At 44.2% G+C, this 281,384-nt stretch overlaps 3 protein-coding genes and 3 long non-coding RNA genes across 16 annotated transcripts; 4 read left to right on the top strand and 2 right to left on the bottom strand.

Moving 5' to 3' along the window:
- Nucleotides 1-54,240: 54,240 nt before the first annotated feature.
- Nucleotides 54,241-56,276, top strand: LOC140632993 (uncharacterized). Its single transcript, XR_012030625.1, has 3 exons — nucleotides 54,241-54,521; nucleotides 54,607-54,852; nucleotides 56,080-56,276. It is a non-coding gene; the product is annotated as an uncharacterized lncRNA (long non-coding RNA).
- Nucleotides 56,277-70,336: 14,060 nt separating this feature from the next.
- On the bottom strand, nucleotides 70,337-101,367 carry PTCD2 (pentatricopeptide repeat domain 2). 4 transcript variants are annotated; one of them, XM_072826759.1, is made up of 10 exons: nucleotides 101,230-101,367; nucleotides 100,066-100,158; nucleotides 95,851-95,980; nucleotides 91,661-91,778; nucleotides 88,735-88,813; nucleotides 88,212-88,303; nucleotides 85,645-85,758; nucleotides 82,403-82,477; nucleotides 75,202-75,315; nucleotides 70,337-71,298 (listed from the first exon to the last, which is right to left on the bottom strand). In XM_072826759.1, exons 1-10 carry the CDS (start codon nucleotides 101,339-101,341, stop codon nucleotides 71,074-71,076), a joined length of 1,152 nt encoding a protein of 383 aa, XP_072682860.1. In that variant the 5' UTR covers nucleotides 101,342-101,367; the 3' UTR covers nucleotides 70,337-71,073. The 4 variants fall into 4 exon arrangements, with proteins under 4 accessions (XP_072682860.1, XP_072682861.1, XP_072682862.1 ...); XM_072826760.1 differs by lacking the exon at nucleotides 101,230-101,367 and adding an exon at nucleotides 100,968-100,996; XM_072826761.1 differs by lacking the exon at nucleotides 95,851-95,980 and having other exon boundaries at nucleotides 101,230-101,341.
- Nucleotides 101,368-101,395: 28 nt separating this feature from the next.
- Nucleotides 101,396-189,111, top strand: MRPS27 (mitochondrial ribosomal protein S27). Of its 6 annotated transcripts, XM_072826755.1 has the most exons (12): nucleotides 101,437-101,529; nucleotides 103,322-103,457; nucleotides 108,160-108,237; nucleotides 118,748-118,818; nucleotides 120,839-120,897; nucleotides 171,552-171,666; nucleotides 174,688-174,766; nucleotides 177,542-177,657; nucleotides 180,541-180,643; nucleotides 182,787-182,929; nucleotides 184,928-185,098; nucleotides 187,664-189,111. In XM_072826755.1, the coding sequence occupies exons 4-12, from the start codon at nucleotides 118,765-118,767 to the stop codon at nucleotides 188,012-188,014; spliced, it is 1,191 nt and encodes a 396-aa protein (XP_072682856.1). In that variant the 5' UTR covers nucleotides 101,437-101,529; nucleotides 103,322-103,457; nucleotides 108,160-108,237; nucleotides 118,748-118,764; the 3' UTR covers nucleotides 188,015-189,111. The 6 variants fall into 6 exon arrangements, with proteins under 6 accessions (XP_072682854.1, XP_072682857.1, XP_072682855.1 ...); XM_072826753.1 differs by lacking the exon at nucleotides 103,322-103,457 and having other exon boundaries at nucleotides 101,396-101,529; XM_072826754.1 differs by lacking the exon at nucleotides 118,748-118,818 and having other exon boundaries at nucleotides 101,426-101,529.
- A 5,494-nt stretch (nucleotides 189,112-194,605) lies between these two features.
- On the bottom strand, nucleotides 194,606-277,605 carry MAP1B (microtubule associated protein 1B). 2 transcript variants are annotated; one of them, XM_072826750.1, is made up of 7 exons: nucleotides 277,366-277,605; nucleotides 269,430-269,531; nucleotides 218,151-218,233; nucleotides 216,006-216,146; nucleotides 203,522-210,029; nucleotides 200,362-200,600; nucleotides 194,606-199,155 (listed from the first exon to the last, which is right to left on the bottom strand). In XM_072826750.1, exons 1-7 carry the CDS (start codon nucleotides 277,547-277,549, stop codon nucleotides 199,000-199,002), a joined length of 7,413 nt encoding a protein of 2,470 aa, XP_072682851.1. In that variant the 5' UTR covers nucleotides 277,550-277,605; the 3' UTR covers nucleotides 194,606-198,999. The 2 variants fall into 2 exon arrangements, with proteins under 2 accessions (XP_072682851.1, XP_072682852.1); XM_072826751.1 differs by lacking the exons at nucleotides 269,430-269,531; nucleotides 277,366-277,605 and adding an exon at nucleotides 219,816-219,981.
- LOC140633761 (uncharacterized) lies at nucleotides 199,144-202,548 on the top strand. The gene is made up of 2 exons (XR_012031357.1): nucleotides 199,144-199,468; nucleotides 201,682-202,548. It is a non-coding gene; the product is annotated as an uncharacterized lncRNA (long non-coding RNA).
- LOC140633760 (uncharacterized) lies at nucleotides 220,191-237,979 on the top strand. Of its 2 annotated transcripts, XR_012031356.1 has the most exons (7): nucleotides 220,191-222,258; nucleotides 223,434-223,574; nucleotides 228,971-229,951; nucleotides 230,137-230,321; nucleotides 230,778-230,853; nucleotides 237,105-237,370; nucleotides 237,791-237,979. It is a non-coding gene; the product is annotated as an uncharacterized lncRNA (long non-coding RNA). The 2 variants fall into 2 exon arrangements; XR_012031355.1 differs by lacking the exons at nucleotides 237,105-237,370; nucleotides 237,791-237,979 and adding an exon at nucleotides 232,326-235,834.
- Nucleotides 277,606-281,384: the final 3,779 nt, after the last annotated feature.

The following is a 281,384-nucleotide window of genomic DNA, read 5'->3' as shown; positions in this document are numbered from 1 at the left end:
CCTTTTCCCTCCTGATGACTGAGTGGATTCCCTCTGCCAAAATGGTGACCCCATCCCTTGTGCTGGTCCCTGGAGACAAGGAACAAAAGATGCCCAGATGGCAGCTGTAGCTTATGATTCAGTGGTACCCTTGCGATATCCCCAGGTGAAAGCGTATCCCTTTGTGAGGAGGAAAATTTCTAACCCTGCAGAACTCAGAGTTACAGGAGTGAGCAGTGTGCTACTGAACGGTGTGTTACTGTGGGTGTTGACAAGTGGGGCCACTCCGGTCTCTATCCTGGCAAATGTGGGTCTGTTCCTATGAAAAACAAACAAACAAACAAAAAAAAAACAAAAAAACAAAAAAACAAAAACCACTGGCTCTTCAAGATGAAAAAGATTCAACATGGTCAACTTCTCGCCAAGTGAATGATCTTCCTGAGCAACTGTGCCATTTTGGAAGCTCAGCATCAGCCTTGGCTGCTGGCGTGTTGGATATTCGGCAGTGACAGGAGTTAGATCGGCCTTGGTAGATGTACGTTATGCTGTTGGGCACATGTGTAGCCTCCATATGTATCACTATGGCTACTTCATTCATATGGTTTTGTTTTTTGTCTTAGCACCAGGGTGGCTATTGGTAAAGGACTGAAGTCAACTGGCAAGGTCATTGCCTGATTTTTTAACGACTCTCCATGGTGCCTGCTACGTGGTGGATGTTGACATGTGATACAAAGATTTTCCATGCTTGTGTTCACTCTCATATGTCCTTCCACCCTAAGCAGAGAATGATAGTGAATTAGCGTGGTCAGGAATTGTCTCTCTGAAAAAGTGACATTTAATTTGAGAACTTAAAGATCTAAGGAGCCATCCATGAAGAAAACCAGGGGAAGAGCATGCCAGACAGAGCAGAAAGTATATGCCAAAGGCTGTGGGAGAGGGAACGTGGCCCAGGAGCGGGGACGGTGTGGCAGCACTCAGCGGGAGCAGGAGAGTGATGTACGGTGAAGCTGATACGGGAAACCACTGAGCAAGGTTTGGTGGGTGGTGGTGAAAGATGAGTTTTACGTATTCTAATGCTTCTTCTGGCTATCGTGTGGAGGACAGGTTGGAAGGAAGCCAGGATGGTATTAGGAGGCCATTAAAAAGCAGTTTTAATAGTCTATGAATGGGACAGCCCCGGTGGCGCAGCAGTTTAGCGCCGCCTGCAGCCCAGGGCATGATCCTGGAGACCCTGGATCGAGTCCCCCGTTGGGCTCTCTGCATGGAGCCTGCTTCTCCCTCTGCCTGTGTCTCTGCCTCTCTCTCTCTGCATCTCTATGAATGGATAAATAAAATCTTTAAAAATAAATATTTAAAAATAAAAAAAATAGTTTGTGAATGATGACATTGGCCTTGATTAAGGAGGTAGCAAGGAAGGGTTAGAAGCGGGTGGTTCAAAATCTGTTTTGGGGTCCAGTTGATTTGTTCTGCTGGGTGCTAATTGTCACAATAACAAAAGTATATTTTTCTAAGTACAAAACAAAATGCTGCTTAATACAAAGGCCATTCCCTGGGATCCCTGGGTGGCGCAGCGGTTTGGCGCCTGCCTTTGGCCCAGGGCGCGATCCTGGAGACCTGGGATCGAGTCCCACATCGGGTTCCCAGTGCATGGAGCCTGCTTCTCCCTCTGCCTGTGTCTCTGCCTCTCTTTCTCTCTCTGTGACTATCATAAATAAATAAATTAAAAAAAAACAAAAACAAAGGCCATTCCCTCACATAATGACAGAAGGGATGAATTAGAATCTCAGAGCTATCATAAAACCCATGCTCCTTACTCAGTTGGCAAAAGAGTATGTTTACCAGGTAACGTATGTAGAATTAAGCCCATCCAGTTTCTCTCAGTTTTGTTCTGAGTTACAGTTGCTGATGAAGTAAATAGTCAGGACCAGAGAAGAAAATGAAGCTTCTCAGACACAGATCAAGGGAAAGAACAGCAGAAGTAAGGACAACCGAGTACACAGTCAGGAAGCAGAAAACCGAGGAAAGATGCTAGAAGTCCGACACCACAAAGGAGGCTCTGCAAAGAGTCCCTTTGGTCTCTGTAGGCCCTACATCTCTCTCTTTTTTTTTTTTAAAGGTAATTTTTTAAATTTATATTCAATTTTCCAACATACAGCATAACACCCAGGGCTCATCCCATCACGTGCCCTCCTCAGGGCCCGTCACCCAGTTAGGCCCTACATCTCTGATGCAGCCAGTAAAATAGCACACATTGGCAATAATGAACCTGCCTGTTTATTAGCCAGATGCACTCCAAATCCATTTTCATTTTAAGCTTCCAAGGGTGACAGTACAGTTACTTGGAAATTCTTGTCCGGTGCACGCCTTGTTTTATAACAATGCAGAATAAATGAGATGTTGTCACATTTTATGTCCCGAATTGAATTGGCCTGTGGCACCGGACAGTGCCTTATGGAGAAATAAGAAAACCAAAAACGTGTGGAAGGAATTTGCTCCTGTCCTTGAGGAACGTGCAGTTCCTCGCAAGGCCTGTGAGGCTGGCAGGATCGCGGCTAATGGTTTTTCAAATCTCCAAAGCCTTAAAACCAAAAACTGTCTTCCCTGTGAAAACCCAGGTGTGAACACAGCCTGAGTCCCTATAGCACTGTGGCATTTCATATCTTTGCACAGCAGAGCAGAGCCAAAAGGAACTTCCAGTCCCCTTACAAACTTGCTGTGCGGGTGGAGGAAGACATGCTCATTTGATAGCTGGGGAGTGACCCTTGTAGGGTCCCTGGGGACCCAGTATCAGTGGCGCTCACGGCTTCCTCTTCCCTGGATGCAACAATATATTAAGAGAGAAAAAAAAAAAAAGAGGAGGCTGGTTCTTTTCATGATTTTCCTTTTTAATTTTTGTTGAAAATGGAACTGTGTTCTCTTGATCCTTCAAACAAATGGAGGGGAAGTGGAAGCCCCAAAGTTTCTCTTAGGCTCCCCAGAGAGGGTGGCTATGTTTGTAGTGTGATGTGGGAAAAGTCCTTGGGTATCTGCTGCATTGTCACGTCGTACCAGAGTGATTTGCAGTAGGAAGTGTGGGATGAATACAATTTTTATGTAAGAGAAAGTGATGGGGTCACCGTCTTTGAATCCAAGGATCTCAGTTTGCCCTTCCTCCCTAAGACGTGCTGCTCCTGACCACAGCACACACACACACCCATCTTTATTAGATGATGAAAGAAACACAAGAACACTCTCTGAACTGGACCCAAGCATTGTCCAGCCAGAAATCTTTGTTATTCAGAAGGCACTTGGGCGACAGGAGGGAGCTTGGAAGGACATGCCGGGGAACACAGAAGTGCTGCGAAGGGCGCTCTTGAAGTCTCTGGCATCACACCTGAAGAATCATTTTAAACTGATGTTTGAAATATGCATTGGGAGCCTTCGCTGGGAAGATCCTAATAAACAAATGGCCTTTGGAAGGAAAATGAAGAGATACATTAAGAGGCATCTACAAGGATCGTAAAGATACTTCTCTTCGTTTTTAGCAATTCATCATTTCAAGCATCCTGGCAAATAATTTTGTTTGTTCTTCCAGAAAGTAGTAATAATGAAACTGTTCTCCGACTTGAGTCAGAGAAGGGGACAGATGAGGTGAAGTCTATTAATCATTCTGGACTTGCAGAGATAATGGCTGTGTCATTCGCCATCGTTGAAGGACGGCTTCCCTTCCAACCGGTAGCCAGTCTAGCGAAGAAGACAGCTCCGCTTAGAGTGGCACGTGATCCAAATCGGTCTAATATTTAAAATCCTCAGCCGTGGTTTTGCGAAGACTGTGTGCGCAGAGCATGGAGTCAACTGCCTCTTCTCCTTAAAAACCAGCCAAACATAAAAGAGTCGTGAAATCTCTAGCAACGGCCAAGTCTTTAAAGAAAGAAAAAGACAAAAATCAAAGCAAGGTTATGCAGAGACTTCGGAAGAGATAATGACGATGGCAGCCTCTCGGGGGACACTCGGTAAACATCACTGCGAATAATGATGCATCTTAGGAAGTAGCACCACCGGCAGGGTCTAATCCCCTCAGAAGTCACTCTAAGCCCCTATCTGAGCCACAGATGATTTTGCGGATTTCAAAGGGCTTGTCCTTCCAAAAGCTCTGCAGGCCTCCAGGCTGCTAATCCCCTTACCTTCCTGTGGGGACGCTTTACTTTTGATCTCAGGTTTATCTAATCAAATCCTTTGACTTATTCAGACTGTTAACTCTGAGTAGAGGGCTTGCCCATCATAATGTCACCTCCAAGTTTTGCTACAGACCTGAGATTGATGTGACCACGATCTCCGCTTCTCCTTGGGATACTGCAAGAGCGGTGTAGGGTTGATGCATGGGTTGACAAGGCACATCCTGCAGAGGGACATGCACAAGGTGCTGCTGTCCAGGAACGTGCATCTTCCCGTTATGGTCGGTAATACTCTACGGAGAAGGAGGAGCTTCCAGGATGGTCAAGTGAGGATCCCAGTGAAACGTCAACCCCAGGGAGACATCTATCAAACTATGGAAAGCTCGCAAAGACAATCAAACAAAATCTCTGGAGGTTGACCGAACCTTTTCGGTCAACAATTTAAGAAATATTTATCCAACAAAACCTACAGAAAGTCGGTAGGAGAAGTGAAAGGCGCGGCTGCACCCAGCCCACCCACCCAGATCCGCGTCATGCAAGGCGTGCAAGGCTAGCTCAGTGAGCTCCAGGGCCAAATGGCAAGTCCCGTTTCCCCAGCTCCGTGCAGGCCTCCGGGTGGGTGGCCAGGCAGGGGTGCCACCCCCTTTCCCTACCTCCGTGTCGGGGATTTGGAAGCGAAGCGGCAGCTCCCATGTCCTCCAGCCATTCAAGGCCAGCAGAGCGCCTCCCGTGTCCCCTGCCTCTGGGCTCTGGGGGAGGCGGTAGCGGCTGGGGTGATGTTTGTCCAACACAGGGAACGTAATTAATGTATTCACACGTTGTACGGTGTATTCTTGTTGATTGTGATAAAATATACGTAACATAAAGATGACCATTTTAACCATTTTGAGGTGTGCAATGCAGTGGCATTAAGTACATTTATACCGTCCTAGAACTATCACCACTGCGCATTTCCAGAACTGTTTCATCACCCCAGACCCTCTGTACCCACTAAGCACTAACGCCCCATCTCCTCCCACCCCCGTAACCCCTGGTAACCTGTATTTCACTTTCTGGCCCTGTGAATGGGACTACTCTTGAGACCTTCATCCGTTCAGCTGTTAGCACTGAGATCCGCCTTTAGGTTTATCAGCTCCTCGTGTTTTTCTCACGAATGTAAACAACAAATAAAGGATGAACCGCAGCTCTTTCCTTGTAAATAACAAGTGGTGTAAGTGGAATTACACGGTTTCCCCTTGTGCCTGGCTTAGTTACCAGCGATAACCTTCTCGAGGTCCAGCCGTGTTGAGTGTAGCAGGCATCGAAACTTCCTTCCTTTCTGAGACTGAATAATATTCCATTGAATGTACAGACCACACTTCCATTTATCCACTCTCTTGTCTTATGGTGAACAGTTGTGTTGTGTCTGCCTTTTGGCTGCTGTGAACAATGCTGCCGGGAACGTGAGTGTAGGAAGGTCTCTGAGTCCTGACTTTTAATACTTTGGGGTATGTGCCTAAAACTGGAATTGCTGGGTCCTATGGTAACTCTGTGTCTAAGTTTTTGAGGGACCACCAGGCTGCTTTCCACAGGAGCTGCGCCATTTCACATTCCCACCGGCAAGGCACGAAGGTTCCAATTTCTCCACATCCTCTCCAACCCTTGCAATCTTCCATCTTTTGGGTAACAGCCATTCTAATGGGTATGAAGTGGTATCTCATTGTGATCGTAATTTTTAGATCAACACATTTAAATCCCTTCATCTGTTTGGCTGTTAATGCTGAGATCCATATTTAGTTTTATAAGCTCCTTGTGTTTTGCTCATGAATATAAACAGAAAATAAAGGATGAACTGGAGCTTCTTCCTTGTAAAGAGAAACTGAATAGCCCAGTGATTATGTGGCTTTTATCCCTGTTGTCTTGCCATTGTTTTGTACTTTCTGTTCTTCGAAGGGCAAGGATTCTGCTTGGATTTTGAAAAGAAGTCTTTATTCCAGTTGTTTTATCTCTAACCAGTCTGTTTTATTTTTGGGGCCTCCGACCCTATTTTCCCTTGACCCTGAATTGTTGAGCGACCTAACTGCTAGAGCAAGCTGGCTGTACCCTTGGGTTGCCCTTATAAAACCCGTTCCAAAAAAAAAGATCGAGGGCAGTCTTTCCTGGGACGTGTCTGTAAACAGCAGGGAGAGATGCATCTTCTGTTTGGGGTGGGGGTGGGGGTGACAGTGGGAGGGTAGACACACACCTGCACGTGGCACCAGTAGTACAACTCACCTTCAGTCACAATGCAAGCCGCCGGGAACTGTCTCCCTCTCTGAGGTCGCAGATTTTAAAACTGTACAAGCTCCCCCACCACCACCAAAAAAACAAACCCCTCAAAACAAAAAACCTCTATGAGACATTTGTTTGCATGGAGAGAAAGAACCAACGTGGCTAATTTTGTACTAAGATGAATTGTTTCATGATGAAAACCTCCACTTAGCCCCTAAAACTATGGAACAGAATTCATTCACCAAAACCTTGGCACTTACTTTTTTTTTTTTTTTAAGATTTTATTTATTTATCCATGAGAAACCCAGAGAGAGAGGCAGAGACACAGGCAGAGGGAGAAGCAGGCTCCATGCAGGGAGCCCGATACAGGACTCGATCCCAGGACCCCGGGGATCACGCTCTGAGCCAAAGGCAGACGCTCAACCGCTGAGCACCCCCAGGGATCCCGACACTTTTTAAGTTAAAGATATGCCTGCAGGACTTGCCCATTATTTTCCCATTGGTGCTGCAAGCAGGGGTGTCTACCAACAACTCTGCTCACGGAGGGAGAATGTATCGGGCGCCTGCTGTGTGACAGGCGCCGTGCTGGGAGGCTCTGCGGACGCCAGAGTGGGCGTTGCAGACACAGTCACTCTTCTAGGTAAGCTCGTGAGGCCGTTGTAAGTAGAGGCCCTCGGTGTGAGCTCCTTAGTGACAACAATACATCACCTCTACAGAGAATGTGCAAGTTCTTTTTTTTTTTTTAAAGATTTTATTTATTTATTCATGATAGTCACGCAGAGAGAGAGAGAGAGGGGGGCAGAGGGAGAAGCAGGCTCCATGCACCGGGAGCCCGACGTGGGATTCGATCCTGGGTCTCCAGGATCGTGCCCCGGGCCAAAGGCAGGCACTAAACCGCTGCGCCACCCAGGGATCCCAAATGTCCAAGTTCTAAGCAGAATAATTACTCCCTGGTTGAGATCATGATTCCCGGGGTCTACTTCTGTCGTGAACCAGGACCCTGACCTCTAACAGGCACTGCTTACCTGCCGTCAGTGGTGTTGGTAGGGGCTGCCGCCTCCCCGCTCCCCAAGTTTTCAATATTTTCCCTGGCACTAGAAATTTCTTTTCTGGGGCTTTAGAGGGTAACAGTGGAGAAAGACTTGACTGCTAAGTAGTCTGAGTCCCACGCAACACGGTTCCTGCCCCCCCGGAATTTGTTTCTGTTTGAGCAGCGAAGTGCCGGACCTTCCTCTTGGCCGCCATAGGACGCACGGTGTAGGAAGGGATTTGAAGAGTCGAGTCTTCCTACTGAGCTACAACGTTCTCGAAGCCCTCCCACTGTTAGGTCTGATCCTCCACAACTGCGCAATGTCCGCAAGCTTGCGCCGTTGCTGAAGATTCAGGCTGATCTCCCGGAGACATGCATCCTCTGGCCCTCGGCTCCTGGCAGGCTTGCGGGGAGTCACACTGGGGCACGTGTTCCTCGGGGCGGCCCTGGGCTTGTCTTGCTGCCCCCCCCCCCATTCAGGCTTGTATTCCTGGGAGAACCACATTCCCCCCCAAAGTATTCCAGGGCGCCGTGGGCTTGTGACACAGCCCCGCGGGGTGGTTCCGGCGCAGACTCCGTGGGAATCCCAGCCCTGCGGCCTGCTAGCTGCGTGACCTTGGGCATGACCCTTCTAAGCCGGTGTCTTGCCTGCCAGAGAGATGCTGCGGGTGGTGGAGACGAGCGCGAGCTCCGGGCTCAGGCAATCGGGGCTCCCATCCCGGCTCCCCCTTTCACTGGCAACGTAACCTGGAGAAATCTATCCTCCCTCCCTAAGCTTCGGTTTTCTCATCTGCAAAACTGACAATCACATAGCATCTGCCTCAGAGAATTGTGAGATTTAAACGGGATAATGCAAATAAATGCCTGCAATAAAATAGGTCCTCAACCCGTGTTACGTCCTCACTACAGTGACCATGTGGAAATGTGCCTGGACAAGGGCCTGACACAGAGGCCCCTTCCAGACCCTGTCAGCTTCTGTCCCCCATCCTCCTGGACGGACGTGAACACAGTGTGGGATCGTTGGTAGCCTGTCGGCTCTGATGGCCTAAGGTCAGGGCGATGTCCCCCACACCTGTCCTCCTTCCCCTGCCTGGGCCTCGCACGCCAATCCCCTGGCTTCCCCGAAAACACCTCCCTCTTCCCAGTGACAGACACACACGCCTCTGCCGAGTAATCCAGTCGGCTACAGGGAGATGGATTCTTGGCCGGAGCTCACCAGCATTTGCATTCTCTCCGTGTGGCCGCATCAGAGGGCGTCTGAAGGGAAAGTACCTCCCCAACTGTGACAGACAATCAAGCAGAATGACGGAGCCAGGTGCACTCACTGATACTCCCAGCGCTGGCACCAAATTACAGCACATTAATGCCAACTTCTGAGAAAGTCTCAGATTTATGTTGCTTCCAGTACATTTAGTGAGGATGACTTTTAACTTTTAAAGGAAGAACAATTTAGCTAGCAGACAGCACTGGCTTTTAAGGTTTTTATTACACGGAGCAAAGGACACCTAAAATTTACCCCAGGCCTGTGGTGTGTGGCATAGACAGCAGTGTTTTTCAAACTATAGGTTGCGACCCATTAATGGTTCATGAAGTCAATTGGGTTAAGACCAGCATTTCTACAAAAAGGACTAGACTACAGTAGAAAATATCTATTCTAGGGCAGCCCAGGTGGCTCAGGAGTTTAGCGCTGCCTTCAGCCCAGGGTGTGATCCTGGGGACCCGGGATCGAGTCCCACGTCGGGCTCCCTGCATGGAGCCTGCTTCTCCCTCTGCCTGTGTCTCTGCCTCTCTCTCTCTCTATGTCTATCATAAATAAATAAAAATAAATCTTTAAAAAAATGTGTTGGGGGAAGGGGAGAGGAAGAAAAGGACAGAAGGAGGAAGGGCAGTAGTGGGAGAGAGGGAAAGCCTACTGAAGAATGTCTTCCCATCTTCGGTGACCTCAGGGCAGTTCCTCCCTCTGGTAACTGGAGCTCTATCAGTGAGGAAGAAAAACTAGCTGATTGGATTCAGCTCCTCTGGGTTTCAGCTAATGGGGTAGACTCGATTTTCAGTTCCTGAGAGTAACGAGCACGTCTTTAACTTCTTTTGACTTTCTTACAGTGTCCTATCACAACAGAGGGTTGAGAACATTGGTTTAACCTAAAAAGTCTGTGCCAGGCACGGTGGCGGACTTGTTGAGACAGTTCTCTGCTCATGTCTTGATAGAACTCACCCGTAATGTTTCCAGGAATTTTCTCTAAGTTCACATAACGTGCCCTTTATGTGATGAGGGCAGTGGGATCTCCAGGCGGTTTCCAGCACTTAGGTGGGAACAAGGGAGGTAGACGACACATGTAGGGCCAGGCGGCTCCTGGGGATCGGTGCTGTACAGTGAGTGAGAAGCCTGAGGACCCCCAATTCCAACTCCAGGGGTGAGTTCTGTGCTTCCACTTGTGCATGTCCACAGAGATGTGTACACGTGTACCTTCCAGCAGGCTGTGAAATACCAACACTAGCTGAATGTCCAGCAAGAGGAGATTGTCTCAGTAAGACCGGACCCCTACGTCCACATCGTAGGGTACCACGTAGCTGTGGAAACCTTGAAGGAAGCTATGTATGATCTCCAATGGGCAGAAAGAATAAGAACCCTCTAGTTTAAGAAAAGAATACATGTGACTGTAAAGGGCCATACGAGCTTTGGAAACCTCTCTTAGGGTCAGCGGAGGCCATCACAGCTCAGCTGTTCCCTCTGTCCCAACCTGGCTGTGTCCCTTCCATTCCACAAGTGATTACGTTGGTTGTTTACTGTAATGAATTAGCCCCCAGAGCTTGGCGGCTTAAAACAACAACAAACAGGGCCGGACGCCTGGGTGGCTCAGCGGTGGAGCATCTGCCTTTGGCCCAGGGCGTGATCCCACCAGTCTGGGGATCGAGTCCCGTGTTGGGCTCCCTGCATGGAGACTGCTTCTCCCTCTGCCTGGGTCTCTGCCTCTCTCTGTGTCTCTCATGAATAAATAAATAAAAAGGCTTAAAACAACAAACATTATTATCCTTTAGGTCAAGGAGCAGCTGATTGGGGTCGTCTGGCTGATGGTCCTTGATGAGTTTGGTCCAGATGTCAGCTGCGGTCAACATGCCAGGCAGAGTCTGGTGCAGGGTGTGTCCAGTTGAGAAGCCCGGCTGTGCCTACCATGTGTGAGGCAGGGAGAAGAGTGTAAGGGCGAGGGGCTGTCGCTAAGCCCTATCAGAACAAGCGCCTCTCTTCTCCCAGAGACCTCCTGGAAATTCTATTGCCCAGATCAATGCCCTATTTGTATGGATGAAAATGGGAATATAGCCTGGAAATCTGAACTGTATTCCACTGCAACATTATAAGTCAAATTATTGGAGTCAGGCAGTACCTTTGTGTGTCCTGCACTCACCACCATCGCAGCCTCCTACAAACATCTTTCCTCAGTTCTCTGCATCTTTCACAATAGTCACCAGTGGAGTAAACTAATTTAATTGTGAAAGGAAGTAATGCCAAGAAGTGGTTTGAAGACTCTGGCCTTTGTGTGGCCATCAGCCCCCATCTCCATTAACCTTAGTGCTACCCCAAAATAGACGCACAATCTGACTGAATCTAGCTTCACGTAAAGCCTCGTAGCCCCTTCTACTAACATTGTCTTCATTCCTAAGACCATCCTACAAAGACATGCAGGAGTGGCTGCTGGGTTTGGTACATTGTAAGACAAACTATTCCTTTGACTTTTCATCTTCTACTCACTGAGAGGAACATTCTAGAAGGGAGTCTCTAGATGTTTACTTGGCTGTTAGTTTAAAAGAATAAAGGATGTTTCTTTAAAACCAGTGGCTCTTATTCAGTGTGTTCAGTGCCTTCAACCGAGGCTGCCCTACCCACATCTTAGAGACTCAGTCGATGTTCCAGTCTCCCAGCCCTACTCAGGGCAAAATGGTCTTTCCTTCTTCCCGCCTTTTCTCCTCTTCTGTTGTTCTTGAATCCTTGGACCATGACCTTGGCTTCCCGTTTTTGACACTTATCATTCTCTTAGAACAGGTGTTATTTTGCCCTCAGCTTCCCTCACGTGTAAGTACCGCAGAAAACTACTTTGCTTATTAGTAAGCGCCAGAGCCGGGGCGCTATCCGTGGCTGCTTGCTTGGCCACTGTCAGATCTCATAAATTCATTAAAGACAGTTGAAAGGAAAGGAAACTGAATCATAGGCAAGTTTCAAATTTCCAGATTACTATGTCTCAGAAATTAAAAGGGCATCCCAATGACAGGTTCCAATGTAAAGTTCTCTCTCTCTCTCTCTTTTTTTTTTTTTTTAGAGAGAGAGAGAGACAGAGAGAGAGAAAGAGTGTGCACACAAGTGAGGGGGACTGAAGGGCAGGGAGAGAGAGAATCTTAAGCAGGCCTCACACTCAGCAAGGAGCCCAACATGGGGCACAATCTCAAGACCCTGAGATCATGACCTGAGCCGGATGCTTAATTGACTGAGCCACCCGGGGGCCCCCCAGTGTAAACTTCTAATGGGGCTCAATTCCTTGAGGCAGCTGTGCTTTCTCAAGAGTCACCAGCTTCTCTGATAAAGTTCAAGCCTTTTTGGGATTGATGACACCTGTGTATGGCTTTTAGGACTATTTGTGTGCTCAGCTTCAATTTCAAATACAGTCCCTGGAAGCCAGAAGTTTAAAAAAGAAAAAAAAATCTCCCAGTTCCACTGTCTTTCTGATTTGTTGAGCAGTGGAGACCTCCAGGATAATACGAGAAAACTCATTCACAGAAAAACATCAGGAATTTTTTTTGAAGATCTTATTTATTTATTCATGAGAGACACAGAGAGAGAGGCAGAGACCCAGGCAGAGGGAGAAGCAAGCTCCACGCAGGGATCTCCAGGATCACGCCCTAGGCCAAAGGCCTCACTAAACCGCTGAGCCACCGGGGCTGCCCTCTTCTTTTCTATTTACCGTTTCCCCTTTGGTCTCATCTTTCCAACCACTGTCACCACCTCCTAAGACTTTGTCTTTTAATCAGTGATTCTATGAATTGCTCTTACTTCTCCAACATCTATATGCCTAATAGTTTTCTAGGCGGAAGATGTGCTTTGTAGAATTTATCTATGGTGAGGAATAAGGAGATGACTATAACTAACCTGTCCTGGTCACTTTAGAATTGGGTTGTCTGTTTGGAGGATGTTTGACAAGGAAAGCTTCCCTACAATCAACTACCACAGGGGAGCAAATGGTAAAATTGGAAGAAACATTCATATCTCTGACTCTAGATAGGAAATTAAAGAACTAGTCATCACAATAATTTTTTTATCCCTTCTTGCAAGATTCTATCTTTAAGGGAATATGGTCATGAGAAATGGTCAGCTAGCTACCTGGCTGGCATAAGTTCCTGGCAAAAGTTAAGGACCATTTATGGAGGCTTGAAGGAACACATTTAATGGGAGAGCAATAAATGACATTCCTGAAATGATGAAAAAGGAGAAAAAGTCCAAGAAAGACCATAATATCAAAGATTACAAATGATACTAGGTATGGATAAGAAAGATGGAATGGAGTATCAGGTAGTCCAGAGTCAGCACTCTCATGGGGGTGGTTATTAATGTTACTGAGGGCATGGCTCGTAATTTTGGGGAAGAAATAATGGGAAAGATTCAGGAGCAATATTTATGATTTCCAATGTCTGGTAAGCCCAAAACATGATTGTTAAAGTAATAAAATATTTTAATATAAGATAATTGCAGATAATAAAGATAAATATTTAATATAAGATAAATGCACGTGTTTGTGGATACTCCTTTCTAAAAGATTTGAGATCACAAGGTAAATAGAACCTCAGAGGTATTGTTAAAATTGGCACAGAGATGACTGGTATTCCTGGGACCTCCACTGTTCAGATAACCGTGGGAAGTCTCCTGCTAGTAAAAGCAGAGCATCTCATAAATTCCTAATACCCCTTGCTAACAACCTTTTTTCAGAAGCAGATAGATCAATAAAGCCAATACTGACCAATGCTTAATTCCAAAAGAAAAGGTTGAACTTCTTGGTAAAATAAAAGTGAGGTCAACCTTGGTAGACAGTAGCAAGTGGACATTTGTTGTTCTTCAGAGTCCTGTTCATCCCACTACAGGTGACTGCACCCCAGTTCCCTGTGGAGTGATTATATCCTCACGATGAGGACAGTCTTACTGGGCATGTTAAGCAGGGTCCCCAGCCTGCCCCTAGCCAAGGCACAGGTGTCAGACATAGCTACGTCAGATGTCTGTCCTAGAACTTTAGATCTTAAGTAGCTGACACAAAGGGAGAATAATTCCTGCTGAGTGAACCCTCCGAGCTGCCTTGGTTCTGTTTCACAGCCTGGTTCCAAAGCTGCTCATCGGTCTTGAGCTTCATCTCTTCCAACAAATTCCATTTTTGTATAACTTAGCCATAGTCTGTTTCTATTGATACTAACCTAATAACCATGCTGAATATGACATCCATATTCTCCTTATTGAATATGACACTCCATATCATCTTTGTGATAACTCAAAGTAAGAGAGAGGGAATAAAGAGATATGTATCTGATATTTCAAAAACTCAAAAAAGAGCTAGATATGTTGATACAGCTCAGAGCCTATCAAGGGGTAAGTGGCTTAAGACTCTACAAGACAATAAATCTGAAAATATGATTTTAAAAAATGATCTTTGTGTAAAAGAAAAGAGAAAGGAATGTAAGGAAGCAAATGAGCACATAATGGGCCACTTCAATGAAATCAGATTATGAAAGATCACAGGCACACAGGGTCAGAGAACATACATTACTAGGGAAAAAGAAAGGTTGGTATAAAAGAGTTAAAATTATAGCTGGAAGGCTTGAGCCAAGAAAAAAAAAATAAATCAAAGCACATGGAAAAAAATCAAGAGGCATCAAAATGGTCTTTTGTTGGCAATGACCTGAGCAAAGTGGCCAGAACAATGTACTGAATCTGATGTTCTAAGGGTAACAGATGACGGTGGGGTGAGGTGGGGGGTGCAGGAGAACTTCCTCACAACTCTTGCTTCCATCTTCTCCATGAAAGTGAAAGATCTTCAAAGCTGAAAGTGTGGAACAAACACGGTTAAAAGGTAATTGAATTCCAAGATAGGAGCCGAGATGGTAAGGGAAGAAGAAGCCTCTGTTAAAGACCTCGTTCTTCAGACCTGGATGAATTCGATCCTGAGGTGCCCGAGAGAACCAACCAAAGAAATTATAGAATCGCTGCTAGTAGTTTCTGGAAAATCAAAAAGAAGGGAAAAGTTGCCTGAAAATTGGAAATGGACAAATGACTGTATTTCTGAAAGGAGGTAGAGTAGTACAATTTGGGTTTGGGAAATGACAGAGTCAGCCTATTGTGAACGAAGCCTGGTTGCAGGAATTACAAGATTTAGGTCACATCTGCAGGCGGAATAGCAGTCATCACAACGTACACAGGTGGAGCCTCTCATGCAGCCTCTCGGAATAAGATGGAAAATGGGACTCGGGTCCTGACATGTGGATTTCTACCTGGTTGAAAGCTGCTACCCAATGAACGTTGAATGATGAGCCAGTAGCCTTTTGGAGGGCAAGATCTTGGGCTGTGCTGCAGGATCCCATTCCTGCCCATCCTCTATGATATTTTATCAAACAAACTTTGTTGGCTGGCAGAGCTAGAAGGAATACAAAATATATGGGATTTATAATAAGCCTAAAAATAATCTCTATGGGGGATCCCTGGGTGGCTCAGTGGTTTGGTGACTGCCTTTGGCCAAGGGCGCGATCCTGGAGACCCGGGATCGAGTCCCATGTCGGGCTCCCTACATGGAGCCTGCTTCTCCCTCTGCCTGTGTCTCTGCCTCTCTCTCTCTATCATGAATAAATAAATAAAAATCTTAAAAAAAAATAACCTCTATGGATCATTTACGTACAGAAACATGTGGAGGGATGTTTTGGAACATTTTGGAAGGATGTTTATCAAGGCTGTAGAAAGATGCGCCAAGGTATTCATAACGATTAACTTTGGGTGGCATAGTTTTTAATGTTCTTCTTCTTGTTTATCTATATTTTATGACTTTGTTGGTAATGAAGAAGTGTTCCCTTCATAATGAGAAAAAATAACTAAGAGACTTATTTCAGAAAGAAAAGAAAAATCCATTGGCTGGAACAAAACAAAAACACACCAGATGAAAGTTAACATGAGTGACTGTAAAGTCTTCTGCCAGCGTGAAAACGATTTTACAGAAGCATAAAATGGAGGAAAGATGGGTGTGGGGATGGTTTATTTGAAAAATATTTGGAAGTCTTGGGTCGAAATTCAATATGTGCCAAGAGGGTAAGCTGATGCAATCATGGGAAGTGTTCACAGGATATAAGAGTCTGGAAGAAAGAAGCGATGGTTGCAGTGAACTGTGGTCAGAGCCCATATGATGCACTGCGTGTAGTTCTGAGCAGACACACGCTAAATGAGTACAGGCTGCCTCGAGAGCGGTCGGAAGAGGCTCAGCTGGACAGCGATAGGTTGGAAGACATGCTACCTGTGAACATGTAAACTCCATGAATTGTTTTAGGTCAGACAAGCCCCCTCCCCCATGATTTTATTTATTTATTTGAGAGAGAGCGAGAGTGAGAGAACGAGCAGGGCAGCAGGTGACAAAGGGAAGAGGGGAAGCAGACTCCCCACCAAGCAGAGAGCCCCATGTGGGACTCGATGTCAGGACCCCGGGATCATGGCCTGAGCTGACTGAGCCCCCCAGGTGCCCGGTCAGAGAAGGTGTAAGGGATGAAAGCTCTCATAGCCACAGCTCAGTCAGGAATCAGGACAGAGCAGAATCAACGGACAAGATGAACCCCACACAGAGTGGCTGTGATTGGGGCGATTTCTAGCATCTGGAAGTGCAGGGAGGAAGGCAGAGAACAGGAAACTGTGCAGATGACAATAGGCAGAGATTCAAGAAAGCAAGTAGTGCCCGGGTTATCTCAGAGCAGAGCGTAGAGCCTAGTCCTCCTCGGGAACGTAGGGCGAGCTGTCCAGGGGGCGGGCAGGCAACCCAAGAGAGGACTCAAAAATGCAGACCTAGAGGATTTAATTAGCACCAGCTAGTGGCTCTGAGGCTCCCAGCACCAACACAATCCAGGGACCAGTCGGAAATGCACATTCTGGGCAATCTGGCTGGAACGGACCCTCTGCGGTCCTGCTGTGCGCTCAGGCCTGCGACGCACTAGCTAGCGAGGACGCACGAGCACCGGAGCCAGAATGTGGCCCTGAGGCCCAGCTCTGCCAGCAGCAGCTTTGGGAGCTCAGCTTCCTCATCCGTAAAATGGGGATAAAACGAGTACCTGCCTCACAGGGCAGTTCCCAGTATTAAATGGGACACACACTCGTGTGTCTGTGTGTGTATCACCCTGACCGACCTGCAGGGAGGGGCAGGTAGTATCGGCCGTGGACATGGGGGAACTCAGAGAAGCAGATGGGAGAGTGGGATAACGGCTTAAAGTGCTTGAATGCTGTGCTGACCTATTCCGTATTACTCCTAAAAAGCAAAACTACGGCGGAAGGACAAAACATAGGATGTTTTTGATTTAAGATAAAGAAGAACTTAAAAGCTGCTGGAACTGTCCAAGGATGGAACGAGCCATCTCCAAAAGAAGCAGGCTCCTTCCTGCCGTGCCTACATAGTCTGAGACGAGGTCATTATCTGCAAGAGATATCCTGAACTAGATTTATTTTTTAAAAGTATTTTATTTATTTATTCATGAGAGACACAGACATAGGCAGGGGGAGAAGCAGGCTCCCCATGGGGAGCCCGATATGGGACTCGAGCCCAGGACCCCGGGATCACGGCCTGGGCCGAAGACAGATGCTCAACCGCTGAGCCACCCAGCCGTCCCCTGAAATAGATTTCTTAATTGGAAGGAAAATTAGAGTCTCAATGACTCCTTCCACTCTTTAGAATCTGTAGGCTCCTGGACTTAGTCTTTAGACGCCTCGATTCTAGATTCTCCTCCCCTTATGAATGCAGTTGCTATTAGCATACATGCTCCCACCTCCCACCACCCCACTATTTTCTTTCGGCTTGTATTTATTTTAGCTTTGGAATCCAGATGTGACCTGATTTTGAATCTGGAATGAATCAATACATAACAAGAGGAGTTACTGTTATAGTAATTACTGCCTTTTTGTTTGTTTTTCCCTCCTTGCTCTAGACATTTGGAAAGAAAGAAAAGGGGATTTTATCCCCCTCTCCCCACAAATGAAGGCTAGGCAGTTAGGCCTTTATTCTTACTTTCAAGGAGTTAACGTTGGTTTTATTTGCCTCAAGTGATGCTGCAGAGAGAGAGAGAGAGAGAGAGAAGAGAAGGAAATATTCAGATACTAGGAAGACAGCCCCAAGAGGCCTACTGTCAAAGGCCTGGGGAATCACCCTGCATGGAGAAAGCCTTTTGTGTTGCCAAGATAAAAGAGGAGAGTATTTTTATTGGGTTCCTTGGTTTCCAGAATACTAGGAGAGAAGTAGGGCTGGTGGGTGATCACAGGACACAGTCTGACCTGCAGGACCCGTGTGATGCCTGCAGGGGCCAGAGGCCAAATGACCCTGCTGGCCTCAGGGCAGAGCTGGGACCTCGAATCCAGGCCTCGAGTGAAGGCACAGATTTGCTGACACCTATTGAAAGGGGTCTGGCCAGCACCCGGGGGGCCAGCATACAACCAGAGGGGGACCAGCACACGGGGGGGCCAATGTGACCCAGAAGGGGACCAGCACACGGGGGCCAGCACAACACAGAGGAGGGCCAGCACACGGGGAGCCAGCATGCAACCAGAGGAGCGTCAGCACATGGGGGACCAATGCGACCCAGAGGGGCACCAGCACCCGGGGGCCACCGGGACCCAGAAGGGGGCCAGCACACAGGGGCCAGTGGGACCCAGAGGGGGGCCAGCACACAGGGGGCTAGTATGACCCAGAGGGGGGCCAGCACATGGGGGGCTAGCAGGACCCAGAGCGGGCCAGCACACAGGGGGCTAGTATGACCCAGAGGGGGGCCAGCACATGGGGGGCCACCGGGACCCAGAGGGGGGCCAGCACAGGGGGGGCAGTGGGACCCAGAGGGGGACCAGCACCCGGGGGGCCAGTGCAACACAGAGGGGGGCCAGCACCTGGGGGCCATAGGTACCCAGAGGGGGGCCAGCACGCAGGGGCCAGCGGGACCCAGAGAGGGGGGAACATACGGGGGGCCAGTGGGACCCGGAGCAGTGTGCAGGAAGATAGCCAGTGGGAACCAATAACCAGAGGATTTCCAGGTCCCCCCCTCCCCGCACACACACTTGGAGGCACATCCCTAGGGAGCCCCGGTCACCTCCATGGGTCACCTCTGCGTTGCCCTGTCCTCCGCCCCTCTCCTCAGCTTGGACAGAGCCCCGAGGAGCCGCTTTCTTCTAGCACTTTCTCGCCCTGTCGCCGTCATCCCCTCAGGGACAGTGCCTCCTCCCTGTGCCCCGAGGCCTCCGCGCCTCTCCACCCGCAGACCCCACGTAGATGGCCCTGGGGTCGCGGACCTGGCGGCCGGCTGCTCTGTGCATCGGGAACACCCGGGACAACCGCCTGACACCCGCGACAACACCCCGACATCCGGAACAACACCCTGTCACCCGGGACAACTGCCTGACACCTGGGACAACCAACCGCCTGACACCCGGGACAACACCTTGACATCCGGGACAACACCCTGTCACTCAGGACAACACCCTGACACCTGGGACAACTGTCTGACACCCGGGACAACTCCGTGACTTGCATCCGGCTGTGAGCCACCCCCCCGTCCCGCATCTGTTAGCACAGCTGGAAAGCTCCGCCTTGGGAACCGCTGGACCCCGGCCTCTGGTTCCTGCCCCCTGCCCCCCTCCCCGCCCCGCCTGGGGCCCAAGCTCTGCAGGAGCCTCCGGTGCTCTGCACGTCCAGGCCCGGGCCACCCGCCTGCCCCTCTTGGACAAGCCCTCACACCCTGGACTCCTGCCCATCGCGTTTGCTGTTTCCTCTGTCTAGAATGTTCTTCCCTGTTGACCCCATGGCTGCTTCTCCTGCTTTGCTTTGGGTTTTGCTGCAACGCCCTTTCCCAGAGAGGCCCTGATGGGCGCCCCCTCCAACTGCCCAGCTCCCGCACCCTGCCTCACCCTGCACCTGCCCCCGCACCTGCCTCACCCTGCACCTGCCCCTGCACCCGCCTCACCCTGCACCTGCCCCCGCACCCTGGCTCACCCTGCACCTGCCCCCACACCTCGTGTCCCACGGCGCCCTGCCTCCCACTGCACCGCGTCGGGCGCTTCGGGAAAACAAGTGGAAACCACGCCAAGCGCCCAGCAAAGCTGCCAAAGGCCTCTGGGCCCTTCCGGTGCCCACAGGGCCTCCTGCCGTCACCCTGCTGTGGGGACGGGAGCTCAGAGGCGGCCACGGGGCCTACGGTGGGCTCCGAGCCTGCGAGGGCTGGGGTCAGGGACACCTGCACCCTGGCTCGGTCGTCTGTGGACGCGCGTGGACACACGGCTTCGTCTCCTCTGCAGCCCTGAGGCTCCCACATCCGTGGGGCAGCGTGTCCATTGCTCCGAGTCCTGGGCGTGTGCGCGTGTTGCCTCATGCGAAACTCCATTCAGCCCCGACCCGGGGCAGGAGCTGCCCAGGACTAGCGCCGCCAGCGCCTGCGGCCTGCCCGGAGCCTGACGTGAGGCTCCCCCACTGCGGAGGGCCCTGCAGTGACTTTATTATGCAATTCAGCATGAAAAGTGTTCCCTCTCTACCTTCTGAGTTCATATGATGCTGATGGGTGCTGGTGTGGCTGATTTTAAAGAGCACCCACTCTGTTATCAGTGGACACACACACACACACACACACACACACACACACACTTATAAACGGAACACCTACTGCAAGACTCAGTCCGGGCTGGATCTGGGGATCCAGAGCTGGAGAAGAAAAGGCCTCGTGGATGTTGGCCATCCAGAGAGATGAGCTACGAGACGAGGGGATCAGAAGGCCGAGCCGAAAAAAAAAAAAAAAAGAAGGCCGAGCCGGTGGGATTTCTGGCTGGATTTTTTAGTTGCGTGGTGCTGAGATGCAAATTCAAGAATCGAGGAGAGCAAGTGTTCAGAGAAATGTTTAGAAAACGGACAGTCTTGTGAACAGGGACTCCCACTGTGCAGGTAATAGGGTAATGGGTACATTATCCCATGGAGTTTCTGGACCTGTTACTGAGCACTTGCTGATGTGTATGACGCACTGTTAACAGGGATTGTCACTTAGGGGCAAAGGCAGAGAGGATTTAAAATTTTTCTGTTTGCTTCTCTAATTTCCAAATTTCTCACAATGAATATACGTTGCCTTCGAGGTAAGAGGAAAATGTTGTTTATTAAATTTAAATTCTCAGTAGAAGCAAAAGCGTTATGAGACCAGCCCTCACTTATTATTACGAGAGTACACACTGATCGACACTTCCTGGAAAGCATCGAGCAATCTAGCAGACCCTTAATGCCACACACCTCGGTCAGCCTCTGTCCATTTGCCCTCAGCTCACCTCCGCCTTTGCATGATCTACTCTGAATTGCAGAGAGCTAACCTCTGGGGGTCATGTGTTGGGCTCCCTGGTCCCTTGGCTGAGGGACATACTAGTGGGAAGCTGTGAGGGTAGGGGTGAAAGGATTGCAAAAGGCAGTTCCCCTCCCTCTTTCTAACTTAGAAAATCCATTGCTAGGGATCCACCTCCTGCCCAACAGGCCTACTCATTCTCGGTGGTTCTAGATTCCATCAGGTGCTCACAGGGATAATAGTGGCTTCAGCCTTAAACTGTGAGTTACCTTACTTGTCCTGAGTGCCTTCACAGCTATTTCTAGAACCCATGTGAACATTTTTTAAAAATTCTATTTATTTCATGAGAGAGAGAGAGAGAGAGAGAGGCAGAGACACAGGCAGAGGGAGAAGCAGGCTCCATGCAGGGAGCCCAACGTGGGACTCGATCCCAGGACCCCGGGGTCACGCCCTAGGCCAAAAGCAGGCACCAAGTCACTGAGCCACCTGGACATCGTGACATCGAAGATTTGTATAAAAGAATGTCTACTGTACCATTATCATGTGGAAAACATTAGAAATGACACAAATGTCCAACAGGAAGTGCGGTGGGTTGGATTGTGCTCCCGAAGAAGATATGTTCAAGTCCCAATCCCTAGTACCTATGAATGTGACCATGTTTGGAAATAGGGTTTTTGCAGATATAATTAAGATTAGCCAAACTCAGTTAAAAGGGAAATAGAGAACAGAGGAGAGATGGCCACATGGTGATGGAGGTGGGGACTAGAGGGACACAGCTGCAAGCCCAGGAACTCCAAGGATTGCTGGCCTCCAAGAGGCAAGGTAGGATTCTTCCCTAGAGGCTTCAGTGGGAGCATGCACCTGCCAACACCTGGATTTTTGGACTCCTAGACTTCAGAACAGTTGGAGAGCACATTTCTGTCATTTTAAGCTACCTAGTTTGTGGTGATTTGTTTAGTAGTCTGAGAATAAATGTTTTAGAAGAAATAAGTATCCAAGATATGTATGTGTATATATATGTGTATATATATATATATACACACACATATATATGTATATATATACCAGATATATATATATTTAGATTTATATATATATCTAAATATATATTTATATTTAGAAGAACTAAGTACCTGAGATATGTGTGTGTCTGTATATATATATACCAGATATATATATAAATATATATATAAAATATTCAAAAAATAACATATATATAAAATATTCAAAAATAACAAAACTTGATGGAGAACTTATTTAAAATGCATGTTCCTGGGCCCTAGATATTCTGATGCAACAAGTCCGGCTTGTCAGCCAGTAACATGTTCTCAGAACGTTAGCCATCATCAGGTGGCAGACTGCTCAGCTACCCCCGGCTGCAGTCAATCACAGTCGGTCCTTAATCTCATTCCCTGAGATATAATTGAAATTATTTGTGAGAGACAGAGGCTACTTTTCTTGGTTTCCACTCTTAAGTAGTCTCAAACTTCAATGGATCCTTAATTTCTGGCTAATTAAGCTGTCAATCTTACTTAGGAGAAGTTAGTTTCAATCAGAACTGGGAAGATGGCATTGAAGCTTGAAGAGGTGTTTGCCAGCTTTCTGAAAGTCTTCGATTAGATGCTTCTGATCCCAAATTATGGAGATCAAACCTACCTAACCTAAACAAAGGTAGGTAAGTAACAAGTGAATAAGGAAATCTCAGGAAGGGCTAAACAACCAGCCTGAAGGAGGGCTGGACCCAAGGTGGATCCAGACAGTTCCAGAACACTGCCCTCGCTCAACACCGTGAACTCCTGATAGCCATACTTCTCAGTTCAAACTTCCAGATCCTCCAGAGAGAAATCTTCTTGGCTCCACTTAGCACAGAGGTCCCCTGAACCAGTCAACCACGCCTAACAACAGGTCATGTAATTCAGACCCAGGAGTTAGGAGCCCAACCACATGTAGGGGACAGTTCCCTGAGCAGGGAGGTAAGAGAGTGAAAACTGCCCCAGGAAGCTGCTACCCTCCTTACTCTCATTCCCAGCTCCTACTCAGTTCCTCTGTGAGAACAGACCTTACGCCTGTCCTAGGATAGACCATTTCTGCCTTACTTGCCTAGTTACACTCCATTCCCAAACAACCCGTTCCTGAAATGTCTCTTGAGTCTTCTTTTTCGCAGTTCTCTCTCGTTCATGTCAAATTTGGATTCTTGTTCATCTTGCACACTTAGGCACTTCTGAGAAATCCCCTCTCTGGAGGGGATTCCTATAGGATCAATGAGATGATGCTGCTCTTTAGATAAATGACACTAAGAAATCAGAGCCAGTAAGTCTTGGTTTGGGATATTTTTTCTAGTGGCAGTGATGGGTCATGTTGAGTCATCTCTACTAGTTTCCCTTGTGACCACTATCACACACTGGAGAGCAAACTGGCTGATTGAAGATATATAGCCTTTGACTAGCTGTAAAACAGGGCTTTTCCCAAAGGACAGGCTGGGTGGCCAGGGCAGGGAGTGTAAAGTTAATCCAAGCACAACAGCCCCTAAATGCAATTAGCTATCTGTTTTGAAAATGACATGTCTATACCAAGTTAACTCTCTTCTCCCCAGTATTGCTCTCAAGGATGAGCCACCCACACTATAAAAAAATGAAAACCAGGATGCCCGGGTGGCTCAGTAGTTTAGTGCCTGCCTTCAGCCCAGGGCGTGATCCTGGAGTCCCGGGATCGAGTCCCACATCGGGCTCCCTGCGTGGAGCCTGCTTCTCCCTCTGCCTGTGTCTCTGCCTCTCTCTCTGTGTCTCTCATGAATAAATAAATAAAATATTTAAAAATAAATCAAAACCGCCTCCTTGGCTACTTCATATTTTATTCTTTTTCCACAGACAATACCCTAGCTACCACATATTGAAACATTAGCTATAACAAAACAGTCTTGTGAAGTTGGGGTGCCAGGGTGGCTCAGTCGGTAAAGCGTCTAACTCTTGATTTTGCCTTGGGTCATGATATTAGGGTCATGATCTCAGGGACTTGAGATCAAGCCCTGCTTGGTCTCTGTGCTCAGTGGGGAGTCTGCTTGGGATTCTCTTTCCCTCTCTCTCCACCCCTCCTCCTGTTCATGTTCTCTCTCTCTAAAGTAAGTAACATTTTCAAAAAAGAGTCATATCAAGGTGCCACAAAATTCAGATATGTTGTCCTCCGAATTGAATTTTTACAAAAAAAAAATAATGGAAATGCTTAGTTTACACTAACAGTGTGCCTTTGAGACCAGTTATATAACCTCTCTGTGACTGTTATCTCATCAGTGAGATGGTATAATAATAGTACCTCCCTCAGGGGATTGTTGAGATGATTAAATAAGTATAAAAAATTAGAGCAGTTCCTGGCATGTGGTAAGTGCGCAATAAATGTTGGCCATCATAACCGTTTCCCGACACCCTCAGGTAATGTTTGATATGCCTAGCCTCTCTGAAAGCATCCTGCACTGTAAATATTAGTTTATGTCTTTTTTCATCCATAGATGAAGGTGTCAGGTGAGAGCCCCTTCATACTTGCACGTCCAGCAGCCGTAGAGCCAATGACGGTGGATACATGTGTGATGGTTGCTGGAAAAGTGCATCATCAGGAATGGGATTGCAACAAAAAGGACTGTGACCCCAAGGTTCTTTAGAGTGAATATGTTCATTGAACACTTTGTCCAAAAGTCATAAAGGGAGAGTAGAGAGGAACTAGTTGGAGTCTTGTGCGACTTCAGGCAAGCTGTGGGTGGAACTATATCTAGCCTCAGTTTCTGATCCAGAGGTCTGGAGTGGGGTCCACGCCACATTTCTAACAAGTTCCCAGGATGATGCTAAAGATATTGTTCTGGAAAGCCCACTTTGAGAACTTTTTACTTGTATTTTTCCTCTTCCAAAAGTCTGATCTTCACTTACGGTCATTTAGAAAAGGACCCACATTGGGCAGCCTGGGTGGCTCAGCAGTTTAGTGCCTGCCTTTGGCCCAGGGCATGATCCTGGAGTCCCGGGATCGAGTACTGCGTCGGGTTCCCTGCATGGAGCCTGCTTCTCCCTCTGCCTGGGTCTCTGCCTCTCTCTGTGTCTCTCATGAATAAATAAATAAAAATCTTAAAAAGAAAGAAAGAAAGAAAGAAAGAAAAGGACCCATATCTGTCAGTGATTTAATTTTGCTATAGTGGGAAGAGCCTGGACTTTGGAAGCAGGATCACAGACCCTGCCCTTTGAGGCTGAAGCAGAATGTTCACTTCTCTCAGACTCCACTCCTCATCTGTAAAATGGGAATAATAATCCCTACCTCATATACTTAAATAATGTGGGCAATAGGCCTAGATCATGTTAGCTATTCAAGGAATATGAATTTCTTTAATTCCAGTCCCTTTCCTGATATGTAATAGGCTGATGAACATTCAAAATGTTAACCCTTCCAGGAATGCCCAGGATAATGAGAGCAATTACTTATATTTATATGTAATGTCCTTACATTTATAAAACAAGTTAATAAATAATTATCTTCTGAACAAAGCCTAAAATCTACACTTTTAACCAACACCCGAGATGATTTTCATATGCACCAAGATTTGAGAACAGCTAATATCTCATTTAATCCTCAGAGCCTAAAAGAAAGCATTATTAATCCACTCATATAGATGAGAAATGGGCTCAAAGAGGTTAAGTGACTTGCAACAATAACCCAATGACCCAATCCCACGCCTCTGGCTTATAAACCCAGTTCTTTAATACAAAGATAAAAATCTTCACTGCTGGTATTTTAGACATCAGGGACTGGAAAGTGCGGCAGATGTTTTTGCCTAGAGAAAGTATTCTTGGCATCATCTAATATGCCTGATGTGTGATTTGCAGGGAGATTTGGGAGGCTGATTGGTCAGCTCACATTTGATACTGTCCAAGCATATGGCAACTGTACCCTTAAGATAAGGAAGGAAGCACCTGATCCAGGTGCTTGGTGGCCTTTCAACTCTGAATGGCTGACCAAGTGCCAGTTGGCTTTCTGGAATGAAATATTTAGTGACCTTGCTGACAGACAAGCTTCCTCCTTTTCCATTCCTCCTTCAGTTGCTCAAGTCTTAATAAGGGAAGGATGCAGTTGCTTCTAAATGTGGAAAAATCTTAAAAATCTGGAAAAATCTTAACCTAGGAAAGAACAAATCTTGGCTTGGAGCTTCATGAGTGGGTATGGCCATCAGCCAACACACAACCAGTCGGGTTATTTATACAGCAAAAGGAAATTGTTTTCTTATAAGCTACCTCCTTTCAGCTTCTCCTGATCCAAAATGTCCCAGAAACCAAAAGCTGGAGTTGAAACAAATAAATCAAAATATTTCGTAGGCATCTACATGGCTTCATAAAAGCAAAATTCCTTGTGCTTACCCCTATTAGAGTCTTGCGGCTTAAGTAGCTATTTTTAATCAAGACTGACCTGCTTCTCTCTCTGACCTTCCCATCCCAGAACATCACTTGCTTCTTGGAAACTCCTCTTATGCTCATGTGTAAGGAATACCCCTCAGGCTACTATGGAGATTTTTTGGGTACTTATTTATTTTGAGTAAAGGATGCTTGAGAGTGAAACATGACTATGGACAAGGGCACCAAAACTAGCCATGAGAGAAATTAATACTCAAGTTGGTACAGAGTAGACTTAAGGACATTCTGACCTCCGTGGTTGTGGCAGCAAAATCAAGTAAGCCAAGAATTTCCCCCATGAGCTTTGGGAGGGAAATCCCACTTTCTCATTTTAAAAAAAAATGCAATGTATTTGTTTTTGCTTCAAATTAGAAACAGGACATGATTTTTCTTATTGTTGAGATCCCAAGAATTCACAATAAGCCCCACTGGGACTATGACACCTGTAACTCAGCAGTGAAATTTGCTGCTTATGGAAAAGAGCTTGAATAGTGTTACCTATACTAGATGGTGAAATACTTTAGGGTTCAAATCAACTTTATACCCTCCTTGTACAGGTGAGTATAAGCCTAGATTATCATGGGCAGTAATGACTCCTCGAGGAACCAGTAACTGTAAAACAGACTAATTTTGCATTATAGATAAGGCTAATATGTGGTGTTCGCAGACTACAGTGAAGTCAAATCGGAAACATTAAAACCAATTTCTGCAGTTTAGGTAAAGAACCCAAACAAGAGTTTTATAAGCCTGGTGAGACAAATGAACACAAAGGCACCTCCCGGGAATATTCCTAAAATCACAAAAATATAAATTACAAACCATTATTTTCTTTACAACACTTTCTCTGGTTGGGAATGGAAGTTTTCAAGAGGAGCACCAACCAGCTCAGTCATTTGAGATCCAAAGCAAACCTTGTATCCTGGATGTAGACAAAGCCACTCATCTGGGGCCATCTCCCGGCAGGTGTGCTATTCCTTTGCCAGCTGGAATTCTCAGTCAGGGATTCCAAGAAGTGAGTCAGTGTCCTTCTCTGTTGGTTTCAGTGCAGTATTGCGTAGCTAGACCTGTCCTGATTTGCACTATAAAATTACCAGGCTTGAACTCCAAACACAAGTGAATTTGATACACGCCAAGATAAGGAAAACAACAATGGGAAGACTAGGTGCAGGGACAGTACAAGCAATTGATGTGTAATCCTGAAGTGGAGGCACCAAATTCATTTATCCATTCATTCATCCATTCAAGGAGTGTTTATTGAGCTTCTGGTCCGAGGGGCACTGTATGACTCCAGGGCATGCCACTCACAGATGTTTCCATGCTCTGTGTAAAGCTCGAGGGGGACAAGGGACAGTCCCTGCCTTCAAGGAGCTCCCAGTGCAGTGGAAGTAAGGCACAGTGGTCAGGGAAGCCCAATACATGGAAAATCATAAGACAAAATAGTTAGCACGGGTGAACCTAGAAGGCGGGCATTTGCTCAGCCTCGGGGGATCTAGGGCAGCTGCTTGAAGAAGGCTTCGCCTGAGGAAACTCTGAAGAAGCAGACAGGATCCAACCAAGCTAGAAAGAGAAGGGAGGCTCTTCCAGGGTGAAGATGCAGCACATGCAAAGATAAAGGGATGAGGGAGAGAAGGCGGGCTACCCAGGAGAAGTCATTTTGGGTACACTGAGTAGATAGAGGCAAGAAGGAAGTGGCCAAGAGAAGAGGAGAGGAGGGAAAGGGAAAGAAGGACCAGAAGATGGAGGGAAACGATGGGGAGAGAACAGAGCCAGTGTCCAAGCCCACTTGGTTCTTACCCTTCCCATAGCCTGGTGATCAGATTCCCTGGATCTCAGCATGTGGGTCTTTTTTTTTTTTTTTTTTTTTTTTTGCATTAGCATGTGACCACACTGTGCCTTATAATCACAGGAATTCTAACCATATCAGAGTCTCTTGATATTCAACAGACTTCAATGCAAGTAGACTTTTCTTTCTTTCTTTTTTAAAGCGTGTGACTAATAAGCATGTGCGATTTGCAAAGAGTAGTTCAGTGAAATTGCCAGTTTGGTACCCTGGGTTTAGACAGCTCCTCTGGACTAGAGGTAGAAACAGCTAGTTTTGCTCCTTTATTTACTGTCACTTTCTATTAAACACTCACTTGCCAGACGAGCAGGCTTGGGTCTGCCCGCCTGAAGAAATGCCTGCTCTAAAGTCTTCCCTTCTGGTCTTGAGGTTCAACAGTTAGGCATCCATTTACTCCGTAATTAGGGGAAATAGGGTTGCCGACTTTTCAAAGCCAGATGTCAACCTAATGATCAACATATTCTAGTGGGAAAAGTGCTACAAAGGAGGTTTTTGTTTTGTTTTGTTTTGTTTTTGTTTTTGTTTTTGTTTGCTACAAAAGAGGTTTAAAAAAAAAAGTAATGAAACAAGCCTTATGTCTTCCTGGACAACAACTTTCTTACCTTCGTCACTCCTATACTTAAAACAAAACAAACAAACAAAAAAACCCTAGCTCAATGAATAATAAGTACTTAATAACAATAACAAAAATAGTTCAATCCTACTTTGGAGAATTCATTCTTTTCTCTCTACTTTTCAACTTCCTATTCAATCATCGTCTATTAATTTTTTTTCATACCACACTCAGAAACCGATAACACAAAGCTACCAAGCATAAACATCTCTAGCCTACCTCTTTCTTGCAGTTTTGTTCCTCATTTTTCTTCCCACTTCCCCTTAAGGAGGATTTTTCTCTCTTTCCTAAATGGGGCTCAAGCCCATAATTAGTCCTCTGAAAGCTTGTGCGGGATCTTATTTTCAAACTTTTCTCACGCAAAATGCCTTTAGGGCTCTATCTCAGCACAATGATCTCCAAAAGTGAGGTGGCTATTCTGGGGAGGAAAAAAGGAAAGTCTAAGAAGTCCGGTTACAAATCAATAGTAGTAGGCTCTGCAAACAGTCCCAGCCATAAACAAAAAACAGAAAGATTTTCACGTGTGCCCTCCTTGGTATACATCACTCTTTATCTTCTTAGTCATACTTCCTAATTACAAATCTCCTTCTGTTAAAAAAACACCAGTGTACCGTTGAGGTCATTAATGTCAGGATCTCTGGTGTCTGCTTAAATATTGTCTTATAACCAGCCGTTTGTTTTGTCTTTGTTTTTGTTTGTCCATCCCATCATCCCTTTGCCTCTGTGCTGCATGGGTTGTGCGCAAGGACTTAAAACTGAGCATCTAGCAATCGGATGTCACCTCCTGTGCTCTTCATTTCACGGACGGCCCAGGGGGACCCTGTCACGCTTCTGCCCCAGCCCTCCACATTCCCTTGAGTGAGCCGTTTCCCATGCTGTGTGAACCGCACTCTATCTCTACTTCTCCCTGGAAGTTTCAATTCTTAAAACTTGGTAAAACTGAATCTCTTCTTCATTTCCCTCCAGCAAACTGAATTCCTCTCCAGAGGTACACTTTTCTCTCAAGACGTTTTTTAAACCTTGTTTCTTATTCTCTTTGCTTCCCCCTTTTGTAGGCTTCGTTCTCACCTTGAATCTATTTCGTGTCACTGTCACCCTTTCTTCCAGTCTCAAATGGGCAAGATACGGGCTAGTTCTCTTTCTCCTATTTTTTTTCTTCGTATCTTAAAAACGTCTTAAGAAAATGTGTTCTACTTATTCATGTATTTTCAAAATATGTTTAGCAATAGTTATCCCTGAGTATGGAACTGAGGCGGTTTGGGGGTAAGGATTGGGAGGGGAACAGAGCACCTTTATTTTACTTGTTTTTGCTTAAAGTATTCATAATGGGGAATCCCTGGGTGGCTCAGCAGTTTAGCGCCTGCCTTTGGCCCAGGGCGTGATCCTGGAGACCCAAGATCGAGTCCCACGTCGGGCTCCTGGCATGGAGCCTGCTTCTCCCTCTGCCTGTGTCTCTGCCTCTCTCTCTCTCTGTGTCTTTCATGAATAAATAAATAAATAAAATCTTTAAAAAACATAAATATTCATAATGAAGTACTTTTTAAAAAGATTTTATTAATTTATTTGATACAGAGAGAGAGAGAGAGCCAGAGAGTGCACAAGCAGGGGGAATGGCAGAGGGAGACGCAGAAGCAGGCTTCCCACTGAGCAGGGAGCCTAATGTAGGACTCGATCCCAGGACCCTGAGATCATGACTTGAGCCAAAGACAGATCCTTAACCCACTGAGCCACCCAGGCACCTCAGTGATGTATTATATTTGAAATTTTAAAATATTTCTTCTACTCAAAAATACCTTTACGTTGTCCCGAAGGAAAAGACTCCCCTAAGGTTATAGTTATCAGGGTTTTCATAACAAAATGGTTATTCATTAGAGAGAAGAGAACTGAGATAGTGAGAGACCATGTATCTCAGGGAGAGTATTGTTCAAAGTCAGCATTCCCTGGGCGCTTGGATGGCTCAGTCTGTTTGGCCCAGGTCATGACCCCAGGGTCCTGGGATCGAGCCTTGTGTCGGGTTCCCTGCTCAGCGGAGAGCCTGCTTCTCCCTCTGCCTCTCACCGTGCTCATGCTTTCTCGATCTGTCTCTCTCCCTCTCAAATAAATAAAATCTTTAAAAAAAGAGTCTGCATTCCCTTCACTTGTGTTTTAGCTGTGAGTATACAACCAAGTTCTGTGAGTACCACAGTATAAAGGCAGTGTGTAGAGACAGTGCTGATAATTATGAAATAAAATGACTTAGGTTATTTGTATGAAACTTTAGGAACTTCTGTTTCAAAAGGAAAAGATGCCTCTTAATTTTTCCTCTACATGGTTTGATATACTCAGAAATTTTTCAAAATCAGCATATGTTGCTATTATAGTTAAACACATACACGCACACACAGACACGTATACACGCACGCATGCACACTCACTCACTCACCCAGACAAAACTCCCATTCTCCCGAGGCTGACAAATTTAATCCGATTTCTTTCCTAACACCTAGCACTGAGATGTGGTACTTGCCAGGGTCTCACAGGGACCTAGTGGGGGAAGAGCCCTGTGCTACAGTCCAAATGGGGCCACCTCCCAGGGCACAGAGCAGAGGAGGGAAGGATGAAGAGAAGACATGGAGGGGAGAATGAGAAATATTCAGCACAGGTGCAAGGACTAGGTTATTTTAGTAGTTATATTTTTATAGAACATCATATTTAAGTATTGAAGCGTATATTTTAAAACTTTGTCACAGCCATTATATACGCCACAAATAAATCTGCCTGGTAGGTGTAAGCGGCTGGGTGATGGCAACCAGATTTGCAGACCTAAAGAATTAGGGGCAAATTGCCAGTTTCTGGAAATACTCTTTTGAATGATGATCTATTTAATTGTGACATATGTGGGCCGCAGTATTCCCTCAAGCCCAGGTGTAGGTCTAGGCCCTTTAAATGATCTGTCTCTCAATTGTCTTCCTGATTCACATAACCCATTTGCAAATCTCCAGGCCTTTCCAAATTTAATTACTATGTCTAACGTTGCAATCTGAAAGTTAGCCAACCCCAGAGTCACATTCCAAAATATCAACGTTTCCTGAATTCTTATGCAAAAAAAAAAAAAAAAAGATTCTACCTATAGCATTAAATTTGTCCTCAGTGTTTTCTATATGGTAATTTTTCAATACTGGCATGTGCCTTACAGTAGGAATTCTTTATTTCTGCTTTCTTATTTAACTCAGAATTCATCTCCTCTATAGGGAATTTTTTGGGCAACTCTATCTTATCAACCACCTAAAAATCTCTCTGGAAACTCTCCTTCTGGTAAGTGCAGTCTTGCTTCTATGAAAAGCTTTTCCTCACGGTAGAATCATAAACAAGAAATGGTCTCAGAGGTTAGCTATGCCAACCCCTTCATTTGACTGATGAGAAACATTCTTCCTGCTTTTTTTCTTTTTCAATGACAGTGCTTAGATTTCAACTAATCTCTTCCTCTCCCGTTTATTCTCCAGTATCATTTATCTTTCGGTTGGAGTCTAAGATCTGCTGTACCTCTAATAACTTGAGATAAAAAATAACAACAAAAACTATGGAGTTTCTTTCTCCCAGAGAGCCTGGCCTATATTCCACTTCTTAAATCAGATCACTGAAGACACCGGGATTCTTATTCTTGGGGTCTGGGTAGGTTTACAGTAGGAGTGTAGAATTTTGCTGTGAATGGTTGTTTTGATGTCGGGCCTTCTGAGACCTAATGCCAGCACACTTTCCACACCTCAGCACTTCTCTGGGTCCTTGTAGTTGAGTCTACTGAGGTCCTACTGTGCGGCGGGCACATTGACGAGCATCCCCCCATACCCAACACACACCCCTGACCCTCACAAGCCCCTGTGAAGTGGAATTATTATTCCCATTTTAAAGTGGAAAGAAACTAACACTCTGAGATCAAGCGTCTGGCCTGAGGAGACTTAGCTAGCTGAGGAAAGAGCCCGGATATGAGCCTGGAGTCAGCCTTTCTGACTCCAAGTTTCCTACATTGTTACTTTCTGTGTATGTCACCGGCTGAGTCCTCTGTTCTCCCTCCTGTCTTTGACACTCTACTAACTCACTCAATCTACATCACCAGAAAGGAGATAAGAGGATGGGGGAGGGAAGATATCACCTGCCCCTCCCATGGCCCACCTCGAGTCAAGTTCCCCCCAGAGGCCTCTGCTTTTTTTTTTTTTTTTTAATAATTGCCAGAAAGAATCAATAGTGTTGTTAGCCACTTCTCTCCTGCTTTCCATCCTCTTGTGAACACTAATTTAATGTAAGGTTTCCTGAACCATTTGTTTCATCGTAACTTCCATGCTGTGTTGTTGGTTTTGTTCCCACTCCTTATCATGCAGGCTCATTTTTCTCCATTCTTGATACAGTCTTTTAGCGATTGTGCCAATCTGAAAATCCTTCCCTATCACTGTTTTCCTTCAGTAGAATACTTCTGTGCAAATTTAGGAATATAGCAAAGGGGACAGAGGAGAATGTATGTTCCCATGAATCAGTTTATAGTAGAACCAAAAAAGAAAAGAAAAAGCCAGTCAACCAAAAGATGATCCGTAAAATAAAAATATTAATACATTGGACTTCATCATAATTAAAAACTTCTGTTCTTCAAAAGATGCCACTAAGAAAACAAAAAACAAGTCACAGACTGTGAGAAAATAATTGCAAATCACATATCTAACCAAAGACTTGTATCCAAAATATATAAAGAATTCTCACAACTCAATAATAAGACAAATAATCCAATAAAAAATAAGCAAAAGATTTAAATGGATATTTCACCGAAGAAGATATAGCAATATTCAATAAGCATATGAAAGGTGTTCATGTCATCACTCATCAGAGAAATGCAAATTAAAACAACAATGATTTACCTTTTCATACTCACCAGAGTGGCTAAAATCAATATACAGGCAATAACAAGTGTTGGAGGGGACATGGAGAAATAGAAACCTTCATACATTGCTGATGGGCATGTAAAATGGAAAAGCCCCTTTGGAAAATAGTTTGGTAGGTAGTTTCTTAAAAAGTTAAATGTAACTTTACCATATAATTTAGCAAGCTTACTCTGAAGTATCTATCTAAAAGAAGTAAAAATCAAACATCTACAGAGACTTGTACAAAATGTTCATCACAGTGTTATTCAAAATAGCCAAACATTATGCCAACTGAAGGAAGCCAAATGTACAAAAGAGTACATATTGTATTCCATTTATAAGAAATCTATAAAGACAGAAATTAGATTAGTGTCTGAGCCTGAGGCTAGAGTGGAAATATACTGCAAATGGGCATGAGATAACTTTCTGGGGCAAAAGGAAAGTTCTAAAAATGGCTGCACAACTGCCAATTGGTTAAAAATAACTGAACACTCACGATGGGTAAATTTTATGGTATGTAAGTTAGAGAATTGTCCTTTATTTCAATTTTGCTAAGTTTTTATCTTTAGCTTTATTGACTTTTAAACCCATAAATCCACCTGACTTTCCTGTGCATTTATTCATTCCTGGTTAAATTCTAGAATTTACTAGAATTACTTACTACTTAGGAGAGGGGGTCCAAGCACATTGTGTTGTCCCTTGCTTGGCAACTGAGCAATCTAAACTACAGTTAGACTTCAAAGAATGTGTTGATTTCCTTCAGGGGGTATACCAATTTCGAAAATGTAGTCAAACATCTTCAAAATCTAACACTAAACAAGCAGACATATTTGAAATGCTGATTTGTAAGCCTGAAAGAATGGTTTCATTTTGTTCAGTCACTTAAAAGATTTAGAGACAAGTGGTGAAAAGAGGACACATATTTTGCTTTTATCAGGGTCAACTTTTCTCATCGAAATCTGGATCCTCTGTTACCCACCAGATTAGGTTTCTTCCTGCAAAGAGGGCATTAACCTACTCTGGTTTCATGTTGGTAGAAGGTCAGGAATGTTTGCCACAGGTCCTCACTCCATCTAAACATCATGTGGCCTGCCTGCTTTAATGCTGTGCTATTTTAGTAATGAGAATTATCCTGCTTGGGAAAAGGGCCAAAGTGGCTGAAGAAACCAGACAAGAGGCGGCTAATAGGTACACTCTCCCTGATTTGGCTCTCAGTACCTGGAAAGAAAGTACATTTCCTTGTCAGACTTTTTACACAATTGCTGTTTCCACGTTGATTATAAATGGTCTCTGTGCTGAACACCTGAGGCAGTTTACCTATCATGGGCCAAATGCTTTTTAATACGTTAAAGTAAGAAGCTGTAAGATTCTTTGCTTGGCAAACATTTTCAGCAACAACAAAACAGCCATGAATAATAGAAAAAATTAGGTTGTGATTCACTGAACAACTCCAACTTAAACGCCATGATCTGCATGGATTCTTGGAGGGCTCACAAGCTAGATTCTTCCTCTGTTTATATAGGCCTTTGGTACATTTGAAAAGGGAGATGCATTTGATAATGCATGTCGCTAGCTGCCAAGAGACTCACAATAAAGTATTTACCTTGATAATTTACTAATACATAGAAATTTTATCAACCTAGTACTTGACTGATTGATTGATATTTGGCAGACACTGAGGATTGACTCCTCCTGTAGGGCCAGACTCACATTAACCAAGTTCACCGGGACTGATATACACAAACCAGAATGACAATCCATGAATTTTCCATGAATTGTCACATCATCCAGAAGACTCAAAAACGTGTGTTAGCAGATTGGTACATCCTCCTCTCATCCCCAGCCATGGGAAGCCCAAGTATAATCAGAAGTACAGTGTGTCCAGTGTGTTCATTTTCAATGAGAAATACGACTGTGAGGCTGAAATAATCTTAGGTTTCCCCTAAGATTATTATTATTCCCACACCATCTTGTTCCCCCCTCCCCCAACTCTCCCCCCAACCCCTCTCATCCTCTCTCTCTCTCTCTCTCTCATTACATGGTGAGCCAGTTTATCCAAAGGTGATGATGGAACACAACAATGGTAAGTAATCAACCCTAAGGAGCATCTCTCTACTTGGAAAGACAGATGCCCTCTCACCCACCAGAGGGACAGTTTGCTATGGAAATGGAAATATTTCAGGCTATGGAGCCAAGTGCTGACACCCATCCAAGTCCCCTGTGCTGGACTTGGATGGGTGTCAACAACCTCACCCTGCTCTCCCTCTCGCTTTGTCTTTGTTTCCATGGTGAGCCGATCCAGTTCTGACTGGTGCACTCAGCCAGGTACAGTCGTTTCTACATGGCCTATGGTCGTTCCATCTCCTTAAGGATATGTGGGTTATCTTGACTAAGAAACATGATGTACTGGTTTCTGAGGCTAATTTGTAATCAATATGTTGAACAAGAACAATTCTTAGGATGTACTCATTAAATGACTTTCTCTCTTGTCCCCACTGTCTCTTTTTAAATTCACTCTTCAGGCTAGTTCCTCTCTAGTCCCTGGGGAAAAAAAAATTCTGGAACAATCCCATGATGTTTCTGTCCACTCTCTGGGAATATGTAACATGTTCTCAGTTCAGTAAGCAAAATACCTAGTTTTATATAATCATGGAAACTCCAAACTCATTTTAAAGTTGAGAACCTGCCCTTCCCCTAACACCCAAGTTAACAATCAGACAGAGAAAGGGGCTTCTTTCTGTGTTCATTTGTCCCACAACAAAGTACTTCGGACTGGGTAGTGTCGACAACAGAAATCTATTTCTCACAGTTCTGGAGGCTGCAAATCTGAGATGGAAGTGCTGGCCAGGTCAGCTCCTTGTGAGGACCGTCTTCCTGGCTCGCAGACAATTGCCTTCTCTCTGTTCCTAACGAGGTGCACAGAGACCTCCCTGGTGTCTCTTCTTATAAGGGCACTAATCCTGCTAGATCAGGGCTCTACCCTTATGACTTCATTTAACCATAATTAATTCCTTAAAGGCCCTGTCTTAAAATCGGCTACCCTGGGGCTTGGGGCTTCAATATATAAATTGAGGGTGGGGACACAATTGAGTCCATGACACTCACTTTCACCATCTCGCGACTCCTACTTCTTCCCTTCTGGTCCCTAGTTTCTGACCCATGAATCTGGGGAGAGAGGAGATATAAGGACACGGGACCATTTGGTACTTGTCTGAAACTGACCGGAGCCTTTAGCGCACTCGCCAGGCCCTGATTCTTTCTCTTAGGCGCAAGGTCTGTCAATTTTTGAAAGTCCTTCTAAATATGGTTGTTACAGTCTCTTCCTGCTTTATGCTTATGGCTCTTTGCTTAAACCCTAAGAATTCAGAGCTGACCTCCACCCTCTTCCTGCTGCAGCCCCCCCTCCACTACAGACAACTCACTTGCACACACGGGTGTCATTCCACACCAGCTGTCTCTTGATTGGGGGCCATTATGTCCATTGGAAACTTCATGCTTCCTCTTACTTTCTTCCTTGTGAATCCCCAACTCTGAGAGAACAGGCCTGAATGCATGATGCAGCACCCAAACTACCTTGGCTCCCACAGTCAGAGCACCTCTCATTCTTATGTTCCCCAGGCAGGGGTCAGAACGGAACCCCCCTCCCCCCCGCTCCCCTCTCCAAAACTGCAAACTGCAGAGGACACATTTCTAACTCTCTGACTAGTATCCCTGAGGCTCCTCTCCCTGGACGTGAAGGAAATGGGAATCATGCCCCTGATACCACTCACTCCCAGCCCCGTCCTCCCTGCTGGAGCAGATATGGTGAATGGGTCCTCAATTCCAATTTCTTTTCTTGTGTGCTTCCCTATACTGCAAACTTGAAAATAATCCTTTTCAGATTCTCCTGCAGTTAGGTTCTGGATATGAATCAGGTTCTGCCAATTGATGGCACTTGAATAAGATTTAGAAGGTGGAATGGAGCAGGGAGGTGGGGCAAGGGACCCTCTCCCTGCAAACAAGGCCATAGAGATACAGATACTACTTTTTGGCTTCCATGATCCGGTGTCCACTCATTAGCTTCACAGCCACTAAGGAGCAGGTGCATCAGTCCACAGTAGAGGTTTCCTTCTCTCGGGATCACAGCTCCAATGGTATGAGCTTGACAGCGTGGTTCTAAGTTCTAGCATTAGCTTCCTGACTCCTCATCTCTAGGCAGTGGCCAGAGTAGCAGCTCCCCTGGAGGTCCATTCAGTGTCTGTCCCAAAAGTTATTTCTGGAGGCCTCACCTAAAGTCTATTCCTCCAGCCCTCCTACAACTTTTTAACCACCAAATTCCCTGAAATAATCCTCATTTTGATTAAAATATCTAGAGTAGTCTCTGTTTCCTGCACACAGTCTCTGACTAATCCACTTGCGCCCCTTAGGAAAGGCAGTAGAGAATGAAACTCGCGGAACATCAACAACGAGGCTGAAACTTCCATCTTAACATCCCCTTATAAACTCCAGGAGTGCAATGCCTATTTTCAGTCCTTGCAGGGACCTTCCCCCCAGCTCCTATGTCCTTATCATGCTTGATCCTATGAAAAGGGCCCTGTGTATTTAAAAGAGCATATTCTACTCACAATGAAGATATCTTTGTTTAGATATCTTAACATTTTCAAGAATCTATCCAATATTTTATTTATTTGACCAATGATAGTGTAATTTCTCCCCAACCTAAATTCATCGACTAAGGGACACCTGAGTGGCTCAGTGGTTGAGCGTCTGCCTTTGGCTCAGGGCGTGATCCCAGATTCCTGGGTTTGAGTCCCTCACTGGGCTCCCCGCAGGGAGCCTGCTTCTCCATCTGCCTGTGTCTCTGCCTCTGTGTGTGTGTGTGTGTGTGTCTCTCACGAATAAATGAATAAGATCTTTAAAAAAAATAAAAATAAAAAATAAAATCATCGACTAAATCCCTGGACTCTCATTTAGCCTGGCCTCGGGAGCAGGTGGAGAGGCAGACAAATATCTGGGGCCTGTGAAGACCAACTTCTCTTTCAGAATACTCACTCCACCAACTAACGCTGCACTCCAAATGGGTGGATTCTTTGGGTTAGGGTTCGTTCCACGACTCATGTGTGTAGCCCAGTCACTGCAGCAGCTGAGCCTATGATCCAGAAGTGCCTTACCCCAGCTCATCCTCACCAGTCCTCAGAACAAGTTTTGAGAAGGAAGTAGTGAGAATATGAGGACCATGGCTAGCAGTACAAATAATTAAGTGTGTGGCTTAGGCAGGATTTCACTTTTTCCAATCCTCCAAAACAACTCATATAAAGTAAGAGAAATAGGGGTGTATCTGCCTTCGATTCAGGTTATGACCCGGGGTCCTAGGACCAAACCCTGTGTCGGGCTCTGCTCCACCAGGAGCCTGCTTCTCTCTCTCCCTCTCCTGCTCCCCCTGCTTGTGCTCTCTCTCTTTCTCTTTCTCTCTCTCTCTCAAATACATATATAAAATCTTTTAAAAAAAAACATAAGGCAAAAAAAATCATAAGGCAAATATTGTTGGAAGTGACTAACTTTCTCTTAATATTATGTAGAATGTGAATCACAACATCTTTTGGAAACTGCTTGTCTGTCTGGCTTTATACCGTTCTCAAATGTCATATAGAAATTGGGGAGTCCCCAATACCCCCACTATAGAAATTGGGGAGCTACCACTGTGACTCAGGGCATTAGAAGGTGGAGGTGCCATCCAAGGTGGGAGAAGGCTGAGGATGAGGAAGGGGGGCCCAGACAGGGTTAGTACCTCTACTGCAATTTTGTCCAGAGGCAACACACATCGTTTTTACAGCCTTCATCATTGCTGGGCACAGGCCCCAAAATAACTATGTGAAAATCATTCCCTTCCTCAGGCTCGCATCATGCTTCTTTATTCCAATCTGAGTCATGGCGATGTTCTTTGAGTCATCTGCCAGGACTCAATCAAAGTTTCACAATGTCCTTCCTACGTGCATGCTTTCTGATTCTCCCTCAAATTTTATTTTGGCAACAGAATATCCTTTGAAAAACACGGCTCTGAGGATCTTCACACAGTTCCTTAGTCCCTCCTGCAGTCTCCCTCTTGTCTTCGAGGGCCCCCGGCCAGGTCACTGACTCCCTTTGTCCTTCCCTCTTCCCTTGCCCGTTGTGTCACTTTCCTGCCTCCTTTCCTTGTATTATTTTCTCCCCTGGAAGCGTCTTCCCCCTCTCAGTGCCCTTTCAGTCCCCAGGGGATGGTGGCTTTGCTGGCGCTAGAGGAAAGGCCCGGGACTGAGAAGCAGGCGGAAGGCTCAGCCCTCTCCAACCTTGGAGTCTCAGAACCTTGTCTTCCGTAAGCTCAAATGGCTCTCAGTTCATTACCCATACTTGGTTTAAAAGCATTTAGAAGAAAACCGTATGACAGCGCGGGTACAGTCTACCCTCACGTGGAAAGAATCCCACCACTACCTAGAAAATTACCTGAAAATAACTTCCTAGCTGTTTACCAATCGGATGCTAGCAAAATAACGATGCATTCATTAAAAAGCATGAGGTGGCTCTCTAAGTGCAGGGTCTAGAGAGTAAAAAAGCACTTTACAGAATAATATGTGTAGTAGGATCCCTACTCTAAAAACAACAACAACAAAAAATCTATGCTGTATGCTATGTGTTAGTACTATGTTACCTATTCCACATGAATTTGTGTGAGCATAGAAATAATCTGAAAGGATATGGACCACAGGTAACAGCGGTTGCTTTGAGAGGAGGAGGGGCCATAGGGAGGGAGAAAGGGAATTCTGATTTTTCTTCCTATGCTTCTGAAGTTGTTTGAAATTTTTACCAGCATTTCCTCAACAATTAACACTCGTTTTGAATAATTTGGTGGTGGTGGTGGTGGGGTATCTTCTATATCCTGGATTAGAGCTTTATTGATATGTTTAAAATCTTGTGGAATAAATTACCTTATAGTTTATTTATTTATGTATGAGTATGTATAAACGATGGTTTATATATCACTTATTAATCTTATCATTTTCCTTTCATTCCCCACTCACAAAATGTCATTTGTGACTAAGTAAACAAACAGACAATTGACTGCTTTGCCCTGTGGAAAAATGAGAGCCAAGCTGACTCCAGATTTTTGTTCTGGCCTCAAGGGCTGTCCCTCTTCGTCCCACTTCCAACATCTCAATCACCCAAGCAAGCCTCCCAGGATAAGCTGATACATCTTTGATAATGGAGCCCTCTGCACCCAATGCCCCCAAAAGGAAATTAGTAAGAACAACTTGGGAATATGATTTCCACCTTTTCCCTTCCTTCTACCGTCCAGCCTATTTTAAGACAACTGTATATAAACAGGCCTGTTGCCTGCATGACTCAGCCTCTGCTAATCACAGAGAACAGGAGTTTGCTTGGCAGAAGAATCAGTCACTACTTCTAAGCTCCTATGGTTAAGGCTAGTGTAGGTGTTCTCTTCTGCCCGGGCATGAGAATCCAGTAAATATTACATAAAAATTACGTGCCAATTCTATGCACTTAATGGAAATTGGGCGTTTATTTTTTCCATAATGTTAATGCATTCCTTGGGGGAAACATTAACAATAAAATACTTGATTCTCCGGGCACCTGGGTGGCTCAGTTGATTAAGCGTCTGCCTTCAGCTCAGGTCATGATCCTGGGGCCTCGGGATCGACCCCAATCGAGCCTCACAACGGGCTCTCTGCTCAGTGGGGAGTCTGCCCCTCAACCCACTTATGCTCTCTCTCTCTAATAAATAAATAAAATCTTAAAAAAATAAAATACTCAATTGATATTATTTTTTAAAAAGCATGTATTTACTATCAGATACTTGCTTGTAGAAATAGTTGCTTGTGTATTTTTAGGGCCCCACTGCCATCAGCCTCACAGAAGCCCGGTCATCTCTCACTCACTGCTGCAATGCCTCCTAACTGGTCTCATTGCTTTTGTTCTGGTCCCACTACAACTGGTTCTCTTCACAGAAGGCACTTCAAAATGCAATGAAATAAGTCAGTCAGAGAAAGGCAAATACCATTTGATTTCGCTCATAGGTGGAATTTAAGAAACAAAACAAATAAGCAAAGGGGAAAGTAAATGAGAGAGAGAGGCAAACCAAGAAACAGACTTTTAACTATAGAGAATAAACTACTGGTTACCAGAGGGGAGGTGGGCAGGGAGCATGAGGGAAATAGGGGATGGAGATTAAGGAGGGCACTTGTCATGACGAGCACTGGGTGATGGACGGAAGTGTTGAATCGCTATATTGTGCACCTGACACTAATATTACATTGCAGTGAACTAATTGAAATTTGAATAAAAACTGTAAAAACAATTTAAAAATAAAAAACAAGAATTAAAAAAAAAAGAATAACAGAATTTGCCTCTGGTGCTTTTACCTGTGATGGACATGTATCTTATAACATCTATTTATATGGGAAAATAAATAAATAAGTAAATAAAATGCAAATCAGATCCAATCTCAGCCTGGTTCACAAACCCTTCACTGGTTCACCACTATATATCAAAGAAAGCGTGTTCTGGGCCTGGCTCGCTCTCCATCTTAGCTTTCGGCATTGTCCCTCATGCACTCCAGCCCTGCTTCAGAAACTAAACCAGGCTCATCCTGTCTCAGTGCCAAAGCAATGCCACCACTGTTCTCCTAGGCTTGGGGGCCCACCCCCTGGCTTCTTCTCTTGACCAGCACCTTCTCTTTCTTCTACCCAAAGCCTCCTCAAAATGCCTCCCCTAATGGGTTTACCAAAGTGGCCCCTCCTTATTTTCCTTTACAGCTTTCTATTTGTGCCCTTTTAATACTTATCATACTCTATAATTACTTGCTTATTGTCTCCCTCCCCAGGTGACTGAAAACTCCACATAGGAATGGTCTACTAGAACTTGCATTGTGAATGCTTTGACCCACCAGAGGCCCTAGCGGCTGGGGAACTGATGAAATTTCTTGTCTTGATCAAACTTGGGTCAGGTTGCTTACCCTTATTCTAGGCCCCTCTGTGCACTTCCTTGCAAAATCCAGTCTTAACAAGAACCCTGCCAAATCAGTTTAATCAGAACCTGCCACTGTCAATGGCTGATCATCCTCAGCCATTCCCCAGGTGGTGTCCCATCTCCCTGGTCTATCTTCAGTAAGAATGCTGTTAGGTTGGTTTAGCCAAACACCCCTGATCCCTGATGTTTCCTCTAAGTAATCTTCCACGCACTGACTCCCACCCTATTCCTTAGCTATAAATTCCCACTTGCCCATGTTGCTTTCAAAGTTGAATCCAATCTCTCTCCATCACCTCAAAATTCTATCAAAGTGGTCCCTACATCTATCATGATGGTCCTAAATAAAGTCAGCCTTACCATCTTTAACAAATGCCATTGCATTATTTTTTCATGAAAGTTCAGGTAATGAATTCCTACTATATCATCAGTTGAGTTAGCAAAAACTGCGTTAACATTCTTGTTAAGGCTGTCAACTTTATTCCATTGGACAATTAATTTGTCAATAGTAGTCTAAATCTATTAACTCTTTTCCTGTTGAAATCTGTAAGTAAAGATTTTAGGTCAACATCAAGGAGGTAGGATATAGAGAATGGCCAGCTTTGAGACAGAGGTGTTCCTTAGGTTCACTTGCCCTCAGTTTGAGGGGTGCAATCTATCAATTTTTCTAATGAGATTAAAGACTAGGGAGCAGTCTGATAGGACAGGATACAGAAGTATGACTCAGCTCTCCCAAACCAAATCTTTTCATAATGACCTCACTTTATCTGAAACAATGGGAATTCCAGGATTATTGGCACATCTGTACTCAAAAATAATAAGGAAAGTATTTTAACCTTCTCTTAAAAGTTTACGTATCAATGTCTCCTTCCACTCATGTTTATAATCAGTGTGATTTTTGTGTGTGTGTTCACACAAATAGAAGTATTAAAACAATCAGAGTTTAAATTTCTTTAGTTTTCAACAATAAATTATTTGTATATTTGTAAAGATTTAGTCAAAGTCACACAGAGGAATCATTATTTTATGAGAACCTACATTCAAAATATGGAAAATTAAGCATAAAGCTATTGCAAGATACACTTTATATTAGCTACATAATTCCATATTTTTGAAAAAAATTATTGTTTGTCCAAGCGACAATCCAGGGACTTGGGTTTCTTTCATGGAATGGCCCCACCATCTTGGAATCTTTTATTTTCAGGCATGCAGATAAGAAGGAAAGAGGCATGGAAGTTTGTGGAAACTATGATGGGGCCTCATTACCACCCAAACTCCATTTTAACCAACTACAAAAGAAACTGGGAAACCCAATCTTCCTGTGAACCCATTAGGGTAGACAATCATACTGGTTTGCCTGAGATGGTCCCAGTTTTAGCATCTGAAGGTCCATATCCCAGAGCAACTAGAGTTGATCACTCTAGTGCTGCAAGAAGTGGAAGTGGCTTTGGTAAACATCTAACAGCCACAGGATGTTTGATAGGGCCTCATAAATAGCATTATTTATTACCTGCTCAACTTCTGAAACAATTGAGATATAAAATAAGAAAGATAGATGGAGGTCAAAATAGTCACCTTTTCCCTGAGAAACCTAGATCAGGGAATAAGGCTTTTATCTATGTGAGAATCTCCCTAATTCTGAACCCCAGAATGAAGTAGACTTTTCCACCTTGAGTAGTGCTGGGCCTCTTATGTGGGAAGCATGAATGGTGGAGCACAGAAATCCCATTCTCTGTGAGCAGGTCTACTGACAAAAAGAAAATGTATACTCATTTTCCCCCAAAATTTACCAAGAAGAGAAGCCATTCCATCTTCCTGAGGGATGAGGAGGGGGAGGGTGTGAGTGAAGGGGGAATGAAAGAAAGTCCAGGCCATTATAATAAAGGATCTTCTCTCAGAAAGAAGGAAACATCAGCCAGAGGAAGAAGCATTCCCATGTAGTGAGGAATAAGCCACAAAATCTAATTGTATGATTTGAGAGCTGAGGGCACCAAGGATTTCGGTCCAGGAGAACTCAAGAACTGGAATGTTACTGTACTTTGGAGAAATATGCATGAACCAAGCAGCATAAAACATAGAAAATGGAATCTAAAACATGAAAAACTGGATATGGCAACCCTAGCATGCTCTAGTTGTAAGAGATGGAGGGAGGAAGCTTTTAGTGTCCCCTAAAAATTGACCTTGTAGAGCCAACATCTCTTGTTTTGTGCTCCTAATCAATTGTCCCTCCTCCTCCTCCTCCTCTTCCTCCTCCACCATCACCACCACCACACCACCATCACTGGTATATTTTTCACTGAAAGTTAAAGAAGCAGCATTCTGGTTAGCATGTTTTAATCTCTGTGACTTCAGTTAACACAGAGTCCCAGAGAAGGAGACCCTCCCTTAGTATAGGACAAACCAGGTTCTGTGTCTGGAAGGCTGAAGATGAGGCCTTCAGCCCCCCTGAGTTCCCATGGGATAAATGTCACTTTGAAAGCCCCCTTGAGGTGCCTGGTGGCTCAGTCACTTAAGTGTCTAACTCGATTTTGGCTTAGGTCATGATCTTAGGGTCATGAGATTGAGCCCTATGTCACGCTCCACCTGAGTATGGAGCCTACTTAAGTTTCCCTCTTTCCCTCTCACTCTCCCCCTCTCCCCCTCACAGACCTGCTCTCACATTCTCTCTCTCGCTTTCTAAGAAAAGGAAAAAAAAGAAAAGAAAAGGAAAGGAAAGGAAAAAGAAAAGAAAAAAGAAAAGAAAACGAAAAGAACAAAAAAAGAGAAAAAAGCCCCTTGACAACCAACCAGCACTCTCTCAGAGGCTACCTCCGTGGACCACACAGGGACCAAACGTTTCCTTTGAACTGACATTATTACAGAGTGCATAATTGTAAGAAAATGACTTCCAGTTCTAGACCAAAAGGAGATTATCAACTGTACAAATACCATCTGGAGGTAATGAAAGCCATAGTGGATGACGGGGGCAGGGAAAGTGAGGGGAACAATCACTGGGCACCTGACTTGTTTTGCCCAGTCTCACATACTTATTTTAAATAAAAAGGTTAACCAGAGAACAGATGGGGGGAGGTTAAGTAAATTGACCAGAATCATATAACTAGTAGCTCTGAAAGATAGTATGTGACCCCAGACCCATCTGATTTGAAGAGTAATGATAACAACAAAAGGAGATAGATACTCAGTATAAATACAGCTGCAAAGTGCCCTTGTAACAAGACTGAGAAATAAGAATGCATAGTTACCTAGGAGAGATCCTCTCTTCAAGTTCTTTTGAAAACATTTAGGAGATACATGCTGTTTGGAATCATTTTTCAGTCCTGCATGAAGGCAAAGAGATAACGAGCTCAATGAGAAATCTGAGTTAAAGGGAGTCTATGGAGCCCTGGTCCTGTCCTGAACAAGTGCTGAGACAAGTGATAGAGACTCAGGATCTGCATGACTTGGTCTTGCCTTTGCTTGTTCTTAGATTTTTTTTTTTTAGATTTTATTTATTTATTCATGAGAAACACAGAGAGGAGAGAGAGAGAGAGAGAGGCAGAGAACCAGGCAGAGGGAGAAGCAGGCTCCATGCAGAAAGCCTGATGTGGGACTCGATCCCGGGTCTCCAGGATCAGGCCCTGGACTGAAGGCGGCGCTAAACTGCTGAGCCACCTGGGCTGCCCTGCTTGCTCTTAGATTTTGAACACAGATTAAATTCCAAATTAAAATGGCAACACTGCTGCTTATTAAATATTCACTTTTTATAAACTTAGAGTCAGTATTTGCATTGCTTTTAAAAAGAGCCCCTCGCTGAAGCACGTGAACCAGAACCTTCCTCCTGGACTGGAGGATGAGATGAAATGAGTCTTTTTCTGGTGCAGATCCTGAGAACATTGGCTTACCTGGGCGAGGAAGCCATCTGTGGTCAATGCCAAATCCCAGGTTGCACCCACACTTGGACCTCTGACTTGCCTTTTCCCTTATCTCTCACCAGTGTTCCTCTCAGTATAGGTATCTGGTCAAGCAGCATAGAATCTCTTGGGGTGAGTCTTCAAAATGCATCAGCATTTACATTTTTTTTGTGTGTGTGTGTGAACCTTAGGGGTTGAGAATCACTATTTTAACCAAGGCGATCCTACTAGAAAAGCCGCCTCAAGCCTCACCTTGACTCAGTTTGTGAGCACTGGGGAAAGGGATTAAATCCCCTGGCAGAGAAAACGCCAGGTCACGTCTTGCATGGTAGAAGATTAGTTCAGCTGTAGTGTGGGGCAGAGACTGCCTGGACTCAGAAGGTCAGACACAAGGCCGAGGTCCAGGCGAGGAGCGTGCTGACCGGAGGTGGAGCGGGGGCCGTGTGTGAATTTGCCAGGCATCTGGGGACAAGAATCAACAGCGCCTGGACACTCGCAGGGGGAGGCTGGGGGTCAACATGTGCTGCAGAGAGAGAGATTCAGGATGAACTGCCTGTGCTTGGAGTGGGACGACGCACTAGCAGGAGCACCACATAGCACCGTACGAGTCAGATTATACCCCAGATGCTCCAATACTTCGGGTTTTTCAAATACACTATACTTTTCCCATCTGTACGAGGCCGGTTAAGAGATGGAGCTTTGTTTCTTTTCTTTTACAATTAATGAAGGGGGATTCTTCAAAAAAAAAAAAACTTTTTGGCTTGGGGGCCTTGACGATATAAACTAAATTGCAACGATGCATTGAGGGTCCTTCTGAAGGTATTTCTCTGTTTAGTTTCTCTGAGAGGTTTAACAGTGAACCGAAGCGCCAGCTTTCACGCCATAGGACTGAAAATACTCCAGTCTCCTAACTTGAAATTTCGAGGTAAGCGTCATCTTTTTAAATCATTGGCGAATTGTCTCTCCCTTTGCCTCTCTTGTCTCACTCCCTCTAGCCTAGGTTCTCTTGGGAGCTGTATTTGGGGATCTTCAGTCCACAGGTAGGTGACACCTGACTGCACCTGGAAGAATTTACAGGGGACATGAGGAAGATCTGATCACTTCATTGTTCAGTTTTATTCTTTGTATTTCAGCGGCTTCCTCTTCGCTACAAAATAATAAAAAAAAATATTGTCATTACTAGAAATTCAAATGGGACCAAGAAGTATGGCACAGAAAGGGAAAGATACCCTGTCATCTCAGCCTCAGAGATAACCATGCTAAGACCTTGGTGTCAGCTCCTCCAGATTCCTGCCCTAACATGGGATTAAGATTAGGAATGAGCCAGACATCGAGCGGGGGACTAGGGCTGAGCGAGCACACAATCCTAAGAGGACGCTGGACACACTGGAGATGTTGGAGACTCCGTACGTTCCAGAAGAAGGCTTGTGAGGTGAACATGGCAAGTGGTGAGGGGGGAAGCAGGCAGGGAACTAGGAGAGCCCTGTGTGCACGTGCACATGCCCACGGACAGCGGACGCACTTGTGCACCTTTTAAGGCAATTGGGTCGTATGGATTCTCTTCCAAAACTTGGCTTTTTTCACATAGGAATCTTCCCACATCCGTACATTTAGAAATAGTTCATCGCTTTCTAAAAAAAGCTACATACATAATAACTCTATTATTTGAATGAACAAAGTTTGTTGAACCAATCCACTATGGATATGAGTAGTTTCCAGTTTTTGCTGTTAAGAGCAAACAGACATTATTGAGTCGATACTCGTAGAAGAATTTCTGATGGCTTAATTTCTAGGACTGATATTGCTAGGTCAATGGCTATGCATATTTAAAATTTTGCATTACTTTCTTGTACAAGATTGACTTATTTCCTTACACCCTCATGGTTGCTGTCAATCTGATTTTTTTAAAAATCTCATTTAAAATATTTATTTTAATTATTATTGGGATTGCACACATTTTCGTATCTCTCTTGCCTGTAGGTATTTATTCCATGAGTTATCAGTTCACACCTTTTGTAACCAAATGCTTTAGGTCAACTGCATCTCCAGGCCAATAAAAATGTTACTGTAGAGTTTGTGCTGTCATTTAAGTAGCACATCTGCTGTGTTGGTGAGACAATAAAAGTCAGTGACCTTCAGTATCTTGGAGTCATTGGGGCCTTTCGGGTTTTATTAAAATTGCAGGGCTTTTAATTTCTTTTATAACTAGCTGTATTTGTTCCTGACCTTTTTCTTTTGACCTGTAAGTACTTCCTTGATCTGTGGACCCCAAAATTCTCAATTATTCTACCAATTTAATCTTTTAAAGAAGAAATTTTAAAAGGCCTTGTGGAATGCTTTGGGCTCTACACTTTCATCTTCTATTTATGGATTTATGATTTTCTGGGAAGGAGACACATCTTTCCTTTTGAATATGGTCTGTCTTCCTATTTAGACTTCACAGTTCTTCATCAGCAACCAGGAGCATTTGTGCCACCAGAAATCCAAATTAGTTCTCATGTCTGTTCCAACTAGCTTTTGACTGAAAAACACCAGATTTCCAACCCCCAACATTCTTTATACTTAGTCTGTAGCTGGACAAACTGAAATAGTAAGTGTTCCTAAGAATTGTGCCCCAGACTGCTATCTGGATCATCAGGGATAAGAAAGAAAAACAAGGTAAGGAATTTTAAATACAAATATAAGGAGTCACTGGAGTCATAAGATTTGAGATCTTAGAATCATGGAATTTGGGGTGAAAATGCTCTTTTGGTAATGCACAAACCAGCTCCCTTGTCTTGTGGGCAAGACCCAGAGGGGTCACGGCTCCTGAGCTTGCCCAGCTAGGGCGGAGCAGAGCTGACTGCAGGTTTCCTGACTCCCCATCCAGACGCTTTCTTTTTCTCCTAGGCTGTCTCTTTTCCTTGTCTAACTGGAGGAAGAATTTTACTTAAAAGATTCATATATTATTAATTCCAGAAGTCATGTTAGTGATCATATGCCACAAGGGAAGAAACAGAGACTCAGGGAGATGAAGTGACTCGCTCAGGGTCACCGATGGCTCTCTCTTCCAGGTTACCCCGGCATCCCCCACCAGGGTCAGTCCCCATCCTCAGAGCGGGTGCAACATTTTTCAAAGTGTCAGACTGTGGTGGTTCCCCCCAGAAGTGAAGGGATAAGAGACTCACAGCTGCGAGTGCTCTGACAAAAAAGCTGTTCTCTGTCCCTTCAGGTTGCCTAGCCTTCCACCTTGACCTAATGAAAAGTAGTAACCCTCACTGGTCCTATTGGTCCTATTCCCTTATGGAATAGTGTGCACATGCAGAGCAGGTGTATATATTTTCTTCAGGTAGTAAAATAGTTCACTGCTTCCCTCTGTGTAAGCCAGGTTCTTTTGTTTATAGGGAAAACTGAAGCAAGTGAGCTTGAGACGGGTTTGTTGGAGGCCCTGAGACAACTCCAGAGACCGAGATCGCCTGTGGCGCTGGTCCATTGCAGGGATCCCCTGCTCTCTCCATCCTTTTCTTATGGCTTCTTGTTTCTGCTTGAGCTTAAGCTCCGTTCTCCTCTCTCTATTAAACTGGCTGGTTCTACTTACCAGATATTTCTGAACTTTCTTAATTCTGGCTTGCTCATGGTTTTTGCTCACCATGTCCCTGACTCTCCCTCAGGGCATCCCCACCATTTCTCCTCTTGATAGAGGCTCATCCCTTCTGTATTTCCTAATTCCAGTTCTGGAAAGATAGGGAATCTGATGGGCTTAGCTCATCTTGTTGCATGAGAGCATAAGTCACAGTTACCCTGCAGATGATGGGATTGGCTGCCCCTTGGTAGGTGCCCATCCCAGGGCCAAGGGGATGTATACAAAGAAGCGTTCCATCACACGACATTGCCTGCCAGCTTTAGGGTCTGTTAGTGGGTCAATTTCTCTCAGAGGGGCTGAGGAATCATAAACACATCTAATGTCCTCTGCTTTTTTTTTCTTTTAATTAAGATTCAAGTATCACGGGAGTCAATTTGTTAACTGGCATCTTTTGTCACTTTGGGGAGAATTATAGAAATGTGTTATTCAGGAATTCTTTCAACTAACAGTTAGTTCTGTCATTATTATAATTCCCCAACTATGGACTGGTTGGGTCTTTTCCAAGTACTTGTATTGGGTCCACTTCCTTATAACTGAAATATCAATGTGTCTTTGCCAGAAAATGAACCCATGCGCCTTGGCCTCTAACCTTTGTCCTGAGAGTGTCCTGTGATTTTTATATTCCTGGCCTGGCCCTTTCCTTGATGATAACTTTACTGCACCCAAATCTTATTCTCATATGTAAAGCATATTTTTATGGCCCATCTGATAGGAATTAGGACCTTGGGAGGGTGCCTGAAGTAGGGCAGATATGCAGAAAAAAGGAGTTAGTCTTTACTGAGCATTGACTCTGAGCCCAGTGTGAGCATTGTCACTTCGTAGTTGAGGAAGCAGAGGTTCAGAGAAGATAGGACACTTGCCCAATGACACACAGCAAGCCGGTGGTAGGGCTGGAATTTAACCCAGATCTACCTAATTCCAAATCTGACTCTTTGTATCAGACTTTGAAGTTGGGTGTTTAGAAAGGGGTTAGGGAGAGGAGGCTATTCCAGGTGAAGAGAACAGAGACCATCACAGGTAAAGGTAGAGAGGCAGGCAAATAGGAAGCGATGAAGACTCTTGACAGGAGTGCCAGATTCCTGCAGGAGGGAAAGGGAGATTAAATGTCAGAGGCAGCCCAGTTCTTGCACAGGATAAAGACCAGCTTACGGTGTAACTGACATTTTTGTAGGCCTTGGGGAGTCACTAACGGCAAAGCATGACGTGACCAAGGCAGCTGTTTAGATTAGAAGGATTAGTCTGGAGACAGGTGTCAGGAGGCTCAGAATAGGAAAAGACTCGAGGTGATTTAGGCACGCAGACCTATAGAGGGCCCCTGTAATCTCAGGCCATGGCTCACAGTTGGCCTCCTTGTCTCAAGAAGGGACCCCTTCCAAGTCCTCGTCTTCTCTGTGGCAATCACAGCTTGCAACCTTCAGTCCTCTGGGAACTGAGTCCCCTCTAAAGCATCACCTTTGATGGAAAGAAATGCTGTTCATCTCTCATCATGGATCCAATCTGAAGCTCCCAAGTGTTGCATTTTTTTAAATTATTATTTTTAAAAACAGAACTACTCCAAAGGGTAGTGAGCACTGGGAAGCTGAGGCTGTGGTCTAAATTTCCCCTGAAAGTCTTAACCACTGGTGAGATTTTGTATATGTATCAATCATACTATTTCCATCCTTGTTCTCTGTTCCTGTCACTCCAAGTGTGAGAAGAGATGGACGATTGAGATAAAGGAGAAGTTCCTAGGACTTTACCTTCTATTTCTCCTTTTTCTTTTCTATAGTAAAATTACTATGACATGACTTACAAGAAGTTGCAGACAATCTGGCTAAGTTACTCGTCGATTTGTCTTGGGAAGAGTGAAAATTGGTAAATTGTCTTTTCTTCTCTGCATGTTGCAGCTATTGAGGCTATTTATAAAATTTGGGCATGCCAACAACATAATGTTGGCACTGAAGCAAGTCTTTCTGTCACTGGAGATTAAGTATTAAGTTAGGAGGTGAGTTAGTGAGTCAGTTTTATTGCTGAGAAGACTGAAGATGAGGGAGTTTAACCCCTAGACCCTGAGGGGTCCTGTAATAATATAGGTGGAAACTCCAGGGATAAAAATGGTGACAGGTTGACCTGCCTTTTCCTTTTGCCCCAGGCTAAACTTGGCACCTCTCTTCCTTATAAGGGCTCGAGTCATAAAACAAATTACAACCTTCACAAAACAAAGGAAGAAGTGCTCTGTGCAAAAGTTAAGCTGGTGATTTCTCCTACTCAGTGAAATATTCATGAAACCAAATAAAAAACCCTAATTGGCCACCCTCAAATATGTAACGCACTATGCTAGGAGCCAACACTGAGGACTTTCTCCTTAAGTTTAGGGGCAGAGAATGTTTGTCCTGTCATAGTAAGAGTCAGTATTAAAGCCGAGGTGAGTTGTTAAAATTTTAAATTCTATTTAACAACTCCAAGGACACATTCTTCAACCAGTGGTTTCTCTGCCGAGTGCTGAGGTCAACTCATGCATTTTCTGGTGCTTAAAGCATAGGCCATTCAACGTTTCAGACAATACAAGATCTGCGGATTCCTAAAAAAAGCTGCATTTTCAGGGGACTCTATAGATATGAAAGTAGGTGCTGGCCATCAAGTCATGGGGCTTTACTGTCCGCCATGGAAGAAAGCCAGATGCTGGGCAATCCTTAAACCAACTTCTTATGGTGGTCTGGAGGTTAGGATCACCATATTCTCCTCTTGATCCCATCACAGATAGAGTAGGTGGATATAAGGGTTAAAACAGTTTTAGGTAGGAATTATGAAAAATAGGATCTATCAACATAATGGAGTTGGTCCAGACAAGCTTTGTGCACAGTTCTGTTGGTATATAGTTCCAGTCCAAGGGAGTTGTGAAGGTAATATGTATGACTTGCCTCTCTAGGAATTCCAGAATCCACGACAAACTGGCCACAGTAGATCTATTGAATGATAGGTGTTTAAGCTCCCTGGAAAACAGTGGGAATTTTGGGATTCTTGAACAAAGAGAGGAGGCTGTGTCTGTGCCAGACTCTTGACAGGAAGAGCGACTCCCAGTAGGCAAAGAACTCTCTGCAGTGAAGGAAAGCCATAGCTCATATTCCCCATCTTGAGACATTCATTTTTTATGGTCGAGGAATGCTTTTGAGTACAATAGACAGCCATGTCTTCCTGCCCAGGGACCTAGTAAATTCCTATACAGAGGCTGCCTCAAGGAGCCCTCAAAGTCTATGGTCACTGAAGGGTCAGACAATTCAAAGTTACCTGGAAAAGTTTGGTTTTTTTGTTTGTTTGTTTGGGGAGAAACTGAGTAGAGCAGGGCCTATAGGAGAATTGGGGATGGAAGTAAAGAATTAAAGCATTTACTGAGAAATTGAACACTGGCAAATCCTCGAGGAAGATACTAGGGATCACTGGGGCAGTTTAGAGTTACAGTAACTCAACCATGTGAAAGCTGTTAGCCAAATATCTTTGTGCCCATCATTCATGCTTTAAATATCGCCAAGGCCTGTGTATCCTGAAAAAAACAAGGGTTTCTCAATATTCAGAGGAATGTTGGCTCTTTAAAGTCGTCGCCATTTTCATCAAAGTTTTTGGTATAAAGGCTTGGAAAGATGAACACAAGTAAGGAGCTGGTCTGAGTGGTATGCAGGGTGGAGTGGGGAGACAAAGCAGAGTCCAAGACTAGCTCTTGGGGTCAGAATTGTCCCACTATTAGGAGAAATGACCTATACGCATGACCCGATTAAATAACATTAGAATATCTGATTCAGTGTCCAGTGTTATTCTCCAAATGTCTAACGTTGCAAATAGCACCAAGAGGACCTTCTCACTTCCCTCAGGTCAGTTGCTGAGAATGTCCATTTTAGTTACCTCTTCAGTCTGGGGGAAGGACAAATCCTAATTTGGTTAAAACCAACCTTCAATAAGCTCTTGTGAACTGAAGCCAGTCAAGAACCAGGACTGACCATATGGTACATATCTCTTTATTGATGCTCATACAACCATTTACAATGATAGTAAATTGCTTACTTATTGGTCTGTAACAGATTACCCCAAAGCTTATCAGCTTAAGACATGAGCATTTATTTCACACAATTTCTGTAGGTCAGGAATCCAGGAGCTGCTTACTCGGGGGGTTCTGACTCAAGGTCTCTCTTGAGATTGCAGTCAAGGTGTTGGCCAGGGCTACATCATCTGCAGGCTTGACTGGGGCTGGAGGATCAGTGCAAGATGGCATGCTCATATGGATGGTGACTTGATGCTGGCTCTTGGTAAGAAGCCTAGTTCTTCATCACATGGACTTCTCAATTGGGCTACTTTAAGTGTCTTCATGATACAGTGTCTTGTTCCCCTCAGGGCAGGTGATCCAAGAGAGAACACAGTGGAAGCCTCAGTAATTTTTATGATCTAGTCTCATAAGCCACACTCTGTCAGTCCTCTGCTCACACAGTCAGCCCTATTCAGTGTGAGAAGGAACTAGGATACTAGGACACGGTGGATATCAGGAGGTGAAAATCGCTAGCGGCCATCTGGAGACTGGCTACCACAAAGAGCTATGATCCACGGAGAGCTGGCTGTGAATTCCACGGATTCCTACAGAGGGTAACCATCTTTAACTCCTAGTTTCTGGTCTGTGTTTGGTGAAGCTGCATGATGCTTTACAATATGGTCTACCAAATGGAGCCCTGGGGTCTAGAATCAGGAGACAGGATTTACACCTTATTTTTCCACTAACCCCCTATGTTATCTCTGAGAAATTCTTAATGGACATATGCCTTGGTTCTAGTTTCTGTTAAATGGGCATAAAGTAATCTTTCCTTACATCATGGAGGAGGGAGAGCAGTGGGGATGATCAAGTAAGTTAAAAGATATAAAAAGAGTTCAAAGCTCTGCTTTCAAGAAGACTGAAGTCATGAGCCAGTTCTTCTGCAATGAGTTTCTGACCTCGGCCACCTTGTCCTATCCCCACCCTACAGACATTTTAACTTCATTTTTGCAGTTTATATTTAGCCAAGAGGAAAAAGAATCAACAGCTCCTGAGGATGTTTGGTGTACCAGGCTACCCCTGAAACAACTTAGAGACACTGCAACTGTCCATCTGAAGGGTTGCTGAAAATGCATGATGGTGGACAAAGAGAAAGAAGTTCAATACTGGTGATTGAGATATCACTTGTGCTTTGTGTAGCTTTCAGGATGAATATCAAGCAGATGACACTTTCTGATTCTCAGTGTCGCCATGCGTTTTATTCTCTGAGAAGTCAATTGCATTCATCTCTGATGTGATGATCTTGTGGTTTACTATTATAATTACATAAGTGCATGAGCAATTTTTTCTTGTGAACAGTCCTTTCACATGTAAACCACAGCTTGCCGTCCCCCTGAGAGGGAGGAATGCTGAATATTGTTACCCTGAACTGGATGCTCATGGGGAAGGATTCTAGATAAGGGTCACCACTACCTTCCTATATATACACTGGGCCCCATCATCATTACAGATAGACAGACTAGATATTTCAAGTGAGTACAAAATTTCTCAGAAAATGATGATTATTTCATATACACAAGAATTTGATGACACTATTCATATGAATAATAGAACAGGATATTGATCTCTTTTAGAATCAAGTCACTTTCATTTCATTAGACCCTCTGTTCCTTCTCTCGCCTAGAGCCTTGGAAAGCTAGCCCCACACTCTTTTTAGGCTCTTTTATCACCACAATAGTGTCATATTAACACAATGTTATGACTGTGTATACACCTTAAAGGATGTTGGTAAGCCTGCTCCAATATACATCACTTTCTGAAATATTTTCTCTCTTCTGCCCAAGGAGGCTCAAGCAATTCTATGGTGAAATTTAGCAAGCTTGGATTGGGAAGTGAAGATCACCTTATTCTATGGAAAGTGAAAGAGGAATTGAAGCAAGGAAGCTAACGCTCTTCATTTGGTTCCAGAACATCTACTTGCCCCTCTCCCCAGGAATGCTCCAATTACTGGTGGTCAAGGCCTTGTTGATTGGCACATTTTTTTTTAAAAAAACATAACTTTAAATGCTTCATTGTGATTAGAAGAACACATGTATTAAGTATTAAAATCCCATCATATTCTTCAGCAACTACTCTTTCATTTTTGTTCATTATCATAGAGTAAAAAAACCTCTCAAGTTGTCCCTTTGTGGTAACATACTCTGTCTGCTCTAACCCTTTATAACCACTAATCTGTTCTCACTATAGTTTTGTCTTTTCCAGAAAATCATATAAATGAAATCAAACAGTATGTAATCTTTTGGGACTGTCTTCTTTCTCTCAGCATCATGCCTTTGGGGCTCAATCATGTTGCTGCATTTATCAATTGCTTATTCTCTTTTATTGCTTGGTAAGGTTCTATTGTCCTCCATCCAAATACTAAGCACGCCCGACCCTACTTAGCTTCCAAGATCAGATGAGACCATGTGTGTTCAGAGTGGCATGGCTGTAGGTGGTTTCTATCGTCCTGGCGCATATTTAACCTAGCATGTTTCAGCATAGCACAAACCCCATGAATCCAGAGAAGAAATGGCACTTGGGCAACCAAGTGAAGAAGAAACTAATGTTTATTTTTCTAATTCTGTAGTTACTTGTCATAACCATGTTGGATCATCATCTGGAGACAAAAAGGAATGGGCAGTTTTTATTACAGAGGCCCGAGCACCCTGGGCTTTCAAAATCCCCCTAACGTCCAGCATTTGTAGGTTATTAATACATTCCATCTTCAGGTTGCCCAGTGTGTGTTACTGGCACCATCTAATGCAGTGGTTATGGAGGGTGCTATTGCCCCCCAGGGGACAGTTGGTGATACCTGGAGATGATTTTGATTGTCACACTGTGGGAGTGGTACTGGCATCTAGTGTGTAGGGGCCAGGGATGGCATTAAACATCCTACAATGCACAGGACACCTCCACAACAACAAAAAATTATTGGTCCAAATGTCAATGGTGCCAAGATTGAAAAATCTTTATATAATGTATCTGAGACATCTCTTCAGGAAACACATTTAATAAGTGTTTTGGGTTGGGCCAAAAACATCAGCAGGAAAATGGTAGGCTTTTTGAAGAGAGTCATTATTTTCTTACATATTTTAAATGACAACCAAGGGAGTAAGAATCAGAAAGACGAAGAGAGTGATTATTCAAACCCATAAAGAAACTGTTCAAGTCCCTTTCAAACAACTCTCATACATCACACAAACTATTGTTCCCTGAGACAATTGTAGTTGATTCTCTCTGGACCGGTACATTTCTACCCTCTGCCTGCAGTGCCCTTCACACTTCTCTTAGCTTGGAGAACTCATTGTTAGATTTGGATGCCTTGGTCAGGCATCTTTCTTTATGGATCCCCTAACAACTGTCACGAAGAACATGACATTCCTCACAGCACCATAATTTACTGGTCTCTCATCATTGTGGTATCCTCTGCACAGAGTCCAATGCCTGGCACACAAGGTGGTGCTCAATAATTGCTGAATTAAGAAAATCATTTTCTAGATACATTTGGACATGCCTTTCATCCATATGCTCAATCATTTAATAAAATTAATCAAGTACCTACCAAGTGCCAGGCAATGAGTGTTAGAGATACAGGAGCAAGCAAAAGATATAAATCCCTTGTCCTCATAGGGTTTACTTTCTAGAGTGAGAGTTGGCAAGCTTTTTCTGTAAAGGGCCAGATAATAAATATTTTTGGCTTTGCGGACTATGTAGTCTCTATTGCAACTACTCAACTCTACAGTTGTGTGACAACAAAGACAATATGCAAATGAATGAGAGTAGCTGTATACCAATAAAACTTTATTTATTAAAATAGGTAGCAAGTGTGATTTGGCCCTCAGACTAGTTTTTCAACCTCTGTTTTAGAGAGGAGTCAAATAATAAATAAACATAAAAATTCAAATAGTAAGCACTTGAAAAAAGAAAAAACAAGCAGGATAGGGAGTAGAGAGGAAAGAGGATGGAATTTAAAGTAGTTGGTCAGGGAAGGCCTCTCTGAGGAGACGACATCTGACAGACATCTAAATGAAGTGAGGGAGCAAGCCAGAGGAACAGCCAGTGCAAAGGTGGGGATATGCTGAAGCATATATGCTGAATATGCTGGGGATCTTCTGAAGCACGAATATGCTGGGGATCTTCTGGGCCAGTAAGAAGGCCTGTGTGGCAGGAAAGATGAAAGCAAGGGAAGTAAGAGAGTTGAGGTTGCAGAGGTCAGAGGGAGCAGACTATGTTACCACGTTGGCCTGGAGCTGAATCTGTCTAATTAGAGGCCTGCGGGGGTTTTGAGAAAGGGGTCAAAGTGACTTTTGACACCACCCCAGCACACACACACTCTTGTCCACATGGTGGATTTGGGTGAATCAGGAAAAGGTGCTTCCTATAGAAGGAAGCAGCCCTTGGACACTAGTCTCCACTTGGCCCCTCTGCCAGGCATCCTGGGTTGGGATACAGTTCAGGTATCACAGTCCCTGGTCCTAAGTCCTCATGAAGTCACCTAGAACTAATTATTGCCATTAAGGCAGTGGTTTCTGGGACTCAGTGTTTTGGGGCACACGGGAGGGTGCTGAATCATAGGGGTACCCCTTCCTTTTCCCCAGGAGTCACAGCCAATTCCTCAGACCTTTCACTCCTCGGACAAGCACTTCATTTTCTTCATTTTGAGGTAAAGCAGAAGAGTACAGATGAAGAAAACAGGGCAGACAGGGAGTAGCAAGGTGCTTCTTCTCTAAGTTATAGAAACTTGTATGAAAGAAACCTTGTGATAATGATGGTTTCACTTCCTGTTCCTTGTTGAACTCCAGGTTGCCAGGAAGCCCTGGCACATATTTGCATGCAGGTTAAATTTCTCAAAATCTGAGCAACAACAGCCTAGTAAATGGGTGGGGGGTTGCAGATAGGATACAAATGCTGCTGTGCTATTGTCATTGTCAGTGGGTAAGTTTCTTTAGCAACTTGATGTGGTTGGTTCTGTTGGATCTGATTGGAACAAACCCAGTCACGGGCTCACTATTCATTCGTTGGTCTTCCTATTTACTTACCGTTTTGGACAGGGAGTCTGATAGACAAGATGAAGAAATGAAATGCTTTTTCATTATCATCATTAAATACCGCAAGGCCTTCCAAAATAACCCTAAACAGACTCATCATGGGACAGCATCTTTTACTTTTCTATGTCCTTTTACCAGGGATGAAAATGTGCTTTCCAAACCATGTGGACTTTACCTAAAAGTGCTGTCAAGTGACTCATAATGAGCATCGTGGTTCATTCTTTTCCCATTGTTGCCTTCAGTCAGTGTACAATTTTCCCAAGTCCCACATGCATACAATCTTTGACTTTTTAGGCACAGGTCTGATTGAGCAACTTCTATTCATTATCCCTTTCTAAGAATGAGCAAATGGGATCAACTCAAAAATTAATATTCCTCTCCTAGATGCCATGGACGGAGGCAATTTGGGTACCTCGGCTTAAAACAACGAAGATGAAAGTGATTGAATATTATTATTAATGTTTTGCCAATAAGCATCTTCTAAGATATAACAGAGGATGGGAGATTAGTCTCAGAGTTGGACTTTGAACTTGGATCTGGATTTCAGGGTTGAGAGTAGGTATCTGAATATTAGGTCTGGACATGTTGACCTGGCACACACATTGTGTTATTTCTAACCTGTCCTCTCTGTTTTCTAGGCAAAATGGACACTTGCTAAATATTCTCTGTTGAACAAACTGGGAAAGTTGAAATGTACTTTGGGTTGCAGGTGAAGACAGTTTTAGCTGGCTAATCTTGTCCATGCCCTACTTTGAAGGACTAACTCACGTTGAAGGCTGCATAAGACTCTGGGCAGGGGAGTTATATTTTGGGAGCCAAATGGGCAGCTCCAAATGGTTTTGTTACCTTTCTACAGTATATTACCCAGGAGTAGTTGGTGAGGAACATACATTTTTTTGGCTTGTTGCTTACTTTTCCCAATCTGGCCTATTCAAACTTCTCCCTTGAAATTAGAGCTTTATGCTAGGGAGAAAACAGGACTGAAAACAAACCTGAGGTTTCTCCTAAGTTCCAGTAAAGCAACCTCCACTCTGAGTCAGTGAGTGAAAGAGTGAGGACACAGGAAGCTAGACTCCGTCACCAAAGAACCCAAAAAAAGGGATCTAAAATATTTTTTTTTCAAAGGAGAAGCATTAATAAAATGATGGGGAAGACACAAAATAGAAGAACAGAGAAAGAAGAAAGGGGAAGTAGAATTCAGGAGGAAAAAAAATATATAATTAGTCCATAGAAATGTGAGAAGGAAAAAAAAAAGTCACACTGAACCTACTACAGCCCAGTTTACCTGCCAAAACTCTAACTCAGAGACAAGGGGACTCTTATTACCTATTCATCTCAGAATCTTCAAAATGGAGGCAGGAGATTTGCTAAAGTAGCAATGGTGTGCTGGTTATCTTTGTTTCCCCCATCTTTCCAGATGTCTTACACCAGAAAGCATGTCAACAGAGTGAAATAATAGCTTAGAAGCCATGTCTACAAATGCAAAGTGAAATGTCGAATCGGGATGGTTTGGAGGAGAAAATGATCTTAAGAACAAAACAGGGATCCCTGGGTGGCGCAGCGGTTTGGCGCCTGCCTTTGGCCCAGGGCACGATCCTGGAGACCTGGGATCGAATCCCACATCAGGCTCCCGGTGCATGGAGCCTGCTTCTCCCTCTGCCTATGTCTCTGCCCCTCTCTCTCTCTCTCTCTCTCTCTCTGTGACTATCATAAATAAATACAAAATTAAAAAAAAAAGAATAAAAGAAAAACAAAACAAAATCCCACATGATCCACATGAATAAAAGATGTATACTTTTGGTTTGGACCCATGGTCCACTGAGCTTCGGATTTTGACTCCAAGGGCATAACAAAAGTTGTGGAAGATAGGGGAATCCAGGGCTGCCATTCCTACCAGTTGGTTCAGCGGCCAACTGCTTAGCTCTCAACCTTGTCAAACAGATCCTGCCTGAGTGAGCTTCATACTACTGATCCTTCACTGGCAATGGAGGCATTATATTGGTGAGATCGCCCCACCCTGTGCAGTGTAGTGGGACACTACCTTCACGCAGCCTTCCCTCGACCTCCAGTATCTAACGGGATAAACACCTGCTAACACGGCGGTGTAAAGAGAGACTTCGTTCTGGCCACTTCCACTCCAGACTCCTAGAGGAGTTTGACCAAACGTCCATCAACCAGGTGCTTTAGGAGTTTTTTATCTTATAAGTGAGAAAAATCAAAGAGAATGTGTGTGGAACAGCATGTACTATAGGATTTTCCCCCAGGCCTTTTTCTCAGTACCTATATCCCCGCACTCTTATGCCCAGGCCATATCAACTCAGTGGGCCACATTTAGAATAAGTAAATTTCTTTCTTTTATTCCCATCATTTGTTATAGGTTGTGCAGTGGCACAGAATCTCCCAAGAGTTATCTATGCTCAAGAGCAAGTCATCTTGAGCAAGACTATGCTACTCTCCTCTTCCCGGGCTCGGGTGTCGCCACAGACATCTTTCACCAGAATTCTCAATCCCATGGTAACAATCAGGACTCTGAAATCTCGATGTACATTAAAGGTCTGTGATGATGAAAAATTGGTCTTTGACTGATTTCTAGAAATAGGCAGTGATAAGTACACTAAGATACTAAAATCTCCCTGACTTTAAAGGAGAAAACTCTGAGAATTAGTAGCTCCTTGATGACGGCTGGAAGAGATAGGTTGCTGTTATTTCATGGATTTGAGTAGGGCAGAAAGACAGAACAAATAATTAAGAGCCTAATTCCTTTCCGTTTCTCTCCCACACCAATATGATTTTAGTTAACAGCAAACAATTCATTCTGGGTTTTTTCTTCTTAATTAAGGAGGGAACTTTCCCAAGTGAGACAAAGGCTCATTCTTTTTCTTTTATAAGGAGCTGAGGCTATTTTCTTCAAGCAACATCTAGTGTTCCCCACCCCTCCCCACGCCCCCACCCCTGGCATCAGAACACTATCTACAGAGGGTCATCCTGTTTCCTCTTATTTTTTTTTAAAAAAGTATTTTGTTTATTTATTTGAGAGAGTGAGAGAGATTGCAGAGGGAGAAGCAGACTTCTGCTGAGCAGAGCCTGATGTGAGGCTTGATCCCAGGGACCCCGAGATCATGACCCGAGCCAAAAGCAGATGCTTAACTGACGGAGCAACCCAGGCATCCCATTTTCTCTCTTCTAAAAACATCCTTTCAGGGGCAGCCCCGGGTGGCTCAGTGGTTTAGCGCCTCCTTCAGTCCAGGGCGTGATCCTAGAGACCTGGCTCGAGTCCCACATCGGGAATCCATCCCTACATGGAGCCTGCTTCTCCCTCTGCCTGGGTCTCTGCCTCTCCATCTCTGTGTGTGTGTGTGTGTGTGTGTGTGTGTGTGTGTATCTCATGAATAAATAAAATCTTAAAAAAAAATTTTTTAAATCCTTTCAACATGATAATTCTCCATCTGAGTGAGGGTAACACTCTACATCCTCTCTGAAGTCTATCTACAGTTACTTTTCGCATCTAGACTGCAGTGTGGACCTCGGCTCCCTCTGAATTCCAGAAATGGAAGATGCTTTAGGGAACTAACACCTTTTAAAAACAGTGACTCTGGGCGCCCTCTGCTGTCCACCTAAGTTCTTGGGCCGTACACCAGTGATCAGGGCGAAGCATGAAGGTGGGGAGGGATTACTGAAAAAACCCAAACATACACCACACACAACCATCAAGTATGTCTGTGCGTCTATGTGTGTGCACATACAATAAATATGTATGTACATATGTATGCACATATGCATATATATGTATGTATGAGCGTATGCATATATATTTTAACCTTTTTTTTTGTTTGTTTATTCAGTGGCCCCCTGTAAAGTTCTGCTGCATCAACAGTATTACACCATCTTTCCTGAAAAGTGCACATATGAGCATATGCGGGGCGTACACACACACACACACACACACACACAGAGCCACCACTGGGGCACACAATACGGAGAGAGTTAAAAACATGTGCTTTGGCATCAGACCACCTGTGCTTGCCCACTTCCTGATATTATATCTGTGGCCAAGAACTTAACCTCTTTGAGCTTGTTTCCCTCATCTGTGAAATGGGCTTTTCCTGAAGGTTAAATGAGATACTGTGTACAAAGTGCTTTGTATAGAGCCTGACAATGGTTAAATCTTATTACGTGTTAGTAGGTTTATTATTATTATTTTATAAACCCTACCTTACAAAGCCCTGTTGTTAAATTTCTTGTTACTTCGGCATAGTAAGTCGAAGAAAGGGCTGTGCTAATCTAAATTGGAAATGACGTTTCCTCTGCTCTTCATAGTTTTATACAGGAATATACACCCAATGGCCCAAAAGCCTCATGTGGAGTTGCTTGATCTCTCCTGGCTTCTTAGCAAGCAGCATTCATGTTGAATTATCTTTGGACGTACATGTGGCCATCCCGCCACTAGTGACAATCAGAACATACTCTTTATACATATATTAGTTCAGTGACTTCCAGCCATGAAAGTGAAGTCCTCCTTAGTCCTCTTGAACCTAATGGCTACATAACACGTCCCCCTAGAGTGCAGTGGGATAGACCAGGAGTTGCCAGGTCTGTGACTTGGGTTCGTGGACTCAGAATCAAATCGAGTTGTAGTGCCTTCTTTTGTGATGTCACTTGTAATTTGTGAGATGCTGCTGCTGCCTGGGAATGAGGAAGATCTGGGCAATTAAGTGACATGGTGATGCTGGGCTCTTCTGGGTGAGGAGCTTGGCCTGAGTTGGGGCAGGGAAAAGGAAATCAGGAAAATTGAGGGATCACTAACCAGGCACTGCATTTCCCAGGCAGGCCAGGACATGACAGACCATGAGTCCTTGATGACTTCCAGGTGGGCTCAGGGGTTCCTGATGCCCTTTCTTCTCAGCCTCGTAAAATGAGGCCTTTGCTTGATGGGATGAGCAGTGGGTGTTACACTGTATGTTGGCAAATTGAATTTAAATAATAATTAATTAAAATGAAAAAATAAATAAAATGAGGCCCTCTTCTCCTATCCCAAGCACCTAGCTCTGGGGTATTTCAGCTGCAGGGCAGTGATTACCAGCCAAATGTGGGTTCTTCCCCTTGGACCTTCTTTCCCAGACTTCACGTTTAGTCACTGATAAAGTTGCCCCTGAGGCTCTTGGAAGCCACAGTCCTCAGAAGGAGATGAGCTCAATAAGGCAGGCAGGTGGGTGGGGTGCGCGGTTCTGCAGCGCACCCATTCTGATTCTGTTCCATTAGCAGCTGGAAGCTTCACACAAAACCCTTGTATCCTCCTCCTGTTCCACCTTTTCCCCGAATCACTTCTGTCTCAGATTAGCTGAGTGTCTGCAAATACTGGGGCGGAAACCCCAGGGAGACAAACGAAATAGAGGGCTCTGGCCCATGTGTGGATGCAGTGGTCACCTACGCCCCCTTCTCTGCCATCCCACGCCTTTGGGTCTTGGCTCCATCTCGTCTCATGTACAACTGAGGTAGAAAGAGCAACCGGCTTATGAGAAAGTTGTTAAGTACAGGAAGCACAGCACGGCAGGTGACACATAGGAACTAAAACCTGCCATTAATTCAGTCACTCTTTCAAAAAATATTAAGGCCACATTACAGTATCGTACTATAGTAATATGCTACCTAGGAACTTCGGGGTCATATAAGACAGACGTAGGATAGTTTGTCCTTCAGGAAACACTAGACATACTTGGAAAACGTTCTGTAACAACACAAGGCAAGGTACTGTGTCAAAATAAATGGCAGTTGGTGCTACAAAAGACCAGAAAAGGTCCTCGTGTGTGTGTGTGCACATGTGCGTAGACATGTGCCACTTACTCTATGCCATGGGGTGAGGTACCGCTTATCCCAATCATTAACAACGTGGTCATTGTGCAGTTGCTCATTTAATGTCTGTTCCTCTTGCAGAATGCAAGATCATGATAACAGAGGACATTTTTAATCCCGTTTCACTCCACGTTAACAAAAATATTTCAATCAGAATTACACCAACATCAATTTTTGCCTAAGATATTTTTGAGGTAACGCCATTTAAGCCAGCCTAACTCCTTGATTCATTTTTTTATGCAGTCTAAACCACAACCTTCTAAAAAACAATTTTTACTTTTCTGAAATATTTCCATTGGGGGATTAATTCATAATGATTTGGCTCACACTTTTTTTTTTAATGCACAATGCATGTCAAATATGGAGACAGAATCATTATTAAGTAAATTTGAATCTTGATTTATTTTTGTCCAGCCCTTTGCTATCCTACCGTTGTTGCCTTAGTTTATGGGTATGTATGCACATGTGTACATATGTATATATTTGTGTGTATGTATATAATTTGAAAACACTAAAGAGATATATTTTTCACTGATCTTAAATCATAATTACCTGGGACTCCTGATTCCCTGATTCCAGTGGACTGAGGTGGATCAACATTAGAGAGAGGGGCCTCAGGAGTAAGGGCAAAAGGCAGACATACACCTCATCAGGTACTTGCCCTGGAGTCCAGGGACAAGGCCATACTCACCTGCTCTTCCCTCTTAGTCACAGCAGAGACCAGAAGATCCAGAGATCGTATCTGAAGCCAAGTCTCCCACGCACACATAAAAAAAATATATATATATAAGCTTCCTCATAAAATATGGCTTAAACAGCAGTCCTCAGACTAGCAAAAGCAGCATCTAAAAATTTATTAGAAATTCACATTCTTAGACCCTGTTCCAGATCTGTGGAATCAGACACTCTGGAGATGGGGCCCAGCATTCTGGGTTTGAACAAGTTCTCCAGATGACTCTGATGCTTGCTGAAGTTTGAGAACCAGTGCCTTATACTCAGCTGTCATCTTGGCTATAAGAAGGGGTAAAAGGAACATACTCAGAGAGACTAAAGATTTGCCTAAAGAAAAAAAAATCAAAGCTTAAAATATCCTTTAAGCAAGATCAAGTAGCCCATGAACTCCTCTCTGAGATTTGCAGGACTAGAGAGAGTATATGAGAAATTTTTGTTTGCTTGCAAAGAACTAGAGAAAGGTATAATTTTGCCTACCGGAATTGTAGCAGATAAATCCTTACCTTCCCATTATAATTTATCAGTCATAATCATTAAGAATTAATTCAATTTTTTTATTAATTCCTTGGATCACTGTCAACAAAACTATCAACCAAAATTGCCCAGGATTGGCCTGTATCACTATTAAGTCTATTCTTCAGGAGGATTTTCGCCACACCTTAAGGAGTACTATCAATAGAAGCAAAGAGCAAGTGACTGGGCCAAAAGATCCTTAAGTTTAACATGGCAGGCTAAAAATGTTCTGCTTTGGGAAAGGGATGTCTTCTCCCCGTGGCCTCTTGAGAGCCTTTCATCGTACCCTGTCCTCTGTAGCTGCTCAATACTGATTTGGTGAATGAGTAGAGAATCCGGAAGGGTTCCACAACAAGAATGCCTAACGGAAGAGGTGACACAGGAGTTGGATCTTGAAACGTGGGCAGGATAGGATGGATTAAGAGGGAGGGCATTTTAGATGCGAGGAGAAAAGGACACGTAACAGGCAGAGCAAAAGCTTGAGGTCAGGTCTAAATGTTTGGGACTGAGTGGAAGGCATTGGAGAGAAAAAAGCTGTTCTCAGGGGGATATAATGACAACCAACATTATGACATAAATCAATTAGTGAGTTACATGAGTACTCATTATGATATGGCTCCTACTGTGCTAGGTACTGGGCCAACAGTGCAGAACAAGATAGACATGGCACCTAAATCTAGCAAAGAACAGAGAACGGGGGTAGGAGTAAATGTGTTGGTAAGTATAGACGCACGCAGGCAACTCATCTGACCTGAACTTAAGAAGTAGGTGGGTCAAGAAAGCCTTTCCAGATGGCAAGATATCTAAGTGATGGCCTGGAAGAGAGGAGGAGGGAAGGAGTGTGGAATAGCAAGGGATGGGGTTGGCTGGGCAAACCTGGGCCGGATTATGAAGGACCTCCTACATGTTAGAGAGACAGCGCTTTATCCAGAGGGACATGAAGAGCCCTCAGGAGTTTTTAAACAGAAGAGGATAAATTTGTTTTGGCACCTCAGCGGCTGCAGCGAAGACAGGTGACAGGCGACTGATGATGGTGGCTTTAGTAAGAGAAGCAGCAACGGGAAAGAAGTTCAAAGAGCTTACTGGAAAAAAAGTCTCTGATCGTGTAAAACATGTCAATATTTCCTTGACACTTCCACCAATGGAAGCTGGAATGAACACTCCCTCCCTCTGAATCTGCGTGGGCCCGTGGTTTAGTGGAAGTGCTCCACGGGACTTCTGAAACCATGGGACTTCTGGCACCAGGTCATAAAAGGTGACAACAGCTTCCGCCTGGCCTCCCGGTACTCGGTCACCACGCGGTCAGGGAGCTCCACGTAGATGTGCCGGCCCCTGTCTCAGCTGAGGTCCCAGCAGCGACTGCCATAAATATTAAGGGAGGAAGCCTCGGAGGTGACTCTCATCCCAGCCACCCAGTGACTAATAACCACCAGAGACACTGAGTAAGAACTGCTTGGTGAGCCAGTCAATTCTAATGATAATGAGAAAGTGACTGCTGTTGTTTTAAGCCACCAAGTTCTGGCATGTTTCTGACACAGCAAGGGATGACCAGAACACCCTCCTGAGAGCACCTAATTAAGGGGGTATCTTTTCGTCTCCTCCTCATGCTATGCTGTACTCACCATGGCGACTTTTGGACTCTGAACCAAGGACATTTACGATACAAGAAACAATCTACAAAGGAACACAACAAGGTTAGGGAATAAGATGTTCTGTCCAAATATTCTCATTAACAGAGTAAGTACGTGCGTTAGGCAAATTATTGATTGCAAAAAAAACCCCACCATTTTTCAAAGAAATTATATCTTTTTTTTTAAAGATTTTATTTATTTATTCATGAAAGACACAGAGAGAGAGGCAGAGACACAGGCAGAGGGAGAAGCAGGCTCCATGCAGGGAGCCTGATGTGGGACTTGATCCCAGGACCCTGGGATCACGCCCTAAGCCGAAGGTTCAACCGCTGAGTCACCCAACCGCCCCAGAAATTGTGAAATCTTAAAGAATTAAATGCTATGTACTAAGCAAGCTTTTTCTTTGGTGGTGTTTTAGCCTTCAGAATCACCTATTATTTTGGGGTAAGCAGTAGGCCCATGAGTTTCCTCTCTACTCTTGCCCTTCAGCATAACTTCTGGGAATAGGTCAAAGAGGTCAGTTTTTACAGGCAGCAGAGCCACAACAGCCGCCAGCTGTTCGGAGCAGCAGGGCTTGGAGAGGTCATGGCTGCTATTTTTTGCTCACAATTTTTTTTGCTAATGAATGGTTGTTAGCTAACAACCAGGGCCATAGTCACACAGGCCGTAATACCATTCGAGTGCTCTTTGTGAACGTCAGAGAAGATAAAAGATAAGTTGGGGGACAGGAAGCATGCCCTATTATTTCCTAAGACTTTGAAGGTAGAGAAATACAAATGTCTTTTTCTGCAAACACCGGACACAGAAAAATACAATTAAGATTCTGTAAAGGCACCAAATTTGGGACGCCCGGGTGGTTCAGTGGTTGAGCATCTGCCTTCAGCTCAGGGCGTCATCTTGGGGTCCTGGGATCGAGTTCCACATCGGGCTCCCCACAGGGGCCTGCTTCTCCCTCTGCCTGCATCTCTGTGTCTCTCATGAATAAGTAAATAAAATCTTAAAATTTTTTTTCAAATTTCTCAAATTTTCCTTGAGAGGCTAAGCCTTCACAGAGTGTAAGAAGGAAGAACGTTTTTGTTATATAATTCTTCAACCAGGCACCCACACTCTGAGAGCTATTGACAGTATTAATAACGGCTAAGGGCAGCCCTGGTGGCGCAGTGGTTTAGCACCGCCTGCAGCCCGGGGTGTGGTCCTGGAGACCCGGGATCGAGTCGAACATCAGGCTTGTTGCATGGAGCCTGCTTCTCCCTCTGCCTGTGTCTCTGCATCTCTCTCTCTCTCTGTGCTTCTATGAATAAATAAATAAAATCTTTAAAAAAAAAAAAAAAAGGCTAAGATTTACGTAGCGCTTACTCTGTGCCAGCCACTGTTTGCTTGCTTTACATTTGTCTCGTTCCGTTCTCGCAGCAGGCCTATGAGGTGGGTGTAATTACTCCAGGTGACAAATGAGGAAAGTAAAGTGAGCCCGTGGCCACACTAAGTCGTGGGAGCCCTTACCCAGTATCCTGTCTCTGGAGGGACATACTGTGCTCTAAGTGGGAAGGGTACTGGGCTAGGGAATCTGGATTCTCACCTCGGCTCCACCTTCAGCTAGTTACACCAATTTGGACCAGTCATTTCCTTCACCTGAAATACGATGACGTCGATCAGGAGATGCAGAAGTTTCCTCCTACTCTAAAATTGCGGATGCTATGAATTATTGACTCCGAAAAACAATCAAGTTAAAAGCAGACCTTAGTTTTTGAAACGGTGCTTAAGAGAGAGTGTACAGAACTCTAGGAAGAAGCTGGGGGGTCTGAACACCATGTGGGACTGTAGAAACAGAAGGCACAACTCGCCAGTGATGGGTTTCAAACTATCACATGACAGATCAGGATGGGGAAGTTTTATTTTTTTAAATAAATTTATTTTTTATTGGTGTTCAATTTGCCAACATATAGAATAACACCCAGTGCTCATCCCGTCAAGTGCCCACCTCAGTGCCCATCACCCAGTCACCCCCACCCACCTCCCCTTCCACCACCCCTAGTTTGTTTCCCAGAGTTAGGAGTCTCTCGTGTTCTGTCTCCCTTTCTGATATTTCCCACTCATTTTTTCTCCTTTCCCCTTTATTCCCTTTCACTATTTTTTATATTCAGGATGGGGAAGTTTTAACCTGCGGTCATGACACGTTTCTTTTTACAAAACAAAGCATCTCAAGAGAAAAAAGATCATTAATCCAAGGAACTGTAGAACCAAATATTTGTGATCCACATAGAGAACAAAGCAAAATAGAGAGCATGATGTGGTTTTTATTGGCATTTATTTTGAAAAGTACATGGCCTGCCCATGACCACAGCGGTGACCATTAAAATTTCAGTTTACTTATCAGTTCTGAGAGCTATATTCTGGGGTTGGTTTGTGCTGACGAGAGAACAAAACAGGACCTCAAGATATTTCCTCAGGAACCTTTTATTTCTCTCATTTCTGAGAAAATTAGACCCTACTGAACTTTAAATGACAATTTCAAGTCAGGATGCAGGGTCACAAGCATCTTATTTAGGGTCACAGATAAACGATGACAGAAGCAGTGAGAAGATCCTGGGCTACCGCCCAGTGTGGCATGATAGGTTTTAGATCTCCTGAATTCTGCAAGTGATTACTCCCCCTGAAAATTCTGGAGTTGACCACGTAGGGTGAATTCCTTCCCACGGGTGCTTATTGGGTTCTACTCTGGCACCAGGAGCTGGACTGGAGACCACAGCCATGTTCCTTCACAGATCTTCAGAAGCGGACACAGGGAAAAGAGTCCTTCCTGAGGGAGCGGAGCTCTCTGTGTGATTGTATTTAGATCTTCACAGCGGTACACCATTGATTTCTCCAGTCAGCATGCTGGTTCTCAATGAACTCCGAAATTTAAGGAGACCAAGTGTCTGTTAGTACACCATCCACTGGAGGACAATGCCTGATTTCTGAGGAAGCTATCAACTCACTAGAAGCAGGCCTATTCCAGCTCAGACCCGTGAGTGGGCTGAACCTAGGGTTACTCAGCCCACAGGGACTGGTTGAGTGGCTGGCAGGTCCGATGGCTGACTGTCCTCTTGTTTAACAGTATCATGTGGGATTTCCTGTCCCCCGGGGTGTGGCACAGCAGGGTATCCAAAGTGTAAGTGGTGATCTGGCCACTTATCTGCAGTTTCTCATAGATCTCATCAAATCTGGCTAGAAGGGCAGGCACATCCTTCACTTTTTCCCTCGCTTTGGCCAGCTGGGAAAAAGAAGAGCAGATCATTATATCTCTGCAAGTTCTCATCTTCCAAGAAGTAGATACACAAATGCATAGAAATGTATAGTGTATACCTAGAATGGTGCAAACCAGGGTGCTGGGGCACACGGAAGTATGAACAGATTCCACAAGGTATACCCAAGATTCAGAATTAGTACTTGAAAAACATTCCTAGTATCTCATAAAAAGGGTCTTTAAGTGGTACATAATATACAATGAAACACATCAGGAAAAAAAGTCAAATAGCAACGGAAATAAGTTTGCCCAATTTAACAAGGAGAGCAGTAAGGGAGGGCCAAATTATGTAGAGGTTTGTAGCATATGGAAAGTTTTCTGGAACTCATTCTAGAAGCCATCAAACGGTCCAAATTAGGACATGATCTGACTTAGGTTTAAATGGCTTGTGTATAGAAATGGAGGGTGGAGACTACTCTGGAGGCCAATATCATAATCCCTATGAGAGAGGCTGACAGTCTAGACTGGAAAATGTATACACAAGATAGAGAAATAGATGTAGAACAAGTATATTTGGGATGTTCAACTGAAAGGATTTATTGTTGAAGAGGTCAAGGAAAGAGAAGAATCAAAGACATCTTCCCAATTTGGGCTTCAGCAACGTGGTGATGGGTGAGATCATTAAGGGAGATGGGGGAAGATAGGAGGAGCAGATCTGAAGGGGGAACAAATCAAGAGTTCTGTCTGGGGTATCGCTGAGATGCCTGTGAAAGGTCGTTGCTGGATATACACCAATGTGAGACACTGAGGAGAGATCTAGACCAAAGGTATAAACATCGGTCACAAGTCTAGGAATGTTGTTTACAAAAAGAGTGAGCTCTAAATTACAATGTAGAGCTACTTTTTGAACAAAATCAACATTTTACTTAGTTCAATCCTTATTAATGATCGCCACCCTGTGCCACGTGGGTGGCTCATTCGGTTAAGCGTTTGACTCTTGATTTTGGCCGATTATGATCTCAGGGTGGTGAGACTGAGCCCTGCATCAGGCTCCCTGCTCAGTGGGGAGTCTTGCTCTCTCTCTCTCTCTCTCTCTCTCTCTCTCTCTCCTCTCCCCCTTCCTTTGCTCCTCCCCACACTTGTGCCCTCTCTCTAAAATAAATCAATCTGGGCAGCCCCGGTGGCGCAGCGGTTTAGCGCCGCCTGCGGCCCAAGGTGTGATCCTGGAGACCCGGGATCAAGTCCCATGTCAGGCTTCCTGTGTGGAGCCTGCTTCTCCCTCTGCTTGTGCCTCTGCATCTCTCTCTCTCTCTCTCTCTCTCTCTCTCTCTGTGTCTCTCATGAACAAATAAATAAAATCTTAAAAAAAAAAAGGCTAAATTCCAAAAAAAAAAAAAGAAAAAGAAAAAAAAGAAAAAAAAAAGAAACCAAAGGGAAAAAGAATGATACAACCTAAAATTTCTTGATGAAATTTACTTATATTTAAGGTCCCTAAGAAATCCTCTGGTCATTTTCTAAATATATCATAACGCTATTTGTTGCTGGCATACCTTCCCTTCAAAGAAGAGCTCTCCTCACTGAACTTTCAGGTAAGAAGTTTTAGCACTTTACGTTCTTAAAAAGAATAGCTTCTTTAGTCTCAGCCTCACTTGAAGGTGAAACGACTTAATGTGAAACCCATGGTTTCCAAAAGCAGCCAAGCAAATATACCAGGCTGGAGAGAACTTGGCTCTAAATTCATATACATCAATTCTCTCCTCTAACTACACAAAGATCCAATGGTGTCAGGAGAACCATTCTACAGTTTAAGCAGAAAAGATATTTTGCTCTATTGTTAGTTTAGTTTCGAAAAAGAAATCAATGAAGCAACAGCTAATGTTTGGAGTGGCTTTAGTCACAGTAATTAGGAAAATCAACAATTCTTTTCCAAATTCCTCTGGTGGTGTAACAGCGCCTTACCTCCACACGAGACCTCGTTAATAACTGTTGATACCAACACTGCACAGAGCATTTGTAAGATGCAAGCTTTACAGTGGAAGTCTCCACATGCAGCCTCACAAGCATATTTAGAGCTGGCGCAAAGGCTACCGGAGTCAGAGGACTCATTTATTTCTCAACAGCAGCTCCCTGCACAGCTTCACAAGAGCCAGAAAATACATGCAACTAGAGGGGGAGCTCTTTAAGCAAATCAGTCTTACAGACTCTGGGGGCAGGGGTCAGATAGAAAACTATTTTTCAGTGTGGAGTTTGGATGCTTTAGTCATATAATCGGGACAACATATTGATGAACCTGATCTAGGTAGAGTGATTAATATCAGTGCTATGGAGAAAACCAAAGTTGTGTCAATAATGGATGCAAATGCACACAACGGTGCATTTTAAAACCCGTTTACATCTCCAGTTCCCCTACTTTTGCAAACATACTCCCAAAGGGTTTGGGTGGATCACAATCTGCACAAAGCTAAGAATTTGAATAGAAAGAAGCTTTAAATTCATCATATCCCATTAGTTTCCTGACAAGCTCCCTTTGCTAGCAGGAAGAAGCCTCTGGGTGGAATTGTGAAAATGGGATACAGCTGGGAGTGGAACAGTGTGGTGGTGGGGGGTCGGGGCGGGGGGTGGGGAAGGGCCAGGCTGCACGCTGCCGCCAACCGTGCCATCTCGGATGCCAGCAGGGATCAGTACTATCAAAATGCAAGGGTGGGAGGGAGAACCAGTCAACAGGCCCCTTCTTAGTCAAAATGACAATACCACAGATATCATTATTACAAACCGATCACTGTCAGTAATTTATGATTTCCTTACAGTGTTCTTCCCTTTAGCTATAGATGTATATATTATTAAATTTCAAATGACTTAAAATGACTGCTCTTTGTGTGCTTAATCCAGCAGTGTGAGACATGGGTTCATTTACTTCACTTTGCTTTCAATGTTTGGAAACTGCTTATCATTTTTATGTAACTTTGTTTTATACTTTTGCAAAAACATTTATATAGTTACATTAGCTGGTCTACACAGAACCTAAAACCACAGTTCTAATTATAGAAGTAAAGCTTCTATATCTGCCAGGTCTAGTACCTTCTCCTTTCTTCTTTCACAGGGTTCCCTCTTCTTTCACAGGTTCTTGCTACTTTGTTTTTTTCTAGTAAACCCTAACTAGTAAAAAAACAAACCCTAATGGCACTTTTATTAGGAGGTTACATTATCACAATCACTTGGGAAGAACTGACTTTACTGAGTTGAGTCTTCCTAGCCCAACACACAGTATAGCATGTCTTTTCATTTAAGTAGGGGAGATTATTTTTTTTTTATTTTTAAAATTTTTTTAAGATGAGTGCTACTGAAGCAGCTGTTTGCTGATGGGAACGATCCACAGGGAAGGGGATGTTAATGATGCTCAAAAGTGGGTAAGACATCTTCTGAACTGATGCCTTGCCGTGGGCCAGAGGATGGGCTCCAGGTCTCAACAGGGGAGCCTGCTCTGGCGAGGTGTGTATGGTGGCCATGGCTTTGGCAGGGAAGCTGAGTACACAGTGACAGGAGGAGGTTCTCCGTATGGCAGCAGTTCTCTCGATTGCTTCTATTTCCTCCACGAAACTGGCAGCAGGGGTGGGGGAGTGGGGAGAAGGCACTGGAGGCTTGAGAAAGGAAAAGGGGAGCTGGGATCCAGGAAAATAGTGTTTGTGTGTGGGGTGGTGGTGAGATTAATGTGAGAGGACAAAATCTTCCTAGAATTTCAGAGGCTATTTTCTGTTGTAAGAAAGAGATCTTTGCACCCAAACCTAGAAGTCTTATAAAAGGAAGAAGAGAGGGGATGCCATATTTGACACTCTTTAAGGGGGCACACTGGAGACTGAAGACAGTAGGACACATCTTAATGAGTGCCCTTTCACTTTTAAATGATTTATGCAGCAATCACATACTACTTACCACTTCTTCTGAGAACTCTGGTCTTTTCACAAATTTTGATAAATTTCCTTCTGTAGCATCCTTTAGTATCTGTATCAGGGCTTTCAACATATTTGCCTTGATATGAATCAAAATCTGAATACAAAGAAGAAACAAGCAAAAACAAGACTGAGCTGGTGCTCAACAATGAGATATGTACCCTGCACAAGCCCACATTTATAGGCATCTACCTGCTTCATGCTATTTCCTAATTCATTCTCTTGCACAAGTTCAAAAATGCTTCAAATATATGTCTATCAGCCCAAACTTGTTTTCCAATAGCTAATCAAACACATCAACTTCAAAACCTACTTAAAGATACAAATGCAGAAAACTTTGGAGTCTGGCATGTTTGGGCTGGAATCCTGGCATGGGCAATTACCAGCTACAGGATGCTGGCCATCTATTTCATCTCTTTCAACTTCAGTATTTGTAAAATGAGGGAAATAGGTTTACATCTCATAGTTGAGTTACTGTGAACATTGAATAAAATGCCAGCATACAGCAGGTACTCAAACATTACTATCAGTTTCTTCCTATTTCTTCTAGATTCAGAGAAGACAATCACAAATCTTGTAAGATGGACTCTGGGACAAAAGATACCTTTAGTAACTTATTTAAGTTAGGAAATTGTAGGCAAATCAGCTGCTTCAGGTATGAAGTGGAAGCTGGTTCAAGTCCTAATGAGGTACTCCTATTTACACCGGAGCCATTAAGGAACTGGGTACAGTACTTGGCTTTTAAAATGGTACCAATAACTACCTTCTATCAGACAGACAAAATTGACACAACAGAAAAAAAATACATCTCCCCCTATCATTACCAATGTTCACTAGTATAATTTGAAAAATACAGAAAAGGTTAAAGAAAGTAAGAATAACTCAGAATTCCCCTACTGTTATCCACTCTTTAATATATTTGGAGGGTAATACATGAAATCATATTTTTCCTCCAGATCTGATTCTTTCTTGTCAATTATGTAACGAATATTTTCTCATTAAATGATAGAATATCTCATTTTTAATGACGAATGCATAGCAATCCATCATAAACATACAATAACTCATTAATTTAAGCAATACTACTCCAATATATTGATAAATGTGCATATATTAAAAAAACTTGTTAATTCCTAAGACTAGATTCTCAAAAGTGAAATTACAAAGTCAAAGGATGTCAACATTTTAAAGGCTCTTGATCCTTTGGAAAAGCAGTTTTTCTGGAAGAGGTATTCTTTTTTTTTTTTTTTTTAATAAATAGCAAGCCAGCTAAGTTCTTTCTATAGTCCATTTTATGACAATTTAAGTTTGTTGAGCAGTTGATCGGGATGAGTTGTTATATTTCGTCCCAGAAAACAGAATGAAATGATTCCAAGTAGATGAAATCCAAAGAAGGTGATGTAAGTTCCATGTTCAGCAGTGCTCAGCAAAGGCACAATCAGCACACCTTTCATTGGGAGCCAATCCTCCACAGGTTTTCTCACATTCAAACAGAAGCGCTGACTGCCTGTATTCCAGACTCTCTTTTCAAACAGCTGTATAACCAAAAGCCTGGAAAGACATACATAGTGCCACACCCAGAGAAAAGGACAGGCATGCTTACTGCCCATTTGAGAGGCTGGAGTTCTCCAAATTCAAGATTCCTCTCTTAAAGTATAACCTCCTATATGTATAAGAGGTATATAAACCTCCTGTCACCCTGTGGGAACTGGGTTCAAGAAACGGATGCAAATTGCTAATGTTATGACTACTACTATTGCTCTAATTGATAAATGCCCCTTCACCTCTCTGCGTGTGAACTCTACTAGTCTCCATAAAACTATGGAAGATTAACTTGTTAGCTTAAAAGTGGGATAAAATCTCTCTCAACAATAATTCTGACTCTTGTTAATAAAAACCAACTGATGGGGTTGGCAGCTGTCCTACTGAGGGTAAGGAGAAGTTGACCTTGTTACATGTTATGTCTCTAGTGCCTGGCACCTAGTAGACCCTCGACAATAATGACTGCGAAGGAGAGCTGAGGTGCCCCAGCAATTCACAGAGATAAACCTCCCAGAGCTCCATGCTAGAAACTATTGGTGATGTGCTCCTGGAAGATTTGAACATCTCTTCCTAAGTTTTCCCAATTTCTCTTCCTGCCTCCAGCAACTATCTCTGATTCAGAAGGGATTTCAAGAGTAAAGTTCAGTATCTTGAAATACACTGAAAAGGGCAATACAGATGAGGCAGTCACTGATAAAAAGCAAAGAAAAAAGGTAAAGCTAGCAGAGCTGGTCCCAAGCCGCAACCTCAGGGTATGGCTAAGGAAAACTAGATCAAGGTACACACAGCACACTGCTTTAATCTTACAGATTTCAAACAAAAGGCTAGGAAAATTAGCAAGGAATAGGGGGAATTTAGGTAGGAACAACTACTCAAACAACTACAGAAGGACAGTTCCTGCCCTTCTGATTCTCTGAAACCTCAAGAAATGTTCACAAATCATTGGATGCCTTTGACCATAAAAAGGAACAGAGGCCCTGAACATGCAGTAATTTGTATCTCATCTTTTTCTTTTCAAGTCGGCTACACTTGAAGGAGAGTATCATAGTGCAATAGAGACTGCTGGGTTTCTAAATAATATCTTCCCCTCCTTTTTTTGATTAATAGAACTCCCTAACTTTAAATGACGCTGTCCTGGACAGAAATCAGAGACTGTATTTCTCAGGTTTCTTTACTACTAGGTATGGTCACAGAATTATGTTCTGGCCAATAACATGTAAGTACAAGTGGCTAAGTGAGACATTTGGGAAAGGACCCACAAAGGGACCCAATTTCTTTGTCCTTCATTCTTCCTACTTTTTGAAAAAGATTTTATTTATTTATTCATTCATGAGAGACACAGAGAGAAGCACAGTCTCCATGCGGAACTCGATCCCAGGACACAGGGATCATGCCCTGAGCCAAAGGCAGATGTTCAACGGCTGCGCCACCCAGTCATCTCCATTCTTCCTATTTCTTGCTGGAAAAGATAATGGATGGAAAACATATGCTCAGGATGGTGGTGTGAAAATACAGAAAGAGGCTGGGTCCTTAATGTCACATCAGACCCAAAATGATCATCTTTGGTTTTCTACATGGAAGAAAAACAAAGCTTCTCATTTGTATAGATTCTTGTTTTTCTCAGGTCTACATTGTTCTTGATCAAAGTGTAACTCTTAACTTCTACATTCAGGCAAGATGCTACCACAAAGAGATTTATGAGAAACGAACCCTGTCTCCTGTCTACCCCATGCAGCCTAGGAGACTTCCTAGCATGGGTTCTAACTTTAGGTGACCTTAGGGACTGGAGAAAAGAGCATTAAAACATTTATCTGTATTAACAAATAATGATAAAATCAGCAAAACTAACCAACTGCCAATTCCCCTGCAAAGTAATTCAATTCCAAAATGGGTGTCCATTTGGAGACATGCCTTATTTCTAGAGACATGATTAGAATTCAAATAGCAACAGTGGAAAGCTACCCTATGTTGGTCCTGGCTATTTTCAAACATATTTAGAAGTGGAAATTAATCCTTTGATATTGATCAACATTGCTAAAGAATTCTTTTGAGATTGATGGGTTTAAATCCAGACAGTGGAGCCAACATGCATGTGCCTCAATGAGATCATCTGCTAATCAATTCAGTATGTAGCAAGTATTAGCTGGGAAAATGGAAAATCAGGCCCTCTGGGTCATATTGGCAGCAGGAGCAATTTTGACAAAAAGAAAATTAAGTTGAGGGGGGGAAATTAGGTGAGTTCAAATTCCAACTGGCAGCAGGAAAAAATTTTAGTATAAGACATTAATTTTTAAAGTAGATCAGAAAAAAAAAAAACTTCATTTATTTCTGCTACTACTGACTGAACAGACTTTCTACTCAGCCTATTTGTCAGGGTTCCATTTTCTTAATAATTAACAAACAGCCCTTAAGGATTCCAAGTAGATGACTCAGCCTCAGGAAAGCTAGGGCCCATTAAATCAGTTTTTAAAAACCTGCTCTAATAACAGATCTGCATCTGAAAGATTAAACCTGAGAATGGCAACTGTCTCTTTTTCAATATTCCTAAGGAAGCCAAAACAGGTTTACATTGAAATATGACAAACTTAGATTGGACATTTGGAAGAAGTTCCTAAGTGAGCATTTTTAAACCATAAAATGGTCTTTAAGTTTCTGAACAACATATTCTCCCGTGACCCAATCCATGGAGGGGATGACTCATATACAAGATCCGTTCAAGGTTCCTTACACAGTGTTTGCCTAAAACATGCACATTCCACCATGTTTAATCAGCTGCCTTTCCTTTCTAGCTCTCAGAGAAAGAGCTACTCCTGCTGCTCTAGCTCATGAGTGCACTTCCCACCATGCTCTGGACCTTTCCTCCACCAATGAACAGATAGCTTCACTCAGCAGCCTATGCTTCATTTCCATCAAAGCACTTTCTCATTTGAAAAAAAAAATACTACTAGAATTTTGTAACAACTGTGATAGCCAAGGATTGCAAGAGATGAAGCACCTAAACTCAAGGACATGGAGTACATGCACTACAGCAACTTGGCTCTCTGACATCTAATCCCATGTGCTTTCCATCATTCAGGAGGAGCAGCTAATCCCAATCCTGGATTTAAAAAAAAAAAAAAGGCAAAACCCTATCTCTGTAGGTCTCGAGTGGTGTGGAAACCCTTGGCTTTGTAGTTAAACATACTTGTTTGTGTTAAACTCTGACTCTGCTACATAAGTAGCTTTGAGAACTTGGGGGATTTATTTATCCTTTGAATCTCCATTTTCCACACACGTATAATATGGCGAAATATTGTTCCTACAGTGCTGTACAAAATGAACCAATGAGTATTAACTACCTAGCCTGGTACCTCAGCTAAATTAAAATAAAACTCTGTTGATCTGTAGCTCTTCAATTTCTTACCACTAATCCTTATTGATTCCCTCAGCTCACTTCTAGGAAAAGTTGCCAATGATCCATATAACACTCCTCTCACCACATTCTCCTGTACCTCTCTCCTCCGTGATGCTATGAACCACCTGCAATGCCAGCAATTCTACTTCTGTCCCAATCACAAAATGAGTTCATCTGCAGGCCACTCTCTCAGAAGCGATGATAGACTTGGATACTCAGAGCTGTCCAAATCCAGTAGGAAGCAGAAAAGAAGGTACAATACATATGGTACCTGCTGGAAGACCAAGTTCCCTAATGTGTTTGGCTTACTGATATTGTTGGCTCCAACGACTTGAACTTCTGGACTCTGGACCTTTGCCACCTTGACCTCCTCGATTTGCTTACCCAAGTGAACTTTTCAGGCTGACCCATCTGCTCTGACCTGCAGTTTCTGCATGGGCACCCAGTCTAGAGATAGGGGCTGTCTGTAGCAGGCTCTAGTACGTAGGGCTAATAGCCCTCTTAGATTTCTATAAACTGCTGCTATTTCTTCCCTGTCTTTTTCTGATGACTCCTCTCCTCACCCCGATGTCTTATTAAACTCAATTCTTATTAAACCTCTAATTCTTTTTTTTGTGGCATTTGTCAGTTCCTATCTGATCCACTGCTGGTTCTATACAGATGAGCTCTTAACTGACAGCTCTGGCATTCATCACCCCTTTAGGCTCATGCCCTTTAAAACCTGCAAGATCTCTTTCTGGATACTTTTCTAGTAGTTAGTCTCTTCCCTTCTGAAACCACCCTTTTTCCAAGTTCTCTATTATTATTGTGCTCATTTTTCTGGTTCCCTAGGCTCATCTTTCCCTCACATGAAAGGCCTTTGAAAAGTCAATATGAGGTCAAATATAAGATAATCTTATCTCAGACATCTTGGCAAACTTATTTTCCAAAGTTAACCATAAAGGCTCATTTAGTCCTCCTCTTGAAAGTCATGTGTGCACTGGTCTGGGGGTGACTTTTGAGGATAATCACTACGGAAGTAGTGGAAATCATGGAACCTTGAAGTTATTCCCAATTCTTATTCACTAGGTCCCAGGATTTGTTACATATAAATATTCCTCTTTATGTAGTACACTTCATTTTAAACAAATACAAGTGGTATTAGGAAGCATTCGCTGAACACTGATTACATGCCAGGTATTGTGTTAACTGCTTTACATGCATTATTCTTTGAATTTTCATAACGAAAGGACAGTAATATATTATTTCTCTTTTACATAAAAGGAAAATAGGGACCATAGAGGTTAAGTTGCCTAAGAACTCAAGGCTAGTAAGAAGTGGTTACAATGAAAAGGTTCTATTCTTTTAAACAGAACCTTCAGCAAAACTAATCTCCCAAAAAGAATGCCCTTTCCCTCTCATCCCTCCAATCGCATGGCCCATCCTCCTTCAGACACTACTCAGTAATTCTCCCCGCCCTGAGATAGGCCGTTTGTTCCCGCTGGCCAGCCCTTCACTCACCATGCTACAACAATACACTGGCTGTGAGCCCTTCTCCTAGTTCATACCATACTGCTGGTTAACACATTTCTGTTCTTTTGACAATGTTTTCCTCATCTTGACCCTTTGATGTTTTAGAACACTAAGTTCTTGAAAGTTAGCTTTCTTTTCAACACCCCATAACACAAGTGTACCCAGCAAAGCAAGGCCTCAGTAGGGGCTGGCTGAGTGGGGTACATGATGTCTCTAATGACCAGAGTCTCCTGTCTTTTTCATTGCTCCAGGAAGGCATGGATCTCACTGCTTACTGGGGCAGATGGGCCACGGCAGGCTGGCAACACAGAATGAAAATAGCTAACATTACTGAGTGCTTACCACATCAAGCACTATTTTGTGTAGCATAGGTATACTAACTCCCCATGTTAGGTATCAGGAGTTGGATGCAATTAGCATGAAGATTTTTCTCAAGTCTGAGTCAAGAGAAAATAGAGTCCATCTCCTTCCTATCTACAGCCGTCTAGACATAGTCATATGTTACACTTGCAGCATTTAGCTACATCTTCAATCTGAGCATATCTCATTTTCCACCTATTTCTAAGTGCTGGTACTGACTTCTGTTACAGGGCCTATTCTGTAACTCAGAGCTCAATAAATCACTGAAGTGAACGAATCAAGATCTTAAGAGATCAAAATTCATCATACACAGTTAAAAAAATCTAGACATCATTTTACCACCTTTCAAGCCTTAAACAATAGAGAAGTCACTTACCTTTAAATTAGCACAAAGTACACTTTCTGGCTTCATGATTTGAGAAAAAATGGACGTAGCTTTTGCCACTTGGTTCTAGAAAAAAGAAAAGTAAGTTATATTCCAAATCACATGAACATTTCTCTGCTATCCTAAAGACTTGTTTAAAGATAGTAGGATATTCCTGTTCATGGTGTGCCAGGGGTTTTAAAGTCTACAAAGAAAAAGGTTTTTTTGGTAATCAAAAAAGAACTTTCTATAAAATATTTCCTACAGTTGCATATTACTGAATTTTAAAAATAGCTTCCAAAACATTTTATTTTTATTGAAGTAGAGCTGACACACAATGTTACATTAGTTTCAGGCATACAGCACAGTGATTCAACAACTCTATACATTATGCCGTGCTCACAAGTGTAGCTGCCATCTGTCACCATACAATGCTATTACAATGCCATCAACTGTATTTCCCAATGCTGTGCCTTTCATCCTGCGACCTATGCATTCCAAACTGGAAGATTACTGAATGCTTTAATGACATGCCTGAGTTCCAGTTTTTAAGGTGGAGGCACAAAGTTGGCATTTCTCCTTACCCCACTGGAAGACTTTAAAAGAAAGAAAAAAGAAAACAAGACTGAGAAGCAGAAATGCAAACTCCATCTCTTGACAGTATTGGAAGAGAGCAGGAAGTTCAAACCACAGAAGAGATGCAAGCACTGCCAACAACATGGGAGATGGGCCATGGGGGTAAGGTCTGCACAAAGCAGTGTGCTAAAAACATTGCTGCTGATCTCAGCAAGAGCCTACCTACCAAGTAGTTCTCAAAGGCGAGGGGTACACCCTGAAGTACAAAATCTGAATTCCTGTTTTATAGTGATGGTAGTGGAATTCAGGACTAGTAATGAGAAGTCCTTTGGATCCTTCTTGTGGCAAAGGTGAGGCTAACCAAGAATTTAAACAGATAAGCTGTATCTGTAGGAAACAGTCCATCGCTACAGTAGTGGCAGAGAATAAGGTTTTTCATTGAAAACTACCACTGTCCTATTCCGTTAGCCACGGAGAAAGAAAGCCTATCTTATTTTATAGACAAAATGCATACATAAAAAAGTTCCTACTAGTCTACAGCATGACAACGTGGTTCTGGTCTCTGACATGAATCTCTTGCAAGCAGCTGGTCTAAGAAACTTGTTTTCAATGACCAGTATTTAAAAATGCACCAGCACACATCTATAAAAAGATACTAGAAGGAAAAAAAAAAAGTGAGAAAAGGGATATAAAAATCAGAAAAAAAACAAGATCAGAAAATAACTGGCAGTTGAAGAAATCTCAATAGAGAAATGTCCATAGATACAGAGGACAGTAATGAGAAAAACAAACAAGATCAAGTAACTCAGAAGTATGAAAAAAAATAATTAGGCAGGCCTCAGATTTCTCCACAGCGATACTCTACACTAGAAGACAGAAGAGCAATGGATAAAGAAACCCCAAGAAAAACTATATTATCTCAAAATTTTATGTCTGGTCAAAATGTAGTTCAAGCCAAAAAAAAAAAAAAAAAAAAAACAGACAAATAATTTTAAATACCAAGAACTTGGGGAATGCTCTTCCTCTGAAGAAGGAAGACACTTTACCAGAAAACACATTTCAATCAACCAAGAGATGACTGGAAAACCAATAGCAAATGAATATCTTTAAATATTTGAATATATTTAAATACATGTAAGAATATATATTTAAATATATATATGACTAAAACGAATGCAGGGAATATGGTTACAGAATAAAGCACATGTGTTGTATTCTCAGATAATGAAGACAAGGGGAGAATATAAGAGAAAGTATGCCTAATGCCTTGTCTTCATTATACAGGGTCAGAAAAATAGCATTTAAAGCTGACAAATCAAGCATACTTAAGAGAAAAATGAATACCATGAGAGGTAATGTATCAACCAGAATTGGGTGGTGGAGAAGAAGGAAAACGAGAAAAAAGAAAATATACTAATTTCAGCATTACTAAGAATAAATACTGTGAAAATGACAATGCTATCCAGGGCAATTTACATGTTCAGTGCAATCCCTATCAAAATACCATGAGCTTTCTTCACAGAGTTAGAACAAATCATCTTTAAGATTTGTGTGGAATCAGAAAAGACCCCGAATAGCCAGGGGAATGTTGAAAAAGAAAACCAGAGCTGGAAGCATCACAATGCCAGATTTCAAGTTGTGCTACAAAGCTGTGATCATCAAGACAGTGTGGTACTGGCTCAAAAAATGGAACAGAATAGAGAACCCAGAAATGGGACCTCAACTCTATGGTCAACTGATATTCGACAAAGCAGGAAATACTATCCACTGGAAAAAGGACAGTCTCTTCAATAAATAGTGCTGGGGAAACTGGACAACCACATGCAGAAGAATGAAACTAGACCATTCTCTTATACCAGATACAAAGATAAACTCAAAATGGATGAAAGATCTAAATGTGAGAGAATAGATCACCCTGATATTTTCATTTCTAATTCAAGAAAAACAAGATTCTCCAGCCATACTTTACCAGCTGGATAAATAAACTGGTTATTTCTGCTGCCCTAAAATCTCCTCTTACCACATATGAAGCGTTTAACGTATTTCACATTTTCCTAAGCCTTCAAACGGGACTCTCTTGGGAAGGGCTCTTCAAAGGGGGCATTCCAGGGTTCCAGCTCCAACTGTCCTTTACTGCTTGTGACAGCAGGCAGGTCCTCTCTTCTCTCTGACCCCCAGCTGCCTTCATTTATTTTAAGAGATCACTGAAACCTCTTCCAAGTAAGAGAATTGGGGTTTCACTAAGAAATAGAAGATGACTCCACTTAATGAGCTGATCCAGGATTCCTCATTCATTTCATGTAAATTTCACTTTGAAGAGTATTAAGTTCAACTGTTCTGAAAACACTACATAGTAACCCAATCATTTGAAATTTTCACTTGAATTGCTTGAGAAATTTCTCTGAGTAAAGCTTCCCTCACTGAGTCTCCACAGATCTTGACCAGCTCCCTTCTAAGTAACAATGCATGTTAGGTCCTCAACTGTAAACAAAAACATCCTTTGGAGACACCGGTATAGATGTAGGTTGCTGTGGCACCAAAGGCACTGGTCTCTTTATGGGAACTTTTTCTTTGGGATACAGTTAGAAGGAAAAAATAAATAAAAAGAACAAATCAAACAAAGAAAGCAGTCAAGTCTTCCCACTCTCAGTTCACCAAAGTACACCCCAAAGCCTTACCTGATTGAGAGCTAATGCCACAGCAAAGCAAGATGCTCTCCTGGAGAGGACTTCTCCTTTGATCAGGGCCTCTTCTCTTAACGTAGTACAGATTTTCAAAGATTCAGGGCTATTCTGGCAGGAGACAGGTTTGCTCAGTAAATGTCATGCATCTTTAAGTTCAATAAAATGTTTAATAGTGCTCAGTATTTCAGACTTCCTTTTGTAAGAATTTCCCAGAGTCTATCTCAAGCCACTTAACAGATTAAGCGCCATACAGAGACTGCATGCAAACAGAGCTAATTACCTACACATTAGCAGTTCAAATCTACATTAACTTCATTGGTAAAGCTCTTTGTCAATTTTCTGAATTGGGGCCTTTTTACTACCAAGCGTACAGGTCTCTTCGTATCCAGGCAGACTGGTTGCTAGACCAAGTACCGTAATATAAAAATGTAAAAACTCAGTCCGTTACTCTATTAAATAATAGAGTAAAGCTCAGCACCACTAAAAAGATAGGATTTCTGATCTGAAAATATCCACATAAGTACTTGAAAACACAGACACATACAGGAATGTAAATCAGGAAGGAATCCCATGAAAATAGAGATCTTGAAAAAAATGCAAGAACATGAATGACACACAAGCCAGCAGACAGCAATGGTAAAAAGGAATCTTCTTCCGTTATACATGCTACAGGTAATTAGCTTTATGAGAACAGCATTATCTTTCCATCTATGTCTATTCATCATGACATGATTTACAACTCAAAACCTAAAGTAAAACCTGAATTTGATGAGCAAAGACAGTTCCCAGAATTGACCTGCAATGTCTACTGGCTGACTAGTTCTATTTTTCAACGCTTGTCCCCACTGAGTGAAACAAGTTATTTTTAGACACAATATAGGGGAGAAACGTCATCTGGCCTTCCCAAATATCAGAATTAAATTATCTCTGCTTAATTATGCACTCAGGGAGGCATCTCTACGAAGGTCAGAAAGCTCACTATTGCAGCGCTGAATAAGCTGATGCTCTAGTGTTGCATATTTGGTTGGCTCTTTGTTTCACAGAGTAAGAAAATGGTTATGACTGGAAAGGATGACATAGGGGCGCCTGGATGGCTCAGTCAGTTAAGGTCCGACTTTTCGTTTTGGCTCAGGTCACAATCAGAGGGTTGTGAGATTGAGCCCTGCATCTGGCTTCACTGAGAGTGGAATCTGCTTGTCCTGGTCCTGTTCGCCCCTCCTGCCCCTCCCTGCTCATGCATTCTCTCTCTCAAATAAATAAGTAAAATCTTTAAAAAATAAAAAGGATCACCTAATAATCTAGCAATGAGCAAACTAAGACCCTCAGGCCAAGCCTAGCCTATGGCTAAATATGGTTTTCATACTTTTAAAGGTTTGTAAAAACAAAAACAAATTACTCTATGTGACAGAGACCATACGTGGTAGAGACCATACGCAGCCTCTAAAGCCTAAAAGCATTTACTATCTGGCCTTTTAACAGTAAAAACTTGAGGCTCTTGAATTCAACCCTTTCATTTCACAAATAAATGAAGTGACCACTTTGAAGCCAGTTAATGCTAAAGTTGAGATTGAGACTAGACTCCAAGTTTCTCAATTTCCAGGATGGTTTTCTTTACACTATAACCCTACTCTCTCTCTTGTTTTGGAAAATTGATATTGCTACACTTTTAGGGATGAGTTTCAACGGCCCATGTTCTTCACCTTGCCTAGTGTTCCTTCATTTTTGCCATAAGGTTCTGTTAAGTTTCCAATGTTTAAATGACATGAATGTTTACAGTAATGCATAGAACCTTGGTCGCTGCACTCTATCAGTAATTATTTATTCACTGAGTCATTCAATCAGTAAGGCAGAAATAGTTTCTAAGTACAAAAAACAATCCTGATACAGTAATAACATATTAGCTTGTAAGTCATGTTTTCTGTCATCCAAGAGTTCATTTTAATATCACATACATTTATTAAAGATCTATTGTTTGCCAGGGACTCTTAGGTCTGGCATACAAAAATGCCTCCAGCTTAGCCTCTAAGTGGAGAGGATGAAATATCCATCTACCTAAAATTGCATCAAGCAGTGATGTCACATAGGTGATACAAACAGAGCACAATTAAACAATTTTGGGCAATAAACATTACTTCCAACTTTGAACCACAGAAAATGTACAGATAATAAAGAAGCCCTTGAGTTCACCAATAAAGGGTGGTCAGATTTCCATGGGAGAGAACTACAAAGACTGGTCTAGTGGAGTCCAGCCTGAGCCTGATAACAAGAGGACCAGCTCTACAACAGAGCTTGAACCCAGCATACTGTTTCTTGTTCTCCCTATCTACATAATTGCCAGAGAAGGGTGAAAGATGATAAAATTGCTTTTCCCATGGTAAAACTGTGTATATGGCTAACTTTGAGTTTTCTAAAAAAGCACACATTTAAAATTGAAATATCTGTACCAGCTGGAAAAAAGACTTCAGAGGAACTAAAATTTTCTTTGTAGAGAAAAAAAATAAATAAATTCTCTCTCAAACACTACCCACAGTGCTCTAAAAGTTAAGGAAAGACAGTCTTACCAGTTTGTAGCAAATAGCAAAAGCAAGGACATAGGTATCTTTGTTGAACTTCACATCTTGGTTTTTCATCTCTATCAGTACTTCCAATGCACCTACCAAAAGTGACAAGTGGGTGGGCAATGTTAAATGCATCTCAATGAGTTCAGAATCCTTGGCTATTGATCCCCAGAGTTCTAATCTATTCAGCACCATCTGATGAAAAGTGTGTTCCAGAAGCACAATAAAAACTGTCAATGTCATTTAGCAATTAACTAAATTAAAAAAACCCATCAACTCATACAGCAAGAACAAGTATTTTAAAATCTATTATATTTTCAAGGCAAGTAAAATTAAGGTGTTTAGGATAAGGCATGACATGACATGCAATAAGATTGTTTTCAGACTTAACAGAATGAAGTCTCTGTAATTCAGCCATTCATCAGGAATATAAGCATCATTTTTATTGGTCCATTGTTTTTCCTAACTGCTATACCCATACCAGCAAAGACAAAATTTTTCAGCAAACATAAATTCCAATACTTACTTGAATATCTGCCTTTGATAAACAACATATCCATCAAAATATTGAATGATGTGGAGTCAGAGAAGAAACCCCGTAAATGCTGAGGGAAAACACACACACACACACACCAATAGCAGTTTGGTTAAAAGTTTTAACTATTAAGTAAGTACTTATTCCTATTCTCCCATCTTCTCTTTACAGGGCTTGTTATTGTGTATACTTTATCCATTTGGTCCCCTGAGTTCTCTAATAAATCTCTAAAACACCAGGATTTATTTTTCAAAAAATAAGCCCACTCTTTTGGCTGTCATGCCTCTGGCAACGAGCACACCAAACACGAGACAAGAGGTATGGCAAGAGTTCTCTGAGTTTCAGGAATACACTGAAGAACACGTTCATTAAACGTGGCTCTTGGGGCGCCTGGGTGGCTCAGGAGTTGAGCATTTGCCTTCGGCTCAGGGCGTGATCCCAGGGTCCTGGGATCAAGTCTTGCATCAGGCTCCCTGCAGGGAGCCTGCTTCTCCCTCTGCCTGTGTCTCTGTCTCTCTCTCTCATGAATAAATAAAATCTTAAAAAATACCCCCCCAAAAAACAAACAAACAAACAAACAAAAAAAAACCATGGCTCTCCTGTGCTTAGGAGAAAAGAAACAAACCAACTAACCCTAATAGGAGTGGTCCTGGAATGTGGGAGGCAGCACATTAATATGAAATGGCAGATATAAGTATGCTGAAGACCAAGTAAGAGTCTTACACAACTATAATCCGCTTTTTGCAAATGAATAGTTATTCACTTTTTGAAATAATTCACCAAAAGTAGTTTTTTTTTCTTTCAACATTTTTAATATGATAATGCAATAGCCTAATGGCTATTGGAATATGCCTTGTGCAAGTTTGCTCTTATTTTGAGAACCTACTATACAGACCTGTGTTAAGAGGTGAAAATAAAGGAATGATGAACAAGATACATAACCCTGCCTAACTCTAGTGGGGCTTATAATCTAGTGGAGCTTAAATTCTGGCATGGGAGACAATGTACAAGTGAGTAAAACCTGTGCAAAAAGTAAAAATGTAATTTCAAGTTATTACTAAGGGCTATGAAGAGCAACAAAGCAGGAAAAAGGGATGGAGATGATGATAGAAGGCTGTCAAGGTCGTCAGAGAAGGCCTTCTAAGAAAAGACCTCAATAAAGTAAATGAGAGCCCCGATGATGAGGATATAGACCATGCTGGTCTGAAACCACAGGTGTGGCATGTCTCAAAAAGAATAAGAAGGCCCGGAGTGGAGTGAGCAAGGGGAATGGCAGGCAATGAGATACCACACGGGGCCTCTAAGTCTGAGTTCTACTCTAAGTGTGATGGGAAGACCCCACAGGAGCCCTGTCCACTGTGTACACCATCTATGTGGTTCTACGTTTTCAAGTAGCTTCATTAAAAAATGTAAAAAATATTTGCAATCAGTTTTAATAATGTTCCTTAACCCACTAAATCCAAAATATAATTTCAATATGTAGTCAAAAAAGAAATTTAACAAAGTACTTTATCTTTTCTTTTTTATACTATGCATTTGAAACCTATCCTGTATTTTACCCTTACAGCACATGTAGTTTGAACCACCCACAGTCCAGGGGCTCGATCGACGACACATGCAGCCAGTGGCTACCATACTGGCAGCACTACAGGGTTCTGGGTAGAGGACACATTAAATTAAGAGCGGAAACAGGATTAGGCTTTAGGTCACTGGACTCAAATCTGGCTTATTTTGCTGCTCTAGGAAACTTGGTTGTATAGGAGTATTTCATACATGAGTCTAAAGTTAAAAAAAAAACAAAAACAAAGTAAAGTTGCATTTTCTTTCTTTTTATCATTATACTCATGGCTATCATTACAGTAAAATTTTCATTTTCCTTTAATTGCAACACATGATTACTGAATAGTCAAACAATACAAAAATGTAGAGATTAAAAAGTGAGAATTTCTGGTACTTCTACCTCCTACAGATAAGCAAGCAGTAGGGATTTCATTAGATTCCTGCAGATTTTTAATATAGCAAAATATGTCTATTTCTTCTTTTATGAAAAAAACAGGCTCAAACCAATCCACACTGTTGTGTCATCTTTCTAAAAAATGAGGGTCCTTAAAAGAGGCGCAAGCCAAGAGCTAATAGTTCCAACATGGACAGAATAGTTTATACAAAGAGTACAAGACAGACCACTTAGGAGGATTCCAAAAATTACAAAAGTATCCCAGGTGGCCAGCCCTGGCTCCAAAATGAGGGTTTCTGACCATGCAGGAGTTTATCATGTCTTTAAGCCCCAGCTTCCTCATCCGTAAAATGGGTAGAGTATCAGGATCTACCTCAGCAGGGTCGGTGGGAAACTAAACAGGCATAGTGAGTGCTGCAGCACAGTGCTGAGGACACAGTAAGTATTCGATCAATAAATAATTACAAAAATAATTATTGTTATTTTTTGCTTCAGGAAAAGAATCAGAAGGTGCCATAGTATTCTGAAAAGCACTTGATGATGTGGCCATCAACCAGAAGTAAAAACTACAACACAGGAGAAGCACAGGTAAAGGTTAGGAAAGGCAATCTTAAAATGGCAACCAGCCTTAAAGTACTGCCCGCTAATTGCTTCTCAGAGAGGAGGTCAGTAGCAGGTCACACCCAAAGCAGGCAGAAATCTTGTAACTTGTACATACAGCTCTTCTACACCCATCCTACACGTCTATATAAAAAGATCTAGGCCTTTTTCATAGCATGGACTCCAAGGAAACCTTAAAATGCAGATAAGTGCTGATTCCTTCAGCCCAGCAGCCTTGCTCTGAAAATCAAACCCAGGAATAATGTGGGGTAAGAGGGAAGTCTTCGTTAATATCACTAAAAACATCCAATGCTCAGCACAAGGAAATCACATTGTCAGAGAAAGCAATCAGGAGACAATAACCTGGTCTTTGATGAGTTCCAGTGCAGATTCCTCAAGATCCAACTCATAGCACAACCTCATGAAAAGTGGTCCAAATTTATAGTCTCCGAAAGTGACATTTCTGTTCTCTGCATGGTACCTGGTAAGCAAAATGATTCAATGAGCCAAATGGTAGGATACAGAAAAAAGGAAAGATAGATTGTGGCGTATACTATGGTATGTGTTGTGGACACAATAAAGCATGAGGTACTCTCAGTCTGGAGGGAGAAAAGTACAGAAATGAGGATAATTAGAGGAACTCTGGAGTGCAGAAGTGTACCAGGCCTTTAAATAAACAGTGTCAGAGGCTCATATAATCATGTTAAATAAACGAATGGAAAAATGCACATTTAGTCATCTTCTCAATTTATTAACAACTTGTTAGGACTATTAGTATACGTCAGGGAGTAACAGGGACCTTTCATCAGCAAGCCCACAACAGTGGCACTCTTTGTATGGACCCCATCTAGAGAGGAACAAATGGAAGCAGTGAAGTGATGCTATGCTGTCTCCTCAAATCTGACTTCTCCAACAGGATAGCAGACAACCTACAGATGGACTTTACAATTTAGACCCATTTCTTTTTCTCTGCTCAGGCAAAAGTTTATGTGAGCTACCATCACCTAGCTAAACAAATTAAACACTGTTCTGAAATTCAGTTTTAGGAAAAGGTTAATGTCAAAGACAGTGACATCTTGTTTGTGGCTTGAGATTTCTATAAATAGTCCACCAGTGAGAACCTCAGAAATGAAAATTGCTAGCATAAATTTACTTTCAATAACCAACTCTTCCTGTTTTAGACACCAAGAAGACAATCTGGTTACAAAATAATTATCTCATGATGACATGTAAACCAGATTTTAGTTAAGATTCATTATATGAGTAAATCATACAAACCATGGAAAGAAGCAGACTTTAAAAACAGAATATTTTTTATCCTTCTGCTGAAATCAGAGAGGAAAGTTTCAGTAACATTACGGATAGTGTGTCCTAAACATACATACTGCCAGATAGAATGAGGATATGTACTTTTAATTTTTTTTTTTTTGAGATTTATTTGGGGGAGAGAGATGGGGAGAGAGAGAGAGGGGGAGAGAGAGAGAGGGGGAGAGAGAGAGAGGGGGAGAGAGAGAGAGGGGGAGAGGGGGAGAGGGGGGGAGGGGGGGGAGAGAGAGAGAGGGGGAGAGAGGGAGCACATGAGTGACAGAGAAAGCACAACCAGGGGCAGGCAGAGGAGCAAAGTAAGAGGGAGAGGCAGACTCCTCACTGAGCAGGGAGCCTGATGCAGGACTCCATCCCAGGACCCTGAGATCATGACCTAAGTTGAAGGCAGACACCTAGCCCACTGAGCCACCCAGGTGCCCCAAGGATATGTGCTTTTAAAGATACATTTTATAATTAAATCATATAAGTAACAAAATATACTCATTGCTCCATTACAAGTTATGAATTAAATATCAAAACTTCAGTTGTATACCGTCAATACACATGATTTTTAGTTCTCAATTATACCTCAATAATACTGAGGAGGGAAAGAATTAAGTTATTAAAAAGCAATTTGGTATAGTGATAATGGATTTTTAGACTGATTCCAAACTGACAGTTCAAGTCATAGCTTTTTTGCTTACTATCTGCATAAGGATGAGCAAATTAATTAACTACTCTATGCCTCAATTTATTCTTCTGTAAATGAAGATAAAAGTTCAAAGGATTTTTGTAAGGATTAAATGAGATGACCATGCCTAGCACATAGAAAACCTTCCATATCTGTTAGCTCTTAAGAAATGTAGTATGCCATGGTAAACACCTTTAAAATCAATATATTCCAACATGGTGTCATGAAAAATTTGCACCAGATTAAAAACAAACCAATACAAAAATAACAGTTTTCCCAATTTAGAGGACATTTATACTAATAAAAAATGCTGGAAATTCACAGAGATAATATATTACCTCTTCTTGACAAGAAATGTTGCAATTAGAGAATCTAAAAATCTCCTATATGCCATACAACAGCATGTGGGCAAGATTATTGATAGATTAAGTTGCTCCTTATTTTTGGCTTAATGAAGAGCTTATGTTCTTGCTCATTACTGTTCTTCCCCAGCAGTGGGGTGCCTGTCTCAGCCAGAGAGAGAACAGGTTGGTTAGGCCATGGAACTGTCCATCTTCACACTTTTCCAGCTGTCCAAAAGTAAAGGGAAGAGAGCAACTGGGCAGAGTTATCAGCATCAAATTAGCTTTGTATAGTAAAAACAGACTCACAGTAAAACAGGCCAGAGGGCCTCAAATGATTTAACTTTGTGAAATTGAAATAGAATTAGGATTCCTAATACCCTGTGGCTGTAAATTAGCATTACCGTCCTGGAAAATAATCCAACACTTCGTATTGACAAGTTTTAAAAGATTCCTATCTTTTGATCATCTCTAAAACACAGAGTAAGTTTTGCATAGAGTTGCATTATTTATACTTAGGAAAAATCAATTAATTCAGTCAACAGGAGCACAATAAAAACACCTGACATACAAGGGAATATTGTAAAGCCATTAAAATATAATCCTTAAGTATATCATTAACAAGTAAAAACACTTATACTATAATACTAACTAGAAAACACTATTATATATACAAAAATCATTAGAAATGTGTTAAAAAAAAAAAAACAACCCTACCAAAATCACACCATCTTTGCACATGAAAGAAAAATAAACAAAAATATCCGCAGTAGCTGATCCATTCAGAGGTGGAACCCTTACTTCTCTTCCTGCGTGTGAGTTTTCCAGGTAACTTGCCTTGACCAAGGCAATGTGACAGGAGTGAAGCTGTGCCAGTTCTGGAGCTTCCGCCTGTGCTGGCTGCTAGTGTAGCCTAGGCTAGACTTACAAATGCTGAGACACTCCAAGGGAAAAGGGACACCTGGACTCGGACATCTTGGACCTTCCGGCTCAGCCTCACCAGCAGATGACTACAGAAGAGCAAGTGACTTTAGCAGACACTGGCAAAAAGCGCTGAGCTAACTGGCTTCAATTCTTGATCCACAGTAATAATAGATAATAGAAAAATAATAGTTACCTTGTTACACCATTACGTTCTGGTATGCAGCAAGAGACAACTTAAATATCAGAATTTATGACATACTTCTACATTTTTTATGTTTTTTCAAACTTTCAATGAATTTAGAATGATTTTGTTTTTTTTCCTTTTTAAAAATATTCATTTTTTTCTTATTACAAAATTGATAAGGTCCACTATGGAAAAGTTTGAGAAATAAAAAAAGCACATATTTAGACAAACAAAAAAAAGTATAATTCCTAGAGAATGAGTTATTTTGGTACATATTCTTCCAGTATTCTATATATGAACACCTTGTATTTTTCTCTATAAACGTATAACATAAATGCAGGTCTATGTATAGAAATGTATCTTTCAAGAATGGTTTAAAAAAAAAAAAAAGCCATGAATTTAATTTCAGAAATGAAGCCTATTGATTTCAGGTCATATACTGTCCTAGTAAGCGAAAGCTTTGCTGGGTTTCCTAACAGCTAACTATGATTACTTGTGAGTTCCCCCAACATGGGGCACTGACAACAGAGGAGACAGTGGAACCCAATAGGCACCATGCCAGGAGGAGGGAGCCGAGCTAGGAGTCCACTGCAGTGATCCAAGTGAGATGCCATGAGGCTTGAACAAAGACACTGGTAATGAGGACAAAGAGAAGAAAGCGAAAAGATGAGAAATACCAGGGAAGCGGAAGCAGTGGGATTTCTTATCCCATCAGGGAAGACAGCAAATGCGAGTAGGGGAAGGAGGTTCCCCAGTCTTTGTCCTGAGTGGATGGTGCAACAGAACACACAGCAAAAAGAAGCAATTTGCATAAGCTGAATGTGAAGACCTAGGGGATATATAAGCAGAGTTCATCAGGCTGGTGATTTCTTGATGCATCAATTCTGGTTTCTATCTTCAGTCCCTGGCATATGGAAGGAATCTAGTAAATGTGTGGTAAATGAATGTAAACGTCTGGAGCTCAGTGTAGGGGCAGGTGGACAAGAGATTTGAAAGTCATCAATGTGTAAGTGATAGGTGAAAGCTTGTTAAGTGGAGGAGACTGTGCAGGAAAAAAAACAGAGTGAGAAGAGACCGATGCTGGCAGATTTCTAAGGAAATGCCTCACCTGTAGATGGCTTTTTTAGCCAGTTCCATATCATCCCGGGAATCACATAAATGAAGCAAGATTCTCAACTCCTCCCTCAAGATGAGCTTGTTATGAGTCAGTTTCTCTTCCACGTTTCTCAGATAGGTTGCTGGAAGAAAGCATAGAGAGTATAGCCGTCTTCGCTTAGGCTGATTGGGACTGTCAAGAGTCTTGACCTCAAGGAGAAGGGGAAGCTGGATCACAGCACATTGCAAAGGGGCATGGAGAAGGGCTCAAGATCACGCAGCTCCCATTACCAGCTAGTCTCTTCAAGGGGCAGCCCGGGTGGCTCAGTGGTTTAGTACCACCTTCAGCCCCAGGCATGATCCTGGAGACAAGGACCGGGTCCCGTGTTAAGGCTCCCTGCATAGAGCCTGCTTCTCCCTCTGCCTGTGTCTCTGCCTCTCTCCCCCCACCCTCTCTCTCTGTATCTCTCATGAATAAATAAAATCTTTAAAAAAAAAAAACTGTCACAGGAAGTCTATGAAGCAAACCATCTGTGCTACAGGGGCATAGGCTGGAGGCCCACCCAAAACTTGCTAACATATAATCTCTGGAGTTAGGAACAGAAGAATATGCAATTTTGACTACCTGGGTGCTCTGCAGTTAAAGTTTAAGTTCCCAGAGGCTTACCCCAAAGAACTGTACCTATAGGTGACCCAATAGAAAACAAACAAACAAACAAACAAACAAAAAACCACATAAGCAAGACATATACACCATCAATTGGCAAGGTACCTGGCAGGAAAACTGAAAGGAAAATGTGCACTGAATGGGGATTTGTCCCAGTGGTTGAGCCACATAATTCAGGAATACTTTTTGTCTCTTTCATTTGGTTCAACACTACCTCTCATTTCTCTTAGACCCTCTCCTCAATTGTCAGAAAGCAAACCACAGTAACTACATAATATGCAGGGGGTAAAAATGGGCAGGGGGTAAAAAACCGCCCTCTAAACAGCAGCAAACACTCTCCGTAACAGAATCACATCAAGGTGATTACACTCTATTGTCTGTGTCCTGTCTTCTATCTGATCAACTGTGGAGACAAACACCAAAAGGAAACACAGCTTCTTGGCAGTAGGAAGGGACCAGATTGTCAGGAGAATGAGAGGTGAGATGCAAGGCCAATACCAAAGAAGCCTCTGCTTTCTAGAAGACAGGGCTGTTGTTGGCATCAGGAGCTGCCAAGGGAAGTCTATAGGTTTTGCTCCAAGACCTAGAGCTCTGAAGGAAGGCTGCGTAAAGGAATGGCAGCATACACATTAAAACACCACACTGGAAAGGGGAGGTAGACACTGTTCTTAGTTTATAAGGAAAGACGACCCACTTGGTCTAAGTTAATGCTGTGGACCCTCCAATCTTTATTTGCAGAACCACATCACGGTTACAGGTTTTACAGATGGAAAGACCTGGGCTCTGCCACTTGCACGCTATGGGGAGACGCTAGTCAGTGACACTTGATTCCTCATGGGTAAAGTGAGAACCATGAGAGAAATTTCATGGGGTATCAGGAGATAATGTACGTTAAGTATTTAGCACAGGGACTAGCATAGTAACTGCTATGAAATAAGCATACACATTGTTCTCATTTTCATTCTGTCAACTATTTCTAAACAATTTCTAATATAAAAATGTTATTTTTTTCTATACAAACATAAAAAATTTTAATGGGATGACATTACATCTTTTTTTTTTTTTTTTTAAGTATTTTATTTATTTATTCATGAGAGACACAGAGAGAGGCAGAGACACAGGCAGAGGGAGAGGCAGAGGGAGAAGCAGGCTCCATGCAGGGAGCCTGACATGGGACTTGATCCCAGGTCTCCAGGACCAGGCCCTGGGCTGAAGGCAGCGCTAAACCGCTGAGCCATCCGGGCTGCCCCGATGATGTTACATCTTATACTTTTTAATAATCCTTAAGAATCCAAAATTTCTGGGACGCCTGGGTGGCTCAGCGGTTGATCGTTTGCCTTCAGCTCAGGTTGTGACCCCGGGGCCCCGGGATTGAGTCCCGCATCAAGCTCCCTGCATGGAGCCTGTTTCTCCCTCTGCCTCTCTGTGTCTCTCGTGAATAAATAAAATCTTTAAAATAAAAAAGAATTCAAAATTTCAACAGATGTTATTTGTATTTTAAAACAAATAATCATGATTTAACTGTTTATAACACAAAGAAGGCTAAGCTATCGTCCCTGCCCAGAAAGAACTTAGCCTATTTGAGAAACAAGAACAAGATACATCTACACAAAGTTAACTGAAAATAATAATGGAGGAGGAGACATGTGACCAACTACACACATGATAGAGAAAAGAGAAATCAAGGTGGCAGAAACAGAGCAAGTCTGGTTGAAGTGGAGAAGTACCAGAGAGAAAGGAGAAACTCAGGTGGGGGAACATTCTTGGTATGAGGATCCGCGTGAATACTATCACAGAATGGACAGGGGTGGGGAGGTGGGGAGGAGAAGTGGTGGGGAAAGAACTACTACTAGATTAACAGGAACAGAGTGGGTAAGGTACATTAGGGAGGAGCTAGGAAGCCAGGGAGGTGTGCTCACAATGTGGTATATGACAGAGGACCGTTGTGGGTTCTTATAAAGAAATGTTGACATGATTTTATAAACATCAATCTGACCACGGAGTAGATTGGCACTCATTACATTAATTGCCTTCCATAACATATGCACAACTGTCATAGCTTCAGAATGACTATGACAACTAGATCTAACTAGAAAAATGACGTGAACCCTTGATTCTATCAACTTCACAAAGCTCCAAAAGACTAGGAGTAAAAAAGAAGACTGAAGTAAAATCCAGACTGAGTCTCCCTATGCTGCAGACTTGTATCTCCTCCTTCACTTTCTGAGGATTATCTTGTCATTTCACAGGTGGTCTAATGGAGCAAGGGATTAGTGGGGAGTCAGGAAAGATTTCTGGAGGGCTACGGGCAATAAGTGTTTATTAGGTGCTCATAAGCATTTGACAGTGAGAGGAAGGAGATTTGAAAAGGCCAGTTGGGACAAACTAAATTTATTTCAAGAGAGAGAGTCTTGCTATGTTCATAAAGAAATTAAAGTACTGGAAAAAATGTGAAGGAGAGAGGGAATGAACTCATCAATATTTCTCAGATGCTGAAAGGAATTAAGACCTAGCGTGGTGGTGTGTTTTCAGCTATTTGTAATAAAAATGTTCAAACCTATCCAAAAATAGAGAGAGGACATTATGCTCTCATGTGTCTATCACTGAGGCTCAACAATGACTAATATTTTGATAATCTAAAAAAAAATGTTTTTAGCCTATTGACTTTTTCAGCAGAGTAGAAAAATATGAAAATGCATCATAGGGGGCACCTGGGTAACTTGGTTCAGCTTCCAACTCTTGATTTCTGGTAAGGTCAGGATCTCAGGGTCACTGGATCAAGCGAGCCCTGTGTCAGGCTCCACACTCAGCAAGGAACTCACTTGAGGTTCTCTCTCTCCCTCTATCTCTCTCTCTCCCCCACCCTCACTCCCTCTCAAATATTAAAAAAATGCATCACACACTGGACAGTGTTGTTCCACTATATTTCACTAGTATATAGACACGTAGTATATACTGGAGATACTATGTAAAACGTACCTTTGACTCAGAGGTGCATCAAAAATGTGAAAGCTAATCATATTGAGCAGTTCTCAGGATTATTAACAGTCTGAGACTTCAAGTTTGGCATTTCTAGGAAACTCCCAGTCGCTGCTGATCCCTGACCCTGAGTTTGGGTGGCATGGATCTAGAGAGGACTGGTTCCAACACTAATTTTAGCATTTCTTTAGGATCCTGGGAAAAGTGGCAAAAGGAGAGCTGTAGAGTCTGCAGTAGTAGAAAGTGAGATGAAAAGCACATTGAGGGACGCCTGGTGGCCCAGCGGTTGAGCGTCTGCCTTTGGCTCAGGTTGTGACCCCGGGGTCCCGGGATCAAGTCCCATGCTTTCTCCCTCTGCCTGTGTCTCTGCCTCTCTCTGTGTGTCTCTCATGAATAAATAAAATCTTTAAAAGGGGGGAAAAAAAGCACACTGAAGGGTAGACTATGAAATGAAGAATAAACCCTGTCAATTTTTTCTCAGACACAAGTCCCTATTCACCGAAAGACACTGAATAGGGACTAAGACAGAAAAAAACTTGAAGTACACATCACCAAAACAACTAACAAAACAGATTCAGTTACCTTTGGTTCCAGGAAGATGAGATGCAATAGCCACCTTCTTATGCTGAAATTCTTTTAACTTCACAGTATTATCCGTAAGTAGGTATCTTTTAGCTAAAAAATTAAAGAAAAAAAGTAAAACCATTTTTTTTGTGGTCTCACACTCCACGAACAGGAGTAGAACTTGACTCCCTTTCTGATCTTCAGTCAATACGAATATTCCCACTGGACAGCTACCAATAGGGTCGCGCGGGTGGGAAAGTGTGCATCTCTAGGCTACCGGAGAATTCCGATTCTCAGCAAGGTGCGTTTGTGCCTAAGAAAGGAGCTACTGATTTACTGTATGGAGATGGGTGGAGAGGAACCTGGGAGGTGAAACATAAATGTACATTCCCCGTCTAGTTATGGGATCGCAAGGGGCTAAAAAAAATTAAAAAATAAAATAAATTAAAAAACAAACAAACCAAAGCCACCACGAAAGGTCACGGCTTAAATGTCAAACCGGCATATCTCGTTTTGGTTTATCCGGGCTGGCGGAAGCAAAGCCCACCGCGGAGTGTGACCCCCCCCCCCGCCCCCGCCCCGCCCCCGCCCCCGCCCTCCTGGTTCTGCCCAGTAGGGAAGTGAGGAGCTACAGCCCCTCGGAACAGGCCGGTCGGCATCCTCAATCCTCAAGGGGTCTCGGAAGTCGCCGACCGCAGCTCTAAGTAGAAGAGATACATTGTTTCTTTAGGAGGCTCCGCCCCGCCCACTTAGAGACCCCCTCCCGCAGGGCTGTAACCGGCTCACGGCGGGAAGCCTGGAGGCCGCCGGGACACTGCCGCTCCAGCGCCAACTATTACCCCCTCCCCTCGCCGGCACATTCACGTTTTTTCCATAAAGCTTAGTAAACAGGGGCAATTTTACAAACGAAGAGAGCTGACCGCGCGAGGTCCTTCGGATATGAGCGGCAGCAGGGCCGGGGTCCCGAGCTCGCAGTCGAAGGCCTCGGCTCCCAGACCCGGCGGGGGGTGGGGCTTCCCGGCAACGGCGGCCACGACGGCGCCCAGGTCGAGGCCCCCGCCCGGCCGCCCCCGGCCCGCCAAGCACACGGGGGGCGACGGGGGCGCGGCTCCAGCCCACCAGCCACGGCTGCGGAGGCGCCCGTCTCTCTTCCCTCCCGTCCCCACAAGAGTCCGGGGATACCTCCGAGCGGGCAGCGGCAGCCCGCGGAGCCGGAGCCTACCGCCCCGGGAAGCACCGAGCCGCGCAGCGCACGCAGCAGCCCGCGCTCCGGCAGCCGAGCCACGGCCGCCATGCTGTCCGGGCCGCGCCAACTACGGGAGCCGCGAGGGGGCGGGGCGTCGGCGCGTGACCACACCCCTTCCTGCGCGGCCGCCGGGGGAGGGGCAGGGGGAGGGACTCGCTCCAAGATGGCGGTGCCCATAGTGTGGCGCGGCTTCCTTCTGGCCCGGAACGTGCCTCTGCCTTCGCGCTCCCTGGCAGGTGGGTGGCAGGTGCCCCCTTTAGTAGGCACCTTGAGACTCTTCCTTTAAGCGACGGGAAGCTGCGGGCTCTCGACAGCGCGGGAAGTTCTTCCGGGATCTCGTGGCTGGAGCGTTGGGTGACGCGGGGGAGGAAGGGAGGCCTCGGGCCCGTCCCCTTACCTGTGAGGTGTGCGCAGTGAGGCCGTGGCGCCCGCGCTCTTGCAGGTGACCTGCAGGGCTTTGCATCAGGGCGGCCATCTCTTCGCTGCCCGCCGCAGAGCTAGGACGTGCCCCCCTCCCCGCTTCGGGGCCTTGGGGGGTGGCCTAGGGTGACGCCTTACCTCCGCAGACTTGGGGAGACCTTCGGGCTCCGCGTAGGATAAGCGTTTCAGAACTGATTTCCCACTACGTGGTGGCCCGAGGCACAACCTTTCAGTGACCTTGCTCTGTATCCAGCCGACAGGTACCTATCTCTAAGGCGCAGGTGAACCTTAGACCTCTCAGCGGTTAAGGCAGGACCCCAGGCAGCTGAAAAGTTGTGCTGAAGTCTTTGTTTTTAAAAAGATTTAAAAAAAAATATTTATTCATGAAACAGGCAGAGGGAGAAGCAGGCTCCATGCAGGGAGCCCGATGTGGGACTCGATCCCAGGACCCCGGGGTCACGACCTGGGATGAAGGCAGATGCTCAACCACTGAGCCACCCAGGTGTCCCCTGTGTTTAAGTTTTGACCCCGCCACTCCACCCCAAAACTCAAGCCTCCTGTTGACCTTACCCACAAGTCCATCAACACATGTTTTATGTAGTTGTAGCCTATATTAGGAAGGGTTATCAAAACCTTATAGGGAATTACATTTATAAGACTGGATTGATTGGGGGGGAAATCTGTATAAGTGGACCCGTGCAATGTGGTATTATTCAAGGATCGACTGGGCTAAGATATTTGAGTAAAGGGCGCCTCACTCAAAAGGTTTTTAAACGGATCTGTTGACAGACGTCGGGGAAAAAAATGGGACATTTATACAAGATAAATCGTGTACAGGATTATAGGACTAAAATGCAGTAATCACAACTGATGTTTCCAGCGCCTGTTATCTGCTCTTTCCAGCATACCTTCTCCAGCTCCTGTTAGAAACCAACACGTAGGGGCAGCCCAGATAGCTCAGTGATTGGGCGCCTGCCTTGGAGCCTGCTTTTCCCTCTGCCTGGGTCTCTGCCTCTCACTCTCTGTCTCTCATGAATAAATAAAATCTTAAAAAAAAAAAAAAAGTACACTGTTCACAAGGCTTTAGGAACAGCTATTAAATATCGACACGAAGCCTCGTTGTTGGCCACCAGGTTTTATGAGGATTAACCAGTTGACCTAGCAGGTGAAAATGTTTAGTGCCACACGTTGGAAAGTGTTACATGCAGGACCTGGCATCTGGGTAAGAATTAGCTGCTGTGCCTAATTGCTAGAATGTTTACTTATGGCTCTTAGTAAATGCTTTTTAAACTTAGTAAATTTTTACAAGACCTTGAATTGTTTATCAGAGAGACTCTCATGGTTGCATAGTGTTTGGGGCAGTCATTCTAGCAAGGGAGTGGATATTAGGTAACGGTGAATTGAAAGAATTTTCCGCTAGCATTTTGTTAAACTGGTAAACCTATAATCCATTACACCTGCTGTGGTAGCTACGAGCTATGTGGCGATTGGAATTAAACGTAAAGAAATAGTGTTTTAGGTATCCTAACCACATTTTAGGTGTTCAGCAAAGACCTGTGGTTACTGGCTCCCCTTGCACCGCTCAGAATTAAACATTTCCATCATTAGGTTCTACTGAGTAAGCCCTGAGTTAGACCGTAGAAGAAAGAAGTCTTGTAATCAGGAACTGGAAGCTGAAGACAAGCAATAAAAGTATGCAGGATAGTGCGTTATGGATCACCCAGGATTGGAGAATGCAGATAAGGTAATTGACTTTCAAGTCAACAAAACATCTTGAGCCATTACAGGATAAGAAAGGGAAGAATGTACTTGGTACAACCTAGAGAAGTGCTTTAGATAATACGAAGAGAGTAGAGAAAGGAAAGCTGTTGGGACCTATTACATAGTGAACGTCCAAGTAGGCATTTAACATGCCCTCATTTGAGCTGTGATACAGGGTAGGCACCATTTCTCTATTTTACGATGAAAAAGACTCAGAGACTGCAACTTGGCCACGTTTCATAACATTAGTTAGGTAAGGATTCCTGCTTAAGACTTTCCAACTTTCTAAAGTGTATCTGTATCGACAATCGCTGCTTTTCTCTGGATGGAAAACATGTTTGGGGACATTGGTCTGAAGGTCAAAGTGACTATAAAATTAGTATATCGATAGAGCCTATCACTTTTCACTAAACTTTGACATTCTTGTCCTCACAGGTATCTTAATTAAAGAGAGAGAATATCTCTTTTTATGGTGGAGAATTATCTAAAAGACTATGGCTCCCCCAAAGCTAACTGGCTGAAGGATAAGCAAGTTCAAGCAAGGTTTATATGTACTGTTGGGCGGCATATGCAGAGTGGGACTAATCAGGCTCATGGACCTAAACCTGTGAGGGAGTTGTTGTTTTATCCACTTCAATGTGAAGATCAACATATCACGTGGAACATGATTAGAAATACAGAATCTCTGTCCCCCCTGAAGACCTGCTGAGTCAGAACCTTCATTTTATCAAGGTTCACGTACGCATTAAAGTTTGGGAAACTGGCTTATGTTTTCCACTTAACCATTGTTCACCCAATTTAACATTGTCTGACTTGATGGGAAATCTTTAATTCTAATGTTGATATAAAGACTTTCCACCTACTATATGGAAATGCAGATATTTCTAAGTGATGTCATTTGTGAAGTATCAGAATGATAAACCTCTTGTTTTAAAAAGTTTACAGAAATGGAATGTTTGTCTTTGTTAAGGTATAGTAATTTCCTATTGCTGTTGTCATAGATTACCACAAATTAGGTGGTTTAACCAAGTATTATCATACAGTTCTGTAGGTCAGAAGCCCAACATAGGGTCTTCTAAAATCAAAGTGTTGAAAGAGGTTTCCTTCAGGAATCTCTAAAGGGGAAAATCTGCTTCCTTGTCTTTTCCCTCTTCGAGAGACCACTTGCATTTCTTGGCTGATACTCCCCTTTTTTAAACATCTTCAACATGAGCAAGTCAAGGCCTTCCATCACTCCATTCTCCACATATCACACGACCTGTCTCACCCCATTGTAATCAATGATTACAATGATTACATTGGGCTCACCTGGATGACCCAGTACAATCCCTTCATTTTAAGATCAGCTGATTTGGTGATCTTAATCGTATCTAACCTCAATCCCCTTTAGCTATGTACCCTAACATAGGCAGAGGTTCTGGAGATTAAGACATGGCTATCTTTTGGAGGGTCATTACTCTGCCCGCTAGACTTTGCCACTTTTTCCTACATCTATGATTGGTTTCCATTGGTCTAGGAAAATTTTCCATTTGCCAAATTTCTTCAGCCTTAAACCCATATCCTTTTCTTCTACACTCAATGGAAGTGGAAAGTGATTACTGGTTACTTTTTTTTGTAAAGCAAATATTAAAAAGTTCATGTATATAAAGGGTGCTGGGCTTACCTTTTGTAGATTTAGTGGTCTCCTATTTTTTTTCCGTTCATGTGATCCCTGTGAACAACTGTACCCAAAGGGCATCCTTGGATTCCCGTCTTTCTCCACCATTGCTTCCCCTGCTTGAATCCCAATTCAAAACTCTTTGAACATTGACCAACATCATTGTCTTTTCTGACTCCAGAAGAGGAAGGGGTGATTTCTTATGCTAGAGGCATATGCCAGAAGAAGAAATACAGAATAGGAAATAATAATAGAGAGTAAGTCACTGATACCCTGAAGTTTACAGCTTAATAGTCCTTAGCTTATGGTCACATACAGAAGAGCTGCTCCTGTTTCCCACAGAAAGGAGAGACCTTCCTGGTTTTAGAAATTGGAATCCAGTTTGTATAGAAATGCTGCTATAAATTATGAATGGGTTAGTTGAATTTATTCTTTTGGCTCTGTGTAAGAACATGCAGGGACGTGAACTATTACTAAGTTCAGGTACTTCATTTCCAACTGCAGAATCCCTAGTTTTCTACCAGCTGGTAAAGTTCAGACCAAATCTCAGGTCTCCCACTCCTGACCTGTTGCACAACTACACAGCTAATGCCATGGGATTTTATTCATCTTTCTTGGCACATCTAGGAATGTAACAGTTCATAACATTGTTTCTATGAAAAATGTGTGCTTTGAAAAAAATACATGAAAATATGTTCCTATAAAAATGTATTATACCAAAACATCTTTTTTTTTTTTTTTTTTTTTGGATAATCCACTTGAAGTGCAGGCACTTTTTAATAGTTATTATTTCTTTAAAAGTATCTTTGAGACAGTCTTTGGAAGCTTTTTCATATTATTGTTCATTGCTTAAGCTTTACACTTCAAATTTAGCATATTATTCTAGTAAAGGTTTGACCTGTAATTAAGGTAAGGGAGGGATTGGTTTGTATATAAACTCACACAGGTGTGTTTATTTTTGTTTATTTTAGTCGGAAGACGGATAGAGAATAATAACAGCATGCAAATATTATAGTCAGCTCCCAAGTTATGATCTGTGTGTGACCTTGAGAAACTTACCAGCCATTCCTTCCCTTTTTTTCCCTCTTAAACAGTTTTATTAAGGTACAATTCACCTATTTCAAAAATTCAATGCTGTGGGTTTTCTTTTTTTTTTTTTTAAGCTTTTATGTATTTATTCGTGAGAGACACAGGCAGAGGGAGAAGCTGAGTCCCCACAAGGCGCCCAATGCAGGACCCAATCCCAGACCCCAAGATCACACCCTGAGCCAAAGGCAGACACCCAACTGATGAGCCCCCCAGGTGTCCCCAGTGGGTTTTCTTTATATATATACACACACACACACACACACACAGTGTTGTATAGTCCTCACCACAGTCAATTTAGCACATTTTTACCACCTCAAAAAACCCCTCATACTCATTAACAGTCACTCCTACAAGCTTTCCTGACACCTTCCGCTCCAGTTCTAGGCAATCACTAATCTGCTGTTTCTTTGAATTTGCCTGTTAGGGACATTTCATATAAATAGAGTTATGTGATATGTGACTTTTTATGACTGGCTTTTTGACTTAGCGTAAAGTTTTCAAGGTTCATCCAAGTTCATACCTCATTTCTTTTTATTGCCAAATGATACTCTGTCATCAGACTATATCACATTTTGTTTATCTTTTTATTAATTGATATTTGTATTATTTTCACTTTTGGCTATTATGAATAATACTGCTATGACCATTTGTATACCAATTTTTGTGTGGATATGTGATTTCATTTCTCCTGGGTCTATTACCTAGGTGTGAGATTACTGAGTTGAACGGTGACTCATGTTAACATTTTGAGGAGCTGCCAAACTTCCAAAGTGGCTGCACCATTTTACATTGTCACCTACTATATATGAGGCTTCCGGTTTCTCTACATCCCTATCAGTAGCTCTTACTACCTTTTTTATTATAGTCATTCTAGTGAGTATCAAGTGGTATTTCAGTGTATTTTGCATTTCCCTGATAAATTATATTAAACATTTTTCCATGCACTCGGCCATTTGTGTGTGGGTTTTTATTTTTAAGAAATGTCCATTCAAATCCTTTGCCCATTATTCTTCAGTGGGTTGTCTGTTTAGAGTTGTAAGGGCAATTTACATATTCTGGATACAAGTCCCTTATCAGGTAAGTGACTTGCAGATATTTTCTCCATTCTGAGTTGTCCTTTCACTTTTTTTTTTTCTTAAGATTTTATTTTTTTATTTATTCATGAGAGACACAGAGACAAAGGCAGAGAGAGAAGCAGGCTCTGTGCAGGGAGCCTGAGTGGGACTCTAGGATCACACCCTGGGCCCAAGGCAGATGCTCACCGCTGAGCCGCCCAGGCATCCCTGTTCTTTCACTTTCTTAATGGTGCCCTTTGAAACACGAAGGGTGCTAGTTTTGGTTAAGTTGCTGCTAGTTCTTTCTCAATCATTCCTTGAGCTCGTGTTTATTGAGCATTGCCATATGCCAATTATTGTGCCAGGTGCTAAGAATGCAGATATGCCATCTAATGAGTTACCTCAACGCTGGCTTGTTAGGTTTCTCTAATTTACCAGTAGGGTGGTTGGTTATTGGTTAAGATATTCTTTGGTTTGTATGAAGGATGAATATGCTGATCTAAGTCAGATGGAAATGTTTTTCTGAACTAACTAATTATAAAGCATTCTATTAATGAGTTAAGCAACAGTTCGGCAAGTATTTGGGTTCTAAGAAGTTCTAGGGCTTAGGGCCAACAAATGTCTTCTAGTCCTAAAATTACAGGAACAAAATTACCAGCATTCTTACCCATAACATTTTTGAAATTTTCAGTTTCTGTGCTTCTACTTATTAGAGGTTGAATGCACACTGTCATGAACTGTGCAATATAGGTTATACTATCATACTAGAATCTTTATGTAATAATCTAGTACCTTGAAAATATGACAAAAGTATATTTAATAAGACATATACAAAATAAACCTGTTGTGAGGCCACTCCTATTGATAAATGACTTTTCCCTCAGGTAAAAGAGGCCTGCTTTCTGCAGCGTACGTGGACAGCCACAAATGGGAAGCAAGAGAAAAAGAACATTGTCACCTGGGTACGTACCTATTGGGCTGTTATATATGTCAGGTTATATATGTTTATCAGATGTTATGCAGATAGCAGCCTTTTTTTTTTTCCCCCTAAAATAACAAGCCCTAGGGGCACCTGGGTGGCTGAATCTGTTAAGGATTGACTCTGATTTTTTGTTTCAGTTCAGGTCATGATCTCTGTGTCGTGAGATCAAGCCCCATGTCTGGCTCCACACTTAGCGTGGAGTCTGCTTTAGATTCTCTTTCCCTCTCCCTCCCCCCACCCCCGTTCTCTCTCTAAAATAAATAAAATCTTTAAAATAACAAGGCCTAAACAAAATCACAGACCCTGTGAGCACTTTGTAGAAATGTGAATACTTCATATATATATATATATATATATATATATATACACACACACGCACACACACACATATTATATGTAATATCATGAGGACATTGATAAAGTCAGTTGGTGATAGTTTTATGGGACTACTGTAATTTTTTGATCAATTCCAGTGCTGATCTAATATTCTCCCCCAGATTTTTTTCTCTGCTTTTTTGGACTTATGTTAAAGAGTAATGTCCCCCTGTGTTTATGGATTTTTCTAATAACTGGGGGGAGGGAGAAGGAGGAGGACATTCTTTTGTAGTTGTCTGTAATGGCTAGCTTGTAGTGGGGTAGAAGTTTGAAAGAACTCAGCATTTTCTCCCCAATGATGTTAATGCAAGAGCAAAATTGGTTTGTGTGTCTTAGAATAGCTACGTAGGCAGGGACTAACCAAGCAAGCAGAGCTGTGGAGAATCTGAAGGTAAGTATATGCTTGCACTGAAATGTAGAATCACTGTGAGTAGATAGAAATGTAGATGGGTATAGATGTGGTATACTGGCAAAGTCCAATTCCAGGTGTGGCATTATTATAAGTGACACGGCTTTATTCACAAAATGGTGAACAATGCTTGGTAAAGTTCTGAACAAATCAAAGTGCTGCCTTCAGTTTACATGGTAGTTGCATCTATGGAAATTTCAGCTTATATTCAAATTTTGCCCAAAAAAGTACTTTGTTTCTTTGTTAAATGGAGTGAGTTCTATTATCAACAGGTTGATTTTTTTAATGTAAATGTGAATGCCTGCCATGTCATAGATGCCATAATATGTGGGACAAATATTTAAACTATTTGTAAATAGTTTTAAACTTACAAAAGGTTGTAAAAAATACAAAGAGCATCTATATGCTCTTTGCCCAGATTCACCAGGTCAAAGACCCTTTTGTTTTTGCTTTCTCATTATCTACACACACTTTTAAAAAAAAAAACAAAAACAAAAACAAAATAAAACCATTTGAGAGGTTGTAACCTATGTTATAGCCCGTCAAGCTGAGTGCTTTGGTGTATACTACCTGACATGTTTTTAAGGATCCAGTCCCTTTTTTTAATAGAATATTCTTCTTTTGGGATTTGTCTTCTATTTCTTCATAATTAGATTCAAGGAAGGTTCCCCTGGCCAGAATATTGTCAGTAATGTTGTGTCCTTCTCAGGATGTCCTCTCATCTGAGGACAGCCAATGTCCATCTGCCCTCACTGGGGGTTTACTTTGATCACCCCATCACATGTCTGGTTTTTCCACTGAAGAGTTAATGTTTTTCTCCCTTGTGACAGGCAATTTGTGAGGAGATACTGTATGTAACATCATGCCACTGTTCTTGTCAAAAATTTCCCCCCTATATTTGATATCCATTTAACTTCTTGCCTGAATCAGTCTTTACTATGGTGGTTGCAAAAATGATGGTTTTCCAATTCTGTTAATACCTCCACATTTATTAATTAATACTCAGTATTCTAATGTAAGTAAGAGCCCTCTGTTTCCTACCATTTCTGTCTTTCTCTGTTTATCGTCAGTATGGTTCTGTGGTTTGTGGATTCTTCTTTTTCTTTTAATGATTCATTACCATCCTTGTTATTTTGGTGGTCGAATTGTTCCAAAGTTGGTTAGTAGAAGCCCTGTCAACCTGACTCCCAGTATTCCATCGTGTACTTTTCCTGCTCTAGCGCTGGAATCAACTATTTCTCTAAGGAGTCCTGGTTCCTTTTAGTAAGGAATGATATTAGGAACAAAGATCTGTGTACTAGCTCTTCTCTTGCTACTGTGGAATTTTTGCTTGGCCTCTTCAGTGGATAGAGCTAGGGAAAATAAGAATACATAGCCACATAAACATATGTGCACATCCATGCACATAAGCTTATGTGTACATATTTTACACATAAGGAGTTCACGCTGAAACCTCCAATTCCAGTTATCCCCACAGAGTTCTTCTTGCCTTCTCTAGGCCATATTTGTATCAGCCTTCTATGCCAAAGACTCTGGCTCCCAACAGGAACAATGTTTTGATGTGTTGGACAGTGTCTGCACTGCAGGTTATCTCATTTTTCTGTCTTCGGCTCACTCAGTAATCACTGCAGCCGTTTTGACAGTCAAAAAGAACTGCATATTTCTGACTGCCCTGTGGGGCCAATAGTACTGCTTTTGGCAACCACCATTCTGGTGATGAAACCAACATGAACTACCTTAATTATTTTGCAAAGCTTGTTCTAACATGCTGTGTATGAACTGTAAGAAAAGTGATATGGAAAAGCAGAGAAGAAAATGAAGAATTTCAGGAAAACTATTGTTAACACTCTCCTAGGTATGAAAGGGAAACTAGAAAAGACCATTATATTTATTGCCTTGGTATAGGATATAGTCAGCTCTTTGTTATTATGGGGCAAGTTTACAGAACCTTTGTATAGATTCCCGAATACACAGAAGCTGTTTGCCACAGAATGAGTGTAATAAGGCTGCAGTAAATAAATATCAGATGTAGGTAACTGTCTTCTCTCTGTAAGATCAGTATACTCCTCTCAAGATTAGTATACTTGGAAAAGCAGTAATAGCTACCAGGTACTGAAGACTCCTCTGCCTGGAATATCCCCTGCACATCGGGAGTCCCTATTCAGTCCGAATTGACTTTTCCTCACCCTGTATTCTTACAGCACTTTGTACCATCGTTATACCAATTTAATGTGAAAAGTCTGCACTTGGGGGGCCGACTTCTGGATGCGAGCCCTGGTTCAGCCAGATTTCAGAAACTCATTTACCGTTGTTCCCGTAGCCATAAATTAGGGATGATGAGAATGCCTGCTTCATTTAATACCCCGCCATGTAACCGGTGCAGCAGAAAGGCGTGGAATGGACGACTTCGCAGGCCCCTTGCCTGATCCCCATGTAAGAGATTAGGGTACGGGGGAGGTTTTGGAACTCAGACTGCATGGAAGAAAGAGAGGCTCTTTGAGACCATATATTTTTCTGTGTAACAAAATGTACTGAAACTTTGCTATGTGACGTTACGGCCCACCTTCCCCAACCGGACTGTTGAGGGGGCACGCTGTCCGGGGCCGGGGCCGGGGCCGGGGCCGGGGCCGGGGCTGCCTCCGGAAGACCGCGCGGCAGGTAGCAGCGCTGCGGCAGCCCAGACGGCCGCCCTGGGAGCCGGCGCTCGGGGCGGACCTGCGGGGAGCGAGCACGCGGGGCGCTGTGATTGGGCCCCGGGACCGGTGCACGCTCGCTGGTTGGGGCGCGGGGGAGGGCGAGGGGATGCGGTGGGACTGGGGGTGCCCGGGTGGTGGGGTGGAGGGGCAGGGTCGGCCCCGCGGGAGGGCGAGGGGTGCGATGGGGCTGGAGATGCCCGGGTGGTGGGGTGCGGTGGGGCTGGAGATGCCTGGGTGGAGGGATGCGGTGGGGCTGGGGATGCCGGCCCGGGTGGAGGGGCGGAGGGGCGCGGTCGGCTCCGCGGGAGGGGGTGGGGTGCAGTGGGGCTGGAGATGCCAGGGTGGAGGGGCGGGGTCGGCCCCGAGGGAGGGCGAGAGGTGCAGTGCTGCTGGAGACGCCCGGGTGGAGGGGTGCGGTGGGGCTGGAGACGCCCGGGTGGAGGGGCGGAGGAGTGGAGGGGCGGGGTCGGCCCCGCGGGAGGGCGTGGGGGGCAAGGGGGCAGGGTGGGAGCGGGAAGGTGCCCGGGGCGGGTGTGGGCTCCGGCTTCCACGTGCTTGAGTGGTTTCGCCTGCGCGTGGAGCACTTGGGGGCTCGGCTGGGGCTCGGCTGCCTGGTGTTCGCCGGTGGTTTTCGGTCAGAGCCTTGGAGGCGGGCTAACGGGGATCCGCCCAGCTCAGCTCCCAGTGCGAGGCGGACGTGGGACGCCGGGGGTGGGGGGGTTCGGTGAAGGCCCGGGGTGCTGCTTAGCCCCAAGGGGCAGTGTAGGGACCGCAGGGCAGGCCCTGTGACGAAGAGGCAGAGCAGCCTCGGTTGCAGTTCTGGGCTGAGCACTTCAGACGCGCCGCCCCATTTAAGGCTCACAACAGCCTGACGCAGCCGCTGCTGTTCCCCTTATGGATGAGGAAACGGAGGCCGCAGCCTGACACTTCCTTAGGGCCATTGCCTTTGTCCTGAAAACTAGCTTCCTCCGTGACCGCTCTACAACCTGCAGTTCTACCGTCGTGTCTTCCCTTGCACTGAACAGTGGATTTCTTGCTTTTTCAAAAATACATTTTGGTTGCATCATAATATATACAGAAACGTGCATAGATCATAGTGTATAGATTAATAAAGTGAACAAAGAAATGTAAGAAATAGAACATTTCTCCCACTCAAAAAGCCCCTGTTGAGGCTCCCATTCCTTGCTATTATTTCATCAATCCCTTTTCCCATCACCTGATTACTTTTTAACGAATTTTTGTGGATCATTTTATGTGTATTTTCACATGTACCTCTAAAAGATAAGAATTTTAAAAAATTATAATACTATTCTCATTTTTAAAAATTAGACATTCCTTAACATCATTAAATATGCTTTCAATTTCCCCAGAAGTCTCATAATTTTTTTTTTGATTTACAGTTTCTTGAAATGGGATCTAGATGAGGTTCATACATTATAATGTGTTGAGATGACTCTTAATTATTTTTTTATCTGTAAATTTCTGTTTCTTGCAATTTATTTGTTGAGGAAAATAGGTCTTTTGTCTTGAGGGTTTTCCACATTCTGGATTTGCTGTTTTCACCCTTATGGTGGTGTTTAACATGTTCCTCTACTTTCCATATGTCCTATAAAGCTGGCATTTAGAGACTCGATCAGATTCAGGGTTTGTTTTTTGTTTTCCTTTGGGCAAGAATTCTTCATAGGAAATATTGTTTACTTTTATCAGGGAGGTACACAGCATTTGATTGTCCCTCTTTGATGTTATAGGCCATTCGTGATCATTGGTTATATATCTATTCATTAGGAGCTGCAAAGTGTTACTATTTTAATTCTATCATCAGCAGTTTAGTTATCCTGAGACATAGTTTTTATGAAGAGGCAGTTTTCAAGATAATGGGTTGACCTCCTGCCATCTTCCACAAACGGTCAATGAGGATATTTTTTTTTTTTAATTTTTATTTTTTTTAAAGATTTTGTTTATTCATGAGAGATAGAAATAGAGGCAGAGACACAGACAGAGGGAGAAGCAGGCTCCATGCAGGGAGCCCGACGTGGGACTCGATCCCAGGCCTCCAGGATCATGCCCTGGGCTGAAGGTGGCACTAAACCACTAAGCCACCTGGGCTGCCCCCAGATATATATTTTTTAAATATCATTATGAACTTCTGGACTTAAGCATTTCACACATTCTAATCCATTGCAGTTAATGTTTTTATAGAAAGGGCCTTAGTTCTCCAGCTGGGCTTCTTATAGAGCCCTAGGAGTTCTTGGGCTTTCCAACTCAAGTCAGAAGATTGTAGTTTAGACTTTCTGTATGGGGCTTCCCTTGAGTTACAATAAACACTGAATGAAAGCATTGTTTCTGAAATTCCTCCTTAACATGCAGATCTTTTGAGGAGGCACAGGCTGCAAATTAACAGCATTAGTCAGTTAGTAGCTTCTGAATTACAGACTAGGGCCCACAGTGAATGGGACTAAGGAGAAAACCATTTTTGGGAAGTGAGTAGGGTGTCAGTAGGAGGGCAGGGGAGCTGATGGGGAACTGCCTGCGTTCATCAGAGGAAGTTATCACGCTTGGGTCACCTTGCTAAGGGTAAGGACCCCGGTGATGAGCTGGATTGGATTTCTGAGCCTTACTGAATTAAATATTTCCGATTTTTCAGACTATAAATAATTGTAAAGTAAGGGGCACCTTTTGGTTTTAGTTACTATTTGTTTTTGTTTTAAGAAATCCCTTTCCAAATTCAAAGAGACTTACTCCATTGACACATTTGAATTTAGGTTGAAACTAAGCACTGTGGTCACCTCTTAAAGCCACTTCTGCCATTAGCTGAGGTTTGGTTTTGCTGTGTCATTTCAGCTGGAGAAGCCTTTGGCTTGTCGCAGTGATTTTGCAAATCTTGCTCTTGAAGCCTGACAGAAATTTTCCGAAACCTGGTTTTGTAGCTTTCAGCTTGCATCTATCTATACCTGTGACATCTGTTTATTAGCTTTTATATGTATCATATGTTAGCAGTTCTAAAGATGGGTCTGACTTGTGCACGTCATCCTCCTTTAGTCTCAGTTTCTTAGTATATATGTATATAAAGTTTGCCTTTAGATTTTCCATTATTGAAACTATTTGTTTTAAAGCTTCTGGTGACCCAAGATAGATACACAGAAATCTAAGTATCTGTATTCAAAATGGTTCCTAGGTTGGTTTTTCCTACTTTCTTCTGTTGCTTCTATACATATGTCACGTGTGCTTGTTTTTCATACATGTGGGAAATAAAAACATAGCTTTAGACTCTGTTTTTTGATCACTTCTTTTAAGAAGTGCAATAATAACTTGTATCTAGCTTTTTATTACATAAATTAGATAAGGTACACAAATATTCTTAAACCCAGAAGAAGTTGAGTATTGATGGGTAACAATGATATACATTTACATAGAAATCTTGAAAAACCAAAACCATCTAATAATTTCTCACCTAAAGCTCATTTTTATATTTCAATTTTTAAAAAAATATTTAGGTATTTTATTTTCCATCTCATTCCAGAAACAGGATCCAGTTTAATATCCTCTTCAACCTTAAGAGCAACATCCAAGACTTATTTTGTGTTGCCTCCCAAGGAGTTCTAAGGCATAATTTGCTCATAGTTCACTCTAGGCTGCATCACAATCTCCTGGGGCTTTTGTTTAAAAATTTTTATTTCCCTGGTCTCACCTCAAGCCTACAGAATTAGAGTCACCCTTTGGGTGTGTGAAACATAGGAATCTGAAGTTCTCAAATCCTGCAGGTAATTCAGATCATTAACCAGGTTTGTGAATGATTGCACTCCTATACTTGGAATAGTGTAGGATCCCTAATAAAATCTTTTATGACCTTAGATCATCAATGGTATTATTTTCTTTGGACAAGAAGAACATCTTATCCTAGTATACATTTCATTTTCTGGACATACTTTCATGTTGTTTGTACAGCTTTAAGTTTTGTTCAGTGGAGATCTGTTTTCCCATTTGGCTTTTATTGGCTTCAACCATCCTCTGCAGTATATATTCCTGAGGAGCTGAATGATGGGAAAGAAGGCATCTTCTTTGGCACATTTCTTTGAACAAAAACTGGGCATCTGTGGGCCCCTCACTGAAATATGAAGTGTGATTTTGGCTGTTGAAGCCCATGATCCAGAAGCCTGTGGCGCTGGCCCCCTGTAGGCCACAGCTGCCCCAGCTTTCCTGGCCATCCCTGCTCTGCACAGTTTTCTGCCTCATTCATCACGCCAGCGCTGTCACATAAGGTGATTGGTCACATATAATATTTAGCAGCAAACCCCTCTCTGACTTCTAATATGCAAATGTTATTTGTCTGATGCTGGCTCTGCAGCTGTTGCCTTTTTGAGGCCCCAACCAATTTCATTTGACTTGAAGATGTCTTGGTGTGAGGGATTAAAATGGAATCTTTAGTTACCACAGTACAGAAAACCAACTCAACCAAGTGTTTATCGGTTAAAGATTTAAAGATTTGGTATCATGAGACTGCTGTTTAATATCATTCTGTTTGCAGTATTAACTTGAAGAGGTTTTTGAGGCATCTCTCTCTGTGTGTTAATACTCTTTAATCACCTGGTGTCAGTCCCTTTAAGATAATCATAAGAAAAGTAATTGCTTTTACATCATATCAGGTTTTCAGGATTTTGTGTTGCTTTCCCACAGTAGCTACTGAGTTTGTTGAGAGCATTGCCCCAGGGAAAGGAAAGGGGGAAAAAATGGTTAAATGCACAGCAAAAAGTCATCAACAAATACTTACCAATTGATTATCTGTCTTCTTTTTACTTGACACTAATTTCTTCTACCAAGGAGTAAAAAAAACTTGGAAATTCAATTACTCCTTTTTCCTTCCTTCCTCTCCTCCTTCCCTCCCATTCTCTCTCCCTTCCTTTCTAACTTTTATTCATTTTTTAAAAATATGTATTGAGTGCTTTTTATATAAACTGTTCTAGGGACTGAGAATATATCAGTGAATTAAGTCTGCATTCATGAACTTCTAAGTATAAAAGAAGAAAACAAAACACACAGACCAGCTATGTAGGCATTTGTAGGTCATAGAAGATATTTTGGATTTTATTTCATGTATGATAGCAAGCTGTTGGCTGGTTGAGAAAAGAAAATAACGAGATCTGATTCATCTTTTAAAAGGCTTACTCGGACTGCTGTGCGGAGGTTAGATTGTAAGGATGGGGCCAGTAGTTCAGATGACTAGAAGGTGAAACGTTACCAGTGGTAGTGGTGAAAAATACATATTTATTTCGAATCTAGAGACTATAAGATTTACAGTTGGTTATAGAATAAAAAAGAATGGAGCTTAGGGTAATGCCTCTGTTTTTGACCTGAATAAGCCAGCAAATGTAGTGGCCATTTACTGAGATGGGAAATGCTTGGGGAAAAGCAGGTTTGAGGGGAAGATTGGAGAATTAAGAGGACATGCCATGTGTAGATACGTATTAGACACCCAAATGGAGACATCACCTCTGCAGTTGCAAATACAAGTCTGAAGTTACAGGCAGAGGTCAGGTTAGGCATATACATGTGGAGCAAATAATCTGTAGATGATTAAAGCTGTGGGAGAGAGAAAGCATGAGATCACCCAGGACTGAGCAGATGGTGAAGAGGAAAAAGTCTTAGGCACTCCAGCATTTAGAAGTCAGCAAGAGGAGATCATGCAAAGGTACCCAAGAAAGAAAAACGAGTATTTCATGAGGGATAGAATGATCAACTATATTAATATGCTAGTGAGAGGTCAAGTAAGATGAGGATGAAATATTAAGCATTGAATTTAACAATGTGGAGGTGTCTTCAGTGATAGAATGATAGAAACCAAAATCTGATTTGAGTGACTTAAAGAGAGAGCTGACCTAAGGAAGTAGTAACAGTTGTATTAGGGGTGACCATTTTTGAGAACTCTTGCTGCTGAGGGCAGTGGAACGAAGGAGAAGTAGCAGGGAGGAGATATGAGGTCAAGGGAGATTTTTTTTGTCATTTGGATTTTTTGTTTCTTTAATAAAGTTTATCACATGTTAAAAAAATAGAAGGCACAGAGTATGGGCACAGATCATGGTAGCCTGGAAACCTGATGGTAGGAGGATGAAGTTCTTTTGAGTGCTTCTATTTTGTACTCCGGGAAGTACACAAAATCATGAGCTGAGATGGAGGGAAGAAGGGGAAAGAGCATATTGTAAGTTTGACAAGCGATGGGAAGATGTGAAATAATTCTTTTGGAGGGTGTGTTACTTAGTATTTCAGACTTTTAGACTCTGACATAACTGTGTAATCTCAAGAATGCCAAGTATTTCTGTGGACATTTTGCCTAAAGGAACCAGAATGGGAATAGTTCAGTCCAAAAATCACTAAATGTAGACAGAGTGCCTCTCTGACTTGTTTACAAAATGTATAAGTCATTTGATAAATTCTACTCTTTAAATTTTTGGAGAGCTAATACAGCTATCTGGTTCAAAATGCAAAAGGAGTAAGTGTATAAGCAATGAAGTATCTTCTTTCCTTGGGTCCCTTCTGTCTAATTCCTTTTCCTGGTGCCTGTCAGTGATAATACTTTCTAGTGTTTCCTTTCAGAGATACTTTATTGTTTCATTTTTAATTAATTTTTATTTAGTTAGTAGGCTCCATGTCCAGCATGGAGCCCTATGTGAGGCTTGAAGTCACAACCCTGAGATTGAGACCTGAGCTGAGATATTGATCTCTTTTTTATTTTTTTAATTTTTTTATTGATATATTTTTTTAAAGCTGAATATATGGTAGGATTTTTAGAATACTCCTTACTCCAACTGAAGAAATCATTTTTGAAAATATTACTAATATTCCTTTATCCTCTTTAACTTACACAAAAATGATTTATAAAAAGAACAAGAAAGAGCATCTATTTTAATAGTGACTTCACAATATTGGCAGCCATCTGGCAGGAGTTTTATCTGTTAGATTTTTCTTAAGAAATATGTATATTTAACAAGGTTCTTTTTCCTTCTTTGTCTTCACAGCTGATCTAGCATCTTTAATGGATAAAACATATGAGAGAAAATTGCCTGTTAGTTCTTTAACAATATCACGGGTAAGAAATCTTAAACATGTACATTTTCGAAGAAGGAGGATGAGAGGCTCTTTATATAGATAAAGATGTGTAAATAAAGGCTATCATTCATAAGAAATATTTCTCCAGAGCATGGTATTTTTGGGTAGGTATTAATAGATATTTTGGGGTAAAGAACCAAATTTCCATAACTGAAATAAAAGATAATAAATTTACCAGACTGTGATGTCAATGATCATTGTTGTGTACCTGGTTTATTTTAATTGTTCCAGAATACCATACTCTGTTCTATGAAACTATGATTTGTTTTTAAGTTGATATACCCTTCAAAGTGGTAGGATTCACTTGTTAATATTAGAAGTAATTTTGATACTTGAGAAAGTCTATGAAAGAATGGATATTTTTAATGTTAAACAGTGCAGTGGAGGAGAGACTGATATTAGGCTGGGAATCAGGAATAGTAATTGACAGTAACTATTACTGATTACTTTCTATGCCAGCCATTGTACTAGTTTCCTAACATGCGTTATCTGTTGATTCTTGCAGCGCCTGTTTGAGATAAGCACAGTAAACTGCATTCTACATGTAAGCTTCAGACTCTCAAGCTCACACAGTTCATAAACAGAAAAAGTGGGTTTCAAACCCAGATCTCTATAACATCAAACTTCTTTTCTGTTGCCTCCCTCAAATAGATCTGATCTTTTCTTTATCATGAATTTATTTTGTGACATTATCAACTGGGCCTTCTCTCAGTCTCCTCATTTCCAGGTGGGCTTAATAGTATTTCGCTCATGGGGCTGATGTGATGCTAAAATGAGATCTTCGTTGTGAAAATACTTTGTTGCCGTTAATGGTGCCTTAAAATTCAAGATTTTAAGTCTAAAAGAGGAAAAGTAAAGAAATTCTTATCCTTTTTAGTCTCGGGTCCTTTCTTTCTGCCTCTTGATATTTTCATTTTAGCATGGAAACAGTTTTAACTAGGTCATAGCCTAAATTATGTAGGCTCATAATTTTCAGAGGGGAACTGAAAAGCCATTGCTCATCTCTTACATGATAAGATTTCTGTATGGCACAATACCTGGTGTTTGTTGTAGTAGTGCTTTAGAGCTTCGGGAGCTTTCATGTACATCTTCTCATTGGGGCCTCACACTCTTTAATGCAGGTGCCTCTATTCTATTTATGCAGATGGAGCAGCTAAGTTCCAGAGCGGCTGTGCCATCTGTCTATGCCACACAGCAAGCAATCAGGAGAGCTAGTTCTCAACTTTAAGTACTGTGTTAGAAGCGTATTTTTTTGCTCCTTAATGAGGTTTCTAAATAAAATCCTTAAGTCCTAGACATTTTTAGAAAGTCTCCCCCTTTTTACTCTCTTCCTCTTCATGAGGTTTTAATTATATTCACAACATGCATTTTCTCCTACTCCATTCTTTTTGCCTGTGTGTCTACTTAGGGTAGCATCCATCCTTGGAATAATTATTTCTGTTTGCTTCTTTATTTTAGAGTTAGGGAGCACAGATAGGGATTTTGTGGTTCAAGGAAAACTTTGTTGCTGGAAGGATCACAGGTGGATGGAACCGGGATAGGAAATCAGAGTAGGAAAAATGATCATAAGACTGCATTTTCTAAATTTAGGTGTTTGTCTCTTGGGCCATATTTTTTCAGCCATAAGAGTCTTTATCCTTTCAACTGTGTATTCTTATGTTTGAAGCTTGGAACAGAGAGAAAATATCAAGGTTTAAAGATAAAGGGAAATACTGATAACTAATTGTAAACGGAGGAGGAGCTCTCTCTTGTTCTGAGCAGGTTTCATATTTGGTTTTCAAACAGTTTTTCTAACCAAGGTTGATCTACACATAGAAAAAGAGAAGCCATTGTATATTCTTTGCATTAGTATCAAAGGTTTCAAGGATGGAGTCATACCATGCAAACAGTGGTCCAATAAAATGAGTATCTTATTTTTTTTTTTTAAGTCAGGGTGTGAATTAGGTCCAATCTATGGCATAATGTATATTCAACCAAAGGTTTATTTTTCTGTCTTTTAGTTTGTGGACAACATTTCCTCTAGAGAAGAGATAGACCATGCAGAGTATTACCTTTACAAGTAAGTTTTCCATTTTATTTGGCTGTATATTCTCTCACAAAAGGCATTAGTTATTCTATATAATGTTTATCTTGCTATTTAAGTTTATGTTTTGGAGATATTTCCATATCAGTATATAGATAGCTTCCTCATTTTTTATAAGTGTATCATATTCCATATTATGAATATATTATTTAAGCCAGTTTGCTCTTATAGGACCTTGAGGGTTTACCCAGTCTCTGTTTAAGGTGCAATGCAGTAATTAACAACCTTGTACATATGTAGTTTTGCACATAATTCTCATAAGTGTATACATTTGGAATTACAATAGCTATTGCCAAATTGCTTTCCCCTGAGATTTCACCAGTTGATGTTCCCACTGGCAGTGTATGAATAAGGCTTGTTTTTACAGCTTGGTCAACAGATATTTTCATGCTCTCAGACATTTTTGTTAGTCTGATAGGTAAAAATTTTAGGTATCTATTTACCTCTTCTCTCTCTTTCTCATTTGGATAGAAATACAGTCTATATGCACTATTTACCTATTTTTAATTAACAAAATACTTTAAAACTTTCTGTACGTTACCACATTTACTTCATTTTTTCTCATGGCTGTAAACAGTCCCACTGTGAACTACAGACATACCCATATGTAAAAAGAAAAAGAAGCATGTTCAGTACAGCACCACCTATAATAGCAAAAGACGTGAATAACCTAAAGCTCGTTAAATAAGGGGCAGTCCTGAAATCATAATCGCAAGTGCCCTCCTACTCTTAATTAAGATAAATATAAAGAGATTCCTTGATGAGAGTAAGCCCTGCCTTTCTTGAGTGGTTCTTTGGCACTGTAGGGCTCCTTTGAGAGTTATTTTTCCCTATAGTGGAAGGTACATTTGGGCTAGCATATGCCCAGTTCTCATTCTTTTGCTTTGTTGACAGCAAAATGCAGAAAACTGTTCCAATATCTAAAGAAAAATTATTTCTTAGAATTCCATCCTGTGGGACACAGTGCCATAGTCTTGTAAGAAACACATCCCAAATTGACAACTACCTCTGTAACGTATAATTGATTTGAGTGATTCAACATTGAGCAAGTGTTTACTGAGCACCTACTGCATGTGCAGGCTGTGTCAAGGTGCTGGTATATAGTGACCAATAAGTTAAACATTGTCCCATTCCTCATACATTAAAGTTTAACTGAGAAATTTAAGTCCTACCTTTAAGGCTATCTATGATTCTTCACATGATGTTTGGCCTGGAGTCTTTCTGAAAGTTTCCTAAAATCTCTTTCCTCTTTCCATATAGATCATATAGAAGACTCTTACCCATCTTAAGTCTGAGCCAATCTGAACCACTGTTTAATTTGATATCTCATCCTTTCCTTAATCAAAACTGATATCCTAATATGATATTGTCAACAGTACTTCAACAAAAAAACAGAACTAATATTCTAACTATGACTTACAACCTTTTTATTTCTATTCTTTCTCCTCCCTTCCATTGCCAAGAAAATTGGCTCTCTTTTTCTCTCTCTTTTTTTTTTCTAAGACATTTTTGTGACTTTGTGAGATTGCTTTTACACATGTATGGGATGAGGTATAACCCCAAGAAACTGCATCAAGATGTAAATAACGGAGGTTGGCTAGATTCACTCATTAGCTAAATGTCACACTCTTGCTTTCCAGCCTTAGAGAACATATAAAACAGCTATTCCTCAGCAAAATTAGAATTTTCAAGTTATGAACTCATGGGGTTTCTCTCCATTAATTGAAATCAGGAATGTTAATCCTGAAGATACCAAGATCCTCTGGTGTTTCCATTGGTTAGGTCTTCTGTGTGCATTCCAGGTGGGATGATTTTAGAGATCTTAAAGTTATGATCACAAGTCTAGGGGGAAGAAATGTCGAAGTGATTTCTTAATCCCAAATAATTGGTAGCTTCTTGCTCGACTACCTAGAGGATTTCTCCTTCCCCAGGCAGTACAGTCTTTGATAGGCCCACAACAGGACTTCGGGCTGCCGCCTTTCATAAGTTCAACTCTAGCTGCCTCAGCCTGTGCAGATGAGGCTCAGCAAGGAAAGCATAGCAGCCACATCCTCTCATCTTCCAGTGATCAAATCTCCCCAGGGATTATGTAAAGAATATCAGAGCCAGAGAAGTTTGGAATCTTTGAGTGATCAGTGGGAAGCTGACCAAGCACCTGCCGTCGTATCAGGTGCACAGTAAGCAGTTCCAGGTCCCAACAGTTCGGGGTCCTACTCACACATGCCAGCCTGTTAGCATTCTGTCATCCCAGGAGAGAATTTTAGCCTCTGAATCTCCTGAAGGACACGGTTTTAAAAGTTTAGGGGCTTCAAGATTGAGGGTCCCAAGGATCCTTTAAGGAGACTTGGAAAGGCTGCTTTTGAGAAAGCAGGAGAAGGAAGAATTTCTAAACACCCCTATTTGGGCTTTGATCTATTCTCTGGGGACCTGCAACCCTATGATGGACTTTCCCCACACTGTTCATTAAAAAAAAAAAAAAAAAGTAAATGATGCAGTAAACAAAGAAATAATGTGAGTTAAAGATGATGAAAGCAGTTAATACCAGAAACTATATAGGTTGACAATAAAATTAAAAAAAAAAAAACTCCGATAATATCCTACACATTAAGTGGGAATATAAGCCAAGAGTAAAAATTATTACAACAGCACAAAGGCTAAATTGAGGTATAATAAACAAAACCCAACAGCTAAGAAACAGGAAAATAAGGCATGCCAAGAGCTGTTGGACTATAACAAAACAAAGGAAACATGCTTAAAATAGAACAAAAAAGTGAAAAAGAAAATAAATGAGGTAAGAAGGGCCTGATTTCTCTACGTATTCTATTCACAAAATATGTACAGTTATGGCCAAGAGAGTGGGAAAATAGGCATAGGCATGCTGTTGCGTAAGTACTCTCAGCAGGCTTCATAGTAACCCCCTTTATGAGTGGTTTTCAAGTTGTCTCCCAAGAAGCCCTGGAGCTGGCTCCTTACAGGGGTTTGGGGGTGTGGGTTGGGGAGGAAGGGGCAGTGAGGGAGAAGCCAAGCCCTGCTGCCGTCAGCCCTCTGCTTCTGTTCAAGCCAGAGAAACTATATCTCCAGCTGCTTTATGGATCAGGGCCTGCAGAGAGAATTGAGCAAGGTCTGTGAACTTAGATGAGAATAAAACTGTCTATTTTTTTTCCACTAAATTCTCAGTGATATTTAGCATTTCCTTTCATTTAGAATATACGCAACAGATCACAGTATTATAATAAGCAGCATCTGTGTCTTTCTCACTAATAAAAACCGATTTTTTTATTGTTTGTTGCAGATATCTTAAATTATGCTCATCACTGCTTAGAAATTACATTTGGAATTAAACTGCTAGTTGGTATTAATTCATGCAATAAAGAAGCACATGTTCCCACATCTTAAGGATTTTTAAAATATTTTGATAATTGTATTTCACTATAATTGGTTTCCTTTGTGATCCGTGCTTTTATTTTATGCATTTACAACATCATTCTGGGAAGGGGCTTATGAGCTTTCAGAGTTCCAGAGAGTTCATGCCACAAAGAAATGTCAAGAACCCCGCTATGAGATCATGTTTGAAGAAAGGTCCTTTGCTTAGGCTTATTCCTGCTGCTTCCCTCAGGTCTTTTGAAGTTTTCTAGGTCTTTGTGTTTTTGTTTTTGTTTTTGTTTTTTTCTTACAAAGAAGGCTTTCTTTTCTTATTTTAGTTTAGACTTTATAGAGTAAGACAAACATATGGCCGATAGGTAGGCTGTTTTCCAAATGAAAGCATAAATACAGCCAGCCTCCTGAGCTTCCCCACTGAGCAGGAAGAAGGTGGGGGGAAGGTGAGAAGGGGACAGGCCCCTAGATGCTGGCAGCAGGAGAGCAGTGCGTGGGTGGCATGGGGCAGGAACAGGAACATGTCTGCGGGGTTTTGGTATCCCTTCCCCTCCTGGCCTGGCGAGGAGAAGCCAGGAGACTGCCCAGCGGTAGCAGCAGAGGTTTTGAGGCACCGAGGAGAGAGGTAACCCCATAAGGGATGGCTGCTGAGAGGAAAGGGTCTTTCTGTGGGCATTTGACTGCTGGCATAAGAAGCTGACCGCTAGGGATGCCTGGGTTGCTCAGTGGTTGAGCATCTGCCTTTGGCCCAGGGCCTGATCCTGGAGACCCAGGATCGAGTCCCACGTCGGACTTCCTACATGGAACCTGCTTCTCCCTCTGCCTGTGTCTCTGGCTCTGTGTCCCTCATGAATAAATAAATAAAATCTTAAAAAAAAAAAAAAAGCTGACTGTGAGTCATGCTTGATATTTATTAAAGAGTTTTCTGTGTCCCATGTTAGTGTTAAAAAGAGTTGAGCAGAATATTTTTCATTTGGGCATGGGATCAATTTCTTCTTGCCACTCAACATGCCCTCTCCTTGGCTTTTGAAAGAAAAAGTGTTCTTACCTTTGCTGTACTACAAATCTAGAGCACTCCTAAGAATTAGATTTGCATCTCTAGTTTACTGATGCAGAGACTAAGGCATAGAGATTCGCTGAGAACAGCCAACATCGACGGTGTGCATGTAAGCCCCTGCCTGTCCCAAGCAGAAAAGGGAAGCCACAAGGATGGAATGTGAGCAGAGGGGGACAGGACAATGAAAACAATAATGCAGTGTTTTCCCAGTGCAAGATCTTATTGATAAGGATCCCATAAGGGGCTACAGTTTTGTTTTTTCAGGTGTTTTGTTTTGTTTTGTTTTGTTTTGTTTTGTTTTGTTTTTTTAGGGAATCTGAGACAAGGGATTCCATAGAGACCAGAGTATAGAGCATGATAAAGCAGGAGAAAAGTAAAATTAAGGAACAGGAAGAAATCCCTTATATTTCTTGTAGTCTGTGAATCATTGGTAATACTTGGTTTCTAAAAGCTGTGATCTTAGCTTTTTCTCCAGAAGAGATCCCCATTTAGGATTTGTCAACTTGAGGTCAGTGTTACAGCAAGCTTATCTAAAGTTTTCCTGTATCATTTTGTGGAGAGCATCTCTTGGGCCACCTGTTCAGTGGTTCTGAGCTCAGGACTCCCCAGGCCCATGTGTGCTGCCCACATGCACAAAAGTGCATGTGATTCCTGAGGCAGGCTCTATGTCTCCATTTTTAGGAGATAAAACTGTTTTGTCATCAGTAAAATTGTGGCACCAATAACAGCCTTTGTTTCCACAGTTCCAACAACCTTTAACAACTCCCGTGTTGGTATTTGATTATTGGATTCATTGATTGGTAACTCAAATCATGAACATTCCTTCTTTCCTGTGGTATCCTCTTCACCAAGGATGTTTACAAATCACATCTTTAAAGTCTTATCTAGACTTTTAAATACTTTGGGGCCAAGACAATTTAGACAAACGTGAAATAAAACTTGTTTCTTTTATTATCAGAGTGTCAGTAATCAGAACTGATAATTTAATCTGCAACACAATAGACATTCTTGAGGGCTGATAGAAATTTCTAATGTATATGACATATTTTCTCCATTTTAAGAATATGATATTTTTTTCAAGTATTCTTTTAGGGTTCCTGGGTGACTCAGTCGGTTATGTGTTCAACTCTTGATTTCGGCTCAGGCTGTGGTCTCAGGGTCCCAGGATCCAGCCCCAAGTTGGGCTCCATGCTCAGGAAGGAATCTGTTTTAGGATTCTCTCTCTCTCCTTCTCCCCCAGTTCCTCCCCCCACTCACACAGTTTTTCTCTCACTCTCTCTCTGTCTCTCTCAAATAAATAAATAAATTTTAAAATTAAGTAGCCTTTTGGTTTTTAGCAAAAATGTAGAGAATGCTGAATTGTCATTCGATAAGAAGAGATGGTTGTAGAGCTCCATGAGAAGGTTTATTTTTCTCCCAATACAGCTCTGTTGTCATGCAAAGTGGCCTGTCACCCATTAATGAGAAGAAGTCAAGCTTGTGTGGCAGACTGTGTGCTGCCAATACATTCATCCAGACTGTACCTTGGCCTCAAGCATCTTTCGTGAGTTGCTTAACGGACCTGGCAGATAGTAGGCGTCCCTGGTTGGAGACGGATGGTAGGTCAGGAACAGCTGGGGTGAGGCAGATGGCAGCCTGCATGTCTCCAGGTCCCAGGTTGGCAGCCAGTCTAAAAAAGGATGGACCAAAATAGCTTCATTTTTCACTAAACAAAAATATCCCAGTGTTTCCTTAAAAGGTGAGCACGCTACCCAAGCCCTATATTGTAAGAATCCATGCCTGTGGAAGGGGTGGGGGTGGGGGTGGGAGCTTATTGGTAGTTTAAACAGTAGTAATTTTCCTTTGAGGGCATAGAGATTGTATATTTCAGCAATAAAAGGAAATTAGAGATTTTTCTGTTAGCATATTACTAGGTGTCATTATGTTTGAACATTATTAAGAAAAGGTAAGAGCCCAAGGGGAGATAAATGATTCTTCCAGCGTTAAAAAAATAATAATAACACTTCCATGCTTTAATATTGCCAAGTGCTTTATTTAGTTCTTATTGGCAGATCCTTACCACAGGGCTGGGAGAGAGTTTCTTACTGTTCGTGGCTCTGCATTAGACAATAGTCAATTGTCAGGGGCATTGTCTGAGCCTTGCCAAAGACGTGCTGGAGCTGCTGCCAGTTGGGGTGAGAACGCATTGCCCCTGCTCCCACTCTGCACTTCTCTCCCCACTGGTCTCATTTCGACCTGCAGCCTGGTTAGAGCAGCCACGTGGGGATAACCTTTAAGGGTACTTTCCTGGCTTTTGTTCACAAGCCCTACCTAACTTTCCCAGAGTGATCTGATGCCATAGTTACTTTCTTTTACTCCTCTGGTGTGATGAGTAGTCCCCTGGAGGCTCTTCCCCTAAGAGTCTTATAGCCATCCATGCAGCTACAAACATTGATGTACAAGGCTTTGTGGGGACAGATGCTTTCCTTTGGGGTAGATATCTAGGAATGGAATGACTGGAGCATATGGTAGGTAGACGTTTTCCGAAATGGTTATATATTTCACATCCCAACAGAAATTCCACATTTTTGCCAGCGTGCTTAGCCTTGCTGGTAGGGTTTATTGGTATCTCATTGTGGTTTTAATGTGTTTGCCTAAACAACTATGATATGGAACATCTTTTTATGTGCTTATCTGCCATCCCTAAATCTCCTTTGCTAAAGTGTCTGTTCAATTCTTTTTCCCATTTTTTTTTTAAATCAGGTTGCTCATTCTTTTACTGCTAAATGTTAAGAATTCTTTTTCTCATAGCTGTGTCTTTTCATTCACTTAATAGTGATTTTCAGAAGGTGGTTTTTATTTTTGACAGAAGTCAAGTCTGTCAGTTTGTTTTCTTGTATGCATTGTGCTTTTGCTGTCAGTGAAGAAGTTCTTGCCTAACCCAACACTACAAAGATTTTTCTCCTGTGTTTTCTTTTAGAAAGAACTCTGGCAACATACATCAAAATTATGAATACACATACATACCCTTTGACACAATAATTTCACCTCTAGGTATTTGGCTTCATCACACACTTATGAAATAATAAACTAAAACTTTATGTTGATCAGTAGGGGCCTGATTACATTAACTATTTACAGTAGAATTTAGGACATTTAAACGATAGGACAAGTTATAAAGTGCATTCAGCAAAAAAAAAAAAAAAAAAAGATAAAGAACTCTCTGTTACATTACCACTGTGGATTCTATGTAAATGCAGTATGTATATATGTGCTTTTATACATACGTTTCATAGCTTTAGGCCTCAGAGTTAGGACTGTGATCCATATCTGAGTTATTTGTTGTATATGGTATGAAATAAGAATCAAAGTTAATTTTTTGGTGTAAGAATACCTAGTTGTATTAGCATCATTTGTTGAAAAGATTATTCTTTCTGTACTGAATTACTTTTGAGTTGCTTTGAAAGTCAATTTTTTGTGTATGTGGTAGTTTCTTTCTGTATTATTTTGTTTGTTCCATTGACCTCTCTTCCATTGTTATCTTGATGCCAGTACCACACTGTCTGGATGGCTCTAGTTTTATAATAAGTCTTAAGATTAGCTACTATAAGTCTTCCAGTTTGGTTCTTTTTCAAAATCATTTTGGCTGGTTCAGGTCCTTTGCATCCCATGTCAGTTTTGGTATGTGTTCATACACACATATGCACATACACATACATGCATACATGCACTGTTAATGTACAGAAATTAGGAACAAACTCAGTTCGAGAAATACGTATTGAATGCCTAGTATGTATTTAGAAACAAGAAGGATAAGAGGGAAGATTCTAAGGGATGTGAAGGGAGATTGATTATATGAAAGTCAGTAATCATTCTTTTCCCAGTGAAGCCAGTGTTTAACTGCCCTGACAGAATTTGAGATGGAAATACATGAAGACAAATTTCATGTCCGTAAGACAAATGATTCTCAGCTCTGTTTATAAGGGAAGTTCTGAAACCAGTAGATTTAAGGGAAGTATTTTTTAATTTTCCAGAGCTGTGGGTGTTCAAAGGAAGGATATGATATAATCACTACAATCAAAAAGATTATAAATTGGTTGGCGATAATTAGATACATGGAGTAATTCAAAATCAACACAAACCCAAGATTTAATACATGGGTAAATTGACTGTATTTGTGTGTTTTAGAGAAAGCATGCATTGGGCAGGCTGAAGAGGAAGTGATATTATCAGAAAGCATTCATAAAAGAAGTAGAATTTGAGATAGCCTTGAAGAATGGACAAGTAGGAGGAACAGGAACAAATGTCCAAGATGGAACAAGCAGTATAGGTAGAGTTAAAAGAGTAGGGTGAAAACTGGCTTTATGGGAGATGGGACTGCTCTAACTAGAAAGACTTATTAAGGAACAGTGAGAAATAAGGAGATTATAGAGGGAAGAATGCTGGCAGAGGAGAGAGTTTAAAATCTGTCATTACCATACATTGCTAGTAGATAGGTAAATTGGTATAACTTCTGCAGAGAGAACTCTGGCAACATACATCAAAATTATGATGTACATATACATACCCTTTGACACAATAATTTCACCTCTAGGTATTTGGCTTCATCATACACTTATGAAATAATAAACTAAAACTTTATGTTGATCAGTAGGGGCCTGATTACATTAACTATTGACAGTAGAATTTAGGACATTTAAACTATGGGACAAGTTATAAAGTGCATTCAGCAAAAAAGAAAAAAAAAAGATAAAGAACTCTGTTACATTACCACTGTGGATTCTATGTAAATGTAGTATGTATATATGTGCTTTTATACATATGTGGATATATGTATGTATGTGCATAGCTGTCTCTGAAATGAAATATATATACACGTAAAAACTGCTAATAGTGATTTCTATTAGATGACCTACTATGATCTACTAAGAAACATCTTGAGGATTTCACACGGAAGAGGAGAACCTGGGTGATTTTTTTTTTAAGGCCTGGCTAGCTGTTGACTAAAAATCTTTCTTGTACCTTCTAAATTTATCATGAGTATATATTACTTACTACTTTTTAAAAATACGGAACCTCAACAGAGTTATCAGTAGTCTTGAAGTATGTATCATAATAAAGGTATTTCAGAAATATTAATAACAGTAAGTTTTGGATTGAAAAGGGAAAGTGTTGGGAGGAAATTGTCTGCATAAAGTGATAAAAGGCCTGATCTGTGGTAATTGACGGTGGAAATGAAGAAAGAAATGTTTTGCACATCGGAGGGAAAAAAATCAATCAACAAGATTAGTGACAAGTCGAATATAAAGATAGAAAACAAGGAGGGTCAAAATGAGCTGAAAATTGAACCTCAGTTAATGAGAAAATGGCTACTCCATTGATGGAAGTATTGAACTAGAAGCAGATTTAGAAAATGGCAAGATGATGGGTTTTTCTTTTGCCTTTTTATTGTGTACATACAGATTTCTAAGTTTGCTGCATCACACCTTACACCTACTGACCACATTGAGCTATTTAAGAGGAACTGGTCACAGACCTTTGGAGAAAGAACAGCTGCCAAAACATACCTACATTAGAGTCTTCCTAATGTCCTGGTGCCAACTAGGAAATTTTAGAGTAGGCAGTCTCTGAAGACTTCTTAACTTTCAGAATCTGAAATTTAGACTTGGGAAGACTAAGCAATTTCCTTAGAGCCACATGAAAAATCCAAGCTGCAGATGATGACCTCACTTCCAATTCAGAGGCTCATCACTTAGACGAGGCTATCTCTTTGTGCCAGTTCTTTGTCCTAAGGCAGAGTAAGGAATAAAGCAGAAGATAAAGACTCAGTGAATACTTCAGTAGCTCATAACGGAGTGACACAAAATTAATTAAACCCAGAAAAAAACCCCTAGAATATACAGAGATACAACTATAAAAAATATGCATAATCATGAAAAAAAAGTGCTGAAGAGATGCTGAAGGAATCAGGATGTCAGGAGTTAGATGACATGGATTTTTAGGAACAACTTAGTTTCCACTTCGATCTGTAACTTGGAGCCGGTTAATGATCTCTGGACATCAGCTTCTCAGATGAACAAATGATCTTAGATGCTTCCCAAGGTACCATATGTATCTAAAATTCTGTTTCTCAATCTCACTGATCTAGAAGCTAGACCTTATCACCAGAAACCTGATGTTGAAAACCTGAGATTCTGGTCTTTGTTTAGTTTCTGACTCAGAAGTTCATTTACTTAAATACTGGAGTTGACATTTCAGCCACATTAACTATGAATATCACAAGAAAAACTAATGAAGGTAAATAAACAATAGAAAGTGTAAGGGGATCTCTTAATCTCATCTGGATTTGGGTGACCGGCTTCATTTACCATCTCATTTATAAATACTTTTAGTAATTTTCTTAGTATAAGAAGTTCGGTATTGAGTTTTGTTTTCCAGGGAGCGAGTATCTATCTATCTATCTATCTATAGATAGATAGATATGTTTGTGTGTATAAATATAGATAGATAGATACATAGATATATATGTTTGTTTATGTATATATATGTTTGTTTTATATATATATGTAAGTTTATTTATTTGATATTTTCCTATTATCTTTTCCTGGAGAGCCCACAAAGCACCATTTTTGATGCCTTGCATATACATGGGATTTTTATTTTTATTTTTTATTTTTTTTATTTTTAATTTATTTTTTATTGGTGTTCAATTTACTAACATACAGAATAACCCCCAGTGCCCGTCACCCATTCATTCCCACCCCCCGCCCTCCTCCCCTTCTACCACCCCTACCTAGTTCGTTTCCCAGAGTTAGCTACATGGGATTTTTAAAAGGAGGAAGCTAAAATCTATTCTGATAGCTGCTGACCCCTCTGGATTAAACCTAAAAATCTTCTACCCTTTTGTATAAAAAGATATATCCCAAGTTGTTTTTTTCCACAGTATAAAGTCCTTTGATCAAAAAAAAAAAAAAAAAGTCACTTTCTTGGTTGTTTTCATAACTGCAAAGTCATTATCAAGGTAGCAGAAATTATAGCTGTAGGGCAGAGAGAAAGACATCACTGTAATGTCTTAATGTTTATTAAATGGAGAGTCTTCAGCATGATTTTGCATGTAAGGCAATTTAACTTAAAGATAAGAAATCTTTTTAGGAGCTGGTACAGTATTTAAGGGAGACATGAATAGATAAACAGAAGCTTTAAGAAGACCTTTGTGAAAACTGTAGTTTCAGTTGATTTCATAGTGAGTTTTGAGGCCAGTGGCAAGTGAATTCCTAAGTATTTTTGGATGCCATCTATCTAGGCAAGAGTATACTTGAGGAACTAGAAGTATTTAATGTGAATTCTCTTTAGTGCCCATCCTACAATCATTTTCATGATACATTTCCAGTTATGTTTGTTTTTACAGATAGACTTTATATTTTGAGATCTATTCTCTTCTTTTTAATAACATTGCTGATTTTTAAGACCAGTGGTAGACATTTCGTAGCTAGTAGTGGGCAAGGCTGGGACATAAAACCAAGTCTCCCAACTCTAGGCCAGTACAGCACATAAAATGTGACACACTGGCTGTTACGTGGCTCAGTGATGGATGCCACCAAGAGCAGAAATTCACATTGGTCATTTGTCTTCATTGATAAAAGCCAGGCAGAGTTTTGATGGGAAGAACACTGAAATTATTTGTTAAAATGAGAAATTTGTGGATCTCATATATATAGCTAATTATAGTCCTCCATTTGCTAAGATAACAGCAGGTACTATCAGTTAACACGGATGGCACGCTTTCCCAGCGCTTTCAGACTCCAGCCAGAATGGACTGCTATTCTCTGAATGTGCCCATTGTTTTCTTAACTTTGCCCACTCCCCCATCTGCATCTGATAAGATGCAACCTTGTCTTTTAAGACCTGGCCCAAATTCTGCTACATGTATAAATTTAGCCTGTTTTTCATCATTTAAATGTGATTTCTCTGACTCTCTTCTATAGGATTTTCTTTTATCTACTCAGAGGGCTTATTTGGTTTATTTTTTTTCTTTTGACTAGTCAAAAATATGTATTTCTTATTCTTTCTTTACTTGAGAAGTAGTATAGTGTAGTAGATAAGAGCATGGCCTCTGGAGCCAGTCTATCTAGATTTGAATCTCACATGTGCCATCTTTTAACTGTATGATTTAGTTACTTATACTCTCTGTCCCTCAGTTTCCTCATCATTCAAATGAGGATTAATATAGTGCCTGAGCTTGAGGATAGTTGATACTTAAAGAAATTAACACAATAAGATCCTTAGAATAGTCTTGGGACAGAGTAGGTCAGTGTTCAGTAAACTTTAGCTTTAACGTTGTCTTTGCTGCACTGCAATATTTTGAAGAGCAGGGGCTATACCTTCCCTCTATTTCTCTCCTTAGGGAAAATGTGTTTTGAACTCTAATTTTGGTTACTAAGCCTAATGGTCCCCAACTCGTTGTCACCACCCCCACCTGGGACATCAGAGTACAGAGAGTATCAGGACTCAGGATAAGGAGAAATAGATGCTTATGAATACTCATCATGCAGTATTCAGTTGGAATATCACAAATGAGGGAGATGCTGCCTAACCCTGAAGGAGAGCTAATTGACCGTCCCCTGTATATACCCATACTGCTAAGCTTATGGCCAGAAACCAGAAGGGGGCAGCAGAAAGTCATCCGCATCCCAGCTGTGGAGCAAGGGGAGAAGCCCGGAGAAGGTGATTGCCAGTTAGCAACAACCTGCACCAGAACTGATCTCTGATAAGATGTTACTGAATTGGTTATCAAAATGCAGATTAGAACTGAAAGAAGAGGTCTGTTCCAGGGGCTGGGAGCGTGACAGGAGAACATTTAAAGGGTTGAAATAGAAATTGAAGAACTGCTTCCAATGATTTTAACTGTGATATTTAGAGTACACAGAGCAGCTAGCTAAAAATGTCTAAAGATGTTTAATACTATCAGCATTACCCAGTATTTTATTTTGTTTTGTTTTGTTTTGTTTTGTTTCCCCCAAATGTAGAAACTCAGTAAGAGTTCCTATTTGTGTGGCCTATTTTATGGAAAGCAAGGCTGCAATTTGTACAGGAAAAATCACTTCCCTTTTAGTATATTTCCTGCTGGGCTTTCAACTACATCTCTTCATTTAATTTGTTTTAAACTAATTGACACTAACTCTCAGATTTCTTCTAAAGTCGATGCAAGTCCAACCAAAATCTGAGCAGAATGTTTTGTGGAACTGGAGAAGATGATCCTGAAATGTTAAGGAATAAAGGGCCAAGAATAACCAAGGCACTTTGAAAAAGACTAAGATAGAATGACAGGTTTACCAGATAGATAACATGACTTAGAAAGTGATGGTAAATAAAAATGAGTTGTTTTCTTAGACTAGTGGAACCGAATGGAGAGAGTCCTAAAGGAATGAGCACCCATACAGAAATTCTACAGATGTTTTACTCATCAAAGAAGAAAAAATAGATTGGTTAATGAATGATACTTGGACAATTGATTATATGGAAGAAAATTTAATTCCTACCTCAAAACATGTGCACACACATTTTGTTTAGGTAGATTAAAAACTTCAATGACAAAAACATAAAACTTTTAGAAAAATATAGAATATTAATATTTGTATGATATTGTGGAGGATTTTTTTAAACAAGACACAAATAACTAGGAAAAGATTGATAAATTTTTGATAAAGTTTAATGCATTAAGTTCTGTACCACAAATTAACAAATTAATCATTAACAAATTAATATTAAATTAGTACCATTAACAAATTAAAAGACATGCCACAGGTCAGAGAAAGATTCGTAATGCATATTACTGTATAGATCAGTAAGATAAGGTAATGTCAAAATAAATAGAAAATATGAACCAGCAACTCACAGAATAAAAAACCAGAATGTCCATAAATATATGAAGATGCTCACTCTCATTAGTAATCAGTTAGGTTACAGATTAAAAAGAAAATGTGTATTTTCACATTTGCATTTATCAGATGCAAAACTGAAAAGTTTTGCCTATGTTAATTACGGCAAAGAAGAGGACCAACAGGAGCTGGTTCACTGCTAGTGGAACTTGAAAGCGGACTAGTCAGCTTGAAGAGTCGTTTGGGAGTAGGAAGTAAAGTGAGGATGGACATGGTCTTGTACTTAGCATTCTGATTCTAGGTGGATACCTGAAAGAAACTCTGGCAAGTAGAAGGATGAAGTCATAAGAATATTCCTATAGCAGTGTCCCCAATAGTAAGAAACTAGAAGCAGCATGGTCATCAGCACTAAAACAAAGTGTGATAGGCTCACTCAGTGGAATGCTGTACAGCAGTGAGAGAATAAATTGAAACTACATTTGAGCTTGATTATCTAAAAAATGTAATGAGTGAAAAAACATGGTGAAAGATGATACATACAGTGTAACATTTGTGTAGTTTGAAAACTTAGAAAACAATGAGGTAGCTTATATGTTTATGTGGATACATGTATAAAGATATAAGAGTGTAAAAACTTGCTTAAGAATGAAAAACAGAAAATTCAGGAAATTATTTACCTGTGACAAAGGATGAAGTGTAGGAATAGGGTCAGGAGATGTATATGGGGGGGGGGGGGACTATAGCTACACTTAATCTCTTCTCCCACCACGCAAAAAAATAAGTCTGTTTTTACGTTTGTTAAAAAGTTTATCTGGACAAATTTGAAGCCAATTCCTTCTCACTTCCTCCTTAAAAAATTTTGAGGTAGGACTGGCCCAGCTTGGATCTGAGTCTACTCTGGCAAGAAAGACAGGGTAGTACATTTGGGCCAGATGACAACCCACTTTCTAAGGATAGCAGTCTTGGGCCTCATATGGCTTTTTTCTATATATGGTCCTTTAAAAATGTAAAAACTCTTTTTAGCTCAGAGGCTATACAGAAACAAGCTGCAGGCCAGATGTGGTCCATAGGCCCTGGTTTGCTAACATTGATCAATACTCTCACTTATTTTCTCCTGTCCTTAAAATTTTCAGAGGAAAATCCCAGCGTGTCATTTCATCTATCCTTACTGTTTTGTTTTGTTGGAAAAAAAGTAAAGACTAACACATAAACTAAGTCCTGAGTTCTCTGATTTTGTACCTTGGAGCTTGAGGAGGAGCAATCCATTGGATGACTATTCCGTCTCCTATGATGAGCATAGATACGAGTTTCATCAGCCCTATAGCAGATGCCGAACGACAGCAAATGGCTGGCATGTGCTCCTTTTTACACAGGTCTCAGAAGAAGAAAGATGACCTTGTTACCTGCTAGACACGCAACTTACACAGATACTATTTATCAATACTGATAAGTTGGCCTTTTATTTGGGTGTTTCTCCTACATAACTACTATGCAATGATGAAAGTCAGAACATTTAACAGTACTACAATAGTTATGATCTAATATATAGTCCCTATTCAGATTCTTCTGAGATTGCCTCATTAATATTCCTTATGGGTGTTTTTTTTTCCCTAGCCCAGGATCCAAACCAGGATCATACATTATATTTAGTTGTCAGATCTTGTTAGTCTCCTTTAATTTAGAACAGTTTCTCAGCTTTAGTGTATGTGTGTGCATGTGTGTTTCTTGACCTTGACATTTTTAAAAAATACAGACCAGTTATACTGTAGACTGTCACCCGGTTAGGATTTTCTGATATTTCCTAAGAAGGAAGGAGTTTGTGGACGGGAGTACCACAGAAGTGATGCTATGTTCTCAATGAATCTTTATCAGGGGAGGCATGTTGATGATTCATTCCAATATTGGTGATGTTAATTTTGATCACCTTATTAAGGTGATATCTACCAGATTAGGCCACTATAAATTCAGTTGTCTCTTTGTAATTAGTAAACAATGTGTAAGGAGACACTTTGAGATTATGAAATATCCTTTTCCTCATCAAACATTGGTTTACTAATACTGGCATCCTTTGATGATTTTCTAACTGTACCATTCCTTCTGTATTTTAGTTAGCATTCCACTTGTTAAAAAGAACTTGTCCTTCCTCCTCATTTATTTATTCATTTCTTTGTATCATCAGGACTCATGACTTGATTTTATTCGGTAAATTATAATCCATTACTTATTTTGATACTCCAAATATTCCGTCTTTGGTGAGTAGGAGACCCTGTTTCTCGCATTGTTTTCATATGCCATCCTTCTTTGAGCATTTCCTTATTTTCTAGACAAAAAGTTCTTTCAGTGTCATCTCATACTTTGTCATCTCAGCTCTGCCCCAGCTCTTGAACTGGCCATTTTTCCAAAGAACCCCAGTTCTTTTTAGAGGAGAATGGCATTCAGAAGTCAAAATCTGCTTATAGGGTATGCTTACTGCTATGGGGATATTATTTTTTCCAGACTATCTCAGTGGAGAGAGCTAACAAATCTATCCATTTATGTAGATTATATATATATATATATATATATGTTATGTTTATATTATATAAAATACATATATTTTTTTAAACCATCTTCTTGCTGATGCCTCCATTTCCACTCTTAACACTTCAGTTTCCTTCCCTAATTTTATAATTCCTTTCTGGCAGTGAGAAATTTGATTCTCAATATTTTTTTATCATGTATCTGTTTTACATATATTTCCTCCTAATATAAGACTTTTCTGTTTAGTTTAATGGTATGTTTTGACAAATGCAGGTTTTTAATTTTGATGAAATCTAATATAGTTGTCTTTCATTTATGGTTATTCTATGTCCTAAGTAGTTATTGTAGACCCGTTAGTCGCAGATATTTTTTCACTTTCTTCTTTAAGATATCATTTTAGATTTTATGTCCCAATTTAACTTTATATCTCAAACCAATTTTTGCAATGATGAAAGTGTTGATGTTCTTTTTTTTTTTCCTTAAGGATGATTCTGCTTTCTGTACTATTTTTCATTCATCTGTCTATCCTAATGCAATACTATACTCATACTGCTGTTAAGTCTTGAAGCCAGATAATATAAGTCCATCACCTTTGTTCTTTCCTAATATTCTAGTCATTCTGTGTCCTTTACCTTCCATATATTTTGGAATGAGATTGTCAATCTTTCTTAAACAGTCCTACTGGGATTCTGATTGGGATTTTGTTAAATGTCTAGATCAATTTAAGAAGAACTGGCATCTTACTTAAGACCTTATATGATGTCATAAAATATTGAGTCTTCCAACTAATGAACATGGGTTGACTCTATTTATTTATTTGGTTGTCTTTCCCTCAGCAATGCTTTATAAATTTCATTGTAGGGATCTTGCAAGTGTTTTGTTAAATTTATTTCTAAATATTATAGAGATTTTGATGTTACTATAAGCGAAGTTGATTTTCTAAATTTTATTTTCTGGGGTGCCTCAGTTGGTTAAGTGTCCACTCTTGATTTTGGCTTAGGTCATGATCTCAGGGTTGTAAAATTGATCCCCTAGTTAGGATCCATGCTAGGTGTGGAGCTTGTGCACATAAGCTTGTGCACACACACGCATACACTCTCTTCTAAAAAAATAATAATAGAATAAATAAATTTTATTTTCCAAGGTTTTGCTTCTAGAAATACAGTTGATTTTTTTTTTTTGTCTCATGACCTTGTATCCTGACACCTTGATAAATTCACTCATTAATTCTAGTAGTTGTTTATAGATTGTTAAGTGTTTTCTACATATTGCCTTTGAATAGAAATACATGTTATATCTTTCAAATTTTAGGCCTTATAATTTCTTTTTCTTGCCTTATTGCACTAGCTAGGATTTCCAATGTGATGTTGAATAAAAGGAAGTGGGCAGATATCCTTGCTTTATTCTCAGTCTTGGCAGAAAGTATTTATTTCACCTTTAGGTATGATGTTAGATGTAGGTTTTTCATAGATGCCCTTTATTAGGTTGAGAAAGTTCACTTTTATTCCTAGTTTTCTGACAGTTTTTATCATGATTGGATGCTAAATTCTGTTAAATTTATAAAGATAAAGTTGATCATATGTTATCATATGTGAATTACTGTTACAATAGTGAATTATTGTGGAACCAGCCATTTTTCTCCATTCTGTTATAATAGTGAATTACTTTGGGGGCATTTGGGTGGTTCAGTCTGTTAAGCGTCTGCCTTTGGCTCAGGTCATGATCCTGGGGTCCTGGGATTGGGCCCTGCATCAGGGCAGGCTCCCCTGCTTGTGCTTGGTCTCTCTCTCTCTCTCTCTTGCTCTCATTCTCACTCTCACTCTCAAATAAATAAGATCCTTTAAAAAGATAGTGAATTACTTTGGTTTTCAAATGTTAATCCTACCTTGCATTCTTGGAATAAATTCCCAAGAATATAGTGTTCAAATATATTCCTAAAATTAAATTTGTTAATATTTGTCAGAGGTATTTGTGTCTATTTTGTTGATGATACTGGTCTCTAAATTTTTTTGCTTATAACATCCTTGTGTGGTTTTGGCATCAGGATTATGTGATGTCATAAAATGTTTTAGGAAGTGTTCTCTCCTTTTATTTTCTGAAATTTTGTATAAGATTTATATTATTTCTTCAATATTTGGAAGCATTCATCAGTGAATGCTTTTGTCTCTGTTCACATCTTTGGGCAGCGCTCAAAATGAACCACTTTACAGGTCATCTGAGTAGGCCTGGAGTTTTCTTCTTAAGAATATTTTAATTAGAAATTCATATTTTTGAATAGATATAGGTCTTCTCAATATAATTTTGTTTTGTATTTTTCAGTATTGGTGATGTTGACCAGTTCTTAACAGTCATTCATATTGCTTTGAACTATTATATCTTTTATCCTGTCTTTTTACTGCATTGTTGGTCTTTTTCTTACTAATTTGTAGGACCTCTCAATGATTAGGGGATAGCTTTGAATGATGAATATTTTTTCTTTTTTCTTTTTTGTGAATTATTTTGCTTTATGCTAGTGTTTGCTACGTAGACTTTTTTTTTTTTTTTAAGGTACTTGAATTTATCAATCTTCTCTAATGGCTTTTCCATTAGTCTAAGAATGACATTCTCCACCCCAAGAAATTTCCCCATATATTCCTTCAGTGAATGTATGCTTTCATTTTTAACATGTAAACATACAATTCATCTGGAGTTTATTTTGGTTTAATTATGTGAAGTACAGATCCGTATATACATGTACCCACATTTAAAAAAATATGGTTAGGGGCACCTGATTGGCTCAGTCAGTAGAGCATGTGACTCTTAATCTTGAGATTGTGAGTTCATGCCCCATGTTGGCTGTAGAGATTACTTAAAAATAAAATCTTTTAGGAACGCCGGTTTGGGGTGGGGGTGGCAGGGGCGCTCAGTGGTTGAGCATCTGCCTTCGGCTCAGGTCGTGATCCTGGAGTCCAGGGATCGAGTCCCACATCGAGCTCCCTGCCTGGAGCCTGCTTCTCCCTCTGCCTGTGTCTCTGCCTCTCTCTGTGTGTCTCTCATGAATAAATAAATAAAATCTTTAAAATAATAAAAATTTAAAATATGGCTAACCAGTTATCCCATTGATGTTTTTAAAATAATAAATACCTCTTTGTCTACTGATCTATTACGCTACCTTATCACATACTAATTCTTGTTTGAGTTTGGGTCTATGAATTGTGCTATTCCACTGATCTGCGTCTTCATCCAGTAGCATCACATTTGTTTTAATCATCATAGCTTCTGAATGTGTTTTAAAACCTGAGGAAAAAGTCCACCGTTCTGTCCACCTCTTCACTCAACCTCTACTATTTTCCTTTCTCCTATGCTTAACAACCTTGTTAATTGTTAGAAATATTTTTCACATACCTTATTTAATATACATTTCTTCCTCCCTTTCTGTAGTGGGAACGCTCAAGTGATGGTTCAAAGTCAGAGATAGCTGACAGGGCCTCAAATAACCTTTAGGGCATGTTTATGCAAAGAAGAAAAAGACTGCATCTTCTCGACAGATAAATTAGGGCAAAAGGACCTTTTTCTGAGAGAAGCAGCCTTGTACCTGATTACCCAGTTGCTAAAGGCTGGCTTTTGTCTCTGTTCACATCTTTGGGCAGCGCTCAAAATGAACCACTTTACAGTTATAACAATCTCGAATTATACTGTATCATATAAATAAATTAGTCTGCGAAAGAATTACTAGGAAAGCCAGATGCATATTCCTCCCCTTGCCTCCTCCCCATCTGAGCTGTTAGCCCCAGAGCTGGCTAATTACATCATTCAATAATGTGCTTCCTTAAGTAGGAGTACAAGTGGCTGTTCCCACTAAATAACTCCCTGCCTTCAGGAATGCCCAGATTGAGATGAGAGTAAATAAACCTCTTGAAAGTCCAATTGACCGCCCATCAATTGGACTGACATTGTGGGTCATCATGGTGAAGGTCAAATACTAATAATTACTTGTATCTATCTAGAAGTACATTGTCATCTTGTTTATCATCCTCTTGAAAAAGCCTGCAAAACTGATAGGGCAGGTATTGTTCTTACCCTTCTTTTGTGGGTGATGAAGTCAGCCAGAGGAGAAACATTTCCAAAGTCAAACAGCTAGTGAGTGACAGCTCAAAGAAGTTTGAGATTCTTTAACCTGAAAGAATACTAATTTCCTATATCACACCATCTCATAAAAACATTATTTGTTAACTCTACAAACACTCAGGCAGATTAAATGTATATTGTCATTAAATTGTGATGATACATTTCATCCTTTGGAAAGTACACTCATATTTCTGGCATGTTCATATTGCCTTCCCTAGTGTGCCAAATACTTCCTATTCAGAAACACTCAAAAGTACAAAGAGAATAATAATATCTTTTTAAGGAAAAGGCAAAAGTTGCATTTTTGTATTTGTTTTTCATTTGTTTAGTGGAGGTCTGTAAGCCTCTGGCCTTTTAGAAGATTGAAAGAAAATGATTTTGAGAGTAAGGTTACACTGTGGGTATAATTCTATGATATATTAACTTTATTATGTTCATAATTCTATAATTTAAACCATAGTTTAAAGAGGTGGCTTGTGTGTGTGTGTGTGATCTTTCTCTGTCATAGAAGTGAAAGTTAACATTCAAGTCTCTTGATACAATATAGGTTTAAAACCAAGTAGGAAAACTGCTAAAGTGGCTTTTGAGGTTGGGAGTCACTGCAAAAGTTGTTTTTAATGCCTTTAGATCTCTCTCTACCCCCCCTCCTCCCACCTCTCTCCATTTCTAAATATTACCTTTCTTTTTAGATAGTAATCGTTTGTCCTCTACTGTGAAATCTTTTTAGCCAAGTATTTTATAGTGATTGACATAGTTCACCTGGATATTTATTTGGAAAGCAGCACCTGAATGCACACCATTTTAAAAAGCCTTGTTATCTTATTACTGCAAGATAGTACAGATTCTTTTTCATTTGTTTTGATATCTGCATATTTGGCAGCACCAAATTTGATTTTGACTGCAGGCACTTTAGACTTCGAACAAAATGCATTTCTGGAACAATCTAAGGTGAATTTTTTGAAGATAATGATTATCTCTTATTTGATTTTATATTCCCAGCATTTATCTGTGCCTGGAACATAACTGACCCTCAATAAATATTTGTTGAATGAATGATGGAATGAAGTGTGTAGCAAATTAATGCCACTTGAAATCCTGACTGTGTACACATTACTCCTTTTGTTTTTATGTTATTTGAACCCATTTAATAAGTGAGCAAGGATACATTTTTTTTTAGGCCATTTCAAATAAATTTCATTGTGAAACAGAATAGGGAAGTAGTGTGGTTGGTAGTAAGCTCTAGACTGGAAGTGGAAGTTCCAATGTGGTTCTACAAAAATGATTGTAGTCTGATCCTGGTCAGGTCACTTAGCTTTGCTGACCTTAGTTTTCTCATCTTTAGAATAAAGGTAGAAAGTTGTATAGAAATCACTTAGCTCATACATGTAGAAATGTTCTGGAAAGGTTAAAAGCCTTGTAAAGGTATAAAGGAGCACTGCTTTCTTATTGGCTTTCCCTAGAGCTCTGAGCCACAGTTTGGGAAGGCTTGAGGTCCCTTTTGCCATAAAATTCAGCATGTTTTTTTACCATGAAGAAAGATTCGGGACACCTGGGTTAGCTCAGTGGCTGAGCGTCTGCCTTGGGCTCAGGTTGTGATCCCGGGATTGTGGGATCGACTCCCGCGTAGGGCTCCCCACACGGAGCCTGCTTCTCCCTCTGCCTGTGTCTCTGCCTCTCTCTCCATGTCTCTCATGAATAAACGGATAAAATCTTTGAAAAAATAAAAAAGTTTTGTGAACCCAGTGGTAACACATAGCACATTTTGGTTCCTTGCGGCTTCTGCAGTTCAATAACATTTTTCTTGTCATTCATTTCTCTACCTGTAACTGTGAACTGAGTCAACAGCAGATATATAGAATATGAAAAAGTACATGGTGCCACTTTGGGGACTTCTACCTCCAGTCAAATCCAGGCCTTGGGAAAGGTGATGTTCAACTCCTTTTTTAGGGTTAGATGTTGGGGTAGTTGTGTGTATATTACATCTAGTGGTCCTTGAGGGCAGCTGATAGAAATACCCACTTCCTTGACATATTACGAGCAGGTCAGACAAGAAAGATGTGGGCCTAGGAAGTTGGAGGAAGCAATATGTATATCTGACTTGCCAGACCTAGTATCTTTTCAGTTCAGTGAAAATAAAAGAGCTGCCATATAGGTAGATATATCTCTCTCAAATTGTCACTCCTTTCTATTATTCTTCATGATTTACTTATAAGATCTTAACATGTTTGGTTAATTTTTTTATCCACCCCAGCAAAGCCTGTTGTTTCTTCGTCCACATTCTTATATCTTCCCTTTCTCTGTCCCATAAAACATAATCCTGGGTCAAGCTCTGTTTTCTGTTTTTGTTTCTGGTATCCATATTTAAATTTTGTTTATAGCAATCTTCAAAGAAGAGAAAAAAATCATTAATGGATTTCAAATCAGAATCCTGCTTTCATTTCAAAATTCTAATCAGGGGGATCCCTGGGTAGCTCAGTGGTTTGGCACCTGCCTTTGGCCCAGGGCACGATCCTGGAGTCCCGGGATCGAGTCCCACATCGGGCTCCCTGCATGGAGCCTGCTTCTCCCTCTGCCTGGGTCTCTGCCCCTCTCTCTCTCCCCCTCTCTCTCTCTCTCTCTCTCTCTCTCTACATATATATATATATACACATGTACGTATATATGTATGTATATATCATAAATAAATATTTAAAAAATTCTAATCAGTGGTTTAAAATAGGGTATTTGACCTTAGTTAAATTCATTAATGTTATAGATTACTTGAATTCATATTCTTGGTCTTCCTAACAGAACCATGCTCCTTTTTTAATTAAGACACTAGATATTACTTGTATTTTATAAGTCATATGTATGGCTCCTTGGATTAACAATTCCCGGTGGTAAAATAAAAGTGTGGATGTTATCATCCACTTATTTTATAACTCTGTGAGACATCTGTCCAAATAAACTTTCTTTATTGAGATGATAATGCTATGTGACTCATGCATTCTGACATTCATCAGTAGGTCCACTATCATTTACTAGATTAGAAGTTTTAAGAGGAATAAAATGATTATCCAACCTCCCCACCCCTTATGGCTCAGTCCTGTTCTTGATGCCACATATTTCAAGGATAGACCAGACTGTTTATATAATTTAGTTCCAACTTAATTTTCCAGCCTGATATCACTAATCCCTAACAAAAACCCTACATTTATGGAATTATCGTTCCTGGCTCATTCAATTTGCTTAATAAGTATTAATTGTATTTTTTCTGTAAACTGGGCCCTGCACCAGCCCTGGGAATTCATTCCTTTCCCTTTAAAAGTCTGCCAAGTATTAAGTTTCCAGACTCCCTGATCCCATTTCATATCACTCCAGCCAGCAATAACCGCCTTGCACACTGGTAGCACTTAATTTACATCACTCATTAGTTACATGTGCCCTAGCTTTTTGATAATATCAAAATGTGAGGTTATCTGCATTTTGATAATCCTTATCTAATAAAATGATAATTAGCAAAGAGCCTTAAAAAGTCCCCTACATGCATTAAGTGTTCAGTTATTGCCTGTTAAATAAATAAATGAGTATCTGCAACTCTTCTTCATGAAATCTTGTTGCTATCTTAAGCATTTTTTTTCCAGTTCTCCCTATAGAGATACTCTGAATTTCATGTCTTGGCTGTTTTCACAGTCTAGTTACTCTTCCTTATTTATTTATCCTTATTTCCTTCTCTAAGCCTCCTACCAACTTGTTTTGTCCATTGTGTGTTGTTAGTCTCATAGGGCTGCTATAACACACTGCCACAAACTCGGTAGCTTCAAATGACAGAAATTTATTCTGTAACAGTTCTAACTAGAAACCTGAGATTAAAATGTCAGTAGGGGCCATGCTCTCTCTAAAGGTTCTAAGGGAGAATCTGTTCCATGCCTTACTCTTAGCTTCCAGTGTTTTCAGTAATCGTTGGAGTTGGATTTTAGATATATCACTCTAATCTCTGCCTCTTTGATCGCATACCTTTGTGTGTGTGTGTGTGTGTGTGTGTGTGTGTGTGTTTGTGTGTTTGTGTGTTTGTGTGTCTTTCAGTCTGTCTTCTAAGGGCATCAGTTGTATTGGACTAGGGCTCCCCTAATGACCTCATCTTAACTTGATTACATTTGCATGGACCCTATTTCCAAATAAGGTCACATCCACCAGTACTGGAGATTAGGATTTCATTGTATTGTGGGGGAGGGCGGGTCACCATTCAACCCATCACACTAATGTCTTTTTTTAAATGAGATTTACATAACAAAATTACCTTTTTTTTTTTTCAAAATTAAGCAAAGTAGACAATTCAGTGACATTGAGTATATTCACAATTTTGTACAATATCTCTATCTGCTTCCAAAACATTCTTATCATCCCCAAAGGAAATCCCATACCCATTAAGCAGTTGTTCTTCATGACCCTCTTCTCTCCAACCCTGGGCACTATACTTCTCATGTCTGTGGATTTAAGTATTCTGTATATTTCACATAAATAGAATTACACAATGTGACCTTTTGTGTCTGACTTATTTCACTTAGAATCATATGTTCAAGGTTTATCTATATTACAGCATATATCAATACTTCAGTCCTTTTCATGGCTGAATAATATTGCGTTGTAAGAATAATCTGCAGTTGTTCGTCCAATCATTTGTTGATTGCAGTTAGGTTGCTTCCACCTTTTGGCTACTGGGAGTAGTGCCATTATGAACATGTGTGTACATGTATTGGTTTGAGTATCTGTTTTAAATTCTTTTGGGGTATGTACCTAGGAGTAGAATTGCTGAATCATATGGTAATTCTGTTTAGCTTTTTGTTTGTATGTTTTTGTTAAGATTTATTTTTTATTTGAGAAAGAGTACACAGGTGAGCAGGGGGGGAGAGGGAGAGAATCCTTAAGCAGACTCCCTGCAGAGGAGTCTGAGTGCAGAGCCAGCCCCAGGCAGGGCTCCATCTCAGGACCCTGAGATCATGACCAGAGCCAAAATCAAGGGTTGGATGCTCAGGTGACTGAGCCCCCAGGCTTCCCTTAGCTTAGGTTTTGGAGAACTGCCAAACGGACAAATTTGCCACAGTGGTAAACTTTTTTATTTTCCTACTAGCAGTGTACAAGGATTCCATTTTTTTTCCACATCCTCATCAACTTTCCATTTCTCTTAATTGTGCTTCTAGGGGGTATGAAGTGTTGATCTCATTGTGATTTTGATTTACATTTCCTTAATGACTAATGATCTTAAGCATCTTTTCATTTGTCTGTTGATCATTTGTATATCTTCTTTAAAGAAATGTCTATTGAACTTCTTTGCAGTTTTTTAACTGGGTTGTCTTTCGTAGTTGAATTGTAAGACTTCTTTATATAGTCTCAGTACTAGACCCTTATCAGTATATGATTTGTAAATATTTTCTCCCACCGTCAAGGTTGTCTTTCTGCCTTTTTGGTAATGCCCTTTAATGCACAAAAGTTTGTTTTTGATGATCTCCAATTCATGTTTTTCTTTTGTTATTCATGCTTTTAGTTAAATATAAGAATCCATTGCTAAATCCAGTGTCATGAAGATTTACCCTATATTTTCTTCTAAGAGTTTAATGGGTTTAGTTCTAACATTTAGATGACTGATCCATTTTGAGTTCATGTTCCTATTATGCACAAACTGGATACTGTCAGAAATACTGAAGAGTGCCTGCCGTCAACAACTTTATGGTCTAATGTTCTTTAATTCACTGTGTTACTGATGGAGAAAAGCCCTAGGAGATGATCAAGGAGAAATGCTTTAAGAGGTGTTACAAACCAGAGTGCCTTTCATACCATGAAACTTGGTACCTTGTAGCCAATAGGGAGAAACCTTACTTTTGTTTTGGAGGGGGCAGAGTATGTGGTAAACCCAGTCATGAAAACGGTTGAACCACATAGGGGTTTCAGTCAGTGCTTACAGGTTATATTAGTCTGGGTTCTTCAGAGAAACAGAACCAATAGGAGATACACACACATACACAAATGTTTTCAAGGGTCTTCCATAATTTAGTGTATATGTGTGTGTGTGTCCTGTTGGTTCTGTTTAATAGAATGCCCTACTACATTATTTATATCCCAGTATATATATTGAGAGAATGAGAGTGATTGAGAGATTATTTTATTGTGAAGCGTTGGCTCATGTGATTAGGGAGACTGGCAAGTGACAAGATCTGCAGGATGGGCCAGCAAGCTGGAAACCTGGGAGAGCCAATGGTTTATTTTTAGTCTGAGTCCAGAGGCAAGAGAAAATTCATGTTCCAGCTCAAAGATAGTTAGGCAAAGAGAGCATCTTCTCTCATTCAGCCTTTTTTGTTCCATTTGGGACTTTAACAGATTGGATAAGACCCACCCACACTGAGGAGGTTTATCTGGTTTTTTTTTTCAGTCTGCTGATTCAGACGTTGGTCTCATCCAGCAATACCTGCATAGACATACCAAAATAATATTAACCAAGTATCTGAATACCTTGTAGCCCAAACAAGTTGACACATATAATTCACCATCACACAGATTATCAGAGGCAGGCGTGAAGGCCTGCCACTTTGTTCCTTGGAGAATTCTTATGAAGTGTACATTCTCCCTTCCATCAGCAGGATGGAGCTCTCCGCTCCTTTTCTTCTGTCTACTTGCTTTCATTACCCTTGGTCATTATGGAGAATTAGTTCATTATTGTTGACTAGCGTGTAGAGGTTTTCGTATAACACTTGGTTGTCTTTTTTTCTTTTTTTTTCACTTGGTTGTCGTCTAATGAAGTGTGCAACAGCAGTCCAGGGATTGCTTTGTCATATTTGTCTTTGTGTCTCTAGCATTCAGCAGAGCATAATATCTAGTATTTCATGTTTGCTCAGTTATTGCTGAGCTTTAGAATGTTTTTTCTGGGTTTATGGGTATGTGCTTTTTTGGTTGGAGGGAGAGGGTGCTTCAAGATAACAGGCCCCACAAAAATAGCACTTAACAGAGGTGATAATAGCAACAGCCCTAAGTGCAGACTACATGATCGTATGTTACTGAGTTGCCATAAAACTTTTTAATGGATCTTTTGTTTTCATCATTTTGTAGATAGGACATCAAGAATCAGAAAAAATTAAGTACCTTACCTAAAATCCCACACAGCTAACAGCTAGGTAGGAAGTAGCTGGCCTACTTCCTAGGAAGTAGGAAGGTAGGAAGTCAAACCTAGGCCAGAGACTTAAAGACCAATTTTTTTAACCATTATGCCATATCATTTTTCCCAAAAAGAACTTAGTATAGCGTGCATGGGTATATGTGCTGAACTTGCTGAATGCAAGGATTTTAGGAGCAGAGGAGAGTGGTATTTTTATAGGTATGGCTGGTAACTTATATTTACTACCTCAGTTGTTGTCTACTTTTGGCAGATATTACTCTTTGATCATGGGCACATTTTAGCTGTCGCTACTCAGCCTTAGACTCTTTCTCAGTACAGCAGTATACTGACCACTGCCAACAGACTGGAATTGGCCTACAAATGAAATCTGTGGGTTTTTTTTTTTTTAAGATTTTATTTATTTATTCATGAGAGACACATGATGTGGGACTCAATGGGACTCCAAGACCATGCCCTGGGCCAAAGGCAGGCGCTAAACTGCTGAGCCACCCAGGGATCCCCTGAAATCTGTGTTATGTTTGTCTTAAGGCTGTGGTGGAGTGCAAGGTACTGGGCAATGGACAGGAAAGAAATTATGGGTAATTGTGACTAATCCTTGTTTTGCTTCATGGTAGGGATACCACGTATCAGTAATTCTTCCATCATACTCATAAATACTATATGAGTATCAGAGCTATTACTGCCGAACATTCTTTTTTAGTATTTCTACTGTTATTATGCTCTCTTAATCTAGTGTAAAAATGCAGTACAGCATCCAGAATGCAGTTTTTTTTGCTTTTGTTTTTTTCCCCCCCCATGAATATATAGCAGCTGAGTATATATTTTTAAATTACAGTTTCCTGATCACATTTTAATCACACCAATGTAGCAATCTTCAGAAGCATGGGGAAGGTGCCACTTAAATGTAAATGATTTAGTTAATTATTGTAGAAAGTAATATGAAACTTGGTATTTTGTTGCCATGGAAATACCAGGTCAGTATTCCTTGTGTATTTTGAACCATCCAATTACTTGTAATAACATTTTGACTACCTGACTGCTTCACTGTTAGACTAGATTCTTTTCTATGTAATACATATTTTATTATGTATTGATTTTATACATTCTCTCAATGGCCAGGTATTTTATCTCTGTACTGTTTTTAGCACAAAAAGATAAATAGATTTTTTTTTAAGTTTGTAGCATAAGGAGCAGGAAAATGCCCTCTTCCCTTTCTGATTATACTGTGGTAAACTTTCCTCTCTATGATATGTATTGTAAGTGGAGCCTTGTTTCACTCAGAACACAGCAGTCAAAAAATGTATGTATAATTATCTTAAAATTAGGAGTCAGTAGATAGAAATAAAGCAGTAGGGAAAACAAAAATCAATGCCTGGAAGATTGGACATATAACGTAAGAAATATGTAATAGGAAGGTACTCTTTAGGCGTTCCTGTATCCTCATACCAGAATAAATTCCAAGTGACTAAAGATTTAAATTTAAAAACTGAAACCATCTTAGTGTGTGAAAATAAAATAGGCAAATGTTTTTGTAATCTTGACACATAGAGACCTTTCTGGACATGACATAAATTCAAAAATCATGCAGTAAAAGACAATAGATTTGTCCATAAGAACATATAAAAAAGGGCAGCCCCAGTGGCTTAGCGGTTTAGCGCCGCCTTCAGCCCAGGGCGTGATCCTGGAGACCGGGGATCGAGTCCCATGTCAGGCTTCCTGCATGGAGCCTGCTTCTCCCTCTGCCTGTATCTCTGCCTCTCTCTCTCTCTGTGTGTGTCTCTCATGAATAAATAAAATCATTTAAAAAAAAAAAAGAACATATAAAAAGTAAAATACAAGCAACGTTCCTTAATCTAAGTAATATGCAAAAAGAAGGAAGAGTGATTAAAACATGAGTTATTTATTAATAAACTTAATAATGAGTTCTAAACTATTAGTAATAGAAAGATAAGCATTCAATAGAAAAGAAGTACAGAGGCAATTCTAGAAACATGGAAGGCAAATACACAGTAAGCATAAGAAGAGATGCTCAGTCTTACCACTAAGTAGAATACGCAAATAAATAACACTTTTTCTTTCTTTCTTTCTTTTTTTTTTTTTTTTTTTTGGTCTGTTGTATTGCCTGTCATACTGAGGATGATTAAAAGTTGACCAATATTCATTCTTATGGGAACAGACATTCTCAACAAACTCTGGTAGGAACTTAAATTGGTACTTTTTGGAAAGAATTTATCCTAAGGAGAAATTGGTACATAGGTCAAGATATTGGCTATAGTTTTAAGAGTGAAATATGCCCAATATTAGGAGATTAGTTAAATGGCTAGAGGATTAGTTAAATAAATAGTGGAAAACTAGCTCTTAGTCATGAGAATCCAGGTGATTTTTACTTCTGTGTTTTTCTATGCTGATTGGATTTACATGAAAATTACTACCATTATATCATAAAAGATAGTTTCTTGCAATTATAATAAAAGGGCTTTCAGGGCACCCTGGGTGGCTCAGCAGTTTAGCGCCGCCTTCAGCCTGGGCGTGATCGAGTCCCATGTTGGGCTCCCTGCATGGAGCCTGCTTCTTCCTCTGCCTGGGTCTCTGCCTCTGTGTGTGTGTGTGTGTGTCTCTCATGAATAAATAAAAATTAAAATCTTAAAAAAAAAATAAAAGGCTTTCAAGTGCAGTGGGGGAAAGAAGTCTCTGTAGGAATTAGACTTTTAAACTTGGTAGAACAGAGGCTAAGAGATGTTCAGGAGGTCTGGTAGAATTCACATCATGGCATTTGGGTGATCATAGTGATCTTAAGTGATCTTAGGTCATTGGAGATCAAGAATACAGAAAGTTTAAACCATAGTTGGGGAAGGAGGTAAAGTAAATGTGCCTAGTTCTGAACATGGTGTGTATGAAGAACCTGTGCGAGATCCAAATGGAGATGTCCAGGAGGCAATTGAATATATGAGTCTGCAGCTGTGGGCCATATTTTGAGCTGGAGATAAGCTCAAATAAGCTACTTTATTACCTACATTTCTGCCCAAAGTCTTTTTGGCCATTGAAATTATGAAAACAAAATGATTCATATTCAGCCTTGGTCCTAGAAAGCAGAAAATGTATTGTCCTCCTTTACATGATAAGACTCTAAACACAAAAATCAGAACACAGTAGCCTTTTCTACATCACACATTACACATCAGTGCATTTTGGAGCAGCAGATATATTCGCTTAGACGTGTGAGCTTTCCTACCAGCTCCTCTGATAAGGTTTCTTTGATGTTGTCTCTAGTTGTCTTGGACTCTTGATCTGTGAAGATATTCTGGTGGCAAAGACTCAGTAAAGTTTACCGTCCCTCTCCAAGTCTAACCTTTCTGTAGACCACATCCTTGGGTGAACAAGCAACGCATTTTGCTACTCTAAATTCCATCTCCAGTAAGGCAGCCATTTCTAAAATCTCTTCTTTTTACCATCACCACTTAAAACCACATTAAATCAGTGTTAACAAACGTCAACTATTACTGCATTTGGAGTGTAGTAAAAGTGTGATTTTTATTTTCTTCCAACCACAGCCTGAAATATGAAATTTTGGTCTTTTTGACACAGACCAACTGTAAAACTAATGTGCATCAATCTCCATGGGAGCAGTAGAACCACCACCGGTTTCAGTTGATTCAGGTCTGTGGGTAAATGTAGTGAGCCTAGTGGTCTGTTTTTCTCTAGTGGACCAGAGTAAGAGAAGAGAAAGACTTATTGGCGATGAGAGGAGCCTATAGTCATTTACATGTGGGGAGGAAAAAATAATATAAGTATTTATAGTCTACCAAAGGCAGGGTTATATTATAGACTCAATGTATGTGGTCAAAATAATGTAATTTACAGAGCTAGAAACTATAAGAGAGAAGGAATAAAAGATTTTCCCAAAGACACATAACTATTTGTAATATATAAAAATTCACCAAAATACATTACAATTATAAATAGCATTCGGTTTAGGGTAGGGCATCAAAGCCCAAGTTTCATGTACATGGGATACCATATGGTGATTGAGTTTCCTTCCTGTAAGTAGTATGTAAATGACATAATTGCATATCTGTTATGCTTATCTTTTGTACTTACATTTGTATTTCTTTACAAAATGATCTTAGGGACTGCCTTCAAATCCTGAGGTTACCAAGAAAGGCATGTCTGGTTGATCTGTACAGGACATACCACAGCATCTTGTAAAAATAGTATTATCTTCTGATGATCAGCGGATGGATGCTTTAGACTTCGAGGAGTCTCTTAGTGTTTTCTTCTTATCCCTGAGATCTGATAACAGAGCATGAGTCAGCATAGAGGTGCTGAGTACGGAATTGGTAGGCATTTTATAAGAAAATGAGCATTGGTACAGACTCATTGAGGTTCACTTAGGCAAGTGCCTAAAATCAGAGCACATGGAATAATTCCCCCTTGTCCGTGATGCTTCTTCCTGAACCGCTTCCATTCTGCCTCATCCGTACGTTTCACACCCACCACAAGGCTAAATGCCTTTGGATAGCTGGGGAGAAAAAAGAGAGGACAATACATGAAGGCTCAGTTAATACAGTGTACATAATGAAATTGTCTAAGAGCTCTTGCCTTACCATTCCAAGCTCACTTGTTTATAATGAAGAAAGTGAAGGGGCTGAGTGGATAAGTGAAAGGGTCCCTTAACAGCTCTACAGTGTTCTCACAAGAGGATGCCTTGCCACTAAGTCAGTATGGGTCCTCTCTCCTTTTAAACTTTATTTTAAATCTCTACTCACCCTCCCCTAAATTTTATTTCACTTATTTATTAATACCTTTAGGTATTTAAGCTTTCGGAATGGCTGTAGCTCTGCTTCTTAAATATAAAGTGCATATGATTCCATTTGGTAGCATTTCTTATGTGTGAGTAAATGTATAAATGTGTATGGGAAACACATAATTCCATTTTGCATGGACTATATCAGATATACACAGGTAGACATGTCTGCAATCTCATTAGATGCATTATGCTCATTAAAGAGACATAACCGCAAATGGTGACATTCAATTGTCATTAGCGAAAAGTAGTGGAAGTTCTAGGGCTGAGGAGCTTGCTAAACATCTAGTTATAATATTACATTCCAGGATCAGGAGAGAAAGAACAATGACGTTCATTCAGTATGATTCAAAACAAGTGATTTTATCTCTAATTTCTGAAAATGACAAGTTTTCTAGACAAAAGCTCCCTCTTCTAGAGGGTAATATTAACTGGAATAGCACCTCCTGTGTCGTCGTTGATACCCTAATTGGAGCATTAAGAAGCCCCAGTCTTGGTAGAAAGTTCATAGAAAATTTACCTTTAAAAATCTACCTGAAAAAAAAAAAAATAAAAAAAAAAATAAAAATCTACCTGATTAAGGGTAGCTGGCTGACTCAGTTGGTAGAGCGTGTGACTCTTGATGTCAGGGTCCTAATTTCAAGCCCCACATTGGGCATAGAGCTTCCTTTAAAAATAAATAAAATGTCACAAATAAAATTTTTAAAAAATAAATAAAATCACCTGATTATATTATCAGGCAGTATACTCAGTGGTCAAAAGCTCTAGAGTCGGACTGTCTGAATTTAAATCCTGGCCTTAAAAATCAATCAATCAATCAATCCTGGCCTTGTTTCATCCTAAGTTGTCTAACCCTTTGATGTTGAGGTTCCTCATCTGTAAAATGGAGATAATAACATAGTTATTTTACACAGAGTTGTTCCAACACTTAAGTGAAATAATCTTTAGAAAGTGGTGCACACTTGTGACTGGAAAATGACTGGAAGTGACTGGAAAAATGTCAGAGTTCAAAAACTGTCCAGCACTATTTTGTTTATTGACTACATCGTGTGGTGGTGTTATCTTGAGTGCCTTTGAGTGCCTAAAGGGAGGAGGACTGCTGAGGCGTGGCACTGGGCCGTAGTGAAGTCCTAGTCCTCGATTAGTATGATGCCAGGGACGGATGGGTACTGAACTAATATGTTGTTGGCTTTAGCCCTTTGTCAGCGCCTGCTGCCCTTATTTCAGATGTGCATGTGTTTTCTGGATGCGTATCATTAAATCTACTACATTATTGGTGTGAAAGATAAGCTCTTCTTTACAGAGGTACTAACTCTTGCATATTTATTTGATTCATTGAGTACACGTGACATTTCACATTCTTGGCAGCAGACGCTTCCCTAAAGCAAAAGACAGTGGTAGCCAGAAAGCAAAAGATTATTAAATGTATGAGACAGTCCTGATTTTTGAATGACCTGAATTCAGTGAAGTAAAATTTTTCGCTCAACCCTTTGAGTTTTTATTATCCCTTGAATTGGTAAAAATAAAATATACCCAATGGCATGGCTTGTGTATAATGTCACATCCTGTGTGGCATTTGCAAGGAATGGAAGGTTCGTTATGTATACTGGAGGAAGCAGGTGCTCTCAGGTGCCGTATTGATGTATTGTGCCGTAATGCCCTGCTTTGTCAGGTTTTGTGCAGACCTGCTACAGGAAGTTAGCACCTACGTGCCTTGGTGCTCTGCTGAGCTTCAACCTAAATTAGGTAGCTCCTATTGTACTGGTTTCATAACTTTCTGAGATCCATTCCCTTAGCTTCTTGACCCTTCACATATAGAAAAAACCTATTTTTAATTAGCAGAGAAAGTTCTATGAATATGGCTGAAGTTTTCATCTTTGAAGACACTATTGTGATATTACATAATTTTCTGCCTTCTTAAAAGAGAATTTGCCAAGCTTGATTTAACTGTTTCCTTTTTCGAGTAATCCTGAATAATGTTGTTACATTTGATTGTCCTTTTTTTCCCCCCCAGAAAAAAAAAGAGGAACTATTTTAATTTAGGGACCATGTCTTAATATTTTTTAACACTTAGCATATCATCCCACATATTGAGGTCTTAATATATGTGCACAGATGTTTTCAATAAAATATTTTATTTTTTAAAGATTTTATTTATTTATTCATGAGAGACACACAGAGAGAGGCAGAGACAAACGCAGAGGAAGAAGCAGGCTCCATGCAGGGAGCCCGATGTGGGACTCGATCCCAGAACCCCAGGATCATGCCCTGAGCCGAAGGCAGACACTCAACCACTGAACCACTCAGGCATCCCTCAATAAAATATTTTAGATTGAACAAATAATTCAAATTATAGCACTGTGATTTATTTGAGGCCTTTGTTGAAGGATATTAGAGTTAATGGTGTTTTTAAAGGACTGTTCTCTGATAAAGCCTTTTGTTTTGTAATTTACTGAAATGGAAATCCAGAATGTCAAGTGTCTTCCTCGAGATGTGTTCTTCTTTAAGCAAAGGATATTACTGCTGAAATACATTTGAATATTTGAAGTACATTTTCCTTCCATCATGGCTTTCAGGCTATTTCAAGTACAATCCATTGGCTAGTTCACTGAGATCAAATGGCTTATAGAAGTCTTCTGATTAAATGTAACAGGTTGAACATATGTTCTTAGCTCCATTCCCTTCTAAAACCTCTACATGACAATAAGAGGTTTAAAAATTTAAAAAGACAAAAATCTACAAAATAAAGAGAACAGAAGAGGACACAACAGGGATAAAATTTGAGAATTAGAAAATAGATGAACAAGAGGTACCACAATTAACAGAGAGAAAAAGCTACCCCTGAAGCTGGCAGAAGAAATTTGGCTACAAGAGTGTCCATACCATAGGGCCCTAGAAAGGCTCATAAAGAAAAAGCAGCAAGGGAGGAAGATTGATTGGAAGTTTTCATAAGAAGCAGTGAAATACCTAGGTTGTTTCTCTCCAACCCTAGTGGAAGTCTGGTAGTTTTCTTTCTGGAGAGATTGAACCAGAAGGACTCTGGACTTGGCTGTGCAAGGAATATTCTCCTTTGTAGGGAGGAGCCTTGGAGGAGTCCTCTCTGGGGAAACTGAACAACCCAAGAGAAAAGACCTGGGTTGGTGCAAGGGTAGGGGATCACGCAGCAAAGCACTGTCTGGCAACCCTGGCATAAGAATCTGTTATCTTCACTTCTACATTCCTCTCATGATATGGATATCCTTTGGTGCCAAGTATAATTCTAGTGTTCAGAGTGACACATTTTTTTTTTTATAAAACAGGTTATCTAAATGAAGCTAACTACTGATACTCAACAGTAACCAGGCATCTTTTTCAAACACTAATAAAAATGAAAACCACTTCTGTTGGCTTTATTGCACGCTCTTAGGCTAGATTTGTATCCTTTTCAGTTTTCAATTTTCTACTGTCTAAAAATGAAAAACTGTATATAAAGTACCAAGGATGATGCACATAGGAAGTGTTAGTAATTTTTAATTAATGATGCTATTATTTGTTTTGATCCTTCTTCCCATTCTCAGTCAGTCACAGTTAGATAAAGATTTCGCACAAACTGGTTTAGGAAAAAGGAAGTTTCCCTTCAGTATGATTTAAAAAAAAAAAAAAAAAAGATCTCCGGGTGCCTGGGTAGCTCAGTCAGTTGAGTGACTCTTGATTTTGGCTCAGGTCATGATCTCAGGGTAGTGAGATTGAGCCTCATGTTGGGCTCAGAGGGGAGTCTGCTTGAGATTCTCTCTCTTCCTCTCCTTTGCTTCTCCCTCTGTGTTCATGCTCTCTCTAATAAAATCTTTTAAAAAGATCTAAATATTCAAAAAAGCAAGCTTCTTAATATGTTGCACCCTTTTATAAGTACTCATTCACTCGTTCCTTAAAATATAGTTAGTACAAGTATTGCTAATAAATTAGACTTTTCTAGACTTGCATGGGATTATGGAAAATCCTAGAGATGATCAAGTACTGTGTCCACCATAGCAATAACTATGTCTTTCTCTTTTTTTGAGCCTAGCTTAACATAGAATCCTAAAACACAGTTAATAGTGGTATTCATAATTTTTTTAACTTGAAAAAAAACTATCATGTATTTGTTTTTCATTGATATTCCATTAAATCAATGGCTCTTTGCTGTCATGTGGTTGCCATTGTCCAGGTTGTGGAAGGGCCGATGGCTCCGTCTGGGTAGTGGGCAGGAACAGAAGCTTTCAACCTCAGAGTCTCTTTGGGTTACCAATAGTGTGTAAAAGATGCAAAAGAGAGTTCTTGGCTTCTGGGAGGATGGTGTGGCAGGAGAGGAGGGTGCAAAGATTACAGACAGGCTGGGACAGCCGCTTTCTCAGCAACAAATGCATTTCTTCTGTCGCTCTTCTCCTTTACTTCCTAGGCTTGGATGGGTGGCGTGCCCCATATAAATACCATTTTCCTTCCTCTGAGATTCCACGCCAAGCTTAGATCAGAGCCATTAGCAGTGCTTGGCAGCTTCTCTTTTGAGTGGTCCAATTTATCTTCAATAGGTATTCGCAGCCCTTAGCTGTTGAGTCCAGCCAGAGGCTGGTGGGCACTGAGCCAACAGAGGACTCAAGGCGTAATCTCTGTTGTGTTGTGATAGTGGCTTGCCAAGGTTGTGGAAAACAGTCCGAGGGAAGAGGAGCAGTAGTAGGTAAATTAACTCTGTATTAGGTCACTTCCTGACTTCTTTCTCTCTGCCTGGACCTTTTTTTGTCATAAATAAGATCAGAAACCCCACTACCAGTCATCAGACTGACTGGCACACCCCTGAACTGGTTGGCTTTGAGCCTTTGTGATGTGAAAAGCCTCTCTATTCTCCCCTCTGGTTCACCTTCCAGCTCCTCACTTGAGATTTCTTTAGAGGAGTGAGGCGTACGGGACCCTTCACCTTCTCACCGACCCTGTCCTTCCTACAGGGTCCCGTCCCAGTTGGCTGATGACGGTCAGGTATCTGCTGCTTGTATGTGCCCAGCACTCTGCACGTCACATCCCAAGTGGAGAGAATAGTCCGTAGAGTTCTGATGTAACTCTGCGCCCTTTGGCATCTGGCTGTTGTCAGCGGCTCTGCCCACCTTGTTGGAAAGTGATGGTGCTAGCTACTGTATTAAGGAGTTCACATGTCTGATCTCCTCAGTGCTCCGGTCAGGCCAGAGTTGTGCCATGGGAGGTGTTCACAGCTTTTACTCACATTTTACAGGTTAGCATCCTCAGATGTAGAATCCGTTTCCTGGGGGCTGTAAAGTAGGAATGAAGTTGGCCTGATGCCAAATCCTGTGTCTTAGCTTCTTCCCTACGACCAAAGGCAGTTATGCCACGGACCTTAGTCTTAGGCATGATACATCTTTAAAGCAGATAGTCAGCGGTACCAGACAATGCCATCAAGTGCGATGTCCGATAGACTAATGATAACATGTCTTGTGTTGGTGCATATTTGTACTCTGCTTGGTTCAAAAGAGGATTAAAAGTTGTCAAAATACTTACATAAGTCACCTTTGATTTTCACAGTTACCTAGTGATGATAAAGGTATTTTCACCTCTTTTATAGATGACAAGACTGATTCTCGGGTTGATTTAACCAAGTCAGTGAGTTAGGGCTACATTCCAGTCAAATGCAGGGCAGCAATCACCTTGTCAGGGATTTGCCTGATGGCAGTGCTGATTAATATCCACAGTAAAAGTGACATCTCATCCCTCTTAGATCAGAGATAGCACTGATTTTGTCACTTCTGTCCTTCCTCTTCTGCCCCTGGAGAAGCATATACTACTGTGGTTTGGCTCTGTTCTCTATCAGACAGGCCTTGAATGCAGAGTTAAAAGGCACATGCAGGTATCTTAAATTGGATGCATCCCTAGGTGATAAAGGTATAAAAACATGCAGGAGCGTTATGGACATGTAAAAAAATTATTACTGCAAAAAAATTATTACTATAAAAATTATCATTACAGCAAAATTATTCCTGTTTGGAAAGTAGCAGGAGGAGGGCGCAGCTCTTTTTTTTTTTATTTTTTATTTTTTGGATTTAAGTATTTTAGAGACAGAGTATGCATGTGAATGGGGAAAGGAGTAGAGGGTGAGAATCTTTAAGCAGACTCTCCGTGAGCAGGAAGCCCGACTCAGGGCTTGATCTCATGACCCATGAGATTGCTACCTGAGCTCAACCAAGAGTCAGACACTCAACCGAGTCACCCAGGGAGATACAGCTTTATTGATATCTGTAACATTTTATTTCTTAAATATTTCCAAAGAAAACAAAAAAAGACACATTAAGAAGAGAGGAGGGGCACCTGGGTGGCTCAGTGGTTGAGAGTCTGCCTCTGGCTCAGGTCGTGAACACGGGGTCCCAGGATCGAGTCCCATATTAGGCTCCCTGCAGGGAGACTGCTTCTTTCTCCTTCTGCCTGTGTCTCTGCCTCTTCTGTGTGTCTCTCATGAATAAATAAATAAAATCTTTAAAAAAAAATAAGAAAGGAAAGTTGGACTCACTTCTCTTCTGAGAGCCAGTTTTTAAAAATTTAGTACTAGGGTATTTTGAAATAATCAGTGTTAACTAGATGAGGGCTTGCATTGATGGTGATGAATTAACCTAAGCTTGGTTTTAGATGTTCACAAAATACTTGTGTTTTGATAATTCCAATCTAACATCACTGAAAGCAGAGAGTATGTGTTTATCACTTGGTGCCCAGTGTAATCTCTTGATTCATGGTAGGTTGGTGATGAGCACTTGCAAAAGAGAACAGCTTTGCCAACACCAAATGCTCCATTCTGTTACAATAAGTGACTCCATATAGGTACCCGAGTAAAAGTCTTCTCTCTGTAGTTCAACATTCAGCTTTCCCTTAATGTTGCTCTATGTTTTTATTTAAAAAAAAAAAAAAAAACAAATTAAGTAGCTCTCTTGCTTTTTTGACTAAAATTAGGGAAGGAAGGCTGCACGCAGTGTAGCAGCCGTGTACAGATTGCTAGCCTACAGCTACCACAGTGGAAATTCCACTTAATGTGCACTCATAAAGGACAAGCCACTGCCCTTTCCAGCTCGCTGTAATCGTCCAGCATATGAGCTAATGATATTTCTGAAGCTTGGGAAGCAGAGGTATTTTCATAGTTTGTTTCTCTGTCCTCTCCCACAAAGCACAGCCACGATCTGACACATGATCAACAGGACCAGCCCTTTTTAGGATGCAGAAGATGCTTCCCTGCGTCTGTGGCTCACAATGGCAAACAATAGAGACTTCTACAATGATATTTGGCCTCCCTGGTGTTCAAACTTCTTCAGTTAAGCCTGTCTGGAATCTATTTAACTATTATCTACCAGAGGTTTTTTTGTTTTTTTTCTTTTTAATAAAATAAAAGGGGCTGGAGGGTGGAACCAAAGAGGAAAGACTGTGTCTTTGCCAAGATGCTCTCTCTCCTCTCCCTATGACTCATACTTAGAGAAGCAGAGGGACTTTGGAAAGCTGCCTGCAGTCACATTGAGACAGCTCTCCTGGCACTTTTAGACATTTTAAAAATTTTTCTCAGGGAATAAAGATGTTTTTCAAATTGTCCGTTCCCTCCTTTTGGGCCAGCCTGATAGCTTTTGTTTAGCTGCAGCATGGTGGTTTTATGGAAGATTTGCCAGCCAGAGCAATTGAACCCAGATCTTTGTGTTTGGTGTATTACTAAAGAATCAGCTTTATTTGTAATAAATTTGTAATTATTCTTATGATTATCATATTACAAGGAATTGTCTCAGACCCAAAGCATTCCTATGGAATGACGTTTGCATTTGGATATCCTTCAGCATTTTTTTAGGTATTATGTTTGTAGAATTTCAAATATTCATTTTTTTTTTAAGTTTGGTTTTGGCATGGCAGGGCTAGCCCAAGCTAAATAGGGGAGCTGATTATGAAATGTAGTCATCCTGATTTTAACCATTTGGCAACACAAGGGAAAAAGAAAGATCACTTTAATTTTCCTACCTTTTTATGTAAATAAGGGTTTTCTTTTGTTTGTTTTATAAATGGTAAATTAAAGCTTCCTGAAAAATAATTGCACTGACAAATCTAAATCTCAGTTTTCAAATTCTTTTTAGCTATAAAAAGTATGTCCTTTTATGGTTCCAGAAACTGGCAAACAACTTAATATCCCTATGACCACCCCCATCTCACTCCTCCTTTTTTAAGGTTTTCAACTGTTTCTGCTCTAGAAATAGCCAGATCATAGGGATGTTGATACCAAAACTAAGTTTTGATGTTGAACTGTTGGGGTAATTATGACTGCCTAGCAGGAATTTATTTAAAGGGTAGAAGAAAGTAGCAACATACAAAACAATTTGTATAGGAAAGTTGCTTTGAATGGCCAACTCTTAGATATAAACTGAATATAATAAAGTATTCATTGGAGTAGAAAATACGAGTGGAGGGATTAATTGCTGAAAATTTTATTTCCTGCAGAACTTGATCTCCAATTAAAATCTACTTTCAGGACCTTGAGTTCAACTTTAGTGGTTTTATCATTTCATCTTGAAATTTTAGAGGCCACTTTGCAAGGTCTGCTGTCCCCAGAATAATCTACGTTGACTGCCCAAACTGGGTAAAATTATATTCAGCTGGTAGGGGAGTGGAAACTAGTGGAGAAGAGTAGAATTAGCTGCAGATTGAATGGTTGCTTGTTTATCTTTGAGTCCCTGTTCACTTACTTGTATCACTGCCATTTTCCTGGTGTAATAGAAACGTGTAAATGACTGATGTTTTAATGAGTGGATTAAGCCTATTATTCCGTAGAGTCATTAAACTTGAGAGCTGGAAGGAGTTTCAGGGCAGCTGGTCCAGTCCACAGTTCCAGTATATTTTGTTTGGCTCATATTGTATGTTTTCAAAAATAGTAGCTGCTTTGCTTGATAGTAATACAAACAGCTTTGCCCCTCTTGTCTTACATGGTTCTTCATGCATTTCTATTAACTGGCCCCTGGGGGCATGTGAGTTCATGATCCAGATAATCCTACCTCTTCATTTTACAGTTACAGGAGTTGAAACCCTGAAGGATCAAGTGACTTCTGGAAGTCAAACAGCTAGTTCAGGGCATTTCCGGAACTATTTCACAGTTTGAGTATTTTTCTCTGAATTCTGTTTCTGAATTTAGAAAAGATGTTATTTGAGGCGTTTGGGTGGCTCAGTTGGTTGAGTGTCTGACTCTTGATTTCCATTCAGGTCATGATCTCAGAGTGGTGAGATCAAGCCCTGTGTTGGGTTCCAGGCTCAGCTGGGAGTCTGCTTGAGATTTTCTCTCTCCCTCTGCCCCCATCCCTGTCCTCACTTACATTCTCTCTCTTTCTCAAATAAATAAATGAATCTTTTTTAAAAAGTGTCATTTCAGTATGTTAGAGACCTTTGTCAAATTGCAGAGATGCTTTTCTTTTTTAAGATTTTATTTATTTGAGAGAGAGCTCAAGAGCAGAGTAGAGGTTGAGGAGAAGCAGACATCCCACTGAGTGCTGAGTCAGATGTGGGGCTTGATCCCAGGACCCTGAGATCATGACCTGAGCCAAAATCAAGAGTCAGTTGCTTAACCGACTGAGCCACCCAGATGCCCCCAGATGTACTTTTTAAATAAAGAATTACGAATAAATGAATTGAGAGGCACTGGTGGGATAATAAGACTGAAGAGTCTAGTTTAGGTCCTGTCACAAACCTAAATCTTTTCATCTCAGTGGACACCAAGATTTTTCATCAATAAAGTAAAGGAATTAATTGTACTAGACAATTTCACATCACCCAGTACAGGGCTTGGTAAATTAGTAACTTCTCAATAAATAAGTCAGTGAGCAGTGGGTTTTGAAGATCCCTACCAGCACTAAATTATAGATTCTTTAATTGTGTGTCACTTTTCTTCCTCCCCCTGTCCCCAGTTTACTTGGCCTAGATGGCTTTCAGAGTCTCTCCCAGTCTTAGGTGTCTAAGTTTTTTGGTTTAGAACTTGTTAGGAAGTTCTTTGAACCCATGTATTGAATCTTCTGTCCTCCTGTTGGTGGTTTCACTCTCCCTTCAGTTTGTTCATGAGCTGACTACACTGCAAAAAGACCCATGGATCTTTTTGACGGGAAGGAAACAGCGGGCAGAGAGGAAGTAAGGAGTAGGTGGCTTTGCAGAAGGACCACATTATTCCACATCTCTGCCGTCTCTCATATCCTGCCTTATATAGAAAGAAGTTGCATTTCCTCCTGGCCTCATCTGTTTATAGGCAGGGTAATATTTCAAAACTGGAAATAGATTACTGTTTCAAATATAAACAATACTCATGAATTTCAACATACATTATTGAGATTTATACAGTCTGGGCAGGCCAAATCACGAAACACCTACTGTTGTAGGACACCGAAGGATAGAAGAATTCTCTCCTACCTTTTAAGAGAATAAAAGCTTTATAGGGAAGTCAACGGAGTTACAGAAATAGAAACTAGCTGTGAATTTGGGTTGTATAATTTGGGTTGCAGTAATCCAACCGTACCTTTTGATACAAACAGAGAATCCGTAGGGAATTCAACTTTTCCATGTATTAGAGAATCAGAGTGTTTAAAACATTGAGGTGCTTTTTTTCCTCACTAAAAAGAAAATCTGATTCTTAAGAAACCCAGATTAGTGCTGAGCTGCTGTTCCCTCAGAACTATCCCTAAAGAAATCCATAATCGCACACACAAAAACACATATAAATCTCCCCAACATCAGCTTAATTCTTCCCTGCTCTTTTGCTGGTGTGCTTCATCCCCTGAGCCAGGCATCTTTGCCTGCTCATTTCTTTTGTGGCAGACTTAATCCTGACAACTTTACTAAGACAAGAATACTCCAGAAATTCTGATTTCTATGCCTTTGTTTTTCTCCATTTTGCTCCTCACCTTCCCCTTCTTCAGAACTCTTCTGTATGTATAGTGATTAGTAAATATATGTGATTTTCCTGTCTTAGTCATCGTATTATTCATGATTTTGCAGAAGTTTGAAGTTCCTAGCCAAAGTATAGAAGACATCAGGCAATGTTTACATCTTTTTAAAACTGGCTCATTTATTGCTCCTAGATTTCCTACTGAAAACCAAAAATATTTCCCTTATCTCTGCCTAAACCAAGCCAGTTCCCACAACTTTATGTGCTTTTGTAAATAAGACTGGTTCCAAGATCCAGTTTTTCTCAACTTCCCGTTCCTCGCTAAAAGAACGCCTCATTCTTCCCTTTCGCCTCACCTAGCACTCCAGTGCCCGTGCCTCAGGTGTGAAGCTCACCTGTGTATCCAGCTTTAAAGTAACTGAGGAGCCCCACTGGGTGCTTCTGGGTGCAGTTTCACTGACAGGTGAATTGTTGGCCACAGAGACAGCCATTTTCTGCTTCTAGAACTATCACAAGCAAGGAAGCACCCGCAAAATCACTGTAAATTATTTCTCCCACAAATAATCCTCCCCTGCCATCCACATGAACTACCTTTTGGAAGCTGATAAAAATATCATTCCAGGCTTCTGAACAAAGCACAGTTGGCTTCGTTCTGGCTGGCTTCTTACCTTTATATCCCCTGAGAGAAAGAACAACAGACCATAGTCAATCTCAAAGTGTTGTTCTTCCTGCGTCGAGGAAGAAATGTCGTCTTTAAGATTGGAGTTTAAGGAGATGAGTAGACCAGTAGGACTAGAATAAGGATCACCTGGCACAGGGTAGCTACTTCATAAATACTTACTTCATGACTAAAAAATATGTTTCCTAGATTGAGAAAGGTCGATCTGGGAAAACTATAACCAGGTCAGAGAGAAGAGAAAGAGGTAATGATTTGGGGCCATAATATCCTACTTGTCATCCTACTGTTCATTGCTTCCTTCCTCTTCTGTGAAAGGACATGGAAAATGGAGCATCTCTCGTACTTTCCAATATGTCCTACCACTGGGTTTCCAGGTGAAATGCTAATGACCTCATTTTTAAGCCTCAAGTCTGACAAATTTAGACTTTGATTTTGATATCTAACGAGTCCCTCTGTTATCCATCTTCACTTCAAAAAATGTGTTATTATGCTGCATTTATTTAGCACTTCACATTTGCAAAATTCTATGCCTGTGTTATTCTCTACCAAAAATCCACTTACTTATCACCCTTTTTAGAATGGCAAATAAGGATACCAGAAGGTCTTATGTTGCAAACTGGATTTTAATTTTTTCAAATTCTTTTTGGAAATTGGCAGGATAGGAATTATAAACTAACTGATAGAAATTATGGTTTTATTACCATATTTATTTTTGCTCTCATAAATTAATCACTGAGCGGTTAGTAAAGACTTGAGGAGGTTATCTATATAAAACTGGTTTAAATTGACCAGAAAACCATAGAGAGGTTAACTACGAAGGAAGCATTAATGAGTTTTTAAGGGTGATGGAACTATTCTTACATTTTGATTATGGTGGTAATTGTACAACTGGACACGCTTGTCAAAACTTATAGACCCATAAATTGAGAAGTATGAATTTACTGTTTGTACATTATATTTCTGTAAACCCATCCTTTAAAAAAGAAAATGGAGTGAAAATATCAGTGAGGGAGACAGAACATGAGACTCCTAACTCTGGGAAACGAACTAGGGTTAGTGGAAGGGGAGGTTGGCGGGGGTTTGGGGTGACTGGGTGATGGGCACTGAGGGGGGCACTTGGCGGGATGAGCACTGGGTGATATGCTACATGTTGGCAAATTGAACTCCAATAAATAAAAAAAAATAAAAAAGAAAATGGTATTAGGATTTTAAATTTTTTTTTTTTTGTATCCACTTCGTGAGGGAGATAATGAACTTACTGACAGTATTTGAGCCCAAACTGGTTGACCATTTGAGGGAGGAGCATTTCAGAGCAGATTATTGCTCCTGGGGCTTCTCTCAGTGCAAATCGGGATGTGTTTGCTGAAACTTAAAATTAACTGTAGTTCCTCCATAAGAATAACTCTGGGGTCTCAATCTCAAGATTAAAGAGATTTTAATCTACAGTACTGTGTTCTTATTATCCGTTCTTATATTAGACTCTATCCCTTTTTAAACCCTTGGCAAAAATATCAAAATTTTGATTTTATTTATGGTTTGGGGGAGGCAATTCATAATTGTTGAAAGCAGAATTTCCAGAAGGATTCAAAAGAAAGTAATTATCCTTTTAGGATGAGAAAGCCAGTAGCAATGATTAAATCAGATTCTGGTTTAAATAGTCACACAACACCCTCTTACCCTTTGGTTCTAGTTCAGGGAAGTGCTCAGACCTTTTAATAATTACACACTTTGCTTCACTGATAAGATTCCCAGTCCACATGACAGGCTTTGGTGCCAGCTGTATTTTCTTCTTGGCACTCTGTTTTTCCTCTCTTCACCCTGGCCCCTCACTCACCTCCATGTATGCCCAGCTCAAAAGCTGAGATTTCCATCTGTAAAGCCTGTTGCCACAGGATACAGAATTCACTAGGGAGGAGGGAAAACTGCCTGTGTATGTTTAAGGCTGGTGGCTCTCATAATCAGATAAACGTTGTGGAAAGCTTGCTCATTCATATGGAAGAACCAGTGCTGCAGCTAAATGGTGGAGCCACTGAGCTCCAGGCCCTGGCATCTGCTCACTAGCCCTGCCCAGCCAGGAGCACATTTACTTGCAGTACTGAAGAGCTGATGAACATTGTCACTTTTGCCTTCAACAGTAGCCTTTCTGTGAATCCCACGGAGAAAAGGCTGTTTCCCTCCCCCCCTTATTTTTTTTTTTAATGAAACGAAATTGATTACAAATAGGAAATCCCATGTGACTTTTTCACTCTTGACTTCTGTGATATAACCTCTCTTCCCCTATAAAAAATCTCTAAGCTATCGAAGACTTCTGCCTCCCGTCAATTTTGCAGCCTGCGATTCTGTTCTGCTTCCTTCCTGGTGACATTAATCTTGAATGAGCGATGGTGCAGGCGAATGCCCTGAACAGTCCTGAATATAGCCCGATTTTTGAGGAGAGGAAGCTTCCCAGTTCCTGCCATTTGATTGACCATGATTTAGCTTCTTAGGCAAATTCTCTCTTCACCTGGAAATTCCCCTTTGCACTGTGGACAGAGTGTCCTTAGCCTTGGGATCATACCAACATTGAGAACTAGAGGAAGAGCTTGAATGTGCACTTCTTCATTCCCTCCTTCTCCTCCCTATGCCCCTCCTGACTCCAGGAAATGTTCATGTTCTTGAATTGTGTTGTAAGTTTACTTATATTTTCTAAGCTGGAAACTCAGAATGTCCCTGGCCTCCATGAGCACAGGCATTGTTGGGTGATTTGGGTTGCATTTGTTTATCTTCTCCACACTCACACGGTTTGCCTAGCTTGGCAGCCTGCTGGCCTGGACAATAATAAAGCTTCTGTCGAGGTGAGCAAACAGCTGATGGCACGGGGCACAGAGGGGACTCCTACAGTGGCCGCCTGTAATCTGCCGGGCTGGTGGTCAGAGCAGGCGAGAACAAAAGCCAGTTTGTTTGCAGGGGAATTGGAAAAATCAATGTGTTGGTTGTGTTCTCGTCTCTGTGCCTTTCTTCTGGCTGAAAGGGAGAATGCTCATCCAGAAGTCCACAGAATGACTCCAGGCAAGTACCCACTCTGGAGACTTACCTGCCTGTCATGTTCCCACTGGCAGTTCTGAACAGGGCCCAGGTTTATCTGTTTGAACTGCTTAAAACATCATGGACAAAGGAATTCTCAAACACACCCTCCAAAGTGGGATGGACCCTCCTAGCTCAGTGGTTTGAGTTCATATTCTCGACAGCCAGATAACACACGTGAGTTTGTGTGCTAATTTCTTTTTTTTTTTTTTTTTTAACACTGATAAGGGCTTAGAAAAGCGTTTATTTGCTGCCTGGCTGGAAGTACTCGCTGCAGTTTGGGCAGCATATTTCATGATATATGTGTAAGCGTTTCCCTCTTATTCCTAAATTGATTTCGTGTGCTCACTTAGTTGATCATGTCCTAGAATGGTGGTGTATCTGCATTACTAGACCTTAGAAAGCAGACAGAGATCATACGAAGTAGCCCTGGTCCAGGAGGAGGGAGAGTCTGTTGACAAATCTCTCAAAGGCTGCTGTGCTGAGATGATTATATTGGATGTGTGAAGTCTTGAGCAACTTTCCCTCTAGGCTTCTAACGAATCGAAGTGTGAGAAGAAAAGACCTTTGAAAAGACAAAAATCTTTCTCTTCCACCATGTATAAAAGTCTCAAAAAGTTAACAAATGACTTGAAACAAATTTCATTTTGAGCTTGGAAGGTCAAAACCTAGGTCCTATTAATCTTGGTTTTCTTTCAAGCCTAAAAATGGTCTGCTGTTCCTGAATAAGAAAAAAGGGTGTTTGATTGGATTTGGTCACGGTGCTCTTATTTTAAAAGACTATCAGAAAGAAAAGTCATAATTTTTGTGGTCATTTGACACAGACTGAGGCAAAAGATTAGATTTTAAAATGAGGTTTAAGCTTAGAATAATCTTGGATAGAGAAGGTAACTGACATTTTTAATTTTGTTTGGTTTTAAAGGAAAAATGGACTGAACCTAACAATCACTGCAACCCCAGAACACTTCTCAGCAGCTAGCAGTGCCTTTGTCTCCTAGCCCTTACTGTGTTCTACTTTGTACTCTTGTGAAACTATGTTTGTGTACTTTGTTTTTGTAATGAAATTAGAAATGCCCCAAACAGGGAATTTACAGTTCTTCATGTATGCCATAGATGTTAGCAAAATGACCAGCACGTAATAACATTTTATACATTTGTTAACTGAAACTCTTTTTTTTTTTTTTTTTTTTTTTTTTTTTGCTGAAAACCTACTATGGGCCACCAAGCGTGTGAGGCACCGAGGAGTCAGTATTAGACAAGTCAGCGTTTCCCCCCCCGCCCCCCCCCCCCCCCCCCCAGTCCAGGGAGCTTACAGGCCTGTAAGGCAGCATCACCTTTATGTGGGCAGTACACCTGGTAATTCTTTTGAATTGTTTCTTTAAAAAATGAAATAAACTTTCAATTGGCCATTATACTTCAAATCTCAGATTTTTCAGAGTAACAAGGAGAGGAACTCAGCTCAACTATTGACTTTAAAATGTGAGGGAAAGCTTGAAATGCTAAAAGATTTGTTTCATTTCTACACAGAGAATCTCATTAGATCTAGTATCTTAGGCAGTCTTTCTCTGGCTAGGTCATTTTCATCCGAAACATAATTTGACATATTTCTATCTTTCCACTTTTATTTTTTTAAGCTGTATAATTTTTTTTTTTTAAGTAAACTCTGCCCCCAACGTGGAGCTTGAACTCATGACCCCAAGAACAAGAGTCATATGCTCCACAGATTGAACCAGCTAGGTGCCCCATCTGTCTTTTTGCTTTTAAAGGAGTTAATTCTGTCAAGAAAAATAGAGTGAGAAATCATTTCCAGTGAAATGTAAGATATTCTAAAGTCTAGAGAGGGTTAGGTGACTCTATATCCATAAAACATCTTCAGATCTTATTTTTGCCAAATTTCTCACCAGAGTACTAATAAATATCCTAAATTAAATACTACTTCACACTTCCTCTCTTTTTCTCAGCTTTTACTTTGGCAGAGAACCTGTTCAGCAGGAAACTATCCCCATAGCAGATGGCAGGAAATAGCAGGTGGCAGATTGAATAACCAGCTTCTAAAAAACACTAGTATTAGCTGTATCCTCGACTCAAATATGGCACAGAATCCTTTTGCTCCAAGTTTTTGTCTTACCTTTTTTATGAAAGAAAACAATTTGATTTTTGTAGGGCCTGGAGATTGATGTGCTTCCTGAACAATTAAAGAAAAGAAGAGGATTTTCCCCTGACATAAAACGATGTTTAGTCAAAGCAGATAGACAGAAAAAGGATCATAAAACTCTTCAAACACGTCTGCACAGCCTTGTCTCCCCTCTCCCTCCGTCTTTGGCAGGGACCCTCAGGCGCAAGAAGTCGCCCAAGCCCAGGTATCACCAGGGTGTGCAAACTTGAAGCAGGAGCAGGAGTCAGAATCCCTTTCAAAGTTCCGTTCCTCTGTAGGGCACCATTACCACGCACACCTCACCCCGGGCTGCTTAGGCCTTTTAAAACCGTGTGGGCAGCTATGGGAAGCAAAAGGAAGTGGAAAAACTGAAGAGCTAGAATGGAGCTTTGAAGAGGGCAGTGGGGGGTGAGGATCCTGGAAGACCTGGGTACTGTGCTCAATTTTTATTTTTTCCACCTTTTCTATTTTCTCTTGGTTCAGTAAAGAGTGTCCTGATGTCTCCCAAGTGACACAAGAATCATCAGTATAACTCAAAGCTGACTTCCCTCCCCAAAGTTGTTATGCTATTCCAGTCTTCATTTTTGCTTCATCTGTTTTATTTTAAACTTCAAAAGTGTCAGCTTCAGCCTCACATCTCTCTTCTAATGAAGTGCATATTTATGTAACAATGCCATGGTTAGTAAATGCCAGATCATTTTTTATAAATCACATATCCTAAAACAAGATGTTGAATCAAGAGGTGTTAAGTAAAGAATACAGTATTTATAATACTTTGTTATTTATTATCCGGCCTTCTCTTTCCCATTTCATAGTTTACAGTTAACAGGTTTTATCCTCAAGTTTTTATTGACTCTTCACTTTTATGACTTTTGGTCATATCGATTTCACGTCTGTAAATATCTAAGAGGATTCATTTTAGCATTGACGTTTCAGAGTTAATACCAGTTTTCTGTCTTATGCTTTATTTAGATTTCGACACAGCCCCAACTGCTGGTACCTGAGAGACTGGACTATCCACACCTGGATTAGGCAGTGTTTAAAATACGGTGCACAAGACAAAGCCTTATATACTCTTGTAAACAAGGTAACTGGTTTCCTGGAATTTGCAGCTTGTTTTCCTGAAGTTAGATGATATTACCTACAGAGAATAGAGCAAAGAATAGGGCAAGAAATAACTTCTGATGTTTATTTGCTTGCAGATATCCTTTTCAGAATGGAACTGAATATAAGTTAATCAACAGTTACGTATAAAAATTCCCATAGCTGCTGTTTTTCCACAGCTAGTGACTCGGAAATGACAGCTAAAACCAAAAGCGTATTCACAAGAGCTCTGCCCTGGTGGTTCATTCATTCTTGGTCCCTAAGATTTGGATTTCTTGCCTGGTTCCCTTTGGTAATGTTTAGGGAAAAAGACATGACCATTTTGGTAGAATGTGATCTCCAGAGTATTCAGACTACCTTGGACAGTTTTTAAAATATGAGTATTTCTAGGTTATTCAAAACCTGTCTGCTGAATTCTCAGACCCCTCTCCTTGGCCCCCAGAGTCCCCTATGATTAGGGTTTTTCTGAATGTTACATTCCACTAGGGTTCCAGTTTTCATTACCTCGATAGTATGAAATACAGTACAAAATAAGCAAAAATATGAATGTTATTTTTGTGAGTCTCAAGGTGTATAACCCTAATTTGACTCATGATAACATCTAAACAATATTTCTGTACAAACATTATCTGTATAATGTCACTGGGTCTTGTATGTTAAAACTTAAAAGGATATCATAATTTTGGGTTTTTTTCCCATAACTTGGGCCCAGTTCGACTAAATCTACATTGAGCCACAACCTTTAAAACAATGGCTTCTAAACCCTCTTTCCATTTCAGCACTTCTGAGGCATCCAATACAGCCTACTGTAACAGTGACTCAGTTCAGTATTGATTCACAGCCTGGGGGTTAGGACTGTCAGACTCTCCCCAGAGGTGATATTATTTGAAAAAATTCCTCAGGTGTTTCTGGTAGTTGGTGGAGGAAGAATAGGGCAGGGTGGGGAATGGAATGGTAGTTAATCCTACTCAAGTAAGATTTTAAAACATAAAAATATAGCCACAGTCTAGATCATTAGTAGTCAGATTTGATTGTGCATGAAAATCACATAGAAAACTCACTAAAACTTCAAGTTTCTGTGCCCTATTCCGAGAGATTCTGATTCTGTAAGTCTGAGGTTTAGAAATCTGCATTTTTTTTCTCTTTTTTAAGATTTTATTCATCTATTTTAGAGAGGGAGAGAGTGAGGAGAAAGAGGAGGAGGGAGGGAGAAAGAGAATTCCAAGCAGACTCCCCACTGAGTGTGGAGCTCAACTCAGGTCTTGATCTTACAACCCTGAGATCCTGACCTGACCCGAAACCAAGAGTTGAATGTCGAACCAACTAAGCCACCCAGGCGCCCCAGAAATCTGCTTTGTTAAAAGTACTGGTAGAAAATACTGAGGCAGATGCTAAAAGGTCCACACTTTGAGAAGTCTGGATTCTCAGATATTTAGCTGCTCATGAACAGAAGCTCAGTTAGTAATATATTGTTGGCATATTTCTAATGTCCTTAAAAACCATTGTAAGAAAAGAAAAAAAAAAACATTGTAAGAGTCAAGCAATAACAAGTGCTGGTGTGGACATGGTAAAAAGAGAAGCCTTGTACACTGTTGGTTGAAATGCACATTGGTGCAGCCACTATGGAAGACAGTATGGAGATTCCTCAAGAAATTAAAAATAGAATTTCCATATGATCCAGCAATCCTACTTCTGGTATATATCCAAAGGAAATGAAAATAGTATCTCAAAGAGATATCTGCACCCCCACGTTCAGTGGAGCATTATTCACAATAGTCAATCATGGAAGCAACCCAAGTGTTCACTGATAGATGCATGGATAAAGCAAATGTGGTGTGTATGTATACAGTGGAGTATTATTCAGCCGTATAAATGACAGAGGTCGGGATGCCTGGGTGGCTCAGTCATTGAGCATCTGCCTTTGGCTCAGGGTATGATCCTGGAGTCCCAGGATCGAGTCCCACATCAGGCTCCTAGTATGGGGCCTGCTTCTGCCTCTGCCTTTCTCTCTCTGCATCTGTCATGAATAAATAAATAAAATTTAATTTAAAAAAATTTTTTTAAAAATGACAGAGATCTTGCCATTTGTGACATAAGTCAGAGAAAGACAGATACCTTATGATCTCCCTTGTTTATGGGATCAAAAAAGCCAAACCCGTAGAAACAGGGTGCAGAATGGTAGATTTCAGGAGCTGAGCAGTGGGGAAATGAGATATTGGTCAAAGGGCCCAAGCTTTCAGTCAAAAGATGGTTAATTCTGAGGATCTAACATAACAGCATGTTGACTATAGTAAACAATAGTGTATTGGAAGTTGCTAAGATCTTATATGTTCTCATCACCACCACCACACACACACACACACACACACACACACACACACACACAATGGTGCTTATGTGAGATGCTGGATGTGTTAACTAACCTTATTGTGGTGATCGTAATCATTTTGCATGTATATGTGTATTAAGTCATCATGTTGTACACTTTAAACTTACATGATGTTGTTTGTCAACTATAACTCGATAAAGTTGAAGAAAAAATAAAGACCAGAAAATGCTGTATCATGTGATAATGTGCACTTCTTCATGAGAGTCCATTTTTGCATTGATTTTCATACTTTATAAAAGTAATTAGTGAATCAGTGGAGTATCAGGGCAGGGTTAGGGGGGCAGAGATTGTTGTTTTGGAGTTTTTTTGTTTTGGGTTTTGTTTTTTTTTTTTTAGCTTTGATAAGATATTAGAATTGAGCTTTATTTTTCACATATCAGTTGTCTTATATCAGACACCCACTCACAACTTTCTTATCCTGACCAAGTTCCAATTACCAAACCTCATGAGTCACAGCTTCTGTTTCACTGTCACAGATGCTGTAAAATGATAGCCAAATATCTTAAAGCTAATGGTGGCAGGTTTTGTCATGAATAATGCATAGGCATATATTATAAACTAAGTGAAAGTGGATATTTTTCTCTTATTTTCCTTTTATTTTCATTACCATTACAGGTCCAGTATGGAATTTTTCCTGATAACTTTACATTCAATTTACTGATAGATTATTTCATAAAGAAAGAAAATTACAAAGGTAAGAAACCAAACCCAGATCCATTTATAATGGGGCTTCAGCTTCTAAAGGGAAGCAAATACAGGCAATTTCCCTTTTTTTATTTCATAATGACCTCTCTTTATGTCACTCTTTCCATCAGAAATAGATACGTAGTTGATTTACCGTACCACTTGCCAGATAGGGAATCATATCCAGATTTTTTTCCTCCGAGTTTCTCAAGTTTATTTGTTCATGTCTCTACAAAGGACAAAGAATTTAGTTAAGCCATAAACCTGCCTGAGCTTACATGGCTGGTTAAGATTATAATAATGCAATTTATTAGTTTGACTCTTTTTAGTACCATTTGCTAACTTTGTTTAATTTAAATCATAGTTGTTATTCTATGTGAAATGGAAGACTATAAAATCAGTTGATTTCCTGGGAAGAGTAGTACCCTTGGAAAGTCCTTTTACCTCCCCAGGCTTTTGTTTCCTCATCTATAAGTAATATCTGAGGTCTCTTTACCTCCGAAATTCCTTGATCCTGGGCAGTTAATTTGAAGTGACTCTTCACTTCTACTACAATAAGGGAATCTAAGGAAGATGAGGGTTGCAGCACACTGTACAGAGGAGTCAGGTGGACCCCGGCCAGTGTCCGTGGGTTAGAGAATCATAGGACAGCATGTGTGTGCTCGTGGCTGTACGGACAGTGAAGAAAGAAAGAGGAGCCTTGCCATTGTGTAAAGGCACAGACCAGCTTTCCTCCTCCTCCCCCATTTCATCCTCAGGCTTGGTGCTGAGGGCCCTGAGGGTAATTGCTACCTCAGGATTGTGGGCACTTAGGGATTTATGACAACTGTGATTCCTGCCATTGGGTTCCATCCCCTCATCCCTGCACACCAGCACCAATGGCCTTTCCCAGTGCATCCGTACTCAGTGCTTAGGCTGGGCACTGGTCACTCTTGGCCTGAGTGTGGGTACCTCTCTCCTTTCTCTCCTCTGGACTTCTGAGTTATCTTCTCTCTCAAAAGGCTTCCCGTTGTTGACTGCCAAAGAGTATTTGCCGTATATTATTTTTTGAAATGTCAATTATCCCTTCTTGTCTATTTCTTATTCAATTAGTTTTAAACCTACATTTTCTGAATTCAAGTGGAAGAGAATTAATTAGCTTTTCTGTTTCCAAATCTATGCTCCATAAACTTCAGATTTAATAGTATATCATTGGGGAGTTTTTAGAAGCAGTTTTCTCTCTTCATTCTCTCTTTAAAGGGCATGTTGGAAGGGTCACAGGACTTTTTTTTCCCCCTAAATGCACGGTAAATATTTATTTAATATTGAGGATTTCTAAAAATAAAATTTTAATGAAGATTACTGTCATTTATGGCCAAAATTTAGAAAAAATTATACTTTTTATTGTTAATAGGATAGGAAATAGCAAAGTACATAAACAAATATGGAAGAAAAGTTAATTAATTCTATAGGCCAATCTAATTTCACTTCCTAGGCTGAATGAAATGCAGAATATAAGTAAAAGATAAAATAAGTTTGATTTATTTTTCATGTGTAATTTTGGATTCATTAATGAGCAGTTGAAAAACCAGGTTTTTTTTAAACTGGATTTTATCTTTAAATTGTGTTCTTTTAAAATATTGGTTTGTTTGGGATTGTTGTTTGTTTTAAATCTCTTCCAAGTCCTTATTTGCTACTGACTTAGTAGATGACTTGCTGGTCTTTCTATCTCAGTTTCCCCATTTGCAAAAAGAATATAGAAGTTCTTGCCTGTGGTCTCATTTAGAACCATGACTACATGCACAAAGCCAGCTGGCTAGGAACAGCTGCAAGTCAGTGCTAACTCTTATAATTATGATTATATGCAAAAATTGGTTAACACAGCAACTTAGTTAGTCAAAAACATTTGTTGTGCCTGTTTTATGTGCTGGCACCATATTTTAAACCAATATTAACATTCTCTAATTTAACAACAAATATTAAGGGAAAGAAATGGTCTGAACTTGATTTTCTTGGCTTCCATCTATGTTGTGGAATCTTAAGGGAAAATAAAAATTGCTCAAGATCTGATCTGCTATGATCAGCGCTCATGTGGTAACAAATATCTTACATTGTATTTTATAGTCAAGGGCTTATAATTTATGAATGAGCATTTCCTTTCCATTCTTTCAAAGCCTTTTTAAGCTGACCCTGATTATTCTTTTTATAGTCATCAGTTTTCTGTCCCTGAAATGATACCTGGGATTTAGGATCATCTCTAGCATTTATCTTCTTTTGCCCCAACAGAAAGAAGGTTCCGGAACACAGAATGGGGCAGTCAGCCCAGTTTCTACTCTGCTTGTCCCGGGGGCCTGGAAAATATATTTGCCTCCTTTCTGTATGCCTTAGCTCTTCCAGCTGATGGACATGATGCATTAAATTTGCTTCACAATTTATGAGGCATTTTTATATGTACTATCTTGAGGGACTGCCCAATAGTCTTTTGAAGTAGGTGGGACAAATGGTATCTTTTATCATCACAGGGATGATACTGGGAGAAGTTAAGAGAACTTAAGTGGATTATTCCATTTCCTCAAGAACACTGGTCCCAAAGCACCTGACTTAGTATGTAATAGTACAACAGAAGCTAAAGACTTGGGAAAGATCTAGTTTGTGAAAGAACTAAGATCAGAGCTCACATATTTTGCTTCTTAATTCTATTTGTTTTTCTGTTGTGCCCCACTTTTTGAGTTTATAGTTAAATACAGATTTGGTGATGTTACCTGAAAGTAATTCCCTCTCATTTTTACTTTGATCTTTTTGCCAGATGCTTTATCCGTGGTTTTTGAGATCATGATGCAAGAAGCCTTTGAGGTACCTTCCACCCAGCTTCTGTCCCTCCATGTGTTATACCATTGCCTGGCCAAGAAGACAGACTGCAGTGTAAGTGGTCCCGAGAGCCTGAGAAGCACGCGGTGACTCTTCAGCGGGGCTGAGGTGGCCATGACCCCACCATCAGAATCTGACGTGGGGCTCTGTGGCCCACAAACAGCCAGGAACGAGTGTTCCCTCTGTACATTCTAGCTACCGGTTTTTTGGCAGAGCAGAGCTGAACGTTCCTCCACATGAAAGAATCTCAAGAAAAAGTCCTTAAGCACATTTGAGACTTGAGCTAGGCCGAATGCCCCCCGGACATTGAGAAATGGGTAACCGATTGTCAGCGACAGTTGGACCTGGTATCAAAGAAGCAGTGGGGCGGCTAACTGACCAACACCTCAGGCGTTAAATGCTGATGGTTCGGTTGGTATCAGTCTCTTCCTGAGGTCGCTCTGGTCAGTCCAGAATATCAGGTTTTGGTTTCCTCTCTTAGGTTAGGCTATTTAATCATTGTTGATTGTTATCCTAAGAATATCAACAGGAATAGCAACTAATACTTAAATAGTACATACTCTGCACCAGGCTGCATTCTTGGGGTCTTAAATTTATGAATGCATTTAATCCTCACAGTTCTATGTGGATGAGAAGCCTGGAGCACTGACTCGTTATGTAATAGCCACCCAGCTAGTAGGTGATGAAGCCACATGGGGAGGCCAGGCAGTCTGCCCTGCAGTCTACCCTCAACTTCAAATATAGCATCAAAAAATACTAGTTTTGGTAGGAACTGAAAAGGCCATCTAATCCAGCTCACATTCTAAAGAATGTATGGTGTGTTTAGCTTTTCTAAGAGGAGTGTCATAGCCTATGGCATACCTCACATTTATTAGTTCTTTAAATTTATATTGGGCAACTACTGCCTTCCATACATTACCAAGTACTGAATATATGATGGTAAACAGACATTCTCTGCTTCCAGCCAAAGAACAAAACAGGCATTCAGAGCAAAACAAATACGTGAATATAAAACTATAGCTATAATGAGTACTACAGAGACATCTCGTATGACAAGCATATATTTTAGGGAGTTTTTGTTTGTTTGTATTCTAAACTTAGGTTAGGAATGGCTTCCTTGAGGAAATGTGTTTCTTGAGTTAGTATTTGAAAGATGAATGGGAATTAACTAGCTGAAGGGAGGAGGAACAATCCAAAAAGAGAAAATAACACATGCAAAAGCCCTGTGGCAGGAAGAACATGGTGAGCCGAAGGGCTGGAGGAAGATAAGAAGACGGCCAGTGTAAATGCAGCAGAGAGCATGATAGGAAGGGCATGGGATGAAGTGAAGTGGGAGGATGCTTTGGGTGTTCCAGCAGTGAAGGGGAGTGGGGGGCAGAGGGGAACCATGAGGGCCCTGGCGCAGCGGCACCTGATTCTGTCCATGGTAGTACATGCAATAGAAGCTGCAGGTGTCTTACATTAACTTATAAATAGCTTTTCTTATAAGCAGCAGTGGTTGTAGTATTCTCAGAGAATCAGCAGAAAAATCTATAAGACGTTCACTTGTTTGTTTTCATCCATCTTTTTAAAAGTCCCTTCACAAGTGTCACTGTTTGGGCCGCCATCACCACCCCTGCTCCATTCCTAGAGCAGCAAGGATACCACTCTTTAGGCTTTTTTACCCTATTGCATTTTGATACTTTAGATCATGTTTTTCCCTAAAGAAAAGAAAAAAATATTTGAAAGCTCCTTATTTATTATTCACCAGGTCCCTTTCCATGCAGTTGATGTGGAGGAGAGTCAAACCTTGGGGCGATTTGCTTTTGAAAGTGAAATGCCCCGGCCCTCAAACACCGGCTCTTTCATTTATCTGGTACACACAAGTGCCTGGGGAGGCTTTGTTTCTTTCCCAAGATCTTTGCTTTTTTCAAAGGTTGAGAAAACTCTTAAAGAAATTACCCTCGTACTGCACAAAGATCATTCCCAGTAAAGAGATTTCGGTGCCCATTAACACCTGGGGCGCCTCCCCTACCCCTGGCTGCGACTGTGGCCTGTGTGCCTCATTCATTCTGTGCCTCCTCCTGGATCTCTGACTGCAGAGCCCAGTACAGGACATCTGAGCTTTGTGTTCTTTACTTTCAAGCCCGAACAAGGGCCCCGGCCGAGATGGATTTGTTCGGCACCAAGATCACAGCTCTCATTGTCTGGGGAGTTGCCAAGGCTGCTGTCCTCTGAGCCCAGCATTTACAGCAACACCCCTGTCGCTGCTCTTACTACTCTGCAGCAGGCTGAGCAGTGCTTGTATTCTTGCCCCCTTTCCCCTAAGTCTCAAAAGGCTCCAATTTTACTGAAGTGTAATTTTGTATCCTGGGTTGAAAGAAATGATCGCTAAGTGTTTCTGATTGTCCAATTTATTTTTAAGAGGCACAGATCTATCTAAAAGCAACCTAATAGTCTTATTTATTTTTATATTATGAAGTAGGAGTCTTATCATCGCTGAATTGTTTAAAATTCAAAGGCTTGCCCCAGCGTGTCGTAGCAATGTGAGTGAATCTTTATTGATTGTCTCCAGGCAGTGTTGGTCCAGAGAGTACTCTTTATTCTTGTTTTGTTTTGCTTTTCTGATTGCAGAAGGAACTGTTATTCTTTTCTAAAAATACAGAAAATAATGAAAAGTATAAAGAAAAAATCAGAATTGCTCATAATTTTACTACCCAGAAATCCACCAACAACATACGGGGTATTTCTTTTCTGTATTATTTGTTAAACATAAATATCTTTTATTCATAAAATTAGTATTATTATATACCTATAGCTTTGTTATTTTGCTTTATTTTTTTAACTTAATGCTACATCATGTTTTTCCCCTATTTAAAAGTCATTTAAAATCAGTTTCTTGCATAAATAAAGTATTCTTTGCTTGGCTGGACCATGATCTGACTTATTCTCTTGCAGTGGGAAGAGGAAAGGAACTTTGGTGCATCCCTGTTACTCCCAGGCCTAAAGCAAAAGAACTCGGTGGGGTTGAGTTCCCAGTTGTATGGCTATGCACTTCTTGGTAAGCTAAGTGATCCTGATAAATATTGTTCTTCGTGGACAGAACTGATGCATTCTTCTACTTGTAATAAACTTTTATTTCAGTATAACTGTGAAATTCCAATAACAGCTTTCATTTTTAGATACAAAAATAGACCTTAATAGCCTTTCAGGTATGAGCTTATACTTTAAGAGACTGTAAAAAGGGTTCTAAAACCTGTTTACCACTGGTGAGGTGAAAACTAGTCCTCGTGGCTTTAGATCATATTTAGTGGTAATCAGTGTGAGGAAGGGATAAGGAAAGGAAAGTTCTGGCCCTCTTTTGGGAGAACCAGCCAGTAAAATCTTTCCCAGTACTAAAAAGGTCTTTCTGTTTCTTTTAGACCTAAAGTCCAGGAGGTAAATTAAGAGTTAGTGTTGAACGCATATCCTTGGTATTATTTCCAGGTGAGCGAAGGGACACTCAGCACATCTAGTAGCACTTTGGGAAAGCAGAGAGATTCATTGGCACAAGGTGACTGTTCCATGAAGGGGGATGGCTCCTTTACTTTCATGCCCTGATTGCATTGCAAGTCAGGTCAGGGGGATGAAGCCTCAAGAACCTGGGTTTTGTAGAATCAGGGCAGATAACATGTATCCTAACTGTGTGTAAAATGTGTCCTGATTTACAGAAGTCTGTTAAATGCATATTATTTCACTATGGTTCCATTCTCTCTTGAGTAGACAGGCTGTTTCAGAAGGCACCTTCTCTTGACCATACGCTGCTTTGACTTACCTTCATTTTATGGAAATCATCAAAGTTTCTGCAGTTTTAAAATTGATCTTCACCAGCAACATGTTGGTGTGGCATTCTTAGATGCCGGTTCTGATACAGACTGATGTAGGGAGAGGAATTTCAGAGTTTATCAAATGGCTGTCAGATTAGCAAAGGATTGACCGCTCCTTTTAAACGTTGTTTTCTCCTTTACACCGTCTACTTTTTTGCTATTGACTTATGTGGTCTGTCCTTGCCTTCAGGTGAGCACTCAGGGCTATTAGACTGTAGGTAAACTGTTGAGGGAGTTGTCAGGGCTAAGAAAAAGGACGTTGTTGCTGTTGTTTCTGCGCAGAGGCCTTGGTGCTTGGGGACTGGCAGCTGTCCCATCAAAAGCCCTTTGCTCTCACCATGTCCTGTGCTGTGCAGCCTCACTCAGCCCCAGTGGAAGCAGCTTCCCAGAATGTGACTGCAGTCCAGCCCCAAACATCTTAAAAGGCTAAAATTAGCCGTCACCTGATAAGCTTTGCCTATTTATGTCCTACTAGAGCCTTCCCAAATCCTCCTTCCCAGAAAAGATAAGTGAAGGTGGCTTTAAGACCTGGCAGCTCAAGGTGACTTTGGCCATTAGTGCAGAGAGGGCTTCTGTTCCACAGAAACACAGAGACAGCCCCCCACCCCACATGAGGACCCTGTGTCTAGAGTCCACATCTTAAGCTCCAGTTGTGATGGTTTGAGGCACCAAGAAACACATTCATGTCCCAGGATCCAAAAAAGATGATGAAGACTTTATGATTTAAGTGCTGATGAAGTTCAAATAAAGGAAGAAAGAACAAAATGAGGTGGTTGGTTTTTTTTGTTTTGTTTTTTTTCCATAAGAATAGTTGATGGGAGGTGTTTTGGAGCATTTTGAAAAATGTCAAACATTTGCTGGCGGGGAAAGTTGTCATATGTTGACAAGATATTCACTGTAGGAGAGTTGTGGGATTTCTTTTTCTGAGGAAGATTTTGTTCTTGAAGCAAAAATAGTATTTCAGTTGTTTGACTCGTTTTATAAGAGTAGTTCCACTTAAAGAGACAGCTATATCAATCTCTCTAATAAATTCCCCTCTGCCCTGTGATTCATACATCCTCATGATAATTTCCACCAGCCCAAATTAAAAAGAAGAAAAGCAGATTCATACAATTTTATATTAAAAATGGATTCAGTGAATTTCAGCATATTTTTCATCGTCTATCTGAAATGGCACCAAGTCGTTGGATGGGATGAGGCTCTTGGTACAAATTGGAGATGCTTCTTCTCCATTTCTAGAGTGGCCAGGTGCACATTCACTTTTGCTTTCGAGTCTTCAGCCTCAGACATGGTGGGAAGCCATAGCTGAGGCTTCTTCATTATTCTTTTTGGCCACAGGGAAGGTGGAGTTGCAGCGAGGGCTGCGGGCTGTGTACCATAACATGCCCTTGCTGTGGCAACCTGGCTACCTTGACAGAGCCCTTCAAGTGATGGAGAAGGTGGCCTCGTCCCCGGAGGATGGAAAGCTATGTGCGGAAGCGGTAAGTCCCTCAGTCCTAATCCAGTGAGCTTTAGCAGTCTCCTGTTCCTTGTAAGCCAGCCTGTGAATTTGTTTTCATGGTCTTCCCCTCCCCCGACTTCCTTTTCTTCTGTAGAATCATGTACTTACCTGGTTGAAAAGGAATGAAAAACCATGCACATTCTCAGTGTTACTAACAACAAGTATTAGAGGACAAGATTACTGTTGATCCTATAGCTCACTGTTTGGGAGGAGCACTATCCCTCTTCCCCCAAATTTAAACTGAGTTCAGTAAAATACTGCCCACTCCACTGCCCCTTCCCCCGGTAAAATCTGAGTGGTACCTCAAAAAGAAGTTAATGTTTCATTTTTAATTTTTGGCATTTCTGTACCCTTGTAGTCCCGGGAGACTCCGTGGCAATTATGTTCACCCATAAAAGCCTTCAAGAAACGAATCTGGGGACTAGAGATGGCACAGTCTTGTTTTGCTTCCATCACACCATTCTGTGGTGGGGAAATGGGGATCGGATGTTCCTTTCAGAGTTCTGAGGGGTTCACTTTGCTTGCACTAGGCAGCTATCTTCGCACCAGCCCCCATATGCGTCTCTCAATCACCTGGGACTCTGGAGCCTAGGAAGCCACTGGACTCAGCTCAGCTCAGGCTACAGGACACGGAGCATCCTTACGCCCCACAGGCAGCCAATGTCTGCTCCTGTCCAAGCAGCTGTCACGGGAGGGGACCTGGCTAGACGTTGTTTATTGCATTACCAGGGTGTTAAAGTTAACTTTGAGCTCATTCTTGGTTTTGCCTTGACGCCAATCACTAGGACTCACTCCTTGGCTTCATTCTAGGCGTGAGATGCATCCGTCTGGTACCTGTATTGACCAGATACTAATGTCTAATAGATCATCATGTTCTTTGGCAGACACTGGTAACAGAACGTACACATTCCTAGACATGGATTCATACTTAGCCCTGCTGTAGTCAATTCTAGTGGTCAGAAACACAATATTACATAGAAATTCTGTGCCAGTGAAATACTCCTTCCAATCTGAGCCAGATTTGCGTACTTTGTGATCTGTCTTAATAGGAATGTGATTCCCAATGTCAGCAAGATTGGAATATATGTTGGATTTGGGTATCAGGTATTAAAGGGCCTTAGTGTTTTCTGGATTGTTGTTCTAATGCGACATGGTCTGAATTAATCAGTGTCCAGGTAGGTGCTCGTGCTGGCCTTGAGGTTGTAGAACCTCTGGGGATTAGGCCCCACATTGGTCGAGGGAAGGTGTGCCCCAAAGTGGATGTGGTGGGGGAGAGAGGCCAAAACAAAAAGAAACCTTCTGTTTTATAATTTCCTTACCTTGCAAGTTTACAGAAATCACCTTCTTAGAGTGAATTCCACGTATGCCTGTCGAATCCCTATCAGCGGCTTTAGATCATATTTAGTGGTAATCAGTGTGAGGAAGGGATAAGGAAAGGAAAGTTCTGGCCCTCTTTTGGGAGAACCAGCCAGTAAAATCTCTCCCTAAGTTACAGATGCCCCATGAGCTATATACTCTTTCTGTGAAGGAAGCTTGCTGGGTTCAGAGGCTCTCCCGCACATTCAGAATGGTTCTCTGTTGGTTGTGCTCTGCGGTGGTTTTTCTCCTCCCAGTTGCAAACCAGTTGAGGAAGAACGCCGACGTGGAAGAGGGGATTCTTTGAGTCCCCATGGAACTTAATGTTTGGATCCCTCCCTGGCTGACTAAAGGTGAAATCCGATGCCCCTGTGCTGATTCATTCACAGATGATTCTGAGCTTGCTTATTCGTACCACAGTTTTGGGCTAGGTTGTCCCTGCCATCGGACGGGGTATTCCTGATGTAAAATCATAGCCACATCTCTTTCTGATAACTTTCTAAGAGCAAGAGTTCACAGGTTTGCAGACTCCAGGTGTCCCTTCCCTTCCCTTGCCCAGCCTCTCTTCGTGGTGTGTTTTCAGGGCCACGGTTTAGTCCCTGCCCCTCTTTCTGTTCCACAGCTGGCTGTGCTGGACAGAACGCTGACGGCTCTGACTGCCCCGGCCCCGCAGTCTTCAGAGGAGCAGCCCCGAGAAGGGGAAGACGGCCAGGGCTCAGGAGACCTGCTGGAGCAGCTGGACATAGAGGAGACGGAACAGTCCAAGCTTCCCCGGTACCTGGAACGGTTTAAGGTGCGTTGTAGCAGAACGGAGCGGAGCCCCTCTCGGTTCTGGGCATCAAACGTGCCTCTCTGCCGTGCTGACAGGCAGTCCTTCCGTGCATCCCTGTCATACAAAGGCATGAAACACTGACATCGCAAATGAGGCTTCAAACAGGAAGCCGTCTTAAAAGAAACAAATGGAATTTTTATGTTCCTTTTTGTGCGTGAGCTAATGGGTCCCAGTTTTGTTCACTGGGGCAGCATGTCATTACGCAGTCATCCCTGACGCACCTGATGGCTGGGCACTAGCCTGCCGCCCCGGAGCAGTCGCCCAACTCCAGCTCCAGGTGGAAAGGATCTGGTCATTTGTCCATAGTGCACCAATGTGCTTCATGACCCAGAAACCCAAGTGGAAATTAGCCAGATCTGAGTATGTTGGAGATGAGATGCAGGCATTACCTCTGGCTTGGCTTAGTGTTGTGCACTCGGGCCCTCAGAATATTTTTTTGAACTGCATGGAAGATGTAAACGAGTTTCCACTGTTTCTTTTTCAAACAGCCAGGAGCGCTCAAGCTGCCTTTGGTACTTTCAACTACATGCCCCAAAATACTCTGTGATCCACGTCAGGGGAGAAGGGCTGTGTTGGCAGGTTAACCCCTTGGGCCCTTCCTTGCTTTGCTTCTCGTCTATTAAGTGCAAAGAGAAAAATGTGCTGCCTGATGAATTTTTTTTAAATAATAAATTTATTTTTTATTGGTGTTCAATTTGCCAACATACAGAATAACACCCAGTGCTCATCCCATCAAGTGCCCCCCTCAGTGCCTGTCACCCATTCACCCCCACCCCCCCTTCCCTTCCACCACCCCTAGTTTGTTTCCCAGAGTTAGAAGACCTTCCCATCCATGCCAGCTGTCCTCGTGTGTCATTTTGGGGCAGAGAAGTGTCATTTTGTGTGATCACCACAGAGATCTATTCAGCAATGCTCTGGAACAAACTATGGGACAGCTCTGTCCCCATGTTATGAGGATTCTTCTGTACTTGGAGCAGTAATTCTGTAAAGTCTTCATTCAAGGTCCCTCTTTTAGAATTTGAAAACCGAGAAAGAAACGTTAATCGGTATTAGGTACACAGAGAATTGGCGGCTAAGAACTTATGGACCTATCTGTGTACCTCTTAACTTTGCAGTGTAGGAAAGGCTAAAAAACAAAACGTGCTGCCACAACGCTCCTAAAAATGACTGCCTCTTCCTCTTATTTCTTACATATTTAATCACGGAGACTAGAAACCCGTGCTGCATTAAATTCTCAGTCCTCATTCTTCTATACATGCATTTTTTTTGAGAATCAAAAAAAAAAAAAAAAAGAGAGAGAGACAAAATTTGCTAGCTCCCGGCTGAGTATTAGGCACCAGTGCATTACATTTGTCTTTACTGTAGCTCTGCGTGGGGGATGTCGCTTTTCCCATGTTACATGACACCAAGGCTGAGAGGAACTGGCCCATAAGTGACTGCTTCGGGATTTGAACCAGAAGTTCACGGACTCAGATTTGAGTCCTTATCTGCTGTCCCAAGCTGTCTCCTTGGCCCCAAACCACGGGGAAAGTGACATCAGAAAGAAATAATTCTCACTGTACATTTCTTTTTCTTCCCGTTGCCTGAATTTTCATAGTCTCAGGTAATTTGTTTGGGGGTCCGGTCCCTTTTTACAGGACTGACCCATCACACTGGGCTGTAGCCACCCCTTGACGCGTGGATCCTGCCCACCTCCCGCCTCCTGTGGGAGCAGGCCTCATCACCTGTGCCCCTGACTGTATTTGGTTATGGAACATGGGAATGTGTGGCATAGGCTACAGCTGGACCTTAAGTGGCTCTCTCCTGATGGTCTACATCTTGAAGCACTTAAGGGGATTAGTGTTTTTAGTCCTTTGCTTCTCCAGGAATACAATACCGACCAAACCAAGATGCCATTTCAGATGGAGCCGTAAGCAGTCAGTTTGTAAAGGCTGACCTGCAATGGAGCACAGCAGGTGGGGGCTTGAAATAGTGCGAGCACTCATGGGAACTGTTTAGCATGCCATTAGTAAAAAAATTCTTGAAACGATTTCCATCTGTTGAAAGGAACCCTGGTTAGGCAAACATTTATCTCTATTATTCTGCAGGAAAAAGATAGGGACGGCCTTGCTGCCATTTATCAGCAGCTTCTGCCATTTTGTGTGCACCTTAGAGCTCTTTGCTCTGGGACTTTGCTGCTTGGTTTGGTGCAAGTCAGGGGAAATGTGGATTTGTTATACTTGTGCTTTCTTTGTGGTTTAAAACAAGAAAGTACATGGAGCATCACGGCATATGGAGTTCCATTTACTGTTTGTGAGTGAAGGGAGAGAAATCACACGTGGTGCATCTTTGCAAAATTGCTGGACTGAAAAAAAGAAAGGGGGGGGGCAAATGCAGTGTCTAGATGACAGGTTCCCAATACAATGCCTTTTCCTGCAAGCAGAATGTGTAGAGATTTTACAAGTGACTGCATATCTTTTCCTCTTTGTCTTCTCCTACCTGCATCCTCCTCCCCACCCCACCCCCCATCTCCTCTTGTTCTTTCAGGATTTGCAGTCTAAGCTTGAGGCCCTGGGCAGAGTTGAGTCAGAGAGCCTTTTGGCTCTGACCACGCGGCTCATCCAGGAGCAGCTCCCCACCTGTGAAGCCGAGGACATGGCCACCTATGAGCAGAAGCTGCAGCAGTGGCATCTGGAGCGGGTGCACTTGATTCAGAGGGAGCAGGAGCAGAGGGAGAGGGCAAAGCGGGAGCATGAGGCCCGGAGAGCAGCAAAGGCAGCTGCCTCACAGGCCCGTGGGGCCCCGGCGCCCACCACCAGAGCCTCTCTAGAGCCCTGTCCTGAGATTCCCAGGGACCATGCGGCGGCCTCGGCCCCCTCCGCCTGCCTGTCCTCCTAAAGCAGGCCGTTTATGGTATCAGAGCCACAGTGTTCAACGTCCTAAGGCAGCGTGACTTCCCATGAGATGCTGAGAAAGGCTGCAGAACTGTGAGTGGCCAGTGGTCAGACCGAAGCCCCAGCTAAACACCTTAGATGCGGTGCACCCAAGGTGTATGGTGGGGTCAGGGATCGACGTTTAACACAGAAGGTCCCTGATCCGAGGGCACCCGGGAGGCTCAGCGGTGGAGCATCTGCCTTTGGCTCAGGGCGTGACCCCCGGGTTCCGAGATGGAGTCCCATATCAGGCTCCCTACAGGGGCCTGCTTCTCCCTCTGCCTGTGTCTCTGCCTCTCTCTGTGTATCTCTCATGAATAAATAAATAAAATCTTCAAAAACAAAAGAAAGAAAGTTCCTGATCCATAGCAGTGGTGGAGGGAAGGGCCATGGTTCAACAACCTGGTGTCGAGCACAGGCTTCTGAATAGTCTCTCTCCCCCCAGGGGCAACTGTGTGTCTGGAGGCCTCGTCCCCCCAGCATCCTCCCCGCCTGAGCTGGGGGTGCGATGCCCACACGTCTCACCTTCTCCCTCCCCCGTGTCTCCTCCCTGTGGACATGAAGTTGGGAGAAATTGAGGACAAGAGTGAACACAGCACCACGAACCCACTGGCTTTCAAATTTCGGGCACCACCACTGACATATTTAGAATGGAAGGGCTTTTGAGGAGGAAGCTAGCTCTAGCCCTGAAGCCCCCTTGGCTTGGCTTCTCCATCTTGTTGGGGTAACTTCTTTCCAAAGCATTCTCAGCTTCCCCAAGGAGGTAAAGGCTTGCCTCTTGTGTCCACACGTGCACACATGTACAACCTGTCAACACCCATTTCGGTTGGAGAAGTCGTAGAAAACTAGAAGCAGGCTGGGGCTTGTGTGCATGGGTGATGTGGGTGATTGTGCAACTGAAACCGTTGGGAGGTGGAAATTCCTTCCTGAAGTTTCTCTGTGAAAGGGGTCAGGGGTGGCTCTTGCTTGCTGTGTAATTTTGCCTTTATGTACTGTGGCGTGCTGCTATCCGAGCTTGTGCTCTTTGATCAGGAACTGGTAGAAATAAATGTTCTGGGGTTCCTCTGCTGTGTTCTTTGTCTCAGGGAAGGGAGGGAAGGAGGAAGTCACACCTCGGTCTGGTTAGTGTGATTCTGAGCAACACCTTTCTAACTTCCCTCGTCTCTCAGACTTGGGCACTCCCCACCACCACCACGGCCACTAACGTTCACCAAGGACTGTGTGTGTGCCAGCAACTCAAGCCACCCTGTGAGGGCGGTGGGAGTAACGCGTCCTTGAATAAGGAAACAAACCGGGTGACCCGAGGTGAGGCACCCATGGCACACGCGGGGCCTTGTGGCTGAGCACGCCGTGCCTGCTGCAGGTACGAGGTCAAGACCACAAGCCAGCCATGACATTTGGTGTATCGGGGGCAGGGCTTTCTCAGCCACTCCCTTACTAATTCCAGAGGCAGGCTCAGGGTAGATCAGAAGGCCCATTTAGCTCAGCGTCCCTGACGGTCCTGGCAGGAAGCAGCATGTTCACCTTCAGCTCATAACCTGTTTACTCTTGTTTCCTCCCTATCTGCCCTTGCCATGCTTGATCTCCAGTTTTTCTCAGAGTGGGGAGCATGGACCCCCCCCCGCCCCCAGCCACAGCAAGATACCTGAGGCTCCTCCTCTCGGGACTATGTTGCCCTGGTGCCAACTTTGCATCTCGTTTCCACACCTTCTAGCTGGCTGCCCAGATCAGGTACATGTGTGGGATCTTTATTGCGCTCGACTTGTCATGGAGTCACGGGCCCTGAAAATTAGTTTATTGAAGTCGGTTTTTTCATTATGAATGAATTAGCATCAAGTGAATAGAGGCCAGAGATTCCACTACACATCCCATAGTGCACAGGGCAGCCCCCACGACAAGGAAGTGTCTGGTCCAAAATGTCAGGAGCACCAGCCAAGGTCAGGAACCGTGGCCGAGGGTCTGTGAGCAGGGCTTCCTCCGGCATGTTTGCGGCGATGCAGGTGGAACCCAACAATGTGTGTGCAAATGGCTCATTTGTGAATGGCATTTCTGAGGCTAGAAAAATAACATTTAATTATTTTAATATCTAGTCTATTTAATGAAATAATAGTAACTGTTTATCTAAGTCAATGAGTATAAAATAATGCAGTAATACAGGGTGGGCCATTACTCTTCCTCAACAAGGTTCTGGAAAAAAGGGTCAACGGTGATTGCATCTGGTGATATGTAACTGGGATCGGAAGCTGCCGTGATGGGAGCTGCCACCACTGCACCCAGTAACCTCGCTGGGCATGCATGGTGAGGAAGGGATGTGCTTGAACCGGGCTCAGAAAATGTGGTGTGGTTGTATTTTCGTTAAATGGTTAGTAGTAATCTTCAGAGCTGAACTTTTGGAACTCTGACGATAATCTTTTTTAAACCTTACGTTAGAGAATGGGGTAAGAGGAGTGCTTTTCAATGTCATTGTGACAGGGAAATTGCCTTTTATTCTAAATTACCACTTCTTCGCTTGAGAGTAACCTTTCCTTTTTCCCCGTCGAGTTGGCCTTTTTGCTGACGGTGCATGCTGCCTTGATGCCGTTCCCCATCTGGTTAATAGGAAGGTCCAAAAAGGCTGGTAGGGGATCCCTGGGTGGCGCAGCGGTTTGGCGCCTGCCTTTGGCCCAGGGCACGATCCTGGAGACCCGGGATCGAATCCCACGTCGGGCTCCCGGTGCATGGAGCCTGCTTCTCCCTCTGCCTATGTCTCTGCCTCTCTCTCTCTCTCTCTCTCTATGACTATCATAAATAAAAAATAAAAAATAAATAAAAAAAATTTTTTAAAAACAAAAGGCTGGTAGCCATGGCCCTGAGGGGGTGGCAGTTACCACTGGGATCTTTGTGTAAAACAGTTACGCTCAGGCTCTGTAGGTTTTTTTTTTTTTAGGCTGTGTGTTTATTATGTATGAATGTTAGGGATTCCTGATCCAAGCTAGACGTGTTCGGAAAACAAAGTTTACTCTTAAAAGAAGCATCTGAAAATTAATTCCACTGCAGGCCTTAAACGCTAGATCAAGGACTACATGGAAGACTTAGAAAGGATTTCCAAGAGGTACAGTATATTCTCTGATGTGCCAAATGGTAGGAGAACTTCACTTGCCTTTTTGGTTTTTGCAGTACTTCATGTCTGCAGAATTCAAAGTTCTAAACCTTAAAACCCCCTCCCTGGTTAATATGCTGACATAGTAAGGGGAATCAAACCCATTACAAACCTCCTGCAGTGACAGTGTGCTGGGCCCCAGCGGGCATCCATGGTTCCCAGGCCCAGCACAGGCGCTGGCTCATCACTGTACCCATCTTGATTACAAAAATTACCTTTAGCAACTCTTTGTGAAAGCCCATTTCTGCCGAGTTTAATTCCGCCTACTTGGGATGCCTGGGTGGCTCAGCGGTTGAGCATCTGCCTTTGGCCCAGGGTGTGGTCCCAGGATTCTGGGATCGAGTTCCGCATCGGACTCCCTGTGGGGAGCCTGCTTCTCCCTCTGCCTGTGTCTCTGCCTCTCTCTGTGTCTCTCATGAATAAATAAATGAATAAATCTTTAAAAAAATAATAATTCCACCTACTTAGAACGGCCCTGCAGGGCAGGGAGTACCACCTTCATTTTGCAGAGAAGACCAAGGCTTATGTGACTTGCCCAGGGCCACACCATTAGTAAATGAACCCATAGTGCTGGAACCCAAGTACACCCGATTCCAAACCCACTTTTCAACAACCGCACCATGTGGCCACTGTGCCAACCTAAGAGAAGTACGTTCGTTCATTCAACAAACACTGAACGCCGATTATGCGTCAGGCACTGTAAAAGCAGTCGCCGAGGCTACAGCAAGGAACAAAGTAGACAAGGATCCGTTCCCTCGTGGTATTTACATTCTGTGGAAGGAGACTGTTCCTTCATGAGCACCCAATATGTCATGTGAAGAGGGAAAGCGGAGGCTGGCTAGGTGCTGGAGGTTGCAAGTTAAACCAGGTTGCTGAGGGACGCCTTCCCGGGAAGAGAACTTTCTACCAGAGACCAGTGAGGGTGAGGGTGAGCAGCATGGCGCTACCCGTGGAGAAGTGTGACCAACAGAGGAACCAGGCCCAAAGGCCCAGGTGCAAGCCTGCCTAGAGCGCCGGAGGTAGGCTGGGAGGCCAGTGTGGCTGCAGCAGGAAGTAGAAGGTGGAGGGTAGCCGGGGATGAGGCCAGATGGTGTTAGTAAGGACGCTGGCCCTCACTCTGGGATGAGAACCCGTCGGAAGTTCCCATGGCGTGCTCCGACCTAATATTTTCGGGGGCTCGCTAGTCTAGCTGCTGCTATGTGGTGAACGACCGTGGAGAGCAGAGTTGGGACACGGCACAGTCAGGAGGCTACCACGAGAATCCAGGGGAGAAACGATGGGCTTCGACAGAGGTGGTCACAGTAAGTGTGACGGGAAGGGGCCGGACTGGGTGTATTTGGAAAGAAGAGCCAGCAGGCCTGCTGACAGGCCAAGCACTTTTATCTGAGCAGCTGGAGTAACGTGCTTGCCATTCAGTGAGATGGGAAAGCCCTGGGACAGAAGTAGTTTGGGGAGCTCAGGGGACATGTTAAATTTGATTTGGGTTTTAAAGATCCTTATTCACTGCATGGGGCTCTTAATAGACAGCTGGATGTGAATTTGGAGATCAGAGAAGAGGTTCGGACTGGAGACCCCAGTTGCAAAAGTCAGCTTAAACCCACGGGAGTGCATTACAGTGACTGCAGTTTGGATTTGAGTAGAGACTTGGAGGGGGAAATGGAGCGATGCCTACTTTTTATGGCGAGATCATCCCATGAAGCCATCCTCATTGTGATGCTCCATCATCTGTGAAAATGTGGCCAGTAACACCACCCGAACCACCCAGGACACCTGCTTGTCTTCTGGGAACTGGGTGTGACCAGGTCAGTCTGCACGTATGACTCCATGACTTTTCAAGACACACGGTGTAACATGAGAGAGGAGATGCTGACCTGGCATTAGGCAAGAGAGCAGCAATTCCCGAGTGAGGAGTTTGTTGAAAGATCATTGTGGGGACACAGAGAAACATCTAGAATGAGCAAGGCAAGTATAAAGAGAAGGTGGAGTCGGTACTTCAGCAGACCTTTGTTGATTTACCCGGAAGACAGGAAAAAATGAACCCAAGAAAGCCACCTCCAGGGTCTAGAAAAGGACCAGCTGGAAGCGCATGACGTCCCTCCCCGCTCCTGCTGTGCCCGAGTCCCGAGGGAGGGGGATAGGAAATCCAGGGAAGGGTCTGGTTAGGGTGAACAACTGGCAGGGCTTCCCGGGAGCCCACAGCCTCCTGAGACCCAGGACTCACAGGGCCAGGATGGGGCCGTGCTGGCCCCGCACCCTCTGTTCCAGCCAGGACTTCTGGCACCGAGCAGTTTGGCCGTGGGATAGGAGGAGATGTACTTGGGCAGGTAGGATGGATGTACACAGATGTACATCTGGCGTGAGGCCTTGCCGGCCTGACTGCTCCCGTGCTTGACCCCTCAGGTCCCGGAGGCAGCCCCAAACCCCTTCTGCCAAACAGCAACTTCCGTCGGGACCAGTCGGGGAGTCACAGTGTTCTGAGGCACAATCGAAGACAGAAAGGAGCGCGTATCACAAAGGGACATCCCCAGGACTCGGGACAGGCTGCAGGAGCCCTTCAAGGCCAAAGCATCCCCTCTGCAGACAGACAGGGCCAGGGCTGGAGGGCTCTGTTGAGCCCGGCGTGGGCAAACGTCCTGTGGCCCCTGGGGGGACTGAGATGCCAGGGCCCCCCCACCTAACCCTCTGAGCTGAGTGCCCCACCCCCGACGTAACTGCTCCTGCTCCATTCGCCTGAGCTGTTGCCCCTGCCCAGAGTGTGCTTTCTGCCCGACACCGCGTGCGTGACACACACCCAGCAGGCCTCAGCTTAGTCCTCGCTTGTGGTGCTTTTCCCACGTCCCCAGAGCCCACCCTTGAGTTCTGGGAGCCCTGGCACCCCAGTGGAGGGCAGCCCTTAGGCTTTGTTTGCCTCCACAGGTCCCCACAGGACTAGCCACTGCCGGGTGTAGAGCGAAGGTCGTGGGTGCGGGGAGCCCAGAAAGTCCGTCTTGGGAGGGATCACCTGGCTTGACCATCGTGCCGAGTCCTCATGTTACAGGGAAGTAAAGGAGCTTCCGATGGATAGAGGGAGGTCAGGCAGCCGGCTGTGGCCGAGCGAGGGTTGAGGCTGGTTTTTGCTTTATGTAAGAAACCCCCCCTACCCTCCTTCATCTACACTGCTGTGCTTACTCGTTCCGGTCTCCTTCACCTCCCAGTTTCTGCCCTTAGACTCCCCACATGCTCTAGGGGTGGGTTAGAGATGGTAACGACGCAGCAGTCATCGGAGGAACACAAGGCCCTCTGCCAAAAGCCAGGGAGCCACTGAAAAAAAACACAATCAGCCCTCATGGACTCGTTCCCCCGCCGTGGGGGGCAAATCCCAACTCCCCATGAGCCCAACTCAGTGCAGAAAACAAGGGACGGCACAGCACACACGGGAACTTTTGCCACTTTTGTATTTTATTGTGGAACTGAGTTTTTTTTCTTTTACATCAAATATCCTCAATGGAAGAGGGGATATTGCACACAAATATCATAAAAGCACTACATATTACTTTCACTGAAAACTAATTTTCTACATTAGATATGACTGGATAGGATAGAAGTGATGCAGGATTATAAGACATAATACCATACACAGCTGCAGACTGACACAAACACCATTCAGAACAAGAGAGAGGAGTGGAGGTGCTTCTCAACCGGGCTCAAGACCACTTCTTTCCGGGGCCGGAAAGAGAAGGGCTGCATGCAGCGCGGGTAAGCACGACTCAGAACGGCTGCACGGTGTTCTGGAAAGGGCAGCCCGGTCTTGATGCCTCATCTTGATGGCTCCTGTTTGGGGAGCTCCAAACGAGTGCAGAGAAGCTAATTATTTATTTTTCCCTTCCTTTTCAGTTTTTGATGCTGCCTTTTAAATTAATAAAGTCAGATTTTTTTTAATAGTCAATAGTTTTAATACCAGGTGAATAACCTAATTGCTTTCAAAGAAATGCTCATCCCTAGGCTGCTTTTGGTGTGTTGTTCAGTTGGTTAGAAGATAAAAGCTTACAGTTCCTTTCAAATGGAAACAAATCTTTTCTTCTAAAATCCGAAGCACAAAAAAAAAAAAAAAGTCATTAATCTAACTCACAATATCATTACCGAGCAAGAACCTCCTGTGACAGGTGACTAAAGAGAGGCAAGAAAAGCAATTTCAGAATTGTAGAGCAGCTCCTGAGAGCTGAAATTTGGTAATAGAGAGAAAAATGGAAGGTGGTAGATTTTCATTAGCAAATGATTGAATCTTATTAAATGAGTATTGAAAAGCTCCTAAACTGCATAAGCTATTGGAGACACTTAAAACATTCATATACACTGGGGAAACCATTCACTAGGATATGTAAGGTCTTAAAAAAAAAAAAAAAAAAAAAAGAATTTTTTTTTTTTTGAACTCCATGGAAAATGGTGTTGGGGGTGGGGGAGGGGGTCAGTCATTGTATCCAGTCCCACCACAAGACTGAGAAAGCATGCATGGGGGTTGGGTTTTGAGAAAGGGGATAGAATTCATTAAAATTGAAAGTGGAGGATCACCTCTAACATTTAGTCTCTGTAGAATTTTTGCTTAAGAATACTACCAAAAGTTCATGATCATGAGTGCCCTCTCGATGGAATCTCATCATTGAAACAGAGCGTAAATTCCTTTCACTCGAATATTCAATCTGTACAACTGGATTAAGTAATCAGTATGAATAAAGCTCCTAGAAGTCTGTGTCCATCTTTAGCCCTCACCATGAATGTACACGGTACATTGTCATGGCTGTTACTAAACCAATTGTGTACTTATGGAACTAGCAAAATTAGGTTAGTCACACAGGTAGGAAAGGTGTCTGGAAGGACAGGAGGAACCTGCAATGCAAATCTCGACTTTCCTGGTATATTCCAGCTCTGTGGTCATCACTGAGAACAATGGATGGAAAAAGGTACTGATACATTTCATAGGAAAAAGAGCCAGCTGACCGGTGTCAGCTTTTGTATATTTGTCCCATTAAATCCCATAGCAAAAAGAAAAGAAAAAATAAAGGAGTAGGATAGAATGGTTCTAATTGAAGACTGGCTATAATTCTCCAAGATGTTTGTTGGTTTAAAGGCAAAATAATGCACATTAAGTAAATTGAATTTGGGAAATTGGAAAATAATTCCTTCTTCTATCAAAGAGAAATCAAGCAGAGGTCTGGATTTGGCAAGAAGGCTGGAAATCAGTTTCTCTTCCCATGTATTACGTGGACACAACCAACTCAGCTTAATAACTAATCAGTAAATAATTATCATGAGTTCTCTTAGGTTGTCTCATGAAAGAAGTCTGAAGTAGGTAGTTTATACTCAATAAAATCCATTTTTGTCACCTTGAGTTTTCCATTTTCTGTTAATTTTTTGTACCCTTTATCAATGTGTTGTTCTTAAGGACTCTAAAGAAATGGGGTAATAAATAAAAGCTGCATTTCTAGAGAAGCCTAAAAAAAATAGAATATTAATTAAAAAAAATTAAAACATTTGAAAAATGTAATTCACAGCATTAAGTAGACTGCAGAGGTCCTCCGCGAGGGGACCCTGAAGAAGCATTGTTTAAACCCTCATAGTCGTTAGCAGTGCAAAACACACACTTACCAGACAAAAATCAACTAAAATGTTAATCTTGAAATAAATAACTAACATAGAAAATAAAATGAGGTCACTGTTCACTACTCCGTGGATCTTAAGAGTCTGCAGGAAACACAACGTGACAGAGCACAGCACAGGTGTCACTGAGAAGTTTGCCACATCTGAACACTGGGCGCATCGATCTGCAACTTGGAACTGGACGTCCGCTTAGACATGATCTGGTTTCCGGATTCATAGTTCAATGACGACAACGATGGAAATGATCTCTGAACTCTACGGGATGAATCGTCGGAGATGGGAATTCATTTGCTTTCAATGAATTATTTCTCTTACTTCCCTCCCCCCCAAAAAAAAGAAAAAAAAGAAAATCCCAAAGCAAATTTTTGCTAGGGTTCTTTGAACTTGCCTTGGCTCTTCTACCTCATGGTTCAAGATCCTGAAAGAAGTATGTGGAATACCACAGGGTGACGTTAAAGGCCTGGAAAAGTAGCCTACCATGCCATTCTCCCCCACTCTCAAATAACACGTACTCAGATTTTTACGTTAGGGGGGACCAGGGGGTGGGATGTATCACTATTCCTGGTAGTTATGGGTTTTAATAAATATTATTACTGCGATATCAGACTTCAATCTCACCAGAACTTCAAAAAACATTTTTTTCTTTTTTTTTTTTTTTTTGTCTTACGAAGGACTTGGGGGAAAAGAAAAAGGCTATCACTTGAAATTTTCTTTGCATTTTCCTGTAAATGAAAACATTTGTTAAAAAGTTCATCTATGAAAAGTTCTCACATATCTAAAAAAAAAATTCTTCTGTACACTTGTTCCCATGATGCTGAAATTAATGAAAAATTAAAAAGAAAAAGAAAAAGAAAAAGCCAATGTAAGACAAAGGAAGGTAAATACTGTACACTTGCCGAGAAACCTCTTCCACCATAAGATTCACTGTTTTCCCAGTTCTGATCATAGAAGCCATTTCAATCTTGGAACTTGCCATAGTAAAGAAGCTACGAAAGGCTCAACTTGTTTGGCTGAGGGGCCATGGGCGCACGGAGGTGGTATTCAACACGCATGACTCAGCATCAAACCGCTGCACCGATCAGATCAGCTTCTAGGACCCCCACACGCGCACACACTTGCTCCGTGAACTGGAGTATCTATAATCCTACACGGATGTTTTATAAACTTGCGGTCTCACGTTAAAAAATAAGTGCATCAAGTATCTTTTGTACATTCAAGTCACTTTCTAAGGCAAATTGTCTACCGTATGTACTCCCAACCGCTTTGGTATTTGCTTGTTAATCGGGGTGGACTTGGGTGTTTCCGCATGCAGGTTAAGTGACTCCGAGTGGACTAACTGGGTGGACAAATGCTGGGAGCATGCCTTAGATCAATCTACTCGTGTGTCTGAAGAGTCTGAGAGTTCCGAATGGGGTTCAAACCACTCGCTCTTCCAGTCTGCGCTCTCTACATCATGTCGGTGCGCAGCCTTCAAACTGAAGGAGCTTAATTAAGGCGTGAAAAATCTCACATGCCCTCAGAACAAGTTCTGTTCCCTTCTTTGTTTCCTTTCGGCTAACTCGTTCTAGAAAATTGAGACCCTTTTTGATGCCTCAGACTGACACAAGTTGAAAACTTTGCCTATGTAGACTATAGAATACAGGCTGCGTGAGAAAACGCGGCCCTAAGTGCTGGTTATTCCCTCCTCCTTACCCCACCTCGCTCTGTCTCCCTCTCTCTGGGTATCTCACCAGCACTCTCTACCATTACCTCTCCTTCTCTTGCATCCTTTTCCTTTCTCATTCTCCCTCCCTCCTGTGTTCTCTCTCATTGTGCGTGCGCGCTCTCTCTCTCTCTTTCTTTCTCTCTCTCTCTCTCTAAGACAAATGCCTCTACCTAGCGGAAGTCAGTTGGGTTTGCTAGTGCATGGTTTCCAAATGTTGAGCAGAGATGAACTGGGGTGGGTATTTTTGCAGTAACTTGAACCCTACTGTGGGAATACTGTTACTTCCCTTAGCAAATCAGCGAAAACTAAGAAATATTAGTGACTTGCATCACCATGACACAGTATAGCGTTTGGCAGGTAACAGTTCAGTGACTTATTTAGACGAATTGACTCTTTAGAAAAGGTGGCGTTTCAAATTGAAGAATTTCTGGAAACAAAGTTCAAATCCTGTGGTGTGGCTGGTCTTGGTTTTTTACAGTTCAATCTTGCATGCAGGAAAGGATTCATCTTGCATAACCACTGTGCTGCTGCTTGCTAAGACCATGATGTTGAGGTCCTGTTGTTTCTCATGGGTCTCTTGGTACCATTCCCTCATCACTTCTGAGTCATGAGTAGGGATCAGGGTTACCTGCAGGGAGACAGAAAATAGTTGGTCAAGAGCAGAGCCAGAAACCAGAGGGGAAAAAAATAGAACAATAATAAGGCTATGAGTCAGACCATTCAAAGGAGGGTGAGGAGTGGGCAATTTCCTACTTTTTATCCAATATGAAGGATTTTTCAACTTACATTTTCTAGGAATCAAAGCAGCAATGAATTAAGGTTTTCTGGGAGACTTGAAGACTGGGACCAAAAAAGACCTCATGACCAGTCAATCAGTTCATCTACATTCACCATCAGGTGTTCAAATATTCAGTGTTAAGAGAAGAAGGGTTTCCGTGCAGGTGAGATCACTTATATTTCCTATCACCCAGCTGAGCAATTTTGCATGAAAGATACTGTGTATTGAATCCAAAGAGCTTTAGTATCATTGCTGCTCCATTGTGCGTAACTGATACTTCATCCTGAGATTAAAGATTTGTATCTTTGTGTGTGTGGCTGGGGGTGGTGGAGTGGCTGGCTGGTGGCTGGCTGGTGGCTGGCTGGCTGGGTACTGGCTGGAATGGTAAAAATTCCATCTACTATTTATTAGGAGGCCACCAGGTGTTTCTCATGAGATGTAATATGCTTAACTAGCAAATAATTCTATTTAATATTATGCAAACAGTTTACTAGGTGACTGCAAAACCAAAGGTAAAACTGAGATAAGCAAAGATTCACAGCCAAAATAAGAGAGTGGTTCATAGCCCGTTTATGATGTTTGGGAGCTAGGAGGGGTCCTGTTGGGGACCATCCTCAGCAATGCTCCTGCGGGATTTCACATCGACAGGTGATTTTCTAAATGGCTATATCTCTTGGTTTGGTCACATCCATGAAACACAAAGGAGAAAAGACAATTCCTTTGTAGCTCTCACATGGAAATATCATTTTGATTCATACATAAATATCCTTGGTATATTAGGGGGAAGGGCAAGGCATCTTGGGCCCGTTTTGTAGATAAGTGAATTATGCCTTAGGATGGTAAGGCTATGATTATTGGTGGTGCCAGGAATAATATTCTAGACTTATTTTGTGTGTGTGAATCCACTTTGTCCTCAAGATATTTCACGTGTAAGAGACCCATGGGGTACCCCATGCGGATCCATAATCACACCGGTGGTTCTTTAAACATGTTTCCTTCCCTCTGCCTCTGGACACAGCTCCATGTGTGGTGTAGACACTGTCCCGGGGCTCTTACCTGCATGTTGCTGCCCCACTGGGCTTTCCCTTCCAACAAGGCATCCAGGACAGCCCGGCTGGGCTCCTCAGCAGCAGGGTCATTCCCACTCACCACGTAGTAGGATGACCTCACTCTCTTGAAAAACTCGACATCAACATTCTTACTATTGCTGTGATTGGGAATATAGCACAGGTCCAAATACACAGGGGGGCCTGGAGGCACAGCTGAGGGCTTGGAGGGCTTGGTGGTTCCCGGTCCTTTGGCAAATAAAGAGAAAAGCCAGGGTCACAGAAATGCGAAGAGACCCACTAATCTGGTACTCCTTCCCTACTTATCCCCAAAAAGGTACTGCAGGACATGCAGAGAGTGTACTGGGCATTTCCCTCTCTCTCTTGTAAGGGCAACTGGAGAAAACAGAACATGGCTGTTTACCAGCTTAGCAGGAGAAACAAAGAATGGGATCGTTTCCCTCTGTGGACAACCCATTAGAAAGAAAAAAGAATTCCAAGGCCTTCCTAAACTATGGAACTAGAGAGCCATACTCCTCCTAAAAGAGCTGCCAACGTGCATCCTAATTTGAAAAGCGATCTAAGAAACATTTTCTTTTTTTTTTTTTTTTTTTTGAAAGTCAGAAGGAAGACTCTGCGTGTGGTAAACCACAGTGGAGCAACGTTAGCCATCCATGTTAGGATCTCATGTGATAACAGTTCTGCCGATAGCAGAATATTATACCCCAACATTTGACTTAGCAAATGGCTCAGATATAAACTTCCTCTGACCTCCAAGGCCCCCAGAACTTGGCCTTGTTCATAAAGTGATGAAACACTGCATTCTGTCCTAGCACGGTGCTCTGGAAAGGCAGACATCTCTCCCGAGGCAAGCTGGCTACCAACCTTGGACGAGAAGATGGTTCGGAAAGGCAGCTTTGGCTAACCACTCAAGACCTATCAGACCAGGGAAAGGGGCATCTGGCCGCCGACATTCCCGGTCTAAATCAGAAAGCCCAGGCCAAGTCAAGATTCGGATTAACTCAGAACTTTCCTGGCACCTTGTCTGCTGAGTTGGCTTTCTGAGTTGTCCTGGCTAGAGGGTTTAAACTTTTTGGAACATTCTTAGAACTTGCATTCTAAGGCAGTGGTGCTCCAACCTAGCTGGGTAGTTAGCATCACCTAGCAAGCCTGATACTGATGCCCCAGTCCCACACCCCAGGGTCCAGCTTCACTGCTTTAAAAGCATCCCAAATAATGCTAATGTGCAGTCGGTTGAGACTGCTGCTGTAAAGTCATTTAAAATATCAGCTGGATCCTATGTACTTAATCCTCTTTCCTTTCTCCATAGGATAAAGGCTGTCACCACAGAGTCAAACCACCAGCGAATTCCACAACTGTCCAGCTTTACTTTTAGGAGTGGGGGAGTCACAAGAATCAGCCAAACTGCTCTTTGGATACACTAACTCATTTTAATGAATAACCAGCCATTTTAATGAATCTGAGCTACAAGGACTCAAAATGTCCATATTTGGGCCTACCAAACCAATTCTGACTAATCGGAGGAGTCCATGAACTACTGTCCTAACAATTAAAAATGGCCACGGCTTTGCCTGGCACGCTCCATGGCGACCATCAACACCGAATGAACGTTGCTCGGACGTAGTAGAGAACTGACAGCCGTTGGCAAAGGTTGGTTTTAAAAATCACTTGATAATGCGGTTTTGTTGTTTTAGAAATCTATTGGAAAAGTACCTTCAACATAAATTCAAATTAACTCCTCTTTATTTGTTTCTTGGCCTTAAAATTAATCTCTTTAAAGGACACCAAAAAGAGAAAAATGTCTTAAAAACCCCCATTATGTGGGCTAGAGTGGCTATATTTGGCAAGTTTGGTAGCAAATTTCAGTTGGTTTTTATCTGTTTGAAAGGATTTCATGTTTTCTCCCAAGTGCGGGTCAGTTGCCAACTCTTTCAGACCAAGAGATTCATTATCTGGTGGTTTTCCATTAATTCTAAGCATGAATAAAATCAGTTTGTTTTCTGCATGCATGTACAAAGGAAATGTGATGAGAACGCAGGCTGGAAATTGATCTTCCATGTTGCTCAAAGTAAGACTTTGCAGCTATAAGTGATAGTTCCTAAAATGCACTGAATTTGAGAGTCCCAAGTTTCATCAATCAGATTTTTCCCCAAATAAATGAGAAATGTTATTCAAATTATTTTTTGCTGTACATGTTTGGGTCAATTAATATTACTCTGTGAACTGCGGTCTGAAATCCCTGACTACTTAAAGCAAATAAAATGTATTAATGGAAATCCCTGTGATTGGTTTGAAGCAAAGAAATAAAGCCGGGCCATTAGAGACCTGTTCCATCAAAAACCCAAGTCATTGCTGAGAACCTAATGAATAAGGGAATTAGGATCAAAACAGAAATGATCAGAAGTCAGGGATATCTCCTCCTAAGTGAATTTCAACCCTTAGGTTGAAAAGGGGGGCGGGGAGAATAAGAAGAGCCTTTGACGCTTTTCTCTCAATTTGAACTGGGGACTGGTCAACTGAAATTATGATAGTCATTGGCCAATAAGAAAACAGAGCACTGCCTTTAATGTGGACGTAGCTCTAGCCTAGCAAGTTTTTTAATTTTTCTGATTCTTAATTTTAAATGTTCTAACTTCAAATTTGAAAATGTTATAATTTTACTTTAAAAAATTTTTTATAAAAAACTCGAATCTAAATCTTGGGCCTACACTGGTCACGCCAAGCTTGGCTTGGCACTCTGGTTCTCCCTAAGCCTTTGGGAGCTCCCAGACTGTCACCTTGGCTTGGTTCTGAGGCCAGGGTGCCTGAGGCTAGAGCCAACACAGTCCTCCGGGGGAGCCTGAAACACACATCCTTGGTTCTGAAGGTTTAGAACAAGGCTGTGGTTGCTGTGTTGCAGGATGGAGCAAAGCCAGGAAATCGTGCCTGGTGAACCCAAGCTGCTCCGGGCCACATGCCGCACCAGCCTCAAGCCTACGTCTACGCCACGTCTAGGCTGAGATCCACGCCTTCGGCAGAAGAGAACAGTTAAAGGGACGGGACTGTGGTACTCTCTCATCTTCCCAGTATCAAGCCACATGGAAATTCAGAGGCTCCAGGCAAAGTGGAATAGTTGTGGCCCACATCAGGGTGTCAGCCCTTCTACCTACCTGCAGCTGCAGTCTTTACCGATTTAGATGTGGAGGCATTGGCGGCATTCTTGGTGTCCTTGTCTTTCTCCTCCCCACGTGCAGCTTTGACCTCAGGAGTGGTAGTGGTTTTTGTTGCCTTTTCCACGGATTCCTTCTTCTTAGGAGAAGCCACTCTGGACACCTTATCTGAGGATTCTTTCAAGCCCCCTGGTTTGGGGGAAGCTGCAGAGGGCTTAGACTTCCCATCACCCTTTTTGACAGGTGACGACGACTTGGTCTTTGTACCTGGCTTTTTGGTTTTGGTCTTCTCTTTCAGGTCTTTCTTCAGGGCTTTGCCCAGGTTCTGCTCAATAGCCAAGGCCTCCGGGTCCATCATGGACACGTCAGGGTGGCGTGGAGAAGGGCTTCGGTCCTGCATGGGGGCAGGAGGTGGGTCCATGTGTTTGTATGTGACGGTTTTGTCCGTGGGGATGGTTTCGGATTCATCTTCAGAGTCGATATTTGCATCTGCCGTGATGGAAGGGCACTCTTCGGTCTCCGGGGGGACATCAGAATCGGTCTGGGATGGAGCCGACTCGCTGACTGAGGTGGGAGGGGTTTCGTCACACTGTCGCCCCTGTGGCTTTCCTCCTGGAGGCGGTGGGGCACCCCCTGCTTGGGTGAGGGGCTTCTCGGATTCTTCAGTTGGCTCCTCACTGGCAAACCACTCGAGAGGATTGGGATTAATGAAGGAGGGCGAAAGTTCTGTCTTGGGATGCTTGTATTCACAGGAGGACACGAGGCATAAGTCGACATCCTGGCGGGCCTCTGAGGGGGACTTCTTTTCTGCAGTGTAGCACTGGTCTGAAGTCTCATAGGAATACGTCGCCGCTTGGGGGGTTCTGGTGATCTTCTCTGCCGTCTCGTAACAGTACGTGGAAGCATCAGGGGCTCGTGTAGCTGTCGTAGACGCCTCATAGGAGTAGCTCTCGGGCTCAGGGTAACTGGCAATCTTCTCAGTGGTCTTGTAAGAGTAGCCGGAATCCCCAAGTGCGTGGCCAACATCTTCAGAGTCATCGTAGCCATTGCTGATGTCATCCAGGAGCCTCCTAGACCTCTCAGTCTTTTCATAGCTGAAACCACTCACTTCAGGGGTCCTCATGGTCTTCTCACTTGTTTCATAGCTGTACTCCGCCTCTTCAGGGGTCCGGGTGGTTTTCTCGGCAATGTCATAGGCATAGCCACCATCTTCAGGAGTCTTGGTGGTCTTCTCAGTGGTCTCGTAAGGGTAGCTGCTGTCACACGGCGATTTTGTGGTCCTCTCTGTCTTCTCATAGTAATAGTCACTCACGTCTGGGGGCCGGGTGGCTTTCTCATAAGACTCATAGTCGTAAACTTCTTCATCTGGGGACCTGGTTGTCTTCTCGGGCTTTTGATAGGCATAGCTGAAGTCACCAGGCGTTTTCCCTCCACTGTCCTCCACACCAGACGAGGTCAGATCTCTGTTCAAGGCTAGCTGGTGTTGCATCGTATCGAATAACATCGAGGCACGGAAGCCGTAGGGCTCTGCGGATGCGGCATCCATCGGTGGAGGAGAGGAAGTGTGGCAAACTGCTATGTTCTCTTTAACGGCAGAGGTAGAATCTGAAAAGCTGGGTGAATACAAAGGAGAGGACTCTCTTGGGGTCAGTGGAGAGATATCAGATTTTGGTGAGAGCTTCTCTCCTTCTAGACTTTGCACTTTTTCTGAGGTGAGTGAGGCATATAAGGATATATCTCTGGGAGGAACGACATCGGATAGGGTGTCTTCTTGGAGAGGAGATGCTATCTGAGAGGGGGTGTGTGCTGAAGAGGTGGAAGGGGAGGCCTCAACCTGAGACACTGAGATGAGCTCCGAAAGGTCATTGTCTTGGGTGTAGGAGGGCTCCTCCATCGGTGGTATCTTATGTGATAAACTCGAGTCCTGCATGTCGGAAGGACTGTAATCTACTTCGGTTGGCCCATTTTCAGTGATGTGAAGCATACCTGCACCCACTGTAGGGTGATCTGGGGACTGTCGACTAAAGTCCATAGCCAGGGAGTGCTCAGGGGACTCCTGGCCAAATTCAATAGACATTGAGGACTGTTCCGACCTGTGATCTTGGACTGGTGTCCTGGATTTGGCGGTTTTAGGGGAGAAATCCGGTGGAGAAATTGACATTGGTCTTGGACATTCCTCTTTAGATGGAGACATCTCTGTCTCCTGGAAAGTAGTCGGCGTTTGCACAACAGACACTGAAAGGGAGTCATCGACCTCTGTGGAATGTGGGGAGCCAACCTCGGCGTGCAGAGAAGGGGACACGTCATCTGTAGTGGGCTCTGGAAACGAGCTAGTAGCCACGGAGGCTGTGGAGACCGAGGCCACGCCCTCCATGTGAGAATACGTATCCTCTGCCACACCTTCATCCACCGGCGTAGCTGACTTGTCGGAGACCGTGCCTTCAGAAATGGACATCTTCGTGTCTTCCTTAAAAGACCCAAACTGGCTGACATCTATCTGTGTAGGAGACACCTCTCCCCCTAACTTCCTTTCATCCAAAGCCAGTCCAGATTGCGAACTCGTGACGTCGACATCATCGGTTTTCTTTTCTTGACCAAAGTCTTCCTTTATCGGTATAAAGTCTGTGCTTTTCCTTTCCTCTTTGTCTTGGAAAAGACCAGTAGAAGTCATGTCAGAAACTGGACTTATTTCATCAGCAAAGCCTTGTTTTCCATCCTTTCCCTCAAAGGGGCTCTCGGCGCCTCTGCCAGAAGCCTGGTCATCGGCACTCAGAAAGCCTTCGTAGGCAGATTCGGATCCAATGAGGGGAGGGCTCCGTAAGGGAGACAAAACTTTTTCAATAGGAGATTCCGAGTCGGGCACAGGTTCATCCATGGGGCTTATGGAAGCCCTTTCGTTCTCATCTTTGGCATCACTGAATTCAAAACTCACGGGAACTGCTTGTGGCTTTTCGATTACCTCTGTGGGGAGGTGCCCAGATTTCTCTTCAGTGGGAGACTGGTAGTAAGGTGTATGGCCAGCACTGCCGGTCGCAGACTGAGACGGAGACACCACCTCCAGGGTCTTCTCCTCGGGACTAGCACAATGCTCTTCGACTACTTGGGTCACCTCGGGAGACACGGGGGCTGCTTCCGCCTCTGCGGAGACCTGGATCTCATTGGGGGTCAGAGAAAAGTTCACGCTGCGTTCACCCAGCGGGGTCTTTTCTACGGGTGATGGAGGAGATGGACTCGGGGACGGGCTCTTGGGTGGACTAAGTTTTTCTTCTGAAACTGCTGAGATGGTGTCTCTGATCGCCAGCGTGGCACCGGCCTTCAGGTCTTTCTCGTCGGCGCAGTAAGCATCCCGCAGGGCAGACTTGCTAAACTTGTCCTCCTCCATAGACGACGGTGGGGAGATGGTAGAGGCTGATGCGTTGTAGTCCTTCCCATCCGTGGCATCGGTTTTCGACCCTTCAGATAATCCGTTGAGGGATGCGACAGCGGGTTTGCCGTATTCCTGAGAATACAGCGAGGACTCGTATTTGGTGATGTTTACAAATTCTTGAGACGGGGACTCCGTCTCCTCGTTGTTGATTTCATCGCTCATCACGTCCCGAGGAGTAGACATCTCGTCCATCGGGGTGGGCTCACTGGAAATCTCGATGGTAGACTGCGTGTAGCCGGAGGTGGCAGTGAACTCCTCAGGCTGATCTTCTCGGTTCTCCTCGTCAGAAGCGGTGGCCTCGCTCTCCGAGCCGCCAGGTAGAGTCTCATCGTGAATTGAGGACGCGGGTTCTCGGGCAGGCGACTGGGCTCCCGGTTGCTTGATGGCCGAGGCGAGGAACCCATACTGGTCCTCGACGCCGCTCGCCTCCGCGGCCTTGTCCACCACGGCCATCACATAATCTTCAGCCTCCGCTTTTTCCGGCTCGTATTCTTCTTCCCTGGCATCCTCAGCTCTGTCCTCCTCCTCACCCTCCTCCTCTGATTGTTCGGCTTCTCCTTTCTCCACCGCCTCGTCCATGTCTTCTTCCGCTCGGTCATCTCCGCTGGCCAGAGACTCCCTCTTCTCCTTGACGTGCACATCGGCCTCAGCCTTGGCACTTTCCTCCTCCTCGGTGAGGCTGTGCTTGGAGGTGCTCACGCACACGGTTTCTTCCACGTCCTCTTCCGGCTCCTCGGCCTCCTCGGTCTCAGCCTTCTCTTCATAGTCTCCGGTCTCTGAGGATTCCTCAAAGCCCGCTCCTTCGTCTTCAAACTTTTCAGTGTCCTCCACCCCCTGCTTCTCGACTGGCTCCAGCTCCTCGGGGGTCTGTTCACACTCGCCCTCGCCTTCGGTGGTGGTGATTCCCTCGTCGGGAGACTCGGCGGGCCCTTTGATGACTTCGGTCTCTTTCTGGAGGACATAGGCTTCGACGGGCTCGGCGTCCTTCAGCTTCTCCTCGTCCTCGATCAGCTCCAGCTGAGGCTTCATGTCTTTCGCTACGTCGACCTCTTCGGCCTTTAACTCTTCAAAGTCCTTGGTCAGATCCTCAGGGGAGGACATGAGGGACCTCTCGGCCTCGAGCTCTTTGGCCGAGCCGGCGCCTGCTGCTCCAGCTGCTGCCACGGCCGCGGCGCCAGCCACCGAGCCAAGGGCGGCGGCCGCAGCTTCCGCCGTCTTGCCCTCCTTCTTGACGACCTTAACCTTCCCCTTCTCCTTTGGCTTCCCAGCAGCAACAGACTCTTTTTTGACCGCCTCTTCCTTCTTGGGTACTTTTGGTTTTAATGCAGCTGGTTTTTTGGCTTCAGAGAGAGGAGTAGTTGATTTCTTTGTGTCTTTAGGAAGTTTCTTAATTTCCTTTTTGGGTTCCTTTTCTTCTTTTTTAATCTCCTTCTTCTCCTCCTTCTTAACCTCCTTCTTGGCTTCCTTCAGTGGGGTTTCTTTCTTAACCTCTTTCTTGGGTTCTTTTTTCTCTTCTTTCTTGACTTCTTTTTTCACTTCCTTTTTCACCTCTTCCTTTTTTGGTTTTTCTTCCTTCTTGATGGGTGTTTTGTCCTCCTTTTTAGCCACTTCTTTCTTTGGCTTTTCCTTCTCCTCTTTCTTTTCCTCAGATTTGGCCTTTGTTTCCTTTTTCACCGTCTTCTCCTTGGTGACTTTGGGTTTGACGTCTGTGGTGGGCTTTTCGGCCACCTCGGCCTTCACGGGAGGCAGCTCTTCTTTTTCTTTGCTGGGTACCTCCTTCTCAGTCACTGGGGGTTTGGTCTCTGTTTTTACCGGCTTGTCTTTTTTCACCGTTACCTTTTCTTTGCTTTCAACTTTGGGTGGCTTTTCCACATGATTGGCCTTGGTGACTTCAGGGGTTTCCTCTTTAGACTCCTTGCGTACAGATTTGCTCGGCAGTGGTTTTGCGGCTGGCTTCAGACTTTCTCGGCTGTCCGCTCTCTGTTTCAGCTTCACCTGTTTCACGGCTGGAGCCGCCACCTGGCCAGTTAGGTCCTTCTGGGTGGCCAGCGGCTGTTTCAGAAAGTCTAAATGTTTGAGCTTTTCCAGTCCTTCCAGGATATTGTACTGGGTGCTATTGCCAGGAAACAGGACTCGAATGATTTTCTCTGCAGGGTTTGCCGGATGCCACACGATCAAAGAGGAGACTGAAGTTAGGTAGGAAATTGGGATATCTATTTCTTGACCATTAGGCAGGATTAGTTCAGCCTTGTCTTTGTTGGTACCAGTCCACTGCTGCATAAAATACTGCATTTCCTTGCTGCTCTTGACTGGGTTAAGGACATACATCTCCAGTTTACCAACTCCCATTTTTTGGAAAAGAATGACAGGATCGATGGTATTGCCTACACTTCTGAAAAGAGGTTCTGGCTTCATGGACAACTTATTTAGGTATTGGAGAGTGAAGCAAGCTTCCTCTATGCTTCTCTTCATCTTGATGTTTGGCTCTGGATTTTTCAGATTTTCAGGTACATTGAGAAATACAACTCCTAAGTCAGGGGAGATGAGGTTTTTCATCCAGTCACTATTTGTGGTGGAGCCCTGGGACTGTTCTTCCTCGAGCTCTGCAATCTTCCGCTGTAGCATGCTGTTTATTCCAGGCAAATTGTCATCCCCAATGTGGGTGAGTAGGATGGAGTCCACTCGGTCCAAGTGTCGGATGAGCTTCCAGAAGCAGGATTTCCTTTCGGATCCTCCATTGATGAGCATATTGAATCCATTCACGGCAAACAATGCAGAATCACCCCTCCCTCCTGGAAAAATGTAACAACACGGCTTGGAGAGCTTTAGAAATCCCCCCGATGTGGGAGGTTCTAGGATATCAAAGGGAGATGGGACTTCCACTGATTCTGAGAGATACTCGGTAAACTCGGAAAGTCCTTCCATTTCCGGCAATATTGAAGCTGAGTTGAGTTTAATGTTGATGAAGTCTTGGAGATTGTGTCTGTCGAGATTGGAGTTCTTCCAATCCCCTTCTTCAGGACAGAACAGGGTTAAGCTGGCTTTGTTGGCAGGATGGGTGGTGCTCAGTAATTCCCCAATCTGGGATTTAAAAAAAAAAAAACAGTAATAAGGGAAGAAAGAAAAGTTTTAAGTGACTGTCATCACCAATCCATTACTACACATCACAGGGTCAATGTGTGCACAAGGGCTGTCTTTAGAGAAGCTAGCTGGGTAAATGCAGAAATATTTCCATTGTGGTAGGTGATCAGCCTCCATCCTGACCTCTCCCACTACTCCCTTCTGCCTCAGCCACCACTCCCCAACCACCAGCACCTCCTCGGGGACCCCTCCAGCCTGCGTTCCTGCCCAGCAGGGAAACTCCACACCCCTGCTCCAGTTTGAGGGCCAGTGACCATCTGAATGGCTGGTTATGAAGTACTCTGGATAGCACCACTAGGTGCCTGCCATGCAAAAACAGCCTTTAAACAATCACAGAGGAGGTGCCCATGTGAGTCATTTCACCACTTTATAAAATGTTTTCTTTTATTCCACTAGGCTTGACACACTAAAGGAGTTTAGATGCAGTGTACTAGTTGTTGACCACTTTTAGAATTTGGTGGATACAAAAGAAAAAAGTTTGATGTGTTTTTCTTCCCCCGGGAGACAGGAGGTTCTAGATTGCAAATCACTACAAAAAAAAAAACTACTGGCTCTGGCATCTTTAAAACACCAGTGAATCATTCAGTGGATTCTCTGCAAACCCATATACTTTGATTAAAGTCATGATGATTCAAACAAATGGATAATTTATCATGTGAGCAAGTGGCCATATTTGTCCCTTATTAGCCCATGTTTAAATCCACGGTGAAACATTCTACTTTCTCACACCTCCTGCTTTTCTCAGGGCAACTTGGGTGTGAGTAGCTAAGATCAAACTCGGCTCAAAACTCCTCCAACGCATAGGATGGGACCATAGGATGGGAAGGCAGAGGAGCAAATCATGATCAAAACAGAGACCACAGTTTAATGAAAATGCTATCTTCTTTCTCACTGTGCATGATGGCCATATGTTAAATGGTCTTGGCTTACTACACATAGTGCGGGAGAATCATGTCATCAACTCCAGTCTCCTGCCAGTTGCAGCACAGCTCATAAATCAGCCCAGAATTCCAGTGAAAAGAGCTCTGAGTCTTTGATGGTTAACAGGGAAAGGGAAAGCAAAGACTTCGCTTGGCCCAGGCATCCCCAAGCCAGCAGGTCTGAACTCTGACCTTCCTGTATTAGAGTGGTTTCCTCCATCTCACACAACCTCCTGGACACTAACATCCCGAGGTGACTAGTGTGCATATGTGTAGGGGGCTAATTTATAGAATCTGGGTTTTCCTACGTTAGATTGCAGTAACATAGCCACTTGTGCTTTGTTAGTATATCTGTCCTACATTTTGTTTGAAGGGTCACAAAAGAGCAAAATAATAAATCTTTGACTTTGCTGTTTTCCCCCGACTTGACAATTTCCTATAAAAGGGAGAAGAATCAACTGTTTCGGAAGGTAAGACAACTGAAAAAGCACATCTCGGGGGAGCCTCTGCTCAGAATATCTGCTGAGCAAAGCAAACAGGAGCACCAGATAGGGTCTGTCATCCAATGATTAGCACAGACCCTCATCACCCGTAGTGTAGCACAATTAGGGTTCTCTCCATCCTTATTTTCATACAGAGTATGTGCACACTATCCATGCTTTATAATACATCTTAGGGGAGGAGAAATCTAGGAAAACCCAAAATGCTGTCTTTAATAATGAAATTTTAAAATTTAGTTCATTTCAGTTTTTAAAATTCCACCCTGAGGGGTGTGGCAGCTAAGGGTATGATCCAGCTATGTGTAGAGGGTATTGAAACACCAAGTTCAAGGAGAAGGTAAAAAAAAAATAAATTAAAAATAAATTTAAAAAATCCTTGGGAATACCTCCCCATCTTTTCATTTCCAGCTGGGAAGTTCCTATGCAACGAAGGTAATGTGACCCCAAAAGAAAGCAAGTTTGCACAGAATTTTGAGGAAGTCAAGGATACTAAAAAACAGCAGAGAGCCTGGTGAATAGAAAACCATGGAATATAAGGGAAAGTGGAGAAGAAAGTCAGCACACGTTCTTTTTTGGAAAAGGAAAATCTGGTCTCTCTGGAGAAGCAGCAGCATACTGTGCACGATGAAGCAGAGAGCAGAGCTAGAGAGAGGCCTTCGGGAAGGAGACAGATGGACTAGGAGGCACAATCACCACAGTCTTGGAGCTACACCATGGAAACAGAGTCCCCGCTTCCCCCCATTCCCTGAGCCAGCTTCCAGGCCGGTGTACCCACATGCACGCTGGGATGAGCGCCTCAGGCCAAAGACTACGTCCTAAGAGAGCCCACTCAACCCACGCTTATGCAATGCACAGATGAGAGCAATGAGGAGCCAGCAATGTTAGCAGGGGCCGGGAAACTCGTAAATCTCAGACTTGGAGACAGAGCCTTCCTCTAAAAGAGTTTGGAAGCTGTCATCATAATAAATGGTAGTTAGCATAGCCCATTGTAGTAGAAGTTCCTCAATGGGAGGAAACACACCGTCTGTATCTCTGGATCGTTATGTGTGTTTCCCTGATACACCATCAGCTCCAGAGATGTTCATTAAACTGCACTGACACTGGCCACTTCGGTAGGTCCTGTCCTCCTGAGGTGGCTGCTCTGACCATGAACCTGTCAGTGCTTCTCAAGCACACGGATTGCTACCCTTCCCTTGTTCTTACAAATACAGATGAGACACATGACCGGAAGAACTATCGCCTGGGGGCAAAGACAGTCTTTTTTGTTAAATGTTAATGTCAAAATTCTAATTAAATGCAGGCATACTGGAAGAGGAAGGAAGATATGGGGAATAAATGACTTTACTACAGATAATGAAATAAGATTTGAATTTCTAAACCACAGCCTACTCTAACTAGATTACCTTTTTGATTAGGTTACTTGCTTGAGCAATGAGGAAATACAGTGGACAATGTATCTCTGGGTTTTAGCAAGACATTTAACAAGATCTCTGAATGGGGCGATAGCAGAATTAGGTGGATTTGTAGCCAGTCATATAAATCCCGCTGCTTAGTGTCAACCTGGACGGAAGTCAGCAATGGGATGCCTCAGGGCTCATGTGTGTCCTGTCGAGCACCGACTTGGATAAAAAATGGTAGAAACAGGCTTATCAAATCTGTGGGTGGCATGAAAAAGGGAGGGATAGCAAAATGTGGGATGGAAGCATTAAAACATTCACAGGGGCCCTTGACATTGGAATGATGAAGGCTGAGTCAACTCTAACAGGATGGCACACCAAAGGGACACATGTAAGGGCCACTAAACCAGGAGGGATAATGCAAAGGATTGGGAGATGCTGGCTTAACAGCAATATGCAGGGGGAAGACAGGGATTTTAGATGACAGTCAAATGGATTTATCATAAAGCTAAAGAAGCTTAAACTTCAAGGCTCCTCACTGGCAGGGTCCCCTCCCAAAGCCCTGTACTGAATCATTTTGTTTTCTTTTTCTGAAAGTGAGCCCCCCGATTTATATAAATTACAGCACTCCCCCAAGGTGGCATCCCCTCCCCACTGACATTTAATTATGGATGTTGATGGTCAAACCTACTTATTAGTAGGTTGTATTGAAAACTACAGGAGTCCCTACCACAGCATCCTAACCTGGTTAGAGACCCCTGGAGCATGGTGTCCGGTAGGAGTCATGACATTTTAAAGAAACTAGACCCAAACCAACCAACCAAACTCAAATTGCTGGCTCCATCTCCTTGGCCATGAACCTCTAAACGCTAGACCTGAGCCCCTTGCTCTTCGAATACACTTCTCCTCGTAGATCACTTCATGTGTTTTTTAACATGCTGACGGCTTCCACACGTCTCCAGCCCAGCTGTTCGTTCCCTGAACCCCTGATTCATGCATCTAATTGTCAGATGAGGCCAAGGCCCTAAAACATGACCAAGACAACTCATGATTTTCCCCCCATCCCTTTCCTGCCAACAGGTTTGAAGGACAATGACCAGAGAACCTAAGAAACGTTGACTATTATCTTCTTTTATGAAGAACAGTGTGCAGAACCGAAAATAATTGATCTGAAGGAAATAAAAACAACAACTGGCAGTGTTGGTGAAGGGTGTCTGAGATATCAAGTGGAAAAGGGAACATATTCCTTCCTTAAAGATACAAAATGAGACACATAAGGAAAAAAACTCTCTTCCAGAGAGACTGAAAAATGTCCCAGGAGACGTGACTTCACTGTCCTCAGGTTTCAGGGAGGAATGGCTTAGCCAGATGACTCTTCTAGCTGTAAGTTCTGGTTTTGTAGTTGACCTCCGATGACAAAGATTCCTACAACCCGAAGCTCAAAATGCACTGGTAATTGTTATTTTTCAGTCCATTTATTTTTAGCTCTTTTCTTTTTTTTTTTTAATGTATCATTTTTGTGTTTCCTAAATGGTATTTCTGGTTTCTCTGGAGCGACTAGCAGATATCAAGGACTGGATAAAAGGAACAAAACTAAACACCAATGACCTTAAAGGTCCCTTTGTTCCTGAGTCATTCTGTACTCAAACCCTTTCTCCAAGGCCACACACCATAGGCAATGGCTCTAAACGGCTAGCGACCATGGTCTAGTCCAGTGACTTCCAGTCCTGTGGGCTGAATTCTAGAGGCCTTGGGGGGTAGGCAGATGACAAACTCTGGAGAAAGAGGGACAAAAGCCCTCGTTTTGAAGTGGTAAAGATGGCACCAGCCATGAGTGCGCCCTGGGGCCCCTTCCTGGGGGCGGGCGGTGGGCGGCAGGGCTGTCTGCCTCAGGCCCCAGCTGACATCACACCTTCTGAAAGTAGGGGCTTTAAACACTAAGTGAGTTGATCCTTTTCACTGTTTTTCATTCCCCCCTCCCCCAGGTGGGTGGAGAGTGAAAGGTTGTTAAGTCACCTGGCCCAGAGTTTGAGTTTTCGAGAAGCCTCCAGGCAAGCCAAACAAAGCCGGGAGGTTTACCCGTGATGACAGGTACCCAGAGACTTTCCTGTGAAACCCAGGGCTAAGGAAGCTTAGATGCAGAAAGACAGATGGCCTTTTGCAACACGGGAGACTGAGAGGCCACCAACTCAGCTGTCTTCCTGAGAACTTACTTCAAGTGGAACGTGGAGACTCCTCCTGGGCACGCATCCCTGAACCCCTCTGTGTAGAAACCGGTCATCCATCCACCGTGGGCGGACGGGCCCGACCCCTAAGCTGATGGCCCCGAAAGGCCTAACTACCACACGAACAAAATGAAAGAGGCATGTTGTTTTGGAAAGAGAACTTCCCCTGCCGGGATACACCCTCAAGCAGAGATCACCAAATTCAACCCTTCAGTCTGATTTTACCAAATACCACTGATGCCACATGATATTCAACACCTCACATGCATCATCTTCGAATAAGATCTGCTCATTAGAAATACTAATGACCCAGGTTCAATCTGGCTACTTTAACCGTCTTGTTCTTGGGGCATGGATGTGCCCCATTTGGCTACATGCCTTCCTTTCTTGAGCCTTCTGTTTGTTGGGCTGCTCAAGCAGCCCAAGTTCAAACACCGGGACCAGGCATTAAAAAGTAAGAGCAAGCAGACCAGGAAAAGTATGTACAAATGATGAAGGACATGGGGGCAGGGAGATCCTACCCAAAGACGAAGAAATCTTCGGAGTATTCTTCCAGAGAAGGAGACCCCTGGGTTTTCTTTTGGGTTCTATCATCCCAAGTTTCTTTATTATTTTTGCCATCTGTGCAATACGGACTGTTCCAGTCCCCTCCACTTCATCCCCGGCACATTAAGAATGGCTCCAATTCATTATGGATGGGTGCCCCGAATCCTTTTGGTGCTCAGTCATAGAACTACCAAATGTTGGATCATGCAGCTCTGCATATTTCAAAAGACGTGTGACATCCCCTCCCCTCCAGCTCCATCCCCTGCTTTCAAAGTGGAGCCTAAGGCCACAACCAGAACAAAGCAACTGTGAAGCTTAGAGAGCCTACCTCTTGATCGGTGAAAATCTCTATGAAGTTCTGGAAGGAGAAAGAGCCGGACTGGAGAATGAGCTCTCCGGTATTCTCAAAGCACTGCCCGGTGAGCACGAGCAGCTTGTGTCGGGCAGCGTCCGTGATCATCAAGCGCACCTGAAACAAAGCACAGGGAACAGGACGTGAGCCACGCGCCCCGCCACCCACCACCCCACACTTCGTGCAGAGCTGGCCCTTGTCAGGCTCCACATCCGTTGCCCACCGAACCCATCCGTCCCCCCCGGGGAGGCGGACAGAGCCAAGGCTGTGGTCATGTGGTCAACTGGCCCACAAACGCCACGTTCCATGTTCACGACAACCAAGCCACGAGTGGGGCCTGACATCCTCCTAGATTCCTCGTCCTTCTCACAGCAGCCTGCACCGCTGAGTCACTGGCTCCACAGCCATGTCCGCTAGCAGCCCGCAGTCTGTGAGGCTCAGGGAGGTCCCACAGGCTGAGTCACCAAGCGCAGCCCCGCTCTCCCGGCTGCTGCCCCAGGAAGCAGAGGTTTCCACAAGGGTCCCCGGCCAGCCCCTCCCTCGCAGGACCCCTTTCCTTCCACGCCACCCAGCAAACTCGCAGCTCCAAACACCATCCCCAGTAGGATCAGCAAGGTGCCTGCCACTGAACACGAACAAAGGGCTCCCCCTAAATGGGAATCTTTCTTTTTTTTCTCCAAATGAGAATCTTTTAAATAGAAAGGTTTGGTAAATGGTTTGCACGAAAGGACTCTCTGTTCTTTGAGTGGCAGGAAGCCAGCCTGTCCTTCAGCAGAAACGCTGCTCCAAGCACCAAGGTACTGGTTCTGAGCACAGCTTGGCTCAGCACAGATCCACTGCCAGGCATCATGCTGACACCAAGGAAGGGGGACAAAAGTAAACAGGACATGACACATGGCACCCAAGGACCCCAAATTCCAGTCCAGGAAGCACCTGGCCCCAAGAGTCCCATCTGCTCCACAAGCAAGCCTGCATTCCCTTGAGGAAATCCTTTATTTTTCCTTTCCCACTTCAAGTTGTCTTTACTTTCTGATTCTGTGAATTAGACCCCCGTTGGCCTCAACCTTGCGCCTTCATGGATTATCAAAGAGGCCCTGCTGACCTGGAGCCGATGGAGGTAGGATCACGACAGGCTCCGTAATGATCGCCAGGAAGTGGAAGCGACCCACTCTCCATCAACCGATACATGAATGAACAAAATGTGGTGCATCCACATCATGGAATAGTACTCGGTGGTAACAAAGGAATGGTGTACGGATGGAGGCCACCGTGTGGATGACTCTTGAAAACATTATGCAGAATGGAGGAAAGCCAGACACAAAAGCCACCTCCCGTGTGATTCCATCATCCAGAGTACTCGGAAGGGCCAAGCCCACAGGGGCACAAAGTTGATTGGAAGTTGCCAGCAACTGGGAGGAATGGGGCGTGTTGGCTGACGGGCTCGGGGGTTGTAAGGGGTGGTGGACACGCTGTGGGACAGACAGTGATGATGGGCACACAGCTTTGTGAGAATCCTAAGAACCGATGAATCACAAGCTTCAAAAGGTGCATTTTATGGTATGGGAATTAGAGCTGAATTTGTTGAAAGAGGTTCAGAGCAGGGGCGGCAGGGGAGATGGAGCTAACGGAGGCCCCGCGGGCCATGGCCCTTCCGTGTGCACGAGGCATGGCATCCCGAAGGTGCTCAGCCTGATCCAGAGCTGGGCAGAGGGAGCGGCCGCACTTGCTCCCGCCTGGGGGCCCGGGGCTCTGGGACTCGGCCCAGTTCCTAGCCTACCGTCCTCCCCGAGACCCCAGCCATTCTGGGCAATAATTCCAAACGCCAGTGACAATACATGAAGAAGAGCCACGGGCGGGTTTCAATGGTCACAGCCCCAGCCCCGTGGCGGGTGGGCCGTGGCGCTCCTCGGCACCCTGCGGGGGCTGTCGTGATCCCCGCTCCACGGAGGGCAGAGGGTGGAGGGTGGCCCGAGGGCACAGGACAATACACGACTTGCTGGAGGCCCCCAGCAGCCGGGTCCGGTGGGGAGGGGGCGCAGAGGGCTGTGCAGCAAGCCATTCTCCGGGCTGCACCCCGCCCCGCACCCCCCCAGGCCCTGCGGGGAGACGGGCCCACCTTACCTCAGTGCTCACGGCCTCGTCCGAGGGGTTGATCAGGACCACGGTCTCCAGGACATCACTTCGGTGATGAAGGATCTTTTGTCCTGCGGACACAGGGGACAGACCGCAAGGGAGCCCTTAGCTTTCCCGAGGGAACGTGAGCTCCCGCCCCCCGTTCTCAGGCCGCCCCCCCTGCCGGGGCTTTCAGCCGAGACGGGCCCTGGACACGGCCTTTGTCATGGTAATGGGGAGGCGCCCCCCACCGCCCTTCCCTGGAGATTAATTAGGAGCCGCTGCTGAATGGCAGCCGTCCCCGGGCTGTGGGGGACAGGCGATGGCGGTGCCCCAGGGCCTCCCTGAAGGGGTGGGCTTGAGCCTGCGGGCCTGGGGAGGACGTGGACAGACTCCCCCCTTCAGCACGGGACCCAAGGTGCTGCATAGGGGCGCGCGTGGCCAGGAGAGGCCTGCTGCCCGGACGCAGCGGGGACGACACCCGTGGAAGGGGACTGGAGGGCCAGGAGTGCGAGGCACAGGGCAGCTGGCGTCCCTCAGAGCTCGAGCGTGCGCCACGTGGCTGCTGCGTGGACTGAGCGCGGACTCGGGCGCCACGGGGGATGGGGCACTGGGCCGCCACTCAAGGACCCGCGGAGGCCGAGGGACGTGCGCCCCACCCAGAACGGGCCAGAGGGGTGGCTGGAGGGTGAGCGAGCAGCGGGGGGCCGGCAGCTGGGGCGGGGGCTCTGTGCGGGGTCACGTCACCAGGCGAAAACCTAACTAGTGCCACCGAGTTGTGTGCGTGAAAATGGGTAAGGTGGCAAGTTCTGTGGGTGTTTTTCTCGATTTCCTCAGAACTTAAAGCAGAGTGATGACAGGCCCGAAGGGCGGCCCAGCACCTCTGGCTGGGTGGCCGGGGACACGTGAACGGCACCGCAGGCCCAGCTGGGGCCGCGCCAGGAAGGCCCCCGAGGGCCCAGAAAGCGCACGCCGACCTAGCCGGCCGCACCCGCGAGCCCGTCCTCCCCGCTGTCCCATGTCGCCCATGAGCCAGCAGGTGCCCACCGGCGATGGAAGCAGCCCCCGCGACACCTGAGCAGCGTCGACCGCCCCCCGCCCCCCGTCAGCACGGACACCCGGGCCAGCGACCTCGGTGGGGGCGCTGTGGGGACACAGAGGCCGTGAGGGGCGGGGGCCAGCTCCAGGGCCACGCGGCCGGCACGTGTGTGGACCCGGTGCCCTGGCTCGGGGGTGGGGGGGGGGCAGCCGCTGGGAGGGGGACGCGGCAGGGACGACGCCAGACCCACAGCGGCAGGGACGCGCTTACGAAGCAAGCCAGAAGGCATAACAAGGCTGTTGGCAAAAAAGCAAAAAGCAAAAGAAAGAAAAAAAAGGTCAAAGGTAGCAGCAAACCCACACGAGGGAGGGGACAGTAAGAGAAGGTGTGCAAGGTCTTACTCCGAACGCCTGGAAACCAGGAAAGCCGCAGACAGGACAAGGCCGCATGGCCCGAGCAGGCGGAGCCCCGAGCTCCCAGCAGGATGCCCGCGCTGGGCCGTGGAGGGCGCAGGCACCCCAAGAGCCACAGCCCCCGCCCGCCGGGCTCAGCTCTCAGGGCAAGCGTGCCCACACCCCGGACACGCAGCGGAGGGTGGCCCCGTTCTCCCGAGGGCCCCGGGGTGCCCCGCTCACCGCCGCTGCACCGCAAGCGCCGAGTCACGGCCGCGGGGCCCTCCTCCCCCACAGCCACCTGCAGACCCCGGCGGGCTCAGGGGTTCCACGGGCGCCACTCCTTAGGCCCATGGCTGGAAATACTGGGAGCAGGGACAGGGACGGCCTCGCCACCACCGCAGCTCCTCCAACAAAAGCCTTTTTATAGGATTGGATTTAAATGAAGGAGGGGATTTAGGGGGGGTTGGGGGAGAGGAGCTTGAAGCCCTTGCCCCTGGCCAGCTGCTGGCAGAGGCCTTCCTGGCTGACTGGGCCTCCTGGCGCCCCGCCTGCCCCCCGCCAGCTCTCCGGGTCACCCGACGCCTGCGAAGCCGCATATTTGCGGAATGTCTCACGCCGGGCCGTCGGCCAGGCGTTCTGAGGGAGAGGCCACCACCCTCGCCTGCAAAGGTCTCGTTCAGCTGCTTCAGAGACGAGGTTCCCAGGAAAGAACGACACTGGGCTGTGGCCTGCCCCCCCCCCGCGCCCCGCTTCACGACCACAGGAGGCTGCCCGCACAACACGCGGCCCCGCTCAGCCTCGGTCTGCGGGAAGCAAACGCAGGGGCTCGGGTGACGGCACGGGCACCACTTTGATAAAAAAGCTCCCCCACCCCCCCAAAAAAAATAGAAGAGAAAAAGAAACCACCCTTTGATGGCTTCCCCACAGAACTCAGGGCAGCAGCGAGGGCCCGACCCTGGGGCGAGGGGCAGGTGCACAGCGGACAGAACAGAGTCCTGTCGCGCCCCAGCCCCGACGCGGCAGGTCCTTGAGGCCACAGACGTCCGTCTGCGTCCCGCCGGAGGCTCGGAGGCCCGAGCTAGTAATGGCTGAAACGCGGGGAGGGGTTTCCAGTCGTGCCAAGCCTGATCGATCATCTGAATCCGTGCGTCTTCCAGGATTGCGCGGTTTCGGGGCTCACAGGCTCGCGGCCCCCCCAGGGACCCTGAAATCTCGGGAGGCCAAGGGTCTTTGCCAGGCGATGCTTCTGGGGCCGCCCCCCGCGGAGCCGAACGGCCGTGTGCAGCACAGGCTCTGCCCAGGTTCTGAAGAGGCCACCAGGACTCGATCTGGGGACACCCGCCACTGAGGCACGGCCACCACCAACCCCCGTCAACCCTGGAACCTGCCGATCGCCCACAGCTGACCCTGCGGCCCACATGCCGGCCACGGGAGCCCAGGAGGTGACATGATCACAGGGGGGCCCAGCCCAAGGGAGGGGGCGCTGGATGCAAGTCCAGGATGCGCTGGTGGCCCCAAAGACACCCCCGGGCTGCAGGTCCCTGCAGACGCCGCACAGGACGGCAGTGACTCCGTGGGTCTCAGGATGGACACCGCATTCCCGCTCCCATGGGCAGCACCACCCGAACGTGCTACCTCCAGCTTCCCACGCAGCATGCCCTAGACACGGGAAGAGAAGGGACGAGGGGAGCCTCCGTGTCCGCTCAGGACAGGGTGCCGGCGCCGCTGGAACAGACGCCCCGGGGACCGGGAGGGGCGGTGGGGCCGAGGGCTCCCCGGCCCACCCCCGTGGCCCAGCCACACCTGCCCGCCCCTCCGGCCCCCCTCCCCAGCTGAAAACCAGACCCGATTCTTGACGGAAACGGAATCTGATCATCGTGATCAGCCCCACTAAAAAGTCCAATGCGAGGGAGCAGAAACTTGGAGAGGGTTAAAGAGGACTCTGGAGTTAGAGGCTTGGGATAAGGGACTGGGATTACTGGGATAAAAGCGAGGGCTGGAGGTGAAGCAAAGGCCACAGGCACAGACTGTTGTGGTTGGAGGGAGAAGAGAAAGGAGGAAGGGAGGGCAGCGGGCAGGGAGGGAGGAGACAGAAAATAAAGGCCGGGCATTGTCCAGCTCTCCCTCCACGCACCCAAGTGGATTTGCAAAGACGAAACCTCTTGCCTCCAACCTCCACGTCCATAAGAACACTTCCCAGGCCAAAGTTTAGCTAAATGGAGGAAATCAAGAAATGCAAGGAACTCTGTGCAGGGACTAAAAATTATTTACCAATAAGTCTGCCTGCAGCTTTTATTTTATTTATGTATTTTTAAAGATTGTATTTATTTACTCATGAGAGACCCAGAGAGAGAGGCAGAGACACAGGCCGAGGGAGAAGCAGGCTCCATGCAGGGAGCCCGACGCGGGACTCCATCCCGGGACCCCGGGGTCACGCCCTGGGCCCAAGGCAGACCCCTCAACCGCTGAGCCCCCCCAGGGGCCCCTACCTACAGCTTTTAATGACAGGTTTTTATTTGGAAGCTCGGACAGGCCTCGTTTCTGCAGGAACCCACGTGGTAACGAAGCAGACACGCTAAGCGAAGGAGGAGGCGTGCAGACAGCGGGCTGGCGTGGGGTGGGGGGCGCCCACAGCAGCAAAGCTCTCCGGAATCTTCTTACAACTCAGGGGCCCGGTGGGAAGGTAGGTCCTGGGCTCCCTGGGGGGGGGGGGGGGGGTTCATGCAGCAACCCTGTTTCCAACAGCCTCTGTTGGTTCTCCCCGACTCCCCCTCATCACTGCTAAGCCAGGAAAACCGAGGGCGGGGCCGGGGGTCACAGCTCCCTGGAGGCCACAGGAGCCCCCACCCAGCAGAGGCCTCCCTGCTCCCAGGAGGGCGCTCTCCCCACGGACGAGCTGTCAGCGACCTGGACCGTGATGCCACGGTCCCCAGGGGTGCACAGTGTGACCCAAGGTGGGTCCCCGCTGTGCCACAGACTGTCCCCCTGCCCCCCGCCCTGCTCCGAGGCGCACCCCAGTCCCCCCTACCCCGACTTTCCTGGCAACGGCGCTGCTTCTCTATGGCAAACAGGCTCGTTTGCTTCTGCCTCTGTTTCCCCTCCGGCGTCATCCCCATGCCCGTCGCATGGCTCTCTAGCCCCGCGTGTGTTTAAGAGACAGAGAACCTGGATTCCACTGCAAACAAGCTCGGGAGCCTTCCTTCCTCAGTGATTCTTTTTCATTTAAACAAGTCGATCGTTGCTTAGGAATGAGACAGCTTCTCGAAGATTTTACCTTCGACACCTTCTGTGCAGCACAGAACTTAATCGCTACAGCATCTGAGTCCGTGACCATGTAGTTTAGTGTCTCGTGTGTCTGCCCATCCCTCCACCCCATCCTTCTCGGGTTCTGCGCCGCCTTCTCCGCTACGTTTCCCTGAGCACCAGACGCCCAGCTAAGCACGTAACCCAAAGGGCCCGGCCTGCCAAGGCTGCCCCCTTGCCCCAACCACACACACTGCGCACGGTACAGGCGGAGCCTTGCTCCTGGGGCAGAGGGAGCCCCACCTTGCCCTTCGCATCCCCTCCTGTTCTAAGCTCTGGGGGACAGCTTGCACTGGGCACAGACCCGACGGGGACCCTAGACTCCAGGTGGCGGCGGGTTCTTGTCATACCCTCCCTCTCAATCCCCTCTATGGGGTTGTTCTCCCGAATTCCATTCTCCTGGGGCCTCCTCTTCCCTCTTCTCTCCCCCACCCCGCCCCTTTTTCAAAAGCCTCAAGGCCGAGGAATGAGAATCCAGGCTACCAAGGGTTCGAAGCAGGAGAGAGTGAAAGAAGTTGGATTTTTTTTTTCTTTTGCCCCAATGTTCCGGCCCAGCTGAAAAAAGCAGAAAGAAATAGCATGGACGGTATTGATGACGGTCTGACTCCCTGGAGAACAGCTAAGGAGAAACTGCAACACCAACGTGGGCTCCAGCCAAGGGGGAGAAGACACCCTAAAAGTCGTTTCTTCAACAAGGTACAGATTTTAGAAGGCTGCCACTGGGGGTTGGGGCGGGGGGGGCGGGAGGCACACGGAGCCAAGGGCCCTGGGCTACCTGTCGGGAGACCAGCTGTCACCAAAACCAGATCCACATGTGTCTAGTGCTCTAGTATTCATTCCCACAGCACCTCCCTCCGGGTCTGTGCCCTGGAGCCCTGATGATGATGGTACTTGTCCAAGGGTGGAGCCGGGGCCTCTGGGCCACCACAAGCTGGGAGGTCCCAGTGCCTGTTCCCTAAGCAAAACCTGCTGCAGACAGACACACACACTGATGCCTCTCAGGCACAAGAAGGAAAGACCTTCTGCCTTGAAGATTCGAGGAGTCCAGCAGCCATGGGGAGAACCTCCTACCCCTGAGCCTGTGGGAACCTGTCACTCCTACAGCATAAGAAACCAGAATTGCCTCATCTCGTAGAATGGGGGGGACCTAAAGGAGCTCCAGCGACAGTCCCATGCCCCCCCCCGCCCCCGCTGTCTTTAAAGATGAAAAAGACAAGCCTCGGGGGTGAACAGTGGCCTGTCATAGGTAAGCGACTGTTCTACCTGTATGGCTGCCAGGGCAGATCCTATGCCCACTGCAGACAGTTCTACTTGGGAACAGGTGCTAAGCTACTAACAGCACTACCTTTCGTTTGTGCTGCACTTGACCATTTATAAAGTCTCTGCATGCAGGTTACCTCAGGGTATCACAAAGATTATTATCACCCTTTTTTTATTTTACAGATAGGGATAAAATAAGCTGTTAAAAAAATTAAAAACTAAAACCTAGTTTAAGATTTGATTTATCCATTCATGAGAGACACGGAGAGAGGCAGAGGCACAGGCAGAGGGAGAAGCAGGCTCCCTGTGGAGAGCCCGATGCAGGACTCAATCTCAGGACCCCGGGGTCAAGCCCTGAGCCGAAGGCAAGCGCTCAACCCCTGAGCCACCCAGGCGTCCCTTAAACTAAGTTTTAAATCTAGCCCCTCTGACTCCTGATCTCTACTCTTGCCACCGACCCTCAACGCTTCTCAGACTATGTTAGGAGTTTACTTGGTCTAAATCTTTACTTTTTAAAAATAAGATTTGCCTGAGATACATTTTCCTCAGAATGTTATAGAGTACTCGCTGCATTTGGGATATGGGTCTGGGGAATTCTTTGTTTGGGGGATACCTGCCATGTGCCTGATGCCCTGCCAACTAGTAGGTTAAACCATGAGATTGCCAATCTCACCCTCATGTCAACGCAGAAATAGCACTTTCCTGTGGCTCAACAAACAATTAGACTTCACCTTCTTGAGGTCAGAGCAGGTTTTTTAATTTTATTGGTCTTCTCCTGGCCTTTTAAGAGATGTCGTATTCCCTGTTTACTAAGAAAGTATAAATTAGGGATGCCTGGGTGGCTCAGCGGTTGGGCAGCTGCCCTCGGCTCAGAGTTGGGGATCGGGGTCCCGGATCGGGGTCCCTGCATGGAGCCTGCTTCTCCCTCTGCCTATGTCTCTGCCTCTCTCTCTCTCTCTCTCTCTCTCTGTGTGTGTGTGTGTGTGTGTGTCTCTCATGAATAAATAAATCTTTAAAAAAAAGTATGAATTATTTAGAGGACACAGTTTTCTAGAGACTAATTTAGGCAAATTAGTGCTACCCCTTCATAAACTACCACTGAAATGAAAACATGGCTGGGATGCCAGCCCTATCCTGATGGGGAGAGAGTTTAATGGGGGTGCTGGAGTTCTGACAGTGTCTCACTTGGAAAGCCTAAGTCAGAAGTGATGTCTGAGACACAGCAGGAGCTCAATCAATATTTGATAAGGGGATGAATAATAAAAATGGCTAAGATATACTGAATAACTGCTCTGGGTCAGCCACCAACCTAAGTTCTTTATGTAGGGTCATTGCATTCAATCTGCACATTCATCCTATGACGAAGGCCCTATTCCCATTTTATAGACAAGAAAAGTGAGACATTGGGCAATTCAGCAACAGCCCTAGGGAATAAACAGTGACACGAGGCTGGAAGCCCAGGAAGTCACCATCCAGAGCCAGGCTCTTAGCTCATGAAACACTTGTTTAGTTTAGTTTTTAAAGATTTTATTTTTAAGTAATCTCCACACCTACTGTGGGGCCTAAACTCACAACCTCAAGACCAAGAGTCACATGGTCCACAGCCAGGCGCCACCCCCACCACCACAAAAAGGCATTTTAAAGGGACAAAGGAAGACAGATGACAGCTGGTTTGATTTGGGGTCTGTTGAGTTTGAGGTTCCCATGGGAGAACCGGGTGGCCCTGTCCAACACGCCAGCAGAAACGTTGACGCGGGGCTGAGGCAACATGTTGGACCAGATCTGGGAGCCATCAGTGTATTTTTAGGTGATGCTCTTGGAGCGAGAGCAAAGGGTGAGTACAAGAAACAGAAAGCCCCCAGAGGTGATGGAGAAAGAGCACCAGAGAGGTGATGGCACCACCGCCTTCTCTGCTCGCCTCCTCCCCAGTCCCCGAGGTGACCTGTGACTGTGGTGCCTTCTTGATTTGTAAACTTAATCCACCTCCACAGAGAAGAGAGTTGAGGCTGACTATTCCAAAGACTTTAAATAATCCAATAATAACTCGCATCTGCTTTTCAAATCCAACCTCAAACATAGTACTTGGACCCGCACATCACTGCCACGTTACACTGCTTAGCCCTGTGGGCATGGCCTTAATTTCTGTCTGGGACACATCTGCCTGGTGGACAACAGACGGCCGGCTGGCACTTCCGGGGGTGTAAGATGCCCCATGGTCATCTGGGGAACTCAGTACATGCACAGCCCACTCGCAGTCTGATTCAGAGGCCGGGGGTAGGGCCTGGGGCTCCGCATTTCTGCAATCTTTCAGATAATTCTGATGGTCCTGAGGCCCCTTCTTTGAGAATCAAGACAACATAGGCCAAAAAATACGCTACTGATCAGCAACAACATAGCAAGTGATCTTTTTTCAAGTCACCCTCACGCTGGTCTTCATGTGTTACTAGCCCAGTGTCCCAACACACTGCCAGGATTATTTCCCTTGGGAGCCCGTGTGCTCATTAAAGACTCCAACAACTTTCCCCAGTAAGGGCTGATGCGAGGAATCACCTGACACTTTTATCCGACACTTAATTTGCCATCAAACTCCGGCCGCTGATCGAATCCAGGGAAACTGCTGACCTTTCACCCCCGTCTGTTACCGTTTAGAACCAAATCATCAGAGTCTTCGCGCTCCAAGCCGGATCCCCTAAACACAGAAATGAAACGAGGCCTTCTGGTGCCGGCTTTCGAAAAGGTGACAGAAAAAGCGGAATGTGAACAGCTGCCCTAAGAGACGTCACACCTGCATCAGACCCCTCGGACACCTTAGCTCTAAGCCGAGGCCAGAGGTGGCGGGGGGGGTGGCCCCGGCGGGGGGTGCCCAGCGCGGCCAGACCCACTCCTGCCCCGGGCTGGGGGCCAGGAGCCCCCGCGAGGACTTGCCCTCGGAGCCGCCCAGGGGCGCTCACGGCCACGCTCGGCCGCGTGTGTGGTGGCTCCCGCTCCGCCCGGTAGAGCGCAGGGCAGGAGGTTCTCGGGACTTTCTCCGGCGAAACCCTTCACCGGCCACCGGGCCCCCCTCGGCCCAGTGCAGACCCTGGCGCTTGGCAGGGGACGCCGAGCGGAGGGAGCGGGCACGCGACCTGCCTCAGCGGCCCCTCAGCAGCCTCCTCAGGACGCCCTCGCGCTGCGCCTCCACCCAGCCCGCCAGGCCTCAGGCGGGGGCTCCTCGGCTTCGTCCTCCCCCCTCACGGCATCTCGTTTCCCGGCCCTACTATTAACGCGCCCGCGAGGTGCCCGGGCCTTCACCAAGCCGCCGCGTCCATTCAGTTGACGCCAAGTAACGGACACTTTCAGCAAATCGGATGCTCGTGCTAACGGGTCGCCGCATCGGCCTCCATCCCCGGGGCACAGCTGGCTTCAAGGGTGCTAGCGGATGACCCCGACCACCTTGGCCCCACCTAAGGCCTCAATCCTACTTACACCTCACAATCCATGCCCTACAGACCCGGTTGGCCTGTTGTCCCTCTGGGAACATCTCCTGTCCCCTTCGGCTCCCAGAACCGTCTCCGTGGCAACATTCTGAGGCTGCTGGATGGTCCCCGTACCCTAGAACCCACTTAGAGGAAGCGTATGAAACCGTGCACGAGCCCTCGGCTCCGACTGAACGAGGCCGCCTCAGCTAACAGAACGCTGTCGCGTCCTGCGCACGTGTCGGGGCAGCCCGCCTGGACTTCCCGGGAGGTGGGCGCTTGCCCTGTAACCCTCACAGGACCCAGGCCAGGCGTTCCACCCACAGGCATTCAGGTACGGACGGCCTTTTGCACAACAGGACAACTAAAGATACAGACCGCCGTCTACCGCGCACGCCACCCACGTCATTTCGGAATTGGGATTTAACACAATCGTGCAGATTGAAATCCAGCCTTTAGGAAAAGGAGTAAATCAAGAGATGGACCTTCCAGAACCTGGAAAACATACCCCTGAGTCACCACTAGCAGAAAGCTCGCCACCATATGTAATTAAGAAGGAAACAGGGTCTATCTAGTTCCTTTTATGTGATCAGGGCCACGAAAACATCCCCAAGGGTCAAGAGTTGTTTGCCTTTTTTTCACAAGTAAACAATTCTGCCTCTGGTCACCAGCCACCACTTATGGTTCCTAAAAGAATTAAAATAGGGCATCGTTGGGAAGATTTCGTTTTGATTTTATAGTCAACTATGAGGTCACTGCCAATGGGGTGCCACCGCATGTCCCCACACCACACTTGACCTTCTCGGAAGATTGTTGCCAAACAACTGTATCTGCAGACCTAGGATAATTCGATGTAGGAAACGGAATAAATTCAGGGTCACGTATTTAGTTAATATTCACTCGACAGGCAGAGATTTGTTTCTGACACGGGTCAACCTAATCTGGCTGAGGGGCATTTTCAAGGCATCGATAAATGTATTCTGAACCAGCAGACATAGCTTCCCTGAAGACAAAGGCGCAAAACCTACCGTGCGGACGGGACTCCGACAACAAGTAAATACTACCCTCTTCCATCTTCTTTTAAGAAAGACTGAAATTCCAGAATGACTTCAGAATGAGTTCAGGGAGGAAGGCTAATAAACTGGGGACTAGGGCAAAAACTAGCTTTTCAGAAAAATCTCCAGATTTCAATTTCCATGAGAAATAACAGGTTTTCCTAAGAAAATTGCCGTGCAGAAAATGACTTCCTACATTCCTATCTTGCGTTATCCTCTGTTGGTTGCTCTTTATGTATTGACACCCTTGGAAATAGATGCAATTACGGATAAGCATGCTAAGCACAGTTCTTATGAGGCACCACTCTCCGTTCTTTCACAGGAAAGCGTACCCTGGGAGCACATCCTGTCCCAGGAGAAATGCTGACGGGTAAGCCAGCCCCGCGGAAGAACAGACTGACTCGGACTCCGCGGCGTGTCCCCTGCTGGAGCTCCCGAGTATCACCCGAAGACAGCATCTGCTTCTGCTCCCAAGAGCAGCACCGAGCACTTCCCCACCTATTCTGGAGTCGAGGCTGGCTGTCAGAATGAAGGGTTGGAGAAGCAGAAGCCAGAGCACACCTGAGCCCTTGGGGCTCAGGACCCAGAGGGTAGCCCGGGCTGCACAGGGATGGGGGCCCCAAGGGGGGTGAACAGTGCCTGCCTGACCTGCTCCCTGAGGTCAGCAGCCCAAAGAGGGGAGGACCTAACCTGTTCCTGGTCACCAGCCCCTGGAAGGACAAAAGGGCCCCCCAAGCCCAGGAAATCGTGATGTAAATCCCGGGTCAGGTTTAAGGCTTCGGCATTCTTTTTCTAAGAGATTAGAATGGCCCGCTACTTTCCCAACTGCAAGGCTGGAGTGCAGAAGGCCAGAACCTGGTGTGCTGGTCACAGTCGGGGATCGCACTAGAAGGGTCCGGCACTCTCCCCAATCTGGGTTTTGCAATTCAGTACAGGCTGATATGGAGAGGCAGGTACCGGTGGGCTCACCGCACTCCAGGTAGGGGCAAAGCACACGGTTTAAGAAAAGGGACCGTTTTCCATCCTCCCTCCAGGCAAATGAACGTGACCCTTCCATGGAAGCCTCGCCTTTTTCAATGAACAGGTACCAGGCCCTGAAATGCCTCCCCTCTTGCAGAGGACAATTCCGGATTGGGCTGCGGATGCGGCTCTGGAAGCAGCTTCCTAATTGAAATCAGACCAGCACACCAGTTCCAGGTGAGGAGGATGCGCTATCTTTTGCGACGTTAGGCCTCGAGAAAAGGAATCTGCCCTCAGACAACAAGGACAGAAAATGGAAAAGAAATGAAGTTTCATATATAAGGTAGGTCCCCTCCCCACCACACACACACACACACACACACACACACACACACACACAGGCATTTGACTACATATTGTGTAGCTTCAGGGTACTGCGGCTAAATAGCGAATCTTTAAAGTTTCATAGGAATTTCAAAACATCTGGGGAAGCAGCTCAAATTTATGTCCCTTTTTTTCCCCTAAAAGGATCTGAGCTGCTGCTCTCAGGTGTCTTCTGTACCATTCTGGAAGATCTCTGCACTGCCTTTCTTTCAGAGCCAGTAAAATGCATGATGAAATTTTCTAAATGTCTCATGTCTACAAAACCGCTTTGAAGATCAAGTTACATCTTTTTCTTATTATGAAAAAAATCAAGGGTTCTTGCAGCAAAGGTAAGAAGTCCACTGACCAATACTATGACCTCTGGACTTCTGATGTCAGATGTGGAAAAAAAATATTTCTCTTCCCTAGTCCATTTTTTTTTCCAACATGAAAAGCCTGTGCATTTTGATAAGCCTCCATTAGAGAAACCATTATTTTCGTGTGCTGGTCTGTTTTTATTTGATTTAAAGAATGACAGCCACCCAAGGGTATCTAATCGGACACTAGAGTTACATGGTTGGACGAGCTTAAAAAAATATTCTGAGTATCTCCTATTAATAGATATTAATTTAAGTGGGCTCGATCGTGTGCCCTCTCGAGCTTGCATCTGAGTCTTACGATCTACAGAGAGAGGTGGCTTGTCCAGGGAAGTCGCAGAGAGAGAACCACCTCATCCTTTATTAACATTTTCTGGAAGTTATGATGACTACTCTGGGATTTCGTCTTACTTTCTATTCTCCCCATAGGTGAAATTTTTGCCATGGTTGAAAAAAACTCAATGAATTTCAGACTATGGAACAGATGCTGCGGAAAACATCACAGGTAGGAAAGCATACCCTTCTGCTCATGTGTTTCCTATAAAAACTTGTAAATCCTTATAAATTTGCATCCTCTGTTCCCCTCTGTTCTCTCTCTCTCTCTCTCTCTCTCTCTCTCTCTCTCTCGTTTGTTTTTGGCAATATCAGCACTTTGGCCTTTTCTGCGTTGCCTCTTTGGTTTCCAAGCTTTCCAACTCGCAGAAGGCTGTGCGTGGCCACGGAGGCCAGGACCCTGGGACACGCCATGGGGGAAGCGTCCTGGGGCTGAGCACCCGAGCTATGCCCCACAGGTGGTTCCATCTCTAGGTCAGCTGCGCCAACCACAGCCGGGGGCCGGAGCCTCGGGTGCCTGGTCTGGAGCCTTCGCACATGCCGTTCCCGCTGCCTGGGGTACCTGTCACCTCTCGTTTACTTGACTGCCTCCGATTATTCCCCAGGTCTTAGAGACACGGCACGACCGTTTGGCAGGTCCTAGAGTGCCCCATCCCAGGGCACCAGCGCTCCCGTCCTGTGCCCACGAGCACAGCTCGGGGCTTCGGTGCACGGTTAGCGCGGAGGCCCACTGTGACGTCAGGGGTCAGACTGCACGACGGACTCTGGGAGGCGCGGCCAGGGCCTCACTCACCAGTGGAGAGGGCCGCGTGGAAAAGCCTCCCGACCTGAAACTCTAGTTCAAAATTTCTGAAAAGAATACGGTAATATTGGCTGAAGTACGGATGGAGAATAGTTGAAAAGAGGCTTTGCCAATGAGGCAGATGGAAGAACAGAGAGGCTGATTTAGGCTGAAAGTCAGAGTTAGAGATTTTTAAATCACTGCACAAAATGTATCCGGCACAAGCTATGAGCCCACCTATTTGTGAATACCCAGGAACTGGCTGTTAAAATAGGTCACTGACTGAACTTAGTCATTAAATAAATGACTATTTTGCTTACATATACGGGCCCTAAACCCAATCGACTGGCCATTTAAAGGATCTTAGAGCCAACGAGGCACATTCCCACAGACTGGCTGAGGGGCTGGTTATCTTAGAGGGCGTCCGGCAGCCGCCGTGGAGAGGGCTATGAAGCGGCAAGCTAACGGCTCGCCGAGAACCAGCAGGCCTAGGACGGTGGCTCATGACGCTGCTGACATCACAAACACGCGTGGTGCTCATGAAAATGACACAGGACGAGGCCCGATGGAGACCGAGTAAATCAGGATCCGTAGAGTCAGGGCTGACACCTGGAGGTTGGCCAGGTGGGGATTCCGATCACCAGGCAGCTTTGGGAGGGTTTCGAAGGGCTTGCATATAAGACGGCCCCTGGATGGGCCCGAAGAGGGGAGAGAGAGATGAGGCAGGACGGCAAGCAGACAGCAGGGAAGCTCCAAGCCCTTGGGGATGAGGCCGCACGGTCCAACTGGGGGCGTGGAGCCAGTAACCCAGGTTTATAGAAATGTCCGTCTGCACAAATCTATTCCAAATCCTTGTTTTTCAGACACAGACATGAAGTCTCAGAAAGGCTAAGGGACTCGTCCAGAGTCAGAGAGCAAGATCACAGCCAAGCCGGGAGTCAAGTATGCGTATCCTGACGTCCAAGCCTTTTCTTTCCAAAAGGACGACTGCAGAAGCCAAGGAGGCTACCACAGGGCCTCCTGACCCCAGAGCTGTGTGATCTAGGCGCTTCCCTCCTACACCTATACCCACGCAGCAAACGGAAACTGTGTTTTTATCATCCATTAAGTGGTGTCATCTCAAGTGACCTAAAGGGTCTCTGATTCTTAATCCAGATGTTGCTCAGATTCCGGAAGCCAAGGATGGGCTGCAAGAGAAGCAATGTAAGCCCAAGGTCTCAGGTTACCTGTTCGGGGCAGTGACGGCAGAAATATGGACTCCCATCCACTCAGGCTAATACTGCTGATGGTTCATCCTCTCTTAGAGAAAGAGCGGAGCGGCAAGCCTGTCTTACCTACAGAACGCTGTAGAGCGGCCGCAGGGATCTCCAACACAGAGCGTCCGGCGAATGTCCTCTCCTTGGCTCCTCTGGTTTGCCCCTCGTGGGAAACTCCAAAGGATGGATGAGATGAAAACCCTCGCACACTACCCTGGAAGTCTTCGCACCGGGTGGCATCACCACCCCGAGCAACCCTTGCTGCGCTGTAACCAGTAGTCCCCCGTGCACGTGCAGAGAACGTGCAGAGAACGGTCTCCAAGTGGAGGGTACACAATTTTTTTTTTAAATGACAGTGATTTCATATTTACTAAGTCCCTACTATGCTGGGTCCCTCACGATGCATGGAAACAGCACAGCCCCTGGGCTCCACTGTAATGGAATCCGAGGTCAGAAACAAACATTTCGTGACCATCCTTGTATTTCTTCAGAACTGCTGCACCGGCATAAGCATGCAGTAACGCACGTAACTACCAGCAGTAAGGTAGTGAGCTGTTTATACAGAGCTCCTTCCTTCTGTTCTAGATTAACACCCTTGTTTAAAAAAGAAAAAAATGCTTTCCTTTTCCTTAGAACCATTTTCTTTTCATCTCTCCTCCGAGAAGTGAGATAAAAAGGGAGAAGAAGAAGATGCCCTTCCCATCATGTCACATCAGAGATCGCTCAAGGTGGTAACTTTGAGAAGACGTCAGAGGAAATGAAGGGGCCTTGAAGCTGTCCCAGCACCAAGGACTTGAATGGGGGGTAAAAAAAAAAAAAAAAACCACTTCTGCCTCTGTGTTCGGCTCTTCCCTTTCTCCCCAGCTCAGACACCTGTCAATCACCCCGGGTTTGCCCAAGTGACGCACCACATCCTTGATCACAGAACGTCAGCCCTCAAGCACCGCCACATCAGCCGAGTGCCTGGGCACCTAGCGTGGAGTGAGGCTGCCTACGGCGCTGCCTCAGACTTAAGAGCCCATCAGGACTCCCAAGGGGCTGTCAGTTCTGGCTCCTTCAACACCCGTTTCTCCCGCGCCGTCAAGAGAGCCGAGTGTGAGCAGACAGTGCAGAAGCCCCAGGGGTAGGAAAGAAGGGCAAGAGGAGGTCAAGAACATTACCAACTGTGCCAACGGCAACTGTCCCGGTCCATCCATCTGCCAGATTTCTTCCTGGCTACAGGGGCAGGAGGCCCTTTGGGTTGAAAAGAGTCTTGGACAGAAGCACTCCCAGTTCACTCATCCCTCCGCTGCAACGCCGGCGCTAGGACTAAGATCCGTGCAAACCAGACAGCCACCATCTACTGACTGCTCAGATATGCTCCTTGCATATTGTAACATTAATTCTGATCGTCAACAAGAGCTACATGATGAAATTCACTGGTTACGTTGAGACACGAAGTACAGAGAATTTAAGTCACTGGGCCAAAGCCATGGCTGGTGAGTGGCAAAGTGGACATTCAAACCCAGGTGCACCTGGAATCCAAGTTCATCTTCTCGGCCCCCAAGGACCACCAAGTCAAACACCCTGGCCAACTCAAGCTTATCCTCTTCTTGTCATCCGACTCAGACCTGGGATTCTTGTGGGTGGAGCTACCAAAATCTAAAGGAGAAGTGGTATGTTCCTACTAGGGCCAGCGTGTGGCCGAGGTCTGGGAGCACCATGGCTCTTCACGTGATGTAAACAGTGTGCTCTGCAGTTAAACAACCATGGGTACGTGTCCTGCAGCCTTCCTGGCACATGAAACCTCCCTTTCTCTAGGCCTAAGGCTAGACCTCACCTATCTCAGTAATACCCCAAGGCCCAGGACCAGTGAGCACTTAAATTCTGCGGTCTGTGTAGCTTTTTCTTGAAGATCTCCAAGGACAAAGACTGTCCAATGGCCTCTAGCAAGTCACACGGAGGATTCTGGTCCCTGAGATGGAAAGTGTGCAATCCCTTCCATTTGCCTTTTTTCTACTTGCTGCGGATGGAGAGAGGTCTTACCAGTCCGAGGTCGCCTCTACACCCATCTCAAGGAATACAGACCAGCCCTGTCACTCTCTGACTGACCTACAATAATATACATTCTAGCATAAAATGGTTGCAGCCCAGGCCACTGAAATGATAAAAGGTGGCACCACGAAACGATTAACCACAGGCACATTTATCAACCCTTCCCACAGAAAGAGGCTCATTTCTAAACAGTGCCGTCAGCCAGACTATTTCCAACCTATACTCAATTCCTAGACAACAGTCATGGTTGCTGAAATAACTGCAGCTATTTCTAGCCGGGCAAAATAAATACAGGCTGAAAGAAAAGTATAACTTGTAGTAAAAGATCTAACACTATTGCTCTTGATTAAGGATGCTCTTTGCTCTTCAGCATCTTCTCCAGAACAGCTGGGGAGTGGCTCTCAGAAGCGGGTTGTTTTGCTTTTTGCTTTCAGGGCTTGTGTTTGTACGTCCTCCACACGCAGGACAGTTGCCCACACGGCCCATTCTCTCGTTCCCTCATCGACACGATCTTTCCTCCTGCTTCCGGATTCTCATCCCAAGCTCAAAGGGAACATGGAAACACAAAACCAAAGCAGTGGCGGCACTCCTTCCCTTGCTCGGTCCCAAACCACGTTTCTGCCTTGCTCCACAAAAACCGAAGTGGCCATGTGTTTTAGCGCCAGCAGACCCCACGGACAGATACAGCGAGGATCAGGGGCTGGTCAGGTGCTGTTCCACCCTGTTCAAAGTCGGACTTTACGTGAACAGAGCTGCAGGCACCACCACCCCCCCTCAGGGTCAACCAACCACAAGAAAGGTCTGGATCCCACACTGCCCACAGAAGACGTTTCCTCTTAATATTGGGCTCAGACTCAGATAGGAATTTGGTATGAAACTTGAGTTCTTGGGGTGCCTGGGCGGCTCGGTAGGTGAAGCGTCTGCCTCTGGCTCGGGTCATGACCCCAGGACCCTGGGATGGAGCCTGCATCAAGCTCCCTGCTCCTCGAGGAGCCGGCTTCTCCCTCTCCCTCCCACTCCCCCTGCTTGTGCTCACTCTCTCGCTCTCTGTCAAATAAATAAATAAAATCTTAAAAAAAAAACTAAAGTTCCTGTAAGGCCCCCAAGACCCATCTGCAATCTTTACAGACATTCCTTTCTTGGCTTTTGTCATTCCATGCCTAGGCGGCTCCCTCTAAAATCCATCAACACCAGCCTTTAATGAACAGTAAGAGAGTCTAGAGGGCCCCTCTTCCTCCAGGGCGTAAGGATGTTTCTCTACAATGCAAAATAGCACCCGAAACACAGAATTTCATACACAAAGCCAGGCTGGAAGATAGCCAGCCCTTGGGAAGCAGCCCATAGTGATACTTTTCCTTGTGGTAACGTATCCTATTTGCCTTTCCAGAGTGATAATAACTAGCATCGAGTGCTTTCCACTTTCCACTTCCCAGGAGCTTTCCAGACCCTGGAACATTTCTGTTCCCTCCAAAGACACAGAGAGTTGTTGCTGCTTCTAAGGATTCCTATGAAATGACTCTAAATGTAGGCATAATGGGGTGTGATCTGTTGTCCTCGTGTATTAAGTGTATCATGTCAGAGGTTTGTCGTTTTCATAGATCAGGCCTACATTTAAGATATTTAATGTACTCTCACATAGGAATACCATGGCTGACCCCTACATAGCCGCCTTCAAGGAAGCACCTCCGGTCATGGTCTCACAGGTGATAGGCTCGTTCCGTTTTGCTTTGTTTCGGTCTAGACCACACACAGCACCTTCTCTCCCAGAGGCAACAATGAAAGAAGCCAGGGAGACGAGTTCAGGTCCAGACATTGCGGTTTGCCGGCCACAACCCCGGGGAGATGATTTAATCTCTCTCACCCTCAGGCTCCTCATCAGTAAGCGAGACTCTCTGCACACACACTCCATAGAGCTCTCGTGAGGGTGAGATGAGGTCTTGGGGATGGCAGCCGGGCACGGTCGCGGCCCTAGTCACTGCACTAACCCAACTGGATGTATGGCCCACGTCCTAGACTCCGCCCCTGGGCTCAGAGTCCTCCTGTGTGTCCCAGAGATGCCCCGATCACCTCCGCTGGGCACCCTCCGCCCCACAGCCTCAGTGCCTTGGACTGCTTCCACCTTGCCTCACATCTCATCCTCCTCTTTCACTTCCACCAACCACAGGTCTTGCATCTCGCTAGGAAATGACCCAAGCTGCCCTTGCTCTACCAAAGAACACGCTGGTGATGCTCTTCGACTTGGTCCTCCTAAAATCACAAGGCCCAAACACCGTCGAAAACGTCCCCTGCTGTGTTCAAGGGAACCCAGCCACATTTTGCAGACACCTCTCTCCTTCTCTCCAATTGCTTTAGGTTTCAGGGCCAGTCAGGACTGCACCCGTATGATCCATCTCATTGTAAGGAGCCCAACAGGCACCAGGGGACAGAGAATGATAATAACTAGCATCTAGGAAGAGCTTTCCACTTTCCACGTGCAAGGCAGTGTCGAGAGCATGTTGCCCGTGTTGTCTCCTCCACTCCTGTCATCCCCCAGGGTCCAAGAGCAATGGCTGGAAGCCTTGGACTCGGCTTCCCCGGCGGTGACCCATCAGCCGAAGGCCCTGAATCTTCTCGGGCAGGTATGGGCCATCTAGTCATTCTTTCTACTTCCAGGGGCCGAAATCAAGAACTCCTTCTCAATTCTGCTGCTCACTTGCCCCCAGACTCCCCTGCCCCCCCCCGGTAACGGGAGACGTCCTCTCAGGCCACCCTGGGGGGGGGGGGGGGCGGGGAACGGGGGCCGTGGCCAGCCTCTGGATCCCACGGCTGCTACTCCCAGCTGCAGCTGCTGACCTAGGTTTCGCTGCTCTTTGCGTTTCAAATAAGTTAATAAAAGCAACAAACTCAATAATAAATTGGAAATTTGTGCTTAAATCAACGATGACAAAGGCCTTTGCCTAACCCAGCATGCCCGGGCCAGCAGGTCAGTGATGCCCCTGACCATGCGGGACTCCCAGGGGTCACCCCGGGTTCTCACCAACGCCGCCCTCTCCACGCAGGGGGAAGAACGACACCTCCGGCAGGAGAGCGAGGTGGCGACAGACAGGAAGGCACCGTGCTGCCCTGTGACAGACACAGCGAGTGAGCTCGGAAGAGCAGACCAGGAATAAAGAAAAGAACCCCGGGCCCCTGCGTGGAGCCTGCTTCCCCCTCCGCCTGGCTCTCTGCCTCTCTCTGTGTCCCTCATGAATAAATAAAATAAATAAATAAATAAATAAAATCTTTAAAAAAAAAAAAAAAAGAACAGAACCTCCCCAGGGAAATAGAAGCAAAATAGTAGAAGTAGTAGTAAAGCTTTTTGCTTTCAGGGCTTGTGTTTGTACGTCCTCCACACGCAGGACAGTTGCCCACACGGCCCATTCTCTCGTTCCCTCATCGACACGATCTTTCCTCCTGCTTCCGGATTCTCATCCCAAGCTCAAAGGGAACATGGAAACACAAAACCAAAGCAGTGGCGGCACTCCTTCCCTTGCTCGGTCCCAAACCACGTTTCTGCCTTGCTCCACAAAAACCGAAGTGGCCATGTGTTTTAGCGCCAGCAGACCCCACGGACAGATACAGCGAGGATCAGGGCTGGTCAGGTGCTGTTCCACCCGGGGCTGCTCACGGACGCCTCGTCCCAGGAAACGCTGTGGGAAGCAGCAGCACCCTGCAGTTGCCGTGGCCCCCCCTTCCATCCCCTCCTCACTCAGAAGGGATGTGGAGGTCAGCAGCGTGGGGGGCGGCGAGGGGGGCAGTCGAGCCCAGCCTGTGGGCTGGAGCCCAGTCCCGGTGAGTCCCCAGGTCCACGATGCCCTGTGGCAGAGCCCCGAGTACCCGCGTCTGTCCTGATGGTCCCGCCGACTCTCCGGGTTCCTTCTGCCGATCGTCCCACCAGGAGACAGGGCTCCCCACCTTTGGGGAGGGACGGTGGGTCTGCCCGTGAGAGCAGAAGTGCCCGGGGCGCCCCGAGCCCCGGCCGCGACTCCATGGCCAGCGTGCTGCCCACGCCTCTTCCCACAGCCTGAGCCACGGCGTTTGCGTCCACCTGGACACCGGGGCCCGTGCACGATGCTTCGGACACGAGGCCAGTTGCCAGTTACCACCAGAGAGAAATCTCAGCCCATGAGCAAAGGAGACGCCAACCCCGTGCCCCGCGGGCCGTGGGCGCGGAAAACCCGAAGTGGGGTCGGTAGTTGGTGTATAGTAACATCCTCTAGGAAAAGCAGACACGGGCCCTGGCAAGCTGAGGCGTTGGTTTAAATGGGCCAGTCTGCTTGTGTTGCACACGAAGCCGACACATTCGTGTTTGTAAAAACCAAGTGAGAATGAGCATCCGCCCAATTTTAAGGAACAGATGAAAACTGCACGTAAAAGATGTGGAAACAGCCAGGCCCCGGTCCTATTAGGAAAGTGGGATCCTGTGGGATCCCCACACACACCACGCACAGCCAGATCCTGAAACAAGCCTAATCCCGCAGAGATGGTCCCCCCGCCCCCACCCGTGGTGCATGCAAGTGGCTACACGAATAGTCAGGAAGGAAAAGCCAACAATCCCAGGGACGCTGTTTTTGAGGAATAAATTTAAATTCCTATTTTGAATTTCATTTGTCTCACTTCCTCTGGCTACGGGGTGTATCTAGAGGTTCAAGAGAAGACCGTCTGGGAGCCCGGGGGGCTCAGTGGGTGAAGCGTCTGCCTTGGGCTCAGGTCATGATCTCGGGGTCCCGGGGTCGAGCCCCCCGTCGGGCTCCCTGCTCAGCGCGGAGCCTGCTTCTCCCTCTCCCTCTGCCCTCCTCCCTGCTTGTGAGCTCGCGCTCTAAGTAAAATCTTTAAAAAAGAGAGAGAGGACACTTCCCTTGTGCTCCCACCTCCTGCCCCACCGCCACCCGTTGTCCGCCACCCTGCTCAGCTCCATGGCTCTGAATGCAGCCCGGACAGAGGAGGGACACAGGAGGACAGAGGCCTCCCCACTGAGCGGGCTCCACCCGGGGGCGTCCAGGGGAGCTCCAACAACCTGTCTGCAAACTCAAGCTCTGCAATCCCAGGAAGCGGGACCCTAGGAAGCTCACCAAGGACCTAACCATCTTTTTAGCCCAGGCAGCAAATCGCCACCATGTCCTGTCGAACATAGGGACTCACCAGGTGTATGCTGAGGATCCGCGAAGAAACAGGCCAGTTCTGAAGACAGGGAGGTTAGATTCTGCTTACCGCCCCTCCCAGGTCTAGTACATTTTTCCAAGGGGAGATAAATCGTTGGGGTAGAAAAAGGAAAGGTCTCCCAAGGTAGTGTGAAGGAACAGTGTTGCCTAAGACCTCGGGGGGGGGGGGGGCGGGTGGGCTCAATTCTCAACCGCGCAGCTTCCAGAAGACTACAAAGGGCAGAAACCATGTTGGGTTGGACATGAGAATATCCGTTAAAATAAATACACACATTTTTATATGTGAAAGTTGCTCTTGTGTTTACAGAGAATGACCACTTTCCAAATTGGCTGATTTACCCAAAAGAAGTTTTGGGAAACCACAGTCCTGAACGCTTCTCTGCACAGGCCCTTCTACTTCTCACACTGACTTTTTATTTGGGTTTGGGTAAGAAGGCCTTGTTTTTCAGTCTATAAATCTGTCAGCGAAGACCCCAAACTGGATCCTCCTTGGGCTCACTTTGTCATCGGTAGGGTTTCCCAGGCAACAGCCTCCAACCCCAGTCCATCTAATAGCCACCAATTTCCTCCCTTGACATCTCTTCCAAGGCCTCCCCGCTCCCAGCTGGCCACCCCCATCACCCCACTAATCCTCCGGCTGTACCCGGAGGAGGGCATGGGCAGCGCTGGGGAGGCCCTGTGAACACCAGCCAATTAGTCATTGGGCAGGGGGTCCTCTGTGGGCCTCCCTCTGGGCTTCCTGGGGCTGTGCAGCTATGTCAGGGCTGTCAGGGCTCCCGCATTATCTCCACCCTCTTCTTTTTTTAACGACTACAAAAGCATCTTCCAGTAATTTCTAGAATCTGGAATATCCATAGTGATGGGGGCAAGTGATAAGCACAGGTATTCTTCAAGATGTTGGCTCGGTGACAAAGACAGGCCTTTCTGATATAGCGGTGTTGATGGTAAGCTTTGCTCTTTTTTCATTTCTTTTTTTTTTAAAAAAGAGGATTTTGATAAAATAGATCCTTCCGACAGCGGTGTATAAGAGAATATCCTGTAGCATATCCCACTGCCAATTAGGCTCTGCTTTAAAAAAAAAAAAAAAAAAAAAAATAAGGGCAGCCCGGGTGGCTCAGCGGTTTAGCACCACCTGCAGCCCAGGGCATGATCCTGGAGGCCTGGGATCGAGTCCCACGTCAGGCTCCCTGCATGGAGCCTGCATCTCCCTCTGCCTGTGTCTCTGCCTCGCTTTCTGTGTCTCTCATGAATAAACAAAAATCTTTTTAAATAATACATAAATAAAAAATAAAAGGGTTTAGGGACCCTAGATAGAGGCTGATGCCGTATGTCAAGAGCATGTGCTTCTTATGCTTGGAATCCAGTTGCCCCAGACCTACCAGGTCCTCAGATTCTCTGCCCGGGGATACGGGAGTTCTTTACCTATTGAAGGCTTTACCTATTGGTCTTCAAGGGGATTCAAAATTGAGTAGTGGGCTCTGGAGCCAGATTGCTAGTCTTAGCCCCATCTCCATCATCCGCTGGCTGTGAGGCCTCAGGCAGGCTACTGAACCATTCTGTGCCCATCTCGTCAGGGCTAATGGGGAATAGTAACAGTGCCCTTCCTCTCGGGAGTCTACGCGGAACGCACCTCAACCGGTGCCTGGCACACGGTGAGCGTTCGGCAACTGCCATTTACTATTCACATTCGCTGTCATCCAGAACGAAGATCAAGGCCGGCAGGCGTCATGGAAGAAAAGGGAACAAACCCAGACTCAAGAGCCACCAGCTCTCTAAGAAACGCAAGGATTCTTGCCTAGAATATGATTCACCATAGAAATCCCTAGAAAGGTGGCCTGCCTGAAATTATTTTTAGATTTAATGAAAAAAGCAATCTAGTCCAAATTAGATGAGCTGGGTAGCGGCGAGATCCAGCCCCGGGGCACTCCTCGGGTTTTTGGTTCTGGTGTCACACTGGGCTGAAATAAATGGATTTCAATAAGTTAATAATAATAAAAAAAAATCAGTGTCCCTCTTTGCAAGGGTTTCTGAAAGAGCTCGACTGAACAAACTCCTTCCTTCTAAAAGAGACGCTCTCCATCCAGAAGAAGCGTGTGCATTTAACCTGCGTAGCTTTTCTCATGTCACTCCCAGTGAGTCCCTGACTTGGCCTCTCTCTGTATCCAGTTCCAGCCCTTCAGGTAGGATTCCCAGGAAACTGCCCACGTCCCCAGGTGGTACTTTCCTCCTAAAAGGAACCTAACGGATCTGGCTGGTTGTTCATCATCCCTGGACCCACGGAACAACACACCATGCCTCACACCTAATAAAGACGTGGCATTTCTAAAACAATGGTGAGGACTGCGCCTGCGACCTAGGGCAAGGGCCCTAAATGCACCCCGGGCGTTATCGTGATTAGGCAGCGGTTTAGAGACTCAGTTTCCTCCCTGCCACTGCCTTGTGCCTTAAGGAAACCCACCAGCACTTCACTGCTTCTTGGAGAGGATGCTTGGCATCTGAATGGAAAATCAGGTGAAATCAGGCCACTTCGGAGTTGTGCAACATTCCCCTTCAAACTCTTGCTGATTAAGCAAACATCGGATAATCACACCGATTCGCGCATTACACTCCATCAGAATGACAGAGCATTCGCACTGGCACCCCATTTCGCTTTGCTAATGAAAACCAGCAAGCTTTTAAGACCACCATCCATCAAGAGAGAACTCATTCAGAGTAATGACAGGTGCACGACAATGAAAACGGGATTTTTTTTTTTTTTGAGTATGTAGGCTGCTGCCAAAGATTAAAATCACTCTGTGTTTAATATCATTCCCTTTCTTTGTGTTCCTCTGAGGTTTAGTATTTTCTTTCAGCAAAGACGTAAAAAAAAGGTTGATGCAAAAGATCTCAAATTCCCAGGAGGATCTTTCTACAATTTCATACTGTGTCGATGAACGTCTTCCATTGGGGCTTTCTATCTAGAGGCCAAAGCCCTTCCCGCCCACCGGGTAAATCTGCACAAGGATGGTTCTCAAAAATATTAATAAATTGAGTGGAGGAGGGAGTGTGTGCCCCCCACAGCTGTGCAGAATGTGATCTGTGCCGATACAGAGGGTAATTCACGGGCAGCTCTAGAGACAGGCAGGGATGGGGCCCTTCTCTAAAATCACGCACAAGTGGCAACAGTCTCCAGCAACTCACATGGCCAAGAGAAGAGAGGGATTTGTGTTTTAGTCGTAAAAAGGAATTTATTCTGGGATTTTCCCCCCTTGCCGCCTCCTCGCCCACATTTCTAGTTATGGCTTAGACTGCACCTCAGAGGCATTACTTGGCTCACTTTGTCCCCAGCACCCTGAAGGCACTCAAGAAGATCCAAGCATAACAGTTCGTGTGCTCAAAAGCTCTTCATCCAGCAGTCTCCACTGCGAGACATTCAGCCTAGAATCCAAGAAAAACAAGCGGGGGCTGGAGGGGAATGTTCTAAAATAGATCCCACGAAGTTAAAACACTATAAAGTTCACAGACCTTATTCCAGGGAGATCCCTCAAGGTTTATCACACAGAATAAATCTGTATCTCTCTCTCTCTCTCTCTCTCTAAGATGGGTTTAATAGTCTACACATAGTAAAAGATTTGAAGGAATAAAATTGATGGAAGGTCCTGGGTGGAACACGGTCACGTCCACCTGGAACCTCAGAATGTGACCTTATTTGGAAACAGGGTCTTTGCAGACATAAATAGTGATGGTGAGGTCATATCAGATTAGGGTGGGCCCTAATCCAATGACTGATGTCATTATAAGAAGAGAAAATCAAGACTGAGATACAAGAACACACCACGTTGCGACACAGGCAGATACGGGAGTGACGGGTCTACAAGCCGAGGATGCCAAGGATGGCCGGCAACCCCCAGGAGCCCGGAGAGAGGTGCGGAATCGTCCTCCCTCACAACCTCCAGAAGCAACCAGCCTCCCTGACATCTTGATCTCGGACTTCTGGCCTCCAGAAGTGCGAAAGAATGAGCTTTGGTTGTCAAAACCACCCGGCCTGGGATTCCTTGCTATGGCAGCCCTAGGAAAGCAATCCAGAAGGAACAACTGAAGGTGATTCGGAAAGAGACACCCCACAGTATGATACCAAGGGAGGACACCAAGGCGGACAGCATGTCTTCTAAAGGACGCATGTATTCCAAAACCCCAGCTAGGACCATTTCACGCGAGGGCAAACCCACAGATCTGCTCCAACAGGACACTGAAGGCACAACGACATCACTCAACTGTGGACATTCGTGACCATCACCTTCCATTGGTTTTCCATTGCGTTGTGCTTCGGGTGTTCAGACAAGGCCTCACTGCACCGCCTCAGCCCACAGCCCTAAGAAGGACTCCTCGTTTGCTCCTTGAATTGCACTAATCCTGCTCTTTTATGTGTAGTAGCTCAACATGGCGGCGTAGTCTTTCATTACTGAATTCTTGAGACTAGTATTTCGTGTTTTCTTTTCTGGGAATCCTGGTCCAACTCTCCAGCTCATCTATGGCATGTGTAAAGATTTTTCCATGCTTGGCCAATACCTGTATCCTCCTCTAGCAACTGCTCACACACACCTTAAGAACACAACAGAAAAGTCCTTTACGAGACCTCCCACCTGGTGACACCAAGGCAATCACACTTTCTTCCGTGGATTTCACACAAGAACCAGAAAATCTTACATGTGAAAGACGGACTGTGAAGTGAGGCTTTGAATGATTCCATCTTGTCTTCAAACCACTGGAAAGCTCTATGCCTCAATTCGCTGCCACCTCCCCTGTCTATTAAGTAAGACACGGAAGATAAAAGCCAGAAGCTAAAAAACATGTGTGAATATAGGCGATGGCCCCTATAAAAAAATGGCTCATCCCAGTTCTGGTTTAGCCCCTGATTCTTTTTGCAAGAGCACCACGCGCCCTGAAGTCAGTTTACCAGCCCTTTGTTGTCCTTGGAACCTCCACTGGGGAATTTCCCTTCCTCCACGGGAGGAGCATTTCTTTCCCTGAGAATTTTAATTTTAAGCCTCTTTAACTTGAAAAGCCCTAGGTCTCCTCAGATCATCTTTGGAATTGAGAAGCACACAACTTTATGTAATTACTTTTAGAGGGATCTTTTTGGGGCCCCGATAGTGTCCGTGCGTCTGCAGGTCACAATTTCTCAGCGGCTCCAGAGCCCCGGGGCTTTGACACCTCTGGGCAGCTTCCGGCCTCACCACACAGTGGCGGTGCAGGGAGCCCAGCCCCCCTCTTGCCTAATGAGAGCCCAGGGTGCGGAAAGGGGGGCCCCCCCGCGCACAGGTGGGCAGGCCTCCTGTGGATCCCGCTGCACCCCGAGCCGCGCCCCCACCCACCCAGGAACCTCCTCACTCCCTAAACCGTGCCTGGCTTTACAGCAGCTCAGATCTGGCCCCAACCCCGGTCCCTAGTCCCCAGCCTCCAGTCCCCGGCCCCCAATCCCCAGCCCCAGCCCCCAGCCCCCCACATAAGGCGGGACACGGGGAGGCGCACGGTGGGCGCAGGCAGCCCAGACCCGGCGGGGCCCCTGCTGCCGGTGCTGGGGGGCCGGGGGCGGCAGGCTGTCACCAGGGAAGCTCCCCGGGTGGCCCAGTGTCTGCCTCAGCACCTCAGGAGAGAGGCTGTGTGTCCCTGTGCAGGAGCCCGTGGCAGCGCGCGGGGGTGCGGCGGGAGGTTGGGGCAGTCGGGGCGCCAGCGCCCAGGGGTGCGGCCTCCCTGGGCCCGGCGGTCACGGTGCGGGCGAGGCCAGTCCCCGGGCCACCACGGGCCGCTGTCACCCCACGAGGCACAATCAGGGCGGAAACAAAGGAAGCTCGCTCTCTCTCTCTCTCTCTCTCTCCTGAAACCCTGACCCCATACTAACCAGAGGGCACAGCCCCGCTGGTCCCGGTATAAGGAGCGGGCGCGGCCCCCGCCTGCTCCGGCTCGTGGGGAGCGCGATGCTGGGACCGGGTGGGCCTCCGCAGGTGGGGATGGGGCTGGGGCGCTGGGGCCGGGTCGCCGGGACGGGGTGGCCTCCACAGGCCCCAGGCCGGGCGGTGCTCTCGGGGACCCGCCACTCTGCCCCACTTGCCCCAGCGAGGCTGAAGTCGGCTCTGCCGTCGGATCCCCCCGGGGCAGCCGAGGCCGCGGAAAGCCTGCTGGCGACGGGACAGCTCGAGGCTCCCGAGCCGGTCAGACACCACTTCGTGGTGACCAGGGCCCCTGCAGCCCAAGGGCAGAAGCGGGGGGACAACAGGAAGGGGGGACCCAGGACGGAAGACAGAGCACAGACCCGGTGTGTTGCACGAGCAAAGGTCTGGGCGATGCTCAAGACAGACGGACACACAGACACTAGAAGAGCGCGAGGCCGAGCAGAGCAGAGGCTGAGGGCGCCGCCAGAAGGGCCCAGAAGGCCGGCAGCCCCCCCACCCCCAGCTGCTGCCCGAGCCTCTCTCTAGCACAAGGAGCCCCGCGCTCGAACCTGGAGCGAGACACAAAGGGCAAAAGCCACAAGGGACACTGCAGACCCCCCGGGGCCCGGCCCTAGGCAACACAGGGATCCAGGTCGGAACGCACGCGACTGCTTCCGTAGCACGACCGTCGCTGTCCCAGGTGCCCCCAGGGAAGGTGCGTGGACAGGTGCAGACCCCACCCTTCCTCCCGCAGCGAGTGTGCGCGTGTGTGCACGTGTGCACGCGCGCGCGGTTCCCGTTTCTGTCGCAAGGAGCTTAACGCACAAAGGATGCTTCTCCTGCCGGCTCCCCCGCGAGGACACCTGGCACCTCCTCGGAAGCTCTCCCCGCTCACCGTCCCCACGGGCCGCGCCACTTCCGTGTGGCAGGAAATCACGTTAGTAATTCGCAACCGGTATTTTTCAAAAGAATAGAACGAAGGAGAAAGAACAGAATAACATCCGGACGCAGTGTGGGTGAGTAAGGGCAGGTTCTGTGCGACCTTTGCCCCGATTCTGGACGTAGGCACCGGTCACCAGATCCCTTTTGGTAACGCGGTTAAGGTAAAAGTTTACAAAACATTCCTACACAACGTTTCTGAACAAAAGCCTGCTGTTAGGCCCGACGGCGACCCCCCGGACGGGCCCTCCTCTGTGCCCTATGCCAGGTGCAGGCCTACCTGCTGCCCCTTTAGTCTCAACCCTAAACCGCCTCGGCCACTGACGAGATCAACGCTAACTTGAGAATAATGAACTTGAATTCTTATGTAGGAAAAAATATATTGTAAAAGTATACGCCGGTCCTGTTCCTCTTCTGTAACATGTCCCTCCTTCCATTTCGTGACCTCCACGCGAGAACTAAACTGCCTTCCTTACCCTCGACTGCAGCCTTTTTCGATGACTTAGGTCAGGGTGACTTATTATTCATACATGCCAGGACCAGCATGATGTCAGATGCATCTGAGCCAAGGGTGCGACCCAGAAGCAGCCTCGCTCTTCCTCAGCCTTGGTCAGACACCACAGGAGACCCACCCCCGCTCACCTCATGGGGCTCAAGAATGCATCAGAATGCCACGTTGCAAAAAAAGAGAAACATTAAAAATTAATGTCCAACACTGGAAGAAAGCTCAGAATCCAGAGATCTCGGTGACTCACCCAAGGTGACGTGCAAAATGTATTATTACAGCAGCCAGAACGAGAATCCAGGCTTTTGAGTCCAACCCCAGTGGGAAGCACTTTGATGTGAATTAAATAAGGAAGCACGGGATGGCCCCAGAGGTTACGAGGGCGGGAGATGAGGGAGGAGTGGAGCTTGGCCGCAACCGGCTGTTCCGTGTATCCACCCGAACCTCCTTAACTCAAACTGACATCTGCGGCTTTTTGTGCCGTGTCATTACTCCACTACAGGCTGGTCTGAGGTTCCTGAGGTTAGGATTCAGAAGAGCTTTCCAACCTCTGACTCGAACGAGCTCTATTTTCCCCAGACATGTAACTTACTATTGAATCTCGTTTTCATGAGAAATACAAAAGCAATCGTGATTCATGTCTCCCATGCTAGCGAGGCTCATATTTCTGAAAATGTGTACGCGTTTCTGATTGTAAAACGACATCTACCGCCTGTGCAAAGTGTAAAAAAAATAAATAAATAAGAAAAAGGAAGAAGATTAAAACAACTTGTTGACCTACTCCTCAGGGGTAACCCATATTAAAATGTGGGTGCATCTAGTTGATCAGAATGCAAAAATTCCCTTGGAACCCAAGTGGGATTACGTTATTTCACATATCCTGCCTTTTCCACTCAATATTACACATCAGTAAAGATTCTTTAAATATATCCTTTATAATGTGGCCAAATATTACATCCTACTGATGAATTTCTACTCATTACACCATTCATTATTACTGAAAATGTTAGATTTTTTCCCACTTTTTCATAGATACAAATAATGTGGCAGTAAGCATCTTTTTATACAGTTTTTTTGTGAGTATCTCCGCTTCTTTGTATAGAATAAATTCCCAACAGGGAATTACTGTGCCCATGTGTGAGCAGTATTGAGATTCTATAGATGGAAAAAGTCCATTCCAGAAAGGCTGCTTAAATCCAAATAGCAGAATATGAAGGTACCTATCCTCTTTCCCCTGCCAATAATGACTGGTATCATCTTTCAAAGCCTTGAAACTTCTAGGTAAAAAATTTGTATCTTGTTCTGTTCATTTGTATTTCTTAATTTATGGTTAGAATATTATTTATGTTTTGGCTAATTCGTCATTTTTATCTCTATCTCTCCCAAACCCCCTTCCTTTCTCCAGTGTGTGTGCACGTGCATGCACATGTGCGTGTAAATCAAATGTTCATGTCTGTACCCATGCCTCTACTGAAATGACAAGGTTTTACTTATTTATTTGCAAGAGCTCTTTATATAATAAAGATATTAGACTTTTAACTGGGGTGAAAACTTTGGGAATCAATTTTAAATATACAAAATTTAAAGTGACGAGACGCATTCGTTTTTATACCGTCACTAGCATAGCAATAACTCATGCCACCTGCTGGTAACAAAACTAAACAAAATGGACTAATGCTTCATATTTCCAAGATGGGATGCAGAGTTAATACTTTTTCCATGCGGATTTATAGTAAAGTGTTGGGAACAAAAGATGAATGGTTAATTGAAGTCATTTATGATATTTCATACACGTGGATCTTATGACTAAGAATCTTTGTTCATATTTAAATTTTTTTAAGGTTACTTCATTTAAATGGACAATTAAGGCATCTTAGACACTATTAAGAGAAAGCAAAGTTTAGCTCTGCGTCATTTCAAAGCCATTTCTGGACACAGGTATATGTGCCTTATTTGAAGGAATTAAAATCATTGAAAACCCAAGTTTTAGAGTTAGATGAATGGAGAGAGGCAGCCTTATTATTTATTTCTACAAAAGGCATTTTTTAGAAAGATGCCTCTTCAAACCAGAGCTACTCCTACACGCTGATACGTTCTGGTTGTAGATCATTTAAAATCAACACAGACTTGATTCAGCCAGACACATTAGGAAAGCTGCTGCTACTTAATCTGCGATGAAGATGGGTCTTACCAGTTAAAGTTCAGAAGGTCTGCATGTAATTCAACTGGAAAATATGGTTTAATGTGTGGCTTACAGAAAGTAACAGCTATGGAACACATTTGCTGCATGTATGCCCCAGTCAACTGATCTAGAGAACGCTATCCACTCAAAGGTTCTGCAGAAAGAGGCTGTCAAGATGATCAACTAAGTACAGCAACAAGGCCAAGAGGTCACTGATTTCACTCATATCCACGGAGGTCAACAGCCAAGCTACAGGATCTATCACCAAATGGTCTGACATCCCCAGGAAGACAAATGGAAGAGCCGCCTTGTAAAAAGCCGTCCTGATAAATGAACTGGACTGACTTTTGGTACCGTGACTCATTACTCAGCCCTTGAGAGTTCGGATATAAACAAAAACGTCAATCACTCCAAGAAGCCCACTGATTTGGTGAGCCATAACCATAGCCTTCCCTAACAATGAAGGCGCTCAGTCCGCTGGGTAAAAAAAGATGCAAAAATCTGGATCTCTCTACAGCTTGTAAGGACCAAATGTAAAAACACTCAAAAACTGAGTTCGTGTATTTTTATAAAATAAACTGTATATTGTCCTTGTCCAAAAAAAGATTCATATGTTAGTCATTCATCTTAACGACCTCTGAACAAGATTTTTTTTTGTGTAGGCTGACTTGGATTTAGTTGACAAAATTTACAAGTTTGTAGTTTATAATCAGAGCAGAAGGCAAAATAATTCCAGAACACGCTCTAATTGTAAGGGAAGGGAGTGGCTGGCCAACACTCAAGTAGAGAGAATAAAACATTAGGCCAGGTCTCATCTGGGCGGAATCTGACAGAGACTAGGAATAAAAGGAATAAAATGATTATGTCCCCCAGTGAAAAGCAACTGAGACTATCTCCCTTTTCCTACCATCTAGGCTACCCAGGTTTCCTTCTCATCAGACAACTGAACACAATGACCTTGAAGAGTTCCAACTGGAGACTTCTGTGGTCAAATCCAGTTGTGCTACACCCCAAAACCAAGGGTGACTCAGAATTTTTTTCTGAAATATCGTTTTTTAAATGTTTTATTTAAATTCAATGTAATTAACACATAGTGTATTATTAGTTTCACAGGGAGAATTTAGAGATTCATCAGTTGCATATCACACCCAGTGCTCATTCCATCAACTTGACCCTCCTCAGTCCCCATCCCTCCACTACCCTATCCCCCACCCCCCTCCCTTCCAGCAACTCTCAATTAGTTCCTTATAGTTAAGAGCCTCTTAAGGTTTTTCTCCCTGTTTCCATCTTATTTTTTCTTCCCTTCCCCTACATTCATCAGTTTCATTTCCTGATGAAATATCATTCTAATGAGCAACAATTGGCTAGATAACTGGACCTGAAGAGTCAGGTGAGGAAAGAGAAGTGGCTCACCAGCTGCTGCCTTTCAAGGCAAAACAAAAATGAAAATAGAAAGGCCTCAGGGCAATTTAAATGGAAAATTATCACCTGGCAAGAGGGCCAGATTTGGATTGGATTCATACTTCTTCACAGGACAACTCTGTTCCAAAGAAACTGGATGCTAAGAAAATTCTAATGTCCAAATATAGAAAAGTGAGAAACATTATAAGAGTTTGAAAATCTCCCAAGAAAATCTGCGGGAACTCTTAAGAATTCTTCCAATGCTTTGGCAAAGTTCAAAAAGACTGAAATTCCAGAGCCTATCTACTCCAGGTACCCTCAGTCTCGGAGCTCCCAGTTCCCTCCCCAGGGAGGGACTCTCGACTAGCAAGGGTCTGCAAAACACTGAAGGGAAACGGGGGAGACAAACACAACGAGGAGGTTGCCACCTTTACCAATGGAGTAGTAAGGTCACCTCAGAAAACTATCCTGTTTTCTTAACATTTATTTATTAGAGAGAGAGAGAGAGAGAGAGAGAAAATCTTAAGCAGGCTCCCCGTTCAGTGCAGAGCCCGACTCACCACTGTGAGAGCATGACCTGAGCTGAAATCAAGAGTTAGATGCCACCCAGGTGCCCCACTATCCTGTTTTCTAAAAGGAAATCATTTTTGGAGATGCAAAACAAACACCAGTGGGTAGTGGGCACAACCTAGGTGCAGGCACTATCTAGTTAACTCCACTGTAGGGATGAACACTGAACATTGACTCAGAGCAATCCAGTTGCCCAGAGGCACATGGCTAAGTAAATGCCAGGGCTGGCATTTGAACCCAACTTTTCTGATGCAGTTATTGGTATGGACTGTTCCAAAAGAAGACATGACTCCTGTTCCTCAAGTCTATGATTTTCTGTTAATTTTTGTTGAAGGACTTAATTGATAAATGACTGATAAAAATTATGTTCTTTCAGGGACTCAGCTCTGGGCTCAAAGTGTATCTTTTAAGTCTGGTCTCTTTCCCTGAATTTTTCTTTTTCTTTTCATACAGAAAGGAAACTAAGAGCTTTACCCTGGGATGGAAGGAATGAAACTTTAAAACATACTTGATGAATGCCATCATGAAAAAGGGAAACATTTCAGAGTCGATGGGACCCACCGCCTGCGAACCCTTTCTACCCAGCCATGGCCAGGCTTTGCTTTCCTTTTTTCAGGGACATTTTCTGCAGCAGGGCCCAGGCCATTAAGGGCTTTGAGAAGAATGATATTCTGCTTTTGTAAGAAAAGAAGCAGATTTCCCAGGCATGCTTTGTGTCCCAGACTCTTTCACTAATTGACAGAGTGGTGCTACAGAGCACATTTCCATTTATGCAGTCAGTACATGTCTGCTTCTACATTCTTAAGTTTTTCCTGTTCTTTTTTTTCCCCTCCTTAAAAATTTCTCCTATGAAGTAAGACAACAGTCCCAGTTAACAAAATGAAGTAAAACCAGATTCTTCTTGATGAAAATGAAAATGTCAGTAAGACTTCTCTCTTCATGCTAATCCCCTGTTTGACATGCATGCAATGACATCATTCCACAGAAGCCGGAGACAAATGCAATGTCTGCTGTAATCACAGGCTTAATATGCAGGATAAGGGATGTGGCTGTGGGTATGGGCAAGCCCTCCCCACTGGGCCCTTTCTGGGATACAATGGGACCCTCTAAATGCAGTGGTGGAGTCTTGCTGAGACAATACAACAGAATCAGGAATCAAAGGGCTACCTTGGCCATGGATTCAGCCTCAATTTTCTGATGCAAACGTTGGGTCTCCAAGGGACCATTCAAATAAAATTGCATGTTTTGCATTCAACCAAGTCAAACTGTAGGGTAAATGTGTAAACACGTAAAACTTTCGCTCACAAACATGCAGAAACCAAAGGAAAAAACAAAGCTGTAATTCATCAGGTTTTCATATGGTGACAAGAATCAACGCGGCACTTCTTTGAGCAGAAGTGAGAGGTGGCAGGAAGGGATTTTCTACAATTCCATAGAGGGATTTATATAAACTTGAAATATCTAAAGTCCTTATTAGATAAAGAGAAATGGAAATATTTAGCTCTAGGGAACTTCAAGTACAGAGAACTAATAACGTGATAAAGAGACCAAAAGTCCGAACAAATCACAGTTGAATACTACTGTAGATTTTATAGAGTCCCGAATGTTACTGGTCATTTGAACATTACATCAAGATGAATCAGCTTTTCCCACTTGGCTAACGTTTCTTATTCATTTCCTTGAATAGCAGGTTAATAGCATCAATCACTGACAAAGATTTTCTCCCCCCCCCCCCTTTTTTTTTATTAAGCACTTTTATCTACAAATCTGTTTTTAAAAAGACAGCATATTTGGTAAACTATTCGTGTATAGTACAAAATATCTGCACATTATTTAGAGTAAATGTGGTATGTTGTTGCCCATGGAACCCATCAAGCGGACGGGAGAATTTGTTTTGGAGAAATGACCTGTAATTCTCTCTTAAAAATATAAGTTGGAAGGGTTTTCAAGATGTCAAGATGATACTACATTCTGCAAGCATTACAGACTTTTACAAACAAAGATCATATCGCTTAATTACTATTTTAGGGATGCCTGGGTGGCTCAGCGGCTGAGTGTCTGCCTTGAGCCCAGGGCGTGACCCCAGGGTCCCAGGATCGAGTCCCGCATTGGGCTCCCCGCAGGGAGCCTGCTTCTCCCCCTGCCTGGGTCTCTGCCTCTCTCTGGGTCTTGTGAATAAATAAATAAAATCTTTAAAAAATATATATGACTTTGGGTTGGAATTAGGAAGGCCGGTGGGCTAATGCGCTGGGAGAAGGAGGAGCCGAATCTACGCTTACCCAGATTTGTGAATTTCTGAAATATTCATGAAAACACACAAAACCAGAGAAACTGGCCATGGCGACCTAAAACACAGAGGTGCCCCCTGGGACGCACCCCTCCAGCTAAGGCTGCCAGCACCCGCTGGGCCGGAGGCGCCGCGACACTTCCCAGGAGCGCCACCCAGGTGTCGCGGTCGCCTGGCTCTAGGCTCACAGAGGGGACAGGGGCCAAGAACGAGCGGGAGGCCGGGCCCAGGCTTCACCTGCCGCGCCGCTGGACCCCCTTCCCAAGCCCCTTCGACAGGACAGCTGCCCCCCCCCATCCTGGGGGACCCGGCGGAGCCTGACCCTACACAGAACCTGCCCCCACGGCACCATCTGAGCCCCGTGGCGCCGGTAAACAGAGGCAGAGGGAGGCCCGGGAGGGCCACAGGCCGGTGCCATCCTCCCCGCATCTCCTCTGTACGGGGGAGCCCCAGGGGGCCCTCTCGTTCTCTGTCAAACGCAGAAGCTCTCAGTGGCCACAGCAAACTAGTGCCTGCCAGACCACAGGGCACAGGCTGGGGATGTGCCCCCAGTCAGATGCACAGGCCTTAGGCATGGAAGCCTGAAGCCGTCAGGGCCCAAGTGGGCAGTGACAATCGCACGGGGCCCCCACAAGCCTCTCCGTTGGCAAATGCTGACTCCGGGCAGACCTCTCCCTGTAGAACAAGGAGAACACAAATAGAAAAAAATCTCTGAAAAGATTTCACACCACGAGAAAAAAATGAGCATCATCTTGTGGCTTCATGGAAAATCCTCTTAGAATCAAGAGATGGTTCTATAGGGAACACAATCAAATTTTTCAAAAATGATACTTGGTGTCTACAGAAAATGGTAGACACCATCTCTCCAAGAGGACAGAGAACCAACATAGACTGAGCTGATTCACAGGCAGACGTTTAAAAAGAAGCCAGTGGCATCAACAAAAGGATTGCAGGAAAAACAAAATGCACCTGTAGGATTTAAATCTGCAGCCAAGGACATGGGGAGTAGAACGGCCACTGCAGAACACGGACAGCGACGTACAGGGCAAATGTGGGGCAAAGATCAAAGAGAAAATGATGAGACGCAGGATGAGTATGAAGACAAGTTCTAGCATAGGAACTACACATATTCTTAAAGTTGAGCTCAAGACGTACAGAGACAGAAGCAACGCAAAGGATAAATGGAAAAGAGCTTGGCTACTTGACAAACGGTGGAGTCTGCAGACTGAGAGTTCAGGCCACTTTGGGAAAAAAAAATTCACAAAAAAAACAACTTGTATCTCAACATTTCTTTACAATATATTTTAATCTCAGAGTCAGGAGAGTAGCCAAGATCTGGGAGGGAGCCACCAACTGAGAAAGTTAATCTGTCTGCAACTGGATTTTTACCACCTCCACAATAACCCCTGCAAAGGGAAGAAAGTCTGCTCCATGTCAGACTTACAGAAAAGGCAGGTTTTATTTTTGTTTTCCCATTAAGGGGCACTGGTTTCATCCAATACATGGGCCATCTGCTTCAGTCACATCCTACGCGGCACAGCAGAAGTCATTTTATATGCAAAAGTAGAGGTGTTAGATATGTCCTCCGTAGGACGAGAGATACCAACTGCCACGGAGGAGGAGGAGGAGACACTTAAACCAGAAGGTCAATGACAAACAGCAGAGATGTGATGACATGAGAAGCCACTTAGAAATGGGCTGGATAAAGGAAACAGCAGTTCAGAGGGCTGGCCTGACAGAGCCCTGACAGTCACCCGGCGTCGCTGAAGCAGGCACAGGGGACGCGCCGCAGGACAGGTTCGGAACCTCGAGGACCACGTGCGTAAGGTGTGGTCCAGAGGGACCCGGGAACCCTAACCAGGTCACAGCACCAACCTTTGACTTCCGACCTAGACACTTTGCCTCGCTTCTCTATCATCCGGATTTTTGCAGTGTACACAGGTGTGATTAGTCCCAGGCTTAGAAAGGCCGACGAACATGCAGACAGGCCTCTCTCACTCCCAGTCTCCCCTCAGAGCAAAGTGGCAGAATCTTTACAGGAATGCTCGTATCGTCCAAGAAATATTTTTAAATCGTGTCGGTGCAAGTGCTCCTGTTTCCTACAACATACACCAACGTAGCCCCACGCTGATCTCCATGAAATTCAAGACACAGCTGTGCACCCTAGCACTGTAACCTAGGCAGGGCCGTGAATGCTGCAGGAGCAGGGAACCACGAACACCGTGTACCACATCTCCCATAGAAAAGGAAGCGCATCCACCACAAATCTCAACTCTGCAGCTCTCTCACCCACCCCTTGCTAGAGGCCCTTCCTCCTTTACATTGTCAGAGAGCACCGGAGGTCTTCCCGGGTGCTTACCACAGATCGTGCTCCACAGTGTAGGCCTACCCAGCTGACGTCTACCCCCTGACCTACCTTGAGCTCCTCCGAGACCAGGTGGGAAGCACGGATATATTTCGTTTGTGTATAGGATGCCAGAGCAGATCCCATAAGATAAGCAATATGCATTTGTAGAAAGAATAGACTGAGCGTGTGTGTTTCCATTCACTGTGCAGCCAAGCACGTGACTGTATCCCAAGAATTCCAAGAAACTTCACATAAATAAATAACACATCTTGGCTTTACATACTCGCCACACTTATCAACCTGACATACAAACCACTCTTTAAATACTTGAATGGCCTTGTTTCACTAGACATTAATATTCTATCATGGAACATTAACTATAATATAAAAGAAACAGACAATAAAACCTAAATTCATAAGTGCTAAGTAATTTGTCCGTAAGAGCCCAAATCTACTTAGCAGCAGCAGAAGGGATTAGAACATGGATTTCCTACCCCCACCTTCACCCTATTGTTTCTCAAGACGCTGGCTCTTAACCAGAGCCTCTAGGTTGCCAAGACTTTGAAAGTAATTGATAGCTTATAAATAAACATTTTGCCACACCTCGATGTTTGAAGGAAATCTATAATAAAGAAATTATTCGCAATATAAATAATCAGTGCAAATTTTCAGGCTTCTGGTGCAGCTTATTTTTCAAACCAAGGAGCTAATTATAGTTTCTCACACCCATACCACCTCATCACCCGTTGTCATACAAGTTCTAAACCAGTGCTCTATGCCAGGCACTGTTCTCACGCCTCCTTAGTTCTATGGTTAAGAGATAGTTATGTTCCCTTTATCACTCAATTGCAATTGGGAGAAAGTCATTTCTGGAAAGTAGAGTCCTGAAAGATGGGAAAAAATCTAGCCCTATGATTACCTGATTCAAGCTCTTTGGTCTCCATGTTTCTCATTCTCCAACCTACTCAAAGTAAGTTTTTGTTTGATTGGTTGTTTTTCTTTTCGATCCTTTCAAGTTCTTAAAGTTGTAACTTGGTGGGGGCGCGGGCAAATATCTAATGTTATATTTTTGATGAGTCTGCTTACCAAGCATAGAAAATTCATTTGTTCGTTAAAGGATTCCAGCAACAGAGATTTCTATCTGATGATGGAATCCTATTTCTAAATGACCTCGGAGTGAGTCAATTTGCCAAATTATTTCCCATATATTTATATGCTGGAATGTTATTCCAAAGGCTCCAAATAGTCTATGTTCTGCGTATAAAGTAATAAAAATAAGGCACAGAATAACAATGTGTGTAACTAATAGATAATGCAATGCTCCTTTTAAAAAGCAGACAACTATCTCCCCAGATACTTTAAAATAACCCAAACCACCATTATGTGTAGAAAAGAAGACCGTCATTGGAGAATGCAGAGCGAAAACCGGGGGAAAGGGAAAGACAGAGAGAAGAGAAACTGGAGGGAAATCAGTGACATGAAGTGGGGGAAAGGCATGAGCGACGCAGGTGAGAAACCAATGAAAGGACAGGAGGTGAGCCCACATGAAATGTCTTTTTCATCAACAGAGATTAATGTGGATGTTCTAACGCTTCTTTAAGATGAAATTATGGTTTTGAAATAATATAAAAGCAAAAGCATCCTCACACACACATATAATTACACGTGTACCTACACACATCCACACAATTTTAGCCCTAAAACCAGTCAGGTCCTAGGATCTACAGGTACTCTGGGCAGTCCGAAAGCACGGGCAACAGGCCTTTTAAAATAATGTCACTTCTCATTTCTCTCATCACTTGGTCAGGTGTTGTGTTTATTAGCTCATCAGGAGGGAGATGGTGAAATGGAGAAGACAATTATCTATTTAAAAACTAAGTTTTCATATACAAGAGCATAGGAACTAGGAAGGAAAAATGTTGGGATTTATGAGTGGGGTATGCTGGTTGTACCTTAAAAGACAATGTAAAACCTATCAGGCTAATGCATATGTTGCAAACAGCCTTTTTTTTTTTTAGCTGCCTGGAAAATTGCCATCATCTGTTTCTCTAGAGCAGTTCTGGGTCCTGTTGCAATATCTAGAACCAACTGCTAGAACTGCTTTTTCTAAAGCAGTGTAACAGCCAGGGATATGTGTTCTTCTCTATAGAGTTATATCCGTAGTGACATGACATTTGGCCAACTCTATAATATAAATGGTTTGCTCATTAAGGTCTCAGGATTAAGAACTCACTTCTAAACAACAAACCCCCACATGCACAGAGCAGTTACCACTAGTGTTCACCGTGAGGACCTGAGACACACAGGACTTTCTTCCTGAATCAATCATCCAAGGAAAGCTCAGTTAGATTACTCTATGGTTGGGTTCCATGGAGGGAGCAAAGTGCATTCTTTTGTGAGAGTGAGTCTCTCTTGGCTAAGCTTCAATACCACGTCAATATCTGCCTGATGAGTGCCATGAGTTTTAAAAGCCATCTTTGAAAATACCACTTTATTTTGGAAGAAAAATGAGTAACATATTCCTAGGGGAGGTTTTCTAGCTCACGTACATCAGGGGCTATCATATAAATTTGGCATAGAACTCTAAGTACATTCTAGATAAATCTGAGTCGGGCATGTAACAGAAAGGAATATATTACTGGACTCTATATTCTCAAAAAGGTAATAATAACACAAGGAATTACTGGCAACCTTCTATTAACCAGAATATTGGATGAGCCGAACCACCATTCTTCTCATCCATAGAGAGAACATCATTAATGTTGTACCTATTTTACTTCATTCAGGTTTTTAGAACAAGCTGTAAGGTTTGCTCTAAAAATAGTAATGGTTCTAGTAGGCATATTAAACCTTTTTTTTTTTTGCAAACATGATCATTTTAGGAATAAGACAAATTGAAAACATTACCTTAAAGGTACTAGTTACCAACAGTCAATCGTATGATGCATTACCATAAAAATCACATCTCCTTCTGTATAATCATGGCTTTCTAATAACGATTACCTGCATGCAAGATGTACACTGTCAGTAATGATTTGGTTTGAGCTTTGCCTCCCAAGGGCATTCATTTCTACATGTAGTGACTTGTTAGATTACACTGTGCTAATTTGGTGGTTCGCATGACAAGACATGCATAGCTGATCATGCTTATTAAAATGCAGGCCAATTGTCCATAACAAATGATGTCCCTGGCACTTTTAACACACTCAACCGAGAGATGAACTCATGAGGTTCAATCTTTAGCCTCCTTGCAAAGGTCTGTGAATAAGGAGCTCATCTAAAGCTGAATGCAGTACCAAACATCAATGTGGAAATTCTAATTTTAATGGAGAAAAAAATGTAGCTATTTCCTGTTTGTCATTATGTAGATGAAACACTCATGCATTTGACTTTTGAAATACTTGCCATGCAGGTGTTTGGCATTGTGCAAACAGGATTAAGTTTTGTCTTGTTTGATGTGTCCCCAAGGTGAAGACAGATGTGAAAAGCCCCAAAGGCCAAGAATCCCACTGAGAAATTGCTTAAGTGTCAAAAAGCTGTGCACCTCCCCCTAAAATTAATCCTAGCAGATGGGACAGACAGATTTTCTAAACTAAATTCTTTCATCGATATTTTAAAACCTGGATTAAAAACCATTTTAAGCTCAACAGGGAACAGGACAAAATCTCTTCTGCACGTCAGTGATGAGGCAATTTAGTAAAACTTCAAGGAACCATAGAACATAAAAACTGGAAGGGACTCAGATCACTTAGTCTACCCTCTCCCAAATTGTGTTCTACAGAAATCTAGATCCCGGGGAAAGAATGAGGGTAAAGGTGACTAGTCAGAGAGGTTAGGGAAACATACAGTTATACGACATTAAACAGGCCCAGTCACCTGCAGTTACATACTTTACGGTGCGTGGGCCATAGTTCCCAGACTCACACTGTGGACTTCTTCTCCACCACCGTCTATCATTTCACTGAGCAGCTAGCAGGAATTCCAGATACCCCCACCTAGTCTAACCCCTTTATGCTGCAAACCAAGAAAGGCCTCACAGCTCAGGGGGCTACAGAGGCAATAACAGTCTTGGGTGGCCCAAGCTGCTACATGGAGTCAGGCTTCCAGAACTCTCTGGAGACGGGCAGCAGCTCACAACAGATGTTCCTTCCCTGCTTCCCTGGCCAGAGGAACAATGGAATCAGGTACTTTCTATCTCCAAAGTGCCCGTTTTAGCCTTGGGACACTGAACAACTTACTGCAGCTTTATTTTCATAAAATCTTTCCCTGGGAACCCTGGGTGGCGCAGCGGTTTAGCGCCTGCCTTTGGCCCAGGGCGCGATCCTGGAGACCCGGGATCGAATCCCACGTCGGGCTCCCGGTGCATGGAGCCTGCTTCTCCCTCTGCCTGTGTCTCTGCCTCTCTCTCTCTCTATCTGATGTGACTATCATAAATAAATAAATAAATTTAAAAAAAAATAAAATAAAATCTTTCCCTTTCACCATCTCTCCCAAGTGTCTTCAGAGTCGACCAATGGACAACTTTTCAGCACTCAAAGATGAAGACAAACTTGAAATCAAGCCTATACATGGAGTCGAGCAGTTTTGTTTTCACATGCTTTCAGTGGGGGGTGAATCCTTAAAAAGGCAATTCAATCTTTTCAGAATTAAAGGGCTTAACTAAAATGTAGCCCTGTACTAGGAAATGATTCGGTTTGGAGCCAATATTCCTTGGTCACAAAGAGAACCCAGCACATTAGATCTGTTGTATGTATGCCCCAAATCTGTATAGGTTAATACAATTTCAGGGCATATTTTTAATGCATGTGTATTTTTTAAAATAACCTGAACAAACAGAATGTACAGAAGGGCCCTCCTGCAAAATCCCCACTGGACGCATAGTATACACTCCCTCCTGTTCGTTATCTTATTTCCACATTCAACTGTAAGTACCTCTCAGGCCAGGATTACTCACACATCTTCTCGTGGCCTGCAGGCCCAGGCACTCAAACTGTGTCTTTACTGCAGGAACGACTTACATAACTATTTAATGACAGACTGGCTCATAATAGGGCACCTTCTAAAAAGACATACCATACACTGTGAAAAGATCATCTTCTCTCCCCTGGATCAGAGTATGATAAGGGATCCCTCCCTGTCCCCTTCCCTTCCCTTCCCACGCCCCTCTCATGCTTGGTCACAAACATCAGAAAGGGAAGAGTTCCAGCAAGCAGTTTTCACCCATTTCACTGGTCTTTTATGGGCGGACATCAAACCCCAGGAGAGTTTCGAAGGCCAAACACAACTGCTCCCGATGGCTGCAGAGCTCTGCACCAAGAGAATGTTGTTGGCTTGGGCTACAGAATCCATTTCGTCTCCAGCTTTACTGCTATCAAGTTAGCTGCCCCAGATGAGACATTTCCATCGACTGACATCTTGGGAACCAAAGAACAACATCTATACGGTGCAGTGTCCTTGGGGCACGGTGTGCTAGATAAGTGGTGTCCCCCTGGGGAGCAGCAGTTCCTTCCCCAGACTCTCCATGTGAGATGCAAACAAGGAATCTGTGAATTTGGTCCCAAATCCTCAACTGTGGCTCATCTACGGATAGCCTCCAATGACCACCTGCTTGATTAAGGCAGCGCTGGTAAAGGGCAGGTTGAGAGAATGTTCCAGACCAAGGCAGACTCCGGGTAGCTCCTACTTTATCTGAGCCCCTCGGGCAATTAACCCCACAGGGCAATTTTTAGAGCCAGCCTCAGTTGGAGTCTTTAAAATGAGGTGCGGTCTAAGAGAGGGGAGACACATCCAATAAAACACCACCTGCCCTAGGCTTGTAGTGTTTATTTTTAATTAGGAAATTTTATGCTTAAATCATCTGTAGCCTCTGGTTGCATTTTCTGTAAGCAGACCTCTCGGCAGTCCTCACTGCAGGCAGGTCTTTAACATAGGCTGGGATGCTTTATAAAAACAACGTAATTTTTGTCTTGTGTTTATGCTAATTCCTGCAGTGCCTGTGGTCCGTTTTTTAAGTGTGCTTCCCCCAGGGGCACTTCTTACTTTCTCACATTTCTCTAGGACCAAGGAAATCTGACTTCACACGCAATAGAAATTACCCTTAGACCAGAGAGAGAAAACAAAAGGCGTAAGCCCTGGAGTATGATGTTTGAGGATACTTGATGGTTGCCTGGGTAGCGTTTAATTAGCCCCGGGTTGTGGCTGGGGGTGGGGGTGCTGGTACCTGGGTAACCTTTGTCATTAGGACTAAATCTGCACTTGGACAATCAAAATGCAATGCTTGTTATGATCTCCATTCTTACCCCTTGTCTCTGCAGGGATTTGAGTAAATCTGCTTCTCTCTCTCTTTCTCCCGCCCCACCCCCCCACCCCGTGTGTCTGTCTCTCACACACGCACTTTGTAAATAAAGAAAACACTCTTTGTTAGTGTTTTTTAAAGCTGTGAATGACTTATTTTCCCGAGTAAACTGTCAACAGTGGGATACCTCATTCCTCCATACATCCCTGTACAATTCCTCACTCAATAATAAGCACTAAAAAAAAAAAAAATTACTATCGCCTTTTATTTTAAAAAATCTGTTAGTTCATACTTTGTTCCTCATCTTCCACCCTTATTTCCAGCATGGCTTCCATAGATGCTCAACAAAGTGCCCCAGAAAGAACATGCAAAATCAGGCAAGAAAAAAGGAAAGGCACTAGAGTCACTTGGTGTGGTTTGCTGACACGGCTGCTTTAAAAAAATAATAATAAATTTTTTAAAAAGTAGAAAAACAAAACGACAACAATAAATCTCTACCAGCAAAAAAAAAAAACAGGGGCGGGCAGCCTGGGGAGGGCTCAGTGATTGAGCGTCTGCCTTCAGCCCGGGGTGTGATCTTGGGGACCAGGGATCAAGTCCCATGTCAGGCTCCCTGCATGGAGCCTGCTTCTCCCTCTGCCTGTGTCTCTGCCTCTGTGTGTGTGTGTGTGTCTCTCATGAATAAATAAAATTAAAAAAAAAAAAAAAAAACCTAGGGGCTTTCTTTGCTGTCTGGAAATGAAGACCAAAGTGCCAACATTCCACATGAGACGCAGTCCTTGGCTGGCGATGTTAACAGCTGTTCTGAAATCCACTAGGTTGGATTTAATGGCCAGGTTACTGTCATTCCCCCAAATGGCTACTGGGCCCTGGGAGCTACTTTTCTGCCTTCCTGCCCATGTCTATCTGTTGAGTGGTTTCACGGTGCCCATTAGGAACCATTACGGTCGGCAGAGTAAAATATTTTTTTTTTACTCTTAAAAAAAAAAAAAAAACGAGATGAATAGGTATTTCCAGGGCAGTCTGAAGGAGCCATCGTTAATGATGGCAATGAAGGCACATGAACGTGGCAATGAAACACCATTTTATTCCTCCCTGTTGGCCACACCTACCCCAGGGGAAAAAAACATCACACTCGTGTGTGAGGATAAAATAACATACAGATCCCCAAATTTCAAAGTTGAGCAAAATATAAACCTCGCAGGAGTTACGCCTTGTGTTGCATATACACTACAAAATTCTGATTCTTCACCACAGAAAGTTCGACCTTTTCACGGTTTCAAATAACCGCAGGTGGGGGTGACCAAGCAGTGCCAGGCTCTGCGCTCAGGCTGCGACATGTGAATGGGAGCAGTGGAGCGGGAGGGGCCGCCAATTCTCCAGCAGCCAACCACGGCTGGGTGGGAGGCCAAGGGCAGGGGGCAAGTGGGGGAGAGGCCCATGGTTTGCATGAAAATGGGAGTCCCCTTCCCAGGCACACACATTGACCTCAATGGATGTCCAACAGGGGCCTGGTGGCTTCCACAAAATAAGACTCTGTTTGTGGTTTGCTTCTCCTACCAGGGTTCCTCCCATAACCTTGGGTGATGGTGCCGTGAGAAAAGATGAATCCTGTGGGCATGTGGGCAAGCGTCTGTACCTATGCATGTGCAACCCCAGAGGGAGAGGGAGAGGGAGAGAGGGAGAAAGGGAGAGAGGGAGAGAAAACGAAGATAACGTATTTGCTTTCCCTCTGAAATCACAGGTTCTCTGAGGGTCAAGTCAACCTCCCGAACACAACTAAATGTGCATTTGTGTGCTTTCTGGTTTAAAGGTTGGGAGCAGGGCTGAAAACACACTCATTACTCCCTGTCATAGAGCAGGTGACGCATCCTAGGCACATACAATTAAGCTATCATTCCGCACGACAGACTAAACAGACAAGTCTAGACTGATAGAGAGGGCAACTAAAAATACTCTTGGACCTCTTCTAAGAGCACTTTGGCATTTTCTTATCATTCTACTGGCAAATGTTGTGAAACTTTGCCTCATTGATGTCAGGGGGAGTAGAGGATCCGCATGACTTAAATTCAAAGGGCTCCATTTTAATTCTCCATCAAAAACCCATCTAGAGGCCAGATATTTTTAGCAGTCACGTAGCACAAATCTAAGGATGCTCGGCGGTGGTTTGTGTCTCCTGCAGAGGAGAGGTATGGCTTCCTAAGCAGAACCACCCATACACACTACAAAACCCATCACATTGCAGGAAGATCTCTACAATTGCGATGAATCCTAAACTCTAAAACCATTGGCAAAATGCAAATCAGCCAAGGTCTTACCGTTGATTCCACTAAGAAAATAAACCACCAGAAATCTCGGCTTCTTAAAATTGGCAAGGTCTATGGCCACTTGTTGCCTAGACAGAGAACCACCTAGGAGAACGGAGGGGAAGCTGTCCCCCACGGGTGGATACCCCATGCAGCACCCTCACCAACATCAGCATCTGGGTCCAGCAGGACCGCATGACGGACCGTCTCCAGCCCCGCCTGGAGGTCCTGCTATACCAGCACCTGAACGCATCACCTCCTTTTCACTCTCATGCTCAAGGGACCTTCCTAAATTCGGTCACACCGCATGGCCGCCTCCTACCCATGACCGGAGGCTACGTGTCTTCTGATAATACCCAGGCAATTGTTTCTCTGAAAAACATCTTTGATAAAAATTTTAATAAAATTGCCAAAAGGAAGCCAGCCAACATCCAAGCCAGTATTTCCCACAGATGATAATAATCAGCAAATGCACAACTCAGATAGGCTCTCAGCAAAATAGCCACTTTGAATGCTAACCTACGTTGACTGGTTTAACCATGTGACAAGGCACTGTTTCAAGATTTTACTCGATCCTCACCCAAGTGCTGTGAGATAGATGCAACTGTCCCTGTTTTACAGGCTCTAAAACCAAGGCATAGAATGATTAAGTTGCCCCAAGATCCTATAGCAAAAAAAAAAAGTCAGAGCTAGGATCAAAACTCAAGTAGGTTAGCTCCATGATCTCGCACTCTTAATAATTGTGGTATGTTGATGAGGAGGATTTGGGTGTTCACCAAATCATAATAAGTATTTTAATAGGCAGATAGCAGCGGCAAATGAAGGAAAAAAGAAAACAGAAGTGAATTTTCACTCCGGCATCCCATGCCCTGGGATTGATTTGTACTTATTTTGCTGTTATGAACTGATGCCTAACACAGATGAACATGGGGTGCTACCCTCCCTGGGACATATCCTCCTCCACTGTTATGATAATAGACCTAAAGTTATATTAGGGAGAAAGGCAGATAAGAGAGAATGAAATAAATGCTCTACCGCAAGGTAACCCCAGCTCTATCCTTGTAGTGAAACTTATGACAATATCCTCAGCCAACGTGATGAAGGTACAAAACACGTGCTATGACGTATAAAGAAAGACCTTGATAGTAGTGGGATTCATCAACCCCATCAAGTGGAATTCCTTATATTCATCAATATAAGGAAACAAAAGGATGGCTCTATTTTGAAAAGACTCAAGTATTGGGTTCTCCTTGAGTGAAAGACTGGAGAGTATTCTCAGTGGAGGGTCTAACCTTGTCTCTCAAGGTAACGAGTCTTGTGGGACCCCAGTTTAGACGGGGCCAAGAATGGTTCTATACAATGGGGCAAAGCAGCAGACCTGCCCTGGGCACAAACCAGATGTTTGTTGAGTGATCTTTAGGCAAGTCAACCTGCAACAGGTTCCAGACTATAAAAGATGGTCCAGATGACTGATCGTTCCAAAAATTACAGTCTGCCAGAGTCGGGGGGGAGGCACTTAGTGATCCCAGGACTCAGCTCCAGGGAACTCGGGGAACCACTACCTCACCACTCACCCTAAATGGCCCCCACCTTGCATGGAGAAAACACTTGTGTTCCAGATTCCTGCTCAAAGCAGATTTTTGTTCAAGATGACTAAATCTTCCAGAGGGGTCTTGAATGAGGCCTTTAATTCTGAAGAAATAGCCACATCAAATCTCAAAATTATATTTAAGAATAAATACAAGAGGGGCACCTGAGTGGCTCAGTTGGTTAAGCATCTGCCCTTGGCTTGGGTCATGACCCCGGGGTCCTGGGATCGAGTCCTGCATAGGGCTCCCCTGTTCAGTGGTGAGTGGCTTCTCCCTCTCCCTCTGTGATTTCTCTGGCTCTCACTCTTTTGCAAATAAACAAAATAAATAAAATAAAACAAATAAAACCTTTAAAAAAATAAATAGAAGGGAATGCAAGAGGTAAACTCGTACCAGACAACACATGAGCTTACAGCACCAGCACGATGTCTTTCTTGGCTGCCTTGGAAGCTACCGCCCGTCTTTTGTAAGTGATCTCCAGTTCTTGAAAACAACAAACGCATAATAACATGAATGTCAAGCAGATGAAACAGCAACCCTAGCTCCTTATCTATTTGTGTCAGGGAAGACAATGAATATTTTACTGCCACTCTGCTAGCCTAAAAACAAATAAATAAATAAATAACCCAACCGAACACAAAGGGTGTAGACTTGACACAGGGCACCGGAGTTGATGCAAGTCTGCTCATGACGGCTGGATGCCCTCTCACAGGCAAAACAGTGACCATGTTGGTTTTGTTCATCACTGTGTGGTCACCCACCCTCATTCCATAGTGCCTGGGACATGGGAGGTGCTATTTAAGTATTTTCTAACAGACTGACTGAATGGCTTTACTTTTTTAATGAACCCATCCTGCGCCTCGTCCCCCTGCCTCTAGGCTAACTCGCAATCCTGAATGTCTGAAGGCAGAGGTTCAGCCGGCTCCACTTGAGGGGGCTGGAAGTGCACGCATTACTTCCTACAGAATTTCGGGGAGTGCGGAAGAGACCACTAGACTGGGACTCACTCAGAAACAGATTTTGAATTTCCCCTAAAACCTTTCCCAGTTTGTTCAGGAAAAGCGAACGAACAGCTTCCTCGGGTCTACGCCAGTGACCATCCCATGATGTCCACTCACCGCCATGCTGCATCATGTCCTCTAACAAAACTTCTCTCTAAAACACATGTACTTACCTGAAACTGAATCTGACATGTGCTTCCCTCATCTATGGTAGCCTTGGTTAGAAACCTGCACGCCACGCTGGACGCTCCCCACAGGGGCAATCCTCCCAGGGGGCCTATTCTCCACGCTCAGGCCTCAGCAGGGAGGCCCAGGCCTACGCAGTGCACTCGTAGGCTTCAAAGGGAAGCTCCTACCACCACCACCCCCTTCATGCCATCACCAGGAACGGGATGGCTGCCGCATGTCCAGATGTAGCATCTAGCACTGCATGGATCCAGCTAGGTGGGAAGCCAACCCTCACCACAGGGAGAGCAGAAAAAGGAGGGAGCACGCAGTACGCCGGGCTAACGTGCTGGGTGGGGCACCCAACCTCTCTGGTCCACAACAGTCATCTCAGGTCTTTTGGCCCAAAAACGGTAAAGTCTTCAGCAGTCCCTGTAGCCTTTCATTTTGCAATACACAGCTGTCATTCCGCAACACCAGCGCAAGGATGAATGAACACAAGAGGAATCACGATTTGTATACCAAAAAAAAAAAAAAAAAAAGTAGCTTTACAAACAGTCTTGGTAAGAAAGTCAGAACAAGCCACAGAGAGAGGATAAAAACTTGCCTTTTGCACAAGTGTTGGAAAAGGGTACTTCCCTTGTTTTTATTTTTGCGAGATGGTTTTAAAAGTCACGGAGACGTGCAGGACATACAGATACAACACAATAACCCCGGCACAATCATATACTGTACCTTTACTTCAGCAAATCGTGTGCTGACAGCCTCTGGATCTCTCTTTTTTTCCTCAAAGTTACTTAAAAGCTGACTTTTCACAGGGCTTTGCAGCAAGTTAAACTTTTACGGAACCAGTTCCTGCTCTGTGTTCCTTAGCACATTTACTCAATTCCGTGCTTGAAAGCAACAATTCATTTGGACAACTGAAACGTGTGGGATTTCACTGTCATAACAAACCCGAAGAGAAGAACGAGGAACGAGGATGGTCTCGGGGGCACAGTGCTGTGGCCAAGCGTGATCTGTGAAGCGACGACCGTCCATAAGCAGTTTCAAATCTCAGTATGTATAAGGCCAATGGGACAGGATGGAATCGATCAAAAAAAATAAAAAAGGCTGACCACCCTCCCCCTCCTGGTTTGATACCAATGCCAATAAAGTCACAATCATATAACAGAACCAGGTAGACAGGAAAGAATGTTTCTCCATTTCACATAAAATGTCAGTGATATGCAAGAAATAAAATGCAATACAGCTGTCCGTGGCAGATCAAAGGCAGAGCTTTGGAGAAACACAGGTCTGGAGTCTTTATGGGCGAGCCCCTCTGCTCATAATCCTCAGAGGTGACCAAGAGGGAGAACCACCCGCCCCAGCTCGCACAAGGAAGGCAACGTGGACCAGGCCCAGTACAGTCTCGCTACACCCCCAGGCCTAGCATTTCCCCAGGTAACAAGTTTTGTGTCCTTACCTTTACTCTGCAGTATTCTTTTCCACCTCTGAAAGAAAGGCTATTTTAATAGCAATTTGCAATGTCAGGCTCTTTTACCCACACCGAGAAAAGTGGGTGGTCATGCGATGGCGAAAAAGGATGGAGTAGGTAAATGGAGACGTTTCCTCTCTCTAGGGAGGGTAGGAGGTTGTGGTGTTCGGGGTGGAGGGCACCCAATTTGTATTCATAGCTTTATTTGAATAAAATTAATATTTAAATAGCCTACAGTCGCTGGAAGCCAGAGAGTACAGTGAGATGGGGGGGGCGGGGAACACTGTCCCCCAGACCTTTAAAACTTTTCACTAAGAATCCACGAAACAGATAACCCACGCGGAGATAAATTACAATCGACTTTCGTGAAATGCTGCTTCGGGCCAACCTCACCGATAAGCACAACTACAAAGAAGTTTTTGGCAATAAAAGGAAATTCCTCTTGGTGCCCCCGGGGGGAGGGGGGGACAAGGCTCTGCAGGCCACGGGCTCTTAGGGGACCTACACGGAGAGCAAGGCCTCACCTGGGACTTCAGGAGAGAATCTGGCGGAGTGTCGAGACACAAAAAGTTTCAGTTCTTGATCCAGGTTGCACTCAATCAGGTTGGTGTCCCATGATCGGATTCCTAGGGAGGGGCAGGAAGAGAAGGGACAGCGGTCCAGTTAGTCATTTCGGAGCGGTTTGGCCAACGTCGCCGTGACATTTCTCAGGCTTTCGGGGTGGATGTGCAGACTTCTCAAGTGATGAGCCCGCAGAGGGGGAGGGCTAGGAGGTCCCCGCCGCAGGCCGCGACACAGGGGATGGGCAGGGGGACCAGGCCTCTGCCCTCGTAAGACGCACATGCGGCTTTTCTGGGAGCGCAAGGAAAGCAGCTACTGGGGAAATGACAGGCTTTTCTCCATGGAGGGAGTGGGAAGGACAGGAGGCGGTCAGGTTCCAGGTGGACAGGCCATCACACAGGCCCGGCTGTCCCGAGCAGCGCTGGCGGGGCCGCTCCCGACGGGGGCGCCGAGGCACCTGCGGGCCTTGGTCTCTACGCCTTGGGACCTGGGCGGCTCAGCGGCCAGCTGTCGGGCGCCCCGCTGCGCCACCTGCATGAGAAGACTGGACCTCAGCCCTAAAGTCGCAGCCTCTCTGCCCCCACCCCCCCTTTATCCGATCAGCCTTGCAGATGCTCCTTTTGATCGCGCGCGCCAGCGGTGCTCAGTGTTCTTACCGGGAGGCACCGAGTGTGGCAACAGCTTTAAAAAATCGTACAGAGTCAGTGGCCATGAACCGCCTTCCGCTCACCAGGCCCGAGGCTGGGGCAGAAGGAGCTCGGATGCCCTGCCTCAGTCCCCCCGCCCCTGTCCTTCTAAAGGGGGGTGGCCAGAGGGAACCCAGAGGACATCGAAGAAGCAAGAACTGGGGAGCAAGCCAGGGAGAACTGAGAAACCACAACACTCTGCAATGTGTTTGTTTTCTATGGATTTTTATACTTTTCCAAATAGGTAGCTTCTGGGGGAGCCATCGGTAGGACCCATGACCGCACCCTTGCACGGAGCATCCTCAGTTGCCAGGAAGAACCTCTGCAACAGCAGCCGTTTACTGCCTGGCTCCTAGGAGCCGGGCCTTGAAACTCGGCAAAACAGCCGAGGAGCCATCTCCACACACGCCCCGGGTCATCTCACCAGCTTTGTGGCTCCGTAGTCGCTCCCACAGACTCGGGAGTATAAATGGCAGCACATTATTTAAACACACCCATAAATCCTGAACGCCTGTCTGTATTTACCCCCCATTTATATCTTGTTCGGTCTTCTTATCTTGCAAAGAAACAAGATACGGTGTGGGTGTGCGTGTGCTTCTACGTGTGTGTGTCGTCTATACGCACAAAAGTACGACACAGAAATTCTGGAAACTCACTTGACTGCACATCTATCTAGACTCTTCAGATTATACACCAAACACCCTTGGACTGCGAGGAGTATTTTCAAACAGGTGCACGTCCACCCAGGAGAGGCAGAGAATTGATCGCACAATGCACAGGAAGATTTCAGGTGTGGAAGAGTTAACAGCCCTAAAGAGAGGCTAAATCCTAAGGGGGAATATTATGGGTCTCCTTGGAAACATCAACAGCCTCAGCTTGCATTTGTGCTAAGGAGTATTTAAATTTTAACAAGAAAGGCATGTTGCGATTTTGCAGATCTTTTTAGCGCAGAAATGATAAATGGGTTCTTTTTGTTCCACAGAAGGCTTGACAGGTTGAGAGGTCTGAATTCATTAGAATATTTTACTTCGACGTATACGCTATATGCGAGGCCAGCATGAAAAAACCGTCAAGCTCCTGTCTGAGCCGCTTAATTGGTAATTGTTAACTGGTTTCTCTGTGCTCCAGGTCTGAGCTCCACTTTGTCTCCGGGCTTGTCACGTTGGGTCACTAAGTTAATAATGAGACATATGTATTTAAATTAAATTCATAGGGTTCTTCTGCCTTTGTTCTTCGCTATGTCCAAATTGCTACATCATTTGAATGACTTCATCTAGGGTTATACGGAGACTTGCTCTTACACTGTTGTTTACCATTTTCTCCTTGGCTTCAATTAACTTGTCATGACACATGCAATTAAACATTTGCTTTATATTTCAAAAACTCCTGGCTGTATGATTTGTGAGTTAGCAAGGGGAGGAAAGTACAAAACAGAAAAGCTCATTTGGAAATTAATTTTTAAATTATACTAGTAAACGGCCGATAGAAATAATATTTCTCAGTTTCATACTGCCAACGACACTAAAAATCTAGGGTTCTCTTTCCAAGGGGGCAATTTCCAGCCAAATTATGTCTTAACAATGCCTACCTCACTACTACCACTTATAAAATCAAGGTCACAAAGGACTCACTGGTTATTTTAGTTGGAAAGGAAAACTTGGGAACGAGGCCACTTTCTATATCAATTTTAGAAATGACAATTTTGTGATTACATTGTACCTTCTACTGGGTAATACTAGCAAAGAGAAATAGTATTTCTCAATGAAGGCTCCTACTGCATTTAGTAGGTTTATATATCTTCCCTCCGTGCCTAACAGGAAGCCAGCCATAAGCCCTCTGAAGCTTAAAGGGCAGAAAAGGATCTTCTTTGTCTTGCCACATTCTCCTCTCTCGAGGGCCTGACTGGGGGCCCGTAGGGTGCTGATAAACAGATTCTGAGGAGGCTTTCAGAAGCAGATCATCCTGGTCTCTCATGGATACTAGAGAATGTCAAGATAAATTCCCAGCCCTTTTTCTGATGCTCCACCCCAATATACGCCAGGTCAAACTCTGTCTTAAGCCATTGCTTCTCCAGCACACTGCTAAGACTGTGCCCCTTACTGGCTGACCTAGGTCAGGGCAGAACAGAACTCTACCAATGGGAGGTCAACCCCCGCATTTATTAAATTTCTGGGCCCAGGGGGCATCTGTCACCGCTGGGAATGTGACCTGTGGCTGGGCACCCTGAGGACTCCCCCACATAATCTGGGGCTGGTGCCCAGCCACAGAACGGGCACCATCACTGTCTGCAGGCCAGTGCTCCAGCCAAGAATTCCATTCTCTGAATCCAGGGGAAAGCAGGGCACAAAGGGGAAGCTAAAGTGCACATGAAGTTTGCAGATGGAAACAGGAGAAATAAAATGGGTGTGGGGGGGGGGCGGGGTCATTATAGGACAAGTCAGAGTGACCGGTGAGCAGCCACTTTCCCTCACTTTATACAGGTTATATCTTGCCAAGGTTACCAATCATGCAAACATTTTGCAGGATTATTGAATAAAACCAACAATTTTTTTTAAAAGCACCTCCCATTGAAAGCTAAAATCTATATTCCTAAAAGAGATTATAAACTGGAAAAACCAACAAAGTGATCATTCATTACATGTTGCAATGGCACATGGGTTCTACTCAACAGTATTTGGGCCTTTCAAAGTTGTTTTTTTTTTTTTTTTTTTTTCCTATAAACTTTCTCATTGATCCCTCGGATCCATAAGCTTTTGAATATTTTTTGCTGGTACCTAAACGGTTAACCTATGAACTGTAAGATTCCATTTGTAAAACTATGCTAAAAAGTGACTGGGAGGCAGATTAGAATCATAAATTAAAGAAACAGAATTAAAACAAAAAAGAGCTAAATTCAAGGTTCATTTCTCAAAGAAGTTTTCTTATTTTTTTTCCTTGTCCAAACTTTCAATTGGCTTTTTTAATCCAAATACTTGATGTTCATAATGTATATGTGCAATGCATTGATGATAAATAATTTAGGTTTTTGGATAGCTTCCCACATTGAAAACAAAAGAAGTGATTTATAGTTATTATTGGTCAAAAAGAGCTTATTTTAAAAGTAAGCCTTTATAGAAGATTAAGAATGAATCATCAGGGGCGCCTGGGTGGCTCAGTCGGTTAGGCGTCTGCCTTAAGCTCAGGTCACGATCCCTGGTCCTGGCATCAAGCCCAGTCGGGCTTCCTGCTCAGCCAGGAGTCTGCTTCTCGCTCTACCCCTCACTCTGCCCATGCGCACGCTTTCTCTCTCTCTCACGCTCTCTCTCTCAAATAGGTAAATAAAATCTTAAAAAAAAAAAAAAAAGAATGTGAATCATCAATTTAATGACCTTCCATTTGGGAACTGGCTTGGGTTCCGGCACGGCTCACAGAACCCTTACCAGATAATACCAATTAAGCAACACAAGTAGAAATCCATCTACCTTTTGACTTTGCAAAGTATAAAGATGAACACAATATATTTATCATTCTCCAACATTTCTTCTAACCTCCACCATGTGTTGGCTTTTTTTCCTATTAAAATGAGAACCAAACCCCACCTCTTCCCTATGTTCTTAATTCCCTTAGCCATCTTGAAGACAATCAATAAAGTACCATCAGAAGGTTACAATGCAATCGGCTAAGCTTACATTTCAAAATCCAGGGCACTAGATGTTACACACATCTATCTTTTTATAAACGAATCTTGCTGCTTCCCAGTGTTAGCCTTGCTGCTTCCCAGTGTTAGCCAGAGAAAAGCTACATTCTTTATCAGTAACTGAAAGCACGGACCTGACAGTTAATATTCCTAATAAGTCTTAATTCCTATAAAGCAATAAAATAAAGCAATGAAAACTTTCATAAGGCTCTAGAATTCAGTTTACAAGGCATGGATTTATGTAGTCTATGTCCTACAATAAACGGGAGGAGTAGAGGCTCTGCTAAAAATGGGGATGGCTATTAGGTCTAAGGTGGGGCCTAATTGGGATGAGGGTGAAAAGAGATGCCCAGGAGTGGTATTTGATGGGAGCGACAGTGGTTTGGCATCCAGTGCTGCATAACTAACAAAGCTAGACCAGTCCACGGGAGGAAGACCATTGTTTCAACCTTGAGAAGGTATGATCAAACCTTACATTAGACATTTTGAATACAGCTGAGAAAATGAGGGCGCATCTCTCTTCCGCGGTTGCAGAAAGCTTTCCTAAGCATCCACGCCGGGATGTTCCAGGCCTGTGGATTTATCGTATTACCACCATCTTCCTACAGGTTTATCTTCGAGGCTTCCCAAAGAACCCTCGGTAATCAGATGGCAAAATTCCAAATCACCAGGGTCCCCGAACCCACAGGAGGTCAGTGAACATGGGAGGGGAAATAGGAAGCAAGCCTAACACATGAAGCACTGCATTCCCAGCCTGCAGGACTCAGTCGGAGCCGCCCCAATCCCCACCCCCCAGGAGCATCTCCATCCCCGTCACACGCTGCGGCCCACAGGCACCAGTAGCAGCGATGGTGCCAGAGTGACCTCTGGAGGAGGCCCAGCTGGGACCTGCAGGCTGAGGCAGCAGCGCGCCAGCCACAGGGACACAGAGAACACGGAGCCAGGCTGCCCTGTTGCTAAGTCATCTCAGACTGTCTGAAAAGCCAGGGGAGCAATTGTGCTTCGTCCTTGAGGGGCCCTGGAGCTTCAGCTGCATCTGAGACCCCAGGACCCAGGAGAGCAATCTCCAGAGGAAAAGCAGCATCTGCTACTGTGCGTGAGGAAGTGGCTGTGCTCGCTCACTTGATTGATTGTTAACGGGATCAATACAGCAATTTGGGAGTTCTGTGCAAAAACCTGACCAAATTAGCGAACCAAAAAAATCAGGAAGGCCTGGTGATTGAAACGGGAACGTGAAGGGGCTTCTGGGATTCCAGTAATGTCTGCTCCTTGAGCGACGTGGCCCAGGTGTGTCCACCTTGTGGAAATTCACCGAGCTCCCCGTCTGTGATCTGTGCTTTCTTCCTTTCTCTATATTATCTCAATCCATTAAAAAGAAAAATATTTTTTGACGTCCAAAACGCACATCTGAACTGTATTACTGCAAGCTAATGGTGTGAAAAGGAGTGAAGACAGAGAGCCCTTCACAGCAGCACTTGGATGCATCTATTCTTTTCCTCAAAGAGAAGCGGACTGAATAAAGGCCCTGAGGGATGGGGTTCAGAAAGGATGATCCGCAGAGTAACAAAGCAGGACGATGATTAGGGTAGGAAGGTGAGGGCCAGGCCCCCTCCCTGCGCAGGGTGCTGCCCACCAGTGGATGGCCATACAAAGGCAAGCTCTGCAAACTGCCGCCTTGGACCCCGCACGGACATGATGACAGGGCCAGAGAATCGGGGTGGGTGCAGGGGGCACTCCTGTCCCTTAGGGCCGATGTGACCTTGAGCAGGCCCCGGATCCTTCCTGCCCCCCCCCCCCCCGGGCCCCCGTCTCTAACACGGGGCGAGGGCCCCTTTGCCGGCCCCACCTGGGCGGGTCACGAAAATCAGAGATGCCTAAGCCCCTCTGCAGCTATTAGGACTCCCCGGCAATAACTGCTTTTAATCCAGAATCATCGATTCCTATGGCAGCCACACCCAGAGTCAGTAGGGCTGAAATTTTCCAAGGAGAAAAACGTGCAAACTAAAGACAGACCAGACTTAAGGCCTCTAGTTTGAAAACGAAGGGTTTCTGAGATGCTCAAATAAGGCATCTCCCTATTGCAATCTCTTTCTCTTGTTTTTTTTTATTCAAATAAAACTACACGACTGCATTCTGGGTTTTTTTTGTTTTTGTTTTTGTTTTTTTAAGCTGAAAGGGGAAGAAAAAAAAATCAGTGCTTTAAAGTTAAACAAAAGAACCAGGTTTGCGAGTCCAATCCCCACCCTGCAGCCTTTTGTTCTGGGGACAAGGGGCCGTTTCCAAATGCAGAGTCAGAAAGCAAGCTTTCATTTTTTTTTTTCTTTCATGGAAAATCAGGGTTCCCCTAGGTCTCCGGTGGGGGTGGGCGGGGGGCCCCGGGGCCCGGGAGCGAGGCGGGCGTGCACGCCCTTTGTCCGCCCGGGGCTGCCGTAGAGACCGCAGTGCGGGCACCACGCCCACCAGCCGGTGTCTCCGGGAGCCTGGAGCGCGGGCCGGGCGGGGGGCCTGCGGCGGGGCCCAGGGCAGGGCCGGGGCGCCCGGGGCGAGGGCGAGGGTGCAGACCTGAGCTGCCCCTGGGGGCCGGGGGCGCTTGGGGCGCAACAAAGCCGGGCCCGGGGACGGGTGGGCGCGCGCAGCTCCGAGCCCGGGCCCGGCGGGGGCGCCGCAGTGCGGGGGGCAGGTGCGGTGAGCCGACGGGAGCACTGCGGCAGCCCGGGTGGGGCCGGGGGCGGGCCGGGCCGCGCGCCCGAGGCTGCGCCCGCCCGCCCGCCCGGCCCTCCCGGCGCTCCCGGCCCCGCCCCGGCTTCCCGGCGAACCGCTATTCGGCCTCCGCAGAGCGCGCTCCTAGTGCGCGCACCGGGCGCGGCGCTGGCCCTGCCCGCCGACACCCCCCACCTCCCCTAAGCCCACGCCACCGAGGCTGAGACTTCCCAAAGCAGAAGCCCCACCCCGCAACTTGGGGTCCCATTGTCCTTTCTGGAGGCTGCCACCGGGGTCCCAGGGGCGGTGGCGAGGCGGGCGCAGGCGGTTCTCCATCCCTGCGTCCCGGGGAGGGGACGGGAGGGGGGGCGGGCGTGGCCCCAGGACTAGCCTAGTCATTGCGGGGTGGGGGGTGGGGGAGAGCACATCGGGAGGTTTTACGCCAGAAAAGGCATTTCTCGGGGGCCGAGGTGGCTGCGGGGAGGCCGATTCCCACGCGGGCCCTGGCGCATGCCGGGGGTCCCAGCCCTGGGGGAGCCGTTGGGGGGGAGGCAAGAGGACTAAATAGGGCGTCTGCGCCAAGCGCCCCCGCCCCCCGCTCCCGGGGCTCGGCTCTATTGTGGCCACCTGCAGTTCCCGGGGCGGCGGGGCGGCGGCCCGCGGGGGGGCTGCGGACCTGTGACAGGTCCCTGCGGGAGGCGGAGGCCGTGCCCACCGGGCCCCGCACCCGAGCATCCGCGGGATGCCCGTCGGCGAGCGCAGCCCCGCGGGTGCGGGTGCGGGTGCGGGGCGCGCCCTGGGCGGGGCGGGCGGGGGGGGGGGCGCGGGGCCGCTTACCGAGCTCGATGTTGCCGATGGCGCGCCGCAGGTGCTCCTCGGTCACGATCTCGCCGACGACCACCAGCAGGTAGAACTTGCTGTCGAGGAAGCGATGCGACAGGCTGGGCGACGTGGACGCCGCGGGGTTGGCGATGCCGCCGGCGGGCTCGGGCTCGGCGGCCTCCAGCACCACGGTCGCCATCCTGCCGGCGCGCTGCGCTGCGCGAGCTGCCCGGCGCCCGGCTCGTCTGCTGCAGGAGAGGCTCTGCCGCCGAGGTGCAGCCCGCGCTCCGCCCCCCGCGCCCCTCCCGGCGCCGCGCCGCCTCCCCTCCGCCCTCCCCGGAGCGCGCGGCGGAGCGGAGCGGGCACTGCGAGCGGGCGGGGACGCGGCGCCGCTTTTATACGGAGCCCGGGCCGCGAGCCGGGAGGAGGAGGAAGAGGAGGAGGCAGGGACCACCCGGCACATCCTCACGCGGCGGCTGCCTCCGCGCCTGCAGCCGGCGGCCCGGGCTGATGTCATCTGCAGCAAATCATCTCGCCCGCGGCCCGGAAGCCGGAGGAAGAGGTGTGCGGACAATGGTCGGGGCAGCGCCCGCAGCCGGGGCCGTGCCCGTGGGGACCCCGCCGCAGCCGGGCCGGGGGCGCACGCCGCGCCCCCCGCACCCCCCCCGCCGCGGGGCGGACCTCGCCCAGGTGCCCGGTGCAGGCCCGGGCCTCGCGCCCCGCCCGCGACCTCGAGGGCCGAGGCTCAGGTGCCGTGACCCCGGGCCCCCCGGCTCCGGGGACGCGCACCCCGCCTTCGCTCTGACCTTGTGGGCTCAGCGAGACACGCGCCTAACCAGTACGGCCCACCCACCCCCTGATGCGCCAAAAAATGCAAACCCGGGGTCCAACGTTGTTCAGGCTTTGGGCCCCCAGTCTGCAATTCCCAGTGCAAAGGAAAGAGCACTGGCTTTGTGGTGCTTATGGGAAAGGGGTGCGGGGGGGACTAGGTGACGGGCACTGAGGGGGCACTTGATGGGATGAGCACTGGGTGTGATGCTGTATGTCGGCAAATTGAACACCAATAACAAATAAATGTGTAAAAAAAAGGAAATGAGAGGACTACAGATGCGGTTTTCCAGATACAGATTTCTTCCCCTAATGATATGCTGAACAGCTAGCATCGGGCCTAACAAAGAATAAAAAGAGAAGGCACCCTCTCTATCCGAGCAGGATTACAGGGACTACAATGTGCTTCTCGGTCCCCTGAGGAACACACCAGCAAAATGATTTCGTGTGATGGTGATATCTTTTAAAAAATATACGTAGCATCGGGGATTGTTGTTGCCTTTGTGTTTAGAACACAGAAAAAAGTGTTTAAAGGCAGCCCACCTACAACCATGTCTCACAGATCTCCTGAATATAGCTTCTGCCCCAGGAAAGGGCTGGTGGGGATGAAGAAGGAAGAAAATGGGAGGGCTCAGCGGTTGAGCATCTGCCTTGGGCTCAGGGCATGTGTGATCCCTGGTCCTGGGATCGAGTCCCACATCGGGCTCCCCGCAGGGAGCCTGCTTCTGCCTCTGCCTGTGTCTCTGCCTCTCTCTCTCCCTCTCTGTGTGTCCCTCATGAATAAATAAAATCTTTAAAAAAAAAAAAAGAACAAAATGTGCAAACATGGTACTATCATAAAAGATAGAATTAAGATTAGAAGCTTAAGAAAGAGGCCTGCATGGAAATTAGTCAATAGAGTTTTAACACTAGAATGCATATTAGGGACAAAACAAATCACCTGGATAGGTAGGCTAAGATTTCCAAGTCAGCCCATTGTCTTACCCATTTACCACCATGATTTATTGGTGATTCGCGCTTTGCGCTTAGCTCTTTCCTGAAACCCTGGCATGGGAGACATGGTAGGAAGCCAATGGCCATGATGCCTTCCTACATGCCAGTCTGGTCAACGGGGAATAAGGTAACCATCTGGCCCACAGCAGTTGAGGTCTGTGACAGGCTCACTGGTGAGCCACATTCGCCAGTGAACAGTGACAAAGAGTTCCCAAGTGAGATAGTAACAGATCATTTCTTGGTCGTAGAAGGCCCTCAATTCCTCTTAGAGAGGTAAGGGTAGCACCAGCGCCCATAAGTGGGGGAGGAGGTTTGGTCAGGAGCCTCGTTTTCCAGAGCGAAGCCATCGGAGCCCACTGTCACATACTGATTGTCCTTCATTTCTCTGAACCACCATTACTTTTATTTATGTAATAATTTTCTTTTGCTCCATTTTTTTTTACTTAAGATTCATTTTTCATGAAATTCTTTACTGCTGTGCAAGTGGAAACACTAACGTCACTTTGAAAGGGAAGGTATCCCTAAGATAAACACAATGAGAATAAGATCATACAGTTCACCTCCTGCCACACACCGCTATTTGCTCAAGACTCTGACCCTCGGGATTCCTGGATGACGCAGCAGTTTAGCACCTGCCTTTGGCCCAGGGCGCGATCCTGGAGACCCGGGATCGAATCCCACGTCGGGCTCCCGGTGCATAGAGCCTGCTTCTCCCTCTGCCTATGTCTCTGCGTCTCTCTCTCTCTCTCTCTCTGTGACTATCATAAATAAATAAAAATTTAAAAAAAAGAACTCATATTAAAAAAACAGAGATTAGCAAGTGTTGGAGAGGCGTTAAGACACACTACCACCGAACTGAGTTGTTTTCCATGTCATCGCAGAAGGTTGGATGAAAATAACACAAGAGCTCTCTTACTGTGTGAGTCAGTACAGTGAAATGCCATGACCATGAACCACCTAAGTCACCACCCAGACTTTGCAAAACACAGACATAATGACAGAAAACTGATGAGAGATGCAGACTGCTATCGTACAGCTTTGTAACTCTGGCCAAGTGATTCTTCTTCTTGATCTTTAGTCTCTTCATTACTATCCTGGAGACAATAAGATCTTTATAAACGCACGAGTAACTTTGTAAGAAAGGCGTAAACCATAGAAAGTGTAGGTACCTAACACAGTGATTGGAATCCTGGGCCCTTGAGGAGTGGTTGATGGATACACCTGTTTGGTCCCAGTTTGCTGGACAATGGAGTAAAAACATCCTTACAAAAATGTGCGGGTGACATCGAGTCAGGCATAACTACCAAGACCTCTGAAACAATATTAAGTGACACTGCAAACTAGAAAAGTAGTCGTCACCTATCCGCACCTCAAAAAAAAAAAAAAAAAAAAAAAAAAAAGAAAAAAGAAAAAAGAAAAAAACAAACAAATCTAGCTCTAAGGAGGTAGAAGGGGAAAACTAACATCGAAGAGTGCCTGTGTGGCCTGCTGCCACCTGACATCACCTGGATGTCCCAAAGATACCTCAGACTCAACATGCTCCAAACCAAAATCATCTTTGCCCCCCAAACCTGATCTCACTATTCGTAGTTGAATGAGCAGTCTCACCACGTACCCTATGATGCCTCCCTTGGTGTCTCCACTCCTCCCTGAGCCCTGGCCCCGTCCATGTACACCTGAGCATGGAGTCTGGTCAGTTTGACCTAAGTATCTCCTCAATCCATCCACTTCTCTCTACTATCGACACCCTACTCTGACCTACTATCACCATGACAGGCAACAGTGTACAGTTTAGAAATTGGTTTCCGAAGTCATTCATACATAATACTCTCAGAATAACAATAAAAATGTTAAAAGCGGTTTAGGATTTTTTTTTCAGTTTTCTTTGTTATTAGATAGATCCCAAAGGGGTGCAGTTTTAAAGTCACTTCAATCAACCCATTCTTATATGATCATGCCATTAACTCGATACATAGTTGGGCTCATCTGTTTCATTTTGGTTTTTGGTTTTTATGAGTTGATATTTTTATACTTTATAACTAGATAAAATATTTGCTCCCCAAATCAAATCTACAGAATAATTTGTATTCAGAAAACTTTAGCCTCTTTCTCCTCCCTTTCCCTCTCTAACTCTTTTGCCCAGGTTTAGCCTTCCATTTAAAAATATATATATATATACACATTTATATATATTTATATATAATTTATTTATA

Source organism: Canis lupus, chromosome 5, assembly GCF_048164855.1.
Source record: "Canis lupus baileyi chromosome 5, mCanLup2.hap1, whole genome shotgun sequence".
Classification (NCBI taxonomy): Eukaryota; Metazoa; Chordata; class Mammalia; order Carnivora; family Canidae; genus Canis; species Canis lupus.
This window is presented reverse-complemented; position numbering and strand designations above follow the sequence as displayed.

What these genes read in the sequence shown, in the direction of transcription:
- PTCD2 (XM_072826759.1), bottom strand. Translation starts at nt 101,341, where the DNA reads ATGGCGGCCGTGGCTCGGCTGCCGGAGCGCGGGCTGCTGCGTGCGCTG. An exon ending in CTGCCGCTGCCCGCTCGGAG is followed by an intron (nt 100,159 to 101,229) that starts GTATCCCCGGAC and finishes TTAATTTTTTAG; the next exon opens with CTAAAAGATACCTACTTACG. An exon ending in TCATCTTCCTGGAACCAAAG is followed by an intron (nt 95,981 to 100,065) that starts GTAACTGAATCT and finishes GCTTTCTTCCAG; the next exon opens with CAACCTATCTGAGAAACGTG.
- MRPS27 (XM_072826753.1), top strand. Translation starts at nt 101,457, where the DNA reads ATGGCGGTGCCCATAGTGTGGCGCGGCTTCCTTCTGGCCCGGAACGTG. An exon ending in GTTCTTTAACAATATCACGG is followed by an intron (nt 118,819 to 120,838) that starts GTAAGAAATCTT and finishes TCTGTCTTTTAG; the next exon opens with TTTGTGGACAACATTTCCTC. An exon ending in GCAGAGTATTACCTTTACAA is followed by an intron (nt 120,898 to 171,551) that starts GTAAGTTTTCCA and finishes TGCTTTATTTAG; the next exon opens with ATTTCGACACAGCCCCAACT.
- MAP1B (XM_072826750.1), bottom strand. Translation starts at nt 277,549, where the DNA reads ATGGCGACCGTGGTGCTGGAGGCCGCCGAGCCCGAGCCCGCCGGCGGC. An exon ending in ATTCTCTCCTGAAGTCCCAG is followed by an intron (nt 218,234 to 269,429) that starts GTGAGGCCTTGC and finishes CTGTGTCCGCAG; the next exon opens with GACAAAAGATCCTTCATCAC. An exon ending in ACGAGGCCGTGAGCACTGAG is followed by an intron (nt 216,147 to 218,150) that starts GTAAGGTGGGCC and finishes GCTTTGTTTCAG; the next exon opens with GTGCGCTTGATGATCACGGA.